The following is a 288,358-nucleotide window of genomic DNA, read 5'->3' as shown; positions in this document are numbered from 1 at the left end:
CAAGAGTCCAGGGCCTGATGGATTCCCAGGGGAATTCTACCAAACATTCAAAGAAGAAATAATACCTATTCTCCTGAAGCTATTTCAAAAAATAGAAATAGAAGGAATTCTATGAGGCCAGAATTACCTTAATCCCCAAACCAGGCAAAGACCCCATCAAAAAGGAGAATTTCAGACTGATATCCCTGATGAATATGGACTCCAAAATCCTCAACAAAATCCTAGCTAATAGGATCCAACAATACATTAAAAGGATCATCCACCATGACCAAGTGGGATTTATCCCTGGGATGCAAGGGTGGTTCAACATTCGCAAATCAACCAATGTGATAGAACCACATTAATAAGAAGAGAGAGAAGAACCATATGATCCTCTCAACTGACGCAGAAAAAGCATTTGACAAAATACAACATCCTTTCCTGATTAAAACTCTTCAGAGTATAGGGATAGAGGGAACATTCCTCATGTTCATAAAATCCATCTATGAAAAACCCACAGTGAATATGATCCTCAATGGGGAAAAGCTGAAAGCCTTTCCCTTGAGATCAGGAACACGTCAAGGATGCCCACTCTCGCCACTATTGTTCAACATAGTACTAGAAGTCCTAGCAACAGCAATCAGACAACAAAAAGAAATAAAGTATATTCGAATTGGCAAAGAAGAAGTCAAACTCTCTCTTTCTGCAGATGACATGATACTTTATGTGGAAAACTCAAAAGACTCCACCCCCAAATTACTAGAACTCATACACCAATTCAGTAATGTGACAGGATACAAAATCATGCACAGAAATCAGTTGCTTTCTTATACACTAACAACGCAACTGTAGAAAGAGAAATTAGAGAAACGATTCCATTTACAATAGCACCAAAAACCATAAGATACCTCAGAATAAACCTAACCAAAGAGGTAAAGGATCTATACTCTAGGAACTACAGAACTCATGAAAGAAACTGAAGAAGACACAAAAAGATGGAAAAACTTTCCATGCTCATGGAGCAGAAGAATAAACATTTTTTAAAAATGTCTATGTTACCCAGAACAACCTGTACCGTCAATGCCATCCCAATCAAAATTCCAATGACATTTTTCAAAGTGCTGGAACAAACAATCCTAAAATTGGTATGGAACCAGAAAAGACCCCAAATCACCAAGGAAATGTTGAAAAAGAAAAACAAAGCTGGGGGCATCACGTTGCCCGATTTCAAGCTATATTACAAAGCAGTGATCACCAAGACAGCATGGTACTGGCACAAAAACAGACATACAGACCAATGGAACACAATAGAGAGCCCAGATATGGACCCTCAACTCTATGGTCAAATAATCTTTGACAAAGCGGGAAAAAATATGCAATGGAAAAAAGACACTTCAATAAATGGTGCTGGGAAAATTGGACAGCTACATACAGAAGAATGAAACTCAACCATTCTCTAACACCATACACAAAGATAAACTCAAAATGGATGAAAGGCCTCAATGTGAGACAGGAATCGACCAGAATCCTAGAGGAGAACATAGCCACAATCTTCTTAAAAAAACTGCCAACATTTGAAGTAGATTCTTTTTTTTTTTTTTTTAGATTTTATTTATTTATTTGACAGAGAGAGACATGGCGAGAGAGGGAACACAGCAGGGGCAGAGGGAGAAGCAGGCTTCCTGTGGAGCAGGGAGCCTGATGCGGGGTTTGATCCCAGGACCCTGGAATCATGACCTGAGCCGAAGGCAGATGCTTAATGACAGCCACCCAGGCACCTCTGAAGTAGATTCTGATACTCCAGTAGATTTGTGCCTTCTCGTTTCACATGTTCAGTAATAATATTTTGCCTCCCCCCCCATAGTGGATGATAAATGTCAACAAATACCTTGTACCAGCTAATCTTCATCATCAACTCTCTTGAGAAATGGAAAGCCATTCTCTAATTTTTCATTAAATATTCCCTTTTTTAGCTCATTGCTGTCAAAATAACATAAATATTATTACAAAACAGGAAAGCATTACCTAGCAATCAAATAAATAGCTGCAGGGCGCCTGGGTGGCTCAGTTGGTTGGGCGACTGCCTTCGGCTCAGGTCATGATCCTGGAGTCCCGGGATCGAGTCCCACATCAGGCTCCCTGCTCAGTGGGGAGTCTGCTTCTCCCTCTGACCCCCCCTCTCTCATGTGCTCTCTCTCTCTCACTCTCATTCTCTCCCTCAAATAAATAAAATCTAAAAAAAAAAAATAGCTGCATATTTCACCACACAATAATAGACAAACCACCATAGCCAGAGAATGCAGATTACTCTCTGTGCCAAACATACATTTCCTCCACATACTTCACATACATCTTATCTATAGAGTCCACATTTCCTGTTGATCCCACCAGCTGGATGCCTGGTGTAAGACACAGTCACCTCTGTGACCAGTAGGGACAGCACCCAACACCACCCATAACCTAAAGAGTTAGAAAGTCCTAGCTGCTCCTCTCTAGGCATCCACTTTGCTGTCCTTAAAGGGGAGGTGTTAGTTATTTCATGTCAGAAAAGAGTCAGGACAAGAGAGTCCTCATGACTGGGTGACATTTAGGCTTCACCATAGGCTAAAATCAAATCTGTTCATTACGTATGCTTCTCTCACTCAATTATAGGAGTCCATGGTAAAAATTGGAGTACAAAGTGCAGGTCTACAAAACCCATTTCTGTTTATTTTAATTCACTATTAATAATATTTTATTAAAAAGGAAGAAACCAGTGTAAATGCTAAGCCACTTAGCAAAGACAACAAGCACAAACTTGGGCTGCCCCATAAAATCCAGAATATATGGTTACCATGGCAGTGGGCAGATCCTCTAGCCTGCCTATCAGAGCAGAGCAACCTCCTGGCAACAGTGATTGGCTCAAAGTTGAATTCAAGACCTTCATTGAACCAATGACAGTCAATTCCAGATCTTTTGCTGAAATTTTTAGAAAAAATTTCCTTTCCACTAGGGGTTGCTAAGCTAGACCTTTTGGTAGTCATCTTGTCACCACATAGGAAGAATCTGAGAATGAAACCAACATGAAGAAAGGCAGAGCCAATTGATTCCTCAGGGCATCAGTTGAGCACCAGGATCTAGCTATGCCCCAAATGGATAATACTTGGTCCCTGCTTTCATAAAGATCATTACATACTTAGGAAAAAAGTCAAACCAAGAAGCCATTCACAATTTGAGTAAGTTGATAATTTTGAACTAAAAGTCATCAGCTATTTTATTATAAAGAACTAATGCAGGGGCACCTGGGTGACTCAGTTGGTTAAGTGTCCAACTCTTGATTTTGGCTCAGGTCATGATCTCAGGATTGTGAGATTGAGCCCCTTGTCAGGCTCCTCACTGGGGGTAGAGCCTGCTTAAGATTCTCTCTCTTCCTCTCCTTCTGACCTCTCCCCTCTAAAAGAAAATTAAAAAATACTAATGCAGATAAGATGTTTAGCAGCATGAGAGATCACCATGGATGGCAACAATCAGAAAAGGCTGCATGGAGAAGATAAAACCCGAAACAGACTTTGGAAAGTGAAAAATCAGTGGAGGGAAGAGGAGAGAGAGCAGTGTGAGCAAGGTTCAAGGCAAGAATGAAAATGGCATTTGCTAAGTCACCTGACTATTCATACGGTGACTTTCATAGAGCAGTTATAACTCAAGACCCATCTTAAAAGCTTGAATAGTTTAAAGGGCCAAAGAAATAATCAGTTTGTCAACAAATAACAAATATTTATCTAGCACCTAATAAGCCCAGGCAACTATCCTGGATGCTGTGCAGAAAAGCAAAACAGAATGAGAAAATATCCTTAGATTTCAAGGCATTTGAAGGATAATCAGTAAGATCTGTAGATGTAAAAAAAAAAAAATTCATACAAGACCACATAACGCCTTTCTACATCCAAACATAAACAGGGCACTTTTGTAAGGAGTGCTGCTAACTCATTCTGCCCACTTGAAATCTTGAATACAAATGATAGATCAACACAGTTCCCATCCTTTTCTTCAAACACCCTGGCATGGCTCTTTTTCAATATATACATTTTGAATAACAGTGGAGTAGTTGAGTAAAATTAAACTCAACTATGAAATGATAATTATACACACAGCTTACTTTATAGTTTTCCTGAGTATATTTCATGGATAGTGAAATGACCAAAATACAAAGATTTAACTATGGTACAATTCTGGTTTTAACTACAATTCTCATTAGGGAACTACTGAATCTAAAGGAAAGAAATGCTCCTGTCCTGATCCAACTGTTTGTGTTTCTTGTTCAATATTTTTCAAAAACCCTCCTTTAATCCCCATGTTTACTATATGTAAGGTTACATTGGGAGCATGGCTACCATGTACCATGTTTCACCGGCTAATTGAGAGGAGTTCTCTGCTTCCCCATCTGCCATTGTTCACAGGTTTTATCACCTATATTTCTAGGCTGGAGCTATTCTTACCCCTAACTTGATACCAGGCACACTCATACATTGGTGAAACTTAAGGAAGCTCATATTTGTCCAATTATACTCTGCAAAATTTCCTGATGCAGCAGCCTTTTTCTCCCCAATGTGATATCAAGGAGTTGGTCAATAATGGGTTTTGGTTTAAAAAATTGTTTTTCTAAACTGTTCTCAAAAGTCTTCTACCATTTTCGAGGGAAAAAACAAATTTATTATTACTTACCGGATTATGCTAATCAAAAATTCCCCACCATCTTCAAGTGTCAGAGTTTTGTTTTCTAGCAATTTATTTTCCACTTATCAAGGTGATATTGGCGCTTCCAATAATAAGCACTGCTTAAATGGTACAAACAATAAATGCCATGGAAGTGTACCCTAAAAAGTCTTATTTCCAGGATGGCCCTCCATTTATTTACTCATTTGTCCACTCAGGGAATATTTACTGATAATCTATCACATGCCACACACCACATTAGGCAGGGTGATGAGCAAGATAGACACAATTTCTACCATCATGGAGCTTGCAGTTTAGGTGGAAACACATACAGGAAATACACAAACAGAGTGGTCATTACAAAGTATGGTAAGTGCTGTGCATAAAAGGTACAAAGTGCTATGAGAAAGAACAACTGGCATGGGGACTAGGATTTAATTTAGACTTAGAGGGAAGGGAGGATTTGATTGGGCTATAGGCAATAATCAAGATTTACCATAATCAAAGGAGTCTGAACTAAAATAATGGGTTATCTGAATATTGGCGCCTTGGAAGAGGGCCACAAATAACCAAAGATAATTATGATGACTTCTAGGCCCCAGCAGGTGGTCACCCTTAGTAAGTCATGAAGCTATGGTGTCATGGACAGAGCCCTCCCAGAACCTAACAGCTCATCCAACTTTCTGACACAGGTTTGTTATTCACCTCCTGCTCAGATTCACTCTACCAGTGGAGTACTCCAAACCATGGTGGTGGCAAATCTCATTAGTTGTTTCAGTAACTGCCTTTGGCTAAACAAATACTCCCCATCCAGGGTCCCTGTCAACTAGCACAGCTGTGAGTGATAACAAGGGAAGTCTCACAACACAAAGAAATGGAAATGTATTCCATGATCATCTTTTGGAAGAACAAATATTGTTAAAATATCTATACTACCTAAAGCAACGTACATATTTAATGCAATCCCTACCAAAATACCAACAACATTTTTCACAGAGCTAAAACAAATAATCCTAAAATTTGCATGGAACCAAAAAAAAAACCCTGAATATCCAAAAAAATCTTGAAAAAGAAAAACAAAACTGAAGGTATCACAAGTCTAGATTTCAAGTCATATTACAAAGCTGTAGTACTCAAAACGGTATGGCACTGGCACAAAAATAGACACACAGATCAATGGAACAGAATACAAAACCCAGAAATAAACCCACAATTATATGGTCAATTAATCTTCAACAAAGGAGGAAAAAATATACAATGGGAAAAAAAACAGTCTCTTCAGGGCGCCTGGGTGGCTCAGTTGGTTAAGCGACTGCCTTCGGCTCAGGTCATGATCCTGGAGTCCCGGGATCGAGTCCCACATCGGGCTCCCTGCTCAGCGGGGAGTCTGCTTCTCCCTCTGACCCTCTTCCCTCTCATGCTCTCTATCTTTCATTCTCTCTCTTGAATAAATAAATAAAATCTTAAAAAAAAGTCTCTTCAACAAATGGTGTTGGGAAAACTGGACAGCTACAAGCAAAAGAATGAAACTGGACCACTTTACACAAAAATAAACTCAAAATGGATTAAGACCTAAGTGTGAGAATTGAAACCATAAAAATCCTAGAAGAGAGCCCAGGCAGCAGTTTCTCTGACATTGGCCATAGCAACAGTTTTTTAGATATGTCCCCTGAGGCAAGGGAAATAAAAAAATAAATAAACTACTGAGACTACATCAAAATAAAAACTTCTGCACAGCAAAGGAAACAATCAACAAAACTGAAAGACAACATAGGGAATGGGAGAAGATACTTGCAGATGACATATCTGACAAAGGGTTAGCATCCAAAATATATAAAGAACTTATACAACTCAATATCCAAAAAGCAAATAATCCAATTAAAAGTGGTCCAAAGATACAAAAAGCCATTTCTACAAAGAAGGCATGCAGATGGCCAATAGACACATGAAAAGATGCTCAAGATCATTCATCATCATCTGGGAGACACAAATCAAAACTGTGATTAGGTACCACCTCACATCTGTCAGCATGGCTAAAATCAAAAACACAAGAAAAGCAAGTGTTGGCAAGGATGTGGAGAAAAAGGAACCCTCATGAACCCTCCTACACTGTTGGTGGGAATGCAAGCTGGTGCAGCCACTCTGGAAAACAGTATGGAGGTTCCTCAGAAAGTTGAAAATAGAGCTACCTACAGCCCAGCAATTGCACTACTGGGTATTTACCCCAAAGATACAAATGTAGTGATCCGAAGGGATACCTGCACCCCAATGTTTGTAGCAGCAATGTCCACAATAGCCAAACTATGGAAAGAGCCTAGATGTCTATCAACAGATGAATGGATAAAGGAGATGTGGTATATATATACAATGGAATATTATGTAGCCATCAAAAAATGAAATCTTACCATTTGCAATGACATGGATGGAACTAAAGAGTGTTATGCTAAGTGAAATAAGTCAATCAGAGAAAGACAGTTATCATATGATCTCACTGATATGAGGAATTTGAGAAACATGACAGGATCATAGGGGAAGGGAGGGAAAAATGAAACAAGATGAAACCAGAGAAGGAGACAAACCATAAGAGACTCTTAATCTCAGGAAACAAACTGAGGGTTGCTGGAGTGGTGGGGGTGGGAAGGATGGGGTGGCTGGGTGATGGACATTGGGGAGGGTATGTGCTATGGTGAGCGCTGTGAATTGTGGAAGACTGATGAATCACAGATCTGTACCCCCAAACCAGGTACCTGTACCTCTACCTGTACAAATAATACATTATATGTTTTTTAAAAAAAGTAATTCAGAGAGTATGCTTAACTACAAAATAATTAGTAGCAAATTTAACAAGTAATGTATAAGATGTGTATGAAAAAATATACTTTTTTAAATATAAAGCAATGTTTGAATTAATAAATGGAGCCACACACACACAAAAGAAAAGAAAAGAAAAGAAAAGAAAAAAGAAAAAGGAACCCTCATGCACTGTTGCATGAATGCAAAATGGTTCAGCCACTGTGGAAAACAGTATGGAGTTTGCTCAAAAAGTTAAAAGTAAACTACCCTATGATCCAGTACTCAAACTACTGCATATTTATCCAAAAAAATACAAAAACACTAATTCAAAGGGATACATGTTTATTGAAGCATTATTTACAACAGTCAAATTATGGAAGCAGCCCATGTGTCCATCAATAGATGAATGGATAAAGAAGATGTGAGATATATAGATATAGATAATGGACTATTACTCAGCCATAAAAGAATGATATCTTGCCATTTGCAACAACAGGGATGGAGCTACAGAGTATAATGTTAAGTGAAAAAAGTGAGTCAGAGAAAGACAAATACCATATGATTTCACTCATATGTGGAACTTAAACAACAAAACAAATGAACAAAGGAAAAGAGTGAGAGAGAGAAACTAAGAAATAAACTCGTAACTACAGAGAACAAACTGATAGTCACCATAGGGGAGGTGGGTCGGGGCTGGGTGAAATAGAGGAAGGGGATTAAGAGTACACTTTAAATGATGAACACTGAGTAATGCATAGAATTGCTGAGTCACTCTATTGTACACCTGAAACTAATATAACACTATATGTTAGCTATACTGGAATTAAAATTAAAAACTTAAAAAAAAAAAATCGGGAAAGTCTTAGAGTGAGCCTCAGTTGGTCAGTTGCTGAATAATGACCCCAGTATTCTTTCACCTGTTGTTGAGCCTGAGGGAAGACCTGGTCCGGGCTGGCATTTTCTCAGCCCAGGACCAGCAAACTGTGAAGCAGTGAGGGGGAAATGAGCATCCAGGCCATAATTCTAAAATATCTTCTCTGTAGCCCTACTCGCAATTAAACCGAGGGCAGTATTTCTTTACTGCAGATTTTCTCCATGTCTTTATTATGCCTTTATTGTGAATCTCCAGGAAAGGAGCATATTATGAAACATCTACTTTTCTATGACTACTGTGATAAATTGTACAACTGTTTGCCACCCATCCTGTTCCCTTAGCTGAAGGAAGAATCTACATCTCCATGCTAATGAACTCAAGTATGGCCATATGACTTGGCGTGGCCAATGAAATGAGGGTGGAAGTGATATGGATCACTTCCTGTAGCCGTATCTGGATGGATACCTTAACTGCCAGCTCATGGCTTCTCTTGTGTCTTCCCTCTCCCATGACAATCATTAATATTCCAGAAGCAGGCTGCTCCTATCCTGGGTCCTGGAGTGAAGATGACATAAAACAAACCTTTAATCATTCTATATGGACATGAAATATGAGCAAGAAATAATAAGCCCTTATGGTTTATGTTCCTGAAGAACTGTAGTCATTTGTTATCACAATATAACTATTCTAGTGGTCCTCAAAGTGTGGTCTTCCAGTCCCATGGATCCTCAGAGCCCTTCAGGGCATCCAGGAAGTCGAAACTATCTTCGCAATGATACGAATTGTTTGCCTTTTCAACATGCTGACATTTACATTAATGCTGGAAAAGTAATGGTGAGTAAAACTGCTGGTCCTTTTCACAAGTTGAAGCAGTAACACCAAACTGTATTAGAAGTCATTATATTCTTCACCCCTTGCACTAGTCGTTTTAAAAAAAAAAAAGGAAGTTTCATTTCATCCTTAAAAGAAGAGAAATGAAGGACTGATTTCATTAAATCTCAGCCTTGAACATACATTTTCTTTTTATTTTAAGATTTTTATTTATTTATTTGAGAGAGCACAAGCAAGCAGAGGGTCAGAGGAGAGGGAGAAACAGACTCACTCCTGAGCAGAAAGCCTGATGTGGGGCTCGATCCCAGGACCCTGGAATCATGACCTGAGCCAAAGGCAGATGCTTAACTGACTGAGCCATCCAGGCGCCCCAAACATACATCCTCTTAATATTCTTTGTAATGAAATGGAAAGTAGGCATAAAACTCTGTTGCGGCATCCCTAAATATCATGGTTTGTCTTGAGGAAACACACTTGTAATCATCTGAGTTGTAAGCTGAATTAGCCACTTTTTCATTTAAAAAAAATTTTAATTGGAAAGGATGACTGACAGACAAATTATGGTTATTTAGACTTTGTTATTAGGCAAACATTTTCTTGCCAGTGATCAACTTCAGGTTTTCAATTGAACACTGGAATTGTGCTAAACTTGTATATATCACTATGAGCCTGACAGATTCTAATACTTAGAGATATTTTTCTGATGACATCACTGGTGATATTGATGAATGTGGTTTTTTGATACTGTATAGGCTCTCAAAGTATAAGATTGATCAATGGATTTTCATTTCAGATTCCACATCACAACTAACCTCTTGGAAACTACCATTTGTTGAGTTTGGGTGTGGCATCAAAGAAGACCATCCACAATCATCTAAAACGGCTGCTTAGCTACTCCTCCCTTTCCAACTATATACTTGTGAGAAGCCAGATTTTCTTCATAAATTTCAAACTAAACAATAAATCATAAGAGATTGCAGAAGCAGGTATGACAATCCAGCTGTCTTCGTTAAGGCAGACATGAAAGACACTTGCAGAAATGCAAAACAATACTACCCCTCTCACTAATACATTTTTTGAAAGATATGTTTTCTTCAATGCGATTTAACATGGAATGGGTTTATCATTTTAAAGGAATTAATAAGTGTGTTTAAATTTTGTCAGACTTATTTCTAATATGGTAATATCATTAGATATCATGACATGAACAGAAGCTCTTTAGGGTCTTCAATAATTTTAGGAGTATAAAGGGTCCTGAAAATAAGTGTTTGAGGACCAAAGCTATCCTGCCACAGCCATGAACACAGAAGCCACATGGAAACTTGAACAGGGCTAATGCTCTAACGGTAAAGAATTTGTCAGCGTAACAATGAAATAACTATCAAGATGTAAAGAGAATTCTAAACAATGCCCTAGAGCCAAGGAAGAGTTTCCAGGGAAGGACAAAATCCTGGAAGACAGGGCCCTACTCCATCCCCAAGGTTGGAATTCAGAGGAAAAGGTTGGCTGTAGCCCATTGGATGGCCAAGAAGTTTGTTGAGCTAGAGCTGGTCTGCAGTCTGCAGGTAAGTAGGAAACATCTATCCAGAGCACAGACGGGTGGGCAACAAAGTTGTCCAGGCAGCACAAAGCCTGAGGGCACAGTGTCCACACCATGGGGACTGTGTGAGGTGGTCACCAGGCTGGGCAGTGACTGTGAGCTTGCTGAGGAATTGCATGCTCTGGGCATGCAGCTGGAGCTGAGTGCCTGTTGACAAAGGTGCTTTTAGACACAAAAAGAGGGGTGTCTGGGTGGCTAGTTGGTTAAACATCTGCCTTCGGCTCAGGTCATGATCCCAGGGTCCTGGGACCAAGCCCCACATTAGGCTCCCTGCAGGGAGGCTTCCTCTCCCTCTGCCACTCCCCATACTTGTGCTTGCTCTCTCCCTCTTGCTCTCTCTGTGTCAAATAAATGAATAAAATCTTAAAAAAAAAAAAGGCAAAAAGAAAGGAACACGGGAGTCTGGAACCTGAAGAGCATCCCCTTCTTCCTGCAATGTTTCTCCAGCACCCTCTATTGACAAAGTTCAATACCATGTTCACTATAAAGAATAACTGCTTAGCCCTCCATGATGGAGCTGGTAATGAAGGGTGAAATGGGGGCAGAGAGGTAATAAATTGGTAGCTAGCACACTGACTGAAAACATACCACACACATCTTTTTTTTTAAATATTACCTTTATTTAAATTTCAAAAATGATGTTCTGGAAACCACAGGTTAAGAAACACTGATCTTTTTATAGGATGGAAGATTTGTTCTAAGTTTCCTACCACCCCCCCTTATGTACTCTTTGTTGTCAAATTCCAAAATCTGCACATCAACAAACACATCTGGAAAACACACTCTGCTTAGGAAGGTTGCCAAGGGCCAAGAACTGGGTGTGTATATGTGTGGGTTAATTTCTGTAACAAGATTTTTTTAGAGCAGGAAGCAAAAAAGATTTGATGAATAATTAATAAGGGCAATTTAGCAAAATATATCAACAAGTTCTTGCATTCAGTGACAATATTATGACTATTTTCCCATTAGCCCAGATCTCTGGTTGCCTGGGCTTTGAAAATGCCCAAATTACAAATCTCCTGAACTAGAGTTTCCACAGTTTTAGAAATAAAATCCTAAAGGGTAGAGATACAACCACTGGCTGTTTTTCACATCTCACAGAAAACCATAAAGGTCTTTCTCATCCTTCAAGTACAAGCTCAAACATATAGTCTTCCTAGGCTCCCCAAGTCAGAGTGAATCTCTCTGAACCTTGGCTTTTGTTGTTGCTGTTTATGCCTCTACTGAAGCACTTCCCCAGGCTAACTTGTTCTGTAGTGAGTTATGTCTGCATCTCTCTCCCACTAGCCTGGGAGCTCCTTGAGGGGAGGGAGTATGTCTCATCATCTTTGAATCCCAGAGCCAAACACATGGTTTGATGTGGTAAGCCCCCTATCCCTCCATGTTGACCCAGATATGTTCACTTCAAGTAAAGGATGAATGGGAGCTTGACGTCTCACGATTACCATCCCCAGCTTGCAAAGGAGCTCAACCAGAGACAGGCACGTAGCTGCTTTCTGCTGCGAGCAATTTTCAAGACATTTTGAAAACAACTAGTCTTCAGAGGGACTCTTTTGAGATAGGCAAAGAGTATGGAGTTTATTTGAGAATTACAGAATGCAGAAAGTTTACAGCTATTTTCACAACCCCCCCCAAAAAAATCAGATGTTATTTTATACAGTAATTCTGTTGCAGCTTATCTTGATTCACTGCTTCCCTTCCTCTCACCTCCCACCTCAAGGCTTGGTCCTCCATAATATAAGACAGTAGTATTTGTCTGGCAGAATCTTAAGATATTTTGTTGGTAGCATGGAATGCTCCCCATTTCAAACCTTCCTAAAAAGACTTTATTTGTCAGAATCAACTAGATTATGAGGTAGTAACAAATAGCCCCTGAATTTCAGCGCCTTAATGTCATAATAGTTTACTTCTCACTTTTGCAAAGCCCACTGTGGGGCAGTGGACTCCAGGGCAACTGTGACCAGTGCAGTAACTCAGTGATGTAGATGAGTCTCACTTGGCGCCTCTGACATCTCAAGACAAAGTGAAGAAGAGAGAGTGTGGAGATCTCATGTCTGCATGCCCTATGCTTTGGCTCAGAAAGGACACATATTGCATTAGCCACAACCCTTTGACGAAAACCAGACATGTAGCCCCTCCAAAAGACAAGCGGGCTGGGAAGTATAGTCTTCTGTGGACCCAGGAAGAAGAGGAAAACCAGATATCAGGGAGCTTTGGTGATCTCTACTTCCAAGGCTTTCCTAAGGACTTTATAAGTTAAAAATCAGCAAATGTCCTTTCCATCAAGCCCATTCCCCTCGTAAAGCAGTACTGTGACCCTCTACAAGCATCTGACAGAGGGAAGGCAGATGAGTAGAGGCAGCTCACTTCTCCCGCCCCGGCTTTCTGTCCTAAAAAGACTAACCAAGGAAGACTAAGCCAGGAAAGGTCCCCTCAGCATCCCGTGAAGTAGAACCTTCACCTGCCGAGAGCGGAAGGAAAAAATGCATACTCCCTACTTTCTTATCTACAATCTTATTTGCCTGAGGGCATGTTATGTCATAGAGCTATTCTGCCAGGGTTCACTAGAAAAGAAATGAAACAATTAAGCAAATAACTGGCCATTCCAGGCCATCTAGCCTTAGAGAGTTCCATATGAGGAAAGGAAGAATGAGTAAAGTTTGAAAGGTTTTAACCTTCTTTCCAACTTCAATAACTAATTTTATTTTAATATTATACCCCATTTTAATCATTAACATCATACCTCAACACCTCCAACAAATATTCATTGAATATTTACAATATACCTGACTGCAGAAAATGGGGACCCAAGTATATTTTGGACAACTCTGATCCAAGTTTCAAGCTATATGCACTTTACAAATAATTTTATCCTTTTCATGACCTTTTGAGTTTATCATGATGTCTCCCATTTATAGCCAAATAAAATGAAGTTCAAAGAGTTAAGTACAATATTCAAGGTCATGGCTAGTAATAGGGGGAAAGTGGGGATCTCAGCCCACCTCCACCTGGTTCATGATAAGAAAGTCCCACACATTCACTCCAAATCAATTAGAACTTAGAAGTTATTGACTTTCTTAGACTTTGTATTGCTTGAAAAGTATAATCAAGAGATCAGTCATTCATGGAAATAACTACCGCTCTATTTGAGTAAGTTGAAATTTGAAAGAACGCTAATCATCTCTTTTGTATACTATTCATTATGCCATGATGATCTTTCTAATGCATCAATTTCTCTTTCTTTCTAATAAAATCCCTGAGCAGAATGCAGTTCTATAACATAGTCCACAGATGCCCTCCTATCCCAGGATTAAATAAGATAATGCTCATTTATCACAGTGCCCAAAGCAGTTTACAAAGATCAGCTGTTATCTTGTCTGGTGAAGTTGGAGAACATTGGATCCTCATCTCATATAATAAGTGAAAAACTGAAAAAACTAAAATGTTAATTTTCCGATAGAAGTGTAAATGTCATAAACCTAATAGAACCAAGGTGGAGATAAAGATCATCATATGTGTCCAAAGTAACAAATCTTTAGCTTCCAAACGGGTACTCATGAGGCTTAACACGATCAAGTGTGTGTTTAATTATGAAAAAGCAAAAACAAAAACAAATTTAGAAGCATTCTGACATGTTGGAAATGTACTGGCAAATTGCAACTAAGAGGCAAGATGTAAATAGAGGTTTTATAATATTTTTTAGCTCTTTGAGAACACTCCACTTTATACTGGATGAGCCTGTTTAGACTTTCTTACACTTGATTTACACACATTTTCAGGAGCCATTATACACAAAATTAGGTTAATGCCTGTGTGATTTTTTTTTTTTTTTTTTACACAATGGGTCTACTTTGTTCACTGTAGCTTCAGCATCCAAAGCTGTGCCTGGCACACAGTAGGTTATCAGGAGGTATATAGTGAACAAATGAATGACATGATCTACATAGGAGAATATAATATGGCAGTAAGGAAAAAATATTTCAAAAGCTGGAGCTGAATGAGAACTGCCTTTTCTTGGATAATACATTGATGAGACTTTTATTTCTGGCAGGATGGCAGGCCAGGTATCTTAGACACCTGTCCAGTGAAAAACCACTAAAATACTAAATGAAAATTTTTAAAAATATCTTTTCGATGCATCACTAAGTCAGTCAGTGCAGATGTCAGGAAGGTGCAGGGCAAAAACAAACAAGACAAAAGCAGGAACTAACGGAGCTCTAAAACTGACTTTCACCCCAAAGTCTTCTGTTCCACTTTGCAGACCTTAGGCTTGCTGAGTGGTGGACAGAGAGTGAGGGAAGAAGGAATCAGAGACAAAACCAAGAATCTGCTAAGGCCGTCAGTTCTCCCTATTCTGACCTCCTTCTAAGGTTGACTTCCAATTCTATTGGAATACATACATACATATACATACATACATACCGGATAACATCTGGATGCACATACCTCATTCTAGTGCTATAATCTGTGCTTCTGAAAACCTATCCCATTTTTTAATAACTTTTCTTATTGAACTATAGCCTACATACCAAACAGCTCATGAGAGTGCCACCCAATCAATCTGCACAAGGTAAACACATCTAAGTAACCATTACCTGGATGAAGAAATAGGAGATTACCAAAAGTCATTGCCACCTTGATTGTTCTCTGACGTCTTCAACCAGCTGTCTTTATTATTTTTCCAACCTGTAAATTTTTGTCCTTGGAAGGGTTAGTCTGTTACCAGCCTGCTTGTACCTCATCCTTAAGCAGAGGTTCATATACACTACTGAATTCTGATAGCACCCTGTGAGGGTGGCATTATTATCCGAATTGTCAAGTTTAGGATATCAAGTTTCAGAGACACATACATTGTTCAGGAACACCTACTGGTAAGTAGCAGAGCTAAGGTTTAAACTCCAGGATTGATTCCAGAGCTCACACACTTAACTGTGATATACTAACAGTTGCTTTTCTAATAAGACACAACCTGGCAAGTAAGGAACTTATGGTCTTTAAGACATAATATTATATGTAAATTTTGGTACCAACCCATTTATATATTGCAGGTGTATTATATATAGATGAATTATGTAACATATTATCTCATTTAACCATTACAATATATTGTCTCATTTAAGCACTGTGACAACCCTGCGAGGTAAAAATTAGTCTCCATATGTTATAGATGTTAAACAACTTTCCTAAGCACATAGCTGCTAAGTAACCTGTTGCCAGAGCACTAGCTCTTCCCATTCATCTGTCAAGACCACCCATCACTCACCCACACTACCCATGTCATCAGTGGATGTCTGCAGGATAAAAAAGTAAATGCTATCAACACTTATGTGCGAGTTAAAGCTGATAGTAAAAGACGATAATACCATTCTCCTGAGATCATTCCCAAACACGGAATGATGTCTAGCCAGATGTGCTCAGAGTCAACCCCAGTGAGAAAGGAAAAAGGTACCTTGATCAGGTTGCTCTCTCATTCAATATCATTGTCTAGGATGGGTGTGAACTATTTCTCTTTACGTAACCCTCTTCGTGCTGGTCCAATAGAAGTTATTCTACAATCCAAGAAGGGAGGCATTAGGAGAAAGGAAACCAGCAGGTTGCTGAGGGCTAGTTATGTGTATGCAGGGAACTATCTAGAACCAAGTAGATCTTTTCATATAGTCCATCATTTCATCCTCATATAAACCTGTGAGGTACATGTTAGCACTCCCATTTTAGAGATGAGGAAATGGAGACTAACAGGGGTGTCCAAGGTCACATGGATAGAAACTGAGAGATCTGGCATTTGGATTCTGCTATCTACCCTACAGCCTCATTCAACTGTAAGTCTTCTCACTCTTCTAAAATCTCAGAGCCTCAGAGGCAGTAACTGTCCTGTATTACAAGGACCCTACACGACACTTGCACACAGGAGGGCTGAGCCAGTAATCAGTAAGAAAATCTCTGACGGCCAATGCTGCCATTATGTTGCCTCCCTAAGATCTGTATCTATGTGAAACTCTGCCTTGTGTTTCCTCCCTGTCCTAACACAACACTTAATTAGTTTGTCCTCTTGATAAGTACATGTTCTCTTAAAACTCAGAGTTCTCTTTCATATTTTATCTTTCTGCCCCTGGGGAAAGGCACTCCTTTCCCTGCTCAGATCGCCAGTTTAGGGAAGTTGTCAACAGGAAAAGAAAACAGCTTGTCCATTGAACTGTCAACCAGGAACACGAGTTATGTTTGGAATTTAATGCACAGGAAAACATCCAGCCTGCTTACAAAGCATCGGTAGAAGCTCAAAGAAAACCAGATACAACATAATCCTTTCCTTGTGCTAAATGACACCCTCATTTACATCCTTACCATATTAATTCTCTTTGTTTCAACTTTAACTAAAGTCAAGGAAGGCTTCTCAGGCAGTGTCATTCACATGTATTAGACAGCCCTCGAATGACAAAATGCTTTCATTCCATCTGCTGATAAAAGTCCATTTGACACCAACGCTAAGCTGTTATTTTTCAAATAACAATGGCAACATTTAATTAGAATTTAACCTAGCTGCTTGCTTTCACTTAACAATGTACAGTACAAGGGTGGTTCCCTGACTAAAGGAAAGATTGGCATCTAGTGTAAATGCTGCATTTTAAAAGGAGCTGCACACTAGTGGTATCTAATTATGCATAACACTCTGCCATTAATTGCTAGTATTTCAAGTGGCTTAAAGGGTCAGCTGGTCTTTAGTCCTTCCTATTATGATGGCAGGTTAGGTTGAGTCTTTGTTGGACTATCACAATTGCTTTGTAAAAATTACTTCCATGGAGACAACAAAAGCCCTCCCAAATGACTGGACATACCTTTCAATCCCATTTTAACTAAAAAGACAGAATAGGAAAGCATCATCATGCCTAGCACATAGTAGGTACTTAGTAAACGGTAGCTATTAGCATAATAACTATTTCATAAATATTTTCCATTGGACCATAGTCCTGAGCTATATATTGATCCGGGAAGTTTTCTTTCCCTGCATAGAACTCCTGCAGTGCATCACCTATAACATTCACTCATTCGTTCATTCATACCACACACCCTCGCAGAGTACCTTCTTTGTGCCAGGAGCACATTCCCTAAATAATGATCCCAAGGAAATGCTGTGTACTACATCTTCTTCTTGGAGAGTCCCAATGTATACGTTAGAGGCTCTGAGACTTTTGGCAAGGAATACATAAATGACAGACAAAAGGGAGATAGATAGATGACAGATGATAGATAGATAAATGATAGATGATAGATGATGATGATAGATAGATAGATAGATAGATAGATAGATAGATAGATAGATAGATAGATATAGATAGATTTTCAATATTTTCCTTACTTGTGGAACCCTTTTTTTCATGGACACCTATTACCATCCTGAGACAAGGGTGTTCTAAGGAACATATTTTGGGAAACAGTACAGATTCACATCCAATACATTGCTGCACACCCCAACAATGGGGTAGCATAGCTACCCACACATTTTAAGTTTTAGGGGAATGAATACTCATTAAAGTTGATACTGGAGGATCTAGTTAATGTGACATTGAGTTCAAGGTGAACTGTGGATTCTAGCATTAAGACCATTCTGTTTCCAAAATCCAGGGACCAGGCATGTTTGCCCATGCCCACCAATTCCAGAACCGGTTATAGAGTCACACAGATGACTGAACTCCTGGCTGGTCTACCTGAGGTGGTTGCATCAGCTCTCTGGGTCTCAGAGCTTCTTGCGAGAGTTACCTGAGATGATGTGCAAGGCCAAAGTCTGCAAGTGTTTTGCTCTCACGGGGCCTGGTTATCTCACCTGTCCTGGAGCGCCATCCATTCACAACCTGGCCCTCAAGGTCAAGCTGTGAAAATCAGCCTTTCTCTTAACTGGGAGGAGGAGGAGTGGGGATAAAAATTCTGTCCAATGGGAACTAAAATTTTCTTCAAGCACTAGACGAGTGCGCTAGTACACGCTTATGCACACGCCCATGACACAAGATGAAGTTACATGGCAAGAATGAAAATAAACCCAGATTAAATCAGCATCCTGTTTTTTAGGTGTCCCTCAGCCCCATGCCACCCCAACAACGCCAAGCATCGCCCTTTCCTCGGATTCTTCTCATGCTTTTATGTGGAACAAATCAGCTCTTCCCAGCCCCGACTCCCAGATTTTCCTCCAGATCTACCTGGTGTCTGAAGGCCTTTCCCATGATACAGTTGTCCTCATTAATAGGCAATTAATGCTCACAAGAAGTTATATTTTCCTCTACCTAACCCTTCAACTACATAAATCTCTAAGGAAGCTGGTGTCACATCCATAAACGTCCTTTAAAGAGGCAGCTGGGGTGTAAGACAGTATTTCCCAATTTTCAATCATTCAAATAAGACCCTCATGATTTTCACCATATATTCAGACCAGGTATATTACCTGATAGAATAAGCACACTCCCCAAAGATGTTAATGTCCTAATCTCCAGAACTTATGAATATGTTACTTTACTTGGCAAAACAGATTTTGCAGATGTGATTAAATTTAGGATCTTGAAATGGGAAAATTGTCCTACGTTATCCAGGCGGGCCTCGTGTCATGGTAGGAGGGAGGAAAGAGGGTCGGAGTCAGAAGAAGGGGGTGTGAAGACAGAAGCAGAAGAAGGAAAAGTCCTCAAGCCAAGGAAGTGACCTCTAGAATCTGGAAAAGGCGATGAAACAAATCACACTCTTACAAAAACCAATTCGAAATGGATCACAGACCTAAACATAAAATGCAAAACTATAGAATCGGTGGAAGATAACATAAGACAACTATGAGGACCTTGCATGTGGTGATGCCTTTTTAGATGAACCACCAAGGACAGGAACCGTGCAAGTAATACTCTGATAATTTGGACTCTAGAGTAGGCTTTTCCCTAGAGCCTCCAAAAGGAATACAGCCCTGCTGACACAGTGACTTTAGGACTTCTGACCTCCGGAACCGTAAGATAATAAATGTGGGTTATTTTAAGCCACTGCCTTTGTGGCAATTTGTTACAGCAACAATAGGAAACTAATACTTTATGTAACATTTTCTTTATGTATTTTTTAAAGACTTTATTTTTTTAGAGCAGTTTTACATATGCAACATAATTGAGAGGAAGATACAGAGGTTTGCTATATACCCCCTGCCCCCACACATACATAATCTCCCCCATTATCAACATCACTCATCAGAATAGCACATGATGAGCCTCCAGGGACACATCGTAATCCAATTACACATCATAATCACCCAAAGTTTGCCTTAGGGTTCACTCTTGCTGTTCTATATTCTATGGGTTTGGACAAATGTATAATGACATATACCCATGATTATAATATCAGAGTATTTTCACTGCCTGTTCATCTCTTCCCTCCCCCTCCCACCAGCAAGCACTGATCTTTTTACCGTCTCCATGGCTTTGCCATTTTTAGAATGCCACATGGAATCATACCGTATGGAGCCCTCTCAGACTGACTTCTTTTATTTCATGATATGCATTTAAGATCCTTCATGTCTTTTTATGACTTCATAGCTCATTACTTTTTAGCTGAATAGTCTTCCACTGTCTGGATGGACCACAGTTTATCCATTTCCCTGTGGAAAGACATCTTGGTTACTTCCATGATTTGGTGATTGTGAATAAAGATGCTATAAACATCTGTGTGCAGGTTTTTGTGTAGACATAAGTTTTCAAGTTTTTGGTAAATACCAAGATATACGATTGCTGGAACGTATGGTAAGAATATATTTAGTTTTGTTCAAAACTGCCAAGCTCTCTTCCAAATGGGCTCCACCATTTTGCATTCCCACCAGCAATGAATCAGAGTTCCTGCCGCTCCACATCCTCCCCAGTATTTAGTGTTGTCAGGACTCCAGGTTTTGGCCATTCTAAAGGTATACAGTGGTATCTCATTTAGTTTGCAATTCCCTGATGACATATGATACGGAGCATCTTTTCATATGCTTATTTGCCAATTGTATATATTCTTTGATGAAATGTCTGTTGAAATCTTTGGCCCATTTTTTAACTGAGTTGTTTGTTCTCTTCTTGTTGAGTTTTAAGAGTTCTTTGTATATTTTGGATAACAGTTCTTTATCAAATGTGTCTTTTGCCAATATTTTCTCCCATTCTGCTGCTTTTATTCCAATTCACTTGATATCATTATTCCCAGAGCAGAAGTTTTTAATTTTCATGAAGTCCTAGCTTATCAATTATTTTTTTTAAGGATCATGCCTTTGGTGTTATATCTAAAAAGGCATCATTGTACCCAAGGTTTTCTAGGTTTTCTCTTACATTATGCTCTAAAAGTTTAATAGTTTCGCATTTTACATGTAGGTCTATGAGCCATTTTGAGTTAATTTTGTGAAGGATGGAAGGCCTGTGTCAAAATGAGTTTTTTTGCTTGTGGATGTCCTGTTGTTCCAGCACCATTTGGTAAAAAGACTATCTTTGCTTCGTTGTATTGCCTTTGCCCCTTTATCAAAGATGAATTGACTATATTTATGTGGGTCTATTTGGGGCTCTATATTCTGTTCCACTGCTCTGTTTGTCTATTCTTTCACCAATGCCACACGGTCTTGATTACTCTAGCTTTGTAGTAAGTCTTGAAGTCAGGTAGCATCAATCCTCCAACTTTGTGGTTCTCTTTCAATACTCTGGGCTATTTGATATATTTTTATGTAATGCTTAAATCTATCCAGTTTTTATTTACTAATTTAGCCTAATTCTAACAATAGTATCCATGGAATCAATGGCTTCAAAGTGCTTATTAGGGATCTTCTAATACACCGTAAAATAAATACATGATTATTAGGTGAAAAACACTCACCCATATCCCATCCTACCCCCCATCTCCTTATATACTTACCCCAGGGGAACAGCAAATAAGCACTTTGGAAAACTGATGGGAGGGAATACTCAACACCCCCCAAGATGAAAAACCAGAGTTCCATACTTGGCTCGTTCACTGATTGGCCTTAGACTGGTCACTTCAATACCCCTAGTCTTTTGTCTTCTCTCTGTACAAAGGATTCAGTGGAACCTGAATGTTTTGGACCCTAGCCCTGTGCTGGCCACCAGGAGGATCCAAGACAGTCCCTGGCTGAGCAAGGGATCACAGACCACTTGGGTTAGTGAAAGACTCCCATTCCATGACCCCTAACTCAGCTTCTCTTCCCTGAGCCCTCCAGGCTCTGCTCAGAGTCAGAAAGCTGAGGTTTAGAGTGACAACCACCACTGTCCCCCATTCTCCTTCCTTGCCTTGGAACATCTATGCACCAAGCTTCGTTGACATCAAAGAGAAAAGCTGGTTAACATCTCCCCCATCCCCACATTGGTCACCCTGAATCAGACTCACATGAAGATGGTGATAAATTAACCAATCCAGTGTGGTTTAATGGCAGGATCAGTGGAGTGGAAGTCCAAAATCTGGTTGAAATTATGGCTCTATGACCTGCCAGTGGTATGATCGTCACCTTTCTGAGATTCAAGTTCCTCATTTGTAAATATGGAAAATCCTATCGACCTCAAAGTATTCGTGCGAAGATTCAACGAAATTGCATATGCTTGATCCGCCAGCACCAAGTCTGACTCACACCGTGTGTTCGGTAAATGTTAGGAATGAATTGGAATCAATAGCCATTTCCTATATAGAGGTGATGAAACCTTTACAGAGATTCCTGACAAACCCTTGTTGGGGTGTGTGTGTGCCCGCGCTATCTTCTGCTTGTATGTGGACTGGGCTTTAAAACGTTGCAAGTGTGGTGATGTTTGGGAAGACGCTACCACTTTTTTAACCTGACTCTCCACTTCAGGGAAGAGAGTAAACAAAAGGAGTGGAGGGGAGCGAGAGTGAGAGGGAAGGAGAGAGGAAGGCCGGGAGAAAAAAGCAGAAGGAACAGCAGCAAGTCTCCGGTGCTGGAGGTTACTTATCGATCTTAGATCTACTCCGAAAGCTGAGCAGAGGCCCCACGAGGAAAAGAAAATTGAACCAGTTTCACGCGAAGGTTTTCTCACTTTCTCATCTGTGACCAACGCCTGCCCCCTTGTGGATATTTTCTAAAAGGCAAAGAAACCTGGAAAGGCTTACAATGAGAAAATGTTTGTAAGCCTTTGGAGGGTCTCCATTGTCTGCAAGATAGAAGGGAAAAAAAAAAAAAAAACCACTAGGCAAAGATCCCTCATAATCCAGACCTAACAACCAAGACAAGCTCCTCTCCGTAGAGTCTCCCGCCGGCACTTTGTGCTCCAAGAACAACAAGCTTCCGCAGTTCCCCAGTAATAGTGATGGTAAGAAGCCAATGTGGGAATCAGACCAGAGTTCAAATCCTGACTTCTTTTCTCTCTAGCTTTGTGTCTGGGCAAGTCACCTGACCTCTCTAAACTTGTTCCTCATCTGTAAAATCAGGATAATAATAGCACCTGCCTCCTAGAATTGCTGTAGAGTTAAGTGAGCTAAAGCATGGAGAGCATCTTACAAATGTAATTCCCCCCAATACCCTTTAGCTGCTATTTGTAAACTCATCATATTCTTTCCACCCCTGAGCCATTCATTGGATAAGCATTTATTATGAACTACATGGATCACAAAATAAGGCAATCTCTAGGGGCACCTGGGTGGCTCAGTTGGTTAAGCAACTGCCTTTGGCTCAGGTCATGATCCTAGAGTCCTGGGATGGAGTCCCACATCGGGCTCCCTGCTCAGCAGGGAGTCTGCTTCTCCCTCTGACCCTCCCCCCATTCATGCTCTCTCTCTCTCATTCTCTCTCTCAAATAAAGAAAATCTTTTTAAAAAATAAGGCAATCTCTAGAGATCTTGTAGTCAGCTGGAAGAGATAGACAAATAATTATCATACTTTTAATTTGGCAAAGGCAGTAGTAGAGTTAAAGATAGTTTGAGTTCCCCAAAAAAGCAAATCTAAGATAAGGGATTGTAGCCATTCATTTATTTGGGGAAGTGGTCAGAGAACAGGGATGGAGGTCTGGGGGCTTGGGAAGAGAGAATCGGGCAGAAAAGAAAGCCAGTATACAATGCTTTGTCAAACTGGATCACATGGGGCAATTGGGGCTTGATCCCGCTGGGACTCTCGAAGGAGCCACAAGGAATGTGCCTCATGTTGAGAGCCTGAAGGACAGAAGAAAAGACACTTGTCCACCAGCTCCTGGGCCCCGGTGCTCAAGAGTTACCGCTCAGGATGTGAACTCCACCCTTCTGGGTTTGTGCACATGCCAATGCCTGGCACATTTCTGCAGATGTGCTGAGCCTCACCGTCAGGCAAGTACCAGGGAGAGAAAGCGAAATAGGCAGCAAAATATGCGAGGGAAGCGTGCAGCCTGCTTGAGCCTGCTCAAAGCTGGTGGCCCCAGCAACAGCTGGGGTAAAATGCAGGCAGACAAGTTGCAAGGCTGGGCATAAGAGGGGTCCAAGTGATGGCACAGAGAATCGTGGGAGGGGAAGGGGGGCACCTAACATAGCACCAAGCCCTCGTGAAGGGGATTAGTGCTCTTATAAAAGAGACTCCAGAGAGCCCCCAGCCCTTCCTACTATGGGGGGATACAATGAGAAGTCTGTGATTCAGAAATGGGCTCTCCCCCAGTCATGCTGGCTCCCTTATCTTGGACTTCCAGCCTCCAGAACCGTGAGCAATAAATTTCTGTTGTTTATAAGCCATCCAGGTTGTGGTGCTTTATTACAGTAGCCCAAGCTAAGACAGGGATGGATACTGAGCTCTGATATGCCATGTTCAAATCACCACTGGGACACCCAAGTACAGAGGGTCAAGACGTTCCTTGGAACCGGAGTCTGGTTGGCAAAGCTTGAACATTGGAGTATGGAGAGATAGAGCAGAATGTTGAAAGGACATGGTGTGTCAGTGTTTCTGGTGGTGCCCACAGGCTGAGAACAGGATAGGTACCACGTCCCCAAGCAGAGTGTTAGATCATTTGTGCAGGGCCCATCAGGGAACTGAGAATCCATTACCAGGGTCCTTTAACACGCACCTCCAGCCTGTGACAGAGGGAAAATATAAAAGGAGAGACAAGGTCTTGGAGGAGCTTTGGAGAGCTGTGCTGTTTCTCCTTTCCTTTCACTCAGAGAGAAAAGAGAGAGGAGGCAAAGGCTCATGTTTTTCTGCAAGCCAGATGTGGCCTATGTGGAAAAGAACCAATCTCAAGCCATCTTGAATGGCCTGGAAGGACAAAGTGACCAGTACAGAAGGGAAACCTGGAAGCCTAGGGGCTAAAGGTTACAGCTGCTGGAGGAGAAAACTATGATCAAGGCTGCTTGGCAGAGGTTGTAGTCAGAGGACCCCAGCAGGGATGCACCCATCAAAAGAACCAACGTTGGAAACTGCCATTCCCGGACAGTACCTGTGGCTGAATATATCTGAGCCAGTCGAGCGCACCTTTCCTGTCCTGTACTCTTCCTGGAAGCAACTTCCCAGCACCCTTGGAAGTAGATGCACCAGCCCCATCAAGCCTTCAGATGAATGTAGCCCCCGGTGACATCTGACAGTAATCTCATGGGAGACCCTGAGTCAGAGCCCCCAAATTAGCCAGCCCCAAATTCCTGACCCACAGAAACTGTGCAATAAGTATTGTTCTTTTAAACCACAGAGTTTGAGGGTGATTTGTTATATAACAATGGACAACTAAGACATGGCTCCATCCCACAACTATTGATTCAGGACTGGGGAGGTTTCAGGAATCCATTTTTAATAAGCTCCCTAGATGACCCTTTTGATGACTAACCAAGGTTAGAGAAAGAAGAGAACTAAGCAGCATCTCTAGGAGCACTGACATTCATCCACGAATTTTACAGTCCTGAAGGTGAAATAAGCACACCAAATGCTGTTTTTCTTTTTTGGTTCTTGTTTTTATTGAGATATAATTGACATATAATATTGTGTTACTTTAAAGTGGTCCTGTTGACCTGATACATTTATATATTGCGATGTGATTACCACCATCTTTGCTAACACCTGTATCTTACCACATAATTATCATTTGTGTGTGTGTGTGGTGAGAACATTGAAGATCTACTCTTAGCAACGTTGAAGTACACAATAGAGCATTGTTGACTATAATCATTATTGCTGTGCATTAGATCTCCAGAACTTATTCATCTAGTTGCACGTTGTTTAGTTGTAATTGTGGGGTCTCTGTGGAAAGTGGTCTAGCGCGTCAAATTTTAAGTCACTGAAACGCCCCGGCATAGCTTGTAGCTAAATAAGCCGACAGCGCCGCCAGGTGGACATTTTTAAAACTCCTCTCATCTGAGTTTTTTGTTTTTTTTTTTTTCTGCACTGGCAGTCACGGATCACTGTGGGCTGAAATGCTGATTCAAATTACGTTTACCTCTCTGCTGTGTCCCAGCCATTGACTATCTAAACCACAAGCCCTTTCATGGGCCTCCTGAGAAGTCTGATTTGGAAGATCAGATAGGAAAACCATGAAAACAGAATAAATACTACAAAAAAAAGTGATGTTGCCAAAGTATTTTCAAAATGTTGGCCTGCTACTGCTCATGGAAATAAATTAGTTCAAAAAAAGAAAGAAAAACAATTTCCATGAAATTTTTATTAACCAAAAACCTCCTTCTCCACAACAGATATTTTTCATAGCCGTTCAAAGAAGTATCAAAATATTAGTCCTGTTGGTGACCCAAACATCCCAGTGAGGCTTGTGTGAGCCTCTTGGAGGAAGAAAAGAATGACTAGACCCTTGTAGGAACAGGTGAAAGAAAGTGTGTTAGGCTGGAGCATGAGTGAGGGGTAAAAAGAATTCAACATCAAGTTTACAGATTCCGATGTCCTTCCTGTTTCCCGAAAACCAGAAGCACAAAGCCCACCCCTAAGTGTTGCCTCTCTTGAAACGAAAGAGACCACAGCAGAACTGAGAGCCTGCAGCCGAGTCATTCTTCCTTGGCCCAAAGCACCTGCCTTCCTTTGCTGCTCTAGTTGCCATTTTGTATCACTGTGGCACAAGACTAAGGAAGAGAATGGCAAGAGGAGCTTGGCAGGTATGGATTCTGACACCAATTACATGTGGGTGCTTTCCGCACCCCCAGCAACTCTCCAACACCGGCTGGGTGTCCTGCAACTCAACTCAATTCTGACACTCTCTACTGCAAGATAGCATCACATCCCACAAGGTAAGGGCTCAGTCCCACAACACTACCCACTGCAATTGCCAATAACAAGTCCAAGTTGTCACCTCTGCTTCTTGACCAACAAGCTATAGATTGGAAGTTCCCAAGACCCTCTTTGGGTTCAATTAATTTGCTAGAAGGGCTCACAGAACTGAAAAGAACATTTTACTTACTGGTTTAGTCTACAAGAATATAACTCAGGACCTGCATAGGGCAAGGTCTGGGGGGGGCGGGAGCAGAGCTTCCAGGCCCTCTAGGAGGGTACCACCCTCCCCCCATTTCCACATGTTCTCCAACCCAGAAGCTCTCCAAACCCCATCCGTTGGGGTTTTATGGTGGTTTCACCACATAGGTATGATTGATTAAATCATTGGTCACCTGCAGTTGATTCAAGCTCCAGACCCTCTCCCTGTTCCGGAGGTTAGGGATGTGGGGTAAAATTTCCAACCCTCCAATCACCCGCTGAGTTCTCCAAAAGTCACTTCAAACAAAACACACCTGTCTTGCTCTTATCATTTCAAAAATTCCAAGGGTTTTAGGAGCTCTGTGCCAGAAACAGGGATTAAGACCAAATATGGATTTCTATTATAAATCACGATATACCAGCAGGGGACCAAAGCTCCCAGGCCACTACAGCAGACACCCACAGGGGGTCACAGCAACCTATACATTCTAGGGAGCGCTGTGATTTCCTCCCCTGGTCCAAGGCACTCTTCACATTCAAAAGATATATGGCCCTTCCTATGTGCCCGACACCATGCTATGTGCTGGAGATATGAAGGTGAGTTTAAACAACAAACAAGCGGGACGCCTGGATGGCTCAGTCGGTTAAGCGTGCAACTGTTGATTTTGGCTCAGGTCATGATCTCAGGGTCAGGAGATGGATCAAGGAGTCTGCTTGAGATTCTCTCTCTCGGGTTCCCTCTGCCCCTCCCCCCGGCTCACATGTGCTACCCCTGCTAAAGTAAATATACCTAAAAAAAAAAAAAAAAAAACAAGCAAACACTGCTGTTCTTATCTCATGGAGCTTAAAGGCTGATGCGGGAGAAACATTAATCACAATCACACAAACAAGGGTAAAACTGCAATTCTGGAAAAGACTATGAAAAGTTGTAATGTGGAATTCGTCCCAGTAGGCATGCCAGGATAGGCTTTCCCCTGGCAGTGATGCGGTGGAATGAGGAAGAAATAACAGGGCCATGGGGAGAGTGGGAAGATTCATGCAAAGACCCTAAAGAGCAGGAAGCCTGGGGCGCCTGGGTGGCTCAGTCAGTTAAGCATCTGCCTTCAGCTCAGGTCATGATCTCCAGGTCCTGGGAGGGAGTTCTGCATGGGGCTCCCTGTTCAGTGGGGGAGTCTGCTTCTCCCTCTCCTTCTGCCCCCCACCCCGCTCTTGCTCTCTCTCTCACTCAAATAAATAAATAAAATCTTAAAAAAAAAAAGAAAAGAAAAGAGCAGGCAGTCCTCCTAAACCATGTTTCTTCTTTAGCTAAGAATTTGCTGGAACTCAGTGAAGAGCTTAAGATGAGCTTTACTTTTGATATATAGAATTTAACTCTATACCTTTTTGTAGGGCAACTAATGCTCTATAAAATCTTATCACTGGGGCACCGGGCTGGTTCAGTCCGTAAAGCATGCGACTCTTGATCTGGGGGTGGTGAGTTCAAGCCACACACTGGGTGTAGAGCTTACTTTAAAAAAAAATCTTACCACTTTTCAGGAAATGAGAACCATAGAGACAAGGCAAAGGGAGGGAAGAAAAGAGGAAGGGGAGAAAGCCAAGGATCACAGAGGAGGGGAGGGGAGTATGCCATGCCCCACGCACTCCCAGCCTTTTTCCATCACCCAAGCTTTGGAGGAGCTTCTTTGTTTACCTGGATAAGCGATTAGTGGTGACCTTTTGGGCCAGTTATTTAAGCTCCTGGAGCAACCCCCAGTCCAGGCAATACCACCGAGGGCAAAATTCCCAAAAGGCTGGTGGAGAGTTCAGAGTCTGGAGTCGTCCTCCCAAGTGGGAACCCCAGTTCGACCACTCAGAGCTATGTGTTGGGCAAGCGGCTATTTTTCTCTGTGCCTCAGTTTTCTCATCTGTAAAATGGAAAAATAATAATGACTAATAGGGTTACTCTGAGGCTGAAACAGATGAAGTGAGGAATTGGCGTGGTGCCTGGCATATAGTAGGCGCCCTATACTGTCAGCATCCCCACAGATGCAGGAGGGAAGAGAAGCTGAGTCAGTGAAGGAAACAGCCCTCACAGCCCTACTGTGTGTCACGTACTTGGCTAGATCACTCGGCTAACTGAGTAGTGTGGGATGCAGGGTTTACCGAGTCAACAGAGTCTGCCTTTTGTTTGTTATCGTCCAGCAGGCAAAATGAACAGTAAACAAATGAGGACAAATTATTAATGAACTGATAACAAGAGCAAACAACCATTCTCGGGTGGAGGCAGAGTCCAGTGGTCAAGATTCATCTCATTTGTATAAACTTAAGACATCCCCCACAACTCAGAGACCCCCTCACTGCTGCTCTTCTGGTGTCTTACCTTCCAGTTTTTCCCATCTACCTGGATCCAGTATTTTACTGAATCTAAAACACTGTTGGTTTGAAGTGACACTATTACTTTACGGACACTAAGAACACTACCAATTAAGCTATGACACACCATCAATTGTAAGACGCCACTGAAGGCCTGCTTCTCCCTCTCCCACTCACCCTGCTTGTGTTCCCTCTCTTGCTGTGTCTCTCTCTGTCAAATAAATACATAAAATCTTTAAGGAAAAAAAAAAAGACGCCACTGGTTTTGGGAAACAGTGAAATATACAAATATACAAAGTATCTTCACATTGACAAAATACGGCACAATGTGTTTAACTGGGGTCCAAGTATATGATATTATAACATATATCATGCAAACTGCCCTTCACTTGGTATTACACCATGAAAAATTTCTCATTTCACTAGGCATTATTTGAAAACATGATCTTTAATAAGAGCAATAATAATAAATTACATCTGTTATTAGCACGACTAAGTGATGCTAATCCTCTGGCTTATTTGTGGTCTGCTAGAGTACAGTGGCTGAGAGCACAGACTGTTGTTCAAATCCTGGCTCTCACCACCTCCTAGTGACTTTGGGCAAATAGTTCTCCCTCTGCCTCACACTTCTAACTGTAAAAGGGACATCAAAGTAGGAGTTTCTTGTTAGAGTTATAAAGATTGATTAATGCTTACAATGTCCACAATAGCCAAACTATGGAAAGAGCCTAGATGTCCATCAACAGATGAATGGATAAAGAAGAGGTGGTATACATATACAATGGAATATTATGCAGCTGTCAAAAAATGAAATCTTGCCATTTGCAACAACATGGCTGGAAGTAGAGGGTATTATGCTAAGCGAAATAAGTCAATCAGAGAAAGACCAGTATCATATGATCTCACTGATATGAGGAATTTGAGAAACAAGACAGAGGATCACAGGGGAAGGGAGGGAAAAATGAAACAAGATGAAACCAGAGAGGGAGACAAACCATAAGAGACTCAGTCTCAGGAAACAAACTGAGGGTTGCTGGAGTGGAGGGGGGTGAGAGGGATGGGGTGGCTGGGTGATGGACATTGGGGAGGGTATGTGCTATGGTGAGCGCTGTGAATTGTGTAAGACTGATGAATCACAGACCTGTACCCCTGAAACAAATAATACATTATATGTTAATAAAAAAAAAAAAGATTGATTAATGCTTGTTAGGCGGTGCCTACGCAGTATAGAAAGTGCTCAACAAATGTTAGCAGTGGTGATTATATGAAATACTCTGTTGGTGGTCTTTTGAGTTGTTTCAAGGATTTCAGTAATTAATGATGCAGTAATTAACATGTTTGTTTTAACTTTTGTCCTTGTTTCTGATTATTTCACAGCACTTAAGATACGGGATTACTAGGTCAAATGGTATAAAGTTTTAAGAGTAATGATAGAGATCATCAAATTATTCTCCAAAAAATCTCTATTTGGCTCTCCCACTAGCAGGGTCCAACAAGAAAAATGTCACCACATGCATTAAAAGTCATTGCATGTCTATTAACTACTATTACTGCTATCTCATTGTTTCAGTTTGCATTTCTTAGATAACCAGTGAGCTGGAATATTTTAATTTTTCTCTTATCCAGTTTCCAGTCCAAATTACTTTATCCAGAGATAAAATAATTTGCAAAAATTTTAGTAGGAAATTTGATCTGAAAATAGAGCAAACATGTATCCAGGAAACTGAGACAGAGGCCAAAAAGGGACTTGCTTAACTCAGGAGTATTCCCCAGGACACAGAATCTCACTGTTAAGAACATTCTAGAAACACATCAGGTTTCTACCCACAATCCCCTCACAAAGCCCCAAGACAGCAGAAGATTCTGGCTGATGGGATTCTCTTACTATTCATATGCTTCCTTTGGCCTCCATGGAGGTCCCCCCGCTTCTTTCCCTAAAACCTGCCAAATGATATTTATTTTAAAATCCAAGTGATACAATGTCACAGTGGAAATAGACCTGTGGGAAAAAATCTGGACTCCACCCCAATTTTCTCCTGTGGGCTGAGACCCAAAAGCAGAACCTTCCAAACCCTCTTTCCAAGCCTCCTAGAGGCTCGGAGTGGTGCTTTGGAGGCCGTGCGTGCACTCGATTTCCCTGGTCACACTACTTCAAACTTTACCTATTCTAGGATTTTTCAACAGCCGTGGCTTCAGAATGCTCACAGAGGCAACGCCATACAACAACATCCTGCACTGAGCTGGGACCTGCCACAGAATGTGGTCACCCTGGGAGGGCCTCTCCCAGACTGGTCCAGCCCCCACATGGGTGTCCGGAAGGGTCGGGGATAACGTTGCTACCACCTTCCCAGAGAAGTGGAAACTGTGAACTTGAGAACCAGTGGTTCTGGGAGCAAATTAAAGATGCGCAAGTCAAAAAACTCTTTCCCAGGAAAGGCCTACCATTTTCCCCTGAAGTACAATAATACGAAGAAACAATAATCATGTATCATCTCATTGAATATCCACAGTTGCTCCTAAAGGTAGATCTTATCATTTCTATTTACAGATGAAGAAACTGCATCAATCAGGGACCAGCCAGCAGACAGAAACTACTCAAACAGGGAGGATTTAATAAAGGGAATGGGCCATATGGGAGATAGAAAAATCTAGAGTCCAAATAGGGGATGGTGAGGTGACCCAAAGACTAGCGACAGTGGAAAGCCACTACCACCCCAGGGTTGAGAGTCAAAGGAAAAGCCCCAGTGGGCCCGCGGGCCAGGAGCCCGCTCTACAGAGGGAGGGGCTGGAGTGATGGAGGAGACGTGATCACGGCCGAAGATGCCCCTCAGAGATGCCACCTGACGCAGGGAAGGGGGCACAGAGATACTGTGGTTTCTCCCTTCCTCTGCCCTCCAGCTGCCACCAGGGCCCCCCCCCCCCCCGGCCCCCGCCGCCCCCCGCCGCCCCACCTCCCCTCACCCCCGCCAAAACCTACAGGAAGCTGGCTGGCAAGGGAGTCTGGGAAATGTAGTTCTCTGCAGGACAAAGCAGGACAGAGAAAGGCAAGGACTGGATCTTAGAAAAGAGGTGGACTCCCCCAACCTCATTGCTCATGGTCCCACCACTACTATGTGGCAGGGTCAAGTTTGGAAAAAGGTGCACTTGAGTCCACCACCCTGCAAGCTTGAGGGAAGCAACAGGGAGATGAGAGATGGACAGACAGATGGATAGCAGAAATAAGGTGGTTTAAGAACTTTGCCTTGGAGAGGGAGAAATTACAGTCTGACTTCCCCAACCAGAGCATCATATAAGCAGCTAAGTAGGGAGCTATGGGTCCTAGCTCCATCGCTACGAGGAGCGTGCAGGTGAGTGAACTTCTCCAAGCCTGTCTTTCATTCACTCATTCAACATTTCCTGAACACTGAGGATGCAAAATGGAAAATGATGCTTTAAGGGTTGAGGAGAACTGAACCTTCATTCCTCCGCTCCTCTAAGTCCCTCACCGATCAAGAACAGACCAAAGGAGACGAAGCGCAGAGGGTGTTATAAATCAGCTCTTCAGGGCCAAAGCAGAGAGGGGAGGTCACGCCCAAAGCCTATGCAGTGGCCAGCCCCTGGCCCCTATCGTCCAGCCGGTCTTTATGCCACTCTCCCTCAACCTCCTCCTATGACAAGGAGCAAATGAGAACCTCAAGAGAGGAAAAGATGTGTTCCCACAAAAATTACTCCTGTCTTGGAAGTTGAAGGCGTGGACCCTTTAAGGCTACTTCGAGAAGAGGAGCCAAGAAGGTGTGTGAAGCACCAGGTACAGAGCAGATTGTCCATGCACGGCACTTGCTATCAGCGGCACAGGCTGGGAGCATGACGTCAATGTGAAAACTCAATCGACAATGAGTATGTCCCACCCCGTCCATATACTCAGCAATCCCACAGACTTCAGTGCAAATCCTGGCTTCCCTCTACGTTCTTTCTATGTGGTTTGGGGAAATTACTTAATCTCTCATGACCCTTAGATTCCCTACAAGTAAAATGGAACTCTCACCTACCTCACTGGGGGTCTTAGTCGAGATTCCCTAAAAAGCGGCAGCTGGAAGCAAAAGTTTATGTGCTGACTGGACAGCACCACAATTAAAAAGTGTGTGTTTCAGAGGATACCATCAATAAAGTGAAAAACCACCCACAGAATGGGAAAAATGTTTGCAAGTCATGTATCTGATAAAGGACTTATACTAGAATATGTAAAGAACTATCAGAACTCAATAATAAAAATGAAAACACAATATAAAAAAAGGCAAAGGATCTGAGCAGACATTTCACCAAAGAAGATATGCAAATGGCCAAATGGAATCATCATACCCTGCTGGTGGGAATGTCAATGGTGCAGCTGCTTTGGAAAACAAGCAATTCCTAAAACAGTTAACTATAGGGTTACCATATGATACCCAGCAGTTTTACACCTAGGTGTATACCTGAGAGAAGCAAAAACATATATTCACACAAAAAGGTGTACACGAATATTCACAACATCATAATTCACAATAGCTAAAAAGTGGAAACAACTCAAATGTCTATCAACCAATGAATGGATAAATAAGACGTGGCATATCCATACAACGGAAAAGTATTTGGTAAAAAAAAATTGAAGTCCCGATGCATGCTCCAACATGGATCAACCCTGCCAACATGCCAAGTGAACATAACGCTGTCACAAAAGACGACATACTGTATAACTTCATTTATATGAAATGTCCAGAAAAAACAAATCGATGGGGACAGAGAGTATATTAGTGGTGATCTAAGCCTGTGGGAAATGGAGGGTTTGCAGGTGATGGCTAAGGGGTGTGGGTTTTCTTTTTGGCATAATGAAATGTTCTAGACTTGATCGTGGTGATGTTGTGCAACTTGATGAATAACTAAAAGCCATTCATTGAGTTGTAGACTTTATTTTTTTCACATCATTTTATTGTTTTTTAATTTTTTAATTAACATACAATGTATTATTTGTTTCAGGGGTACAGATCTGTGATTCAACAGTCTTGCACAATTCACAGCGCTCACCATAGCACACACCCTCCCCAATGCCCATCACCCAGCCACCCCATCCCTCCCACCCCCCTCCACTCCAGCAACCCTCAGTTTGTTTCCTAAGATTGAGTCTCTTATGGTTTGTCTCCCTCTCTGGTTTCATCTTGTTTCATTTTTCCCTCCCTTCCCCTATGCTCCTCTGTCTTGTTTCTTAAATACCACATATCAGTGAGATCATGTGATACTGGCCTTTCTCTGATTGACTCATTTCACTTAGCATAATACCCTCTAGTTCCAGCCACATCATTACAAATGGCAAGATTTCTTTTTTTTGATGGCTGCGTAATATTCCATTGTGTGTCTCTGTGTGTGTGTGTGTATGTGTGTGTATACATATATATATATATATGACATTTTCTTTATCCATTCATCTGTTGATGGACATGAGTTGTAGACTTTAAATGGATGAGTGGTATGGTATGGTATGTACCATGGTATGGTATGTGAATTATATCTCAGTAAATCTGTAGATAGATTAGATAGATAGACAAAAATCCCGAAATAATGAGAGCTCCCTAAAGAAAAAAGTTTTTGTGCTAACACTTACTTTTGGGGTCGATGCAACCTCAGGAAGCAGGAACGAAAAGGAAAGGAAGCGAGCCCTGCATCGGGCTCCCTGCTCTGCGGGAAGCCTGCTTCTCCCTCTCCCACTCCCCCTGCTTGTGTTCCCTCTCTCACTGTGTCCCTCTGTGTCAAATAAATAAATAAAATCTTGATAAAAAGAAAGAAAGGAAGAAAGAAAGAAAGGAAGGAAGAAAGAAAGAAAGAAAGAAAGAAAGAAAGAAAGAAAGAAAGAAAGAAAGAAAGAAAGAAAGAAAGAAAGAAAGAAAGAAAGAAAAAGAAAGAAAGAAAGAAAGAAAGAAAGAAAGAAAGAAAGAAAGAAAGAAAGAAAGAAAGAAAGAAAGAAAGAAAGAAAGAAAGAAAGAGGCAGGAAAAGAAAAAGAACAGGGGCACCTGGGTGGCTCAGTCCATTAAGCGTCTGCCTTCGGCTCAGGTCATGATCCCAGGGTCCTGAGATCAAGCCCCACATCGGGCTCCCGGCTCGGCGGAGAGCCTGCTTCTCCCTCTCCCTCTGCTCCTCCCCCCTGCTCGTGATTTCTCTCTCTCTCAAATAAATAAATAAAATATTAAAAAGAACAAATTCTAGGCAGTGCATTCCTGGACTGATCACAGCTTGGTAACAAGGGAAGCTGGCTGCTTGGTCTTGCAAGATGGCTTCAGAGGGACTGGATGAATTATTGCATCTCAGAAAAGTCCATCCGAGGGAGCAAGAGGGTCCCTCCAGGCTCCTCCCCACTCCGATGGGATGGTAACTTGTCCCCTTCAGAGTGATCACCGGGAAGCCCAGCCCCTGCATGTCTCACTGGCCAGCGTGCAGGATGGCCTCTCTGCCCGGCGGTGCAGACCAGGAGGGCAGCAGTAACAGCGGCAGGGGCTAGCTCCGGACTGCAGGAACCATGAGTTACATCGGGCTGCTCTGAGCACAAACCACGCAAGGGTATGGGGCGGGGAGGGGGGGGTGGTGGCGCATAAGCCAAGGCAGCAAAACCAAGGGTTATTGTGAAAATCAAATGAAAACATGTTCCAAACTACTGCCACCCAGTAAGCTATAAATGATAGCTCTTTGTGTTCCTCTTTCTCTCCCCAAAAGAGTTTAAATGCCTCTTAAGGCAGATCTCTCTTATTCACCTTTGTAACATGTACCGCATTTTGCAAATCATATTAGGTCAGTAAATATTTGCCAGCTAAGTGCATGTTTCTAACCTGACCCTTCTGAGAAGGTGTTTAGTAGCTGATTGTACTTCTGAATGATGTGCTCTTAAAAAGTAACATTCTGGTTTTCCCATCATATTTCAAAATAAATTAGAGACTAATTTATTTAACTAATACTTTCTAAGCACTTCTATGCGCCAGTCCCTTTGCATGAATTCATCTGCTTAATCCTTGGAGATCATTGCCATTATGCTCCCATTTCTCATTTGATTGAGACACGGGAGAGATTAAAGGACATGCCCAAGGTTTCTACAGCAAGCAAGCAGAAGCACCGTGTTGAAACGCAGGCATTCTGGCTCAGAGTCCTTATGCTTTTATTTTTTTAAGATTTTATTTATTTATTGGACAGAGAGAGGGAGAGAGCACAAGCAGGGCAAGCGGCAGGCAGAGGGAGAGGGAGAAGCAGGCTCCCTGCCAAGGAAGGATCCCAATGCAGGGCTTGATCCTAGGACCCCAGGATCATGACCTGAGCCAAAGGCAGATGCTTAACCAACTGAGCCACCCAGGCGCCCCCAGAGTCCTTATACTTAACCATTAACTCTACACAGCTTCTGGGTGTAGGTCACATCTAGCTGGAAATTCCCAAGAAAAAGCCACATCTATGTAATGGAACAGACTGCAACGGGCTCCGTCCCAATGCTCCAGCTCTGACTACTGCCAGAAGCTGTGTACACCTTGGGAGTATACCATCTGCCCTCCAAGCTGCTGAGAGCCCATCTGGAGAGAGCAAAACTTCAGTCAGGAGCACGGCAGGAAATGAGCACACGGCACAAGCGCTCCTCAGCAAGCTCAGGTCAAGAAAACCTGAAAATTCAAGAAGCTAGGCTGCAAATTTTATATATCAGATCAGCTCCCTGGGAAAGGATGTCAGCAATAGAGTAGATCTCTGAGAACAAAGCAGACCCCAAAGTCTGCTAGATTTTTCTAGATTCTGTTCAGGAACAAAGTTGAGAAGACTCCAACAAAGTACATACACTGAGTTAAAGCGGTCTGCACCCCAATTCCTCTCCCCCCTGCTCTCCTGCCCCCGCCACTCTCCTAAAACTGCCCAGCAGCATTATCAGTGGCCGTCCACAGCGAAGTCCCTCCTCCTACCTGACTTCTCAATAGCGCTTGACAGCACTATTCATTCCTTCCTTCTCAATATGCTTTCTTCGCTTTATTCCCAGGGACACCACGTTCATAATTTTCCTCCTACCTTGTTGGTTGTTCCTTCTCGGTGTCCCTGGTTGATTTCCTCTTCCCAATCTCTTGTTTTTGGAGCGCTTGCTTAGTCCTTGGTCTTCTCTTCTCTGCATGCATTTAATGGATCACTAGGGTCTTAGTTCGGGCTGCTGTATCAAACTAGCATGGACTGAGTGGCTTATAAACAACAGCAATGTGTTTCTCACAGTTGTGGAGGCTGGAAGTGAGATCAGGCTCCCAGTGTGTTTGGGTTTTGGTGAGAGCCCACTTCTGAGTTGCAGAACGCTGACGTCTCATTGTCTCCTCACATCTGCAGCAAGCAGAGCAGAGAAGCAAGCTCTTTCATGACTCTCATAAGGGCACTAATCATGCAGGCCCCACTCCGATGACCTCATCCCATCCTAATTAATCTCCCAAAGGCCGCACCTCCTAACATCATCACACTGGGGGTGGGGTAGGTCTCAACATATGAATTTGTGGGGGGACACAAACATCAAGTCCATAACAGCCAGTTACCAGTGTATTCCCTCTCTGCTCCAAAGTACGTCTCATTGCCTGTTCTGCTCGAATGGAGATGAACCTTGCAAGCATTAATCCTACACAGTTGATGAGATGTTACGTTTGCCAGTAAAGCGTGCTAGAGGGTCACTGCAAGAGGAAGGGGCTTTTCTTCTTGGTTCTGGTTCATTTCCATTATTGCTGCTGCCTCATGACTACCATGTGCATGCAGGGGACATCCAGCAACACTCCCATGGATGGCTTCCCGTTGAGTTTCAGCAGTTCCCAATGGGCAGAATCCCCAGTGAATCTCAAAGATGCCCCAGTGGGAGTGCTTCCCAGCCTCAGTCTACTTATACCTTGGCATGGCATTTCCTGCTTCCCCAGTGATCATAGACCAGCACTGGCCCAGGACACCCAGCAAATTCTGTGCCATCCAATGAGCTGCAACCAAACCTTCTCCAAAGAGGTCCTAATGCCAGCCTTGGGGAAGGGTCTGCCTTCAAATTTGTCCTTCCATGAGTACTCCTCCCCTAGTCCAAGGTTCAGTTTTCTTTAGCCCTTTATACTTAATCCTTTACTGTTCAATCATCCTTTACCTTAAATATGCCCTGTTCACATCACTATGTGGTTCTTAGCTCCTAGATCGTGACTGACACACTCCCTTGGTCTCGTCCATCTAATATCACAGCTTCAAATGCCAACTCTATGCCCACAGCCTCCAGCTCTCTCTCTCTCTCTCTCTCGAACTCCAGACTCAAAATGCATCTGCCCACTGAATATCTGCACTGAGATATTAATAGAGCAAATCCGTTTGTCCAAACTACACTTCTGATACCCCCAGCACAGCTTCTCCTATCCACAGCCTTCTCCAGCACATTTATAAATAACCCGATCCTCCCTTCCGCTCATGTCAAAGACCTTGGGAATCATCAGTGACTCCTCTCTCTCTCTCTCTCTCTCTCTCACCCTCACATTAAATCAGCCTGTTGACTTGACCTTTAAAATACATGCTATTATGTGACTTTCTTCTTACCACACCCACCGCTCCCTCCCTAGATGCTCTATCGTCTCCTGCCAGGATTGCTGCAATTAGCCTCAGGATTATCCTCAATGCAACAGTCAAAACAATCTTTGAAAATGTATCTTGTCACTCCTTCACTCCAAATCCCAGCAATGGCTGCCAAAAGTCAAAGCCAAAGTCCTTAAATGGACCACCCAAATTTGCTATTTTCAAACTGTCCACCGAGGCACCCCAGGACAGCACGGTGCATTCACAGGGGCACCACAGGATGGCTTCCATTTCCGAGGTTAACACGGCAATATCTGTCAGACTTGACTATTGAGTTGTGAGGATCTAACTACTTATAAAACCACTGTTCAGTATTTCCTTTGATGTAAGGCATCGTGAAAAATTACTAAGACACTAAGGGCACCATGAACCGAGAAGGTTTGGGAATCTGTGCTCCACACGATCATGTCTCTGGTCTCATCTATAGCTACCCTTCACTCTCCCCACCACTCCACTCTGACACCAAGGCCTCCTCAGCCATGCCTGGCACACTCCTGCCTTGGGGCCTTTGCACTGCCTGGTTCCTTCACCTAAGAAGTGAGAAACACACCTAAAGGAGTGGCTAACTTCTACCCTCCTTTAAGATTTGCTCAAATGTCACCTCCTAACATGAGATCCTCACTCACTGCCTGCCTTAGTCAGCTCTGCTGCCATAACAGAATACCACCGATTGGGTGGCCTAACCAACAGTTTACTTTCTGAAGGCTTGAAGTCCAAGATCAACGTGCAGCTGATTAGGATTCTACTCAGGACTCCTCCTAGCTTGCAGACAGCCACCATCTTGCCATTATCAACTGTAGGGGCGCAGGGCAGGCTGCCCCAAGATTGGCCACTCTGGCATAAAGATTATCTTGAGTTAAAAGTAATTAAAACCCAACGGATTCAAGAAAAGCTCTCTGCTTCCCCTACAACTGCCTAAATTTACACTGGAAAGGAGAGCCTGTAACAGACTCCCCTTCACCTAAGGAACTTATCTGCATAAAAGAGCAACCTTGTTCTCCCAGACATCTCCTCTCACCTCCCTGCTAATGAGCATCTCCTCTTTCTATCGATCCCAAGCCCTACCTTACATCATGTAAGCTCCCTGTTGCCTCCTTGTCTTTGGAATTTGCTGCCTGTGTGGATTCTCTGTATTTACGCCCCTTAAATTTGATTTCCTCCTGTTAATCTGTCTCATTTCAATTTGATTCTAAGTCCAGCTAGAAGGACCATAGCACAGGGGAAGGTCTTCCTCCCCAACACTTCACGTGGCCTTTCCTCAAAGCAGGTGCACAGAGAGCTCTCTGGGGTCTCCTCTCATAAGGACGTTGATCATACAGATCTGGGCTCCCCCCACCTTATTATTTCATTTCACCTTAATTACTTCTTTAGAGGCCATCTCCAATTACAGCCACATTGGGGATTCGGGCTTCAACACAGGGATTTGGGGGAGGACATTCAGCCCATACCACCACCCCACCTGAAACTATAAGCCCCTCCAACCCCAACATTCCTTTACCCACCCACCCCCACCATGCTTTTTTCCCACAGGCTCTACCTTTTTCACATACTCTACTCATACTGTTTCTGGTACACTGTTTAAGGTATAGAATGAAACTCTATGAGGGCAGAGGTCTTTTTCTACTTCAGGCACCTGTGTGTCACAGATCAGAGCCTATGACGTAGGAGGCACTCAAAAATTACTTGTTGAGGGCGCCTGGGTGGCTCAGATGGTTGAGCATCTACCTTCGGCTCAGGTCGTGATCCCAGGTCCTGGGATCAAGCCCCGCGTCAGGCTCCCTGCTTGGCGGGGAGCCTGCTTCTCCCTCTCCCTCTACTGTTCCCCCTTCTTGTGCTCTCTCACTTTCTCTGTCAAATAAATAAATAAAATCTTAAAAAAAAAATGACTTGTTGAATGATTAGCTAAAGCATGGGAGAAATCCCCTCTTCCTCACCCCCTTGCTCCTTCTATTCTCTTTGCACATCATGAAGGAAAGAAAAAGAAACACACCTAAATAATCAATCATAAGGCCTGGTTGCCAAGTAGAACGAAATCAGCTCTCCTGAAAGTAATTATACTGCTGGAGAGTCACTTAACTTATGGGACTGTTTCCCCACCTGAAGAACAGAAACCATCCATCTTAGGTATCACCAGAACTGATAGGTAATGTTGTGTGCACCACAACAAAACACTGAAGACTGGGTGACTTGTAAACAGAAATGTATTGCTCACAGTTCTGGAGGCTGGAAGGCCGAGATCAGGGTGCTGACATGGTCAGGTAAGGGCCCTCTTCCTGGTCACAGACTTGGATCTCCACACAGGAAGGGCCAGGGATCTCACAGGAGCTGCTTTTATAAGGGTGTTTTTTTTTAATCCTATAAATGGCAGGGGGAGGCGGCGCAAAGGCCCACCTCCCAATACCAACACACTGGGCATGAGGATTTCAACATATGAATTTGGGAGTGAGACAGGGAGGCCACAAACATTCAGACCATAGCACTGGGGGACTCTGAACAAATCAGTCCCACCTTTCTGAGCCCCCACCTTCTTTCCTTGAAAGATACCATCACCTTGAAGCTGTCAGGGAACAAGAATATCCTGCCCCCTTCAAAGGTCCTTCAAGCTGGACTAAGAATCAAATGGACATAAGACAGCCGAACAGAGTATCAAATTTAATAATACACAATGGGGAATCCACACAGACATGGAGATTCCAAAGACAGGCAAAATGACGTACATAAGTCATCCTGAACTAAGGAGCAGGGGGTGGCAGTCTGGGTTTTTGAAGGGAAGGCATGTAATTCACAGGCAATAGAAGAGCAGATATTTGGTAATTAGATGTTTGCCCTGTCATACAGATGGGTCATTCAGATAAAATTTATCTCTGCTAATAACCCTTATTCTGGGAAAGACCCCCATTTTAGATTCTTCTTTGTAGTTAAGGGAGGGGCAAAAGTTTCTCTCTAGAGGTTTCTCGGGGTGGCCTGCCCTTGGCCCCTACAAGGTACAGTGTAAAGAATCAGAGTCTCCTCAAATAGTTAAATGCAGAATTGCCAAATGGCCAAGCAACCCCACTCTATCCAAAAGAACTGAGAACAGGTACTACATGAATGCTCACAGCAGCCAAAAGGCAGAAATCATCCTCATTATCTACCAACACGAGTGGATAAACTAATTGTCATGGACACGAACAATGAAACACTGTTCAGCCGCAAAAAGGAACGAAGTACGGACACCTACTCCTTCATGGGTAAGCCTGGAAAACATGCAGAGTGAGAAGCCAGGCACCAAAGGCTGCCCGTTGCAGGATTCCACTCACATGAAATATCCAGAACAGGTCATTTAATAGAGATTGGAAGCAGATTCGCAGTTGCCACGGCCTGGAGGCACAGGAAATGCAGAGTAACTGTTCAGTGGGGATGGGGTTTAATTTTGGGTAATGAGCGTATTTTGGAACTAGACAGCAGTGGTGGTTAAAGAATACTGTGAACATACTAAATGCTACTTAATTTTCCACTTTAAAATGCTTGATTTTCTTATTTGAATTTTCCCTCAATAAAAATTGTCTTAAAGAATCAAAAAAGGGGCGCCTGAGTGGCTCAGTCAGTGAAGTGTCTGCCTTCAGCTCAGGTCATGATCCCAGGGTCCTGGGATGGAACCCCGCATCAGGCTCCCTGCTCTGGGGGGAGCCTGCTTCTCCCTCTCCCTCTGCCTGCCACTCCCCCTGCTTGTGCATTGTCAAATAAATAAATAAAATCTTTTAAAAGAAAGAAAAAACTTACTTAGGCTCTGAGTCCACCCCCTTCCCGTGATTGCTGTGCATTCATCTATGACTGTATTTAAGACGTGGCTGATTAAAGAAGACAACACAATAAATGAAGTGCATTTATTAGGAAGATAAACTCCAAATGACCAGAAGTAGTTCTGCTGCACTTTTGGCAACTGCACAGGAAATAAAGGTATCTTAACAGAGTCCACAGGATTTCACTTACATCACAAGAGGAGTTTTAAGGCAGTTCAATTCAAGGCTGCAAAAATGATGTCCGCGACATAAATATCCCATTCAATGATAACCTGGGCCCCCAAAACATCCCTAGTACCAACAAATCTCTGAACTAGTCAGGTCAACAGCCACTGTCCAGGACAGAGAATCCGAGTCTCAAATGCAGTTCGAGATGACGCAGATGCGAGAGGCACCCATTCGATACCTCCTCCTAAACATTCGTAGCAAACACAGACTGATGGTGCCATCTGCGGGCCTCTGCCCTCATACATCTTTATTTCCCATCAACATTTTATACCGTCCAAGGAGAACAAATGCACATTAGGAGAGAGGAAAAACAGGACTCACTATCTCATACCACAAACAGGATTACAGAAAAAACAGGACCAGACACAGCCACACTGAGATGGACTACTCGTCTGACAGGTCCCAAACAGGCACTGAGATGAAGCTTAAAAATATGCTGGGGTAAGCTCCGTCTTTCCCTCCGTGGTTACCACCTGGATCAGGCTCCCTGAGCTCGGTCGGTTTTTCCCTGTGATCCAGTCGTGGAAGGTTCTAGAACAAAGAAGATCAGCTTTACGTTTTCAAAGCAAAAATCTGGACACGTGCTTCTATTCATTCATATCAGTGGCTGGAGGGAGAGGAAATCAGCAGCAGCTGTGGAAAAAGCCACATAGACACACACCCAGGTCCCCGGGATCTCAGTACTCATTCGAATTTCCAAGTGGCAGGATTCGGCAAGATTTTAACTTTAGAGTTTGTATGATTTTAAGTGACTAAGACTTTAATTAGCTAATTCTAAGAGATAAACATGTGCACAATACTTTATACATTGCTTTATTACTTTCCTAGAAATTTAAAAGAAAAGAAATTCATTTTTTTCTTTTTTAAGTAAACATAAATGGAACACCCACGGCAATGGAAAAAGATACCAAAAAACAGACTATTACAATAAAATATGTCAAATACAGGAATGGGGGGCATTAATTAGGGAACCCTGCTTGGGGGACTTGGAAAGACCTCCTCTAAGAAGACAGAAATTAAAAAGGACACCGCAAATTCACGAGGTAGAACAAGTAGCTGGCAATTTTTCAAACAAAACATTTACATTTCAGTACATGTTCTCCCTGGACAATCCACCAGCTAGGACTCTGCACCTTCATTAACTGGGAAGCATGCAGGAGATCCTGGGATATTCTTCAGTGCTGATCAGTAACCTGCTAGACCAGAGCTGATGTTTAATGTCAAGTCATTCGAGGGCCCACTCTTGACAGCTGAACAAGCTGAGGGCAGTAATTACATGGACCCAAAGACCGAAGCACTGCTGAGACTCCCTGAAATACCATCCATGACCCTTCTCTGGGGCCGGGCAGGGCTTAGGGAAGGTTCTGAAGGAGACCAGTTGAGGCTGGCTGTGTTGGGGCCCGTGTGTTACTTATGCATGTGTCAAACTATCTTACTTCTTCATCTTCCTCAGTGGTCTGCAGTAGACGAGGGAGAACACTCAAAGCACAATTTATACCAATCTGCCAGGTGAGTTTTCAAATCCCCCAAGTGGTGTCACGGTTTCTGGAACAAAGGACGGCTATCCCAGCCACCCTCTGTGGATCTACGGTTTGGCCCTAATTCAGACACGTGACCCCAGGTGTTCCATCTAGAACCTGGGTCATAGATGTTGCTGGGAAGGATTGGCTTTTAAAAAAAGAAACTTAAAGGCAAAACCCAATTCAAACATTGGGAGGCAGAAAGAACTACGGGCCTCGTTAAGACCACAGGCTCTGCAGCCACACTACCTGGCTCAAATCTTGGCTCTGCTACGTGATCTTAGGCACGTTCCTTAGCCCTCCTGCCCCCATGCCTCCAAGTCCCCAAACCTTAAATAAAGATGACAGCACCCCCCCCCCACCCACTGACTTGCTATGAACATTACATAAGGTAACAGTCAAGTGTTTAAAATGGTGCCTGGCACATAACAAGGGCTACCTAAAACTAGTTCCAAACATCATATAAAGTCCCCGCTATCTCTCGATTGAGTTCAAATGAGATGTAACCTTGGGCCAGAAGCACATTCCCAAACTCGGCACACGCAGGCACTGGGGGCGGGGAAGGTCAGCCCCAGCTTGGTGAGGGCAAGGATTGCACCTTATTCATGTCCCTGTCCCAGGGCCCAGCACAGCACCTGGCCCACAGTGGGTGCTCGGGGAGTACGTGCCTACTACACAGAGGGCTTAGGGACTTGAGATCTAGACACACTCAACAGGGTGAGAATACTCACTCTTTGTCTGTGATCTTCAAATGCCACCCATATTCACAAAGGGGTGAATGAGATTTGGGGAACATAGGACACTTTCTGTAGGCCCGTGGCTCAGCACTAATTCAGACACGGGAGCCCACATGAAGTGCTACAGATCAGCATCTTACCCCCACACTGCTGCTCCTTGTTAGCAGAGACAACGACATTAACAGGAGCGCAGGTTTACGGAGCAGTTACTGCATGGGTCAGACATTGTGCCAAGCCAAGCGCTTCCACATGTAATCCTCCTAATAATTATGAAGGACCCCATTATACAGACGGGGCAACTGAGGCCTGGAGCAATGAGACAACATGCTCAGGCTGGTCAGCTCGAGATTCAGCATCAGCACTACCAAGGCCTCTCTGAGATTCACACTGATGTGGGGCACCCCCTCGGGGGCCTGGTGGCCTCACAGAGCCACGTGTTAGCTAAGAGAACATGGCTTGTCCCCTAGTCTGTAAAAGGCGGACAACTGAGGCAAACAGGTGCCAATATTATGACATCATGTCAATACTCACTCGACCAGGAACTCCAAGGGCGTCCAGGAACTGAAGTCGGCCTCAGGCATGGATTTCCTGTTCATCGGCGTATCCAGGGTCACCCTGCGGGGCACAGACACAGGCTTGTCATGTGTCCCTGCTGGTTCTCAGAATTATAGCCGCCCCATCCTCCTTGGCCGGGAAAACACACCAAGAGTCTCCGACCCCGGGCCGGCCGCACGTACACAGACGGGGCGATCCCGTGAGGACGGTCAGAGGGAAGCCAGGGAGTGCTCCACACTTACAGACAGCACGTCTGAGCCTAACTCAGGGAGCTGCTTCGTGACTCACCCTTCAGGCAGACAGGAACAAAATGAAAGAGACTTTTTTTAAAACACAGTCCTGCCTTTTCTTAAATACAGTCTCTATGAAGTAAACCACTGTGCTGTTTACATCTTTATTCGCTCCCTAAAATGTAGCTGACTCACCTCTCAGGATTTTTTTAAGGGTAGTAATAATAATATTCCTTTAAATATGGGGAAAATACAGTCTCATCCTTCATTTTTGTGGCTGTCTTCTATGAAACCTTATGATTCCCAGCAAAACACAGAATTCAGACAGGTATGACTCTCCCAAGAACATTCAGGCCTAGGGAATCATTCAAAACAGCTGGCGGAGCAGGTCACAGACTCACAGAGGCTCACAAGCGAACGGGAACCAGAAATCCCAGGACCCTCGCAGTCCCAACGTCTGCTTTATAGGACTGCGGGCAAGAGGCAAGCCAGCTAGTGCTGGCATCCTTCCAGCAGGAAGGACCTCTATCTCCAAAGCAGCTGCCTTGCCGGGGACAGCCGACTAGGGACCTTCCTCCTGGTCACAAACAGGAACGAAACAGACCCCGTCCCCCCACCACACACACACACACACACACACACACACACACACACACCACAATCTCTCTTCCACTGGCCTTATAATGACCTGAAAGAACTAAACCTATTACAATAAAATGTTTAGGCTACTTTTAATAAGGAGGGACAGAGGGACGGAGAGAGGGAAGGAAAAAAAAAAACCAGAAAGAGGCCAGACAGACAGACCCACCCATCAGCCAGTCAACCATTCTGGACAGCCCGGGGATACTCCCGACTTCTGAAGAAGCATCTTCAGGGCCTCTGGCGAATTCTAGAAGCCAAGATGACAGCACACACAAGTCCCTGGTGGAAAGCTAACTCAAATGTTAACTGTGGGCAATGAGGCAGAGATGGGCAGGGAACGGGCAGCCCCCAGCACTTACGGGAGCACAGTGATGGCCGCGGAGCCGGAAGGCATGCCGCTGTTCTTCCCAGCGAGGCTCTGGCAGAGCTGATGAACAGCGCCCTTGGCCATGCCGTAGCCGATCATCCCTGGGAAAACAGGGAGAAAACAGTTCAGTGACCAGTGGCCGCCATAAGCGTGTCCAGAGACCGCCACGCCAGTCTGGGAGGAAAGGAAGGAATGGACACCTGTAGAGAGAAAATGCACCTGTTATTCACCCCACAGTTCACATTTATCATAAAAACCATGAGGCCGATCTTATTTTTACTGCTGAGCAAACTGAGGCACGGATAGGGTGCGTAAGGTGCCACCCAGGCTCACAAACGGACTTGCACCATGGTTAAAGGCCAGGCAAGAGCTGTGTCTAAACCCTCAGATCAGTAAATGCTTGCGGGCGAGATGGAGCGGTCATCTGGAGTGCCGTCTGCCCAAGTTCAAATCCCAGCTCTTCCGCTCACCACTCAAGAAATCGCAGGCAAGTTTTCAAAACCTAATCCTGTTACCCCATCTGGAAAATGGGGAGAAAGTACTTAACTGTGGGTTCGGCACAGGACAGGAGCTCAGTACATATTTCCCGTCAAATTAACAGAAGTAACGTGCCCTGGAGTGCCACTCACTGTTTATAAAGTATAGCAGTTGAACAACTTTCACGTGAGGATACACACCACCTATTACTCTTCCTTTCCTCCCGCCAGTCAGTGAATATTTGCTGACTGAAGCAAGGCATGCCTTTTACTCGGACAGGTTTCCATTTGTCCCACGGACAGGTGGCGGGAACCCAGTCTTTCTCCCCCACAGCACCCAACTGTGGATTCTCACTAACCAACAACAAAGAAGCAAGGTTAGTTGCTGTAAATGCCTCTCCTCCTTCAGAAAACCACTGTTTCTTTTGGAGATCAGCAGCCTCCTTAGAAAACCCCAGCACACATGCTATTGAAGGTATAACAGATGAGGAGGCACCGAAGGCCCAGGGGACGTGGGGACCACAGCCCAGCTGTGGAACCAATCACGGAACTCTCCAACAGCAACCTTGAATTGCAAAAGAGGGTCAAGGTCTCAAAGAGTTATTTAGAAGCACAAGAAGATTTCACCATCTCTGGCTTCTCTGTCTCATCGGGGGAAGGAAGCCAACAGTGATATAAAGATCTAACAAACTCTGCATGATTAAAATTAACCAGCGCACGAATCTTATGCACGCAACCCCAGGCCCCAGCAGACATCTAGGGCCCCCTCCTCATTCCACTCAAACAACACAACGAAGAAAGAAACAAGCAACCAGCAACAAGCTACCAGGGACCCTAATGACTTAATTCCACAGGATTCTACACAATGTGGATAAGGGGATCATTTGCAAGATGCAAAAAAATGCATTCACGGAAGATACTTTCCTTTTAATTATTAAAATGATCAGTGTAGTCCCTAAAGACTAATTTCCAAACACAACACAGATCCCTAAATGGTAAACAAGTGATCACCTTCTTTCCGATAGTTTATCCACCAGGAGACGGTCTACAAATACAAGCTTGGACTCAGGAGCGGGGGATGAGGGGGAAGCTTCTGAGTACTTTTCCAAGAGAAAACTTTCCAGTTTTGAACAACCGTTCTTGTGCTTGAAGGACCGACCACTAAGCCCGTTCGTCATTTACTTCTGGATTATACATAGATCTCCCCAGATCACTCTGGAAACTGAATCAAAGTTGAAAGACTTCATGACTCAAATAAATTTAACAACATCTAACTAAGAACTTAAAGATGAGCAAGGTTATTAATATATGAAGCAGAAATAGCTGGGCTTTTAAAGTCAGTCTGGAATATATAATAATAAAAGTTCACACTGACTAGTGACTCTATTAATCTTTCTAAGCCATTTACATCCATTAAGAAATTTACAAGTCACAACCACCATATAGAGGAGGCACTATCATTTATACCCATTTTACAGATGACAAAACTGAGGCCCAGAGAGGTTAAATAATTGGCCAAGTATCACACAAGAAGTGGCCAAACCACAACAGAAAACCAACCAGTGTGGTTCCAGAACTTGCAGTCTTAACCAGTATCCACAACTATAACTAAAAAAGATACTTAAAAGCCAAAATAAAGGAAGAGATTGTTTTGTCCTTTAGAAAAATCAGTCTTTTGGTCACAGGGTTTTCTTTTTTAAATGGCAAGCTATTTACTCATTTCTCTACTCACTTTCTAGTGCCTCTGCTCTATGTCACCTTTAATAAAAATCAGATCTCAACCAAACTAACACCTAACATTTACCCACTGTAACTGCTGCAAGAGCCATGGACGTATAAGATCACATGCTCCAAGACATCTAATAAGAAAATGAGTGGCAAGAAATTGTTAATTTGTAAGAGACTCACACTTTAGTGACTTACACTAAAATTGAAAAAGGTGCTCAAGGTCTCTACCACTTACTAAAAGCCCCCTCCCCAAAACAACCTCCGTTCCTTTTTTTAAGAGCTTACTTAGGTAGCGGAGGTAGACACTTTCTGCATCCCTGTGCTGTCCCCCAGCCCACTTAAATTTCATCAGCCTTATCCCAAAGGTATGGGTTGACTTGTACCCCCAAAATTCACATGTTGGAGTCCTAACCTGCAGTACCTCAGAATGTGATTGTATTTGGAAACAAGGTCTTTAATGGGGTCATGAAATTAAAATGAGGTCTTTGGGCCCTAAAGCAATCTGACTGGTGTCCTTACAAGAAGAGGGGATCAAGACACAAACCCACACAGAGGGAAGACCACAAGAGGACAAAGGGAGCAGACGCCAACTGCAAGCCAAGGAGAGAGGCCTCAGAAGACACCAACCCTACAGCACCTCCGTCTCAGGCTTTCCGGCCCCTAGGATCCGTGAGAAAATAAGTTTCTGTGTTTAAGCCCCCGAGGCCATGGGCCGTTGTCATGGCAGCCCCAGGAAACACTGAGGGAAGTAAAAACGCCAAGGAAAACCCACACCTGTGTGACACAGGAGAACAAACACGCAATTTAGAAATGATCAGGGTTTTGGATCTGCAGCTCACTGGCGACATCACGACCAGTTACTTCCCCTCTCTAAGTTCTAGTCTGCTTCCCTGTAAATGGAAAAGGTAAGAACCAACCACCTCAGGAGTAAATGAGAATATACGCCAAAGGAAAAGAGTGGCTGTAAGAGGGTTCGGCCCGCACTGGGCACTGTCTACACATCCGTGCCTCCAAACCTCACAGCTACACTTCGGGGAGGCGTTACTGTCACTCATGATGAAAGAAACGACAGCAGAATTTGGTCAAAGACATCAAATCATCTGTTCAAAGCCCCTCAGCTCAGGTGAAGAATCCACAGCTAGCTTCCCTTACTCTACAGCCCCCACCATTTCCAGAGACTGAGCAGCTCCCCACGGGCACACGGACACCGTACGATGACAATAAAACTTGTTAATATTAACTGATTAATATCTAGCTCAGCACCACGCATTCCCCGGGTGGATCCCAGATAAAGGAAGCGGGTGGGAGTGCCAGATTACAGGACTCTGTCCCCACCACCAGCATGAAGACAGTGCACACAGAAGGGTCAGGAGTCCTTCCCCTAAAAAGATCCAGGCCTCAAGGAAGCAAACTCCACCCAGCTGTACAGCATCTTGGAGGGTGAAGGGCTCCCAGGTCCCTGACCTCAGAAATCACCCAGCAGCCCAGGGGGGCAAGGGTGAGCGCTCCCATTTCACAGACTGGGAAATGAAGGCCTACCAGGAGTCCCGTCAAGGGCGGCCTTGGCACCAGCCAAGGTCAGGAGGCCTCCTTCCTTGAGGTGCTTGGTAGCCAGGTGGCTGGAGATGGTCGACGTCCACATGCTTTGCTTCCACATCAGGTCACAGTTTTTAAAGAGAGCTGGGCAGAGAAAGAACAACCCGTGAGCTCAGCATTCACAGGGAAGACACTGGAAGGTGATCTCCAGTCATGGCATCCACTGAGGAAGCCCAGACAGCCACCCCTACCCTCCCAGTCCCTGGTTACAAGGTCCAGTCCAAACAGTACAGGGCCCGCAGTCAGAGAGACTCAGGTTCGAATCCGGACCATGTGCTGACCCGAGTCTCAGCTTCCTCACCTGTTAACAAATACACCGGACTGGCTCTAACTCAAAAATTGTTCTACTTTATGAAGGGCATGAGACTCGGAATAAGAACCCATATGTCTAAGTCAGGCTTTACCTGGGATAAAAATGTGAGGGACTAGTACTGCATGGACATAAAGAGGGATTTTATAGAGCTACATTTTTTATGGCTGAAAGTTTATCACATCACATACCGGCTGTACATCACATCACCGGCTGGGCGAGACACCCGTAATCCAGACAGAAAGGCCTCCTGATACAGGAGGACAGGTCTTCAGGTGATAACCAAGGTACGGCATTTCCCAGCTACCAAGGACTAGATCAAAAAAAACCTCACCAATTCTTGTTCCCAAAACACACAAAAGGCCATCAGGGTGTTTTGCTAATCTGATCACCCCACAAAATACCAACTTTACATGTAAATGATTTCATAGAGAATCAATTCCTTTTTACATAGCTTTGACTGATCAACACAGAAGGAATGATAGAATTTAAAAACCACAGACTCAGGCAGAGATTATCAATGGAGGCTTAAAACCATTAGGTTTGGGGAATTTGAGACCTTCAAGGTGCTTAGAAATAGAACATTCACACACAGTGCCAAAGTAGCATCCCACAATCACTTACTAATTACAAACAGAAAAATGTACCTTCACAATGAAAGTCTGTCACCACCACCTTAACCAAGCACCCAACTTGGCATCACTGTGGATGGGTACGGTGATCTGACACCATTAAGTATCCCAAAATAATGTCACATGAAGCACATATGCCTCAGGAAGAACGCTCACCTCCAAACTACTTAACCTGAATCTAAGTAAGTCTCTCGATCTAAATTCTAGTTCACAGGAAATACCACAGACAAGGGAACAAGGTACATGATGCCTTAAAGAAAGTAGAATAGATAGTCTATGGGAAAAGTACCCTGAACTCACCAAGTCTATCACAGAAAAAAAAAAAAAAATTCTAGATGAAGAGACTAAAAATAACAAAATGCAATGCACAAACCCTAACTGGAATATTTAGGTGGGAAAAAAAAAAAAACTGATACAAGATTTGGAATAAATTGGGGAATTTGAATACAGCCTGAGTATCATTAATCTTATAGAATTATTATCAGTTTTCTTAGGTATGGTAATGGTATTATGAGAATGTAGGAGAATGGGTTGACTCCCTGAGATGCATGCCGAAGGACGGCGAAATGTCAACTTACTTTCAAATGGTTAACAAAAAAATACACACGCAGGATACACACGCACCAGAAAGCAAGAGAGGGCGAGTCCAGCAATGTTAGTTACTGAATCTAGATAGAGGGCACAGGGTGTTCAAGAACTGTTCTTTCAACTTCTCTGTATGCTTGAAAATTTTCATAATAAGTTGAAAAATGTACAGAGCTTTATTTTAAGTAACCATTTTTTATTTATTTGAGTGAGAGAGTAAGCGAGAGACAGAACACGAGCAGAGGTGGGGAGGCAGGGAGAGGGAGGAGCGGACTTCCCGTTGAGCAGGGACCCTGAGATCATGACCTGAGCCTAAGGCAGGCACCCAACCGACTGAGCCACCCAGGCGCCCCCGTACTCAGCTTTAATACATCACGCATCCCCCAGTTCCCAGTAAGAGGCCCTGAAAGATTAGGGGGGAAACAATGCTGATTTCATTCTTCTTCTATTCTAAACTTCAAACTCAACATCCCTCTCCCCTCACCCCCTTTACGGGAAGTTTTTCATCTGTCACATGGGAGGTTAATCCCTACCTCACAGAGCTACTGCAAAGATTCTAGGAGAAATACAGAAAACATCTGGCCTGGCACACAGGATGGACCCAGTCCGTGCCGGCTGGACAAAGAGCAGAGTGGAATGATTGATTAACGCAGGAAAGGACTCACACTTGGATTTGGCATTGCCCCCAGCCCAGCCTCCGGCCACACAGAGGATTGCGTCCACCTTCTCTTCACCTAAGAGCTTTCCGACCTCAGCAGTCACCTTAAACGAAAGGGACAAAAAGGTGCATAAACTATCACGTAAACCTAAACAGGCTAACATCTTTACAGACACCTCCATTTATTTCTCATGTCATTTTAAAGTCAGTTAACAGCACCTGGCAATTAACACTTTGAAAAATTAGATGCAGGACCAATCTACAACAAGCATTTTGGATAGAGAAGCCCAACTACATTTCAATGTGATTTTTATAAAGCAATCTAGAGTCTTCTTTGGAACATCCTGAAGGGTTGGGACATAAGCATGTCTGGAATAAAACAATTAGTAAAGAAAAGTAGGAGAAGGCTTTAAAAAAATTCACTGTGGAGCGCCTGGGTGGCTCAGTCATTAAGCGTATGCCTTCGGCTCAGGTCATGATCCCAGGGTCCTGGGATCGAGTCCCGCATCGGCCTCCCTGCTCTGCGGGGAGCCTGCTTCTCCCTCTCCCACTCCCCCTGCTTGTGTTTCTGCTCTCGCTGTGTCTCTCTCTGTCAAATAAATAAATACAATCTAAAAAAAATAAATAAATAATAAAAAATAAAAAAATTCACCGAGAACTTCACTGCCCACAGCTAACCTTTTGGTATATTTCTTTCCAGACTTTCTTCACGCATCACAGAATCATAATTTGAGATAATCAATTCTTTTCTCCCCTCAATACAAAAATCCCTTTAAGTACAACTCCAAATCAAAATGCCAATGAGAAATTACATTTTTTAAAAAGAACAAAAAATAATCAACTATACTTCAATTAAAAAAAATACAGTCAATGGCAAAATGTTGGTAAATATAGGTACGTGGTGTTCATTTCTCTCTCTACTTCTGTTTGAAATTTTTAAGTGGTGAAAATATACACATGTCCTTTTGTTACAATTTATTAAAACAAAAAGAACCCATCACCCACCCCCTCCCCAGGGTCTCCCTGCCACAGTGCTTGGGAAGGTGGGGGGCCTTTTCTGGAATTACCTGGTCAGCCTGCTCCGTAAATGAGTCTGTCATTTTAACTACAACACTTGCACTGGCCTCTTCGTTCTCCACCACATCGATGCTGGCAACCCACTGGCATGAAAGAGAAAACAGCTTTGGTCAAGAGACAGTAAGTTGTAATTCCATTAAAGATCCACACCCTGAGATGCGGGCAGTGGAGACAGGTAAGAGACTTAAAAGAAAACCCACTAGAGAAAGGATCTCACTCCTGACCTCTCGTCATCCTTACAGGGACATCTGGCTTCGGTCAGCCTACCCGTTACCGAGCCCCAGCCCAGCCCATCTGCCTCCAAACACCTCACCTTCCTCCTCCCCTCTCACTTCTGAGGCCAAACCCTGTACCTCCAGAGACGCCTAGACCAGGGGTCTGAAAAAATCTTGGTATGTAAAGGGCCAGATATTTTGCTGGCTATGTGGTCTGTGTTGGAAGACTCAGATCTGCTACTTTAACCAGCCACAGACAGTATAGAAAAATGAAAGGAAGTGGCTATGTTCCAATAAAACTTCAGGCACTAAAACTCCAGAAATGTGAATTTCATGTAATTTTCACATGTCACAAACTACTATTCTTTTGATTTTTTTTTTCCCCCATTTAAAAAATGTGAAACCATTCTTAGATCTTGGGCTGTACAAAAACTGATGGCAGGCCAGATTCGGCCCTCGGAGGACTAGAGTTTTCAGACCCCTGCCCTCCAGCACAGAGGGACGGCTTTGGGTCCTCATCCTGCAAACCAGTGCCTTTCTCATGGGGGTTAACAATTAACAGGGTTAGTGTGACCATTAACTGCAAAAAGCTCCTGGCAGAGGTGACACCCAGTTCCAGGGCCCCAAGGTCTATGGGCCCCGGAGATAAATATCTCTACCACAAGCTTTGAAGAACACAGCATTCATTCAAGAACATTCACTACTTCATTGTCACCAGCCACGGGGGATACAGACACAAAGAAAAGGTTGTATCCCAGCCCCTCCCAGAGCTCCTACAAATGAAGAGATAGGGCGGGGGAGACAGGTAAATCGGCGTGCCAGATTCTGCCAAGTGTCTCCCCCAGGGGAACCCACAGGCCTCACCTCTGGAATGCATGGATACCAAGAGAATCCACCACATTCAAGTTTGGGGAAGAGTAAATGAAATTAAGAGTATGTAGGAATACAGTGCCTAGCTTGCAGCCAGCACTCCTTACATGTTCCCACTCCCACCCCTGCAGACCCTGGAAGATGCCTCAAAACAGTCTTTCCAAGTTCAGAGTAGGAAGCCAGTGGTGTGTTTAGAATCCCTTAGCAGGCCTATACCAGGTTCTGACCCAGAAGGAAACCCTCTCTCCCTGGTTCCTGGGCACCCTGGGTACTAACTAAACCCCTGAGGGGAAGCTCCCCAGAGCTTCGAGCACATTTTGTGCTGGGACAGATGCAGCTGAGAAGACACAGGGCGGAGTCTCCACCAGGAAGGTGCGGAGCCCTGCCTGGTGGCTGGGGTCAGGGTCTCTGACCATAGGTCAGTTCCACTGCTACTTGTTCCCTGCAGGGAGCAATACCTGATTATGCAAAGTAGTTGAAATTGTCTTTGCAAAACGAAGAAGCCACCAGCATTTGTGGGGCTGAGCCTTCAAAATATCAGGTGCAAGGCTGGCTGAAGAAGGAACGGGGTAATTATAGTAATACTGATAGCTAACATTTCAACAGCTTTTACCAGAAGTCAGGTACTTTACAACCACATCAACGATCCCGTTCAATCCGCACAATCCCCTAAGGGGTAAATACTAACATTATCCCCATTTTACAGATGGGAAACTGAGGTTCAAGGGCGTTAAGCAGTAAGTTCACGATTATAGAACTAGTAACCCACGCCAAGCGGTCAAATTCCAGAGCCTCCTTCTCACTGTCTCTCCCTGTACCCTCAAGCCCGTTCCCCTTCATCCCCCTCTGGAATTCTCCCCGGAGCCATACCCGACTTTCTAGGCCTGGCAGAGACCGAGCGAGCAGCCCCATCCCCCACCTCCTTGCAGAGCACAGGCCCGGCACCGGACTCGTAGCCAGGAACAGTACACCTGTGCATGCTCGTGCAAGCACTCACGTCTGGGGGTGCCCAGGGGCCCCGGCTTTATCCAGTCGGCCGTCCCGAGCTGCACGGGTAGGCCCCTCAGCTCCCCAATCACCAGCGTTACCGCCCGCCCCAGCTGGCGGAGACCCGTCCGTATTACCCAGTTGCGGGCCCGGAACGCCTGCACGCATCGCGAGCCCAGCGCGCCCCTGCCGCCGTACACCAGCACCCGGCGCGCCTCGCCCGCTGCCGCCGCCATCCTGCTCCTCCCGGCCGTTTCCCGAAGCTCCGAAGGCCCCGAGCCCGAACGCCGCGCCCCGGATCGCCCGGCCCCGCCCCGGCCGGCCCCCCCACCCGGCCAAGAGGGACCGCGCGGCCGCGGATCCCGAGCGGATCTCGCGCGGGACCCGCTGCTGCCGCCTAGCGCGCGGCCAAGCTGGACGAGCACCGACACCCTGCAGGTGCACCCGCAGAGCCCCCGCGGCCCGCTGGCCTGCAGGTGCCGGGCACCCGGGGCATGCAGGGCGCGGGGCTAAGGGTGGAGAGGGTGGAGAGCAGGTGTGCGCTCACAATGCTGAGAGTCCACTGGGGAGACAGCACAAACCACGTATATATTTTACCTTTAAATAAGAGTGCAGGCTCTGAAGCTCGACTGCCTGGCTTCCCTGTTTAATAACTGGGTGGCCCTAAGCAATTCACTTAACTGCTCTGTGTCTCAGGCTCCCCTCGGTAAAATGGGAATACTAATGGTTTGTCCTCCTAGGGTTTTGGAAAGGATTTTAAAAAAATAATACTAGAGTATTAGACTACATGCTGCGTGGCTAGAGGTAGGGGCTCAATAAATGCCGATTGAGCATTATTAGTATTATTATTTTTGCCAGTACTTCTGTTACAATCACTGCACTTCTTAGAGAGTGTGAGTTTACAAGAAAAAAATGCCCGGGTCTGTTAGGAGGGGCAGTGGGTACCATTTGGTGGGGCTTAACTGTGGACCTTTAACATTCCGGACAAAGGGGGTCTTACATACAGTCACAGAGGTCCAAAAACATTATTATAGGACTCACATCTTGAACTGTGTCTCTTCCAGACCAAAGGCCTGTTGTGCCATGTGGAGTCATATTTTTTAGAACTCCTGTAATAATTTTCGTGGGTTTTTTGTTGTTGTTGTTGTTTTAAAAGCATTAATTTGTAAAGTGTTAAACATTTAAAATACAGTATACTACAATTTTTGTATCACTGTTTTGGCCATATTATACATGTCTGTGTCACCCTCCACCCATATGCAGTGTGGCGTACATGTAGCAGACACACAGATGTTTGCTCAATACACTTGTGCCAGATAAGGGACACAAAAATACGTTCGTGGAGAACAGGATGTCACCCGCAACACAATTAATTACGAGAAGCGTCATTACCAGGAACAGAATTGCTAGAAGACTAGATGAGGAGGTCAACACCATTTTGGGGGGCCCTCTGTATGCCATAATCTGCGTGTGCTATTTCATTTTACTTTGTATAATAATCCCATGACAGATTAGGAAACTGAGGCACAAGAGTCTCAAGCACTTGCCCAGAGGAGTGGGAATTTGAACCCAGGTCTTCAGTAGAGTTCTACTTAACGACACTTCCATTCAGCATCTCAAGGGCTTGTTGGGAATCATTTGTTTCCCATATTTTTCTAAAATAATCGTTCTAAAAATAATTGCTTAATCCCTAAAACACAATAGTTGACATAGGTCCATCATCTGAGGCAGAAATACAATGCAAAGGTATTGTGCAGGTCCAAAGCATGCTTAACATTACTATAAGAATAAATAACATTATTGGTCTTTTATTAATGTGCCAACTCCTCTTCTCAGCCTTTTGTATGTCTTCATTACCAGAAAAAACATTTGCTATTTCAGGGTCACTGTGATGAAGATGAGCTGCTGTATTTCAAAGACCTGAACTCCAGCCCCAGCCCTGCATCCAGTTTTCTCATGAGAGGGGTCATAGGATAGAACATCCCTTGCCTACCACAAAGGCTTGCTGCAGCATCGGGGGCAGCAAGCATATGGTGAAAGCCTTTTGTACAAGGAAAAGCTCTACACAAGCTTCAAGGACACTCTTGTTTATTTTCATTGTGGAGAGACACAGAAGTGAACCCCGCTATAGGGAGGGAAACGGACATTTCCATTTCCATGTCCCTCTGGCCCCTCATTGCTCTCCAAGTGAGGTTTCTGGAACTCCTGTCGGTTAACGATGCAAACTCCAGAACCCCTCCCCCCCCCCGCCAGACCTCTGTGACCAAATAAACATTTTACTGTGCCATTTCTGCCAAATGTGACTCCCCAAAACTATTAAGAGTCGCTGTTACCAGTCTCACATGACATCAAGTTGGCATTCAGTAATGGACTAAAAATCAAAATTGAAAAGCCACAGTATAAAATAGAAAGTAGGGAATATTTCATTCGTGGTGGCTACAGATTAAAAGAAGAAAAAACAGATTTTCAGTATTAGAAGAAGTAAAGCCCCAACAAGGTGGGTATTTGCTAGCACATTAGAAAAACACTTTTCTTTCCCACTTCAGATGACACACGGTTGGGGGGGGAGGGTGCTGTTGGAGGACAGGAATGTGAGCGTTGGGATCCAGGCTGCCTCAGTCCAGCCACAAACCGACTCCTGCTGCAATTTACCCACAGCAGATTCACCCAGTGATAAATCTAAATATCATATAGCCTTGTTTACACATTTCAATTAAAAGCCTTGAGAACAGAGGTCATCCAAAAGTATTAATAACAGCTCTGGAGATTCTGACAGCAGTGACATTTTACAGAAAGAAATGCCCAGGCACACAGCCAGGAGCTCGACATTTGACACCATGCACTGTGGGCAGCATTCAAGTACTAATTATTACATGCTCAGTTTCCTTCTATTGCATGCATTTTTTGAGAGTAGTTAGTGTCTCTTTATAGTCAGGTCTACCTAGTTTTGCCTGCTAATAACTTCCTGGCCATCAAGAGGTCCACTCCAGGGTTATTTAAATACCTGAAAGGAACAATTAAACCCTCTGCTGAAACAGTAGTCCAGTGGGAGATACACGGTTACTTCCTTTAGTAACACACTCCTCTACACTCGAGTCAGGTGAAGGCGGTCTCTGTAGAGACTTCCGGACGTGCTTGTAGTAAACATGGCCTGTGGAGGCAGGCACTGAGGGAGGACCAGAAGATGCACTGGAAATCCTGAAATGCTATGTTTGGAAGAGCTAACCCTGGAGCAGGGGATTGCAGAGTGTCCAGAGAATGTCGGCCACCTGCAAGGTGACCTGCACCCACTAGAATGCCTGGATGGTTCAAAAAGGCGTGGTATGGGCTATCATCTTTACTCAGCTTCTCCTCCTTTATCCTGATCATCATTGCCCTGGCAGCGCCCCACTGGCTGAGTGGGAAAATCCTTTGTCAGACTGGAGTGGACCTGGTCAACGCCACCGATCCAGAGCTGGTCAAGTTCATTGGAGATATTTACTACGGGCTCTTCCGAGGATGTAAAGTTCGACAGTGCGGGCTTGGGGGCCGCCAGTCCCAATTCACGAGTGAGTATATTCCAGGCATGCAAGCTGCTGTAGAACACTTTTTTCTTTAATTTGTAAGGGTGCTTATCTCTAACTGTGGAATTTGACTTCTGCCTAAATCTAAGGCAGGATGACCGCCAAAAGAAATTTTTTTTTCTGTAGAGGCTTATAGAAACATTAAAAATAGAGATTTGTATACTTCTGTAGTTTACCTCTATTAGAAGTAACTATTAAAATACTGATACATGTGTCAGACATTCTGCTAAATGCTTTATATGGCTTCTCTGTCTTTTAAACCTTATAACAAATTTATGAAGAAGGAATTCTTAAACGTTCCCGTTTTGCAGAGGACAACACTGAGACTTGGAGAGGTTATATAACTTGCCTGATGTCCCCCAGCCAGGAAACAGCAGAGCCAGACTTCGGACCCATGCCACGTGACTGGGGTATTATCAGCCAGCCCAGCGCGCTTCCACTTCTGTTTATATAAAAGCTCCATAGTCTAAGAACAGCCCGGGCTCTGGAATCAGACTACTTGGGTTGAGAGCCCAAGTTGGGCGATCCCTGGAGGGGAGATCTAGGGCAAGGCTCTGGCAGCTCTCCATGAACGTGAGCAGGCACGGTCATCAGCTGACATCTAGTCTCCCCTCAGAGCTGCTCCTGGTGTAAACAGAGCAGAAATCCAAGCCCAGCTTATGAAGGATCTTCTGGGAATTAAAAAGCAAAGCAAAGAAGTCAATATTCTGCAAGCCTTTAGAATTAATTAGATCGCTCATGAGAACAGTGTCCTACATAACCATAATTCATCAACATAATGCAATGCAAGGGGATAAGGAATTTTACTCATTTGACTTCTATATTTCAGAATTGTAGTTTTTAGAATCCTGCCCAGGGTTAAGTATCTCATTAAATGCATAAAGACAGAAAGCTAAAGCCATTGACAAATATAATAATATGAATTGGCATCACTTATACGAATGAAGGAAATGCGTATTTGTTTTGGATAGTCAGGAAAAAAGTCTCTGGGAATATTTATATTTACCCAGCAATTATATTGGGCCAGGGATACTGGAAAAATAGCTCTATTAAAAACATTACACACATACCAACACACAAATGGAAAACAAACACACATAAAGAAATGAAAACAAAGGTCATCAGAAGGAGACCATGGCAACTATACACACGAGGTGATTCTGAATTGGGTCTGTTTGCTCTAAAAGACGTCACTTGGTGAGACAATTGGTGGAACTTGAATGTGGTGTCAGGATTAAGTGGCAGACTTGACCAGCATTAATTCAATGATTTTGGCACTGTGGTTCTGCGAGGCAATCTCTTTTTGAATGAAATAGACCCTAACGTACTCAAGGATGCAGGGACAATTTACCTGCAAATGGTTCAGGAGAAAAAAACAAATGCTTTTGTACCATTCTTACAATTTTTGGAAGTCTGGGATTCTTTCAAAACCACACACACACGTACACAATTGAGGGAGAAAAGGCATAATTTTTAAATAGTCATTATTAATTGAAATGAAAGACCTCATGAAGGAAGTTCCCAAGCTTGAACAAGGGAGTGACAATCAACAGCAACAGGACTCCAGAGACTTTACTAAGACAGTGCTTAGGGAATATAATAAAAATAACCACTGGTAATTATATAACATGATGTATCATGTGACCATGATAACTGCCTTCTTACATACTAGATAATTTATCTGTTATGTTTATTATTTATTATCTGTCTCCACCCCTTTAGAATGTAGTGCCATGAGGGCAAGGATCTTGTTTTATTCATTGATGATCTCAAGCCCCCAGAAGGTGCATTAAAACACCGGCACTCAAAAACATTGGTTGAATGAAGAGCAATAGAGCACTTTTAAATTCATTTGTCCTGAATGTTCCCATGCAAGACACCAAACTTGTGACTTATGACTAATCTTCCACAACCCTGTCAGGAGAAAACTAAGGCTCAGAGAGTCTAAGCAGCTTGCTGAAGGTCACAGAGCCGTGAATGCTGGAGCCAGACCCCAACCCCGGTTAGCCTGACCCCATAGTTCCTACTTTCCACCATGTTGCTCCTCTGGAAGTTGTGAGTGGCAGCTTTCCCAAAGCCAGGCATCCCCCTAGTGGTCCTTACTGTTCTCCTGGAGTTCAGCAAAGGGTCATGGGGAGGTGGTGGGTGAATGGGGATTCTCAGGGGTAGGAGGATCCAGGGTGGACAGATCCCACTAGAAATGACTGAGTGGTTGCCTGGAGCTGCTGTAACCAAGTATTACCACAAACTGAGTGACTTAAACAATAGAAACGTATTCTCATAGTTCTGGAGGCTCGAACTCAGAAATCAGCTTGTCGACAAAGCCATGCTCCCTCTAGAACCTACGGGAGAAGGAGCCTTCCTAGCCTCTTCCAGCTCCTGGTAGCCCCAGGTGTTCTTGGCTTGTGGCCGTATGATCCGGTCTTGACATGGCATCCTCCCCGTGTCTCTTCACATGGTCTTCCCTCTGAGTGTTTGTGTCCAAATTTCCCCTTTTATCAGAACACCTAATCACCTTGGATTAGGCCCATCTTAACAACGTCATCTTAATTAGCTCTGTAAAGACCCTATTTACAAATAAGGTCATATTCTGAAATGCTGGAGATTGGGACCTCACCCCCTCTTTTTTGTGGGGGATGGCAGGGAGGGCATGGTTCAACAGATAATAGAGGATGTGAGGTGGCAGTTGGTAGGTCTAGCATAATTTAGAATCCCCAAGCACAGACACTGGTTCTGGAGAAGGAGCTGAAGCAGACGCCAGCTTTGCAGTAGAAGGAGTCCCGAGGAGAACAAAGACTGAGCCCTTCCACAGCAGGGTCAATTAAACCCCAGCCATCCCAGCTCACAGAAATGTAAACTCCCTCTGCCAGAAGCCAGAGCAAAGGAGCACTTTCTGTTTACCCACTGGAGGAACTCAATAAATGTCCCTTTCCCTCCTCTAACTTCCCAGAGCGATGCCCCATGGGAGACAGCCCCCGGGTTTCACCTAACTCGGTCTGCTCTCTGAAGCACCAAAACCGTGTGAGACTCATAAAGGATGTTTTAATATCAGCTCTGGGTAGGGCAATGTTCAGGAACATTTAGTTCCCGGCTGCCCTGGGGTGTCCCGGGGGAGGGTATATAAACTTCCATTCACAGCGCCTTGGGTGCGATTCTCTGTGAACACTTTCACTGGAGCTGAGCCAGGCTGTGTTGGCTGGTTTTGCACTGCTGCAGGTTAGGGACAGACTTGCATCTATCACAGCGTTCTCTCACACAGGGCTGAAAGTTTGAAAAGAAAAAAAAAAAAAAACTAAGGGTACACTAAGAAAGGAGAGAAGCAATGGTTAAAGAGAAGCCTTGCAAAGAAAAATCCCTTGGATAGAAGCTCAGGGTAAAGTTTCTGATGCCGACAAGATAACCACATGGAGATAAATACACATGGAAATGCAAAACTGGAAAGAAAGTTAGATTAGAACTAGGATGTAAATATGGAGTGTCTGGAAACTTCTCAATGGAAAGGGTTTTAAAGGGAGATGGACCAAAATTCTAGTTCTCAAGCTTGGGAGGCGCCAACTTTCTGAGACTACAGGCAGGCAGGTGAGCCAGCAAAGAGCCAGAGGGGAGAAGCGGTCAGGAGAGTGAGGGGAACCAGGAAAGCTTTGAGTCCTGGCTCCCCAGGGGAGGGCAGGGGGCAGAGACAAGGAGGGGCTGATCCTGACATCAAAGGATGAAGTAGGGAGTTTGGACTCACAAAGTGGACCCTGATTTGACCAGGAGGTGCTCAGTAGAAACCCCGGAGTAGCTACAGAGGAAGGGGTACACTTGGGCGTTCTTTAGCTTTCTTTAGCTTCCGTCATTTTTAATTCCTCAGTGTCATTACTGAAAACAGTGCTCTAAACTCCATATATCATATGGTATCTAGGACTATAATCCTATATAGAATTCAGAGTCACCTTGCCCAAAGATAAGGGACTTAATGTCCAAGCCTATGTGGAAATGGGTTTAATAAAATCTACCTTAGGGCGCCTGGGTGGCTCAGTTGGTTGAACGACTGCCTTCGGCTCAGGTCATGATCCTGGAGTCCTGGGATCGAGTCCTGCATTGGGCTCCCTGCTCAGCAGGGGGTCTGCTTCTCCCTCTGACCCTCTTCCCTCTCGTGCTCTCTATCTCTCATTCTCTCTCTCTCAAATAAATAAAATCTTTAAAAAAAATTCTACCTTATATTCTTGTCACAAGCACTGAATAAAATAATGATGTAAAGGGTTTGACTCTTGAGATGACTGTACTCAGTAAATGTTGATGACCCTCCGTTCATAGGCAGCTATTGCTACCCCATTATACTGATGAGAAAACTGAGGCTCTGAGGAGTCACGTGACTTTTCCGAAGTCAGAGAGTAATAATAGAACAGCAACAGCTCCGGCCGCCATTTTGATAACTCAGTCTTTCCAAGGCAATATCTGCCATACTGTATCATTTACTCTTCATGGCTACTGTGTGGTGGCCAATATAGAGAAAACAGATCCAAATTAATATCTCACCAAATTATCCTGCCACATTTATATGGAAAATTAATATTCTAATAGAATACGGAGCACATGAGAAGTAAGTGTCCATCATACATGGGGAAAAATGACTACCTTGCCAAGTCATTATGAGGGATCCAAGATGATGCTCCTAGCTTCCTACCAGTGTTTATTAAGGGCTATTATTATTCCTGTGCACTTCACTTGATCCACTCAACAATCTGGTAAACTGTAGGGGAGGCCGGGATTAGAGGATCCTATTTTATACTTGTGGCAAATGAGCAAAACTGGGATTGGAACCCAGGTCTTTGGATGCCAGGTGTAGGCTTCACTTTGCTATGCCTTTCTACACTCTTCACAGATGTACCTGAAACCTCTTCTACCTCTCTGATTTAATGAAGGCAACTCTCTGACCCAGATTAAAGCTTTTCAATTGGCCCTGTTTGGCTGACTCTCTTGCCAACCTCCTGTGCTAAAGAGCCACCGTTTAGGGCTTGTGTGCCTCAGCTCACACCAGATCCCAGAGCTTCGAAGTCAGTGCAACTTAAATTGCCAGCTAGGGCACATTCCCATTTTACATCCACTGCCAGAAAGAGAGGATTATTGGCCACCTGAGAAGTGGCAAATCTGGGGTCCGTGCGTTCATGTCAAGAAGTCTCCTGCTTTGTGAAAACACAGTCTGTGTTGCCTTGCCCTCTCGCCCCTCTATTAAAGACTCTGGGGTAAGCAGGCCCGGATGGTATGAACTCGAGCCCAGCTCTGACACTGAAATATTGGCTGTGTCTTCTCTTCCCAGTCTTCCCACACCTGGTGAAGGAACTCAATGCAGGCCTCCACGTGACAATTCTGCTGCTCCTCTTCTTGGCCATGGCCCTGGCTCTGGTCAGCATGGGCTTTGCCATTCTCAACATGATCCAGGTTCCATATAGGGCAGTCAACGGCCCCGGGGGCATCTGCCTATGGAATGTCCTGGCAGGTAAGGAAGGCCCCCAGGGAGAGAAATTCACGTCCGCTGCCACGACCAGGCTGAGTTCCAAGTGGGTAGGTAGAAGGTGTGCAGGAATTAAAACACCCACCTCAGCCTCCACTTGTCTAATCTAGAACCTTCCTCATGGGCATGAACGTCCTCTTTACTGAAAGTTGCAGAATCTCTGTCACAGTAAAGAGCCAAATCGGTGGCATGCCTGAGTGGCTGAGGACTTAGAGCAAAGAGGAGAGGTGGGGTAAGAGTGGAAGAGAGAAGAGAGCTGGGGGGTGGTGCGGGAAGACAGGAGGGGAAGAGGTGGGGCCACAGCTCTGAGGGTGGAGGGAGCACTCCAAATGACAGGAGATGAGCATTTGGCCTCTTTTATAGGCCTCTTTTCATTTAAACCTCACAACCTCCTTATGAGGCAGTATCATTAGACCCATATTTACAGATGAAGATCCTGAAGCTCAGAGAAGTTAAAAGCCTCACCGAGGCCACACAGCAGTAAGTAGCAGAGGTGGGATTCCAACCAACGTACAACTGAGTCTAAGCCCTTTGTCTTTTCTTTAATCATGGTATCATTTATGACGATCGTGACCTATTTTCTGAGACAAAAAACAAAAGTGTGTGTTGATTTGGGAGTATATTGATATACAATAATTATGTGAAATTAATTCACATTTAGTTATGCACTTAAAAAGTCAGACGTAGCAAAAATAATAAAATTCCCAGAAATGAGGCTGTTTCAGAAAACCTCGGTCAAATGGTCAAGGATCATGATGGCAATAACCCATCACTACGTTTGCCTTATACAGGGTGACCATAAAGTATACAAGCAGATAATGTTGTTTTAGCATGTATTGTAATGTAATGTCGGTAGATCAGTTACTAGGCACTTGCCTGGATTGGCAGACCGTGACCATCCTATAGAATTACTATACACATGGCTCATCCCATCTGGACTGCAGGTGTCTTGTTTCCATCCACATGAATCCCCGTAGTGGCTGGCATGTAAAAAGTGCTCAGTCCTACGATTAAATAAATGTTCGTCTCTGTCAAGTTACTACATCAGAGAGATGGTGTTCTCAAGCACTACTGATGAGAGTATTTTAAAAAGGCAGTTCAACAGAACTTTAGTGTTAAAAGGCATGTAAATATGAATTTTTTTATAAAGATTTTAAAGAGAGAGAGCATGAACGGGGGGGCGGCAGAGAAAGAGAGAGAGAGAGGGACAGAAGCAAACCTCCCACTGAGCGTGGAGCTTGAGGCGGGTCTTGATCCCATGACCTGGAGATCACCACCTGAGCCGAAACCAAGAGTGGGGCTCAACCAACTGAGCCACTCATGAGCCCCCAAAACATGAATATTTTTTAATAAACAAATTTTTAATAAACAAATCCAGATAGGGGTTTATACTAAGTCCATAACTGGAAAAGGGCACAGCGATGTTTATAAAAAGGTGTTCATATGTTCTGCAGCACTTTGTAATACCAAAATTTAGATGCAATCTAGATATCCAGAAATAAAGTCATACTCAATTAAACTTAATTAAGTAGGTGTGTTGCTTGAAGAACATATTATGCCCCAGTTTATAGTGGTGCTATAACAGAATATTTAACAATATAGACAAATGTTCAAATAAAGGGAAAAAAAACAAGCAGAAAACAGTAAGAGCTTCAGAATACAATTTTGTTAAAGAGAATACATTAAAACCTTCAAAGTATTTATACCTGGCTTTCAGGATAAAAGTGAATTTGTATTTTCATCTTTGTGACTTTCTCTGGTGTCCAAATTTTCTTTAATGAAGACATAATAATCTAAGCAAAAAGCATGATAAATGTGTTTTTTAAATATTAATTAAAACCAAGCAGTAGAAAAGTAGAAAGGAAGAGAGAGACATGGAGATTGGAAGCAACAGGTAGGGAAGTAGGTGAAGTTTGGAACCCTTCCAGGTTCCCCTGTCTACTTCCTATCTTCCTTCTCTTACCTCCTCTTCTTACCCTTAAGCTTGGAAAAGGGATAATTAAAGAAGAGAGAACAGTCCAGCCCTGGGTTGGACCCCCAGCCTGCACGTTGAGGGGTTCTTAATCCTCCCACAGAGGCCTCAGGGTCTCCATCCAAATCCTGAGATATGTAGAGACTGAACGTACCCAAACATGGATGCCCCGTGCTGGGTAAGGGAATGCAGTTGATCTGAGATGAAGCCTACTCTCTCTCTCCCACACCTCTCCCCACTCACACTGTGAATTATCCGCTGCTTTTGAAAGCACATTAAAAGGTGTGTCATCCCCAGGTACCTGGCTGGCTCCATCGGTAGAGTGCGTGACCCTGCACCTTGGAGTCCTGAGGTAGAGGAGGAGGGGAGAGTTTACTTAAGAAAAAAAAAAATCATTGTGTCACCGTAAGAAATTTTTCAACCCAAAGCAAGCTTGTCGCCTGTGCCACAGAAATGTCACCTCACAGAGGGCCAGTACAGCTGTACCAAGGAGCACTGAATGAGGGTGACATTTTGGGTTGCAGGTGGAGTCATGGCATTGGCCATCACCAGCTTCATGGCCGCGGTCAAATTTCACGACCTCACCGAGCGCATCGCCAACTTCCAGGAGAAGCTCTTCCACTTCGTGGTGGTGGAGGAACAGTACGAAGAGTCCTTTTGGATCTGTGTGGCCAGTGCCTCGGCGCACGCCGCAAACTTGGCAGTGGTGGCAATCAGCCAAATTCCACTCCCGGAGATTAAGACCAAAATCGAAGAGGCCACGGTCACGGCTGAAGATATCCTGTATTGATCGCCCTCTGCGGCTCACACCCTCTCCTGAGTCAGTTCTGCAGTGTGAACAGGGACCTCATTGCGTGCGCAGGCTTTGCAGTCCAGAGCGCCCGTGTTCTGGAAGGTAAGGAGAAGGAAGTGCAGGGAGGAAGGGCGGTGCCTGGACCAGGCAAGAAAGCTTTCCCGAACTCTGGCATCTCTGCGCATCCCTCTCACTGACCTTGGAGTTAGAGACTCTGCCACTTGCCAGCTGTGTGATCACTGGACAATTCACTTAATGTCTGCTTCTCACTTTCCTCATCTGTGAAATGGGGGTATAAGACCTCCCAAGTTTGTAATGAGGTTTAAATGGGCAATATTGTTGCCAACCTTTGAATTAATATATGTATCTGTGATTAGAGAAGCTCTACAGATACAAGGTAATGAACACTCCAGTAAATGCCTATCGAACCCTGCTCTGTTCAACACAATATTAGAGGGGGGAGAAAAGAGGCATATGGTAACATCCCCATCCTCCAGAAACATTTAATCCTTCCACATGATAGGCATCAGATAGGAACAGTAACACTAAGAATGAAAATAACCGCCTTTTTTCCTTTTTTTTAAGATTTTATTTATTTATTTGAGAGAAAGCAAGCTACAGAGAGAGCGAGCAAGCACAGGAGCCAGGAGGAGGGGCAGAGGGAGAGGGAAAAGCAGACTCCCCGCTGAGCAGGGATCCCGATGAGAGACCCCATCCCAGGACCCCGGGATCATGACCCGAGCCGAAGGCAGGCACTTAACCAACTGAGCCACCCAGGCGCCCCTGCCTTTTTGTTTTTCTTTAGTAGTTACTACATACTGGACACTGTTCTAGAAGTCCTACATATACTGAGTCCTCACTATAAGTTCAGATTGTTGGTACTACTTTATTTCCATTTTACAGATGAAGAAACTAACGTATCCAGAGATTAGGTAACTTGCTGAGGTCCAGAATTCAGCTGAGGAAGTCTGGAACCAAAGTGTATGCTTGTAACCACTTTGCTAATCTGCTGTTGGATGGTCCAAGCAGTTGGAATGCAGTGTGATAAATGCTAGGACAGTACATGCATGAAGGACTGAGGGAAGGAATCAGTTCTCCTGCATGGGATGTGGTATTAAAGAAAGTATCACAGAGTTGACATTTGATCGGAACCTGGAAAGATGAGTAGACTTTTTCCAGTGGGGGAGGAAGCAGGTTTGGAGAAGGGCATTTCAGGATGAGTCAGTGGTGAGGGGAAGGCATAAGGGATGGAATTACAAAGGGGCCTGGAAGCATGTGAATACCCAGCGGGATTAGAATGTTGTCCTAATTCATGAGTTAGATAAACCCGGTTGCTTTGTGTTGGTTTCCCTTAAGCAGTACTATGACGGTTAAGTTGGCACTTGGCTAGGCCACTGTACCCAGATATTTGGTCAAACACTATTCTAGATGTTTTTGTGAAGGTGTTTTTTGAATGGGATTAACATTTCAATCAGTAGACTTTGAGTAAGAGAGATTGCCCTCCAGCATGTGGGTGGGCCTCACCCAATCAGTTGAAAGCCTTAGGATAAAGACTGATCTCCCTCAAGGGATTGGGAATTCTTCCAGCAAGCTAGCACTGGACTCAAACTGCAACTCTTCCCTGGATCTCCAGCCTGCCAGCCCAGCCTGCAGATTTTGGACTCGCCAGTCTGCACCGTCATGTGAGCCAGTTAAAAAAAAAAAAAATCCTCTGGGGCCATGGGTGGCTCAGTTGGTTAAGCTTCTGCCTTCAGCTCAGGTCATGATCCCAGGGTCCTCGGATCGAGCCCCGAATCGGGCTCCTTGCTGAGCGGGAAGCCTGCTTCTCCCTCTGCCTCTGCTTCTCCCCCTGCTCATGCTCGCGCTCTCTCTCTCTCTCTAATAAATAAAATAAAATCTTTTAAAAAAGAATTCTCTTTCCTTCTGTCTGTCTTTCTCTCTCTTTGCACACACATGTCCTATTGATTCTGTTTGTCTGGAGAACCCTTGCTCATACAGGTACCAAACTCCATTAATTCACTTTCCTACAATGCCTGCTGGGGTGAATCCTTTCTCAGGTCTCCTGTCTTCATGTCAAGTAGAAGTTGTCTCATCCCCTAAATTCGCTCCATCTAAAATGACACCCGATTTGGACTTACTCTACCTTTGCTTCATGCTGAGCTTCTGGACGTTTCCATGGCATCTTTTCTGTTCTAATTGCTCATGATTCCCTGCCGGGCCCATCTGTCCCTTCCAGCCCTCTATCTCCATCCCACAGCCTCAGTACTGCTTAGCAGATGGATGTCACTCATCAAATATGCAGATGGCACAGGGCTGGAAGGGGTAGTTAACATGATAGGAGATGGATCCAAGAAACAGTGGCAGAGTGCAGAGCTGGGTTGGGGAAAACGACTGGAAATGTCAATGTCCTATCAAGTTTACAATAGAGTCCTGCTGACCGTTGAAAAATAAATCATACGGAAGACTGGCAACAGTTTATTATATGGTAAATATCTGAGAGCCTTGTTACATTTATTCATTCAGTGAGTATTGAAATTGATCTAGGGGCTGGGAGTAGAGCAGAGAACAGACAGACAAAAATCCCTGACCTCCCGAGATTTCATTCTCTGAGTGCTTGGGGCTGATTCACACTGGACAGTGTGGGATGTGCCTGCTAACCACGTTAGCCCAGCCACAGCCTTCAACGTGATCACTGCTTCAGGTGTGTGCAGAGCGCCACACAGGGGCAGAGCAAATTCACTTTTGCCTCTAATAGTGGAATAACCTCATCAAGATGCTAACCTTAACCAAGATGGATGTGTTCCAAGGAGTCCAAGTGCAGGCTTTTGTGAATTTTCCCGGCAACTGAGTTCAGAGCTTTCAAGGGTTTCAGAAGCATCTATAACACCTTGAAAGTTTCAAACTGTGACCACCAGGTGACACCCACCTGGTATAAACACAGTATCGTGTCCCCTGAGGTCCTGGGGACCCCTCTCCATTCCCTCTTATGAAGTAACTAAGCGATTCATAGGCTCTTATTTCTCCCCACTAAATTGCAGACTTGAGTGGTTCCCTATTGCTAATGACAATCTAAACAGGAAATAAATTCCTTTTTTAAAAATTAAGTGTCTGATGTTCCAAGTCACCAAAATGAGCTATAAGTATATAATTGGTGTGAAAGTAAAATCTCAGGCCCAGAGCCCATCGAAATGGTTATATTTTTCCCACACCTAGGAAAAAAAAATCACCAAACTCACTTCCTGCTTAATGCTTCAAGTCACCCTCGGTAGTGGCTGGGGGTCAAACGATGGGAAAAGTGTTAATGTGCCTTAGGTGAGGCCCAGCCCTTTCAATGTCTCCATTCCTCAATTACAAAATGAGAAATTGCAAACTACATGATAATGACCACCATCTAATGTGGGCCAGGCACTCTCCATACTTTCTTCCTCATTCTGACAACAATTATTCAAAATAAATATTTTTGTCTTTATTTTACAGATGAGCAATTTTAGGTTCAGAGAACTGATGTAGCTTGCTCAGGCCACCCTATTAGTAAATAATGGAGAAAGGATTCAACCCCCATCTGTATAATGCCAAGGCCATTGTTTTCCCTACTGCACCGTGACTACCTTTCTTGAAAGACGTCTAAGGCCCGTTCCCAGGGCTTCTGCAGGGGGCTATGTGAGTTACACCCGGCCCAAGAGGTAGCTCTTCAAATCTAGCCCATGCCCCCCCTGGCTTGTCATGGCCTGCACCCTCAGGAAAGTTTCCACCCAGAGGGGGTGTCTTCTAATGTTCACCAAAGTGTCTGATGGGCTCCCAGGGCCCCATTCCTTCTAGCCTAGCCATCCATGTAAAGTCAAACTGTTAATCGTAACATTATTCTGTAACATTGGTTAGAGTGTGATAATGATGATTAATTCTCATATGTCCTTTAAAGGTAACTATCATATGCATACATTGATATATCATTACTGATACTGCAGAGATCAAAGCCATTGCAACTGAGCTCATTTCAGAGAATTAATTCATTATCAGCGAAATGAAGTCCTACATCACGTTCATTCTGTGACTTTGGGCAGTACGTGATGCCTCAGTCCGTTTGGGCTGCGATAACAAATTACCATCGACTGGCCCAAATGACAGAAATGTATTTCTCACAGTTCTGGAGGCTAGAGTCAACGATCAAGGTGCTGGCAGATCTTGTGTCTGGAGAGAGCCTGTGTCCTGGCCTGCAGACGGCCAGTTTCTTGTAGCCTCACGTGACAGAGCCAGAGCGCCAGAGACCAGAACATGCTCTCCTGTCCCTCCGTATAAAGGCATTAGTCTCACTCATCAGGGCTCCACTCTCGTGGCCTAAACCACCCAAAGTCCCCACCTCTTAAATACATCACATTGGGGGTTGGGATTTCAACATATGGATTTGGGGAGAACACAAACACTTGGGCCATAATACAGGATTTTCACTAATGAAAACATACCAATAAAGTATGCAATCAATCAAAGACTTTTGGAGAGCAAAAACCCTTCCATGTCAAATCAGAACAGAGTTATGTGGGGCGCCTGTGTGGCTCGGTCGTTAGGCAACTGCCTTCAGCTCAGGTCATGATCCCAGGGTCCTGGGATCGAGTCCCACATCGGACTCCCTCCTCGGCGGGAAGCCTGCTTCTCCCTCTCCCACTCCCCCTGCTTGTGTTCCCTCTCTCGCTGTGTCTCTCTCTGTCAAATGAATAAATAAATCTTTAAAAAAAAAAAAAAGAACAGAGTTATGTTACAAATACACTCCTCTCTCTTTCAAGAAAAATAGGAAACCCTCTAAAAATTGGATTAAACAGTTCTTCACACTTCCAAAGAATGTAATGAAAATGCTTGCTCTTCCACTGAAAAAATAAAATAAAAAACTGTTTTCTAAATAATAAGGTTGCTGTGCAGTGGTTGGTGATCACTGAGAACTAATGCATGCTTTAGCAAAAATGTCCAACATAATCCAAAATAACAATTGTATTAGTTTCCTATTGCTGCTAAGGCAAACTGCCATGAACTTGGTGGTTGATAACAGCACGCATTTATTATCTTAAGAGTTTTGGAGGCCAGAAGTCCACAATGGGCCTTCCTTGGGTAAGTAAAGCTGTTGGCAGGGTGGCCTTCCTTCTGGAGGCTCTAGGGGAGAGTATATTTTCCTGCTTTCCCGCCTTCTAGAGGCTGCCTGCTTTCCTTGGCTTGGGGCTCTTGCCAGCAATGATGTCCCTCCAACCTCTGCTTCCATCATACAGGTGATGATTCTGATGACTCTGACCCGCATGCCTCCCTCTTATGAGGATCCTTGTGACTCCATTGGGCCCACCCAGCTAATCTGGGACATCTTTGGGTGACATTTTTCTGCCTACCAGAGCAATGTTACTCAAATCCAGAATTTCTTGATCTAACAATATTCCTGAAAAATAAACAAACAAATAAATAAGGTTTGGATATTAAACAAATGAGCAAAATATTGTGTTATTATTAGTCAACACTATAACCCTACTGGATTGGCATCATAATTTAGAAAATCCTTGCTGAAAGTGGAGTACTTACCTACATCACCCACATGGAGTTCAAATACTTACACAACATGTGGGGTACACCTTTGGAAATCATAGGGGGTGCAGGAGACCCGGTAAGGCACAGGGAATCTCAAAAGTGAACCAGGATCTCAGGATATGATGCTGGAGAGAGACACAGCCACTCAGAGAAGTTCCTGTGCCCATCTTATTTTTTTTAAAGATTTTGTTTTTTTATTTGAGAGAGAGCAAGAGTGCGTGAGCAGGGGAAGGGGCAGATGGAGAGGGAGAAGCAGACCCCCACTGAGCAGGGAGCTTGATCCCAGGACCCTGAGATCATGACCTGAGCTGAAGGCAGACGCTTAACTGACTGAGCCACCCAGGCGCCCTCCTGTGCCCATTTTAGATGAATTTCTATATGTGACAGATTTCTGTTCCTCCCTCTCCCCCTCCCCATCCTCCCCCTGCCGACCCTCCTCCCCCTAACCCCCTCCTCCACCGCCTTCTCCTTTTAGTTTTGGTTGTTAAACTAAGTGGAGCTTCATAAGAAACCTATGTAATGGGCTCCTGGGTGGCTCAGTCGTTAAGCGTCTGCCTTCGGCTCAGGTCATGATCCCAGGGTCCTGGAATCGAGCCCCGCATCGGGCTCCCTGCTCAGCGGGAAGCCTGCTTCTCCCTCTCCCACTCCCCTGCTTGTGTTCCTGCTCTCGCTGTCTCTCTCTGTCAAATAAATAAATAAAATCTTTAAAAAAAAAAAAGAAACCTATGTAATTATGACACACATAAAATTCTTGCCAAATATATTAGGTTTCACGCTCTCCTTTGCTCCTATAATTGCATTTTCTTTTCTACCACAATGTCAACAGTTAGTCAGCAAATAAGAGTTCCCACTTGACATAACTACCACTTGATGCCTACTGAGTATTTGCCATGTGCCAGGCTTTGTCCTGAGTACTCCACATACATCAGCTCATTGTATCCTCACCAGAACCCTGAGAAGTACTTACTCTAATCATCAGTTTTGAAATTAGAAATCTAGTTTTCTCATTTGTAAAATAACCAGCTTGCAAAAGATAATCTCTAATTTTCCTTCCCACTCTAAAATGTTATTTTTAATGCAAAATAATATGTTCAAATTTATCACAAATAGAGCACCTACTACATACCAGGCCCTAAGCTCAGCATTTTCATTTGGGCTATGTGGTAATGTGCGATGGAGATGCCACATGTATACACTAAAAATTCAATATTAAAATTCAACTAAATTCAACTAAAATTCAACTAAAAATTCACCAGTTCAACTACATATTGAATATATATGCATTTCTGTGATATTCATAGGGAAGGTTCTCAGCTAAAAAACAAATTTATACAGGGCATGTGACTATTTGTTTTATTGTTTTTTGCTTTGGAAAAAATAATAAATAACAATGACAAACAACTTTGCAACAACAGTGATTTTTCTTTTGCCATTTGGGGAAGAATCAATAGGATGTAATGCATTTTTTTTCTTTTGTAACAATTCTCTCAAGATTTTAAAACACTTGTCCATAGAATGGACAAAAAGTGTCCATTCTATGGAAAAGGAGATGCTGATGTGAAGCCAGTGGACCTTCTTGGTACTGCTCATGAGAACAGTGAGCCAATCCGTAGGAAAACCCTGTTGTCCCTGCTGATGGTCACCCTGGGCACCCCCAGCTAGAGCAGCCCATGTGAGAGGCGGCTCGCTATATACCCACTATTTAGTAATTATATTGTCAGGGTGGTTTCTGTCTCCAGAGCAAATTATCCAAAGTTTTACTTTGGTTTTGAAAAGCAATGTTCCTTGTAGTGAGCAGCCAGTAAAGCCATTTCAAAAGCGCAACTTTAGGGGCGCCTGGCTGGCTCAGTCAGTAGAGCATGGGACTCTTGATCTCCGGTTGTGAGTTTGAGCCCCACATTGGGTATAGCAATTACTTAAATAAATAAATAAATAAATAAATAAATACCCAACTTTAGGGATTCTACTGTAGTAGATTCTTAGAGTGGAAAAAAATTCTAGAAAATTCATAAGTTGATCATTTCTTCATGTTTTGTAAGGGTGCTTTTTTTCTTTTCTTTTTCTTAGGATTTTATCTACTTATTTCACAGAGAGAGAGAGAGAGTGAGAGAGTACAAGCAGGGGGAGCAGCAGAGGGAGAGGGAGCCGACTCCCCGCTGAGCAGGGAGCCCGATGTGGGGCTCGATCCCAGGACCCTGGGATCATGACCTGAGCTGAATGCTCAAACAACTGAGCCACCCAGGCGCCCTGTGGGTGCCTTTTTTTAAGATTCTCATCTGGAAGGCTTTATCTCTGTCAGTCATCACTTATAGTAAATATTAACAAGTTATTTAGAACTTATAAAATTATGCCAAAAACACTATTTTGTAGCTAAGAAAGCAGAGTGGGAATACATTACTTTTTCAAGTTTCCTTTATGTATCAAGTTTCCTACCAGTCAGTGTAAATTACAATACTACAGTAAAATAGGTAATATTATACTTATTAAAGTTATACATTCAGAGAATCAGTTCTTCTTTAAATTGAAGTCTGGCTTACAAAGCTTATTCTTCTATTTATAAGGCCAGCAAATCTTAATGGTCACTTTCAAAAGGCTTTTGATTCTTTGGTGCATTTACAAATGTAGTTAAATAAACATCTTGAAATAACCTGTATAGGGCACCTGGGTGGCTCAGTTGGTTAAGCGACTGCCTTCAGCTCAGGTCATGATCCTGGAGTCCCGGGATCGAGTCCTGCATCGGGCTTCCTGCTCAGCAGGGAGTCTGCTTCTCCCTCTGACCCTCTTCCCTCTCGTGCTTTCTATCTCTCATTCTCTCTCTCTCAAATAAATAAATAAAATCTAAAAAAAAAGAAATAACCTGTATACATTTATGCAATTTCTTTTCTAAGCACTCCAATTAACTGACAAAATTTAATAATTCTTCTAATGAATTAAATTTAAAATACTGTGAACCTACATTCTTATAAATGTTCTAACACTGCATATAAATGGAGTATGATTCCAGATCAACCGGAATTGCAAGGCTGACCTGTTTCATGTAGATCACCTCCTCTTAATCATCACCAATACCTAAAATAGTAAATATGCACAGATTTTAATCTGAAAAATATCCATATTTCAATATTTGTTTCTTTTAGATATGTTTACACTTATTTTGAAATCTTGTCAAGGTCAAGGCAAGATGCTTACTCATCAAGGAAATAATTATACCATCTCTCAAATTTTCAGGAATTGCTTTCCCACATATTTCAGGAATTAACTCTCAGAAGGCTTGAGGTCACATTATGATCTCCAGTCTTGCCTCAAATACCACCTCCTAAATGACTCCCCAATTCAATACTGAAAGCTGTCTCACACCTCCCCCAGTATTGCTGATCTTCCCTACCCTGCTCTAAGTATTCTTTTTACTTAATTTTAACATCCCACATGATTGGTATGTGTATCATGTTTGTGTTTATTGTCTGTCTTCTCCCTTGAGAATGTCATCTCCATTAGGACAGAGATCTTTCTAGGTTTTTTGCTTATTGGTGTATCTCAAGCACCCAGAACTGTTCCTAAATTATACAGAAAACAAAGTTTTTATAGACACACAAAAAACTTAAAACACACAAATAAAAATTTTAGAGTGTCCCCTTTCCTCCCTCAACCCCACTTCCAAAAGTGACCATTTCTACATCTCTGTACATTTTCCTATACCCTTTCATAAGTATACATCCACTTTTTTTTTCTTACACGCTGGATTATTTGTATACATATTGTTCTGTGATTGGGAACGCATATTTCTAATCAAGCCACCTTCTTCCGGAAAAAAATGTTGGACAATATAACTCTTCTTTTTATAAGGAGAAAAATCATGTATGACAAAAAAGGGGCTGTCACTTACTTTTTAGATCAATCATTTTTGGTCGCAGGAATTCAGGAAAGGGAGAGGTACATATAAGTAGTAGTCAATAAAGTTTCTTGGGAAAGCGACCGGAGCTAAAGTAAATGTGTTTCAGCCAGGCCGAGAGGATGCATGGCCAAGAGAGACAGGAGAAAGCAGGGCATCCAGACTGGGTGTGTTCTGTGGACAGTGGGCAGATGGGCTGGAGAGAGCAGAACACTGTATATTAGCAGATAAGTTTAAAATATTTGCCGTCTTGCAGAAAATATATCCTACATGCCAGGTACTATGCTAAGCACTTGATGAGCTTCATCTGTGTTATCACATTTAATTCCCATGGCAATTTTTTAGCTTTTAATTTTGACATGATTTTAGACTTACAGAAAGTTGCAAATGCAGTACAAGGAATCCCTCCATATCCTTTACCTAGATTCTCTGCATGTTAACATTTTACCATGTTTGCTTTATCATATTCTCTCTCTCCTCTCTTCACCTCTTTCTTCTTCTGTGTGTTTGCGTGAGCAAGCGTATGCATGTGTGCAGGTGTGTGCACGTGGGTGTGTGCATATGTGTGCGTGCTGTGTCTGTACACATGTGCACGTGTGCATGTGTGCACGTGGGTGTGCATTATGTGTGTGCGTGGGTTGCACTATGTGTGTGCGTGTGTGTGCATGTGTGCACGTGGGTGTACACTGTGTGTGAAGGTGTGTGCATGTGGGCGTGCACTATGTGTGTGCAGGTGTGCGGGTGTGTGCAGTGGGTGTGCACTATGTGTGTGCAGGTGTGTGCACGTGGGTGTGCACTATGTGTGTGCATGTGTGCTTATGTGTGCAGGTGTGTGTGCATAAACTGTTGCTGAAGCATTTGAGAGTAAGTTGCAGACATCTTACCCCTTACCTCTAAATACTTTAGTGTGTATATCCTTTAAAAATATTTTTTAAAGGCATTCTCTTACATAACCACAGTTCAATTATCAAAATCACTTAATTAACACTGACACAGTTCTGTTATCTCATCTGCAGATCTTATTCCAATTTTGCCAACAGTTCCCCTTATGTCCTTTATAGTTTGTTTTTTGCTTTTTGGTTTTCTTTTTTTAAGATTTATTTATTTGTTTGTTTGTTTGTTTGAGAGAGAGAGTGAGCAGGGGGATGGGGAGAGGGCGAGAGAAAATCCTCAAGCAGACTCCCCACTGAGCATGGAGCCTGACATGGGGCTCGATCCTAGGACACTGAGATCACGACCTGAGCTGAAATCGAGTCAGCTGCTTAACTGACTGAGCCACTCAGGTGCCCCTATCGTTTGTTTTCTTTTTAACGTGATGCAGAGTCCAGGTTGCATTTAGTATCACATCTCTTTAGTCTCCTTTAAACTTGAACAATCCCTCAGTCCTTTTTGTCTTTTATGACCTTGACCTATTTTGAAGAGCACAGGTCTTTTATTTTATAGACTCTCCCTCAGTTTGGTTTTCCTTAGATTTACCTGTGCATTTTCAGCAGGAATCACCTCTGACATGAGGTTGGGACCATCTCAGTACATCCTATAGGAGGCATTTGGTATCTTTTGTCCTATTACTGGTGGTATTAACTTTGATCACTTGGAGAGTGGTATTGCCAGATTTCTCCACTGTGGTTGCTCTCTTTCCCATTCAAATTAGTCAATATCTTCTTGAGAGATATTTTGAGACTATGTAAACAGCTTATTTCCCATCAAATTCTTACCCACTAGTTTTAGCATTTGTCGATGTTTCCTGCCTAAATCAGTTATTATGATGGTTACGAAATGGTTCTTTTCCTAATTCCATTATTCCTTCTACATGTATTAGTTGGCATTTTACTGTAAGGTAGAATCTATATATTCATTCATATATTTTCATCAGTATGGGCTCACAGATTCCTATTTCTCTCTACGGCTTATTATCCATTCCTATTTCATTATTTATTTTGATGCTCAAATCCTTCCAAATGTGACCAGTGAGAGTGCCTTCTGGTAGCTCCTTTTGACATGTCCACGCTTCTCTGGGCACTTCTTTACCTGCGGCACAGCAAGTCCCATTTGGGATTAGGGACCACTGCTCACCCACTCTGGAGGACTAACTAATATGAGAACTGTCCTTGCCCACCTTGGCAAAGCAACAGAGGAAAGAGAGAAGATGGCATCCACTAGAAAACCAAACACCATGTCATTGTCATTAGGTGCTTAATTGTCAAGCACTCAGTAAAAAAACTGATTGAATTTAACTTTGATTTTGAAGTTTATCAGAAACACCTTCTCTGGGATTTTCTTTTAATAAAAATTCATTATCACTGGTGAATGGGATGCATCCTTGCCAGATTTTCACCATGAGTGACCATAAATTGTGCATTATTTGTGGAAAAGATAACATAATGAATTTCGTCATGATGTAATAAGACAATTTTAAAAAGAGAAACCTTTTTTCCCAAAACCCCAACATTTTAACACTTTCATTGAGGATTAATTTATACGCCATGAACTGCAGTCATATAAGGTGTACAGCTCAAAAAATTAATAAATAAAGTATATGACTCAATGGTTTTCAGAGTGTTTACAGAATTGTGCAAACATCACCATCAACTTTAGAACATTTTCATGGCCCCGAAAGGAGACCATGTACCCTAGCATTCCTCTCCCTCTCTTCCATGCCCAGTGTAGGCAACCACTAATGTACTTTCTGTTTTATGGGTTTGCTTATTCTAGACATTTCTTAGATTTACACAATATGGGGTTTTTGTGACTGGGTTCTTCCATTTAGTCTGTTTTCAAGGTTCATCCACATTGTAGCATAATGTCCCAATACTGTAACTTTTGTATGCCATCATTGTGTCTCTCATCCCAAAGAGAGTACAGTGTGTACTTATTTTCCTTCCCCTTTCTTCACATAAAAATATCAAGCCTATTATTTTTTTAATTTCCACATAGTTCTGTTCTTTATCACTTGTAATGGCTATGTCAGTATCGAATCTCATGACATCCCTCTGCAGTGGAAATTTCCAGGTCTGACATTTCAGACAATCCCAAGAGATCCTATAATCCCTTATTCATCCCATCATTAAAGACGAATCTGTTTATGAAATCTGAGTCAAAGGATAGCATGTAACAATGATCATTTTAGTACTCTGCAGCTAAATGAAGGTTTTATCCCAGGGAGCCTGTGACACCATCTCGAGGCTGACTAACCGCAGCATGACATCCTCTTCCAGGCTTCTCCCCAGCAGACATCGAAGTCACTGCCATTGTTCCTCAACTAAGGGCCATTGTGACAAAATGCAAAAAATAAGCTTTCTAGAACATCTTCATTATAACATTAGCACTTCTTTCTCATGCCTGTTTATAAACAAATGGACTTTGGGGGCTTTTTTTACTTTTTATTAGGGCAATTTTTGAATCGATTTAAAAGCAGAGAGACTACTATAATGTAGTCCCCTTTCCCAGCAATGATCAACCCAAGGCTAATCTTGTTTCATCTGTACCTTCACCTCCACTCTCCCACCTCCAACGACAAAAGCTTCCCACTAAAAATACTTTCCAGTATTTACTTGGGATGCCCCTGCCTTGTCCTCCCATTGATATGATTATTTTAACTTTATTTTCAATAGGTATTTTGGGAGAATTACTACATGTCCAGCACTGGGTCCTGAGGCTACAAAGATGAAAAGGACATTGTTTGGGCAGTTTACAGACCAGGAAGGAAAAACACAAACCATCCCATTTGATTATGACATGAGGTTGGGGGCTGGACAAAGTTGGTTCCTGATACAGCTTCCCACGGGCAGTGGTAGGATTTGGAAGTAAAGTCGTTAATAGTAATCACATGCTGGCATGAGGGTAAAATTTCCAGTAAAGTTACTGGTATGGAAGATCTCACATGATATTATTTTAAAGGTTAGGCAGGGTTGACCTTTAGGATGAGCTTGGGGTTGGCTAAAATGTGAAAACAGGGCCACCTCTCTGATGGAACCCTTGAGCAGATGTGTTGGTGCGATTCACAACCTAGAAAACCCAGAACACTGAAAGTCAGTGTGATTGCCCTTCTGTTTCCCCATTGCCACAAATCTTCTGAGGCAAAGAGACATGGGGCTAATGATCAGCCAGAATGGGGATAGAGACAGGGTAGGTAAGAGGAAATGTAAATGAATAGCTCCATAAATTACCAGCCTCATAGGTATGAGCCAAAGTTAAAATGTGTATAACACAAAAATACCTAGACAGCCAGCCATAAATGAGAAAAAAATGGTTTGTCTATGGACGACTGTGAAGAAGTTTCCCTGCCAAGGGGCTCACACAGGCTGCCTGGTCTGGGGCAGCTGAAATCTTCCAAAGTGCAGGGGACAGCTTGTTGAAGCCCTGAGTTTCTAATATCAGAGCCGGATCATCATTTCCTTGGCAAACTGTTCCAACAGTAAGTGATCTTGTTCTTCCTATATTCAGTCCCTCCTAAAGCCCCAAGATGCACTCATACACACAGGTCATTCTGGGAGCCAGAGCTGTGATTGGCCCATAGGAACTAGAAAAGTTTCCCATTTGCTTGCTATCAGTTTTGAAGAATGGGGAAAAGGTAGGCAGGTGAAGAAAAGGGTCGTGGAATGAGGTTGTAGATTTAAAATAAGGCATTGAGGCATGAAACAGCATGACCCTGTCACAAGGCATCAGTGGGGGTCAAGTGCAGGACAAGAAGCATGAAGAGAAGGAGGCAGGTGCAAAAGGCAGCTGGTTCCCAGAGCTCTTTCTTCATCCTGTGAAGGGACATGGGCTTGATCAAAGGATTAGAAGCAGGGGAGATGGCACCATCAGACGCGATCAGACTTGTATATTAGAAAGAACCCTGTAGACAGTAAATTAGAGCAGAAGATCCAGGTGGAAACATGTTGCAAAGTGAAGGGCAGGGGCGCCTGGGTGGCTCAGTCGTTAAGCGTCTGCCTTCGGCTCAGGTCATGATCCCAGGGTCCTGGGATCGAGCCCCGCATCGGGCTCCCTGCTCCACGGGAAGCCTGCTTCTCCCTCTCCCACTCCCCCTGCTTGTGTTCCCTCTCTTGCTGTGTCTCTCTCTGTCAAACAAATAAATAAAATCTTTAAAAAAAAAAGTGAAGGGCAGAAGGAGGCAGCCTTCAACCAGTTCAGAAAGATAAAAAGAGTTGTTATGAACTAAATTGCAACATCCCCCAAATTTCTTATATTGAAATCCTCATACCCAGGACCCCAGAATATAACTGTATATGGAGATGGACCTTTAAAGCAGTAATTAAATTAAAATGAGGTCATTAGGGTGGGCCCTAACCAATATCCTGGTATGTCTCCTTATAAGAAGAAGAGATTAGGACATACATTAGCATCTTGTGAAGATACAGGGAGAAGACAGCCAAGCCCAGGGGAGAGGCTTCAGGAAGAAACCAACCCTGACGACACCTTGACCTCACAACTTCTAGAACATTGAGAAATAAATTTCTGATGTTTGAGCCCCCAGGTTGTGGTACTTTGTTATGGCAGCTCTAGGGGAGTAATACTAGGGAATAATGGGATGTGAAGGAGGGTCAGGAAAACCAACAAGACTTGTTGGTTGCAAGTGAGGACAGAGGAAGAAGAAGGATCCTGGAGGCCTCCCAGATTTCTCATTTGATGGGGTTACTGATGGTGATAACATTAACTGTCACAGGAATCCAGGAGAAGGAGCGGTTTCGGATGAGTTACATCTTAGAGGCTGTGGGTGGGACATCCAAGTAATGCACAACCAAAACCTGAATATTGAATCTGAAACATTTCACAAACACTGGGATGACTGTGATTCTTGGCCCATTTCTGGGACTGTTTTTGCTGTGTTCTCTTTCCTCAACCAGGAAAAAAAAAACACACACAAGATAATAATACCATCCCTGTCTACCTTGCAGAGTTGCTGAGGGATCAGATAAAAAGTAATACATTATAAGCAAACACCCTTCAAAAATGGTTTAAAAGCAGTTTTTTTAAAGAAAAATTTATAATTGTATCTACCTTCTCCAGGACACTAAAGGATGATTTCCAAAACAGGACTGAGCTCATTGACCTTTTTTGTTGTTGTTTTAAGATTTGATTTATTTGAGAGAGAGAGAGAGAGCCCAAGCAGGGGGAACCACAGAGGGAGAGGGAGAAGCAGACTCCCCGCTGAGCAGGGAGCCCAATGTGGGGCTTGATCCTAGGACCCTGAGATCATGACCTGAGCTGAAGGCAGACACTTAACCGACTGAGCCACCCAGTCGCCCCGCATTGAGGTTCTTTAGAGCAATCTGACTCAAAATGGTGGACTGTTTTTCTAGGCATGACATCTTTACCAAATCCTGGATCTGGTAGTAAACTGTGTCCAGATCCCTTTGGTTTGTTTTGTTCTGTCACCGAGAAGGCTATAACCACACGTGCCAGTTTGCCATTTCCAGAAACTTAACCATGCTGTTTTATAATGCTTAGTGTGGTAAGGGCTGACTTATAACAATTACTTGCATTTCTCTAAGATTTCTTACCAGTGGGAGTATTGTAAATCAGAGATAAGTTGTTTCATTTGAAACAGTGAATCAAAAAGAAATTAGAGAAGTAATGAGCTTCACCTGCCTGTAGATATTCTTTCTTTGTTAAAATCCTGGGCTGTTTTAGCCTTGATATTATGTGATATTGTCACAAAAGCATAGGTTGTAATAATCATAGTCAAAGCAATTCATGGTGTGCAAAAATGTATAAACTGTGATTCTGAAGTTTAAACTTATTTTTAAAAACTGAGATGGTATGACTATCTTTCACCACCGGGGGGAAGCAATCCACTGACAATAAACACATTGTGTCCTCCTGGGGTGTGGTGGTGAGGGGGACCAGGGATGATGAACGGGTCTTCCAACTCAGATTCGTTCTACGATTCTAAGAGGCTACATTTCAATTTCCAGTTCCAATCAAAGAAGGAAAGCCCTTTTTATATTTTACATATACCCCTGCTGGCTAAGTAGAAGGGGCGTCATTTCTCTGGGGCGGGGGGCCGTCTTGTCAGACCATAGAGTTAAGAAACTGTTAGAAGTTTAGAGCTCTTCCATCTTACCAGTAATTTGTAAAGTCATAGCCATGAAAGTGTGCCTCTTTAGTCTTCTGAGGGAACAGAGTCCTAAAAATAAAAATATTTGGTTAACTGATAACTCACCAAGGATAAAAGAGTAGATAGGGCAACAATGACAAGTCATTGGATCAACTTTTTATCCATGAAAATTTACCCTTTAAAAGTTATTATCAGAGGTACCTGGGTGGCTCAGTCAGTTAAGCATCTGCCTTTGGCTCAGGTCATGATTTCAGGGTCCTGAAATCAAGTCATGCTTCAGGCTCTCTATTCAGTGGGAAGCCTGCTTCTCCCTCTCTCTCTGCCACTCCCCCTGCTTGTGCTCTCTCTTTCTGTCAAATAAAAAAATGAAAAATAAAAATCTAAAAAAAAATTTTTAAATATTTTATTTTTTTTTTAAGTAATCTCTATACCCAACCTGGGGCTTGAACTTACAACCCCAAGATCAAGAGTCTCATGCTCTACCGACTGAGCCGGCCAGGTGTCCCAATTCAGGGGATTATTGGAGGAAAACCCCAGACCTGACCAAGATGAGATTAAGAGATGACAATTAGTCTTCTTTACTCTTAGTTTATGGATGTAGGAGGATGTAAGGAAGTTCTTTAAAAGGCACATGTTTGAGTGTAGATAACCGGAGACCCAGCTCTTACTAACTAGCAAGACTGGACCCCTCACTAGGCAGGTGGGATGACTGGGGAGGTGCAGGAAGGCCAGTTGCCTCGGGTGAGACTCCTACCAAAAAGGGGTGATTAGGACCAGGAACCAGAATGTGTCTGAGGAACAGAAAGCTCGACAGGTCTGAAAGCTGAGGCAAAACTGGAAAATAAAAAGCAACAACCACCATGGGATCCAGACACCACTGAGCCATTGAAGGCTTGGGAGATGTTCAACAGCAGTGATCATTGCCAACAGTTCAGGACATGGCTGGGGGCAGACAGGCCAGAACTCCAAATTTGTTTTTCCAGAGAAAGAACTAGCTGGTTTATTTATTTATTTATTTATTTATTTATTAGAACTAGCTGGTTTAAAAGCCCAGAATCAGGTATGAAAGGGAGAGGATCTTTATGATGCATCAGCAGCCAACACGGCATCCATGTCAGGAACTGCTGAGAGCAAAGTTGATACTGCATTGCTTGTGATGGGTCTTGATCGGCCTCCACCAGTTATCCAGTTCAGTGAGCTGGGACTACACTCTCAGAAACAGCTCTCTGGGGGCGCCTGGGTGGCTCAGTAGGTTAAGCGGCTGCCTTCGGCTCAGGTCATGATCCCGGGGTCCTGGGATCGAGCCCCGCATCGGGCTCCCTGCTCAGCTGGGAGCCTGCTTCTCCCTCTCCTGCTTCCTGCCTCTCTGCCTACCTGTTCTCTCTCTGTATCTCTCTGCCAAATGAATAAATAAAATCTTAAAAAAAGAAAAGAAAAGAAAAGAAACAGCTCTCTGAAGGCCAGAAATAAGATGGTGCATCTTAACCAAACAAGGCTGCTACTCAACATGGACCTGCATCATCAGCGTCACCAGAGAATTTGTTAGAAATGCAGAATCTCAGATCTCACCCCAGAACCACTGAATCAGAAACTGCATTTTTTTACAGCACCCCAAGGCAATTCTACGTATTTGAGGGCAGGTCTTTTGGTAGTGGTCAGTGAACAGTCTCAAGAATGACCAAAGCAGACTTGTTAATTCATAAGCTTAGAAAGAACCGTCAGCCTAAAGGTTCACATGTAAGGGCAGAATTACCCGAGTCTATAGACTGATCAGTACACTCCCTAGATGGTAAGAAGAATATCCATCTCTTTTTTTTCCTTGAAGATTTTTATTTATTTTTGCGCATGCACGTGCGCGTGCGAGAAAGAGAGAGAGAGAGAGAGCCCGAGCAGGGGGGAGGGGCAGAGGGAGAAGAAGACTCCCTGCCAAGCAGACAAGCAGACACAGGACTCAGTCCCAGGACCCTGGGATCATGACCTGAGCCAAAGGCAGACACTTAACCAACTGAGCCACCCAGGTGCCCAAGAGTATCCATCTCTTAAACAGAAAGCTCGAGATACAGAAACTTAGTTATACGTTAATTCATTGGTAGGATTGATAAGGATGAAATAAATCTATTTTTTGAGTAATTCACTTCTCAGAAGCAGAGCAGAACCTTCCCTCAGCTCTAGGAAATTGTTGACTACAACATGTAGAGTGCTCACCTGCTCCAAACGCTCTTCCACCCCCTTCACATATTCAACCTCCCCGAATGTAATCTGTAGATTCAAATGGCCTTCACTTTTCACAAACTGTATTCCACCACGATTGTTGGGCATTGATTTTCTAATTCTAGAAACAGATTCTGTGGCACTCAGAAATATACATTTCTGTAGTTCTTAAATTTCAGACTCACCTAGAAAGGTTGTTTTAAATGCAAACTTTCAACTCACCATCCCAGAGATTCTGATTCAGAGGGTCTAGGGTGAAATCTAGAAATCTGCATTTTTAACAAGCAGCTCAGGTGAGACTTAACCACATGGGCCACAACAACACTTTGATAAATGTGGTTCTACTTGTTAACAATCACTTCCTGCTTACACAGGCCACTTCCCAGAGAGTGAGAGGGATTAATTAGAACAGCCAGAGAGGTGCTGGCTTTACAGGCATTTCTATTACACCAGTGATGCCCCGGAAATCCCGCCGACCGACGGCAGAACTTGGAGAAAATTGCCTGGTGAATCACAGTCAAGGAAAATGCTTGCCTGGCAGGAGTGCCTTGAACTTGAGTCCCTGCCACCAGAAAGACCATCCCTATTGAATAGGGAAAGGATGGGCCTTTAGGTAGGGAAACAATAGGGGCCCCAACTAGGTTCTGAGGGTATTTCAGGTATGCGGACACTGAGAACAAAAACGAAGATCAGGAAGAAAAATGAGACTACTCTGTCCCCAACTGCTAGGATTAAAATGTTTTTCTAATGATTCCATCGTGACCACAGAAAATAAAAAATGACCACAGAAAATGACCAGGCCTCAAAGGAAAAGTAAACCGTTAAAAATGTTATCATAAATCCTTGCTCAACAAAAGATGTCCTAAGAGCTGTAAGGCCACGAGTTTCCTGGTCAATTCTAAATAAAAGAATGCCAACCCTGTTGGGACCCCTCTCACTCCTGAGAGCTTTTTCTGTAATAAAACTCTATTGCTTTCTAGCTCTCCTTTGTCCGGGAGATTCATTCTTGGACTCCATGAGACAAGAACCTCGCTCTCCTGCTTCGAAATGGAAATGGTGAAGTTGAGAAAAGCACTTCCTTTCAGATAAACACCTATACAAGTGCAAACTCCTAACAAGATTAAGGGCAAGCCTAAAAAGTTCTCCAGGAATTCTGTATGTATCTGTAAAACTGTCGAATATAACACCAGTAGAAGCCGTGAATTGCACGATTATGCAATCGACGCTGTGATCTTGTTTAAGGGTATCATAAAGGTGTCAAAATTATAGGGTGAAGGAGAATACAGGCAAGATCATTGCAGGTACTTGGTTACGCCGGTTACTATGGAAGGTGTGGGTCACCTTTGCTGGCGTCACACCTCCCGTCCGGTGGGCACACCTAGAAAGGTTGCTTTAAATGCAAACTTTCAATTCACGGTTGAAATTACACTGTTGCTGTGTAATAGGAAATGTGATGCACAGCACGTCCCTCGCCTTAACCACGGGCACTCTGATGATGGGAGTACACTAAACACCAAATTCTCTGCATCAAGCTTTCACCTCTTTGAAAACGTAGAGAATCCATAATAATCGCTAAATTTTGTCATGCCCTTTTAATGTGCAGAACTCTACTCAACGTATTGTATCTGTGTCAATTACTTCTCGCAGCAAGCCCAGGAGGTGGGGATACTATTATTCATGCCGTACAATAAGGAAAGGGAGACATAGGGAAGCACACTGTGAGGAAGCTACAGACAAGTCTGGCTCCAGAGCCCAGTTTTATCACATCGTCTGTCAGTAATTGATGGGTGATATTTACTTATTCTGCATCCTAATCCTTTGCTGATTACATGGATCACAAATATCTTTTCCCAAGCTACGGTTTGCCTTTTCACTTAATGTCTTTTTGTTGGACGGAAGTTCTTCGTTTTAATGTAATTGAATTTATCAACATTCCTTTATTGTTAGTGCTTTTTGTACCCTGTATAAAAAATCTTTGCCTACCCCAAGTTCATCTGAATAGTCTCCTATGTTATCTTTTTTTTTTTTTTTTAAGATTTTATTTATTTATTTGAGAGAGAGAACCAGCAGGGGGAGAGGCAGAGAAAGAGGGAGAAGCAGACACCCCACTGAGTAGAGAGCCCAACTTGGGGCTCAATCCCAGGACCCTGGGATTATGACCTGAGCTGAAGGCAGACGCTTAACCAACCGAGCCACCCAGGCGCCCCAGTCTCCTATGTTGTCTTACACAGATTTCATTGTTTGACCTTTCACATTTCCTTGGAAATTGTTTTTGTGTTTGTTTTGTGGTAAGGGTCAAAACTCCCTTTTTCCCGAACACATACCCACTTGGCCTCGCTTCATTCATTGAGATCAAAGGCCTTCATTTATGTAAAAAACTGTTGTGTCTCCACCGCCCCGCAGTACCACTTTTATAATAAATCCACTGTTCATATAAGAATGCTAATTCATTTTTAAATATCAGTTTGGCATAACTAGTGACAAGCGAAATTATATTGGGTTGCTTTTTATTTTATTTTTTATTTTTTTCCTTAGGTAGGCTCCACGCCCAACATTGAGCCCAACCATGGGACTCAAACTCATGCCCCAGTTAAGACCCGAGCTGAGATCAAGAGTCAGATGCTTAGCCAACTGAGCCACTCAGGCGCCCCTATTGGGATACTTTTTAAATATTAGGAGATTTTGCTAGATATCTGATCCCACACATAACTGGACTTCCACCTTGGGTGGCGAGGGTGAAAGCCCATGCACGTCTCATGGCAGCTCTCTTCTATTCCAGAGCCTCCCAAAGGGGTGTGCAAAGAACACTGTTCTCTGGACGGGTGAGGGGAGGACTTAGAAATATATGTAGAGAGTAAAACATCCTTTACCACAGAAGTTCCTTTGTTCTAGCCACAGAGTGTGTCCAGTTTTCTTTTTCACCCTAGGATTTTTTTCTAAACTTTTAAGGAGCTCATACCTGGGATGCAACATTAAGAAGCATCTCCCAACCATGTTTGACCTCAAAACCCTTTGATCTCAGAGCACTTGGTTCTCGGCATGGCCCTCATTCTCTATTTACTAGTGAGAAGAAAAGCCATTAAGCCATTAAGTTCCTGCCACCAAACCTATAAAGCCACCTGTGTCTGACCCCGCTCTTTTCTTCCTCCTCCAGTTACGAGCGTGTGCCCTTCAGTCAAGGGATGTCCCTTTCTTCCTCGCTAGGGCTGCCCCTTTTGCTTCCTTAGGACTCTGCTCCGCACCCCCTTTTCATCTTCCCCCTTCCTGGTGACCAGGTCCTCCCCTAAAACACATGAATATGTTTGACATCACCCACCTTAAAAACAAAACGGAACAAAACAAAAAACCGTGGCTCAGTCGGTTAAGTGTCTGCCTTCAGCTCAGGTCATGGTCCCGGGGTCCCGCATCAGGCTCCCTGCTCAGCGGGAGTCTGCTTCTCTCTCTGCCTCTGCTGTTCTCTCTCTCTCTCTGTCAAATAATTAAATAAAATCTTAAAAACAAAAAACCATGAGAAATGTAAAATGCTGCAGCCCCTCTGGAAAAGAGTTTGATGGTTTCTCTAAAAACTAAATATGCATCTATCATACAATCCAGTAGTCATACTCTTGGACATTTATTCCGGAGAAATAATTATATCCACACAAAAACCTGTACACAATGTTCATAGCAGCTTAATTTGGAATAGTCAAAAACTGGAAACAACCAAAATGTCTTTCAACAGGTGAATGGCTAAAAAAAAAAAAAAAAAAAAAAACTGTGGAGCATCCATAGCGTGGAATCCTACTCAGCAAGGAAAAGGAATGAACTATTGGTATGCATAACAGTTGGGATGGATCTCGAGAGCATATGCTGAATGGGAAAAACCAATCTCAAAAGGTCACATACTATATGATTCCACTTACATAACACTCTAGAAATGATAAAATTATACAAATGAAGAACAAATTAGTGGTTCCCAAGGGTTAGGGATGGGGCAGAGGGGAGCATGAAGGGGATCTTTGTAATAGTCTGATACCTCAAGTAACATAGAACTATATGCACACATTATACTAATGTCAGTTTCCTGGTTTGGATATTTTACTGGAGTTACATAGATGCAGATGTAGATCTGCTCATGTGATAAAATGACTTACAACTGTATATACACATACACATATTATACCAATGTCATCTTCCTGGGTTTGATATTGTACTATAATTGTGCAGATATAGAAGTCACCATTGGGGAAAGGTGAAAGGTAAACGGAGGAATCTCCTGGACTTCTTTTCCAACTTTCTGGGAACTGATAATTTTTTTCAAAATAAAGTATGAAGAAGAAAAGGGAAAATATCAGTGTCCACCAAACAAAAAAAACCATACCATCTTCCCTAGACCCCACATTTCCCTCTAAGGACAGCAGTATCTTTCTCTACTTCTTTGCAGCCAAACTTATTCTTCATATCTACTTTTTTTCGGTACATTACTTAGCTTGTTAATTTATTCATCAAATATTTATTAAGTGACTATTATGTCATATGCATTATTCTAGTTTCCTGGGACACATGGGTGAACCGAACTTCTTTTCTTGTGCAGCTTACATCTGAGGGAAGGTAGAGGTGAGAGACAATAAAGTAAATAAATAATAAATAATAAATGTTAATAAATAATAATAAATAAATGTTTCATTAAACATATAGTATGTTCAGTGGTGATAAACGCCATGAAGAAAAATAAAATAGGCAAGAGGAATAGTGCTTGAATGGAAATAAGTGATTTAAATAGAGTGTCAGGTAAGGCCTCACTGAAAAGTACCTTAAGGAAGCAAAGGGGTGAGTTCGGCAGAAATCTGGGAGCATCACATCTGACAGATCAAATAGCAATTACAAAGGCCACAGGGCCTCCCTTGGTTTTCAAGAAACAGCGAGGAGGTTAAGTGTGATGGGAAAAGAGAGAGTCATAGAGACGAGGCCCAGGAGATAATTGGTTGGAGATGGAGAGACCAGACCACTTGTCAGATATCCTAAGTCTGAAGGTGAGTGATTGGGAAGACCTTGGTGAGTTTTGAACTCAGGAGTGACATGAGCTAACCTACATTTGTACAGAATCTGCTGAAGATGGAATAGACCTTTGCAACTGCTCTTGCCAAGGTAAACTGTAACTTCCACATTGCATAATCTGCGGGACTCTTCCCCATCCTTATTCCTGCTGACTCACCTTTCTGCAGTATTTGAGCTTGTTGACCAGTCTTGTCCTCTAATCAGTATCTTTATCTGCTACCTCTGGGGGCACTCCTTCTCTGTCTTTTCCTTTACCGGTTTCATAAATATTGGACTTTCCCAAGATTATGTATATGGCCCTCATATTACCTAAGTACAAATACTCCACTTGGGCATTCTTATCCTCTCCCCTGTTTTCAGCTCTATGCCGATGCTTGCAAAATTGGTATCGTTAGCCAGGATGACGCACCTGAGCTCCAGACCCATTCATCCAGCTGCCTATTGTATATTTCCACTTGGATGTCTCCAACTTGAGGAAAATGGAACTGTTTTTTCTTACTGCCTCTTTGCTTAACCCCGCCCCCCAGGACTGTTTCTCCTCCTGGGTCCTCAATCTCAGTTGAAAGCAGGACATCCACCTTGCTGCTTAAGCTAGAAATCTGAGTCACCTTTAAATCTTCACTGTCCCTCACTCTTCAAATCCAGTGCGTCACCACATCATCCTAATTCTACCTTAAGTGCATGATAATTCTCCATTTCTCTCCTTGCTCCAGCCACCATGCAGTACAAGCTACCCTCAGCTCTCCCCAGTGTACAAGTCTTCAACTGCCGGACCCCGCTTACCTGTACAGCTCCATTTTCCTTCACTGTCTACACTGCAGCCACATTGACCTCTCAATTCCTTGAAAGACCAGCCACACACTCTTGCCTATTCCCAAGCCCTTCACCCACCTCCTCTCTCTTCACCCCCAACAGTCCTACTCATTGTACATGTCTCAGCTTTTATGTTAATTTCTCTGGGAAAACTGTCCTGCCCCACAAATCAGGTGAGAGCCTCCTACTCTGTGCTTTTGTATTTTCCATATCACAGCCCTCACTCATCACATACCCTTGTCATCACCTTGTTTAGTGGTCTTCCTTCCTGCATGATGCGCTGGATGAAGGCAGGTTGTGTCTTTTATTTATCTTATATCCCCAGAGCCTACCTCATTACCATGCCATATTGTAAGCTCTGAAAATATTTATTAAGAGAATGAATGAAATAAATATATAGATCCTCAGGTTCATGTAACTCAGGACACTCTTGCCTGTTGTATTCACTGCTGTTGTCCCCAGCACCTAGAACAGTGCCTCACACAAACTAGGCATTCAATAAATATTTGCTGAATAAATGAATGAACACACATAGCAAAATTCCATTCCAGTGGTCTGAAGAGTAGTAATTTATTCAGTCTGTGATATGGTTCTATTGAGAGCCATCCTCTTAATCCTTAATTGACAGAGATGTGATCATGATATCAAATTACACAGCAATGAAGAAAATACACACAGAAACATGAAATGGTATCTCAATAAATCTTTACACGTTATATTCATGCTCCCCCACATACATGCCTCCTCCCCAACTTCGTAGAAGACTAGATTCTCTCTCTAAAGGGATTGAATCAGAGGTGCTCCAGATTTGGGGGCCCCAGATCCAGCGGAGGGATGCATGTAATTGAAAATAGGGAAATTAAGTGAAAATCTATAGACTGAATTATATAAGTCAAGCCAGGTTCCATCTGGCATGCTCCAAAAAAAACTAGCAGTCAGGCTATTGAAGGACAGACAGGCAATTGAAGGATCCTTTTGAGGAAAAGGAGCAACCCAAGAGAAAAGCTTGTCAATTTTGACATTTAGAGATGTCCCAATGAAATGACTGGATCTACCTAATCACCCTTGGGTTACAGCTACTAATTATCAAAGAGGTTCCATTTAGCCTTTCAGTGCCTCACTTTTATATGTTATTAGACAGCCAAAGATCACCAGGCATTTGAGGAAATCCACCCACATCAAAGTCAGAGATTCAAACAAAGAAGAGAGAGTTCGTAGAGGAAACAGACAATTCAGAATAGAAGCAAACTTCAGAGAAAGCATCATTAATGTCTATAGAAAAATAGTAGTAAATATTGCATCAATGAGAAAAGAAAGAGGACTTGGAAATTAAAATTTCTGATAGCAGAAATAAGAAATTTAAGAGCAAAATCCAAGGAAATGGGAAATAAGATCAATGTTAAAAAATCCATGTTAAGTTAATGATCAGCCTCTATTTGTTTTTAATATAATAGATTCTTAATATGTAGTAGCTATCATCATCTCATTCAAAAGACAAATTTGTCAGGGCGCCTGGGAGGCTCAGCTGGTTAAGCATCTGACTTCAGCTCAGGGCATGGTCTCAGGGTCCTGGGATTGAGCCCCACAGCAGGCTCCCCGTTCAGTGGGGGAGTCTGCTTATCCTCCCTTTCCCTCTGCCCTTCCTCCTGCTTGTGCTCTCTCTCTCTCAAATAAATAAATAAAACCTTTTTAAAAAGTGGGGGGAGTGCCTCAGTGGCTCAATCGGTTAAGCCTCCAACTCTTGGTTTTGGCTCAGGTAATGATCTCATGGGTTGTGGGACTGAATCCCACGTCAGGCTCCTCAGTGGGGAGTCTGTGTGAAAGGTTCTCTCCCTCTGCCTCTCCCCCTGCTCGCTCTCTCTTTCAAAATAAATAAATAAATTTTTTTTAAAAAGAGATAAGTTTGTCAGTAATCTTTGCACATGAGATTCCTTCCAACTGGAAGAGGTCTTCTAGAGATATTTTATTTAAAAATGCAAATTTCAAAATTTCACATATATTATTTTAGAACATTAATCTTAGATGTGTACACAACAACAAATTTGCTCAGCATTTACGATATACTTTGTTCGCAATTGCACTGATTGAAACAACATTAACAACCTAGTGTACAAGCTTGCAGCCCTAACTGCTTCTCTGGTCTTTGTTTTTCTTGCAAAGGCTCCCATGTAAACATTAATAAGTGAAATTTGTACGCTTTGCTCCTCTTAATCTGCTATGTCGTTTAATTTTAGGTCCAGCCAGAGACCCTAAAAGGGTAAAGGAGAAATTTTACCTCCTCTACAATGTTAAAGAACATAGGCAAAGAGGAGCTGATATAACAAGGGCATCAAGAAAGAATTCCTTTGGGAAATGAAATCCGAACTGTGACCTGAGAGATGAGTAGCGATTACTGTGTGGGCAGACACTGCTTGTTGCCTAAATAACATCCAGTCTCCCTTTCATTTGAGTTTTAGAACCCAGATTTTCATCTTGTGTAGCAGCCCTTCCTACCGATAGGGATGGCCAATGGATTGTAAGCAGAAAGCAGAAGTCCTTGAGCAGAGCTTCCAAAGCATTTTGTAAAGGCAATGACTTGGGGGCGGGGGGGGGGGGGGGGGAGCTTTGTCTTTGCCCTTCCTCCTATCCTGAAGGCAGAGATAATGGCTGACTTTCCAGCAGCCAGATGACCTTGAGGATGCAAACTCTCCATTAATGAGTGAGAGAGGCCCTCTCCTGTAGTCTTTCAACCCCCACTTGACCACATAAGAATAGGTCTTGGACCTGGAACACCTTCTTACCTAGGGATAAAGAATCCACACACCCTGAGCTAGACTCATCACCTTGTATGGGCATATCTTTCCCTGTTTCAGGCTCAGTGTGTGTTCCTTTGTTCTTCTGAAGCATGTGTTTCAATCAATGGCCCACAGGCCTGTCTCCAGCTTTCAGTATTCCAGACTCCACTGTGGAAGGGAGGGGTCCTGCTACTGAGGCAAAGAGGGGCGCTAGTAGTTCAGTCGCCCCGCATTGGCTCTCAGGGAAACCCGTTGGCCATGAGGGACGGACCCCCACTACTGAAGCTGACCTTGTTGTTTCTGCTCTATGTGAGTAAAGCATTGCTCCCTCCAGCTCTTGACTGCATTGCATTTTTCTTTGACAAGCCCGATACCAAGATGCGATGGGCAGAAGTGCTCGGACTCCCACTCTGGATGATAGGCAACAGGTGTCATTTGCTTAACACTAAATATGGTAGAGCGGAAAGACAGAAGAAATTTGAGCCTCGGATAATTTTAGGCAGCCTCTGTACCAGCCTTTGTCTTCTCTCTCATGAGAAGATAAGCCTCTAATATGTTTAAGCTACCGTGTAAGAATTTCTTTAAAAATGCACACAAAGGTACATAATAGTAAGGGTTATGAATGCCTGAAACCACAGATAGAACTGAACTCTATACATACATCCCTATGATGAAGTTTAATTTCTAAAAAATCAGCCACAATAAGAGATGAACAACAATAACTACTACTAATACAGGACAATGATAACAATACACTATAATAAAAGTTATGCGAATGTGGTCTCTCTCAAAATATCTGCTTGTACTGTACTCACCCTTCTTTTCCTTGTGATGATGTGAGGTGATAACATGCTTGCAGGACAAGAGGAAGTGAGGGGAACGACGCAGGCATCGTGACGGAGCATTAGGTTAGGCGTTCCATTAGACGATCTGGTCAGGATCACCTGCTTCTAGACCGCCTTTTGACAGAGGGTAACTGAAACCACAGAAAGCGAAACTGCAGATAAGGGGGACTACTGTACGGGACTGAGTAGGCCTCTCAGGTTTGCTGGCGTCCCAGCACCCCTTACACCCTCCCTCTTTGGTTAGGGAGTACCCCCCTTGGGAGTCCCACCGCTTTAGGGAGCAGCCAGAAGCTTCACTTTCCCAGCAGGTGGGGCAGGCAGGTGGCCCGACTCTGCTGGCGGGGCCACCCTCTGCAGATTTCAGCGCAGAGGAGAGCAACCTGAGGAGGGAAGCCGCTGTGGGATGAGCATTGCTGGTAGGTTCGAAGCAAAAGGAAGACAGATGGAGCTGGTGCCATCTCTTCCTGCTTCCTGCTACCTTGAGTCTGGACAGGAAGCCTATACCCCCGTGCAACCATGAAGGAACGGCCGAGCAAAGAGCAAGAACACCAAGGCAACACTAAGCAGCTGAACTAACGTAGGAAAAACCTATCCCTGGACTTGCTATTATATGAGAAAAACAAACTGCTGTTTGTTTAGGCCTCTGTTAGTCCAATATTCTGCGGCTTGAAGAATATTGTTCCTAACTTAGGGCAAAATTACAAACAAGCAGTGCTAGGTGTTATCATGGAGATGCAAATGCAGGGCCTCTTTCTTGACAAATAGGATGAAACATGCTCTGTTGCTATGCTCCTTAATCTCAGCAGCATTTGAAACTCTTGAACTCTCAATCAGTAGGCGACCTCCCTCCCTCCTTGGCTTTGGTGACATTACACCATTAATGTTATGAAGCTGAGCATGGTGTTCAATGCCAGAGCTATTTATAGGGGTTTCCATCCAGGAGACTCTCAGCACACAAATCTGTAATATAAGGGGTTGTGCCAACTTCATGGGTGTGTGATCTCTGTAGTTGCATAGGTCCCCACACTTAGTAGGGCCCAACACTTGGTTTAATGATCTGCTGTCATCATCTTGTAATTCTTTTTTTTTTTTTTTTAGGATTTTATTTACTTACTTGACAGAGAGAGAGCACAAGCGGGTGGAGTACCAGGCAGAAGGAGAGGGAGAAGGAGGCTCTTCGTTGAGCAAGGAGCCCGACGTGGGGCTCAATCCCAGGACCTTGGGATCATGACCTGAGCCAAAGGCAGATGCTTAACCAACTGAGCCACCCAGGCGCCCCAATCATCTTGTAATTCTTGATCATTTTGAAGAAGGGGCCTCACATTATCATTCTACGCTGGGCTCTGAAAATTATGTAGCCTGGCCTGGTAAAAGACTCTAACATACTAATGAACCATATCAGAAATATGGTGCAAACTTCCTCAAATTCCTCCCACTTTGATTCTCATACATCTAGTGCAATATAAATTGATGACTTCCTACAATAGTGCATAATACCTTCAAATGAAAATCAAACACACCTCACAATGCTACTCTTCTTTGTGAATTTATTTTTTGTAATACAAATGTGTAAGGTTTAAAAAATATTTTCACTGAAGGACTATTAACATATGATGTTATATTAGTTTAGACGTGTTTGGTTTTCTTTAAAAATTTTATTTTTTTTAAGTAGTCTCTACACCCAGGGCCCCTGGGTGGCTCAGTTGGTTAAGCGGCTGCCTTCGGCTCAGGTCATCATCCCAGATCCTGGGATTGAGTCCCACATTGGGCTCCCTGCTCAGCGGAGAGCCTGCTTCTCCCTCTCCCTCTGCCTGCCTCTCTGCCTGCTTGTGCTCTCTCTCTATCTCTCTGTCAAATAAATAAAAATCTTAAAAAAAAAAGTAACCTCTACAACCCAGTATGGGGGTAGAACCCACAACCCAGAAATCAAGAGTCACAGGCTCTACTTACTGAGCTGGCCAGGCACCCCTAAACGTGTGTTTTAAGGAACAGAGGCAGACCACATCCTCCTCCTTCAGACCAGCCCACTTGAAGGCTTATCTGTCTACAGTCACCATCAAAGGAAACCAGATAATGCTGTGGCATTGTGATTTGTGTTATTAATCTAAATTCTGAACTTCCAGCAACCCTCCACAAGAATCTGTCCAGTTTGGAAAAGAAAAAAGAAAACCAAAATAAGCATGAGAACCAATAAGAAGTGGGAAACACTTCAGCTTGAAACCAGGGTGGCAGGATTGAAATATCTTGAGCAAGGCTTTGTAATATTGTCTGTGTGTATTGGTTAGAATCCAATCAAAAGGACAAAATAACAGTAGCCTAAACAAAGTCACAGTCCAGAAATGATTCACTGGCCAGATGCCATTGGTGACGAGCTTCCTGTGTCTTGTGGTTTACAGCTCCTCCCACTAAGGCTGCATTCCAGGGACAAAGAAGGGGAGAGGAGAAGGAGGAAGGCTCCCTCTTCCATTTTACAGAAATCTTAAGGCTTTTTTCAAGGAACTACTCTCTGTTTTTCTCCTGCCCCATTAGTTGCTACATTTTATTCTCTGGGCTGGTTCTTCTTTGTTCCAACATCTTTGTGTTAAAGGCTCTTAGAGCTCAGTCCTTGGTCCCTTGCTTTTTCCCCCCTTCTGTCCACCTGCCTCCTTTTATAGACTCATGGCTTTAGGTATCCTCTTCATGTCAATGACTCTCAAATGTATATCTCCAACCCAGAACCTTCTCCTGAACTCCAGACTCATACATTAAGCTACTTCCTCTACATCTCCATTTGGATGTCTAGTGGACGTTTTACAACCCTGACCACCGCCTGCAAACCTGCTCCACCCACCTCCTTCCTAGTCGATGGCATCTTAGCTCCCATCATCATTGATGGCAACTTCTTCCTTATACTCGCTTGGACCAAAAACTGGAGTCATCTTTGACTCCTTTTTCTCACACCCAGACTCCAGTTCATGAAGAAGTTCTGATGGCCCCACTTTATTTATTTTTTAAAAGATTTTATTTATTTATTTGTCAGGGAGAGAGAGCACAAGCAGGGAGAGTAGCAGGTAGAGGGAGAAGCAGGTTCCCTGCTGAGCTGGGAGCCTGATGCGGGGCTCAAGCCCAGGACCCTGGGATCATGACCTGAGCTGAAGGCAGACGCTTAACCGACTGAGCCACCCAGGCATCCTTCCACTTTAAAAATATACCCAGAATGTGACAATTTCTCAACGCCTCCACTTCAGCACCCTAGCCTGAGCCACCATCAACTTTGATCTACATTTTTAAAAAGTGGCTTAAAACTACAATACTTATTATGCTCACAGATTCTGTGGGGTAATAATGTGGACAGGGTCTAGGGAGGATGGTTTGCCTCTGTTCCTTGACGTCTTAGCAAGAAGACTCAAAAGCTGTGGCTGGAGTCATGTGAACTCCAATTCTCACCCCTCTGAAGCTTGATTCTGGCAGCTGCCTCCGGGACTTCAGTTCCTCTCCTCTTGGCTGTTCCACATGGTCTATGGGCCACGCTGGACTTCTTAGCAGTGAAGCAGTATTCAAGGAACCGACGGTCAGTTCTTTCCACTCTCTCGATGTTTAGCCTTCAGAGTCAGATTATTCACTGGACATCTCTCTTCTCCGTGTTTCATCAGTAATGTTTATAGTATGGAGTATTTATGGTTTCTAGAACACAGTATTCATCCTGCAAGGATTTCAGCTTTGGAGTATGCTTCACCCAAGTTTCCCAAAAGTCTGGCTGACTCCATCCTGAGGAGGAGGAGAAGAAGCACTCTCTCCTGAGAAGTGAATCAATGGCATATGTCATCTAGAAGCTAGATTGCAGGTTTATTATAAAAGGACATAACTCAGGAACAGCCAGGTGAAAGAGATGCATGGGGCAAGATATGTGGGAAGGGGCGTGGAGCTTCCATGCCCTCTCCGAGTGAGTGGTCACTCTCCCTGAATCTCCATGTGTTCACCAACATGAGTGCTCCAACTCTGACCTACATTATCATGTCTATAGACAAGATTTGCATTGCATAACAATTTATAGAGTTGTGAAAGAAGTTCCTTGGAATCTGAATCAGATACCCCAGAGGAGCCTGCTCACAGTCTCTCTGGACCATGCACAGGTTTCCAGGGAAGCATAACTTTCCCCTACCTACACTACTCAACTTTTTGTAACCTTCATGCCAATCTCTATTAATTGTACTAAAGCATAGCTTTTATTTCTCCCAGTTCCTACAAAGTACTTAATGAGTCCATGTGAACCCCCACATCAATTATAAACTCTTCCAGCCTTTCAAGATCCTCTTTAATCCAGCATCACTCTCTTTTATAACCACCTTTCATTCCAGGCAGGCCTGATCCCCATTCCCCAAGCCAAGCCAACACCCTCCCTCACACTCCTCCATATTTTCATGTCCTCCTCAATCGTCTATATCCTTCTCATTCTACTGGCTCATTGCAAGTTTTTTTTGGTTTTGCATTTATTATCTAAAGACCACAAGTGAGGCCTATCCTGTTCTTCAGTTATCAAAGCTATATCCACTAGACCTTGATCATGCTTTCATTCAAACATTATATGCACACCTTGTGTACGTGTCAGCTACCGAATACACTCTAGATCTAGGCATTGGAAATCAAGAGACAAAAGCCTTGGGGGAAACATACAGTGAGGCTACAGGTAATTAGTTCTTTGAAACAAGGGGCTGTGGTAGCAAAGGAAGTGCACTTAACCCACAGCTGGAATGTTATTGAAGTTTCCTGAATGGCATGCCATCAGACAAAGTCTTAGTCAAGCTGAGAAGGGGGCAGAAGGAACTGGGGCATAGGCACACATCACCCAATGAAATACTGTCTATTTTTATCTCTTACATTCATGATATATCTTGCTTCTACTACATAATAAAGTCCTTGCAGCCACGGACATTTAAATCCCCAGTTTCTAACAAAGAACTTAGTGAACACTTTGTAAACTTAAGGTTTGATCGATGGCTAAGTCTTATATCCCAAAGTGGTCAAAAACATTGTTTGGTAAGGACAAAAGAGTTATTTGGGGGCTTTGAAATTTATTTCTCCCTTATCCCATTAAGTATATAAAAATGTAAATGCTGTGGTCCCTGAAGCACACTGCAGTTGGTGTATCCCCATCACCACCCTGTGCCCTAAGCTAAAAATCAAAGATCCAGCTAAAATAAGGATCAGACACTGGTGTAACATTAAGGATAACTTCCCTATGCCTTCCTCCTCGTGCTTCCCAATGTTCTCAGAGTTGCATTCAACCATGTATTTTTATTTATTTTTAGAGAGAGAAAGAGAGAGGACACAAGCATGAGCGACGGGAAGGGCAGAGAGAGAGGGAGAACAAGTGGACTCTGCTGAGTGCAGAGCCAAGGCGAGGCCAACGTCTTGACCCAAGATCAAGACCAGAGCCCGAGGCCAGAGTAGGACACTTAACCGACTGAGCCACCCAGGCGCCCCCATGTATTTTTTTACAATAAAAATTTTAAAAACCTTTTTTAAAAAAGGAAAATTGTGTTAAAACATTGAGCACTATTCACAAAGCTCCTATTTTCCAAAACATTTGGGCTGTCTTACATTATTACACCTCTGGACCACATGCAAGTTCAAAAAAGTTCCAGAAAGGGATATGAATAAAAATAACTCGACAGGAGAGGCTCTACTACGCGCTTAGACCTCTACAGCAAAACCCCAGGTCTCCTATTTCTCCGGCGTTCCCCGGAGCCCCGCCTCCATCCCGCCCCCTTATATGACGTAACCTAGACTCCGCCCCTCTCTAGCGCGCCTGTCTGAGAGCCCGCCTCTTCGCTCCAGCCGGCACAGGCACAAGCACGCTGGCACCCCACTGAGCCTCCACCAGATCCGCGCGTCCATCCCAGCACCGCCCAGTGTGCGGGCGCGTGCCTTCCCGCTCCGCCCCCTGACATCTGCCCCGCCCCCCAGGTGCACGCACGTTCGGTTCCGCCCAAGTTCGTCCGCGTGCAAGCCGGTCCGCACCCAAAAGCCACGCCCCTGGTGCCCTCCCACCTCGCCCCTGACGCCCGCCAGGCACGCACCCTGGTCCCGTGCCCCGCCCCCTGGGCGCGCGCACGCTGCCCCCGAAAGCCCCACCCCCAGGCAGGCGCCCGTCCCCCCAAGGCGCCACGTGCTCGCCGGAGGGCGGTGCAGGGGCCGAGCCGGGAAGATGTTCTTGCTGCCCCTTCCGGCTGCCGGGCGAGTCGTCGTCCGACGTCTGGGCGTGAAGCGTTTCTGGGCACGGGGTCTCGCCGCCGCAGACATGACGAAGGTGAGAGGCGGTCACGGGAGTCCCGCTCCGGGCGACCGGAGCTTCGGGGCGGGTCGAGAACCCGGCTCAGAAGTGCCCTGTCTTTGCCGAGCTGGGCTTTGGCAGGGGCAGGTGGCTTTGGGCTGCCCATCCCCCGGGCTGTTTGCCGAGCGTGTCCATTCTTCCATCTTTTGCTTGGGGGAGTGCTAGGTCCCGTACTCCGGCCGAGAGAGAGTGATAGCTGTGGCGACCGTGTCGTGAGCTCGCACTCTGTGTCATGTCCCGAGTCCTTGTTTAGTCCGCGCTGTGCCCCTGGAAAGGACATTGCCGGTGGTGTTGCCATCGTAGCTAGGACGGAGCCCGCGTTTGGTGAGGTGCAAAGTCGTCTAAGGTCCCGTTGGCGGCCCATCTCGGGCTCCACTCCCCCCCACCCCCCGCTCCCCGCAATACCCCTAAGTGGAAGGCCAGGACAACAGGTCCTCCGGGACTAAACTAATTGCCGGAAAGAGTTTCTAGAGGAAAAATAGTTTCTCTCTAGGGAAAAGGGCTTTGCACAGGGACCCATATCTTTGTGAAATTAAAAGGAGAGCGTCTTGGAGGAGAAAAGCCTTTTCCATCTAATTGAGCTCAAAAAAATTATGAAGGTCACTATTGGGATGTGGAGGGTCTGGAAAGGGGAATGGTTCAGTGAAAGGAGCACAGGCTTGGGAGTCATGCTTAAGGACCAGAAAAAAATGGCCCTGGCAAGGAGTATTCTAGATAGGGATTGTGTCTGTATCCAGCTGTATCGCAGGTGGCCAAGGGACCAGATACCTTGTCCTGTGTTCTCTCCAGTACTGTGCAACATCGTTCCCAGGTGACAGGTGGGGCCTGTGTCCTCAGTTCCCCACTTGGTTCCACCGAATTCCGGGCAGTGGGCAGTCTTAGGAAAATTAGAATCTGGAAAAGTTACACCAAGGAAGTGTATTTTTTTGATGAGGAAGAGAAAGGACGCTGTTTGCTCCAAGTACCAGTGAGATTTTTGTGGAAAAGATGTAGGATTGTCAGAGAAGGTAATCAGGATTCTTGCTCAGTTCTGTTGCACATGCACTAGTAGGTCAGACCAGGTTTCTGTCTCCTGGTCTGTGGGAAGAATAGTATGTGTTCTTTCCACCTCACAGAGTTGCCCTAAGGCAGAAAACATTTTAAAGTCAAAAATTGCCATGTAAAGACAAATAGTGATTCCCAGGTTGACTTCCTTCTTTCGGTTCTTTGAGGCGTGACAGGATAAGCTTCTAAGTGCTGGGCACAGGGCTCTGCTCTCTGTGAGGATGCCTCTGTGTGAAGATGCATCCTTCTTTCAGCCTAGGAACTGGCCAGAGTGCGGATTTGTATTGGCAACTGCAGCCATTGACTTTACTGTGGTAGCATCACAGAATACCTGAGATTTGCATTTGAAGATTGTAGGGAGGGGAAAACTTCCCTCTACTCTGCTGGGTTCTGTGGCTGGACCTGGGAATTAAATGGATGTATGACAGGTCAACAGGGAAAAGTGTACAAAATTTATTTGCTGTTTTTACATGTACATGGGAATCTTCAAAAGGAGAATGAAGAGACCTGCAAGCCTTGAGGCCTGACAGCTTATATACCTTTTTAAACAGAGAACGAGCAATTGTGGGGATGTGACAAGACAAAGGGAGTTGGGCTGGGGCAGGAAATTGGGTGACAGTGACTGGGAGGTATACTGCGGAAATTAATGGAAGGTAAGGGTTATTTTAGTAGGTTTGTTTGTGTGGATCCATTTTGGTGCTGACTCCCAGTCTCTGGGGATGAGAATGTTTTCTTCTTAGTACAGGGAGAGCACCTTTCTTACAGGAAATTTTTTGCCCTGCTTTTAGGTAGAAAGTGGGATATCAGCCCTTCCTGCACCTCCTGTTTCTCACGTGCTTTTAGCTCAAAATAATATGCCCCAGTGGCATATTTTGGGGTGGCATGTTCTGAATCCTTTTGAGGTCTAACTTGGTTAAAAACGGATTTGTTTTCTTAAACAAAACACCTTTCTGCCCTTCTTTATTTGGAAGCAAAGAAAACCCTTTATGCTGTGAAAGCCCTTTCTTGGGAGGGACCATGAAGACCCAGTACAGGTAGTACTTGCAGTCTTGCTTTGGCAGGAATTTGAAACATTTAGGCAGGATGTGAGTGTAGCTGACTGCCCAGCACCTGCTTCTTTTTTGGCTTTGGCCTTGAGGGGAACACAATTTGCGTGGAATTATTTGCTTCTTCTGGAACGTGGGGAACTCTGAGTCCCCCAGGGGATCTATTCTAATTATACTCATTTTTTTTTTTCTGCTTGTTCTTTCTCAGGGTCTTGTTTTAGGAATCTATACCAAAGACAAAGAAGATGATGTGCCACAGTTTACGAGTGCAGGAGAGAATTTTGATAAATTGGTGTCCGGAAAGTTGAGAGAAATTTTGAACATGTAAGTATTCGCCTGTGGGTTCCAGTTTTTAAAATGCCCTGAAACCGAAAGAGAATTTTTTTCTTATTGTTTATTGTTAGTAGATAAAAATTAAGGGAAGTAAGTTGGCCAGTATCTTCTCAGTGGAAGTGAAAGTATTTGCCCCTGGAATGCACTTTGGTACTTTGCCTTTCAGTAGGGGTGAGTCTACAATTCTAGGAAGTAAGGCCACTTCAAATCAGAAACATATTGTGAGAGACTGACCTAGAAAGATCTGGAAAGTACCACATTTCCTCAGCCCACCCTCATCCTACCCGCCTGCCTTCCCACCAGCCTGTCTGCCTGCTCTAATGTTCCTTCATTTATGGGGGACAGCCTGTCCCTAGACTAGTTCAAAACAGTTTACGGGTGCAGCTCCTTTCTTGGTGTGCTTTGAGTTTCAAAGTCTCAAAGTGAATCACCTAAGGCTATAGTTAGACTACAGATTCTAATTCAGTAAATCTGGGTGGGGCCTGCTATTGGGAGCACTCAGATTAGCTACGATTTAGAGGAGGTACAGAAATATTGGAGTTTCAACTCCTGAGCTGCAGGCCACGTTTGGCAGAAAGAGAAGTGTCAATTTAAAGCCATTGCAAGGGGCGCCTGGGTGGCTCAGTTGGTTAAGCGACTGCCTTCAGCTCAGGTCATGATCCTGGAGTCCTGGGATCAAGTCCCACATCCGGCTCCCTACTCAGCAGGGAGTCTGCCTCTCCCTCTGACCCTCTTCCCTCTTGTGCTCTCTATTTCTCATTCTCTCTCTCAAATAAATAAATGAAATCTTTAAAAAAAAATAAAGCCACCGCAAGTACATATTATTCAGATTATAGATAACCTATTGGAATGTAGTCTAATAATTATAGTAATTGTCGGATACTGGGGTAATAGAATTTGCATCCCTTCTCAATTCCCAGTCCTTCACCAGTAGACTGCCTTCTCCAGGGCCGTGATTAATTCATTAATCCAAAATCCACTGTTTGAGTACAGTACAGCCTGGCCTTCCTGACAGATAACTATCAGCTGCGGCACCAGGGCATCCAGTCCTCTGACTAGAATTATTCTTTGCCACCTGCTTTGTTTGGAAATTGCCTAGTATCCCATCTGTACAAAGCACCCCCCATCCCAACAGCCACCAAGCTGAACGCTGCAGTCAGGTTGGCCATTACGAAAGATGGGAGTTTTGAGGCAGCCTTCATCCCCCTCTGTAGCTCAGCCCCCCTCCATAGCCACACATTACCCATCCAAGGCGTTGCTCTCTGTAGTTGTTTTCAAATAAGTTTGTACTAAATCCAGTGTGGAAGTTTGCTAAATGATTTTTGAGCTAGAATTAGAAGTGCTGCATCTGAAAAATCTGACCTGAGAGAATTCTGTATTTTGATAAGAACATAAATGCAGCAAATTCACACAAGCAGCAGAGTGTTGTAATAACGCAAAAGATACATATATGTCACTTTCCAAAGGAGCAGAGACAACTAGTTTTTAAATATTTCCTCTTCTTTTAGATCTGGACCTCCTCTGAAGGCAGGCAAAACCCGAACCTTTTATGGTCTGCATGAGGTATGAGATGAAGATAAGCTTTATTTGGCAAAGCCTCAGTGGGCCCCTCCTGAGTGCCAAGTAGTGTGGCTGCACAGTCGTGCAGAAAATTTTGTATCTGATTGTGTGTATGCTTTTATCCCTGTGTTAAGCCACAGATATTACTTAAGGTTGTAAAGAGGCAATTAGCTGTTGAGAAGCACTGCATCGCAGTCTGTAGGCTTTCGTTGTTCAGTTTCCATAGTTGTGGCACAGGCTTATGTAGAATTATTTGCAAGATTATCCTCTCTACCTTTTAAACACACAAGTGATACAATATTACCGAGATACAGGGTAAAACAAAACAACTAAATTTCGGGGGAGTTTCCTGTGTGGAGGTGAAGGTAATTGTGTGGGAGCTCATGGACCCTTCCCCACTGAAACGGATGTTTTAAAGACATGACATGGTTGGTTGATCTTGTGTGTGTGCCGAACAGGACTTCCCCAGCGTGGTGGTGGTCGGCCTCGGCAGAAAGGCAGCTGGAGTCGATGACCAGGAAAACTGGCACGAAGGCAAAGAAAACATCAGAGCCGCTGTCGCAGGTGATTCCACTTTTGAAGTTTAAGGTTGATGGAGAGTCTCGAGGATGTACTCTTTAAGATTGTCTCTTTCCCCTCGCTTGGTCCTTGTAACCATCACCACCCCCCACCACGTTCACAGAGAAAACACTCATCTGAGCAAATGCTCGGTTTCCCTTAGACGGTATGCCTGGCCTTACGTGGATACAGAAGGTTAGCTTTTGAAATTTTAGTTTTGATATTTGCATAGCTTGTGTTTGCAGGTTTCATGACCATTAATTGTTCTCTCATGCAGTATTGACCCCAGGGCTCTTTGTTACCAGAAAGTTATGGTGGGTTTTTTTCCTTTTTGTAATACAAACCTGGTGTTGCCTGACTTTTAAATGATGTGGAATCCCCTTACTTGCAGTTAGAGGAAATGGATGCAAAGTGTGGGGTGCTTGGATGGTAGGTGTCTGTCCCCGTTTGCCACGTGCATGGTTTACAAGTTGAGGTAGATGCCACTGAGTCACTTTGGAGCTGAGCAGCAGAATGAGGCCTTTACCACAGAGACTGTGGTTAAAATGTTTTGAGAGACATTGCTGAAGCGGTGATAATTAGCTTGATTGATCTTTGGCCCTGTGGATATCGTCTCTGTTAAATCTACTTTCAGAGTTCATGTTGAGTGATTTGTTCATAACTTTTATTTGAGACTTTTTGCTGACCTGATCTTCATAAAATGCTGTGTTACTAATGGACTTTACTCAGTTCTTTGGATATAATTTCAGTGTCATCATTCCTCTGCCATTTTTAATCTGGCAAGCTCTTGTTGACTGGAAAGCTTTGTCAGGAAATTCTGGTGTTTCGGAAGTTGTACAATAATAGCCACTTCTGAGGCCCCACTCTACCAGGGGCTGGGCCAGCCCTTTTATCTGTGAGTCTGTCCTCCCACTGTCTGTCAGGTGTGGACACATCCTCACTTTGCAGAAGGAGGCTCAGAAAGGTCAAGTGTCAGCTGGGATTTGAATCCCAGACCTCTTGTTTTCTCAGCCCACAATCATGCCTCTGCCTTCCACTATTGGGTTGCCTCTGACTGACTCCCAGTTTTTCTGGTTTTTCTCTGTCCTTTTGAAGCGGGGTGCAGGCAGGTTCAAGACCTGGAAATCTCTTCCGTGGAGGTGGATCCCTGTGGAGATGCGCAGGCAGCTGCGGAAGGAGCGGTGCTCGGTCTCTATGAGTACGATGACCTAAAGCAGAAGAAGAAGGTTGTTGTGTCGGCGAAGCTCCATGGAAGGTGATGGAACAAAACCAAGATTAGGGTTGCATTTCCTGACGTTCAGATAGTCGGGCCTTTGGATGTGAGCTGCCTGCTTCTCAGTATGGGCATGCCACATGGCTTGTCTGGGACCTCCCCCATCACCTCAGCCATTTTACGAGTGTGGTGACTGTCCTCATGTTCTGCTACTGGCTTTTGCCAGGTTTGTATTTCAACCCATGGCTTCCTAGGCCCCTCCATGCTTGCTGGTTACTAGGAAGCCAAACCAAGTTGGCTCTCTGAAGAGCGGGGAATGAGGTGACAGACAGGTCCCAGCAAGTCTTGATACAAGTAATTTCCATTTAGCCAGTATCTGTTGGCACTGTGTCAAATGCCAGGATATACAGATAGAGGGCTTAGGGTCCTTGCCCTCATGGTCTAGTGGGGAGGGTCATTTTTCAGCAGACTTAGAGTACCTACTACATTACAACCCTATCTATCCTGGGTTCTAGGAGATGATGCCTCTGCCATCAGGAATAGACAGAGGTGAGACCTTCAGGAGATGGCGCTGTGAGGACAGTGGGCATCTTGATACAGCCCGGGGGTGGGCAGCTGTGAGGGAGTGGTTTGGGATGAGAGCTCTGGGACCATTCAGCCTGGCTTTGAACCCTGACTCCCCCACTTGCTGGCTGGGCAACCTCAGCGAAGTGACCAAAATCTCTTGTTTCGCTTTCTTCATTTGTTCAGTAGAGCTGTAATCCCAGTGTCATAGGGCTTTTATGGTGATCGAAAGGCACTGTCAAGTGCGTGGCACATGGCAAATCCCCCATCTCTGTGCCACCTGTATTAATTCCTGTTGTGCGTAAGAAGAGCTGAGATCGTGAAACACATGACCATATCTTTTCTTTTAAAGCTGGTCCTTGCCCTTTGGTGCACTTGTGTTCAGAGCCCTGACCCGGGCAAAAAGGAGGCAGAAAGGCCTTCACTTTCACATCAGGACTGTTGCAGTGTGCTTTTTCCACAGCAAGCCCCTGGGGCTGCATCATCCCTGCTGCAGTGAAGGAGGACACAGCGGGCCTTTGGAAAGATGGAAACCTCTTCCGTTGGTTTGTGTGTTAGAGTTAGGGCTTCAAGGACCCATCAGTTCACCCCTTTTTCATGCACATGAAATGTGAAATGCTTCTGTCCTCTTAACTCGGCTCAGCCAGGGCCCTATTTTCTAGCTCTTTGAACCTGCTGCCCTGGGTCAGAGCAGAGAATGATCCAGGTCCCGTGTGTCCATTTTGCACTTGGGGTCTTCCCCTTTTTGTTTTTATAGGGTAAGAGCCCTCCTAGCTGCAGCACAGTCAGTATCTTGAGAGGTTGTGTGACAGTGACCTTGTGCTTTCTTCCACCAGCGGGGACCAGGAGGCCTGGCAGAGGGGCGTCCTCTTTGCTTCTGGGCAGAACTTGGCACGGCACTTGATGGAGACTCCAGCCAATGAGATGACACCAACCAAATTTGCCCAAATCATTGAGAAGAACCTCAGAGGTGCTAGTAGTAAAACAGAGGTCCACATCAGGTAATGCAGGGTCACGTCACCGACTCAGGGTGTTAAGGCAGGAGCCTTGGAGCTCCTAAGAGTCCAACGCCCTCAGTATCCAGAGGAGTCACTCAGGACTGGTAGCCACAGACAAGCTGGGATAAGGGCTCAATTAGGGGTTCTTTTCATGCCTTTGAGTGAGCACCCTGACTTCACACTACATCCTGCGTGTGTGTGTGTGTATGTATACGTGTGTATGTGTGTAACAGCTTTCTTGAAATACAGTTCACATAGCATACAATATAAATATGATGTAAAGTGGGCAGTTTATCGATTTTTACTCTCTTCACAGAGTTGTGCTACCATTACCTCCTTCAATTTTAGAACATTTTCATTACCCCAAAGCGAACTCTGTACCCATTAGCAGGCACTCTTCATTTCAGTCTTCTTGTCGATCCCCTCCCCCGCATTGCAGTCATCAGTTGGTGGGCATTGTGTTGTTTCTACCTTTTGGATACCATGAGTAATGGGGCTGTGAGCGTTAGTGTAGAAGTTTTTGTGTGAACATATGTCTCTCATGTCTCTTGAGTGTGTACCTAGGAGTTGAATTGTTGGATCAAATGGTAACTCTGTTCCATTTGTTGAGGAATTTATATATCATGTTTCCTTTGTGTGAGCTCTATCTTTTCTCTTTTTAAAAAGTAAAGAGTGCAGTTTTCATACATTGGTATGAAATGAGAATCTGTGCCTTGTAGATTCCCAGATTCGGTACAGGAGCTGTTGTTCCCGGGCAGGCCTGAGTGGGCGTCATCAGCAGCTGGGCTGTGGGACGTAAATGCCTGCCCTCTAGTTCCTTTATCCTCCTGCGATCTCCCCATAACCCCTAAAGCAAACCAGGTCGGAGCATTGGGGGATTTAGGATTAAAAAGAATCAACAGATATTTGCTTTACCTAAATCATTCTTTACTTCCAATGTTGTATGTTAAGGGAGCTTGCACTTAAAAGACTTCTTCAGTGCTTAATTTTGACTACAGTTCACATTTCTCAGGAAAATCCCTTTGGTCTAGACGGAGTGAATAAAAATGTGTAATCTATAGAGAACATAGGACTCAGAGCTTGATGACATTTTTGGAATGGCTGGCGTGTATTTAACCTGTGGTCAGCTTTAGTCTCTATAAAGGGGTCTTGGCAAAGGCTCTTCCCTGTTTTCTTTGAGGAGGCACCAGAGCTACTTTGTGTCAGCAAACAGTGGCTGTGTGGTTACACATCCCTGAGGGTGCTCCCTGTGTGTGCCTGCGAATTTGGCGCACAAAGGTCGAGGGGGGGGGGTCTTTGCTCTCAAAGAAGCGAGCAGCTTATAGGCAGGAATAGGCAGGGAAAAGGGGTACACAGAGGATCCTAGGCAAGGAGGCTTCTGGAAGAGCCGGAAAGGCGTGCCAAAGAAAATGGTGCCTGAGCAGAGTCTGGAAGATTGCCATCGCAGTTAGATGGAGAGAGAGTGGGGCGGGGCATTTCAGGTGCAGACTTGAGTGTGCGGTGGCCCCTGGGGAAACTACAAGGGCTTGTGAGCCAGCCAAGGAAAGGTTCAGGCAGCGATGAGGCGGGTCAGGCGGGCAGGGTTTAACCCATTAAACAGACAGCTGCGCCAAACCTGCTCTTGTGTAGATGGCTGTCAGAGAAATACAGGTGGGACTTCCAGAAGGCCAGGGCTTTCATGAAGCATCAAGTACTGAGTTTGTGGTTGAAAATACCCACGTTATACAGCCTTGCTGCTTTTGAAGTGGTGTTTTCATTGTCCTCCCTTCTGTTTTTATGTTCTTTCCCCTCTGAAGTCTGGTGGCCATCTCCCCATGGTGAAACCCGTTTAATGATCTTAACGAATGGATAGGCAAGTGTAGGAGGAGCACTTGGAGTTTTTACTGCTTTGCCTGTTGGAGTGTAGGATTTCTCTCCTGGCCTAGTTAACTGTGGCCAGAATTCAATACAAAGACCTTTGTACCCTCACCTGCCAGGGATAGTGATATGGTATCTCTTTTCTGGTTGGCATTACAGACTGTTCCCATTGGATCACCCCCGGTGATCCTGTGTTTAAGTATTTACTAGTTTTCCCACTTCAAGCAGACATCTCAGACTGCAGTTGAAACCGTGAGAAGTAGTGTGACAATGTTGAAAAGATCAAATTCCAGCAATTCTAAAACAACAAAGAACTGTGATACTTTAGTGCAGTCATTGGAGTGTAACTTCGTTGGAATTTTTGTTTTCTTTGTTTTTATTGGTTGTTTTTTTGGGTCATTTTTAGAAATACAAAAAATAAAGCACTGCACCCTGTAACTGCTTTTAAGCATCCTTTATGGTCTCAGAGCTTTGCTAACTTTATCTTATGTGAAAACTTTAGATATAGATCAGTAGATTAGGGGGAACAAATCAAGCAATAAGTACTTATTGACTCTGTCCTGTTACCTGACATTGTATTATGTATTATGGGTGAATTCCCTTAGTAATTTCTTTTTTTTTTTTTTTTTGGTGGGCAGCAAAGCAAAGTTTATTGAGCGATAGCAAAGTGACAGTACAAAGTTTCCAAAGAGGGAGGGGACCTGAAGGGGTTGTCCTCTCTTAGTAATTCTGTAGCTCATCTTTTGACAGATGTATCACTGACCTCATTTTATTTTTGTTTTTGTTTTTTTTAAGATTTTATTTATTTGAGAGAGAGAGAGGGAGAGAGATAGCGAGAGAGAGAGAGCACAAGCAGTGGGGAGAGGGAGAAGCAGGCTCCCCACTGAGCTGGGAGCCAGACGTGGGGGATCATGACCTGAGCCGAAGGCAGATGCTTAACTGACTGAGCCACCCAGGTGCCCCAACCTCATTTTATAGATGAGGAAACAGGCGTAGAATCAAGTGGCCCAAGAATATACAGAAAGCAAGTAGGATGTGATAATTGAGGCATTAACACGTGTATATGTTTTAAGAGTTTTACACATAAATATTTTCTAAGTTATTTTGAAACAGAGATAACCAAGTATATTGACTATTCTCCTTTTCTGCCCTGTAGACCCAAATCTTGGATTGAGGAACAGGAAATGGGATCATTCCTAAGTGTGGCCAAAGGATCTGACGAGCCTCCAGTCTTCTTGGAAATTCACTACAGAGGCAGCCCCAATGCAAGCGAAGCACCCCTGGTGTTCGTTGGGAAGGGGATTACTTTCGATAGGTACCTCTTTATGTCTCTGTGCTTTGTATTTGGTGAATGCTTTGTATGTACTTGTATTGTTTATGTGAAGTTTGCTTCACAAGCATGGTGTTTGGTCCAATCTTACACATTACTTTAAATGTATTAAGCTGTCATTTATAAAATGCTTACTGTGTGTTAGAGACTCTATTAGGCATCTTACATGTGTTATCCTTGATCTTATTCCTAGGAGTTAGGCACACCTTCTGCAGGTAAGGAAAGCATGGCTTGGAGAGGTGAAGTAATTTACTCAGAGCCCTATAACTCATACATAGGGTCAGAAGTCAAACTCAGGTCTGTCTTTAAAATGACTAAGATCTTTCCACCGTACACTTTTGATTTTCCTGTGTGGATATTAAAGCTCCCTCACGTGGATATTAAAGCTCCCTCATGTGGATAATGGGGATGGAGCTGTTTGGATCATGCCATTGCCCCTTCACTTGATTCCGATTGCTTTCTTTAGCTGACCAGCCTAGTTCCCATTAATCTTATTAAACCATAAGTATTCCTTAGAATTGGGAACTGTCTGGTTATTTCAAGCAAGGAGAAGCTGAGGTGGAGGAGGCGGTATAGGTCCATATTTCCCGTGGGAGGCATTGGCTGCTAATTAAGCATGAGGGTTAAAAAGGATTACTTGTCCAAAAACTAGGGTAGATAAAACACATGAGACTTTTGTTCTGTTTTTTTTTTTTTTTTTTTTTAAGTACAGGACTTCTCAGGGCACAGAATGTAGCATTTTCTAGGCTTCCTTTGGGAGGGAATTTATTTCTCTTGGGACTCATGGTCCATGGAAACTACTTTGGAAAATGGTTGTACAGATCCATAAAATCTGGGTGTCTCCAGTACACATGGGCACCCATTCAGATGCTCTATCTGAAACGTGAATGAGTGCAGCCCTCACAGGAATGGTTCCAGGTGCCATGAGACCCAGCCCGGGCAGCACTGGCTGCCAGTGGGGTCTTCCTGATGTTAGCCTCCTCTTGTCTTCCACCCAGAGGTCCACCTTCTCTGCTTCGAAGCATTGGTCTCCAAACAATCATTCTGGCCCATCACCAAAAGGTTCAAGCTTATATTATTCACAGTATGCATATTGATTTTTAAGTTACATCTGTATGCAGTCGTAGACATAAAACTTAAGTGTCTGTCGTAAAGCACGACAGCAAATAAAAATTAGAGAGTGAAAGTTAGGCTGTTTTTAATTGTCTTGCTAATTGTGATGATTTTATACTGTCTTGGGCTAATATCTTGATGCAGCATTAATGCTCAGTGTGAAGTTTATGGTTAATTTAAATCCATACTTGAATTTGTGCTATGAGAATATTTTAGCAAGGAAGCCTGACCTAGTCTTTGGGTTTAGAGAAAGCTTCTTCAAAGGAGTGACAGGTTTAGCTGAGAGGAATGGTAGGAGGAGTTAGTGCAGGAGGGAGGAGGGCAGGGAGGAGCTGCAAGGTGAGAAGGACGAGGGAAGGCCTGCAGACAGGAGAGCGGCTGAAGCAGAGCGCGGCAGGGAAGGAAGCACACCTCGGCCGGAGACGGCGGGGCAGGGGGGGGGCAGAGCTGGGTGGTTCTGGGCCCGGTTGCCTTTTGGACTTTGCTCTAAGAGTAACAAAGTAACTGAAGGGTTTCTAGCCAGGAGAGTCTGTGTTTTCTTCTCTAAGTGTTACAGTTTTAGCATTTAAAGCTATGATCCATTTTGAATTTTGGTGCATGCTGTGGAAAGCATTGTTTTTTTTTCTTTCCATATGGATGTCTATTTGTTGCAAAGCTGGTTGTTTAAAAGACTATCCTTTTCCATTGAACTGCCGTGCACCGTTGTTAAATCAGTTGGCCATATTATTGTGGGGTCTAACTCTGGCCTTTTTGTCCTTCCCCCCAGGACCTTGCGACCAAGTGTCTAATGAGTACAGCTTTGTCTTGACATGTAGTAGTGAGTCCTCCAGCTTTGCTCTTCTTTTTCAAAATTACTTTAGCCGCATCCTTTGCATTTACATATCAGTTTTAGAATCTGCTTACGATTTTTTACATGCACACAGACACACACACAGTCTACCGGGATGTTTGTTGAGGAGGATATTTTTTATTTTGGTAAAAATGGTAGTTGTGTGAGGAATGAAATGAAGGGGGTAAGACTGGTACAGGGAGACCTGAATTTATAGGAGCCATGGCAGACACCCCAGTGACTTGATGGTGGCCTCACCAGGATGGATGCAGTAGAAAAGAAATGGGTGGATTTGAGAGAGATCTAAAAGGTGAGTGGCGATAACTGCTGCTCTTTGATTGGTGGTTACTTTGAACTGTAGTCCTATGCATGGAGAGTGAGAAAGATGTGAGTAGACAGAATGACCTCATGTACTGGTGTGTTCCCCACCCCCCACCCCACCCCAAGGGGTTCTCTCTGGACTTGTTGAACCAAGAGTGTGCTTCTTTTCTTATTCTGAGCCAGTGGATCATCTTTAATTCTAGGTGTAATTGACAGCCATCTAATTATCAGGTGCTTCTCAGGCGAGTGAGAATTAGGACTTAATCTCTAAGGAAAGCAGACCTCTGTGCAGGGAATAGACTCCGGAGTCTCCAGGGCAGGTCAGCAGAGGATCTCAGTGAGAACTCACAGTCAGAGCCCCGGCCCCAAGCTCAGGCTGGGAAGCAAGTGGTTTCTGGACTGTTGTAGACTGGAAGCAGGAAAGTCACTAGGTAGTTATAGAAGCCTATTCAGGGGAAGTAGTTTGGGTTTTTGCTAACTGAAATCCTTCTTAGCTCTCATGTTTGAGCGCTGTCTTTAAGGCTTTGGGTGAACTTTCGTTCTTTTTTTTAAAGAGGTTATTTGTGAGAGAGTGTTAGAGCATGAACAGGGGGCGGGGAGTGGGAGAGGGAGAAGGAGGCTCCCCGTTGAGCAGGAAGCCTGATGTGGGGCTCGATCCCAGGACCCTGAGATCATGACCTGAGCCGAAGGCAGACGCTTAGCGGACTGAGCCACCCAGGCGCCCTGGGTGAGCATCTTTCTTGTGCCTCTTCCAGATTCAGTTTGTATTTTGCCATCAGGATGAATCACCCCTTAGGGGTGTCGGAGGGAATTGTTGTCTCCCTGTCCCGTGGCTTGAGAGAGATCCTGCCAGTCTTCTGAGCTTGCTGGCTTTCCTTCCTTAACAGTTTGTGACCCTCAGGTTCAATAAGTTGATAAATTCATAAAATTTGCTGAAAAGACAAATCTATTTGGATGTCAGGAGTTAATGAGCAAATACAGAGATGGGATTTGAGCAGCACAGATTGTGTGATATAGTAATGTTTCCACTGACCCCGCTTACATTTCATCCAAAAAGAAATAAAATGAGCTAAAACACCATTTATATTTTTATAAAGTTTGCAATATCATCTTTTAAAATGTTGAAATCATTCAGATTCTCAGTTCAGAAATATGAATTTTCTTTGCCAGGTAGATAGTGCCTCCGTTTATATATTCTTTCTTAAGAAAGTGATTTGGGTCCTCTTTGTTGCCGCTGATGGTGCACTCTCCTTTTCTCCCACAGTGGTGGCATCTCCATCAAACCCTCTGCAAATATGGACCTCATGAGGGGCGACATGGGAGGAGCTGCCACGATCTGTTCAGCCATCGTGTCTGCTGCCAAGCTGAACCTGCCCATTAACCTCGTAGGTGAGGGGGCAAAGGGGGGTGTCCTGGAGACTTCTGGAATCCAGTCAGACGACAGACCAGACAGCAGACATGGTTTCCTCCAACCTGAAAAGATCAAGAAATGGTTTTCATCAAGCAGAAGCTGTTTAGCTAAGTGTTGTCTTGTCTGAACTGATTGAGTTAAATGTGTTTTGCAGTCACGGGCCGTACTGGAATTGATTTTTTTGTACTTCTGCAAAAAGCATTTAGCAGTCAGGGGCACATAATGTCAAGTTTGTGATTTACTCCAGTGAAAAATGCTCAGTAGTCAAGATGGAAGGGCACTGCAGACACATTTAGTGATTGTCTCATAGGGGTTGTGGCTGATTACGTGGCAGCATATACAGAGAATGCTTGAGACAGAAGTGTTCAGTCCACAGCAGCTCTCTGTGGAGTCCAGATGCCACACCCAAGGCTGGGAGTTTGCCATGTTTCAGAGGAGTGTGGGGGTGGGGGAGGTTTCGGTTAATGACTTCCCCGGTGTCACATCCATTGTGGTACACCAAGGGAAGGTGTACTTGGACTCTGGGTCTGTCTCAGGCGCCCTCCCCCGTCCCCGCCAACATCCTAGCCGTGTTTTGTCGAACTTTCGAAAGTAAGTTGCAGACATGACATGTCACTCCCAAATGCTTCAGCATGTGTCTCTCTCCTAAAAACAAGGACATCCTGTGTAATGACCATACCATTGTCATTCACAGGGATTGATACAGTCACCTAATTCAGACTTCCCACTAGTCTACAAAAATGTTCATTTTGTATATAGACACACACACACACACACACACACACACACACACACACACACACACACATTTACTTGTTTTTGTTTTTGAAACCTAAGAGCCAGTTAAGGATCCCACATTGCATGTGGTTGCCACGTCTAATATTTTTTAATCCAGAACCTTTTTCCTGCCCTTTTTTTTCCTTCATGACACTGGCAGTTTTGAAGCGTTCAGGCCTGTCTTGTGATAGTCCATAATTTGGACTTATTTGGTTGTTTCTTCATGATAGAATCGGGTTAGACTACTTGGTTGGAACACTACCTGAGTGATTGCACTTCCTGTGGCTGGCACACACGATGTCAGTTGGGTCCTTGGTGATTCTAAATTTGATCACTTGGTTAAGGTGGTGTCTGGCATACTTCTGATGGCCCACCAGTGGCCTTGGTCCTTTGGGTGGTGAGTGTGGACTCAGCACATTCCATGTTCCTTTATATGTGCTTTTCCAATAGGTTTGGCCCCTCTTTGTGAAAATATGCCCAGTGGTAAGGCCAACAAGCCTGGGGATGTCGTCAAAGCCAAGAATGGGAAGACCATACAGGTGTGTGAATGCCAAACGTAGCCCTGCCCATTCTGGTGATCCAAGAGGTGGAAGCTCCAGTGACCACATAAGCACACCTTGAACGGAAGCAGAGCATGGGCTCCATTTAGGGAAGGGCAGTGTCTTCATTGCAAGTAGCTTTTCATACAAAGTCAAAAGTATTTATGGAAATTTTAGAAGTATTTTCCCTATCTTACTGTTCCTCCTGTAAGCCATACACACACAAATTACCACAAATCTACAGCAAACCCTGCAGAGCATGGCAAAGCAGGAAAAGCCTGAGCTGTTTTCTAGACATAGACATGTGCCATGATTAACTTCTTCCGTTTTGGACTTCAGGTGGGACACACCGTCCTGAGTCGTGGACTCTGCACTCCTGGGGATGTGGCTGGCAGGGTCCTCTGCTGGGGCACCTGTATGCATGCACACACCGCCCATAATGCCTGGCCGCTATTTAAAAGGAGGGACTCTTGATTTCAGCTCAGGTCTTGATCTCAGGGTCGTGAGTTTAAGCCCCACGTTGGGCTCCACGCTGGGGGTGGAGCCTCCTTTAAAAAAACTTTATAAAGTTGCTGAAGTTGCAAGAGTTCTCCTGTCTGGAGAGCCAGACTGCTACCTTGCTGTAATCTTCCGAAACTCTTTAGCTTCTTTGTTTTCAGAAATCTTGAAATTTTCCTTTTTCCTGTCAGATACTTATTGGTACAATGGGCCAGATACTTTCTATTTGTTTCTGCTTCCAAAGTCGTTAGCATTTGGTCATCAGCTCTGGTACAGGGATTATTAAATTATATTTGCTCTTCAGATTAAATACATTCCTATTCTAATTGAAGCATAAGTATGTTTGTGGTACTCTGACAGATGTCATACTAGCTTTTCTCACTTTTAAGTTGAACAGTGTTGTATCTTGTTTTGCTATTCTTGACTTGTGTTATCTTACCCTAACTTTTTTGACCCTTCTCTTTGCAGGTTGATAACACCGATGCTGAGGGGAGGCTCATATTGGCTGATGCACTTTGTTATGCGCACACCTTTAACCCAAAGGTCATCCTCAACGCCGCCACCCTAACAGGTCAACCAGCGTGCTTTTCCTGTCTTTGTTTGAAGAAAGCCATATTTGTTGACGTAGGGCGGTGTGCATGTTAACTTGAGGCATGAGTTTGCTGAAAGTTGGCTTGCTCCGCTTGCATTCAAATATGTTTCACCAGGGGAATTGTTCTGCAGCTGTAAACTGTTCTAAACATTAGGTTTCTTGTTTTAAAACATTCCAGGCTGTAACTCTAAAAAGAGAAATCACAAGCGGGTTATATCAGCCCATCCAGAGTCACTTCTGCACATGACACTAAGATGTTTTATGGTATGATTGCTGTTCGGTACAGATCTGAAAATATTAGCAACAGATCCCCAAATCAGGAGCTGTTTGTATTAGTCAACGTATCTGATGCTGGCTGAGTTTTCTGAACTTTTTGTACTTGGTGTTACAAAGTAACAAAAACATTGAGGTGGGTGGGAAGGTCGTCATTTAACAGTCATTTAACAGTCGGGGTGGGGTGAGGTGTGCGGCCGCGGCATGAGCTTCAAGCCAACTCACTCTCTCCTACTGGGCCACTTATAGTCCTTCAGCCTTGGGCAAGTTATCTGGCCCCCCTGGGACATCAGTACTTGGGAGGCGTGTGTTACCCTCACAGAGTGGTGGAGTTTGGGAGGGGTTTGTAGGAAGCCTTTTTAACTCAGCCCCTGCATGTGGCAGACATTGGCTGAAGGAAGGCTAGAAGCCCACTGAGTCTGTGGAGTCACGAACTCATTCCCGGAGGGATCACAACAGGTATTGCTTTGCTGCAAGAAGCAGACATTAGTAGTCTTTGATCCAACAGTTCTCTTTCCAGGGATTCATTCTGTTTCTGTCTTTTGCCTCTTTTAAGATTAAAATTTAGATAGTTTTTTATCCTTTGGTTTTAATTCCTCCTCTGCTCATGTGAGCCTTTACTTTAGCAGAAATCAGTTCATGTTTTCCCCTTTATGTGGCTCTTAACAATAGTGCATAGATTTGCTAGGTGTTTGAGGGGCAGTGGTGAGGTGGGTGGTAATACACCCTTTCTGTAAATAAGGAATCATAGCCCCCTTCCCTTTTTTTTCCTAGTCTGAGGGTGGGAAAGTTAGCCCCAGATAACTAAGAGCAAGCTGATGGGTGAGCCTTCCACTGCCCACGTGTTGGCCTGGCTGAAGTTTCCCACACACTCACCGAGCCCCTTCTGAGTTCTAGTCGCTGTGATCAAAGGGAAGAATAAGAAACACTTTCCAGCCCCATGTTCACGGTGGGAGGAAGTACACAGTCTTTAGAGATGGAGGACCTGATTTTAAAACTTGTCCTGCATCTTAATAGCATGGGACTTCGGACAAGGCCAAAGAAACCTCATCTGTAAAAAGGGTATAATAGCATCTCACTGAGGGGGGTTTCTGTGCGGATGAAATGAGATGATCCAGGTTGATGTCCCTGGCCTGGCAGACACTAAACCAATGTTACTGTCCTTGAAAAGGCAGGCCTGTACCAGACTATAGGAGCCGTGGCGTGTTCAGGGGATGGCCATTCAGTTGTGCTGCCTGTTCTCATTTTCCTCATGCACGGTTGTGATTTAGGATGGAACAAGAGTGGTGACTTCAGCACCTTCCTTGGAGTTTTGATGTTTCTATGAAACTGTGACAATTCGGGTACCTTGATCAGTTAGTACCTTTGGCTCCAAATGGGCCTCGGAAAAGAATACGGAAAGTAGGCCTCTGCTATTGGTAATTCTGAAATTGGTGATGGTAGCAGTCCTGTCTTCATATGTAGAAAATAAAGCATTTTCTAAAGAATGTAATGGAATCAGCTTTAGAGCCTTGATCTCAGTTGGGATCATATTAAATATTTACATCTGTCATTTCTTACTGCTTTAGTAGAGGTTATCACAGTCTTAACTTTTGAGGATCAGGCATCTTGCTGAGAACTGCTGCTTGAGCTGGGATCTGAAGGAGGAAGCATCACTGGGTGGAGGAGGGAAGGAAGATCATCCCAGTAGAGGGATGTGTGGGGGTAACGGCAAATGGAACTGGGAAGAGCACGGTGCAGCTGGGGTGGGCGCACGAGGCCAACATTCTGGGAGGCACCAGACCCCAGCTTGGCCTTGATGTGTTACTGGGGTTTGTCCTGAGGCAAGTGCAGCAGGAAGCTATGGGGACAATAAGATCATGTTTGTGCCGTGAAAGGGTCCGTGCTGGCCGTGTGCAGAATGCCTTGGAGAAGGACCCAAGGTGACGGGCAGGCCAGCTAGGCAGGTGAGCAGTGTGCTTGTTGACTCTTGTAGATGCCTGAGTTTGTGTATTACGGATGCATGTTAGGGTATCTGCAGATGGCTTCAAAATAATCTGTTGCGCAGGGGTTATAGATGAAACAGGTTTGCCCATGAGTTGGTAATTGTTGATGCTGGTTAACAGCTATCTGTGCATTTATTATACTATTCTCTTCATATGTATTTGGAAATTCCTAGAAGTTTATGTTGTTGTTGCTGTTTTTTAAGACAATTATTACCACAGTCCAGTTTGTGGATGACGATGGTAGCAGTAGTGGTAGGGAGAAGTGGATAGGCTTGAGAGAGAACTGGGAGGTAGAGAGTAACAAAACCTGAAGGAACAGATGACCAAACAGACCTGAGTTGCCCAAATGTCATGCAGAATCACAGGGTTTTACAAATGGGTCACTACTTTTTGTTTTAAATTGTCAACGGTTTGCCATCCCTTATGATTAACCAACTGTTAATTTCCTTGTGATGTTTTGGGGAAAATGTACAATCCAGAGCCCTCATGACACAGAGGAATGGATTTTTAAAGTGCTACTCCCTTCTCTGGAGAGTCCACGTAATCATGGCGTGTGTGTGTGTGTGTGTGTGTGTGTGGCCGGGGGGTTAACCAAGATTAACAAAATGAAATGATGGCTCTGAGCTGTATTGCTTAAGTCAGAGATGTGTGCAAATATTAACCCACAAACATGCAAGTATAGGGGATCCACTCATTGGGTGTCCTATAACCAATAATCCCAACTGCAAAGAAATGGATGTGGGAAGTTTTGTTTATTGTAAAAAAAAAAAAAAAAAAGTCTACAAAACAGTGTATAGAATTGTATTTTCAAGTATCCATTTTCCTTGGGGGAGATGCTAAAAGCAGTCCATGAAAAGCCACCATGCAAAGCCACAGTTAAAGATTAAGGAGCAACCTGGACACACCTTGTATTACAGGGAGCAAGTACCACCTTGTGAAAATTAAAATTTCCCTCGTCTTCTGTGGTGTCTCCTCTGATGTTCCAGGAGTGTCCTAGTACTGAATGATGGTGGGGTTTGCTTTTCCCTTTGCATAAATACTGAGCTCCTGTGTGCCAGGCAGTGTGCTAGGCCCTAAGCACATACTTAGGAATCAAACATGATCCCTGCCCCAGAGCTTGCAGCCAGGGCCAGGGAAGTAACAAATGAAACTGCTGGGAGCTGGTACCAGAACCAGAGAAGGTGGCGCTAAGCTGCAGCATCCTAATGGAGGTAGGTGCTCAGGAATGTGTGCCCGCAAAGAATTTGGAAATCTGGATTTTAACTTGATTTTTAAAGATACATTAACGTAGGGGCGCCTCAGTGACTCATTCGGTTAAGCGTCTACCTTTGGCTCAGGTCATGATCCCAGGGTCCTGGGATCAAGTCCCGCATCGGGCTCCCTGCTCAGTGGGGAGCCTGCTTCTCCCTCTCCCTCTACCCCTCCCTCCTGCTTGTGCTCTGTCTCATGCTCTCTCTCTCTCTCAAATAAATAAAATCTTTAAAAAATACATATAAATGTAAAAAGAGAAGTCAACCAATGGATGCACCTTTGTTGGAGAAGGAAATGTAGATGAAACAAATATGTATGATACAATAATACTTTCTTCCGAAAAAAAGAAAAAGGGGCAGAGAATCTTAATAGCAGATACTTACAGATGTGATTAAAAATATTGAGGACTTAGAGATGCCTAAATGTCCCATAGAAAGTAAATTATGAGACCTCTACCCAATGGACTTTTAAAATCATTAAAACTACTTTCTAACATTTGTTTCTAAAAGAGGAATAAATGTTTAAAGCATAAGAGGAAGAACACATACTTGGACATGAACAGTATGGTCTTAATTATGTTTTTTAAAAATTAGAAAAAACCTGGAAAGAAATATTAAAAACAGATAATGGTTAATGCTGAGGATGAGATTACTGGTGATACTTGGCATTGGTTCCTTTTTTACATTTTCCTTAATAATTGAAGTTGAATTCTAGTTGAGAAAGTAGGAAGATATTAAATATGTACAGTAAGGATTTTCAAAGCTGCTCTAGTTTTGAAAATGAAGCAGATATTAAAATCAAATTACAGGCTGAAGTCTTAGTTTGAGCAGCAGAGAAACCCATCATGCCTGGAGAGACCGAACGCTGACCTGAGGGCTTGTGTCTTGCAGGTGCCATGGACATAGCCTTGGGGTCCGGTGCCACTGGGGTCTTTACCAATTCATCCTGGCTGTGGAACAAACTATTTGAGGTAGGAATAATAGAGACTAAAATGATAGATGATTAAATTATTCTAGCTAGAATATCTTTTACTGTTTTATTACCCCTATGTTAAAGTGATTTTTATGTCATAGATTTGCCTTTGAATTGTGAAAATACAGTATACTCTATTCAGTGTGCTTTGGGTTCTCTATAAATGTTCCAAAATGATAGCTATGATACCACATTTCTCCTCTTCTCCTGTGGTCTCAGAATGATGTGAAAGTGACTCACAAACCACGGCCATCGCGCAGACTCCCTGAGGTAGAAAAGGTTATGAGAACAGCTTTGTCAAGGCAGGATGACCTTTAGTGAATGCTTGTTGCGAGTAAGTAGGGCTTGTCCTGATCCGTTCGTGGGCGGGGATGAGGACGTCCTCTGACTGCCGTGCCTCGTGCACAGCTGTTCACAGCCAGCCTGCCTCTTCCGCACAACCGGCTCCTGTCACCCCTCCCCCCATGCCTTCACCCACCCAGCCTTACGTAGCCTGGCTGGAGGCAGCCTGCAAGTCCAGCCTCTTGGTGACAGCCCACTCCTTGCTGCTGTGATCATCTCTCTGGTTCCCGTCTTCACTGACTTCTGTTTCAGCCTCCTTTGCCAGTTTTTTCCTTCGTCTGCCCCTTTGGTGGATGTTCAGTCCTAGACCATTCTCCTCCTTTCCCCCCCATCTTCACATGGAAGCCCAGTGGCTTCAGCCAGCACCTCTCCGCTGCTTGCCCCCGTCTCTCTCCTGAGCTCCAGACCGCTCCCTCTGGTACCTCCCTCTTTCAACAAGTAATGAATAGGAGCCTACTATGTGCCAGTGGGGGACAAATCCAAAATGTCCTTGAATACATACTTGATGTTGGTTTACGGTCCTAAATTTACCCTTCCTCCCTAACCCTTCTGACATTCAGCTCAGTTGTCTCTGTGCAGGCTGGGCAGGCAGACTCTCCTCTGGCCTGTCATGCACTCAGTGTCCCTCTTTATTAAGCACCTACAGTGCTGTTTTGATTTTTTTCAGTTTAAGCTTTTTAAAAAAAAATCAAAGTTCTGTGTGCGTAAACATTTAAATGCCAGTCAGCAGTCTACAGTAGTCTACAGTCTTGTTTTCCCAGAGGCAGCTACTTTTCAACCCTGGGGCTGATTCAGCTGCTGTTTACTCATGTCTCCAAATAACAGCTTCTGTTGCTGCTTCCTGACTTTTCACTTTTGGGGCTTCTTTCTGACCACAGTGTATTAAAACAGTCTGTGTATCTGTTTTTCCTACCAGCCTCAGGGCCTTCTGATGGCTCAGATGTTAAATTTCTTTATAGCCCCAACACCTGGTGGTGCTCTGTCAAGATTCAGTAAGTGATGAATGTGAATGAGTGTGTATATGATTATGTTAATGAATAAGATCACCTTGTCTTGGACTCTGGTCTTCAGTGGTGCAGTTTCAGGCATGTATTCCTTAGCACACTGAGGTGACAAGCATCACAAAGGCTGTTTCCCCATAATCAGTCCCATAGTCAATGTACTGCTGGATACCAGCATATTGTAAATTGAGATCCATAAGAATTGATGATTTTAGCAAATGCCCTACAAATTTGTGGGATGTTTTATAACATTCCTGATTTCTTTTATAATTCTTAAGTAAACCTTTTCATTAACTGAAATGATTCTGGACCTGGTTGAGTAGTTTCCTCTTTTAGAGTAACGGGTCAGAACAGTTCTCTTTCTTTCCATCATTGAATACATCAGTGTCTTACTTCTTGCAGTCTTCCAACTATTGTACCTGTTTCTTCTTTAGGCCAGCATTGAAACGGGGGATCGTGTCTGGAGGATGCCTCTCTTTGAACATTATACAAAACAAGTTTTAGATTGCCAACTTGCTGATGTTAATAATATTGGAAAATATAGGTATGTAAAAGGAGCTATAAAAGTACATTTTTACAGTCATTGGTTACCAAAATGACTTTAAATTTTATGCCCTTTCACAGAAGTGTAGCCAATTTCCTTTTGATACAGTGCTCATAAGTACTAATTTCGAACATCTTTAATTTTCAAGGTATTTTACATCTGGTGCTCAAAATTTTGCTTGTTTTCACAGCTGAGTCATTTTAAAAATATCGTAAGGGAAAGAGATGAAAAACAGGTGAATTCATTACCATGGGGAAGAGGAATCTAGAATTTATCCTTTATTGCTTAAAGCTATGTCTGAAAATAAATATTCCAAAAGTGGTTTTTGGGTTACGTTTTAATGTCATAAACTTGACTTTTGCTCTCTGGTCATAGAAGCTACTTAGCAAGAATAGAGGATCTTAATGAAATGTTCATTGCACATTTACATGGGGTTAAAAAATGATTTTTGTCTTTCTCTTCAGGTCTGCAGGAGCATGTACAGCTGCAGCGTTCCTGAAAGAATTTGTGACTCATCCTAAGTGGGCACATTTAGATATAGCAGGTGTGATGACCAACAAAGATGAGGTTCCATATCTGCGGAAGGGCATGACTGGGAGGCCCACAAGGACCCTGATAGAGTTCTTGATTCAGTTCAGTCAAAACAATGCTTAGTTCAGATCCTCTAAAATTCTTTCATTCTGTCTTAAATGGGCAGTTGAACCTCAAAATATTTTTGAATGAATGGATGAAAATATTTCAAAGGAAACAAAGGGTGGTATTTAAAAATGTAGAACAAAAGAAAATTTGATTGCCTTGAGTTGTTCATTTTATGTAGAGATTTATAAAGGTAAAGCTAATCTCTTGCTTGGCAGAGATTTTTAAGATATTCTATAAATGATCAAATGTTTAAAAACTACCTAGTTAATTTTCAGAGTATATGTTTTTAATTGAGGAGCAAAGTTGTCTTTTAGAGTTGTGATGCGAGGAATAAATTAAAGGTTACTATGCAATTGGCAGAAATAATAAACCAACTTTTTGTGCTTTCTGGTGTGGCTCTGGTATTTTCTATTACTGTACACTTAGTAACAGCATAACTTGTCTCTTTTGGCTGTGTTAACGTGAACTAAGTAAGATGGTACAGTATTTTCTCAATGTTAATAATCACTTTAGGGCACTCAGTGATGAGTTTATCAGTTGTTGAGGTAGGTGCTATTATCCCCATGTTAACAGATGAGGAAAATAGGCACCAGAGAGAGGGTTAAGAACATGTCAACAATGTCACCAAGCTACTAAGTGGGAGAGCAGAGATTTAAACAGGAGGGAGCCTGCCTCCAGAGCTGGCTTCTTAATTGTTACACTGTAATGCTTTCTGTCAGTTCAGTGACTTGAGTGGATGTGGAATATATTTGAGTTAATGAACAAGACCAATAAAAGAGACTGTTCACGGGTGAAGTATTTGCTTACCACCTGGAACTACAACCAATCAACAAAATTCTACTTACGCAGATTTAGGACAAAGCTCTCCTCTTTTTTTCTTTTGTATCTAGGTAAACAAATTACCCATGAATTGGATCTATCTATACTTTTTTTCTTTTTTTAGGACTGAACATTTGACAAGAAACTTGTTTATTGGAGTTATTTTTAATATTTTATTTTTTAAAGGTTTATTTATTTTACACTTGATCTTAGCCAAAAGGCCGAGAAGCGATAAAAGGTTTATTTATTTTAGAGAGAGAGTGTGCAGGGGGCAGGGGCAGAGGGACGGAGAGAGAATCTCAATCTCAAGCAGACTCCCCGCTGAGCATGGAGCCCGATGCAGGGCTCAATCTCACAACCCTGATATCATGACCTGAGACGAAATCAAGAATTGCTCGCCTAACCGACTAAGCTACCCAGGCACCCCTATTTTTAATATTTTAAAAATTTGACATATAAGAGGATGTTATGTATCTCAAATGGTTTATAGGGAGGGAATGGATATGGGCATGCATATTTGTGTTATTTGTTAGAATTAAAGAAAATCAGGCAGGAATAGTGAGTAAACAGGTTCCTCTGGGTATCCATGTCCAGAAGCTCCTTTGTCAGGGAAGATGGAAAGGTGGAACCACTGGCTTGTGAAGGGAAACTGGAATTAGATTTCTTCTCAGTGACTCAGAAGGCGAAGCAGGGATTTGATAGAAAGCTTTCTATCAAACACTTTTTATAAACAGAGGGACAACAGAACTCCTGTGTTTACCAGAGTGTGGGATCCAAAAGGCATGACTTAGGCCTGGATTCATGTGCTTATCTAATCTGACTGAGATGAAATTTAGTTGTCATTGCAGGTACATTTGGCTGCCAGGTATTACACAAACCCTTGATTGATCTCAACCATGCTCAGAGGCAGGGGGTATTACCCATATCTATCGTGAGGACCAAGCATGGCTATGGCAAGCACTAAATCCAAAACAGTAGTGGTTCAGAATACAATAGTGTTAAGAGGTAGCTGAAGTAGAGAAACCAAAACTGAAGCAGCCCCATTGGGGTCATCAGAAATCCAGGCTGGGGAATGTATATCACCACCCAGCCTCAAGGCTCTCTTGCAGTCCCAGATGGCCACTGGGGTTGAAGACTACATGAGGGTGAAAAGCATTAGTCTTCTATTTTTGCAAACAAGTCAAGTGATTCCAATTCTTCTGACTTTTTTTTTTTTGGTTTTATAAAAGATAAATATTAAAATATTGATGCTAACTGGCTTATTTTTAAATACACGTATTTTTAAATTCTCAGTTTTAACACATATTTTACCTATTCCAAGTTTTAATTGAATAAATACTGACACAACCCATACATGTTTGTAGTACAAAAATGTTTGTAGCACTCGGTAATATTTTAGGAATGTAAAGGGGTCCTAAGACCCAAAACAGTTTGAGAACTGCTGGAGTCCACTAGTTCCCTTATGCATTATATTTTTGTTTAACAATTATGCCTGGCAGTTTTGGGTGTTGAGAATGCAGGTGAATAAGACAGGCAGGCCCTGATCTCATGGAGCCTGCATTCCTGTTGGTGCATGTGTGTCAGGTGACTTTGTCAAGGAAGACAAATGAACAAGGTAATTTCATGTAATACTTAAGTGCTGTAAAGAAAATTAAACAGGGTGAAGCGGCTGGGAGTGTGGAGCTAGTAGAGATTGATGCGGGGAAGATGAGTTTTGATCTGAGACCGGATGGGCAAAGGGGAGCCTCTTTTTCTGGCTACTTCTGCTCTGCCTTCCTCACTCCATCCCTACTGGCTTTTCTGTGGTTCCTTAAATATGCTAGGCTGGTTCCTTCTTCAACACCCCCGCCCACCCCCGTCTAGAAAAGTTTTCTGGTTACATTTTCATTCCAGTCACTCTAGCGCAGATCTCTTTGAGAGGACTTCAGCTACCCACTCAAATCCATCACTAGCCATCGCCTTATCGGGTTTCATTTTTCTTCTTAGCACTTACCTCTACTACATATTGCTATATATATGTGTGTGTGTGTGTCTCCCACAAAAACAGTAAACATGACAACAGAGACTTGGGGTAACTGTTAAAACCCCAGATTAAATAGAACCTAGGACACGGAAGGCTCAATCAATGTGCTGGATAACTTTAAAATTAAATATAATGAGAAAAGAAACCTTAGCTTCTGAAAAGATACATAAATGCTAAAAGGAAGTTACTTAAAGACCGCATAGTGGCTTTAATGCAACCCTAAATATCCAAGGCGAATAGTGCCAGGCACACAGACAGGGAGGCTTAACAACGTTAGTGTTTTTGCTACCCGCCTCTCCGCACAGACAACTTAAGGGTAGCTTTGCCAGTTTGTTCTCGTTATATCCACAGTGTCTAGTCACTGGTGCGCAGAAAGCGCTCAATAACCGTGGAATGAACGGGTGCCTCCCTCCTACCGACGGTTAACCTGAGCCGGGAGAGAGAAAGCCTTGGCCAAAGTCACTCCAAATCTTGAAGGCAAAGGCGGGACTTGCACAGGAGTATCCCGACTCCCGGGGAAGGGCTAGCTCCACCGTAGTTACTCATTCTCCACTCCCCACAACAGCGTCAAATCCTGTCAAAGCCTTTAATGCTTAAGTTAGGAAAATACAAAGAAAAGCCTGGCCGCCTACCGGCAGCAAAGCGACAAAACGAGGCTGTCAAACCCGCGATTTCCCTGGAGCCCAATGGACGCCTGCGGCGGCCCGCGATGTCACATGACCAGGCGTGCTACGGGAGCCGCGCGCGCCAGCTCCTGCGCAGCCGCAGCGGGCCGCTTGCGCGCCTTTCCAGAAATGGCGGCTCCGCTGGGTGGTATGTTCTCCGGGCAGCCACCTGGACACCCCGGGGACTCCAGGGGCCAAGCTTCGCTTCTTCAGGCCGCGCCAGGCCCTCCGAGAACTTCCAACAGTACCTTGGTGGACGAGTTGGAGTCATCTTTTGAGGTAAGATGAGACTGGGCGTCTGTGTTCCCAGTCTGCCTTCTTTCCTGAAACGTAAGCTGCGCCTGGGCAGTTGTCTCTTTCAGCGATGCCCACCATCAGGCTTACAAATAGGGGAACAGGCTCAGAGAACGGAAGTCACTTGCTTTAGTCTCCACGTTGAGTGGTGGCCGGAATTCTGTTCAGGTCTGCTGGCGGAGACGTAAACTTTGTTTCTGGAAGAACGTGGACTTGAAGTTGGTCCATCCCTAGTCTCAGGACCCTTCTAGGTTCCCAGTCGGTTGTTTCCGTTCCATCCTTTTTTGGGCCCATCCCCGAGAGCTCTTCCCCGCATCCCTGCGTGTTTAATACTGGTTCGTCTGCGACGGGTAACGTCACACTATGTCCTGTATCCTTTCCGCTGGGCTCCACCCTTAGATGGCCCCAAACTAATGAACTCTTGGAGATGAAATGGACTTGTGTGAAAGTTACTGTGTGAAACTTGGTACCAGGAGGGGGGAAGAAGGAAAGCTGGAGGGAGCAAGGGAGGCAGGGATGACCCATACTCTGAGTTCCACCCAAGAAGTTAACCCCTCTAGCAAGGAAAATGGGGAGTGGTAGTAGACAAAGGAGAGGTAAAAATATGTGCTTAAAAATAAGATGGCTTTCAGTGGTCTCTAGAGTGGAAGATGAGCCATTATTGTGGGGAAATAAAATAACTTATAATTGCAGCTACCTTTTCCACATTTTAAGTCATGTGAATTTTATACTGTGTACAGTAGCGGAGTAAAGCGTGAATATAGTTTGTAAATCAATGTGTTATTGGGGCTGCATGGGAAAATGCATTTCTTGGGGAGTGTGCATTCGAAAACTTGGAGATGACTGATTTAGAGGACATCAAAATTTACCGGGGAGGAGGATGAGCCTCCTTTGCAGTGGTGCCAAGCCATAAAGGAGAGGGTTTGCTAGGCTTTAGAGCAGCATTTAGCATTGAGGTGAGGTGGCTGTCAGTCATGAGTGCTTGCTGAAAGACTGGCCCTGTAGAAGTCTTGGCCAGAGCCAACACCAGCGCCCTAATGCTTAAAACCCTTTAGTGGCTACCTGTCACTCTTGAGACAGAGCCAGAAGGTTTACTGTGGTATTCCTAGCGCTGCGTATTTGGCTCTCTGCTTCATTGCAATTTCCTTTTACTCTGGCCACAGAAGACTTTTTCTCCACGTGCTGTTTGTTTTCTCTCTGGGTTTCCGTCCCCTCCCCCAACTTGTGCATCATTTCCTTAGTGTATCCGCCCCTGGTGCCTTTTGTAGGACTTACCACCAAACCAGGCCCCTGAAGTCAGAGGCCATCTCTCCCTCATTCCCCCATCAGTGCTAATACAGTGGTAGCAGATAGCAAGTGCTTGACGAATATTTGTCGAACAGTGAAGGAACCCGTTGTGTGTCAGTCCCTGTCTTCGGTGCTAAGAATACAGAGAAAACAGTCCTTGCCCTCAAGGAATTCATGACAGTGGGGTAGAAGAAACAGATAAATAGCAGGCAGTTGCTGTGTTGTGTGATCACTGCTGTGGTAGAAGAAAACCCAGGGAACTCTGGGAGCACACATGAGCCTGGCTGCCAGAGGTGCTTCCCAGAGAATACGCAACCCAAAAGGGCGTTTGGACAAAGCCAAGTGAAAAGGAGAGAGAGTTGCTACCTGGCCCTCCCTCTGCTGCTTCATGATCACCCATCTAATCTTCTCAAGACTCATCTCAAAGGCCACATTTTAATTTCCCTGTGGTCTGTGTGGGCTTCTATTCCAGAGCCTCCAGCGGCCTGTGGCACCTGCCTGCCCACTTTTCATTTCATATTCTATTTAAAGTGTGCTGTCACTTTGAGGCCTCTGGCTTTCTCATTCTAGTTGCTCAGTAAATGCTCTTTAATGGAATGAGTTTATTGAGATCATGCCCTCTTGTTGTGGGAGGGAACCGTGGAGACCATCCTCTCCTTTTACGGATGGAGAAACTGAGGCTCAGAGGAGAAATTACTTGCCCAAAGCCAGACCCTCAGTTTATGCAAATGAGGACTAGGACTTGGGCCTCCCTACTGTTCAGTCAAAGGTTCCATCCTACGCATACTTCTAAAAAAGCATATTCTTTTTATAGACCACCACACATTTTCTTCTCCATACAACTGCCCAACTATCTATAAAGATCTGTGTGTGTAATATCCTTTTTTTTTTTTAGAGGTAAGAGGGAACTAAAATTCCTGAGCTCAGATTTCCTCTCACTGGGTCTGATGGCCCTGCTCTCTGGCGAAGAGCAGCTCCACCTTTGTTGATTGGTTTGCCTGGTTGGCCTCCTGGGCAACCAGGCAAAACCTCCTGGGTTTTCCAGTACCCACAGTTTTCACAGAGCAGGTATGCCCTATTCATATCCTAGGTCCAACAGGAGTCGTCTTTTCAAGTAATACACAGAATGGGCAGTTTGTTTTTTCTGATTTCTTGAGCTGTTACAGGGATTCCCCAGGAGGAGTCCTGTGATTTTTCTGTATGAATCAGATGGGGGAAACTGCTAGCAGCAGAATTTATTGCTTCCCAAAGGGCCCTCACATCTGGTTGATGGCCTAAATTTGGGCTCAGATATGCCTACCTCACACCAAGTGTAGTTTACTTACTGCTGGTGAGGCTCTGCTTTCCTGAGGTTTGAGGCTTCCTTTCTGATCACTGCTCCCCTCTCCAGCTCCCATCCCATTCTCTTTTTGACCCCACTGCCCAGTGATGGGCCTTCTTTGTGCGTTTCCTGACAGTTTCCTGTGCATAGAACTCCATTGCTGAATTACATATTCATCTAGATCGGTGCTCCTTTAGAGAAACTCTCTCTTTGGGCCTTGTTTATCCATGTGACAGCAAGCTTGTTCCCTTAGGTTGTCCTCTCAGTCATTAACATATTTAGTGAGCCAAGCAGTGCCAAGCAGTCTTCTTGCACTAGGAGTGTAGTGAACAAGTCATGCAAAATTCCCACCTGCTGGTAGGAACCAACTAAAAATGGACTAAAAGAGTGAAAAGAATGGAATGATGTCAGTTAACTGTGTGAAAAACAGTAAAGCTGGGCTTGAGGATAATGAGCAGGAGGGGCGCCATTTCAGGAGTAGAGAGAGATGGCCTCTCTGAGGAGGTGATGATTTTCCCGAGTCGTGACACAGTGGTAATACAATTCATGTAAGCATCAGAGGGAGGGGCTATAAGTGGGGCTGGAACAGGGGCCCAGGCTCTGGTGTGGAATGGGACCGTGGGGAAAGGGGTGAGTGGCAGGAGTCGGGACTAGGTGGTGGTGCTTGCATATACCAGCAGCCTCATTTGCAGGCTCTCCCTTGGAGGGTCTCATGGATTCAGTGTACCAAGTCCCTTCATTAGCAGGAGGATATCTTGTCAGCTGATGTGCAAACCCAGACTCTATAAACTCATTGAATGACTTCAAGAGAAGTTATTTCTTACTCTGAAGTAAGATTTTTGACATGTGAATGACATGTTTTTTCTTACATATTTGGGTCACACAGGCTTGCTTTGCTTCTCTTGTGAGTCAGGACTACGTCAATGGCACAGATCAGGAAGAAATTAGAACTGGTAAGAATTTACTCTTTGTAGATTATGTTCTTACCTTCAGCAAGATTCCTAATTGCTGAATTTATACTCGACGTGTTTCAGTTCTATTTGTATCCTAAGAGAACTTTTCCAGAGAATAAGATTTATACAGTCATTTCTATATACTACTGGTTCTTTGTTCAGTTTATTAATTGACATGTGCCTCATAATGAACCACTTAAAATGAGCTTTCCATTTTGGTATAGGACAGTGACAACCAACAATGCATACTGCTTTTTTCAAAAAAGTTAAGTTTCGATTATTTTTTGAAGGTGTTACCTAGAAAAGTCTCTTGTGCTTCCCTGACTTCACCCAAGTTCTGTCCCCAGAGGCAGCCAGTGTTTCTGACTTTTTTGTGCTATATTTTACATGTTACATTTTAACTGGAAGTCATGATGCTAATTGCTGGATCTCTGGATGGATTGTCTCTCTTCAGAAGAACTTTTATGTTGTAATGAGGTATCATTCATCTCATAAAAGCACAAATTATGTGCCATTTAATGTTGGTTACATGGGGGTTGGGGGTCCGTATCACTGCTGTGACCAGAATTAAAATTCCAGATTACATCTATGGGAAGATGCCGTTTTGATATTTTGACTGTTCATTTATGAGGGAGATATATATATATCTAGTGTTTTTCTTAATATTTTGGTCTTTTTTTAATAAGGTGTCGATCAGTGTATCCAGAAATTTCTGGATATTGCGAGACAGACGGAATGTTTTTTCCTACAAAAAAGATTGCAGTTATCTGTCCAGAAACCAGAGCAAGTTATCAAAGAGGTATGAACTCACATTTCTCCTCAGCTTTTAGGAAGAGCATATGTTGTCAGGATTCCATGTGTGCTTTATTTTTATTTTTTATTTTTTTAAAGATTTTATTTATTTATTTGAGAGAGAGAGAATGAGATAGCACGAGAGGGAAGAGGGTCAGAGGGAAAAGCAGACTCCCTGCCGAGCAGGGAGCCCGATGCGGGACTCGATCCTGGGACTCCAGGATCATGACCTGAGCCGAAGGCAGTCGCTTAACCAACTGAGCCACCCAGGCGCCCTCCATGTGTGCTTTAAATGAGATACATCCTTTTCCCACGAGTTACAGTAGGGCTTTATAGATTGAATACAAATGTTGCTAGTTGTCAGTGTTGATGACAAGCTGGGCAGGTAGTGGAGCCAGGGGTCAGGGCGGGGCGGGAAGATGGGCTTCAAACAGAGCAGTTTCATTTGCTGGCTTTCAGGGAAGACTTTTCTTACAGGAAAGCCTCTGCTGCTTGAAAAAGGTGGAGAAGCCATTAATGTAGACGACAAGCTCAGTTTGGACAGAAATTGTGAGCTGTGTATATCCCCCGGCTGCCTTAGACACAGGAAGGGCTCAAGTTTTGTTCAAGGAATCAAAAATTAAATGTTCTGTCCAGGTTCCTTGAGACTCAGGATTTCATTTATCTCAGTTGTTTGAAACTGGGGCATTTGGAAATGTGCTGAGGTTGCCACAATGACTAGAAAGCTTTATTGGCATTCAGTTTGTTGGGCCAAAGCCTGCCAAGTGCATTGTGGAAGGGAGAAGAATCATCTTGCCCAAGAGACCTGTGATGCCCCTAATGAGAAACACTAAATGGAAATGATTGTTTTTGGTACCTTTTGAAGTAACTACTCCCAATTAATTAAAACATTCTTTTTATTCATTGATATCAGCTGTTTAGAACGTGAAGGGTAAGATGATATTTTACAGTTTATTATGTCAGATCATACCACGTCAGAACACTTGAGTAAGAACATAGGTGTGTTCAAGGCCAGGCCTTAATAAAGAATTATAATGCTGGTATTCATTTAAAAAGCTCTTGAAGGGGCCCCTGGGTGGCTCAGATGGTTAAGCGTCTGCCTTCGGCTCAGGTCATGATCCCGGGGTCCTGGGGTTGAGCCCCACATCGGGCTCCTGGCTCAGCAGGGAGCCTGCTTCTCCCTCTCCCTCTCCCTCTGCCTCTCTCCCTGCTCATGCTTTCTCTTCTCTCTCTCTCTGTGTGTCTCAAATGAATAAATAAAATCCTTAAAAAAATTAAATAAAAAGTTCTTGAATATGAGATTTTAACACTTCATCCTGAACTGATAGAACAGTGGTTTTGGACTCTTTTTAAACAGTGGTTAGCATATATTTGATTCTCAGTGTTTTAGATTCTTAGCAGTATAGCCTTTGGACGGAGGGACTAGGTGGCTGGGGTCCCGGATGGGAAAGAGACTGATTTTCTTTGGCTGCCCTTTGGTACTTTAGAATATTGGAACATCTGTATTACTTATTAAAAGAAAATGAAAAATAAAAACTCCCAGTGTTAGGCATCTTCCATTGGAGGAATTGCTGTGGGTTGTTCAGATAGTGGAGCCAAGCAGGGCAATGGGCATACAATGGTTTAATTGATTCTCTTGTTTTGAATTTACTTCTTAAAGCTCTGACCAAATCAGAAACTATTTTCACTTTTCATGAGCTTGCTCTTGCTTCGTTGTCCTCATTTACAGGATGTCTCAGAACTAAGGAATGAATTACAGCGGAAAGATGCTCTGGTCCAGAAGCACTTGACAAAACTGAGACATTGGCAGCAGGTGCTAGAAGACATCAACGTCCAGCACAAAAAGCCAGCCGAAATCCCTCAGGGCTCCTTGGCCTACCTCGAGCAGGCATCTGCTAATATCCCTGCACCAATGAAGCAAACCTGAGTCAGAGCTGGCCTGAAGGTGATCTGGTGTGTGAGTCAGTCTGAACACGGTTTTGACAAACATCACTTCTTGTGGACATGACATTTTGTAAGAACTCTTTGCCAAAGAATGAGGTGATTTTTGTTGATGATCTCACCTAAAATTTTCCCCTTATTTTTATAAGCGTTATTTCTTGAGTACTTTAAAAATGCCTGTATAGTTTTGGTAAATGAAGTAAATTTTCCTGTCTTTAGCAAAGTTTAGACTGGTAGTGTGATGCCACTTACAGGTTTCCCTTTTCATGTTTCTTTTTTCTGTTTGTATTTTTTTTGTTTTTGTATGACTTAATCTCTCTGTGTTCCGGTTTTAGATTAGCTTGTACGATCTGATCTGAGAATCAGAGGATGAGGATTTTGATTGTAGGCCTTTTATGACAATTATTCCTAGGTGGTAGTGCAGAAAATAGGTAAATTTGCATGTTTCAAGACTTTAAGTTACTTCAAGAAGAGGCATCTAATACAGTGATGTTTGTAATGCATCCGGAGCTCTTAGAATGAGGATATTTTGTAAATAGGTTGAAAGGATTATAATATCCTAAGTTAGTGTAGTAATAATATAGTAGGATCCTTATGTTGATGTTGACTTTTATTTGGACTCTTATTTGTGTGGTGTTTTTTCACTTTTTGGAGCAGAGGCGTGTAGTAGGAGCAGTGATAAGCTAAGTTTTGTTACGGTCTGCAGTGATGAATCAGCATAAGGGGACAGATCTTGTTTTCAGCATGACACTTGCGTACGTGCAGTATGAGAAGTTAAAGCTTGCCATGATCATCTCTTTTCATTTTGAGTTTTGTTTGCTTGTGTCGTTTTTGTTTCTGGTTTTTTGTAGCAGAATTTTCCACTAAGGATGGTTCTTGCTAATGAATAGTTGATTCCAACGGACTGGGGCCTCTGGGTGGGGAGTGCGCTGCAGGGTGACCCTCAGCAAACTCCCCATCCTCAAAAATCATGGGAGCCTCAGCTTTTGGGAAGACATTTTACCCTCTTGTTGGTTACATGGGCCAATGAGATTCTCTGTTGAGCTGCCCTTGAGAAGTACACAAGGGCACTGCGTGTGGTGCTCCCTAGGTGAGATTTTCCTTTCTCTGTTGTTTACCAGTCTCTTATCAGATTACGTCTCCTAACCCAAAACAGATGCTCTGTTGTTTTCTAAATAGGCAGTAGTCTGCCAGTCAGGTGTCCTGACTTGTTTTGTTTCCTTCAGCCTTGAAGGCTCCTCCCTCCATAACACTGACATCATCCATTCATGGTTGTTTGGCCTGGATGCCACTTGGTCCCTGAAGCCTCTGCACGCTCTCTGCTGCACCCCAAGGACACAGGACTTCCTCTCTCTTTGCCAGCCTTGCTTGATTCTCCCTGGGAGTTAGTGATTTGTATCCGTCTCTGTGCCCCTCACGGGAAGGAGGCATTGTACCCCTCTGAATGCACAGTGACCACATATTGTTTATCTTTTATGCATAATACTTATTACTCATTTTTGTTTGTGTGCGTGTGTGTGGGGTACCCAGCCCGGGGCCAACCCCTCAGTACAGATTAAACAAAGCTTTTAAAAGTTGTTTGTACTTACATTACATGACTCCAAGTTTGTTAACCTGGCCACCTCATACCAATTAGAAGCTCTGATTGGTGGGGTTAAGTTTTAGGCAGTCTTGCAGTAACAGAGGTTCTCACTGAAAAGATTGGGAACTATTTTGTTCGGTGCTCAGTGAAGATATTTTGCATTCATGTAAGAACCAATTACTGCCATTTATTTATTCAAAAGCTTTCTGTCAAATAAATAGCCATTTTTCAGTCTTACCTGTTTGTAAATATCTTTTTCCTTTCAATGACCTCTTAATTATTGATGCACATAGAAAACCCTCGGAGCTGCTGTCTCCTTCGGTGAAACAGTGAGAAACCGTCGGCTGGAATCCCCCTTACTTCCCACTCCCAGAGTGACAGCCTACCCGCCTCTTCAGGGTGCTCTTTTGTCCTTGCTGTTCGTCTCCCCAAGCGCCTACCTTGTGCAGGACCAGCCTTTCCACCAGTGCCGGGGTCCCAGGCTATTTGCCTTCTTTGGGCGTACTCCTTGGGTGGTGTCCTTGCCCCGCATCGCCTGTCTACCGGATCGTTCCCTCCAGCTCACAGAGTTCTTCTTCTCCCAACTTAAACATTTTCCTCGGTGCTTGAGCGGCTGCCCTATCTCCCGGCCCCTCGTTTACCATCTCCAGCGTGTCTCCTCTCCCTTCCTTCTCCCCCAGGCTGCCCCCAACACTACCATCACTGTGCTGTGATAGTTTACTAGCCACTTTGCTGGTGCTAAATTGAATGGATACTTCGTCTTCTTTACTTGAATTCATTCTCTTTGATTCATCTTTCCTTTTTTACCCAGCTTCTCAATGTTGACATTTCTGAGTGTTTGGTCTCGGGCCCCTGGAGGCCATAGTGGAGTGCTGCTCAGTTCTACCTTCAAGAGAGTCGCTATGGGGGGAGTACAGTTACCAAAGCTCCGCCTTCAGGGCTCCACTGCAGGGTTCCCGGAGATCTCCAATTGATGTCCTGTAATTTTAAATGTGTCTTGTGATATAGCTCCTGGAGGACCTGACTGACATGGATGTTAGTGGACATGGTCTGAGAGAGCCGGCAGTAGGATGGGGTTTGGGGACTGGCTCGTGTACTATCCGACTGGCAAAAAAGACCCATGGTGGTACACTTACCAGTGGCCCAGGTGCTGAAGATTCCACCAGTGGTGCCTCAGGGAAACCTCCCAGTGGAAGGAAACATTGCCAGCACAAGGATCAGACACTGGAAGGTAAGAGGGAACACTATACAAGAACAGTGGAGTTGGCTGGTTATCCCCTCACCATCTTGACTCCCCCTGGAGGAATAATGACAAACCACCTGTACTTAACAAATAGTCAACAGCCACCCTGAGTGGCTGGGGCATCTTTGATGATCTCCTGCTGAGGGACGACAGACAGTTGAGCTAGTAGGAGGTAGTAGATCAAAAATAATATTGCAGGGCGGGCGCTTGGGTGGCTCAGTCAGTTAAGAGGCCGACTCCTGATTTTGGCTCAGGTCATGATTTCAGGGTCATGAGATTGAGCCCCATGTCAGGTTCCACACTCAGTGGGAACTCAGTGGGGGGGTCTGCTGGAGATTGTCTCTCCCTCTCCCCCCCTCTTCTTTCTCCCCCTGCTCACATGTGCATGCTGTCTCTCAAATAAATATTCAAAATAATAACAATAATATTGAACCCCCAAGGTGATGGTGGAGATTAGTGCTACCGTAAGAAATCTAAAGGGTGCAGGGAGAATGGTCCCTAACAAAAAACCATTTAATTTCCCAAACTTACCCTTGCAGAATCCAGATGGATCCTGGAGAATGAGTATAGAGACCAAGTAACCTCAAGTGCAACTACTGTGTTGGATGTTACATGATGCTAGAGGAGCTGATAAGGGCTGAAGTACAAGATAGCAGCCATTTCTTGGGCGAGTTCATTCTTTCCCACCCTAATTAAGAAACACTTTACAGGGGCACCTGGGTGGCTCAGTCGTTAAGCATCTGCCTTTGGCTCAGGTCGTGATCCCGGGGTCCTGGGATCGAGCCCCGCATTGGGCTCCCTGCTCAGCGGGAGGCCTGCTTCTCCCTCTCCCACTCCCCCTGCTTGTGTTCCCCCTCTGGCTGTCTCTCTCTCTGTCAAATAAATAAAATCTTAAAAAAAAAAAAACAAAACAAAAAACACTTTACAGCACAGCAGTCTTCCTTTCCAGTTTCACTCCAGCAATGTTAGCCCTTTCTCCTGTCATGATAGGGCCTGTCAAGATTTATCACCAAATCTTGCTGTTTCTTCCTCCTGACTCAATCCTGAATCAACTCCTTTCTCTTTATCTCCGCTGTTCTCCCCAGGACATCACCGTCACATCTGGACCACTTGCTCTTGAGAGATTGATGGAATCAGATTATGTACACAAAAACCGGAAGAAAGTTTCATTTCTCAAATGAGTTTCTTTGTCAGTATTACCTAGGGTATGGAGAGGTAGGATTTTAGTCACAGCTAGTGAAGGTATAAACTTGATAGAAACTTTCTGGATGATAATCTCGTTATGTCAGAAAGCTTAAGCGTGTATCCTTTGACGCTTTACTCCACTCCACTCAAGGAATATGTCCTAAAGAAATAAATGGTAGAAGCATGCACAGATTTAGTTAAGAAAGATGTAATCATTGCAGGGTAGAATCTTGAAATTTAACCATCTTTCACTCAACTGCACCAAGAAAGAAATCAAACAGATGTAAAGTCTCAATAAAATTCTGTCCCTGCAGCTGGTGTCCTGCTGAGTTAAAGGACAGTCATCCAAAGTGCAGCTACTTTGCCAGTCATCAGGAGTTGCAGTGTTGAAAAAAGGTTTTAGTAAACAGAACTATCTGTACATAATTTTTAAAACACAAAATGCAGGCATAATCCTACAATGCTCACCTTAAGTAGGAAACAAGATAACTAAAAAAAAAAATGTGGTACTGGGGCCGCTGGGTGGCTCAGTCGCTTAAGCATCTCCCTTCAGCTCAGGTCATGAACTCGGTCCTGGGATTGAACCCTGAGTTGGGCTCCTTGCTCAGCGGGGAGCCTGCCTCTCCCTCTCTCTCTGCCCCGCCCCCCACTTGTGCTCTCTCTGCCCTGCCCCCCACTTGTGCTCTCTCACGCTCTCTTCCTCTCTCAAATAAATAAAAATCTTTTTTTTTAAAGTGTGATACTGAAAATAACATGGCATGTTACATTGTCTGGTAACGTATTGTCATTTAAGAAATTATCTTATTATAGGGCCATGTGTTTTGATTAGATAGTGATTTTAATTGTGAGTTGTAATTGCATTTCTCTCAAAATGATGTACGGAAGCAACTACTTTTTATTTGAAGATCCAATTGAGGTTAATGTGAACTTCTGTTTCCAAGCCCCATCTTCGTTCTGATTTCACCATTCTTCCGGAAAACAATACAAGTCACAGCCATTTTTTATTGCCCAGTTGTTTAAAGTTTTATTCAAAGAGCAGGGTTTGACAGTGCATAGAATCAGCAACTGTTTATGGCCACCTGGGGGCCAGCACCAAAGGACTGAGAACATATTTTGCCCAAGTTGTATTGAGTCTTGTCAAAACACACGGCTCTGTCAGGAGGTCAGACAATTCAGTGTGGACTGACAGGTCAGCAGTGTGAATGGCCAGTCCCGATTCCCTTTAATGTACTGAGCATCCATGCAATGGGGAAGCAGTGCACCATGAGGCAAAGGGCCCCAGCCCAAAGACTATTGGTTCAGTAGATCTTTGACTTCATAGAATACTCTAGAAACCTTGACAAGTGACCAAACTGAAACTACAATCATTGAAACTGAGATGTATGATGGAGCGAGGCTCAGTTATTCACAGAAAAATTCTGGCAGTGGTTAATTCCAATTCATGATTGGTATCATTACTCGTAATATTTTGCTTAATTCTTGCAAAGCCCCTTTTGAGGTAGGTGTTATCCCCTCTATAGTCTGCTTCATGTTCTGGAGCTATGAAGTCAAAGCATTCAATCCAAGTATGCCAAGGTTTCCTATAGTCCACTCCTAGTTTTGCCTCATTTTTTTAATTGGCTTTCATGAGTATTTTGAACTTTGTTTTACTCTTCTTCCTACTGAGGTTGAATGTGCATTTTGGAATTAAGTCATTTACATAGAAACACTTTTCAAGTGGAGATGACTAGCATTCTAAGGAAAAATGAACCACTTTTAGAATAGACCATGGAAATCACAAAGCCTGGTATTCAGTAAAGTGGAATGAAATCTTCTGGATACTAGAAATACAATGTTAAGGTTATCAGTAACATTAATAACATTTTCCTATGGGTACCTTTTGATAACACCGTTTTTTTGTTTTTTGTTTTTTTTGTTTTTTAACCTTAATGGCAAGAATTTTTTTTTTTAAGCACTGGTGTCACAATGAAATAGTATGAAATGTTAAGGCCAAAATTTGTTTTGGCTATTATATATAAATTATATCACAAGCAAGTTACTTGGTTGGTTGGTTGTTTAGTTCATTCCTTCAATCAGTTGCTTTAAAAGAAATGTTTTTCAAATGTCCTCTTTGTGATGGATCCCAAGAATTAGTTTAGAAAGAAAAATACTTGGTAAACCATTCCTGGTGGGCAGAGCCCTGTTTCTGTTGGACTTCTTTGGGTTGGGCTGTTTCACCATCTTGTGTCCTAAAAACAAGCCAACAGACAAAAGGTTTCTTAGAAGGTTTTGAAAATTATTCAGCAAACAACTTAATAACCTGCTACCTTTCAGGGAAAGAAAGCTGCTTCTTTACTCTTGGAAAGACAGTACAATGTAACTGGCCAAAATTCATAGCTGGAAACAAGTTGTGAAAGATGGGGATGGGGAGAGAATATCTGATTCCCGTTTTGAAAACAAGGTCTCCAATTTTACTTAAAACCTAATGAGGCATATCGTGTAATTTTATTTCAGGCACAAATAAAAAATAAACCTCATAAAAAAGTTAAGGAATGAAATAGTTAATCATCAAAGCCTTACAATGTCTGCCTTCTTTAAAAGCTATCTAATGTGTTCTAGCATCTTAATAAGACAGTGGAATTAGCGTAATAAATTGAAAAGAGGAAACAGTAAGCAAGAAAGTACGATGTATACCTGCCTGAATGACCGGTTTCTCTTTGATTAGTGAAGCTTCATATAAATGGGAACCTAGCTTTACACACAGGTGTGTGCTACTGAGGTGAAGCTAGAGTCAGGAGCTGGCTCTAGCAGTTAGGGCTGGGCTCAGGGCTCCAGGTCTCAGTTTCCACAGCCGTGAAACAATGGCTGGACTCATTTGGTGACTGCCAGGGGCTCTGTCCAGCTCAACGTTCATAAAGGACTGTGCCTCCCCATTTGTCCCAATAGCTACGGGGATGCAGGCCTTTGGAAAAGGAACATTTTTAGAAGGAGCCCTTTCTGAAATGCAAAATTCAAAGCCGACAATATGAAATTTTGCCTCTGAATGGAAGACTGGATAGGAGGGAGAACTAATAAAGGGAAGACTCATGTTCCCGAAAGAGAAACATGTTGCAAGGGTTTCTGGGAAAGTAAGATGGTATCTGAGATATCATGCACGAGCTCCCAAACCCACAGATTAAGAGTTTTACAACTTCAAGATGATACAATAAATCTTGAGAAATAACCTTAATAGTGGAAATCTACTGAACGCTTCTGTACCAGGTCCTGTGCTAAGCATGTCTCACGGATTCATTCCTTTAGTCCCACATCAGTCTGATGAGGGAGATGCTATACTATCTTTGTATTAGAGGTGAGGAAATGAAGACCCAGAGAGGTCAAGTAATCTGCCTAAGACCACCTAACTAAGAACAAGAAGGACCAGAATTTGAATCCAGACGTCAGGGCCAGATGATGAGAGTCCATCTTCTGTGTTACCCACACAGACACGGCCAGCTGAGTGTCTCTTATCTAATTGTCCGTGGAAAAAGGCTTTCTGGAATTTGGTACCAAGAATAGTACCTCTTCTAAAGAATGATGTACTTCCTCTCTTACACAACCTTCCCATTTGGCTGGATTGTAATTTGTCCAAGGCAGAATTTGGGCAGATATAAAGAATTTGCTATTCTTTATATCTGCCCAAATGCTGGGAGTCTAAGTGGTGCCAGAGAGGAGTCCAAATTCCCCTCCTATCGGTGGAAACTGGAAGTCAGAGCTCCCCGCCTACCTCGTGGCAGTTTTCACATCTAGAGACTGGGTGGGTTTGTGAGGCTGGTCACAGCTGGGGCTTGGGTCCAAGCTGGGTGATTTAGTTATTGGAGGGGCGTTGATCCTGGAGCTCAGATCACCACTCAGAAAATTCTTTGCGTAGGAGGCGAGGTTTGGCACACTGACCACTCGGCTGGGTACTTCCTCCATCTTCTTTTTCTGTTTGTATTAAAAGGAAGGCCTGTTAGTGCCACCCTAAGGAGGCATCATTGTAAAAGTAAAAAGGCCCACCCAGCCAAAACTATAAGGGAGAGGAGGCTGTAATTTTATTTATATACTTATATGTTATTTTTTAAAGCATTTTTTTCTCCAGTCTATTTTATGTTTTAAGAAACACATAGGTTTACAATTTTTTATTGAAAACTTCTGGGGAGGGGCGCCTGGGTGGCTCAGTCGTTAAGCGGCTGCCTTCGGCTCAGGTCATGATCCCAGGATCCTGGGATCGAGCCCCGCATCAGGCTCCCTGCTCCGAGGGAAGCCTGCTTCTCCCTCTCCCACTCCCCCTGCTTGTGTTCCCTCTCTCGCTGTGTCTCTCTCTGTCAAATAAATAAATAAAATCTTAAAAACAAAACAACAACAACAAAAATACTTCTGGGGATAGATGTGTGTTTTTGTAATTCAAAAAAATTTTTTTAGACTTTAGAAGGCCATCTACATCCCCCAGCAGGGGCTGGGCCCATTGTTCTCAAATGTGTTAATATTTCTGGAATGAAACTCTTGTTGCACTGAGAGGCATATATAAAAATTATAAATGAGCTCACATCAGTTCAGGTTAGGTTAGGTTTACTGCACTTTGAACTATTAAAAAAATATTTTTTTGTGATAGATGAGAGACTTGGATGTGAATGTTTTCATTATAATAAATTCCAAAAATACATGCAGGGATAAAAAGTTAAGAAGTGGGAGATTCCTGCTCTTTACTCTCCTTCCTATCCCAGATATAACCATTATTAATAGTGACATGTTTCTTTATAGGAAGTTTGGAGAATACAAAAACCCATAAAAATTGTAAGTACACATAATCTGCCTAGCCAGATATAACTACTGTTTGTTACTAATTTGGACTGCTTCCCGTGAGTCTTATTTTCAATGGATATCCCTCTGAATGTATGCCAGCCCACTGACAAATAAGCTGCAGTTACCTTTAGGAAAACGAAACCAGCAGGATTGTGTAATGCTTGAAACTAGGAAACCAGTTTACCTTCATGGAAGGGGTCAAATATCCTGGGTGAGGATTGAAGGAGAAGGACCGATTCCTATGGGACATGGCCCTGGGGAAAGCTGCATAGTGAAATCTTCTCTCCTCCTGGAAAAACAACACAACTGAGTCTACATGAGCCTAACCGTACAGCACTGGGTTGGACCTGAAGGAAGAGGGCCGTGTGAGGGCGGGTTACAGAGTGAAGGAAAGCCCAGGGGAGGGAGGGGAGGTCAGTGGGGATCAGGCTGCTGTCCGCTGAAGCTTTGAGGAAGCACCTTTACTCCTGTGGCCTTCGAGTCCCCAGCTTCTCTTGTACAGGAAAGGGCAAGCTTATTTGAAACACTTTATATGTATATATATCCAGGTACTCTTAGCATCTGAAAAGAGTCTACCGCAGAAAGTTAATAAGACCAAGAAAGAAAACCCCAGGTACAATCACTATATGGCCAACCTTGTTTAGGTGTGTCTGTCCACTTTTCTCTTTCCTGCTGTATTATTTTTAAAGCAAATCCCAGTCATTGTATAATTTCATCTGTAAAAACATCAATATGTATCTCTAAGAGATAAGGACTCTTTAAAAAAAAAAAAACCTAACCACAATACTTTTGTCACATTTAGCAAACAAGCTATTCCTTAGTATCTAATTTTCAGTTGGTGGTGAAATTTTCCTGATGGTCTCATCAGTGTATTGACATGAAACAGTGGCTCCGGCAGGGATGGGAATGGGAGTGAGATCTGAGAGACAGGGCTATATTTGTGTGAGGCCACCATAAGACTGTGGATTTTACTTGGAGAAGATGGGAGGCCACGGGAGGTGCTGAACAGAGCCGTGCTGTCATCTGACATATTTTCCTAGATTGCTCTGGTTCATGTGAGATCAGCATGTGGGCAGGTTCAAGTGAGTGCGGAGACCAGTGGTTCTCTACTGTGTGTGTGAGGGGCTTGGACTAAAGTGATAGAGGCAAGATGGGGCGGGTGGGGGGAGGCGGCTGGACTTCTGATGGGGCTAACTAGCCTTCCACCCTGGGCTACACGGACAAGAGTGAGTCGAGACCCACTGTCTCCAGGGCTGAAGGTAAGGCAGGGGAAGGAGTCCCCGCCCAGTCAGCTGGGGTGATACAGTTTTCAACCAGACCAGAGAGCACAGAGAGGCGCCTGTTCATGCCCAAAGCAATGGATGAAGGATCCAGGGATGTGAGGTGGGTGGACTGTGTGAATGGGCAGGAGTGGATGGAGGGAGCACTCCAAAGAAACGGCCTCAGGCTTTGGTGGCTGTTGGATACAGAACCAGAGGGAGAAAACTTTTCTAAGGAGTCCAGGGGATGGCTTGCTAACTGCAAAGCAGGTAGTTATTTTCGCAAAAGGAAGATCAATAAACAATAATTGGCTTGATTGATTTACTAAAAATCAAACGGAAGGCAAGCCATTCTAGATTTTCCCAATTCCGTAGGTTAAAAAAATAAACCAACGTCAGGTAGATGCTGTGGGACTTGAGTGCTTTTTTTTTTTTGCCTCTATTTTCCTGTATTTATTTTTTTAGTGAGTATGTTTTTTGTTTTTGGTAATAGACAAAAGGATTCAAGGATCTTCTGGAGGTGGTTTTAGGATTCTCAGGATTAAAATTGTAGGTACGCAGAGCAGGGCCAGGTGCAAAGTGAATGGCCCTCCGGAAGGAACTCTGCAGGGCCCCCTCGTGGCCCTTACAGCCTCACCATGAGCTGCTTGATGATCTCCTCTCTCTCCTTCAGGCGGGTCTGCAGACGGCCTATGAGCTGAACGTCCTCTGGTCTGGACGCCCCCTTCCCTGGCTTCTCTCCAGAATCTTTCAGTCTGTTTGGAGCAGGTATGCAGTTAGTCTCCTTACTGTCATTACCCAACAATAAACAGGTGGACGTGGTGGGGATGCTGCCATGGGCTTAGCCTGGACAGCTAATCTCTTTATTCACGAAAGGGGAAACCGAGGCCCTGGGAGCTTGCCAGGGGCCACCCACTGAGTTGGCTGCAGAGCTCCAGGTGGAGCCCAGGACCCAACTCCCACTCTGACCTTTGCCACTTCCCCCGAAGCTGCAGGGCCTGTGTATGATACACACGCTGCCCTCAGTGAAGCGTCAAGAACCAGGGATGTCACTGGACAAAGGCCTCCGCGGAAAAATGCTCCCCACCCCAAGCTCAGCGTTGTCGCCGCCACCACTAGGCTAATGCTGACGTGACTCTGGAGCCATCTGCTGGCCGAGATGGAGCGCGGCATGTGCCAGTTCTTGGGCAGAGCAGCGGGGCAGCTGGTACCCCCAGCCCTTTCAACATGAAGCTGAAGAGAAAGAACTCTCCGCATGGTGGGGGGAGGGTTATGGCTGCACGTGACCTATGAACTGTAGCTGATAAGAGGCCAGGACTTTGGGGTGAGGTGACTTGGGATCTGATCCCTAATCTGCCTTTTCCTAGCTATGTGACTTTGGCCATAGCCTTTCCCTGTGACCTTTGGTTCCCTCTTATTTAAAATGGGCATGATAACAGATGGTTGCGAGGATTCAGTGAGATAAGGGGAGCCTGGCATGTGGCAAGTGCCCATTAGATGGTAGCCCATAAAACCTTCCACTCTGGATTTTGGATGATTTGCTTTGTATTGGAAACAGTGGAGAACATTTTTTAAAGATCGAAAGCTAAGGGTCAGACAGGTGACATTTAGATTCACTCAGTGCTGCTTGACCTTGGGCAAATGGCTTCACCTGTCACTTTCCAACTGGTCTCTCTGCTGCTAACCCTGACCACCGCCCGCAAGTCTCTTCTCTCAGCAGCCAGAGTGACCCTGTTAAAAGATAAATCAGACCATGTCACTCCTGCTCAAAGCCTTGCAGTGGCTTCCCGGTGCACTCTGAACACATCCAAACTCCTTCCTGTTTAGTGCAGGGTCTCCTTCATCCCTCCCAGCTACCCCACCAACCTCAGTTCCTACCACTCACCCTCTCACTTAGTCCTGGCTGTTCAGTCATGTGAAGCAGGCCCCAGGGCCATTGCACTTGCTGTTGTCTCTGCTGGGAATTCTCTTCCTCCAGATGGCTCACTCCCCGCACCTGCTCGTGCTCAAGTGTCACCTCCTTAGAGAGGCCTTCCTGGCCCACCCTTGCCACTCCCTAGACATAGATCCTGTTTTCTTCTACCTTTCGCTACCTGATATGAAGTCAAATATTTATTTGCTTCTTTCTAGTCTAAATACCCATGTACTCTCTATGAGAGCATAGTCGTCGTTTAGTTCCTGGCTCTAACTCCAGAGCCTAAAACAGGGCAGGGCACACAATAGGCTCTTAATAAACATCTGTTGACTAAATCAGTGAAGGCATGTGAACATGCACAAAGCCCCTCGGTTCCTTTATCTGTCCGGGGGAGGAACAGTTTCCACCCTGAAGGACGGCTGGGAGGACAAAGGGGGTGAGGCATGTGAGAAGGGGGCAGATGTTCATGAGAAAAGTGGCCTTGATCCTTCTGATTTCTTTCCAGTGTGAGGGTCAAACCAAGCCCACAAGGCAGTGCTCATTCCTCACAGATGCCCAGTGCCCTGCACAAAGAGAAGGTAGGCTCCCAAAGGGAGGGGTGACCAGCTCTCCCCATGTGCCCAGGACTGAGGTGCTCCTTGGAACTCGGGACTTGCAGTTTCAAAACTGGGAGAGTCCCAGGCACACTGGGATGAGCTGGTTACCCCAATAAAATGTATGTCGACTAGCCCCTCCCAACCTGGGGCCCCAGGCCTCACTTACTCAGTTTCCAGGGCAGCCAGCCGGGCCTGGAGCCGGGCCTGAGCACTGCTGAAATCTGCCACCATGGCCTGCATCTCCTTCCGGTGTTCCTGGCGTAGCTTCTCCACCTCCCGGGCCCGCTGGGCTTGCTGATCCTCCTCCAGCAGCCTGCGGGGAGATGGATGCTCAGCTGGGCTTCCCTGGGCTCTGAGGACTGAACCTTGTGGGCACTGGGGATTCTCCACCCTCCTCTGGGTGGCTCAGTTGGGGAGACAGTCTGGGGCAGTGGTTGTATGAATGTGGGGTCAGGACACTGAGAAGAAGACCTAGGCTCTTTGAGTTGTGGGGTCCAGGATATACCCTGCTTGTGGGTCCCCTTCTCAGCACCTCCTATCCCAGCATTCCATTTGTAGGTGCAAACTTTCCAGCAAGGGGGTGAAAGAGCTGTGAATTCAGGACTGATAAGGAGCTATCCAGCTTGGGCTCGGTAATAACAGTAACCACCACGGCTTACCAAGGGCTTCCTCCGCGCCAGGGCCGGTGCAAAATCTTGCTTACGTTTCACTGCATTCCACGACAGCCCTGAGAGCTGGTGGTCTTACCTCCACTTGCAGCCCAGGGCACCGTCCTGGGGAAGTTACCTGACTTTCAGGAGCTCACACAGCTAGTTAAAGAGCACCCAGCACTTTGAACTATTTGAACAGTTTGAACTATTTCATCGCCCTGTCTCCCTATGGCTGGTTTTGAAGATGCTTTCGGTATGGTTAGGTCTGATTCCACAAATTCCTTGATTTGTAGGGAAATAGGGTTCCGTCTTCTAGTCCAGGGCGAATCCCCTGCAGTGTTGAGCCTAGAGAACTTTTCATGGGTCTGGCGTAACATCAGTGAAGTGCTAGCATTAGGGAGTCTTTCTTTTGGGGAGATGGGAGGAGCCTGGGGGGGAGGTGCTTAGATCTCAGAGGCTCTCCAAGGAGCAGTGGAGGGAGCGAGAGAGGGCGGGGGGCTCCGCGGCCTGGAGACCCACCTGCGCTGGTCGCGGAGCTGCAGCGCCTCCTGCTGGTGCTGTTCCACTTCGGTCTCCAGCCGCCGCACGGCGTCCTTGAGCTGCGAGTTCTCCTCCCAGAGGCCACACGCCTCGCTCGGACCCGGCTCCGCGGCGCCCTCCGGGGAGCCGGCCTGGCCCGGGCCGCCCCTGTCCTGGGGAGAAAGGACCCAGGAGAGGTGTTTTCAGGGGGCGCCAAGGCGGACGAGGCGCAGAGGGCCCCAGACGTGCCGCGCAAAGCCGGTGACCATGCTCGACCCAGCCTCCTGCTCCGGAATTCAGGAGCTCACAGCCAGGCTCTAGGTTTTCCCGCATCTGGCCTCTCACGAAGCTCAATAAGGTCGGTGAGACTAGAACTTGGCTTAAATCAAAACCATCCAGGGGCGCCTGGGTGGCCAGTTGGTTAAGCGGCTGCCTTCGGTTCAGGTCATGATCCCAGGGTCCTGGGATCGAGCCCCGCATTGGGCTCCTTGCTCGGTGCGGAGCCTGCTTCTCTCTCTGCCTACTTGTGCTACTTGTGCTCTCTATCTCTCTGTCAAATAAATGAATAAAAGCCAAACACCCCGCCCGTTTTTCAGACTTCCTTGCCTTCTCTACCCAGAGCCCTCGGGGAAGAAGCGATCAGCTTTCTCCTCTGCCATCACCAAGCTCCCGGCTGTGGCAGGATTACGGGGCAGGGCGCTCCTTTGTTCAATGGTTTCCTCACTAGCCCGGGCCAGGAGCTGTCCCGGGAAGGCCCCATCTCCCCTCCAGGTTTTCCAGTCCTCTGGCTCCTGGCGCAGTGGCTCACATCCGGTAGGTGCTAAATAAATGCTTGCTAAATGCAATGTTGCTTGAACGCCAGGGGTTCAGACAGAAATTTGAAGATCTATGTCCAAATTAAAAAGGGTCAGAGTTAACCCCCGCTTAGTGAATGCTTCTGTTTTCAAGGCCGCTCAAACATGCCTGAAGGTTTCTGCATTTGCTCATTCCACACGAGGACTGAGCAGCTTGGCACAGAAAGCACCTGTGGCCCACGCCTTACACCTCCTGCTTCCTGCCCTGTGGCTTGCGTGTGCCTGAGACACCCGTGGGCACATGGGTGCCGGGCACTCTGATATGTATAGCCGGGAAGAGCTTGGTTAGGGTCCTGTGGGGCAACCCTTGACTAATGGGAGAGCCTGATGAATAAAGCATCCCCCTCTGGGTGGGGGACAGAGAAGACAATTATTTCACAGGGCTCCTCAGAAGATCCCTGTAGGTGGGACACCACTTCCCTGCAGTGGGGCCACGTAAGGATGCATCCCTGTATGGGGTACCCTTCCCTTCTCTCTTTTGGTCCTGCCTGGGGCTGTTTCTCCTTGCTAAATACTTCCACGTTTTTTCTCTGTGTGGGTTTTCCTCTGAGGCCTTGCTGTTCCTCCAGAGGGTTCAGGGCTTCCCTCCAATGAGGTGAAGGTGAGGGCAGGCACCTGGTGGCTGGCCAGGTATCATCTCATCCACCCAGAGATCCCGGGGTTCTATCCACGGCACTCAGGGAGCTTGTCATCGCAGAGGTCACAATCCCACATTTCCCCTTCCCCCTTCCATACGTATGGGTGGCTCCCACCAATCTAGAACACTTAATGGAAAATGTTCTGTCTTCCCTCTGCTACACTTTACTGACTGGGCTGAGCTCCCTGTGATTCATCATTTAATATTCCTCATTAAACACAAATCGTCTTCAGGTGCTCAGTACTGGCAAAATCTCGAGTGAATGACCCCCGTGTCCCCGGGATCTTCAGCAGGGCTGGGGCACCAACTAATCATCAGCATCCACAGACTTTGTGCCAAGTGTGGAGAGTGAGGGTGGAGATGAAATGAGGCAGACCGGCCTGGTTCTCGAAAGACTCCTGGTCTGGTTGAGAACATCCATGAAGAACATCCATGACATGACAGCTGCCTAACTGGACCATGAATTAGACACTAGGGCCAGCTGAACTATAGTAGGAAATGCTCTGGGAGCTCAGGGACTGGTGGGATCGCAGGCGTGGAAGGGAGCCCCCTAGAGCTCGCATCAGGAGCACATATACTCAAATGGGAGGGGAGACTCCTGGCCCCGAGGGTGAGCCGGGCACCGAGGAGGGAGGAAGGCATCCCAAGCAGGGAGCGGACACATGCAAAGGCCCAGGGGTAGGACGCAGGGCCCATGTTTAGAGCAGAGGGGGATACAGCTGAAGATACAAAGTGCGGCCCGTGGGTGAAAGCTTTTCATTGCCGGGTATCTGGAGGTCGTTCTGATAGCAGGAGGGAGTCACCGAGCTTTATACAGATGCATACCTGACACCGAATGGTACACGGTGGGCTCCGGGGGGAGGGGGGAGTCTGGGCTGTTAGGAGGTCACTGCGCTGCCGGCCGGGTGGGAATATGGATGTACAAGGAAGGGGCTGAGGGGCCAAGTCTGACTAGGAGTTCAAGGAGAGTTGGTGTTGAACCTCGGTGACAAAAAGGCAGCTCCCATTGATGGGAACAGGGAGGTCGAGGCAGGGAGTCTGGGGAGGCATTCTGAAGCATTCTCTGCAGATTTGAAGGAGTAACCCTGACTGGCTGATTCTAGGGTCCATCTGGCAATGCCATTCTGAAATGCTAGTTTATCTGAATTTAAAATGACACGCAGCACTTAAAACTTGGGTTTTTTTTTTTTTTTTTTTTTTGCTTTTCAAAATGGGAGCCTGCAGGCCCATCAGGGATCTCCCAGGACTGTGGAAGAAGGGTCTTCCCCATTTCAGAAGGGAATGATGAGCACCCGGAGCCCCTTCTTTATGACTTTATCCCTGCAGCCTTGACACTGCTGCAAGAGGGGTGCGATGTGGGCAGAATGGGGGCGCTGACCTCGGCAGTGACGGCATGGTCCTCGCTGTCCCCTGGGCACTGGGCATTCGCCTGCCGCCTGCCCACGCTGCCCAGAGTCCTCAGCTCAGCCTGCAGCGCCTCCAGGTCCTTCTGGTGCTTGGAGCAGGCAGCCCGCTGCTCCGAGAGCTCCTGCCTGAGGGACTCTGGAGAAGGAAGAGCTATGGGTTTTTAAAGAGAAAATCATTCTCAAGGGCTAGTAAATTTGATACTTTACTTTTCTGTTATGGACTCTTTGAGACTCTTTTTGTTACTGCAAATTATTTTTGAAACATTGTTCCAATAATTCCATAAGCCATGAGATACCCCGTAGAGGCCTTAGTACAGAGCAAGTGCTCAACATATATTTGTAAAGTAAACAAATGATGTTTAGACTGGAAATTAATGATATTATAAAAGTGTATCCATTGCAAAAGATTTCCCATAAACTTACTAAGCTCTGAAAGTTATAGTATATTAAACACAGCAAAGCTTAGTTATTCTGATGATATGTTGAAAAATTTACTTGGTTATCTTTCCTCCCCCACTAGGATTTTAATATAGTGATTTCTATAGCCTATTTTCTTTAAAAAGTCCAAACCCAACTCAATATTTTGAAATCCTTTATCACAAAAATATGTGCAATAAAACCCTTTAGCAAAGCATAGAGTAGATTCATTTATTACCCCTTCCTCTTCTGTCATACATTCCCTTCTCTCCCCTTCTCCCTCCCTCCCTCCATCCATCCACCCATCTACCCATCCATCCATCCATCCACTCCACCTCTCTACACATCCACCTGCCCATCCATCAGCCCATCCATCCATCCACACATCCACCTGCCCATCTATCCATCAGCCCATCCATCCATCCATCCATCCACACATCCACCTGCTCTTCCGTCCTTTTACCATTTCACCTATCCATCCAGCATGGCCGGGTCCCCACCCCAGTGGATCAGGTAATCTGATGGACACTCCCTGCGCCTCACACACTGACCTACCCTGCAGGTCAAGCGTGTCTCACACAGACAGTGAAATTGCAGTCACTGGGACCAGGAATGTCTACTTTAATCACCCTGTCATGGTAGGTGCTCCCCCCGCTCCAATACCACCTACAAAGCCAATGACTTGTTATCATCATTACAGAGTTCCTGGAGCCCCTTCCTCCTGGGGCTGTGTTGAGAATCCCAGCATATACCCAGGCTCTTTCCTGAATCTTTAGTCCAGGAGAGGACCAGGCTGCTGTGGGATCAGAGGGGCCAGGGAAGTGGCGGTAGGGACAGCTGCTGTTGGGTGCTGGAATCACCAGGCGTGTTCAACGTGATCTGAATCTTGTCTTGTAACTGAGACATATGGCACCGCCTGGGTTTTATCTTGTGTAATTCGTCTTCTTTAGATGATGCCAACTCTAGCATTTCCCACTTGGATGTTACTGGGGAATCAGTGGGACTCTCCCTCTCTCTCCTGCCTGCTCCCCACATCACTTCCTCCAGAAGTGGGCAGAGCTGACGTGCTGATGTATGGTCTGCAGGACATGCTATCTAATGAAAGCGCAAACAAGCAGCAGGTAGATCGTACGCATTTAACAGAGATAAAGAAAATACTCTTTCCCAAGATTCTCTTAAGGAAAACCCCGTCTGGCTTTGGGAAAAAAAATATTTAATAAGGCTAATATGGTCTTTAATGCTAGACATTAGCAAGACATGTCTTGCTCTTAAGAGTGAGACGGAACATGAGAATAAAGGACAAAATGAAGGAAAAGATGATCTACAAAACCAGAAAGAGGCTTCTAGGGTCAGCCATGCAATGTGGGAATATGGTAAAGATAACCGCGAACATTTGCGTAGCATTTGCTGCATACCAGGTGGATGCTGTTATAATTCCCATTTAACAGATGAGCAACTGAGGCACAGAGCAGTTAAGTAACTTGCCCAAAGTCAGGCAACTTGTGAGTGTTGGAGCTGGGCTTCAAGCCCAAGCAACTGGCACCTCACTGCTTCTGTTAACTTCCAGAATGCTCTGTGTGACTGGTTTTGGATGTCTGAAGAGGAGGTGAGTTTCGGGCTGAGGATGATGTGGGGGCAGGCAAAGGAAGCAGAGGAAAGTGCAGGAGCCTGGAGGCCTAAGTCCCCCAGATTTGCGAAAATCTTCAGAATGGAAATGAGAGGTTGAGGCAATGCCATGAACGTCTCACGAAGGCTCAGATCTGGCTTATACTGACTCATGATACTACAGATGCCTCCACCTTTTGAAAGTTCGCCTTACACCGCTTTGCTTTTAAAAAAGACCTACATTAGAACCTATTTTCCCTAATCTAGAGAAATCCGAAGACTTTCATTTTTAAATAAAAAGGCGAAAAGGGAAAACAGCGTTCTTTGCGGGTTTTGCAGCAACCGGTCTAGAAGCAGCGCGCACGCCGGGCCGCGAGAGTGGCGCCCCCAGCGCCTTCCCCGGGAATCACACCCAGCATCTCAGGGTGGAGCCCCAGAGCTATGCGGGCGTCCGCGAGCGTCTGGCCTTTGTCTCCATCTGCTGTGCGCATCCGTTCGCATCAGGAAAGCCTAAGAGAGGTGACTTTTGGGGTCTGGGAATTTTCCAGTGTTTCATTTAAATTAATGGTAATCCCTTCTTCGCTTTTCGCCATTTTGACTTAGGAAATGTGTCATAGGAACGCCCTTTCAGAGAGTTGAAAACCTGTCCTGCAGTCTACAGCCACCAGGCTCCTGTCATATGCTAGGCACTTTCCATTTAATAGCTCATCACATCCACACACCGCCCCTACGAGGTAGGGACAATGGTGAGTCCATTTTCTAGAAAAGGAAACTGAGACTGACAATCACCCGCCCCCCCAATCCCAGGTCTCCCAGCTAGCGGGTGGCAGAGCCAGGTAGTCACCCCGGCCTGTGTGCCTCCAGACCCGAGGACCCCATCTTGCCCCTGGTCTCCACGTGTGGACCTTGCCCCGGTAGCTGGGCCCTCCCAGGGGCCGCTGGCTGTATACCTAACAGCAGAGCCTGCTGAGCCTGCATCCTCTCGAGCTCCCCTTGGAGCTTCTGCTGGGCCTTTTCTTCCAAGGCCTGGAGCTCCAGCCGGTGTGCCTGGTGCTGGATCTGGAGGCTGTGGCTGGATTCCTTCCTCAAGCGCTCCTCTGTGGCCTGTGGGTGAAAGTGGGAGAAAGTGGGCACAGAGGGAGACCTGTCCCCTCTGCCAAGTTCCCCCTCTGTGCCAGGGCCCGCTGAGCACTCACCACTCCTCAGTGGAGGGCTTATCAGGCTACTGAGAATGACCTGTCTGAGATGATGGTGATGGCTTGGCCCCAGCAGCCATTTTGTACCGTGTGAACCTAACCCCAATCCACAGCTGATTAGACCAGAGTGGACACCTGTTCCAAGCTGAGCCAGTCATTGGGAATTTGGTGTTAGGAGGCTAGGGAGAGAGAGAGCAAGAAAGAGACAGACACTGACTGGTTGGCTCCAGTTTTAACACACTCAGGAGGAGTGAGGTGATCATCTTACACCTGCCCCAGGACCAGAGAGGTGGAGAGAGTGGTCTGTGAGGAGCAGAACAGGAATGACAGAAGGAGGGGTACCTACAGCTTTTTCAGTCTCTGGTCTAGTCTGGCCCCCAGAACTGGCTGTGGCTCTGCCCTTAGGTTCACTTATTATTCTTTTCTTACTTCATTTATGATTATTTCATTCAGTCAGTCATTCTTTTATGCAACGTCCATTTATTGAAGGTCTCTTATATGTCAAACACCCAAAGCGGGTTCTATGAGCAGCTGTGTAAACTTTAATAGAAATCTCTTCACTGCCTAAGCTAGCTCAAGTTGGTTTCTGGGGGTTGAAACAATAATGGTCCCCAAGATGTCCGTGTGGGACCTGTGAATATGTTGCTTTCCTTGGTAAAAGGAGTTTTGTGGGTGTAATTAAGTTAAGGATCCTGAAATGGGAAATTATCCCAAATTATCTGGGCGGGTTCAATGTAGTCACAGAGGTCCTTATAAGAGGGAGGCAGGACAGCCAGGCTGAGGCAAGGGGCTGATAGAAGCACGGTGGAGGGAGGAAGAGTAGGGAGGGTGCTGGGGAGAGGGAGAGGAAGAGAGTGGGCTATTTGAAGATGTTACATGCTACACTCTTGGCTTCGATGATGCAGGAAGGGGCCAGGAGCCAAGGAATGCAGGCAGCCTCTAGAAGCCAGAAAAGGCAAGAAAACAGATCCATCCCTTGAGCTTTTAGAAGGAACCCAGTCCTGCCAACACCTTGACTTTAGGACTTCTGCCTGCAGAACCGCCAGATAATAAATCTGTGATGTGTTCAGCCACCAAGTTTGTGGTATTTTGCTAGAGCGGCCATAGGGAACTAATGCAGTTTCTGGGAGTTTTTGCAACAGAGAATTCCAGTTAAGACCGAGCCCCTCTTGGGGCGCCTGGGTGGCTCAGTGGGTTAAGTGTCTGACTCTTGCTTTTTGTTCAGGTCATGATCTCAGGGTTGTGAGATCAAACCCTACATCAGGCTCAGCACTCAGTGTGGAGGGTGCTTCTTAGGATTCTCTCTCTCTCCCTCTCTCTCTGGACCTCCCCCCACCCCCACCCTGTGTGCATGCACACTCTCCCTCTCAATAAAATAAAATAAATAAATAATAAAAATAAATAAAAAAGACACAGCCCATCTTTTACATGAGGAAATTGAGGCTGGGGGAGATGAACTAGTTTTCCCATCTTTCACACAGGAAAGATGAAGGAAGCATCATCTCCCTCCCTCTCTTTACTAGCCAGCTGCAGGGAAGTGAGCTGACTGAAGACAGGTAAAGGTGGGGGCAGGACTGCAACCCTGGGCAGCGGGGTCGTGGGCCCAAGCCCTCTCCACTCCCCAGGCAGCCTCTGGGAACAATGAGAAATGGGGGTTCACCAAAGGCAGGAGGCTCCAGTTGGGGAGCACTGAGCACGCCCCCACCCCAAACCCCAGAGAGCTAACTGAACACAATGGCGCTTTTAGATGCTTACTTGCACCTTTGACTCTGCTGCTCCCTAAAAACGGGAATCCATTTTACTCCTCCCATGGGAAACTCAGTCAAACGGTGCTGGGTTTATTTCATAAGACAGAAGAGTCTCCTCCTTTTCAGACTCTCCAATATTTCCTCCTCTTGTACTTGCTGCAAGGCTCGGAGAACTCCAGGTGGTGACACCTTTATTCCAAGGGAAATGGGAATGAAGAGGTCCGAGCTAAGGTTTTACAGAAGATGGGACCAAACTCTCTCACCCGGCCCCTCGGTCCCTGGTGACAGCACAGGGTTCAGATCAGCACTGCCTGCTTTCTTGCCCAGCAGCCCCTAGCAGTGAGGACTATGCAAAGTTGAGCACCCAGGGTTTACATCAAACCAGACATGCATCCCTGGTGAATGGCTCCAGCAAACCTATGGGAGGTTTACTCTGCTTGTGTTGTGGTTGTTTTAAAACCTCCTAAAAGGCCCGTGTTTACCGTGTCTCTCTTCAAAGGTAATGACACCAATTACAGTGTTGGTGTGTGTGTGGGGGGGGTGGGGGGAGCTGGGAGGTGGATTCCCAATGCCAACAAGCAATGCCTGGACACCAGCTGAGTGTCCTACAGTTCAGCTCAATTCTGACACTGTCTGCCTGGAGAGAGCATCCCACAGCGTGAGAGCTCAGTCCCACAAGACTGCCCTCCGTCTCAGATGGCCAACTGCAAGACTAGGTTGTTACCTGTGCTTCTGACCAACTGGCTTTAAGTCAGAGGGTCCCATGACCCCTCAGTTGATTTGTTAGAGTGGCTCACGGAACTCAGGAAACCCGTTTACTTACTAGGTTATCGATTTGTGACAAAGGATATTAAAGGATATGAATCAACGGCCAGATGAAGAGAGATGCAGAAAGAGGTCACAGGAGCTTTTGTCCCCGTGGAATTGGGGCATGTCACCCTTGTGGTGTGTGGCGGTGTTCGTCCACCTGCAAGCTCTCTGAGCCCTCTGCTTTGGGGTTTCTAAGAGGCTTCATTATCTAGACATGATTAATTAAATCATTGGCCATTGATGATTGAGGCATCTCCAGCCCCTCTCCCCTCCCCAGAGGTCAGGGATGGGACTGAAAGTTCCAACCCTCAAATCCTAAGGTTGATTCCCCTGGCAATCCCCCTCATCCTCAGGTGGGGTCCCAAAGCCACCTCATTAACATAACAAAAGACACTTCGGCAGCTCTCATCCCTTAGGAAATTCCAAGAGTTTTAGGAGCCCTGTGTCAGAAATGAGACTGAGACCAAATAATATTTCTTTTTAGAAATCACAGTATCGCATGCTCCATGCCCCATCCTGGGTAAAGTCTCCTTCCCCTGTGCTCCCCAACTGTTCCCTGTCTGGGTGGTCGCCTCTCCCCCTGGAGGTGTGGTCCAGAAAGACAAGAGTGTGTTCATCATCCTCGTGTCTCCGGAGCTCAGCGCCATGGTAACTTGTAGTAGCTGCTCTATAAATCAGTGCAGGATCGACAAGTGAGCAGTAACAGCGGATCTTCTAGAAATGGAGCTCTGCTATGGACTGGATGTTTATGTCCCCCCACCCCCCAAAGTCATATACTGAAACCTGACCCCCCATGGGATGCTATCAGGCGTGGGGCTTTTGGGGGGTGATGAGGTCAGGATGGTGAAGCCCCCATGAATCAGGAGGTTCGCAAAAGCTCCCCTGCCCCTTCTTCCACGTGAGGTTATAGAGAGGTGGGTGTCTATGAACTACAGAGTGAGCTCTCAACAGACAGCAGACCGGCTGGTGCTTCGGTCTTGCACTTGCAGCCTCCAGAACGGTGGGGAATAAATTTCTATTGTTTCCAAGCTGCTCAGTCCATGGTAATTCTGTTACAGCAGCCTGAATGGACAAAGACAAGCTCTTACTCAGCCACATAGGGTTCTAAGTTCTTTACAGGTATTGTCTCTTTTGATGCTCTCAATAGTCCTATTAGCTATTATCTTATAAATGAGGAACCTGAGGCACAAAGAAGCTGAGTGATTGGCTGAGCCCACACCTTATAAGTGGCAGACCCAGGATTTGAACCCACGCATCCCACTCCCCCTCACTATCCTGTACGAGGATGACTATACATCTGCTATTTCTAATTAGTTGGAACTGGAACTTGATTCTTTGGTGTCACTTTGGAATCATCAGACTCGAGCCAGCAACAAGGATCCCGTGAATCTGTAGGGTCTCCAGGGACTGGAGCTAAGACCTGCAAGGTATCCGGGATGGACAGAGCACTCTCCCCCTCTCCCATGGCCAGAGCTCACATGCTCCTTCCTCCCACCCAAGGAAGCCCCTGGAACTCCACTCCCACAGGTGGGCCACGTCTCCCTGCTTCCTCTGCCTCGGGTCTGGGATCCAGGTCTGCAGCCCGGATGGGAAAAGCTCAGGGGAACACAAAGGCCAGTGTTATCCACCACCTAGCAACCTGGAATCTCATCAAACTGAGCTGTTGTAAATTGCAAGCCAAATTGGAAAAAGATTTAAGAGAATAAAAGAAGAAAGAGAACTCATATTTTTTGAATACCTAGTAAACACCAAGTAGTCCACGTGCATTATTTCATTTCTTTTTTTCTTTTTTTTTCTCTAAAGCTTATTGTATATGTTTATCAGGGCAATGCATGCATATAGTATAAAGGGCTAAATAGTATTAAAAGAGAGGAAAACAGCACCTTGGAGCCCTCCTTTTTCCTTTCTCTGCACTCTGTTCTCTGGAGGCAGCCACTGGCAAGGCTTCCAGTTGTTTCTTCTGGTATTTGCCACCAGTAACAGGCTAGAATCTCCATTCTGCTGTCTTGGTTATGTTCAAGATTAAGAATTGTCTTCCCATCAGGGTAGATGAGGATTTTGGGTCTCACATACTCTCCCCCTTCCACTCCTCACATATCATTATATTACTTTTTTAATATAAATATATTCAACATTTTTGTTATTATGAGTACATATACTTCACTCCTGAGCAAAATAGACTATTATGATTAACGCCTCCCCATACAACTTTCTGTTTTTCCTTGCATTAATACCTTGCAGTTTTTTAAAGATTTGCTTAGCTTTCTTTGAATATTTGGCTAAGTCTTCCTACAACATCTAAAAGCTTTGTAAAACATTTGTGTGTAAGTGTGTGTGTGTGTGTGTTAAACACGTTCAGCGCAACTTTCCACATGGCCAAATGGATCAGGGAATCCAGCAGTTTTATTTTCCCCTAGAGCTGCTCTCCTGAGACCTCAGTCCTCTGAGGCTGGACTGAGCTGTTGTCTCGGCCAGTGGCATCGCGGGGCCCCTTCCTTCTCCTTCTCTTTCCCTGGATTCCTCTATCCTAGAACCCTTTTATTCCCGCATCCTTGGCTTGCTCCCTTGTTTGGGTGGGCCACTCTTCAAGGAACTTCCTAAGGAAGAGCGCCTGGAAGACATACCAGTCTGGGTCCAACAGGAGACAGAAACCACACAGTAATGTAAGTAGGAGCTCAATATATAAAGTTACTGCGCTATGACAGGAGAGTAACTCTACAGATGCAAAGAGAACTCCAGGGTGTCCTGAGGCTGGGAGAGAGCACCCAAGACGAGGACAACCTCGAAGGGGGGAACCCTTCCCCCGTTTGGGATCCAGACCTTGTTGGACAAGGTGTGGTGGTAGCTCACTGGTGGAGAAGCTCCCTGGGCTGCCCAGGCCAACGTTGGTCCACAGTTACTGGTCAAGCAGGTACAACCCTCCAGAGTACAGATGAGCCACAGGTGGGTGATGCTCAGAGGGAATGGGGGCGCCCATGCAGGTGTGAGGGCCAGAGCAGATGACGGTATTGGTCTCAGGAGGCTTGCAGGGAACAAATCGCTGGGCTGTAGGCAACGGTGGCCAATGGGCAGGATTCCAGGCACAGTCAGCGTGAGCCGTTCGGGCCACAGGAAAACAGCCACTGGGCCTGGGCCAGGGTTGTGGGGTCCCTGTGATGTTACTGGGGCAGAGGAGCGCCAGATGTCTTCACACAGCCATGTCACTGCTCACCCGCACAACTGAAGCCAGAAACAACGCAAAAACACAGCCACCAGAACCCGGAAGAGAAGCAGCCTCTTTCCTCCTACAAGGTGCCTCCAGCGCCCTCTACTGACGAAGCTTAACATTGTGCTCCCTGCGAAGGAGCAATGCTTCAGGAATCTGGGTCATTACTGCCCGGCAGGCACGAAAGAGTGAATTGGGAGGTGAGAGGTAGTAAATTGAGAACAGAAGGCAAATTTCCTAATATTTCATATGCCGGTCGATATTTGTATTCAATTCTTACACTGAGGAATAGTTGTAATGGAATTTCTCAGGATTACACATTGGCTTCCAGTATCATGTTGCTGCCCAAGAGATGTCCCATGACATTCTGATTCAAGTACTTTGTGTCTGGAATCACTTTTCCTCATTGGGAGCTTTTGGAATTTCTTCTGTTTCCTTGGCGTCCTGAAATTTCAAGCTGAACTTTGGTAGGTGTCTTTCTCATGTAGTTCTAAGGATTTCATTATTTCTTTGAAAATACCCTTCCCTCCATTATCTCTTTCTGGAACTCCCAATTGTTAAATATGAGCCTCCCAGGTGTGTCTCTACTCTTCTTGTTCCTTCTCTCCCACCACCCATTTCACTTTTTATTTTTACTTTCTGGAAGGTTTCTTCATTTTTTTACATTTCAACTCATTTCCTGATTTTTAGAAATCCTCTGATCATATTTTTTTTATCTAAAGAGCTCTTCCTTACTCTAATTGCCCCTCCTTTACAAATAGCATGTTGTTCTTCTTTCATGGATGCAAACATCATCTTTTAATTCTGAGGAGATCAATCTTCATCGAAGCTTTTTTTCTTCTTTTTCTGCTGACTGCATTAGCCATTTCTTCTGAGTCTGTTCTTTCTCCCTCAGTTATCTTGGATTCCAACTTCCATGTTAGAGGCTTCCCTAAAAAGTTTAGTAATCTTTTGCTGTGTTTTCATATCGAAGATGGAGCACTGAGGGCTACTTGGAAGGGGGTCCGTTGGGTGCCATGCTCTTCTGGAGGGTGACCAGATGGCCAACCAGCAATTTTACTGGAAGCCCATAAATGTGAGAATCTATAGGCCTCTTCTCTAGAATGGTTTAATTTCCCCAGAGAAGGTTCTCCAGTCTCCTACGTAGGGGATCTAAGTCTAGCTGCTTGCCTTCTGGAGCTGAGCAGGAGAATGCACTTCTGGGGACCAGATAAAGGTGACCATGGTCCATCGAATAGCTCAGTATACAAATTTTCACCTGAACCTGTTCTCAAACCCAAGCCTCATCCCAGCCTCTGTGAATCATATTTCCAAATTCAGAGTCTCTCTGGCTCAGTTAACCCAGCAATTTCCTCCCAACACCTCTTGTCTTTAAATAAGGGACAGCTAATTGCTTGCCTGTGCTGGCTGAGCTGGGAATCTGAGGTTCTAGGTCAATCATATTCCTCATCTCACTCTTGCCTCCATGATAACTGTTACCTCTAATTCCTGAGGCTTTCTGAGCTCTGCCATGGAATCTGCTTGGTTCTTGTCCTTCTCTCTCTCCTGGCACTTTGGTTTGAGCTTCTCCTCTCTGCAAGGCTACATACTATTTCCCCATTTCTGTCCTGTCCTCATGTAGCGTGGCTTAAGGGCACAGATGCCTCCTGCTTTATCTGGAATAGGAGTATGCTTCTGCTTTGTGTTTTCCTTATTGTTTCCTGGATGGTTTCCAATAGGAAAGGATTCAAAAGCCTTTATTTTGCCACCTTAAACCAGAAATCCATTTTTTCCATTTATTCATGGACATCTCAAAGAGGCAGGTATCAATATCCCCAGTGTACAGAAGGGGAAATTAAACTTGAGACTGTAATTCAGTGAGACCATTTTCTAAGCAGCTATCCTGAACTAGGAGGACATTCAGGGTCTGAACAAACACAGATGGTTCTTGGCCCCAAGCAGGTTCACGTGGTAGATCTGATCATATAAGGAAGTCATTAGTTAGAGCATGAAGACTACCATGACCAAGGAAGACAGTGTGTTGTCTGTGACAGTCGTAGTGGGGAGCCCCAACTCCTGAGAGAGGAGGAGTGAAGGCCTTCTGGGAAGGTAGAAGGTAGGAGATGGATGAAACATGCTCCTGCTGGATTACACATCATCATGCGCCTGACCACCTCATCCCAACTTTCCAAGCTGTGCTCTTTTTATCTCCTAGGTGAGTCTGACTTCCCAGCATGCATCATGCCTGTCATTGCTCAACTCATAAAGAAGGTTGTTCTTATGTTATCAAGGTCACATGCAAATAAGGGAGAAGCAGTACTAGAAGCCTAACAGACCTAAGCACGAATCCTTCCGTGGCCACTTATTAGATGTGTGAGCCTGAGCAAGTTACTGAACCTCTCTGGGCCTTTTTCCTCATCTGGAATAAGGGAATGTGATAATAATGACCCTGTAAGATTCCCGTGGGGATTAGAGATCCTGTACAAAAGGCACCCCGTCTAGCGCAACACAGGTGCTTGCATGGCAAGTGCTCAGTAAGTAGTGGCCTTCATAATTCTCCCCCTTACCTTGAGTTCTTGATTTTTGGCCTTCTCAAGCATGCGCAGGGCCCGCTGGTGGGAGGCCTCGAGCTGGGCTTTCATGGCCTGGTTCTGCTGAATGGTTTCCTGGAGCTCGTGCTGTAGCTTCTCCCTTTCGTGGTCGGAGAGTTGCTTGAGCTCCTGCAGGTCCTCGCTGTAGCTGTTGGTGCACTGCTCCAGAGCCTGCTGCATCTGTGAGACCTGCCCCCCATGGCATCCTGCCCTCAGGCTGCGCCCTCTCCCCTCCCCCTTCCTTTCCTGGGGGGTTTGAAAACAAGTAAGTGCTCTGAACATCTCCTCAACCCAGCCGAGCCTCCTCTATCTGTGGGAACTCTGAGGGGGGGAGGGCTGGAACCTTGACAAACCTGGATGGCCGGTCTTCTGGGGGCTTCTCAGCTAGAGCCATGAATGCCAGGTGAGAGGGGCAGGCGGGCTGGGATGCAAGCCATCCAAGACACATTGAAGAGGGGACCACTAAAGTCTTCCCTGACAACCCCATTGAGTATTACACCCACTCCCCATCACCAGACCACCTCTCAATCCTTTGGTCCTTGTTCTGTTTTTTTTCTTTTTCCTGAAATCTGATCATCCTCTAATATACTATGTGCTTTACTTATCTCTCATGTCTAGTATTTCGGGTCTGTTCCCACTTCCTCTGCTATAATATAATATAAGCCCTGTAATGCAGGATTTCGCTTTGGTTTGTTCATTGATGTATCCCAAGAAGGTTCCTGGCTCATAGGAGGTGTGCCTGAGCCACAGGAGGTATTTAATAAATGAATGAATATGTAGAACTAAGAATCCCACCTTACCCTGACCTGGAATGCCCTCCCCAGCCTGGACATAAATCAGGCCCTGTATGTATTCCAGTGTTGTCTGGAAGGAGGAGGAGGAGGCTGGGTCCCACCCAGCATGAGGGACCTCCCCACCACGGCTGTCCTACCTGGGCCTGCAATCTGGCCTTCTGGCTTTGCCACTCCTCCTGCAGACGCTGGATTTCAGGTGCCTTCTCCTTCAGCAAAGAGTTCAGTGGAGGTTGCAGGTCGCCTCCCTCCTTGAGGGGCACTTCAATCCTTTGAAGATAGAGAGGTCAAAATCACAAAAGATCCAGGGCTGGGACCAACATGAGAGGGAAGCTCCCATGGCAGGGAGTGGGGTGAGAAATGTCTTCCTTGGATTTAAGAAAGTAACCTGACATACAGCTCTAAGTGTTACTGCACCTGGGATACAATCAGGATTCAGCTGGAGCCCAGTGGTTTTGGTGGGTGCTTAATAAATGATTGGCTGTTAGAATGACAGAGCTTGGAGTCACTTATGGGGCCCTTGGGGACCCTGAGAAAGAGGCCTCTCTGGTCTAATTTCATAACTCTTCCAGCAGATGAAAAAAAATAATGAAATAATAATGTTTTACTTGAATACAGTACTTGACACTTTTCAAAGCAGTCTCATGCCTTTCTTTGACCGGCTGTCCCAGGAATACACAGCAGGATTGCACACAGGCCTTTACGGATATAGCACAAATGAGAAGATGCTGGTTTAAAGCTGCAGCAGTTTCTGTTTTCAGGACAGATGCTTATGGAGGCCTTTGGAAGAGACCTTCTCTTACTTAGTGCTGAACTTTCGAACCAGCTGAGAAATTCAAAAGTAACTGGTTGAGATGGGGATTTTAAGTATTTGTTCTGTGTAGCGATGTAAAAGGATGCCATGCAGTAGGCATCTCTGTAGAGATTGCTGGAATGTCAGTGGCATTTTCTTCCTATGCTTAACTATTTTTTTTTAAGATTTATTTATTTATTTGAGAGAAGAGATTAAGAGCAGGTGCGGTGCGGGGAGGGGCAGAGGGAGAGGAGAGGGAAATTCAAGCAGACTCCATGCTGAGCACAGAGCTCAGCGCTGGGCTCAATCTCACGATGGTGAGATCACATCCTGAGCCAAGACCAAGAGTCAGACGCATAACTGACTGTGCCACCCAGGTGCCCCAGTGTATGTTTAACTTTTTACAAAACCATCAAATGGTTTTCCGAGGCAGTTGCACCATGTTACGCTCCTACCAGCAGTGTATGAGAGTTTCAGTTGCTCCACATCATCGCCAACATTTTGTGTTTTTAGTACTCTTAATTTTAGTCTTTTTGGGGGGTGCAAAATGGTATCTCTGTAATTTTAAGTTGTATTTCCCTGTTGACTCTGATGTGAAGTGCATATTCATGTCCTTATGTGCCATTCATTCTTTTTTTGCAAGTGTGTTCAAGCATTTTGTCCATTTAAAACTATATTTGTCTTTTCTATTATTGGTTTATAACAATTCTTTATATACTCTGGATAGAGACTGGATAACTTCTCCCAGACTGTGACTTGTCTATTCATTTTCTTAGTGGTATTTTTTTAATGAGCAGATATTTTAATTTTGATGAAGACCGATTTATCAACTTTTTTCTTGGATGATTAGTGCTTTCATGTCCTAAAAAATCACTGTTTACCCCCAAATTGCAAAAAGGCTCTGCTGTGCTTTATAGTTTTACATTATATATTTAAGTTAGTTGTTGTACATGGGATGAAGTAAGAGTCGAAATTCATTTTTTTCATATGTTTATACAGTTCCAACACCATTTGTCGAAAAACTTTTCCTATCCCCATTGAATTGCCTTGGCACTTTTAACAAAAATGAATCTAACATCTTTGCGTGGGTCTATTTCTGAACACTCCATTATTTTTCGTTGATCGATTTCTCTATCTGCACATTGATACCACATGATCTGTATTATTCTAGCTTCATAATGTCTTGAAATCAGGTAGCCTGAGTCCTCCAACTTTGCTCTTCAAGGTTCTTTTTTTTTTCTTTTTCTAGGTCCTTTGTTTTTCCACATCAATACTCAAAACAGCTTATTTCTTTCTACAAACAAGTATGTTAGGATTGTGTTTGGGATTGAACTGAATCCATAGTTCAATTTAGAATAGATTAACATCGTAACAACATTGAGTATTTCAATCATGATCATTCTGTCTGTAAATAAAGACATTTTTACTCTTCTTTTCTCATTTGTAGCTCTTATTCTTGCTTTATAGGACAGCCCAGGACAGTGATAAGTATTAAGAGCAGGATGTTTGCCTTGTTCCCAATCTTAGGAGGAAAGTGTTCAACATTTCACCAGTAAGTATGTTTGCTGTAGTTTATCATAGATTATCTTTTTCAGGTTGAGAACTTCCCTTCTATTCATGGATTTTTTTTTTTTTATCATGAAAAGATGTTAACTTTTGTCGAATGCTTTTCTGCATCTACTGAGATGATTATTTACTTTTTCCCTTTATTTTTTAATGTGGTGAATTCACATGAATGCTATTCACATGTTAAACCAACCACACATTCCTGGGGAAATCCTACTTGATCATGATGTATTATCCTTTTTATATATCTTTTGATTTGATTTTCAAATATTATGTGCAGGATTGTGCATTCATGAAGAATGTTCATTTGTTATTTTCTTTTCTTTTAAATGTCTTCATTGGGTTTTGGTATAAGTTATGCTGATCTCATAAAACAAATTGAGGGGTATTCTACACTCTTTTTTCTGAAAGATCTTGTCTAAGATTACTATTATTTCTTCTTTAAAATAGTTGATAAGGGGCGCCTGCGTGGCTCAGTAGGTTAAGCATCCAACTCCCCTGATTTCAGCTCAGGTTATGATCTTAAGGTCCTGGGATGGAGCCCCACATCAGGCTCTGCACTCAGCAGGGAGTCTCTGCTTGGGATTCTCTCTCTCTCTCCCTTTGCCCTTCACCCTGCTCATGCTCTCTCTCTCTCAAATAAATAAATCTTTGAAAATAACATAAAATAGTTGATAAAATTAACTGATGACATCAACTGGGACTGGAGTTCTCCTTTAGAGAATGTTTTAATTAAACATTCATTTCGTCATAGTTATAGAGCTACTTATATTTTCCATTTCTTCTAGTGCCCTTTTTAGTAAGTTGTGTTTTTCAAGGAATTTGCTTTTTGGTGAAGTCATTGATAAAAAGTTTGTTCACAGAGTTGCCTTATTATCCCTTTACTATCTATAGAATCTATAGGAATGTCCCTTTTTCTTTCCTCTTTCTTGTCTTCCCTAATCATTCTTACTGTGAGTATATAATTTTCTAGAACTGATTTTTCATTTTCTTAATTTTTTCTATTAGCATATTTTCTGTTTCATGGAGTTCTGCTCTTATCTTTCCTTCCAAATCCTTCAGATTTGATTTCCTTATCCTTTTCTAATTTCTTAAGACGAAAACTTAGATAATTGATGTTAGAGCTTTCTTTTTAAAATAGAAATATTTAAAGCTATGAATTGCCTTCATTAGCTATCTCCCCCAAATTCTGACATGTCCTATTATCACTGAATTTGAAATAGGTTCTCATTTCTACTGTGATTTTATTTCTTGGCCCACAGATTATTTAGGGGTATTCTGTATAAGTTCCAAATATCTGAGGATTTTCTCAATAGCTTATTATTCTGGATTTCTTTCTTTTTTAAAAAAATTTATTTATTTACTTGAGAGAGAGAGAGAGAGAGATAGCATGAGCGGGGAGGAGGGGCAGAGGGAGAGGGAGAAGCAGACGGTCTGCTGAGCAGGGAACCCGATGCAGGGCTTGATCACAAGACCCTGGGATCATGACCTGAGCCAAAGGCATATGCTTAGCCGACTGAGCCAGGCACCCAGGAGTCCCTTATTCTGGATTTCTAACTTAATTCTTTTGTGGTAGACAGGGTATATTTCAGAGAATATTCCAATCCTTGAAATTTATCAAGATTTATTTTGTGGCCCTTCATATTGTCTACATTGGTGAATGTTCTATATGCCTTGAAAGAAGATCTGTTCTGCATTGTTCAGCACATTATCTACAAATGTCAACTAGATTAAGTTAGCTGATAGGGTAACTCAAATCTTCTGTATCCTTGCAGCTATTAGGCTAGTTGTCCAAATCCGCAGAGAAAAGTGTCACTATCTCCAACTGTGCCTGTGGATTTCTCCCTTTCATTCTCGATTTGCTTCATTATTTTTAAAGCTCTGTCGTGAGGTCAAACATATTTAGGATTGTTGTATTCCAGATGAACTGACCCCTTTGCCATTATGACATATCCCCTTTTATCCCTGATAATTTTCCTTGTTCTGAAACCTACTCTGATATGAATATAGCCACATTAGCTTCCTTCTACTTACTGTTTGCATGGCATTGTTCATCCTTTTATCTTCAGACCTATCTGTGCCTGTATCAGTTTACAAGGGCTGCCATAACAAAATAGCATAGGATGGGTGGCTTAAAAAACAGAAATGTATTTTCTCACAATTCTGGAGGCTAGAAGTCCAAGATCAAGGTGTCAGATTTGTTTTTATTCTGAGGCTTCTCTTCTTCTGAGGCTTCCGGATGGACACCTTCATGTTTTGTCCTGATGTGGTCATTCCTCTGTCTCTGTTGTCTGTATGCTAGTCTCTTCTTCTTATAAGGACATCAGTCCTGTTGGATTAAGGCTCCCCTAAAAACCCCATTTTAACTTTAATTACCACTTTAAAGGCCCTATCTCTAAATATGCCACATTCTGAGCTCCTCAACATATGAGTTTGGAGGAGGGGATACAATTTTGCTCATTAGAGTGTCTTTGTATTGGGCGCCTGGGTGGCTCAGTTGGTTAAGCGACTGCCTTCGGCTCAGGTCATGATCCTGGAGTCCCTGGATCAAGTCCCGCATCGGGCTCCCTGCTTGGCAGGGAGTCTGCTTCTCCCTCTGACCCTCCCCCCTCTCATGTGCTCTCTCTCTCATTCTCTCTCTCTCAAATAAACAAATAAAATCTTAAAGAGTGTCTTTGTATTTAAGTGTCTCTCTTGTGGACAACATATAGCAATGTCTTGCCTTTTTATCCTCTCTGACAATCTCTTTTAGATGATATGTTTGGTTCATGAACACTGTAATTATTGCAATGGTTGGGCTTAAGTCTATGTCTTGCCATTTCGTTTCTATTTGCCCAGTCCTTTTTCTTACTGTTTGCCTTCTCTTCCTCCTTTCTACCTTCCCACCTGGCAAATATTTTTCAGTATTCCATTTTAGTTCCTTTATTGAATTTTTTTTAGTTCTTCTTTGTATTAGTATTTAATGTTGTTCTATGGATTAGAGTTTGTATCCTTAACTTATCACAATCTATTAGAATTAATAAGGTAACTCTTGATGTAAGATGTAAGTCCCTTACAACAATGTAATTCCATTAATCCTATCCCTGTCCTAACAGCCCAAATGTCCATCCATAGGTGAATGGATAAAGAAAATGTGGTGTATGCATATATGATGTGAAAGTGTATATGTGTATATATATATAATATATATATAATATATATATACACACATATAGTGTGTGTGTATTATATAATATATATATAATGGAATATTACTCAGACATAAAAAAGAATGAGATCTTACCATTTGTGACAACATGGAAAGACCTGAGGGCATTATGCTAAGTGAAATAAGTCAGACAGACAAAGACAAATACTGTATGATTTCATTTACATGTGGAATCTAAAAAACAAAGCAGATGAACAAACACACAAATTTTTTAAAAAGCAGAAACAGACCCATAAAGACAAAGAACGCACTGATGGTGCCAGAGGGGAGGCGGGTAGAGAGATGGGCAAAACAGGTGAAGGGGAGTGGGAAGTACGGGCTTCCAGTTATGGAATGAATAGGTCACGAGGTTGAAAGGTACAGCACAGGGAATAGAATCAATGGTATTGTAATAGTGGTGAGAGCAGACAAAGAAAAAAAGAAGAAAGAGAGAAAGAAAGAAAGAAAGAAAGAAAGAAAGAAAGAAAGAAAGAAAGAAAGAAAGAAAGAAAGAAAGAAGAAAGGAAGAAAAAGAAGAAAGAAAGAAAGAAAGAAGAAAAAGAAGAAAGAAAGAAGAAAGAAAGAAGAAAAAGAAGGAAGAAATAAAGAAGAAACAAAGAAACAAGGAAAGAAGAAAGAAAGAAAGAAAGAAAGAAGAAAGAAAGAAAGAAAGAGGAAAGAAAGAAGAAAGAAAGAAAGAAGAAGAAAGAAAGAAAGAAGAAAGAAAGAAAGAAAGAAAGAAAGAAGAAAGAAAAAAATCCTAACCCTGTCCTTTGTATTAATAATCATATATTGTCAATAACATGCATTATGAATCCCATAATAAAATGTTGTAATAATAGCATAATTATTCTTCTTCTCAAGCAGTTGGATGTGGTTTAAAGAAATTAAAAGAAAGTAAAACAGTAGTCTTCTATATTGACCTATGTTTACCATTTCTGACACTCTTCATTTTCTCCTATAGATCTAAGTTTAAATCTGGTATAACCTCCTTTTAGTTTAAAGAAATTCCATTAGCACTTACCATAGTGCAGGTTGGTTGGTGAAAAATTCTCTTAGCTTTTATGTACCCAAAAATGTTTTTATTTCACTCTTGTTTTTGAAGGATATTTTCACTGGATTTAGAATTTGGAGTGGACAGGTTTGTTTTTTGTTTTTTGTTTTTTTGTTTTTTTGTTTTGTTTTGTTTTGTCTTTTAGGACTTTAATGATATTGTTCAGGTGCTTTTTGAAAAGCAGAAAGAGAATGAGGCTGGAAGGCCAAGAAGAAATTAATTGTCATTAGTGCTCATGAGAATTCAAGTATTCCCTGTATTTGTAATTTGTCTTTTTAAAAAGCTGGCTGCTTTTAAGATTTTGGGGTTATCTTTTGTTTTCAGCAGCTTTTCTTTGATGTATCTAGGGATTTCTAGGATGTGTCTATGATTCTGTCTTTGGATTTATATTGTTGGGAGTTCACTGAGCTCCCTGAATGTGTAAGTTGATGTTCCTCATCAAGTTGGGAGAATATTCAGCCATTATTTCTTCAAATATTTTTTTCCTGCTCCATTTTCTTTCTCTTCTTCCTCCTTGGCTCCAACTGTATGCATGTTAGACCATTTGATTTTTTCCCATGGGTCACTGAGGATCTCTCCATTAAATTTTTTTCCCCTTCATTCTCTGGATAAGATAGTTTTTGTTAATCTGTCTTCAAGTGATTATTTTTTCTTCCATAGTCTTCAGTTTGCTCTTACACACACCAGTGAGACTTTCATTTTGAATACTGTACTTTACAGTTTCAGAATTTCCCTTTGTTTCAAGGTTTTTGTTTCTCTGCTGAATTCCCTATATGTTCACTGATTATAACCATCTCTCCTTTATGTCCTTGAACATAGCTCTTATAATTGTTCCAAAGCCCTTGTCTGCTAATTCCAACATCAAGGTCATTTTAGGGTTTGTTCCTATTGGCTGATACTCTTTCTTGATTACAGGTCACATTTTTCTGCTCCTTTGCATTCTCATGATGTTTTCATTGTATGATACATACTGTGGATAATATAATATAATATAGGTGGATAATGGAGAGTCTAGATTATGTCTTCCTTTTAAAAGTGTTGATTTTTGTTCTGCCAGGCAGCTAAACTATGGAAGGCCTTTTCTGATCTTTCGGGGTTTGAATTTTTCTTTTGTTAGAGCAGGTGCATTTCAATATTGTCTTCTGTTCTAGGGTATGGCCTATAGGATGTGTTTCTTTCCCGTGAAGTATGACCTCCTTGAGGTCTCCACTGAAGACCTGTATTGCCTGGGAAGGTTTCTCTATCCTGGGTGAGCTGGGAATGCACCATCTCCCAGCACAGCACGCCCTCTGGGATTTTTCATTTACTCAGCACCACAGCAGCAACACACATCAAGCCCCATGGGGCATCATCTTATATGTTCTCTCAAGCCCTTGGCCAAGGACCTATGGCAAATCCTCTTATAGATTTCTGTCCTAGGACCATCTCTTCCAATACTCTACCTTACACATTCCAGCCACTTTAGCAGCCCTCAGCTCTGGTGTCTGTCTTCTCAGCTCAGCTTGACTCTATCTCCTTTGCTGCAGTGGGCAACTCCCCTCAGGCAGAAAAGTGGGGGCAAGTGTGGGTGATGGTGGGATTCGACTCATGTTTCCCTTCTCAAGAACACAGTCCTCTGCATATTGTCCCATTACTCAAGAGTGCATTCATATGTTTTGTCCGGTTTTATAGCTGTTTACAGAAAGAGGAACTCGAGCCAGACTGGAAGCACATTGCTGGAAGTGCAAGCTTCAGTTCTCATTACCAACTATTAAAGGATCAAGTGACCCTGGAAAGGTGGAAAACCTGTGGCTCTCCATTTTGCACAGCTCAGCTGCCCTAAATTAGATGTAGCTAAAACTGTGATTCTGGCATCAAAGACACTCATCCAGTCCATATACTAGCAGTGTAACCTTGGGTAAGTTACTTGACCTCCCTGTTCCTCTGTTTTCTCCATCTTTAAAGCGAGGCACTTCAATAATAGTACCTGCGTACTGAAGATTAAATGGACTAATCGTTTTAATGTGCTTATCACACTTCAGCATTCAATAAATATTTATTATTATTTTCATCACTATCATTACTCCCTGGAACACCACTAATGGGATTTCCCTCTATGACCCCATTCTACTGCCTCAAATTTCCTCACCTCTTCCTAAGCAGCCAATTTCATCCTGCCACCCATCACGAAGCGAGCTGACTCTCCTAATGTCCCCCATCCCTGCCCATTAAAGCTGATCTTAACCTGCTCTTCTGAAGTTGACCTTGAGTCCATGGAAAAGCCACATCCCTTTTTAGAGCCACCATGCCAAAAAGTCCAGTGTCCTGACCAGCATTCCCCATAAGACTAACCACTAAATATGCAACCCTGCCCCCAAAGAGCCACTGCATTTGTTCTCTTCTGCAACTACTGACCTTAGAACTCAGGCAACCTTTCTAGTCCTTCCCTGTCACTGCTTAGCTCTTCTATTCACACCAAAACCCCTGTGGGGAGTGGCCTCCAGAGCACCTCCTTTTTTGCTTCAATAGTTGAGGACAACCCCTTACTGATACAGCCACCACGGGAGAAAAAGACAAGGCTGTTGTGATCTCCACCTGCCGTTGGTCTGCCCAGCATCCTCTCCCTGGGAAAACTTTTCCTCTTTCCATGTGATTCTTTTTAGTCCACAGAGTTCAGGTGCAGCTCACTCTGCCCTCATCCTCAGACGGGCCCAGGGGAGGATGTGTCACAAATGCCGGCCAGTCAGAGTACTCCATCTTTGTGGCCGGAGTGGTTGGCTCAGGGATTGACATGTGACCCAAGCTGGGCACCTTAGAGAAATTTCTGCCATAGTTTCAGGAAAGACTCTCTCTTTCTCTTTGGAAATGTGAGTTATAAACAGGACAAGGTTTGTGGCTGCCAGCAGTAAGGATTTAACCCGGAGACCTGACTCCAGAGTCTATCCTCCTTCACTGCTGTTCTTATGTGCCTCATAGATCCTGAGGCAAAATCTGGAGGCTTCGGTGGAAGTATTAGTAGCTGGGAGTTCACTGGGCTGTAGGCTGTGGTCTGGTTTAGGGGTATATACCCTGCTTCCCCAAGGCTATGATCTGAGTGTTTATGCCCCCTCCCCCAATTCATATGTTGAAACCTATTGCTCAATGTAATGATATTAGGAGAAGGGTCTCTGGGGAGGTGATTAGGCCACGAGGGTGGAGTCCTCGTGGTGAGATTAGTGCCCTTACAACAAGAGACATGAAAGAGACCTCTCCCCTACCACCCTTTCTCTTTCCCACCCCCCAGCCTCCCTCGCCACGTGCGGACACAGAAAGAGGATGGCCATCTGAAAGCCAGGAGCAGAGTTCTCACCAGGAAATTGAGTGGACCAGCACCTTGTCCTTGGACTTCCCAGCCTCCAGAACTAGGAGAAACAAACTTCTGTTGTTTAGGCCACACAATCTGTGGTATTTTGTTACAGCAACCAGAGCTGACTAGAGGACATGTGGACAGCATATTCTTCTCTGTCCAGTGATAATTTTGGTCAAGTGACTTACTTTGGCCAATAGAATATGACTAGAAATGAGAGGATGCAGTTCTGAGTGTAGGCTTTAAGAGTCACTGCCTATTTTCATTAGCTCTTTTGAGATTCTTCTCTTTACCATGACAACAACATGCTCTAGACAGGGGATAATATCTCAGTCTCAGGCCCAGAATGAGCAAGCATGTGGACGAGACTTGAACTTTACCTACAGTTTGGCAGGCAATAACACCCAACCCTCAGGCAGGAGCCAAGATACAGGTAACTGACCTAGGAGTTAAGAATCGCTGATATTTTGGGAATGTTTCTTACAGCAGCAAAAGCTGACTAATATAGATGACAGAGATGGGGCATCTCCCATCAGTGACAAAGCTCCCCCATTTCCCCTAGTTAAAGAAAACTTAGACGAGATCTGGGGCCAATCCAGACCTGAGTTTTGGGCAGGTTTACTAACCTCTTTGAGTTTCAGTTCTTAATCTATAAAACGGCTTCTCTAGGTTGATGTAACAATGGAATAAGATAAATTGCGTTAAGCCCATAGCTGTACTGAGAACATACAAAACACATCTGTTCCCTTCCTAAGTGTGAAGCAAGCAGCAGTGATAAACACTTGAGGAATGAATGAATGAATGAATGAATGAATGAATGAATCCTTCCAGATCTGAGTCCTCATTCACTGGAGCGCTTGCAAGGCTGCATGTCCTCCTGTACCTTTCTTCTTCGTCACTGCTGGTTCCTTCCTCGGCTGCTAACTTATCCTGATACTCTTCTCCTCTGGGCAGGTTCTGAGGTTCATTCAGCTTCAAACATGGATCCTAAGGCAAAAACAGTTGCAAGATGAGACTGAGCACACTTCCCTGATTCAACCCAGGCTTATCAAACCAGAGAGCAGAGGAGAAAGAGTCCCCAGCGATCCACAATCGGTGCACAGTCCACAGGCCTGGCATGATGAGGCCTGGGACAATTCATTGTCTAGTACAGTGCCTGGCTTAGGAGCCTGTATCCCTGTATTCTGTCTTCCATTGACCAAGCACTTCACACAGCTGATGAAACTCAAGCACGGAGATGGTAGGTAAGCTGTCCAGGGTCCCACCATCAGTGAGTGGTGGAAATGGGACATGCAATCAGGTAGTCTGATCCTGGGGCTGCTATGAGGATCAGAGAACACTCCCAGCAACAGCTACTGGTCCGTGTGAACAACTGCTATTATTACAATGCCCATTTTAAGGCGGCAGCCCGTGACATCTTAGGACATAGGATCAGAGAACATGGAACCTGCTGAATGACCATACGTGTTGAGAAACGGGGTGTGGTGGGAGGGAGAATATGGAAACCATGAGTGAACACTGAGGCCTAGGAATTTTCTATGAATTGAATTTGTTCATGTTATCATTCTCCCCTTTCCACAGAGACAAAAGGTGAAAAAGACATTCTTCTTTTGATTTGTCTACTTGTTACAGTAACCATTGTCTATGGAACACACTATAACAAGACAGGCGAGGAACAGATGTCTTCACTGGCAAATCTCATTAAATAATGATAAATTGCAGCCTGGAGTTTCCACTAAGTAGTTGCATGGCCTTGAGCCAGTCTCTTCCCTTTTCTGACCCAGAACTTCATCAACTGTAAAACAAAGGGGTTGGTTACATCTGTGGTTTTCAACTTGTGCTCCAGAGACCTTGGGACATGTCCCTGGGGCCCACAGAGTTCAGAAGGGCAGAGCTGAGGATGGAGGATGGGGCATGGGGCTCCCATTCCCTCTCAACCTGGCATGAAATTGTTTTGGTTGCCCTTCCAGGTACTCTACTGTCTATTAAAGGTCACCAACATCAAGGCCAATGATGGCCTCCGTGTTGCCAAATCCAGTGGTCACTCCTCAGGCTTCAGCTAACTGAGCTTCCCTACAGGACTGGAAATATCTGGTCACTCCCTCCTGCATGCAGTCCTCTCTCCTGGGTTTCCTCCTCCCTCGCCAGCTGCCCCTTCTTGGTCTCTTCTGCTCAAGCCACCTGCTCTTCTGCCTCACACTTTAGTCCTTGGACTTCTCTCTCTCACTCCCCACCTCTCTCTCACTAGCATCTCATATAGTTCCATGAATACAAACAAATTTAATCTATTTCCAAGCTTTACCCTGAAGTCTGGACTTGAATATCCAACTGTCCTCCAGATATCACTTGGGTGCTTAATAAGCTTCTCAAACTGCAACATGTCCAGATCTGAACTCCTGGTCTCACCCTCCCCAAACGACAAGCATGCACCTGCCCCAGGGTCTCTGCACTGGCAGTTCCACTGCCTGCAATGCTCTTCACTGTAATATTTGCATGCCTTGCTCCCTCACTTCACTCACCACAACCGAGAGACCTTTCCTGACTTAAATCCTGGGCTCTGGTACCAGACACCCAGTTCTTCTTCTTCTTAAGGATGTAACTTTGGGAAAATTAGGCTGTCGTGGATTAAATAAACCAATAAATATAAAGTCTTTGAAATAGTATTAGCTACACAGTGAATACTCAAATTAATATTGCCCAGGATTATTGTTCTCTGATCACCTTCTCTAAAATACCACCCCTCTCTCTTCCTCCCACCTTGCTCTATGTCTTCCTCAAAATCCAGATTGTGGCCTAATGTCAATTATGTGTCTACTCTTTCACTCTATTTCCCTCCCTGGAAGGTAAGCTGCATGGGGGCAGGGATTCTACTCTGTTCCCTGCTGTTTCCCTGGTTCCTAGAAACAATGTGTGTCACATGGAGGACACTCAGTAAACAACACATGAACAAACGAAACAAATCTCTCAGAGAGCAGGGGGGCCCTTTTCTCCCACACTCACCTCACGCTCCCACTACATCCCATGGCCCAGAATTGGGTGTTTCACAGCTCTGCTCAGGTGCCCTTTGTGCCTTGATGAGTCTTAAGTTCCAAGTTCTGTTTGAGTCATTTGTGTTGCCTCTAAATGTAGCAGATACCGTGTGATGCTAGAGCCCTTGCTTCCAGAGACAGGGTGGAGATGACACTCAGAAAGTCATCGCCCATCTTGCCCAGGAGGGCCTGTGGAAGGGTGCCCAGAGGTGATGGCCCATCGGAGAGTAAGGGTTCCCTCTGCCTCCCACACCCCTCCTATCAAAGCCCTCCTCTTCCCTTCTGGAGCGATGTGCCCTGGGTCAACTTAGCTAAGCCAGAGCTGCCTTTTCCAGGCTTTCCTTCCCTGCATAGTTCTGGACCATATGACTTTGTGTAAGATCTGGAAGATGGGTGTGCCTTTTTCTTCTCATGCTTGGATGCTTGCTGCAGGACATCAGGTGCTATGGCAGCTCATGCGCTTCGTTATCGATCTGCTGGCTCACCTGATTGGCCTGGGCTGCCTAGGGCTCTCAGCTCCTCCATCTCCCACTGGACCCTCCATAGGCTTCTCCATTTCCTGGGCCCAGGGCATGTTTAGCTCTATGAGGAAGGATGCTGGATTCTCCTACAGGTCACTAAATCCCGGGGGCTGGAGGCTCATCAGCTTCAGAAACCAATACCATTCAAGCTCAGCCTCATGGGCTACATTTGTCCTTGGTCTTCCCCATTCCACATCTGTCCTTCTTTGCTTCTGATGGCCCACCCAGGTGTAGGCCCACTGTAGGCCAGACACTGGACGGGGATGCGACAGTTGAATATAGAGTGTTTACCTGGCTCCCACAATGATGCCATGTTTTTCCAAAATGAGTCCCGTTTTCTCTATCATTTCTAGTAGTCTGTTTCTCTATCTATCTCATGCACTCTTTAATCTCTAGATCCTACTAATAAGCCCTGCTCAACTGCCACTTCCTCCATGAAGCCTTCACAATTCTTCTGTTGCAATTATACTCTCTGCTCTTAAAGTCCCGTAACAATTTTTTTTTTTTTGCTACTGTAATTTGCTCACAAATATTTTTTGGCATTTACTATATGCCAGGCACTGTTCCAGAGACTCAGCAATCAATAAAACAGATGAAAGTTTTTTTCTGCTTTGTATTAGTTATAGGAGTATTCTCTTTCTGCCTTTCTGGAAGGTAAAAGTAATCCCAGATATAGTTTTTAAAATATTATAAATCCTCCAGCCAGTAATTGAGATCATGCTGCACGGTCATTTTCCTTTGCCTGAATCCTTTCTCTTTAGTGTGTGTAACTGGGTACTAAAATCCAGCCGGCTGACATGTTATTCATTGCAGGGCCCAGTGAGTTTGGTTCATTGCTGTGTACTTTCAAAAATGATGTCATTGACCAGCTTGCAATCTCCGCGTGGACCATAAGCTAAAAGGCCCACCTTTGCCTCCCACTTTCAGGTATTTGGGACATTCAAAGTATCTTGGATAACTCTCAATTCCTATAAAGCTCAGAAGCAGATATCACAGTCTAAGCAAAACAGCTTTGTGAGACACCTGTTATAAGTACACGTTCTGGATAATCTAGGGAAAATGGCATGGTGAATGTGGAACAACAGCAACAAATCAAAATAGCATAATACTACAATATAAATACATATGTAATTATTAAAATTAATTGGTCCAGGTCTCTAAAGGAAAATCAGAGGTTATAAAGAAGTACTGGTAAATAGAAAGCACAAAATATATTGGCAAAAGCAACCCTAAGGGTATCAGTAATCATGATAAACATGAACTGGCTAAGTTCAACATGTTATTTATCCTGATAAAAGGAGTCATTCACTAAAACTAATAATGAACCTGTAGGCATCTAAATAAAGCCCCCAAACCAGGCAAAATGTTCAGAACTGTAAGGAGAAATGGGTAAATTTACAACTGTAATGGAGAATTTAATAACCACCTCTCAGAACTGATATATTAAGTAAACAAAATGAGCTAGGATGTAGAAGATTTGAACAAGATTAATAAGCTCACTACATCAAAAACTAATGACGTATTGTATGGTGACTAACATAACACAATAAAATAAAATTTAAAAAATAAAAATAAAAATAAATAAGCTAAACCTAATAGCTAAAAAAAAAAAATACTAATCAGTGCTAACATTTATATGGTGCTAAGTGTTCCCAGGCCCTCAACTCTATGAGATGGGCGGTATCATACCATTTTAAAGGGGACAAAACTGAGGCAGGAGAAGATATCCAAGTTCTCCAAGATTATATGATGAATGCATCACAAAGGTGTAATTCAAATATACAGTTGACCCCTGCACAACATAGATCTGAACTGCGAGGGTCAACTTATCTGTGGATTTTTTTCTCAGGAAATACAGTACAGTATTATAAATGTATTTTCTCTTCCTTATGATTTTTTTAATATTTTATTTTCCCTAGCTTACTTTAAAATATGCGTTAATTGACTATGTTATCGGTAAAGCTTCTTGGTCAACAGTAGGTCATTAGTAGTTAAGTTTTTGGGTAGTCAAAAGTTTCATGTAGATTTTTAATTATGCAGGGAGTTTGTACCCCTAATACTAGCATTGTCCAAGGGTCAATTATATACTTAAATGACCAAACTGAGAATATAGGTTTTTTTTCTATCACATAGGGAACATTTGAAAATGGCCCCACAGGGGTGCCTGGGTGGCTCAGTCAGTTAAACATCTGACTTCACTCAGGTCATGATCTTGGGGTCCTGGGATGGAGCCCTTCATAGTTGTTGGGCTCCCAGCTCAGCCCGCAGTCTGCTTGTCCCTCTCCCTCTGCTCCTCCCCCTGCTCATGCTCACGTTCTCTCTCTTTCTCAAATAAATAAATAAAAATCTTTAAAAAAAAATGACCCCACAGAAGTCTACAAGTAAATTTCACCACGTTCCAAGTGTTGACATTCTACAGATGATGTGACTGATGATGACAATGCAATAAAATTAGAAAGCAACAAGAAAGTAGGTTTAAAAAAGTAAACTCTGGGATACAGCTAAAGACATACACTTAGAGGGAAATTCACAGCCTTCACTGTATTTATTAGAAAACATTCAAGAAGTTAGAAAAAGCAGAAGAGAATAAACCCCAAGTAAGCAGAAGGAAAGAGATACAAAAGACAAAATTAATGAGATAGAAAAGAAGAGATTCGCGCAACGCATCTGAAAGCTGGCTTTTTGAAAAGACACATGAAGCCTGATCAAGGAGAAGAGGAAAAGGAACTTGGAGCAATATGAATAATGGACAAATAGCTCACGAAAGTTATTATAGAGATGAAAAAGAATTTCAAATGTACTCTGAGCCACTGTGAGTGCCGTGAAAGGAAATGCGCAGGATGTAATTTCTGGGCCACCTTATCAACAACTGATATATTTAAAGGCATCCTGGGCAGGAGTCCAGAAACAGGAGAGGGTGGAAGATGCTATAAAAAGCTGGTGATGCACCGGGATGACTACATCGGCTCCCAGCTGCATCCCATTTTTCTATTTCCATACATTGACGGATGGATGCCCAGGACTCTGTAAGGTGGCCAAGAAAGACACTACCATCCTTGGGTTACAGATGAGGATGTGAGATCAGAGAAGTAGTCCAGCAACTTGCTTCAGGTCACATGACCACTGGAGGGTGGCATGAGGACCGGACCCCTGGGTTGTCCCGCTGCCTGCCCCGTGATTCCATGTGACCACAATGGTACTTGCCACCGCCATATTGGCAAGATCCTCAGCTGCCAGCATCGGGACTTAACTGAGTGTGAGTTCAAACCATGTTGTACAAACGTGGCTATGAGAAATATCTGTGAAACAGACACTTAAGATCAACCCGAGAGACGAAGGTTGTTTTCCTAATCAACAGGGAGGTAAACTCAGGAATCCTTTCTGTCTATTCACTTTTCTTCCATCCCCCAGGACCAGAGACAGGGGCATTCTTTCTAAAAAGAAGGTGAATCCTCCTCCCCCTCCACAAGTAATTGGAAAGGACCCCAGTGTTCTTCTAAATCATCCTCCAGCCAAGACTAATTTTTGAAGGGGTTCCTAACCTAACCTTTGACTACTAGGACTCAAAATGGTACCCTTAATGAATTCCATTCATTCAATTGTCACATCATGTATCAGTTGTGTACAAGATGGTGCTAAACATCTGCCACATACAGGTGTATTAGGTGCTGGAAGGGTAAAGATTAAGAACACCTAGTTCTTTTTTTTTTTAAGATTTTATTTATTTATTTGACAGAGAGAGACACAGTGAGAGAGGGAACACAAGCAGGGGGAGTGGGAGAGGGAGAAGCAGGCTTCTCACGGAGCAGGGAGCCCGATGCAGGGCTCGATCCCAGGACCCTGGGATCACGACCTGAGCCGAAGGCAGACTCTTAAGGACTGAGCCACCCAGGCGCCCCAAGAACACATAGTTCTTCATTTCAGCAAACTTATGGTTCAGCAGGGGGGACCAACAGACCATATAAATGTCAAAAATATTTCCCTCTTCTCTCCCCCTACCTGTGTACCTGGCATTTGAGGTCAAAGTATATCATTCAAGAGGCACTAGGGTGCCATCAGAATATTTCACAAATGGACATGAACTTGGAGATCCACAGTTGGCTGAACGAGTGCTTTCAAGCTCACTGATACTCGTGTAAATGGCGCACTCTTCTCCGACCTTCAAATGGAACAGATTCTCCAGCTGCCCCTTTCCTGGTTATCTGCTTGGGATCTCAGTGAGTTCCTCACAGGAATGACCCTGAGCCACCCCTGGTGTATTCGGAGTTATCCACCCCTAATTCACACTCCTGCTTGCTCTGGTTCCGCCCAGCACTCTCTGTCCAGGGCCACAGTGGCCTGGGCATAAAGTGTGCACAGAAAAACAAATAGTTCTGCTTCTCCTCCAACCATCCATCACCAAAGCCTCCTCCCAACTTCTCCCAAGCAAAGAGCTGGCTGGTTATTTTAAACCTGCGTTCACATTAGGTCTTCATCTTTCATCTCCCAGGTCGTTAACCTCTTCTGGATTGTTTCTATTTTAAAGGAACACCCATGCCCAGGAAATCTCCTGGAAGGGAATATTCAAAGTCATTCTCAAGTTCAGTTGACAATCCTTCAAAGGTAGCATTATGTACATCTCAAAATAGAACATCTAATGCAATGGGGTTTTGCGGAAATGATTACAGGGGATTGTCACAGATACTATAAAGTCACCTTACATTTATAGATTCTTGAACAGTTTTGAAAAGTGCCTTCATGTATGTTCTTCCGTTCATTACCACAGGTCTCTGGGTGTGGAGCCAAGGAGGGATTATCACCACCATTTTACTAAAGAGAAGCAGTATGGCGTCATAGTTTGGAACATGGGCCTCAGTTTCCCTACCTGTAAAATGAGGATAATAATGACACTTGTCTGTCAGGGTTGTTGTCTGGCTCTGTAAAGTACATTGTTCTTGGCACACAGTCAGGGCCTGGTCTGTGTCTGCTACTCACAGTAATGAGGAAACTGGTCTCAGGTTTTTGGACTTGCCTGAGGTCCCCCAAACAGGTCTGGGGGAAAGCTGGGGTGGAATCCAGGCCCTAACCCTCCGACCGGAGCTGCTGCCCGCCCTATGCTGTCTTCCCAGGTTCAGCAAATCTCAGCCCAATTCTCAGCCAAGAATCTCTCCACAGAGTCAGTCTTCAGGGCAGCCTGCCTTGCTCCAGGTCAGACAGAAGCAGACCCCTCTACTCACACCACACAGAGGGCTCACCACAGTTGTTCGAGAGCTTGGTGGTTGTCTGTCTGCCCACCCCCAAGATAGCTGATGCCCTTGGATTCCTATGATCCACCGGGTATGCCACATGGTGCCAGCCTGCCCTGCAAAGTGCACGGGGCCTCCTGTGATCTGGGGACCCTTCCCAGGCCGGGGAGAGCTTCAGGGTGCCTGTCTCCCTTCCTCCAGACCTCGGGGATTTCACCCTGGGACTTTTCACTGAAGGATCTCCCTGCTTGGTCCCTCCCTGGGGAAGTCACCTTCAACTTTCAGGGTTCAGGCAGATGGCAGCAGATGTCACTGCTCTGTGGAAGCTTCTTGGACTCCCCTGGGCAGACACCTGCCTCTCTCATCTTGGCTGCAAAGAATCTTCCTGCCATTATTATAGTGATTATCGTACCAGGTGATTATTTGAGTAAATATTTATTTCTCCTGCTAGAAATGGAACTCTCCAAGGACCGAGACTGGGCCTTATTGACCCCAGCATCCGGCCACCATAGCCTGCATAGACACCACGAATAAATATTTGGTGAGGCAAAAAGACCTGAATAAGAACAATCACCAATGACTCTTTTTTCTTCTGGAAAGAGGTACAGGCATGAGCATCTGTGGAAACTTCAACCTTTTTTTGCCTCAGCTCACTGTGACCCAGGCACCAAAGGACTCGTCCAGAAAAAAAGTTTCCCTTCAGAATTACCAAGACTGAGGTGGTTTTCTGAAAACCAATGAAAAAAAACTATGTATCTAAGAGAATCAAAGAGACTTGCCATGAGAGATCAGGACAAAAGTTTCGGCAAAGTCCCAGGTAACTGTGCCTGGGACAGAGCCACACCCAGGCTTGGCAACCCTCTCTCTGTATGTTCTGGGAGTGGACTGAAAACAGCTCGGCTCTCAAGTGACATTATTATTTATATCTCTCTTGACTTACTGCAGTGCTCTGGCAGAAGAGCCAATGGCCTAAATCAAAATTCCCGGGTCTTGAACAAACTTAAATTTTATGGGCCCTTGTAGGTCCATCCGTGTGGAGGGCCTGCTATGTCTGCACCACAGGGGGCTGCTCACACAGCCTCTCCACCAGCCTGAGAAATTCTCTAGGACTTTGTATCTCTAGGACCTAAGCCAAGCTTCGACTCGCTTGGCTGGCATATAGTTGGCTTGCCAAAAACATTTGAATTAAATTCCAAATTTTCTCTGATGGGTCGTGTTCCGAAAGTTTTATAATGCATCGTGTTGGCCAGGTTGTGGGGAAACAGTCACATGTGCTGCCGTTGGGAGTGTGCACTGGGACATCACTGGTGGAAGGCAATGTGGCATGACTATGAAAGTTAGAGACGCACATGCCACTGGACCCAGAAAATTCTACAGTCACAAGTTAGCACCCACCGAGCATTTGCACATGCTGGGTGCTTTCCAACACTGTATATATATTAATTCATTTCGGCCTCACAAAAGCCCTCTGAGGTAGGTGATATCATTGTCCCAATTTTACAGATGAGGAGGCTCAAGCAAAGAGACTTTAAATCATTTGTCCAAGATTGTCCAGCCAGTAAGAGCCCAGGGGTCTGTTTGGGGCAGCGGGCGGTGGGGGGAGGGGGCTTGCCTAACTATTACTACACTATATCCGTCTACAGAGCAATCCACTGAAGCAGTATCTGTAATGGAGAAAACCAACCTAAATATCTATCATAAGGGAAAGAGTAAATATATTACAGTTTTTTGTACAGGGGATACTGGGTAGTTGTTCTTTCAAACAAATGAGGTTGATATGGAAGGGTACTGATGTGTTGCAATCCCCAAGCTATGAAAAGTTAAGGTAGAAAAAGTAGAGCACAGGCCAGTATGCTATCATTTGTAGAAGAAAAATATATTCATAATTATGCTTGCATATGCATGGTATATAGCTCTGAGCAGATATACAAGAAGAGATAAAATACAACAAAACCAGACAGGGAGCTAGGGAGAGGAGGGAGGCCTTTCACTGTATGCCTTTATATACCTTTAAATTCTGTGTCGCATATATGGATTAATTATTTGAAAAGAAAACAATTTAAGAGAACAAACTATACCTGCAAAGCACATAATGGTTGCCTAATTAAGAAACACAGCACCAGATGTTTAATTCTATTACTAAATGTTCACTTGGTTTTAAAGCTGTCGGTTTATGAATGCTTCTCTCCTCCAGCGTCTAGCTCAGAGTCTGGCCCATCCAAGGTACTCCACAAATGACTGTGGAATGACTAAATAACGTGCATGTAGAGTTGAATCAAATGGAACTGATGTTCCCTGAGGTTCCCTGTGCAATTCACACACACCCTAGGCGGGGTGTGTACCACTCTCTAGAAACCGGGCTCATGAGGGACAATGTTCTAGACCAAGGAGGGCGGGAGGAGAGCCAAGTTTCATGGTGAACCAACCTATGGTTGTCAACATGCACTTGTATTTTGAACCTCCTCAGGATTTTTAATTACATCAGAGGTTTTCAATTGGGGATAATTTTGTCCCCAGGAGACATTGGACAACATCTGGAGACATTTTTGGCTGGGACATTTTTATTGGGGAAATGCTACTAGCATTTGGTGGGTAGAGGCTGGGGACGAGGCGGAGAAAGCCTGAGCCGCCATAACAGCTCCGACCCTTGTTCATCTGCCCCGGGACATACGTAGAACCTCTAGGTGTGTGTATTCTCCCCCAAAAACCCAGCCGATGCACAATCTTCCTGAGCTTATCAACTTTTTTTTCACTGGATCCCATTACTCAGGAGCCCAGCCAACTCTGTCCCATCTCCCTGCCACAGTCACTGTGAGGAGCTGAGAAATAGTTGGATATTTGAGAAAGAATCTTTCCAGAAAATGCCATAGGGTGCTGGTGGAAAGTTCAGCTGTCCCCAAGGCCAGGAGCTCTTCCAGCGGAATGCTAGCTCATGAGGCTGGTTCTTCAGAAACTGAGGGAGGATGAAAATATCTGCATAAATCTCAGGCAGACCCCATCAGGAAGGATGCGTGGCCCCAGATCAAGAAGGACCAGCCCCATCGAGGAAGGTGCGGGTCTGCTCCGTTAGCCGTCTCAGGCAGGCTTATTTGTGGGGGGTGGGGCAAAGAGAGCTACTCAAGGATTCTCCCCCAGTCTGGGCATCAGAGGGGAAAACACAGGGCATCCTGGCTTCCCTCCTCAACCCCAAGATGGAGCTGTTTTATCTGGGAGGCATCCTGGGCATGTGTTGATACTCTCACAAGGAGAGTGGGGGCTCAGAGCCACAGACCTCGCGGTTCTGTTCTGTCCTGGTTGCTGACATGCCTGTGACCATGGGCAAGTCACACAACTGCTCTGGGCCTCAGTTTCTTCCTCTGTAAAATGAGTGTATTACAGGGTTGTTGGAAGAGTCCAAAGAAGTTATAGATGGGGACGATGCTCTAGAGCTGACCGGTTCCCACACAAACGTCATTCGCATCGATATCCACCAGATTTCTGGCTCATTTTTACCCCAGTGACTATGTGGTTAAGTAGGGGTCATCCCAGTGGGGCGGGCATTGGGGGCTGTTGGCGGGACCAGGGCTCAAGCTCTGGAAGTCTGGGGTCAAGGGAGAGAAACTGCAGTTCCTGTCGACACTAAGGCACATGGACACGGAGAATAAGAGTTGGGCGAGGACGAAGCAGCGAGTTTCAGACTCACTTACGTGTGTTTTCCCACCTGGAATATGAAGTGGACTGAAAATCTGGGATGGTAACAAAATAAACTGTTACGGTGGTGGGCTTTTGCTGGCTCCAGCTGCAAAGGTTAATTAACAGGGAAGCTGAATCAAGAGGGTCATTGAAGCCAGGACACTCAAACACCAACTTCACGGGAATTATTTATGTGTTTGACATCATGCAGCAAATGTTAAAATGAAATGTTCTGCCTTAAACTGTGGCCCCGGGGAAGATATACTGAAGTCCTAGCTCCCAGGACCGGTTCTTGTGACCCTATTTGTATAGAAGCTTCTGTGGATGTAATTAGTTAAGGTGAGGTCCTACTGGATTAGGGTGGACCCTAACCAAGGATCCCGGTGTCCTTAGACGAATGCCTTGTGAAGACCCAGAGGCGCGGACACACAGGGAAGAAGGCCCCGTGAGGACAGAGCCAGAGCGGGAAGTGAGGCAACCATCAGAAGCCGGCAGACAGGCACACAGGAGAGTCTCCCTCACAGCCGCTGGGAGGAACCAACCCTGCCGACACCTTGATTTGGGGTGGCTAGCCTCCAAAACTGTGAGACCACACCTTGCTGTGGTTTAAGCCACCAAGTGTGTGGAGATGCATTATGGCGGCCGTAGGAACATAAAACGGCTTATGGTGAGCAGGCAGAGGACACCCAGGAACCGGCTTTCGCCCTGGAGCAGGATCCCTAAAAGGGCAGCCTCGCGGGAAGGGCCAGCGTGAGAGTGGCTGGTATCTTGGAGGCAGAGGGGGGCGGCCAGGGGCGTTATCACTATGCTTCCTGCTGGGCAGAACCCAAGACCGCCTCTAGGCACCGAGCCTTTTTTTTTTTTTTAAAGATTTTTTTTAATTTATTCATTCAAGACACAGAGACACAGGGAGAGAGAGAGCGCGCGCGCGCATGAGCAGGGGGAGAAGCAGAGGGAGGGGGAGGAGCAGGCTCCCCGCTGAGCAGGGAGCCCGATGCCGGGCTTGACACCAGGACCCTGGGATCGTGACCTGAGCCGAAGGCGGACGCTTAACCATCTGAGCCATCCAGGTGCCCCTAGGCACCGAGCCTTTTATCTGCCAGGCAAGCTGCTCTCAGCGAGGGAGGGAAGACTGCATCTGGCAAGCCCTGTTCTTTTTCAAACCACGCGGGTAATTACCCAGAACTCTATTTTCCTCATGGTTTTTGCAAATGGATTTTGTGGTGATTTTTTTTTTTTTCAGACACTTTGGCAGCTCTGAGGGGGGAGGTACAAGAGCCCATTAATGCCAGCATGTGTCACGAGGGCTGATAAGCGCTGAGAGAAGGGAAATATCCTTAATGAAAGAAGGAAAAAAACCAGAGGTTACCTGGGTCTGGAAAATGCTGCGGTGCTGGCAGTCCAATGCCTGGGGCCCTTCTTTGCCTTTTCCGGGACGCACCTTATTTTGTTGGATAAATTCTTCCAGTCTTAAAACCTAAAAGAGAAGAAAAGGAACACTTAGTAATGAAAGGGAGCCCCATTCTCCTGATGGGGTCATTAATCTTCAAAACCATTCTCCCGGGTCAATTTGTTCTGGGGACAGTGCCCCATTAGACAGCTTCTAAACCTGTTTCTGGAAAGGCCATTTCTAATTGGCTGGTTGCTTCATCTTCCTAGAAAAGATGAGCCTGGCAGGTGTATCGTACTCTATACTTCCCTTTAAATTATGCACATCAGTACACCTCTACGGGAGCTGTAGGGTGGTTTTCCTTGGCTTTCAGACCATTCCTGGAAGATCACTCTCTTTCTTTCTTTTCTTTTCTTTTTTTTTTTATTCGACAGAGAGAGACAGCTAGAGAGGGAACACAAGCAGGGGGAGTAGGAGAGGGAGAAGAAGACTCCCCGTGGAGCAGGGAGCCCAATGCGGGGCTCAATCCCAGGACCCTGGGACCACGACCTGAGCCGAAGGCAGATGCCCAACGACTGAGCCACCCAGGTGCCCCGCTCTCTTTCTTTTTTAAAAAAGTTAGTTGGTAAAGAAAAGGAACAATATTTAAGAATTATACCAAAGAAAGGGTGGCTAGAAGGTGCTTTTAAAGTATACAGCCCTAATTATGATGATGATGATTAGCCGACTAATTGCAGGGTATCGATTAAACAGACTGGCCTCTCTGCTCTAGACTCTGAGAAGAACAAGGCAAATAACCATAAAGGAAACTCAGATGTGGCTGACAAATCTTTGCAGGAAACCTAACACTCCTCAGGCCCCATGCCAGGTATGAGGAAGTAAGGAAGAGGGACAGAGTGAGAGCAAGATGGTAAGAGAATAAAATACAGCCCGTGCCTTCCAGGAGCTATCATCTTATGGAGGAGGCAGCAGGTAGATGGCAGGTTATCATCACAGCAATATTCAGAAGACAAAATAATAATAGGACCATGAATGGTGTGCTTGTTCTGTGCCAGGCACAGACCTAAGCATTTTACAGTATAAAGTTGTTTAATCCTCACAACAACTACTATGAGACACATACTACTGCAGAGAATTTACAGCAAAAAACTCTGCCCAGGGCAGTCCAGGGCACTTTAGGGGCGCTAAAGGATGAATAGGAGTCTGTCAGTGGCGAGGGTGAGAAAGAACATTCCAGGGGGCAGGAATAGCAGGTGCAAGGGCAGAGGGAAGGTAGGATGTGTGTAAGGACTGGAGGAAAGTTCCATGTCAGGGACCCGGCATACAGGAATGGCGGGGAGGAAAGAGAGTCCGGAGGGTAGTGGTGGTGGTGGGTTGGGCTAGGCCCCAATTATGAAAAACATGGAAATTAAAGATTTGAGGGAAGGAGGAGTGGGGCCTTGAGCAGATTTGGGTTTTAGAAGGCTAGTTCTGGGAATTAGCTGGCCCATGGGGAATGTGGAGGCAGGGAGATACAGGCCAAGGCTCTCGCCAGAGTCTAGGCAATATCACGGAAGAAGATTACGAAACGGTTTATACTGCATCTTGCTAAGGCTTGCGAAATATTCAAATGGGAGTCCTATGCAATTGTTTCTGTAACATCTACAAGAGGTAAAGAAAAACAGAGTCTAGGCAAGCCATCCTGGGGGTCTGATGAAGGGAGAGGAGGGGACTGAGAACCTTTAGTGATAGGACCCACAGGGCTTGACAACTGATTGGATGTGATGATGGGGTAGGGCAGGGACTCCAGGTGAAGATGGAGGAGGTCAGGACTGACTCTCCCATTTCTAGCTTTGGTAAGCGGGGGACCAGATGAGGTCACCACTAGCAGGGTGGAAGAAATGGAGGATGAAGAGCAGGCCTGAGGCGCTTTGTCAAGGTCAGCCTCTGGGTCAGGCCAGCCATCTGTAGATATGATCCTCGGTCATCAAAGATGCGGCATACCGTGCTAGAGGGAGTATGGGCATAATGGTTAAGAGTGGGGTCTTCAGAGCCGCATTACCTGAGTTTGAATCCCAGGCCCCGCTCGTCCTTACCTGTATGACTTTGAGGAAGTGATTTACCTTCTCTGTGCCTCAGTTTACTCATCTGTAAACCAAGGATAATCATAGTACCTACATTGTACAGTGGTAGTGAGGATTAATTAAAAGTTAATATATGTAACCGCTTAGACAGTACCTTAACTAAAGTAAGCACTCAGCAAAATTCACCCTTGTCATTTTTAGAGAGGGGTTCTCAGGGGCATTTAGAGAAATAGTTGGCAGGGGGACCCCAGTGTCCCATGTCAGAAGCGTGACTGGGCTGGTCCCACACACATATGTGAAGCCTCCCTAAGCTCTGCAGAGCAGCGTAGTCCAGATCCAATGTGAAAATTGGCAGTGTAGCTCAGGAGGGAGGGAGAGAGGAGGGAGAAAGGAACGGGCATCCTCACTGGGCCGCCACCTTGGGCTAAGGTGGAACAGGAGCTTCTGGAGCAGAGACTTTCCACCAGGACTGCTCCTCCAGAGCCCCTGATATAGCAAGTCCAAGGCATGGCAGGCTCACCTTCTAGAAGAATGATAACTGTGACATAGAAAAAAAGGTTGGAGGAAACCATAACATGGACATGCATCACTCAGCCGAAGAGATAACATATCACAAATACAGGTGCGGCCCCTGAGTTTCTCCTGATCTACCACCCTCCCTCCCTTCTAGAAACAACCCCTGGTTCAGATTTCCTTCTGTCATTCTCAGGCGTGTCTCCAGACTGAACTCCACCATGTATTTTTAAACAATCAATACTGTTTTGCACACGGCTTCTAGATTCTTAAAAGCTCCCCCAGGAGGTTGCAGTGCTCAGTCAGGGCTGAGGAACAAATTTCTTTTTCTTTCTTTCTTTCTTTTTTTTTTTTAAGATTTTATTTATTTATTTATTTGAGAGCGAGAGAATGAGAGAGAGAGAGAGAGAAAGAGCACATGAGAGCGGGGAGGGTCAGAGGGAGAAGCAGACTCCCCGCTGAGCAGGGAGCCCGATGCGGGACTCGATCCTGGGACTCCAGGATCATGACCTGAGCGGAAGGCAGACACTTAACCAGCTGAGCCACCCAGGCGCCCCCGAGGAACCAACTTCATGGACTCCTGAGGGGAGGGTGGACTCAGGGCTCATCTGGAAGGTGTGAGAAAGGGCAGGGGAAGCAAGGGAACCCCTTCACATTTTGGGGGGTCTAATGAGGCTCAAGAATGAAGCCTGTTTCTAGTCCCTCCCACGAGTTCCCCCCATAGGATGGTCAACAGATCTTTAAACTTTGACCTTAGTCTCTGGGTGGTCTGGACAGGTGGACCCACAGAGCAAACTGATGTTCAGCTGGTCTACAGGCATTCTCTACTCCTTTCTCCCTTGCCTGCCTCCTCCGTCCCTCCCCAGGATGGCCTGGTGATGCAGATATGACTAATGGGAGGAGGAGTCAGTGGGAGCCCTCCGTGAAGGCTTGTGGTTTCCTGATGAAGTGGGCAGGCCTGGTCATTCACTCCGCTCCCCCCTTTCCTGGGGTAAATTTGGATCTGACAACAGAGCGGTGACAGTCATTTTCCAAGCCTGGGGGAGTCTGAGCTGACTTCTTAGACGCAGCAGGCTCAGGGCCTAGGGCCCACGATACTTTGAGGGGCCATGACAATGTTTGAATTTCGTTTAAAGTCAGAAAGTAAAAATACAGCTAGGTTATATTAGTCTTTATACCAATGTAGTCATAAAATATAATTTTTGATATTTTTTTTTCAATAGAGGAAGGTGTCCATGAAGGCAAAAGCACCTAAAACCCAGGAAAGTGACGACACAGCCCAGGAGGAGGAGAGACTGTGGGCATCTCATATATACCAGGCCTGATGTCATTTATACACAGAATCCACCCCAGCAGCCTACTGCCTCCTTTCATGCGAGACATTAAAGGCCTCTTTGTCAAGCCTCCATAAATCAGGCTGTTACTCGCAGCTAAATTTATGCCCCACGAGACAGATTTCTTATCGGGCTGAAGTCCTTTCCTTTCTTCCAAGGATGCTGAACGTACGGAAGTCAGGTCAGTTTTCTGAGATTCCTGGCATCTCAGTTAGCCAAGACTCCCACCCAGACCCATCACTCCCAAGCACTGCATTAATTTGGGATTTACCTCTAGCAGAGAATTCTGGAGCTTCACATTTAGGGCTGCTTTCTCTTCTTCCAGCTGCTTGATTTCATTTTCTGACTTCTTCTTCACTTCCTCCAACTGTACTTCTACTTCCTAAATGATGATTAGAAGAGTTATCCACATCCAAGACATGAACGCGTGGACAGGACATGCACATATTCACACCCTGCCTTATCCCAAAGGGGTTCAAAGAAGCTTACAATAAATGTCGCAGGGTATAAAATTAATCTACAGAAATCCATTGCATTTCTATCCACTAATAATGAAGCAGCAGAGAGAGAAATTAAGAAAGCAATCCCATTTACACTTGCACCAAAAAGAATAAAATACCTAGGAATAAACTTTACCAAGGAGATGAAAAACCTGTACTCTGAAAACTATAAAACACTGATGAGAAAAACTGAAGACAACCCAAACAAACGGAGAGCTAGTCTATGCTCATGGATTGGGAGAACAAATATTGTTAAAATGTCCATACTACCCAAAGCAATCTACAGGTTTAATGCAAACCCTATCAAAATACCAACAGCATTTTTCACAGAACTGGAACAAATAATTCTAAAATTTGTATAGAACCATGAAAGAACCCAAAATATCCAAAGTAATCTTGAAAAAGAAGAATAAAACTAGAGGTATCACAATCCTACATTTCAAGATTTACTAAAAAGCTGTAGTACTTAAAACAGTATCGTACTGCCACAAAAATAGACACGTAGGTCAATGGAACAGAAAAGAAATCCCAGAAATAAATCCATGTTTATATGCCTCCTTGACGAAGGAGGCAAGAACATGCAATGGGAAAAGACAGTCTCTTCAACAAATGGTGTTGGGAAAACTGGACAGCTACATGCAAAAGAATGAAACTGGACCACTTTCTTACACCATACACAAAAATAAACTCAAAATGTATTAAAGACCTAAATGTGAGACCTGAAACCATAAACATCCTAGAAGAGAACACAGGCAGTAATTTCTCTGATATCAACCATAGCAATGTTTTTCTAGAGGCAAGGGAAAGAAAAGCAAAAATAAACTACTGGGACTACATCAAAATGAAAAGTTTCTACACAGCAAAGGAAACAAATCAACAAAACTAAAAGACAACCTACTGAATGGGAGAAGATACTTGCAAATGACATATCCAATAAAGGATTAGTAATCAAAATATATAAAGAATATAGAACTTGGGGTGCCTGGTTGGTTCAGTCGGCAGAGCATGCAACTCTTAATCTTAGGGTTGTAGGTTCGAGCCCCACATTGAGTGTAGAGATTACTTAAAAATAAAATCTTAAAAAAATGAACATACAACATCCAAAAAACAAATAATCCATTTTAAAATGGGAAGATTTGAACAGACATTTCTCCAAAGAAGACATCCAGATGACCAACAGACACATGAAAAGATGCTCAACATCACTCATCATCAGGGAAATACAAATCAAAACCACAATGAGATATCACCTCACCTCGCCTGTCAGAATGTCTAAAATAAAAAACACAAGGAACAACAAGTGTTGGCAAAGATGTGGAGAAAAATGAACGCTTTGTACTGTTGGTGAGAATGCAAACTGGTGCAGCCACTGTAGAAAACAGTATGGAGATCCTCAAAAAATAAAAAGTAAAATTACATATGATCTAGTAAATCAACTATTGGGTATTTACCCAAAGAATATAAAAACACCAATTCAAAGAGTTACATGAACTGCTATGTTTATTGCAACATTTAAAAGAGTTAAATTAAGGGAAGCAGCCCATGTGTCCATTGATAGATGAATGGATAAAGAGGATGTGGTGTACACACACACACACACACACACACACACACACACGAATATTATTCAACCATGGACAAGGATGAAATCTTGCCATTTGCAGCAATATGGATGGATCTAGAGAATACAATGTTAAGTGAAATAAGTCAGAGTTAGAAAGACAAATACCATATGATTTCACTCATACGTGGAATTTAAAGAAACAAAACAAACATACAGAGAAAAAAAAGAGACAAGCCAAAAAACAGACTCTTAACTATAGAGAACAAACAGATGGTTACCAGAGGGGAGGTGGGTGGGGGATGGGTGAAATAGGTGATGGGGATTAAAGAGTACAATTCTGGTGAGCATTAAGTAATGTAGAGAATTGCTGAATCACTATGTTGTACACCTGAAACTAATATAACACTGTACGTTAACTACCCTGGAATTAAAATTAAAAAAAAGATTGATTTATTAATTTAAAAAGTCACTGGAATGAATAAATCCAGAGTCAGCAGAATTTTATATAAACCATTACTTCATTCCTGTCACTGACTTACTTCTGGATCTCAGCTTTTAATATTACTTAAAGGAAATAACTTCACAATTATTAAACTCTACTTCCAAGTTAAAAAAAAAAGAAGCCTACAATAGTCATAAAATATTGTAAGAAAACACAAATTAGAAATAAACAATGGGGTGCCTGGGTGGCTTGGCTGGTTGGACATCTGACTCAGTTTCAGCTCAGGTCATGATCTCAGGGTCGTGAGATGGAGCCCGTGTGGGGCTCCATGCTCAGGGAAGAATCTATTTGGGATTCTCTACCTCCCCCTCTGACCCTCCCTCTGCTTGTGCTCTCTCTCTTTCTCACTCAAATAAATAAATAAAATCTTTGAGGAAAAAAAAGAAATACACAAGAAATTCAAAAGAAAACAAATGTTAAGATTATACCCCAAATCTGGTAAATATTGGCGGGGGAGCCGGGGCGGTGGGACATGGTAGACATCTGGGTTTAAGTTTTACAGTGTCAAGTGAGAAAAGAGAATGCTCATTACTGACACAATTCTCAGTGTTCCATAAGTCAAAAAGCCAACTACATTCTCAGATGCAGGGAAATATTAAAATCAGAGTAAAATCTTCCTCTGGTCTTCTCAACAATTCTATACTTTAGTCAAAGTGACGGGGTTCATGGAGCGGCTTTCTCCATGGTTCCTCTCCCCAGCCTGACAGCCTTACACAGAAGATCCAGATAAAGGAACACTCTGGGGACCACGCCAATGGCATAGCCTTTTAGCCGTGTGATCTTGAGCACATTTCTTACCCTCTGTGTGACTTATTGTGCTCCTTCCAAGCCTAGCACATTTCTGGCAGGGTGAGGGATGGATAAATAATGAGTACTACTATTCATTTGATAGATGCCTACCGTTTCCAGTCTAGCTTATTTTGGGAGAAATCTTGTAAGTGTCTAGAGGAGAGGATGAAATATCCTGTTCTTCTTAGCTGGCCTTTATAAGTAGATAACAGCTCATTCATTCAACAAATACTTACCGAGACTCACCATGTGCCAAGCCCTGTTTTCAGAATTGGGCATAAGAACAGACAAAATATCTACTTGCCAGGAGCTCACGTTGGCGTAAAAGAGACAGGCAGCCGAATCAATAGGCACAACTTAGTAGACGCTATGTTGGATGGCGACAAGTGCCGAGGACAAATAACAAAGCAGGAAAGGGGGCTACAGAGGATCGAGTGGGTTGGGTTCAGTTCACATAGGTTGGCCTGAGAAATCCTTAGGAGGAAGCGAACCTGGAGTAAAGGCCTGTGGTAAGTAAGGAGGCTAGCCAATGAGATGTCTTGGTGTGAGTACTCCTGGACCTGCGCGGGTTCTGGCATGTTCTAAGGACAGAGAGGAGGCAGGCCTCTATGGCTGAAGCGGAGTAACCGAGGAGGAAGGGGGTGGGAGATGGCATTAGAGGACATGGGGGAGACCACAGGAAGCCTCAGATGTTGTGATAAAGACAGATAAGATGAAGGCCAACCAACAGCTGGAAAGTGGGGTGACATGATTCAGCTTTAACAAGGTCACTTGGCTTCTGTCTTAAGGACAGACTGGAGGGGGGATGGGGCAGATGGGGCAGGAGGCAGGCCAGTGAGGAAGCTGCGGCAGTAACCCAGGTGGGAGCCGCAGGGGGAGCTGGACCGAGGCAGCAGCGCGGCTGGCGACAGGTGTAGAACCACAGATGTCTTCTCAGTGTAGACTGTGAGGGCCTGCTGTCAAGGACAACACCAAGGTTTCTAACCTGAGCAGGGGGAGGATGGTGCACCATTAACACAGACAAGGAAGACAGAAGAAGAGGCAGGTTTTCGGACAGTAGGAGGAGCTCGTTGGGGACATGTTGAGTTTAAGACCTCTGCTAGATTTCCTGTGTGCAGGTGGACACATGGGTCTGGAAATCAGGGGAGAGTTCTGGATTGCCGGTATGCATTTGGGAGTCATCAGCATACAGAACGTATTAAGCCATGTATTTAGATGAAAAAAGCTAGAGAATATAAAGGAAAATAGAGATTCAAGAACAGAGAGCCCTGGGACACTCCAGCATTTCCTATAAAGTTGAGGTTAAAGTATCTGAGCATTATCTGGAGCTCAGTTCTTCCGCGTTGTCAATTGATTATGGACTTTTATGCTCTCCTTGCGAGCGGATGGACCTAGTAATAGTAGCTGATATTTACCAAGTGCCTACGGTTTGCCGGGTCCTTTACACAAAGACTCATTCTGATCCTTATGAAAACCTTATCAACTGAGTACTATTGCTGAAGTTCCTTATATAATGAAGAAATGAAGCTTAAAGAGGTTAAATGATTTGCCCCAGGTCATTGGGCCAGTAGGTGGAGAAGTCAAGATTTGAACTCAGGAAGGCTGACTGTTTGGCTGCACTTCTTCCCTGCCATCCTAAGGGAAATGTGGCATCCAGTACAAATGCCTGACTGAAAGGTCTTCCCACCTCTGTGACAACAAAGCTGAGGGAGGCCCCGTGGGCAGGCCCCCAATGCTCCCCAAAGCAGGGTGAAGGAGCTGGAAGTCCAGTCTTCAGGAACTGGGGCCTTGTTCTGTTTCCAAGGAGTGAGGTGCAGTTGAGCTGTCATATGGGAATGTGGAGGGCAAAGGCTCGTGTGATGGGGGATGACCTGGGGTTAAATGGAAACCTATCATTCACTCATTCAACCAACTAATATCAATTGAATAACTATTACATGCCAAGTATTGAAGGGGCTAGGGATACAGTCACTGTGTGCTGGTAAATGTTAAACAGCTGGCTTCCAATCAATCAATCAATCAAACTGATTTGTAGCATTTGTTGATTTCCATGTATAAGTACTCCTACTATGGCCAATTTCAAGTTACTACCATGATGTCACTGAGTAGAGAGTTGGGAAAAGGTGTGACAACTGCCTCTCAGGAGTCAGTACAAGTTGGCTCTGACACACTGGAGGTAATAGTGAACAGGGTTCCCCAGTGGGGAAAACAAGTAGGAAATAGGTGATTATAATGAAATGTAGTGACAGCTATGTGAAGGTAGGATCAGTAAAAACTAGACAAAATGAGACAGGTGAATTTGGGAGTTGGAGGGGGGAGTGATGCCCCTTAAGGGAGAGCTAGGCATTAAGGCCAAGAAGGGAAAGGGTATGGAATGAACGGTGACCTAAAAGGCTGGAGAGCAGAATTGAACAGGGGAGTGGTGTGGGATGAAGCAAGAGAGGCAAACAGGAGTCCAACCACATAGGGTCTTAAAAATCACGTGAAGGAATTTGAACTACACCATGAAGATAATAGGGGGCCTTGGGAGAGTATGAAACCAAGGTTGAGTTTTCAGAAGATCCCCCTGGAATGGAGACTGGATTCAAGGAAGTAGGGAGATGGGACGCAGGGAGACCAGTAAGGAGATCATCACATGGTCCAGCAAGAAATGGTGGGTGACTGGATCAGCGTGTGACCACCAAGGACAGAGGGAACTGGACATATTCCAGGGCCATCAAAGAAGTGGACAAATGGGTTTGATGGCTGACTGAATGTGACACACAAAGGAGAAGTCATGTCTGACTACTGGGTTTCCGACTTGAGCATCTAAAGAGATATTGCTACTGATCACCTGGAGGACACCTGCACACTTTCTGTGGAGCCAAGTCCAGTCCCTGGGGTCAGGCACTTAGAAGAAAAGGGGGACGCAATTAGATTGTAAGGTCACATGAGGTGGACACTTAGCATGGGTATCGTCTCTTCAGTAAATCAAAGATCCCTTTTGCAGGGCTTGATGTTTGGAAAGTTCATTTGCTAAAAACAACATATAAATTATCCTTTGGCCCCCCAAAACCATCAGAAACAAAGAAAAATTCTGATTTTTTTATTTCATTGTTTAGCTTCTTAGTCACCGAAGCTTTTGTTGAATAAAAGTTTTGTTAAACATGCTTTCCAGTAAAGACACTCACTAACTCTGCCAAAGCGTGCTCTCGGTCACGACAGTGTAGACGCCTGGGAAAAAGATTCCTAGCAGGAAACAAGGGCTATTTCTAATTCTACACAGCTTAACTTCCCAGGGTCCTTGTGATCAATCACAGCTTTAGCTGTTGCCTTGACAAATGGACCTAAAGTGAAAAAAAATGTCCCCCAGGTGGAAAGAGCTGACTTCATTAGTGATTTTTGGCACCTGGAAGCTTCATTTTAGGTGCAGAATAATGTAGTTTTCTGTCAGAAGACGAACAGCTCTGGGTCGCCTCGAGAACACAGATTGGGAGGAAAGCATGCCTATATCCAGCTCAGTCCTAAGTGACCCTGAGCATTTCAACAGGAAACTTTAACACTCTCCTAGCTAGGCAAAGGGAAAAAAACACAACTACAAGGATATGAACATGAGGGAAAAGGAGACTAGTGCTTTCAAATCTAAAAACTGCAGCATCCCATTCCATACCTGGAACAGGGTTCCATGGGCCATTAATTTCCAGAAGTCACAGAGCACTTCCAGAAACTGTTCTTCTCAACACTCATGGTACTCAGGGAAAAAGCTTTATTGCATCCATTTCACATGCAAGAAATCCCGTGAGATAAAAGTAGGACTCACACCCACCTTCGGCTTCCTTGTCTAGACTGTCCACAATTACAGGTAATTTAAAAAATAGATACATGGAGTTTGAGTCCCATGTTGGGTGTAGAGATTACTTAAATAAATAAACTTTAAAAAAAAGGGGTGGGGGAGAAAGACACATGAAGGAGCCACAGTGATGGGAGCAACAAATGAGCAACCACAGGAAATTATTAGATTTCAATTGGTGCTTTAAAGGAAAACACGTTGAGGTGCCTCAGCGGCTCAGTGCATTAAGCGTTGGACTTTTGTTTTCAGCTCAGGTCATGATCTCATGATCCTGAGATCGAGCCCCAAGTCGGGCTCCATGCTCAGTGCAGAGTCTGCTTGAGATTTTCTCTCTCCCTCTGCCCCTTTCCCTAGTTGTGCACTCACTGTTTCATTCTCTCTTTCTAAAGTAAATAAATACAATAAATCTTTAAAAAAAATAAAGGAAAACAAAACATGCTAACTTTTTTTTTCAAGAAGAAAAATTACTATTTGGAATGCCTCTGTCTGCAGCTCCCCCTGCTTGTGTGCACTCTCTCTATCAAATAAATAAATAAATAAATCTTTAAAAAAAATCTATACTTTCAACAAGCTAACATTCTTAATGTCCAGCATCCAATCAAATATTACTAACAGAGGCTGCAGGGGCCCGAAATGCAAATGCTGGGGGGTCACACAGAGAACCAGCAAGAGGGACCTGAGGACACCAGAGTGCCCCCTTGCCCCACCAGCCCTGCTGGCCTGAGGAGCTGGGCTGGAAGGCAGGTAGGATAGGTGCCTGCTCCCTGTCTTTGTGAAGCTCCCAGAGCCTAGAAGGCACCTACCACGTGTGACCGTGGGCCCCTGGGAGCTGGGGCTTCCTGACGCCTGGCACCTGTGGTCTTTCTGTCCTGAGGCTCCCTCTGCCCCAGGAACTTGTCTCCATTTGGATTCAATGTGTGGTTCACCCAACAACAGAGCAGACCCACACTGGGTCCAGGGGAGTGCCCTGACCTGCTCACCGGTGTTCACCAATGCTTGCAGGTATAGGTGCTGAATAAACATTTGGGGGTCAGTGTGGGACCCGTGGATGAATAGCTATTGTTCAAATATTATTTTATACTGGATAGCCTTAGATTTAGTTTGACTGTTTCTTTAAATGTGACCTGCCCTAAAGAACAATGCATTCATTAGTAGAAAACACCTACTGGGCACCAACTAGATTGAGGGGTTCAGTCCCTGTGCCCACCAAGGTCACTTTCTAGAGGACAGATCACAGTCAAGTGAAGTAATCACAATGGCTCTTAAAGCTTACTGGGACCATTGTGTGAGTTCAGGGCATGGACGGACTGGGCTAGGCAATGGGCTACTTTGTGGGGGGAGGCTTTCTCTGTAGGGATTCTCAGGGGCATGGAGATGAAGAGGAGCACTTCAGGGGAGGTGGCCAGCAACGGAGCGGGTGACACAAAGGCCTGGGAAGCTCCCCAGGATGGGGTGGAGTGAGAAGCATGTGTCCTGGAAGCCATAAACCCAAACAGAGCCCAGGAGGATGCAGAGGACATGCTTAGCCATTACTCAGGCTCCCCGGTCGGAGGAGGGGAGGGTGTGGAGAACAGCTGCTGGGTCCAGGCGAGCACAGCCAGGGTGATGGGCATTCTGGGAGGAGGGAGCTCAGGAGGACACTTTGGTTTGGGGCATGAGCAAGTGGGAGAACGGGATCACTTGCTGACGGGGACTCAGGGTGACCCTCTCTTCATGATGTCCTTCATGATGGGGTGAGCATCCTTATAAAAGACACCAGAGAGCTCTTGCCCTCTCTCCAGGCACATGCACAAAGGAGAGGTCGTGTGAGCACACAGTGAGAAGGTAGCTGTCTGCAAGCTAAGAAGAGGGCCCCTCACAGAACCTGACCATACTGGCAGCCTGATGATGGACCTCTAGCCACCAGAACCGTCAGAAAATTAGTATCTGTTGTTTAAGCCCATAGGGCTTGGTGAGCTCTTAGACATGGCACTAAAAGCATGATCCATAAAAGAAAACACTTGATAAACTGGATTTTAGCAAACATAAAAACTTTGGGGTGCCCAGTGGCACAGTTAGTTAAGCATCTGACTCTTGGTTTCAGCTCAGGTCATGATCTCAGGGTCATGGGATCGGGCTCTGTAGAGTCTACTTGAGATTTTCTCTCTCCCTCTCCCTTTGCCCTCCCCCCTCAAATAATAAAAAAATCTTTTTTTTTTTTTAAAGTAAAAACTTTTGCCCTATTAAAGATCCCGTTAGGAGAATGAAAAGAGAAGCTACAGAAGAGGAGAACATATTTGTGAATCACATATCTGACGAAAATGTGTATCTAGAATATACAAAGATCTCTCAAAACTCAACAGGAGGGGCGCCTGGGTGGCTCAGTCATTGAGCGTCTGCCTTTGGCTCAGGTCATGATCCCAGGGTCCTGGGATCGAGCCCCGCATCGGGCTCCCTGCTCCACGGGAAGCCTGCTTCTCCCTCTCCCACTCCCCCTGCTTGTGTTCCCTCTCTCGCTGTGTTTCTGTCAAATAAATAAATAAAATCTTAAAAAAAAAAACCCGAACTATCCAATAGAAAATGGGCAAAAGACATGAACAGACATTTCATCAAAGAGAGTATACAGATGGCAGATAAGTACATGAAAAGATATTCAACAACACTAGCCATTAGGGAAATGCAAATGAAAACCTTTATATCACTACCTACCTGTTAGGACAGCTGGTTAAAATAAACAGTGAAAACATCAAATGCTGGAAAGAATGTGGATCTCTCATTCATTACTAGTGGGAATGTAAATGCTACAGTTGCTCTAGTAAGATAGTTTGATAGGTTCTTCAAAAGCTAAACATAAACTCTATAACCCAGCAATCATGCTCCTGGACATTTATCCCAGAGAATGAAAAATCAAATTCACACAAAACACTGTGCACAAATGTTCACTGCAGGTTTATATGTGTAATAGCCTTAAAACTGGAAACAACCAAAATGTCCCCCAAAGGTGAACGGGTGAACAAACTGTAGTATGTCCATAACATGGAATCCAACTCAGCAATAAAGAAAAAAGAACTACTGATGCACCAACTTGGCTGGATCTCAGGGGCATTATGCTGAGTGAAAACAAAAAAACCGACCACCCTCAAAAGGTCACCGCTGTAGGATTTCACTCATGTAACATTCTCAAAAGAACAAAACTCTCAAGATGTAGAACAGATTGGCAGTGGCTACAGGCAGGAATTGTGGGGACAAAGGTGGGTACCTGAGGGAGATCTTCATGCTGACAGAGCAGTTCTGCACCTGGGCTGTGCTGTGGCCTACGTGAATGAACACAATACAATGGTAGAACCAGACACGCACATCATGCCCATGTCAGTTTCCTGGTGTTAACCCTGTTCTGCGGTGATGTAAGATGCTACCACTGGGGTAAAATGGGTGACAGGTGCCTTTATGAAGGGACATTTCTGTACTACCTGCAGCTTCCTGTGGATCTATAAATCTATCTATCTATCCATCCATCCATCCATCCTAATGCCATACCTGTCCACACATCCCAAAATAGCTCCCTAAAGCTAGCCTTCCCACCCTGGCTCTCTGGAGCTCAAGGCTTCCCTGTGGGCCCAGTGGCCCCACCCTATGGGTGCCAGGCAGTGGTGGAGGAGGAAGGAGGGTCTAGTGCTGGGCTGTGGCTGGGCTGGTGCTGGGCTGGTGCAGTCCGGGACCAACAGCACAGAGAAGGACAGGTGTGGGGCAGAGGCAGCACCCAGAGCTGATGCTCTGCCTTCAGGAAGGAAAAGGCCAAGAAAAGGAGCTGGCTCACAGTGAACCCTCCTGCCCTCCTTCCTTCCCATCCTCCTTAGGACTCCATCTGTCCCCCCTGATCCTGCAGATCCCTTCCCCAGTCTGCCATCTCCTGCCTCCCACTCACCCCCTGACCTGCACCGCCACCTCAGTTGTCTGCGTTTTACAGATGAAGGAACTAGGGACTTGGAAGGGGTGAGCAGCTGCAGATCACACCCCCAAAGTGGTGTCTTGCCCCTTCATCTCCAAGAAGCTGCTATGTCTGGGGCCCTGGGGGTGCAGGTGAGCTGGGTCTGAGCAGCTGAGCGGAGGACGTTCTCAATGCTGGATCACGGAAGTGATCCACTCGCCCCTCAGGTCCCAGTTACCTGAACTCTACCACCCTCCCCACCAGCTCCTACAACCAACAACCCTCAAAATGACTCAGACACCACCCATCTTAGAAGCACAGGCTTGCCTCTCTCTCACCCAAATCCCCATCAAGTTCACCCTGACCGCCCCCCACCCCGTCCATACCCAGCTTCTCCATGACTCTCCTTAGTTTACCCCCGGTTGCTAGGAACGCATTGATTTGAACACCCCCCCAGGGGGCACAACTTCATGCTCTCCACCTCCACCTTGGCTGGAGCTGCAGGTGGGCCCCAGCTCACTGGGATCCACACCTCCCTTGAGCTCCCACCCCACTGCCCCTGGACCTGGAGGGGCCCAGCCTGGAGCCTGGGTTTCCTCCTCCCTCCCCATACCCCCGCATCCAATTCATCACCAATTCTCAGCTCTGCCTCTTGGAAGTGGCCACCTCCCTCCAGGTCCACAGACACTCCCCCGTTTCCCAGATGCACCTGTTCCCACCTGTCTCCTGCTCTGCCTTGTTACCTCCATCCAGCCCCACAGCTAGAGCAGCCAGGGCGAATCCCAAGTCTCTCCCCGAAAATCCTTGCTTCCTTGGCTCAGAGCACACAGCCCACCATCTTGCCCCTCTCCAGTCTCTACCTACTGCCCTCACCCCACACCACCTCCCCCAGAGACAGGGAATGGTCTCCCCCTCTGGCCTTCTCCACCCTGGTCTTCACCTCACATGTGCTCTTCGAAGCCTGCATCCATCGGGAGCCTGCAGCTGAGAAGTACTTGCTGCTGTGGCCGGAGTTTGCAGCCGTAACGTCAGGGTCCAAACCCAAGGTTTGCCACCAACTGGCTGTGAGACCTTGGACCAGAGATGATCTCTGCAGAATTACTCTGTAAGGACCTTCCTCTTCTCTTTTATTATCAGAATGGCACCCACCTCAGTGGCTGGCTTTCAGATCTAGAGGAGTCCACGTGTGTGAAAGTGTTTGACAGGGACAGGCAGGCTGTGCTCAGTGGCAGTTCTCCACAGAGAGCCAGGGCGACCCCTGCCCACCTTCTGGAGAATACAGTGACTCATGAGGCATGGTGGTGCCTGCAATTTCAGTGTGTGCATTGAGATCACCCAGGGACTGTTCATCTCAAATCAATTATTTTAAATTACTTATTTAGAGCTCCTAGAAATCCTGAAATTCGTGTCACCTCCCACTCCAGGACGTGACCCCCAATCCACCCCAGCTCCTTCTCTACGCCTTCCTGGGTGGCCATAGGTGGGGACATCGCCGTTTCCATGGGCCAACACTTCCAGGAAGCCATGCATGTTGCTGACGAAGCTCTGCAGCTCATGGACATCGGTCTGCCTCTGACCCCACAGCTTAGCCTGTTCTTGTAAGGCCTCCACTCCCCCTGCAGGTGGGAGCGCCGGTCGTGAGCCTGGAGAGGCTCAGACCCAGGCCTGGGTCTCCTCTGGAACTTGCTCTCAGCCTACTCTGCATCTCAGGCCGTGGCCAGGGAGGCCTGGCTCTCGGGCAAGGTGTTCTTTAATTCTTGTGACACCCAGTGACAAAGCAGACTTCTCAATATCTGGTTTTCTTCTTCACACGTTGAGAGCACATCTTTTAGCTCAGACACTTTCTGAAAGAGAGATTTATTCCTTTCCCTCCTTGTATTAAAAGCTTCCTTCATAAATTTAGACTTTCTGACGAACGCTGCCAAAGATTTATCGATGCATTTCATTTCCAGGGGCAACTCTTTCAGCTTTCAGTCTATCTCAGTTAAGTCACACTCCCTCCGAAGAGAACCCCCCCACAAGATGTAGGCTCCCCAAATGGTGTGCCACTGGGATACCAGGCTGGAGTTGGTTCCAGGCCAGAGGGTTGAGGGCCATGGCCACACGGTGACCTAACGTGGGGACTGCAGTCTGAGTGGTTCCAAGCACTGGTCGGTCAGACCTCGGCATTTAGCCACAACTCCGTGACATTTGGGAGGCAGCCTCCAACAGGGGGAGGAACCTCTACCTTTGCAGACAGCCTCTGTCCTGCTCCTCCACTGGAAGACAGATGTCCCAGGGACTCATTTTCCCTGCACTAAGTTCTTGGTCAGCGCGGCATCCAAGGGAATCTTTGGCCCCATGAAGAGTTGGGTGGAATTTCTGGCCTGTCGAGTGTCTGGTAGACTCACCTTTTGCTGAGCCAAGGTGGCAGGGCTCCCAGTTGGGCAGGGGTCCAGGGTACTCTTTTGCCCTGTGGTGAGCTGGGTCAGAGGGCTCCCTCTGCTTGGAGGGTTTGTGTTCAGTTGATTGTCCCGGGGACTTGCTTATCCAGGGCTGAGTGGGGTGAGAGAGTTCCCTGGTTGTCCCTGGGCCTCATTTGCCCTGTGTTGAGCCAAGTCAAAGGTCTCCCGTCCCTCAGGTATACAGGGGCTCATTTGCCCTGAACTAAGCCAGGTTAAAGGGCTCACAGTCAGAAGGCTCCCAAACGGCAGTGTCTGGGAGGCTCACTTTGCTCTATTCTGAACTGTGTCAGTGGGCTCAAAGTTGTCTGGGTGGCTGGGGGACTCATTTGCCCTTTGCTGACTGGTAGGAGAGCTTCTGGTCTGCAGTGTGTCTGGGGAACTCGTTCAGCCTGTGCTGAGCTGGGTGGGATGACTTCCAGCTGGAGGGCTCCTAGTCCATCAGATGTCTAGGGAATTCATCTGCCCCATTCTAAGTGGGGTCAGAGTACTCCTGGTCCAAGAGCGCTCAGTCAGCTTGCTGTCCTGGGGACTCTTTGCCCTGTGCTAAGTTGGTTCAGAGAATTCCCCATCAGCGAGGTGTCCAGGGAATTAGTTTGCTCTGTGCTGAACTGGGTCGATGGGCTCCTGGTGGACCCGGTGTCTGGGGGACTCCATAGCCCTGTGTTAAATTGATTCAGAGAATTCCCCATTCGCCAAGGGTCTGGGGTACTTGTTTGCCTTGTGCTGATCTGGGTCAGAAAGCTTGTGAATGGTTAGATGTCTGGGGGATTAGTTCACCCTGTGATGAGCTGGGTCACAGGGCTCCTGGTTGGCTTGGTGTCTGGTGGACTCAAATGCCCTGGGCTCTGCTGGGTTGAGAGCTCCCAGCTGGAGGGCTCTCGGTGAGTCCAGGGTCTAAGCAACTCATTTGCCCCATGCTGAGCTGGGTCAGAGGACTTGTGGTACAAGGGCACTCAGCTGATTCACTATCCTGAGGATTTACTGCCCTATGCTGAGTTGGTTTGGAGGATTCCCCATTATCTGAAGGTCCAGGGGATTTGGTTGCCTAGTGATGATCTGGGTCAGTGGGCTCCTGGCCGAAGGGTTCTCTGTTGGTCCATCTGAAAGATTCAATTGTCCTGTGCTCTGTTGATTTGCAGGGCTCCCAGATGGAGGGCTCCTGGTCAACCTAACGTCCTGGAGACTTGTTGGCCTCATGCTGAGTTGTGTCAGAGACATCCCCATCACCTATATTTCTGGGATATTCTCTCACTCTGCGCTGTGGGGTTGGTGTGCTCACACTTCGCCATGTGTCTAGAGGATTAGTTTCTCCTGTGCTGACCCTGGACACAAGGTTCCAGTTCAGCAGAATGTCCAGGGGACCTTCAGGACATGCCACTGGCTTCCCCGTGCTGAGCCAGGCTATGACCCCAGAGCACCAGAGGAGCTTTGCCTGACTGGGTGAGGGTCCACTGAACTGTGATTCTCAGAGCCCCCCACCTTTCTGCCAAATGGGACTGAGTAATTGGGTGGTCTGGCCAGTCCTGCAGTGGGGCCTGGGTCCAGATGGTGCTGAGTGCTGGCAGAAGGACTCACGGGACCCCAGAGGGGCAGAAAGGTAGAAGCGAACATGAAGTGGAGTGCAGAGTGTGGGTGAGAGGCTGGTGCAGGACCATTTAGGGGAGAAGTTGCCATTAGCAGGAATGGAGAACCATGAAGCATACCCCAGTCATAGCTGCCCGATGGAGGAGCCCTCTCTCCCTCCAGCAGTGCCTTGGGCAGGTGCTGGGTTTTTCTAACAGCCAGGGTTTATCCCAACTCCTCCTGAGGATGCCACTGTGCCGCAGCCAATCACCAGGGGGCTCTCAGCTTGGTCTTGCTCATGTGGCCAATCACCAGGCAACTCAGCTGGTCATCACCAGGTGGTTCTCTCTGTGGCCCAACTGAGGTCATCGTCTGGACTCCATGTTTTTAAAGGAATATATATTAACTTGTTTTGAGAAGAAACGTTACTATTTGGAATGTATTTATTTAGTTATCTTAATTTTATTTTATTGTTATGTTAGTCACCATACAACACATCATTAGTTTTTGATGTAGAGATCCACAATTCATTGTTTTCGTATAACACCCAGTGCTTCATGCAGTATGTGCCCTCCTTAATACCCATCGCTGGGCTAACCCATCCCCCCCACCCCCCTCCCCTCTAAAACCCTCAGTTTGTTTCTCAGGTACATAGTCTCTCATGGTTCGTCTCTCCCTCGGATATCCCCCCCTTCAGTTTTCCCTTCCTTCTCCTAATGTCCTCCATGCTGTTCCTTATGTTCCACAAATAAGTGAAACCATATGATAATTGACTTTCTCTGCTTGACTTATTTCACTTAGCATAATCTCCTCCAGTCCCATCCATGTTGATGTAAAAGTTGGGTATTTATCCTTTCTGATGGCTGAGTAATATTCCATTGTACATATGGACCACATCTTCATCCATTCATCTGTTGAAGGGCATCTCGGCTCTTTCCACAGTTTGGCTATTGCGGACATTACTGCTATGAACACTGGGGTGCATATGGCCCTTCTTTTCACTACATCTGCGTCTTTGGGGTAAATACCCAGGAGTACAATTGCTGGGTCATAGGACAGCTTTATTTTTAATTTTTTGAGGCACCTCCACACTGTTTTCCAAAGTGGTTGTACCAAGTTGCATTCCCACCAACAGTGTAAGAGGGTTCCCCTTTCTCCATAACCTCTCCAACATTTGTTGTTTCCTGCTCTGTCAATTTTTGCCATTCTAACTGGTGTAAGGTGGTATCTCAGTGTGGCTTTGATTTGAATTTCCCTGATGGCTAATGATGATGAACATTTTTTCATGTGTCTGTTAGCCATTTGTATGTCTTCTTTGGAGAAGTGTCTGTTCATGTCTTCTGCCCATTTTTTTGACTTGATTATTTGTGTTTTGGGTGTTGAGTTTGAGAAGTTCTTTATAGATCTTGGATACCAGCCCTTTGTCTGTAGTGTCACTTGCAAATATCTTCTCCTATTCTGTGGGTTGCCTCTTTGTTTTGTTGATTGTTTCCTTTGCTGTGCAGAAGTTTTTTATCTTGATGAAGTCCCAAAAGTTCATTTTTGCTTTTGTTTCACTAGCCTTTGGAGATATATCTTGAAAGAAGTTGCCGTGGCCGATGTCAAAGAGGTTATTGCCTATGTTCTCCTCTAGGATTTTGATGGATTCCTGTCTCACATTGAGGTCTTTCATCCATCTTGAGTTTATCTTTGTGTATGGCGTTAGAGAATGATTCAGTTTCATTATTCTGTATATAGCTGTCCAATTTTCCCAGCACCATTTATTGAAGAGATTGTCTTTTTTCCATTGCATATTTTTTCCTGCTTTGTTGAAGATTATTTGACCATAGAGTTGAGGGTCCCATATCTGGGCTCTCTATTCTGTTCCATTGGTCTATATGTCTGTTTTTGTGCCAGTACCATCCTGTCTTGGTGATCACAACTTTGTAATATAGCTTGAAATCAGGCAACGTGAGGCCCCAAGTTTTGTTTTTCTTTTTCAACATTTCCTTTGTGATTTGGGGTCTTTTCTGATTCCATACAGGTTTTAGGATTGCTTGTTCCAGTCCTTTGAAAAATGTCATTGGAATTTTGATCGGGATGACGTTGAAGGTATAGATTGCTCTGGGTAGCATAGACATTTTAACAATGTTTATTCCTCCGATCCATGAGCATGGAATGTTTTTCCATCTTTTTGTGTCTTCTTCAATTTCTTTCATGAGTGTTCTGTAGTTCCTAGAGTATAGATCCTTTACCTCTTTGGTTAGGTTTTATTCTGAGGTATCTTATGGTTTTTGGTGCTATTGTGAATGGAATCGTTTCTCTAATTTCTCTTTCTACAGTTGCGTTGTTAGTGTATAAGAAAGCAACTGATTTCTGTGTATTGATTTTGTATCCTGCCACATTACTGAATTGCTGTATGAGTTCTAGTAATTTGGGGGTGGAGTCTTTTGGATTTTCGACGTAAAGTATCATATCTTCTGCAAAGAGAGAGAGTTTGACTTCTTCTTTGCCAATTTGAATAAATTTAATTTCTTTTTGTTGTCTGATTGCTGTTGCTACGACTTCTAGTACTATGTTGAACAACAGTGTTGAGAGTGGGCATCCTTGTCGTGTCCCTGATCTTCAGGGAAATGTTCTCATCTTTTCCCCACTGAGGATGATATTTGCTGTGGGTTTTTCATAGATGGATTTAATGAACTTGAGGAATGTTCCCTCTATCCCTATACTCTGAAGAGTTTTAATCAGGAAAGGATGCTGTATTTTGTCAAATGCTTTTTCTGCATCAAGTGAGAACCAAATATTTCTTCTCTCTCTCTTATTAATGTGTTCTATCACATTAATTGATTTGTGAATGTTGAACCACCCTTGCAACCCGGGGATAAATCCCACTTGGTCATGGTGGATGATCCTTTTAATGTATTGTTGGATCCTATTAGCTAGGATTTTGTTGAGGATTTTGGAATCCATATTCATCAGGGACATCGGTCTGAAATTCTCCTTTCTGATGGGGTCTTTGCCTGGTTTGGGGATTAAGGTAATGCTGGCCTCATAAACTGAGTCTGGAAGCTTTCCTTCTGTTTCTGTTTTTTGAAACAGCTTCAGGAGAATAAGTATTATTTCTTCTTTGAATGTTTGGTAGAATTCCCCAGAGAATCCATCAGACCCTGTACTCTTCTTGTTTTTTGAGAGGTTTTTGATCACTGCCTCGATCTCATTACTGGTTATTGGCCTATTCAGGTTGTCAATTTCTTCCTGTTTCAGTCTTGGCAGTTTATAAGTTTCCAGGAAGGCATCCATTTCTTCCAGGTTGCTTAATTTATTGGCTAACAGTTGTTGATAATAATTTCTAATAATTGTTTCTATTTCCTTGGTGTTAGTCATGATCTCTCCCTTTTCATTCATAATTTTATTAATTTGGGTCCTTTCTCTTTTCTTTTGGATAAGTCTGGCCAGTGGTTTATCGATCTTATTAATTCTTTCAAAGAACCAGCTTCTAGTTTCATTGATCTGATCTACTGTGTTTCTGGTTTCTAATTCATTGATCTCTGCTCTGATCTTAATTGTTTCTCTTCTAATGTGTGGCTTAGGCATCATTTGTTGTTTTTTCTCTAGTTCTTTAAGGTGTAAAGTTATATGGTGAATTCAGGACTTTCCTATTTTTTTGAGTGAGGCTTGGATGGCTTAGGACCGCCTTTGCAGTATCCCATAGGTTCTGGACTGATGTGTTTTCATTCTCAGTGGTTTCCATGAATTGTTTAAGTTCTTTGATTCCTTGGTTGACCCAAACATTCCTGAGCAGAGTGGTCTTTAGCTTCCAAGTGTTTGAATTTCTTCCAAATTTTTTCTTGTGATTGAGTTCCAGTTTTAAAGCATTATGGTCTGAGAATATGCAGGGAATAATCTCAATCTTTTGGTATTGGAATGTATTTAAAATAAAGTTTGTGGTGCAACAGCAAGAGTCAATGAGTACAAAGTCAAAAATGTCACTCAGAGTCACCATCAGCAGTCATAATAACACCAATATTAATCAATATGTGCAGCATTAGATCCCACAAAGGGACACACTTCAGTAGTAAAGCTAAAATGGCACCAGAGCAAATGCTACACTAAAGTCATCCTAACAAAGTTTTAAAAAGTCTAGAAAATGGTACCTCTTAACAATAAAAAGAATAAGATGAAGCTGATTCACAAGTAATTTAACTGCTTGCCAAAACAAAATTCAGCACTCAAAAAAGGGTGATAACAAAATGCAGTCTTTCAATAACTTAAAGCTCTTAATGTCCAGCAGCCAATAAACATTACTAAATATCCAAAGAAGCAGGAAAATGGGACTTATAACCAGGAGAAAACTCAACCATAGGAAAAAAAAAACCCTAAATGTCAGATGAGAATGCTAAAAGAGCAATTATAAACATGCCCAAGAATTAAAGGAAAACAAATAGAATGAGAAAAAGGGAGACTGTAAAGGAGGATCAAATGGGATGTGGAAATGAAGAGATGAACCCAAAAGGCTTTAAAAAAAGAAAAAAGATGAATGAACTTGAAGACAGAGCAACAGAAACTTTCCAAACTGAAGCACAGAGAGACAAGGAGACCAAAAATAAATGACCAGAGCTTCAGTGACTTGGACAATATCAGAAGGAGGGAAGGTCGGAAAAGAAAATGGCCTTAAAATTTCCAAACTGGAAAAAACTATAAATCCACAGATCCAGGACATTCAATGAACCCCAAGCAGAAGAACATACAAACAAAAAATCATACGTGGCATACCATAATCAAGGTGTGGAAACCAGTGACAAAGAGAACCTCTCAAAAGCAGTCAGAAAACAAAAGACTTATTATTCGCAGGGGGAATAGGAGGAGCTGCCAAACTTTCATTAGAAGAAAATGCAAACCAAAAAATGCTGAATGACATTTTTAATGTTTTCAAAGAAAAAAAACCCTGTAAACTTAGTATTCTATATCTAGCAAAAATAAAGGCAAAATAAAGACATTTTCAGATATATAACAACAGAAAGAATTTGCTGTGAGTGGACTTACACCACAAGAAATGTGAAAGGGAGTTCTTCAGGCCAGAGCAACAAAGACTATAAAAATGGGAAATGGGAAAGGATAACTAAAGGTTATAATTTAAAAATATAAATTATATAAGAAATATTTTTTCTCATTTAAAACTTTCCCCTAAAAAAATAATTGGCTTTTTAAGGAAATATAAAAGCAATGCACTGTTGAGTTTGTAACATGTATAAAGTAAAACATATGACTACAACCATACAAAGGTCAGGAAGGGATAAATGGAGATGTATTGTTGCAGGGTTTGTACAGTGAAGTCATATACACATGAGTGAAGTAAATAGTATTTGGTGGCGGTGATAAATTAAAGGCGCATGTTATAAATCCTAGAGCAACCACGAGAACACCCTTCCCGGAGGAAAAAAAAAGGAAAAAAACCTAAATAAGTCATTAGTGAAGATAAAAAAGGGAGAACAAGAAATAAATTCTATGAATCAAAACTAAACAGAAAAAGAAGTAAAAAGAAAAGAGAACAGATGTGACAAAGAGAAAAACAGCAAGATGGGAGACTTAGTGATAATTACATCCAAAGGGCCCTCAAAAAAAAAGGGGAGGGAAGAAAACCCCACCCCAAACCAGGAGGGAAACATAATTTATTTCTACATGATTCATTTCCCAAATGGACTCATGCCCCCTGATTAAAGCCAAAATGGCATTTAGTCATTAGGCTAGCAGGTTACCAGGGCAACTGTCGCTCTGGGAGAGCCACTGTTCCTCCCAGTGCCCGTGGCTCTGGATACGGAGAGTGTTCAGCTATTTGTGTGAGCATTGGATTTGTGTGACCCCTCACAGCTCGTGGGAGGAAAATGCTTTCCACACAGCTGGTTCCTGCCCAGCACAGCGGGGGAAACCATGGATTCTGGACCCAGGCTATCAGGTTTTAATACTGGCTCCAGCACTCATTGAGTTGATATATAACATCTCTGAGCCTCCATTTTCTTACCTCTAAAATATGAACACCCGTTGGGGCAGCTGGTGGCTCAGTCGGTTGAGCGGCTGCCTCCTTTGGCTCCAGTCAGGATCCCAAGGTCCTGGGACCAAGCCCCTCATTGGGTTCATCATTCAGCGGGGAGTCTGCTTCTCCCTCTCCCTCTGCCCCCCCCACCTTGTGCGCATGCTCTCTCTCAAATAAATAAAAAAAATATTTTTAAAAATTTTTAAAAATAAAATAAAATATGAACGTGCGTTTTGTAATCCTATTGGGAAGAATCAATGTGTTCCTAGAAATAAAGTGCTTTACAAAGTATAGTGAGCACACCCAAAAAATGAAAAATTAAAAAAAAAAGTATCGTAGCCACTGACTAATATTAACACACATGAGGTCACCCAGTGCACATGGTACCTAATCATAGCCACTGTTTATCGAACTTTTACTGCCTATTGTACACTGAACCAAGAGTTTTTCTTTTTTTAAAAAAGATTTTATTTATTTATTTGACAGAGAGAGACACGGTGAGAGAGGGGAACACAAGCAGGGGGAGTGGGAGAGGGAGAAGCAGGCTTCCCGCGGAGCAGGGAGCCCGATGCGGGGCTCGATCCCAGGACCCTGGGATCATGACCTGAGCTGAAGGCAGACGCTTAACGACTGAGCCACCCAGGCGCCCCTGAACTAAGAGTTTTTATATAATACCATAAGGAATCCACAGAACAAGCCCTCAAAGTATTTATCCTTATTTTAGAAATCATGTTTCAGAGGTTAAGTCATACAGCTAGTGGACGTGTCATGACTTCGTAGACTATGACCAGTCTGGGTCTTTTGTGAGTTGGTTTATTTACCCAACACATACATTTATCAAGTACCTACTACTCCTCACCACCGCACAACACTGCATTCCTCAGGGCTCTATGAGGAGCCTTTCAGCAGAGTCAAAGCTGATAATGCATGCTCTCGCAGGATAAAGAGTCTATGTTCACAGTACTGATTTACACTTCATTCTTTCCCTAAAACACCACAAATGTTATTTGCTTTTCCCAGCAGACATGAAGAGATGAGGCTTTGCATTCCTTCTCAGCAGAAAGCTGCCCCCTTTGGTGGGAAGTTGGAACAGTACCCAGAGGCTGAGAATCTTCTCTCATATTGGCAAGCCACTGATTAATGACCTGCATCTGCCTATTATGTCCCAGGCATGTACTATGCTTTGTGTTTTCCACACAGATTACCTCATTTAATCCTCACAGCTACTCTAGGAGGTGCTATTATCATCATCTGCTTTATAAATGCGGAACCTCAGGCATGCAAGTTTTCCCTCTGAGGGGCCGGCGCTCAATAACCCACTGCGCTCACAGAGCTGGAGGGTGGCAGGGCTGGGATGTGGGTACAGGCGGTCGGCTAGGGCCTGAGTGCTTGCTTCGTGTTATTTCTCTCCGTTTTTGCTGAGGAGACTTGAATGTTCCTCAGTTAAATTCTCAGAAGATACAATTCTACCTCATGTCAATGACTCTAGGCCTTACCTGCTCACAGCCTTAGGGGTGTCCCTGCCTCCTTCAAAACACCCTCAACTTCCTTGGTCAGACAAATAACGGAGATGTGTACACAGCAGGAGCTCAGTAAGTGGCTGAGGAAGGGAGGAAGAAATACAAGAGAAAAGGAGGGAGGCAGAGGAGAGGAGAATGAGTCTGAACAGAGTCTATGGAAGGAGATCCCACCTTCTGTAGCTTCCTCCTCTCCGCCTCCACCGACAAGCGAACAGACTTGATTTCTAGGGTGTGCTTCTTCACTAAGTCTTCCAGTCGCTTCACTAGCTGGTCTTTGAGATGTTTCTTCTCCTCTTCTGTCTGATGTTTGATTTTACGAAGGTCTTCTTCATATTGTTGCTTCATATATTCCGTCTCAATACTTGCCTCTTTCTTGGTCTATAAACAAGAGAAAGGGCCTTGTAAACCTGCCAGCGTGGGGTGAGGAGCAGGGAATCACCGTTTCTCTTTGGTACAACATTTACAACATTTACACACTGATAAAGCACGTAGTGCAAGGGGCCATAAGAGCCTTCACTTTATCCACCATCAGCAAAAGTCTCTTTGGAATCCTGTACCTGTGGTCACGGGATCGATATTCCAGCCCACTCTAGCGGTGTCTAAAGAATGCTTTGTTTGTTTTGATTGGGGAACAGATAGTGGGAGTCCTATGCAAGTTTCCATTTTCCCAGGAGCCAACGATAGAAGTTGGGAGAATTCTGCTACATTCTTAGTCTCCTGATTTCAAACGGCAGGAAGTTAGCTGGAACTTCACACCCACACATCCACCCCTCAAACCATGGGACCTGCTGCTACCAAGTGGCTCTGTCATAGTTGGGGACTGGCCTCTACCTGAAGCTCATTCCAGCAAAGCCTCCTGTGACTTCTCCATTCCCAGGGCTGGGTCAGACCTTACCTGTGCCTCTGGGCCTCCTTTGGTGTACAGACACTCCTTGGGAAAGTGTGGGTCCTGCTGAGGATGGAGACTGCGGCCTTCCAGGTCATTCGCCTTCCCTAGGACTTCATTCTCTGAAACTAGCTCTGTCTTCATGTCATCTGCAAGCATAAGTTTCAACATCATTTTAACATCATTTAAAATGCCCTTGACCTTGACCTTGTGTTCAAGGTCTCCTGCAGTCAGGTACCCATTCTGCTATTCGACTATTCTGCCTCCCCCTGCCTGGTGGACTTCCTGCTCTGTGGCCTTCTAGTCCTCAAGCACGGTCAAAGTGGTGACTGTCATCTTTGCTCAAGCAGCATCTTGAGTTCAAACGGTTGCCCTGTTCTAGCTTCTTAAACTAGTCATCATCAAAATGTTTTGATCATGCTTTCCAGACGTCGAAAAAACCATTGAGCACGTTCCTGGATATATATATATATATATTCAAAAGATTTAAATGTAAAAGATAAGACAAAAAATAAATATAACTAGAGATGCTCATTGTTTTCTTTCCCATATTGTCAGGAGGTATCTCTGCCCCACTTTTGAAAACACTGCACGAAATCCTCCACACACTTCTGGTTCCTCTCCTCCTCCACACCTTTCCGGCCCATGGTGACTTCTTTCCAGGACGCTTCATTCCCCTGGTGCCTGGGCCACTGCATGATAACAAAGCATGCTCCGGGCTGTCAAGTCATTGTCCCATAAGCTCCCTGAGGGCAAAGTCCATGTTTTGTGCCTTTGTTATATCTCCTAGTATCAAGCTGATCACACCTTAGGTATTCAAGAACTTTCTGAAGAAGGAGTCTCCTCCTTCAGATGAAGGCACTCTGGAGTCAGATATGCTGAGATACACACACCTGTTCTATCACTGACCCGTGGCCTTGAGCTAGCCACTTATCCTTCCTCAGCCTCGTTTCTTTATCTGGACCACGGGAGACACTGACAACCCCCACTCACAGAACAATTGGGAAGATCTGGTAGCGTGACTGTGTGAAATGATGGGAGAAATGTGAAGTGTTGCTTAAGCGTGGAGCCAGTGCTGAGCAGTTCAGGCGTGTGGTGAGCCTGGTGAAGAAGTTTCTGGGGTGTAAGGGGTTCCGCTGCACCATGCCTTTACCTCTCTGCACTGTGGCAGCTCCGGGTGGCAGCTCACCCGTGCCCTGCCTGGACCGAGCTCGCCCACCAGGGGTCAGATGAAACAGCCTGCCCCTCGCTCGGCTCCCTGGCTCCCCTGACAGTCTCAGGGCTGCAAGCAGCACCAGCCAACCTGGCAGCTGCCATTCTCTCTGTAAAACAAACAAACAAACAAACTATTGCAGTGCCTCTCACCGTTTTTCTGCATCACGGGACGCTCCTGCAGCATCAGTCTGTCTTTGGCAATAGCCAGCTTCTCCCCAAGTTTTTTTGCAGTGTTTTTCAGCTCTGAGTTCTCCTGCCGGGCCTCCTTGAGCTGCACGTCCAGGTCCTAAACAGACAGAAAGGGTCTCATTGCTCTGGGGACAGTTCGCTGTGGAGTCGCACAGTGTGCACAGAAGTGGTGTCAGAGCTGAAAAAGGTGGGTCAGTGCATAGCAGTTGCTCTTGTGTCTGGAATTCAGGGGCTCCCGTCCATCCAACCCCTACACATCCTGATGGGCTGCGTGCCTCTGGGCACGTTATTTAAACTTTCAGTAGTGAGGATTAAATGAGATAAAGTGGGACAGAAAAAGTGCTCAAGGATTATTAAGGATATTAGCTGCGGCAACTTTCGGAGCCAGGGCTCTGTGAGTGTGCGGGGTTTGTCGGTGGTCGGTCTTGTCAGTGGTCTGGCTCTCCGCGAGAGCCAAGTCCCCAGGATGTCAGTACAGGCAGGTTGCTAGGGAATGAGCAGGGCTTTAGAATGAGGCTGGCCTGAGGTAAGAAACTTACTAGCTGTGTGCCTAGCGAGGTTAGTCTTTGAGCCACTCCATTTCTAGACAGAAATTATCTTCTCTGTAAACTGTAGGTGTCTAAGCTCTCTGAGGTCCGGGACCCAGTCCAGCTGGCCATGTGTCTCCTACCCGTAGCCCCAGGTCTGGCACACATGACAGAATGCAGTTGAACTCAAGGGAAATAAGAGGAGTCACATGGGTAGAAGTCAAGTGCCTTGCACAGTGCCCGACACATAGTAGGCGTTAAAATTAGGGATGGTGTTTATGATCCCCTTGGAAAGCTATCAAGACACCACGCTTTACCTGCGTCCGCTCCTTCAGCTTCTGGGCATACTTCTTCAGGTCACTTATCTTGCGGCCTCTGTGCTCCAGATCCCCTTCCAGCTTCCTGACCTGGGCCTGCAGGGCCGACTCCTGGACCTGGAAGTTCTTGCGGAGGTCCATCTCCTTCTCCTGCCACTGCCACAGGGCCTCGCTCACAGACTGCTGCATGGCCTGCCGGATGGCCTCGGTGTCCCGCTCATACGTGGCCTGCAGCTCCTCGGCCTTGCGGGCGTAGTCCTTGCTCAGCTGCTGGTTTTCCACCCGCAGCCGCTCCACCTCCAGCAGGACCTCCCGCATCTCCTGGCCGTGGCCTGGCTCTCCCTGACGGTCTGGGCCCTCCTGGGAAAGCCGGCCCCGCTGGGGAGCCTCGTGGCTCGTCAGGTGCCGGAGTCTTTTCTCATAGTCAGCCTTGAGCTCCAGCATCTCCTTGGAGAGGCTGAGGACCCGCTCTGCGTGCTCGGCCTCCACCCGCAGCTCCCTCTCTTTGGTCTCCAGCCTGCAGGTGGCCGACTGCGCCAGGGCCTCCTGCGTCAGCCTCGTCTGCAGCTCCAGCGCGCTTTCCAGGGCCTGGATGCGCTGGAGCAGGGCCTCCTCCTCTAAGGGGCCCTGTTCCTGCAGGAGCCTGGCCTGGGTCTCTGCCACGGCATTCTGGAGTTCCTCCTGGTGGGCCTCGCGCAGCGCCTCCATGCTGGCCTCCGCTTCGTCCTGGCGGGTGTTGAGGGCGTAAATGACCTGCAGGAGAAATCCACAGAGCCCAGTGAGCGTGAGGAGTGCGAGCGTCTGTGAGGGGCCACGTGACCGGAGATGCTCCTCCTCCGTGACAGTGACAGAGGCGGACCCCCACCACAAGCATCTGAGGAGAGGATGGGTGTGGAAGTGATTTATTGGAAACTGTCCCCAGGACAAGCCTGCAAGGAAGCAGGGAATTGGGACAGGGGTGTGGTGGAAGCCAAGTGAGGACACATAAAGGTCACCGAGGGAATCTGTGGCGGAGATCCCTAGCGGACCTCTGGAGGGCCGTGGGAATCCAGCAAAGGGCTTAAAGCTCCAATTTTTTTTTTTAAGGTTTTGTTTATTCATTTGAGACAGAGAGATACGAAGAGAGAGCACGAGCAGGGGGAGAGGCAGAGGGAGAGGGAGAAGCAGACTCCCCGCTGAGCAGGGAGCCCAATGCGGGGCTCGATTCCAGGACCCTGGGATCATGACCTGAGCTGAAGGCAGATGCTTAACCATCTGAGCCACTTAGGCGCCCCCAAAACTCTAATGTGTGGGGAAAAAAGACCACTTTGGGACACAAAAATAAACATCCCCCTCAAAAAAACCCAACAAAACATCAGAAAATAGAATTCAGCAACGTGTAAAAAGGATTATATACCATTGACCAGGTGGGATTTATCCCAGGAATATAAAGTTGATTTAACATCTAAAAATCAGTTCATGGAATATACCATATGAACAGAATAAAAGACAAAAAGCACACGGTTGTATCAACAGAACCAGGAAAAGCATCTGATAAAATACAACACTCCTTTGTGATAACAACACTCAACAACCTGGAAATGTATCCATGGTGTAAGACTGTTTCTCCATAACTTCAGGAACAAGATAGGGACACTTTGTTACCACAGAGAATGCGGGAAGGCGGGAGTGTGGTGGGGCCCAGGGACCCGCCTGAGCAACAGGTAGATGTTTACTGAAAGGGAGAAACTGTAGGTAGGTCAGGCATGGGGAAGAAAATCAAGAATTCTGTTTTGGACAAATTAAACTTGCTTGCCTCCTGGGGCATCAAAGCAAACAGAGAAATTTCTGGAGCTCAGAGGAGGAAGCCTGAGCTAGAGATGAAGGGGGTATGGAATCAGGATAGCTTTATTGTTACTGCTGTTTGCTTGACGAGAGTCCAGAGTATATCTGCACACGCCTCTCCACAGGTGCAGGAGGGAAGGAGAAGCTGGGCAGAGGCGTAAAGAACTTAGAACAGGAGACTGAGGGAGCTCAACTTCTGTGCTGTCAGTGAGGATGGAGGGAAGGCTGTTTACGGACAGTGTGCTGATAGGGGTGGGTCATCTCGGGCTGGGGTTTTACGTGGTAAGTGTGGCAGAGGGAGAGAAGGACAAGGCGGCGGAGGTGTTTTCAGGAGCTGGCAAGCAGGAAGGAGGGGGCAGAGGTAGGTTTTTGGTGGTGACAAGGTCAAGGGTGTGGTGAAGGTGGAGTAGAGGGTAAGGTCACTGGACGCGAAGGGGTCAAGAGACTGAGAAATCAAGGGGCTTGGTGGGCCCTACAGGGGATGTTGAACTTACTGAAAATAACTGAAGAGGAGCTGGGCTGGTGGAGATGAGTGAGAGTCAGGGGCCAAACACTCCCCATCAGCTCCCTGGGGCACTGAAGATAAAAAACATGCTTCTGAAAAGTCCCCACCGCACAGTTTCACAGTTACAGATCCTTAACCTTTGTGAGGTGTGTGTGTGTGTGTGTGTGTGTGTGTTGAAGGAGGCCAAATTGCACCACTAGGGCTGACACCTGTGATACATTTAATAGCAGTTTGCCTCGAGACTGCACAACTATTTTTCCAGAGTTTACTATGTGCCTAGCACAAGGCTAGGTGTTGTATACGCATTCAGAATCTCAGGAAATCCTCAGAGCAATGTTGCAAAGTTGGTATTTTTCTCCCCATTTTAAGAATGAAAATTTGAGGTTCAGAGAAGTCTATAACTTTTGCAAGGTCACAAGAGATAAGAAATTTTGACTAACTCTAAAGCACACAGCATGGTACTACACTGCGTCTCACTGTCCCATTCAACGATTTATTCCTTTATGCATTTACTGCACTTCTCAGAAGTGCCTGGCTCTGTGCAGGGCACAGAACGTGCTGGTCAATAAGACAACTAAAAGTTGTGACCTCAAAAATGTTGTAATTTAATGGGAGAGTCAGACAAGAATCTGTAAAGTTCCAATACCTTGTGATAAGTGTTATGACAGGGATCAGCACCAGTTACTATGGAAACACAGAGGAGGGGGTTTAATAGGAAAGAAGATTTCCCAGGAAAAGTTAGCCTTGCCTACTCAACCTTGGGGTGACCTGTTCCCTTTTACATGTCAACTTGCATATGGACAAGAACAATATGACTTCTGTGTGCTGTCTCACAGCACTAGGGAGGAAATTGAGCACACCATAGGTTCATAATAAGTAGATCTATTATGATCCTGTCGCAGGTCATCAAGGATTTATGCTTTCTTTCCACAGAGTTGCTGTAGGAGAACAGCCAAGAGACCACATTTTGTAGCCCCCTTTTATCTGCATGGAACCATGTTGCCTAGTAATTGCCAATGGTAGAGGTAGTGATGTCATCTTGGGGCCAACGTTGGGATTGAGGTGATGAGGAGGGTTAAGAAGGGGCATGTATTTTCCACAGTCTCTTTTTCCCATCTGCAAACTTCATGGACAGGACCCAGAGGCTTTAGAAGAAGGTAGAACACAAGATGGAAGGTACCTGGGTCCTTGATGACTGACTAGAAGGCCATCTACCCACCAGGAGCACCACCACTGATCTTTATATAAACAAGAAATAAACTATTGTGTTGGACCTCCGAAGTTTTGGCATTTATTTGTTCCAACAGCTACCATTGCCCTAGGAAAACTCACGGGATTCAGCACATAGTCATAATCCTATGATTATAGTGAAAGGATACAAAGTAAACTTGACAAAGGGAAAAGATGAACAGGGAGAGGTCTGGAGAAAAGTAGGCTCAAGCTTCCAAGGGTCCTCCCCCAGTGAAGTCCTTTCCCAGTACAATCACAAAGGACTTGCTTAATTTACTCATCAAGGAGATGTAACAACATTTGTCAAATATTGTTTACCAAATGAGCTCTTTAAAGGCTTAGCAAGGTTTGGGTGCCTGGGTGGCTCAGTTGGTTAAGCGACTGCCTTCGGCTCAGGTCATGATCCTGGAGTCCCCGGATTGAGTCCCGCATCGGGCTCCCTGCTCGGCAGGGAGTCTGCTTCTCCCTCTGACCCAACCCCCTCTCATGCTCTCTCTCTCTCTCTCTCTCATTCTTTCTCTCAAATAAATAAATAAAATCTTAAAAAAAAAGGCTTAGCAAGGTTTTTACTGGGGGCTAGTCTAGTCAGGTAGGCAACTTCTATTGGCAATACCAAAATTGCAGACCCCCAGGAGGAAAGCAGGTGCTCAGCATAAATCACATCGTTTGCATAAACAGTTTAGGCATAGTGAGTCACTCTTAACAGTTTGGGTGGTGGGAAGCCTCTGGAGATCCAAGTGTCCAGATGCCAACTGAGGGCTACTTTGCAAGATGACCACTCTAAGCATAAGCTGTCTTGGACCTGCTTTGCTAACTCTTTTCCGTACACCCAACACCCAACTGATAAATATTCTCTTCAGTAGAGTTGCCATGAGCAAATCTGAACATAAATGAGGTTTTCATGGTGAAGAACAAAACATCCTTGAAAAGGTTATACCATGAAATTTGGCATAGGTGATTCCACGAAGGATAAAATCACCTACTGGTGCTGGTGGTGATCTGGGAGAATGGAGTTCCGACATTCACCTATACCTGTAGAACAGAAAACTTGGCTGACGATCCTGGATATCATGATGCCACACAAGCACTCAATGAAGAAAGAACCCAAATGTCTCCAGAAATTTCTCACGTGATTCTTCTCTGTCTTGTGAAAGCTCTCCCCACATGGACACCCTTGAATTAACAGAAGATCAGAGGTAGCTGAGAAGGTATCACACTGTGGGTGGGCACACAATGTCTGAGGGCACTTTGGCATATGCATATTTACTCATGGTGTCTCGCAATTAAAAGTCCCCAAATAATCCCCATCAAGGGTCTGCTCCAATTGTTCTGCTTGGCTGAGATCCGGTTACAGGGCTCTAAGCTTTCAACAAGTGCCAGACACACCTCCCTTTCCCCTAACATCCTTGCCCAGAAGGTTACTCCAAGGATAGTGTGTGCACAAACAAGGAAATATATTAAGATATATTATATTTCATATCATATTATATTTCTTACCCTCTTTTAATACACATACACATTCATCTAGACCATTTTTTTTTTTTACTTAACAATAGATCTTGGAGGTTATATAATTCTGTACATAAAGACATGTCTCATTTTTATTTTTGGCTGCTTCATATGCCATTGTATGGATGTGCTATAATTTATTTTTCTGCTCCTTACTGATAGACATTGAGTTGTTTCTCCATGGTGAGTACTGATATGTTTTTTATTTCACTGTTATGAAGTGAACATTTTTTTTCTTTTTCCATTCCTGCCAGTAAACTTGAGATCTGCTCTTTGCTTATGAATGAAATTCCAGAGCTTGGCTTTAAAAGAAAAAAAAACAAAACAAAACACTCAAGTCTTCATAGCTAATACAGAATTCTAGTGAAGAGATGGAAGACGTCTCCTCTCCCTGTGGAAGGAGAAAGAGATGCCATTTTGTGTCATAAAGCTAATTTAAAGAATTTTGAGAACATTGAAAAGCACCACACTTGTCTTCCCGTGCAACATGGAGACGTGTATGAATGTTCACGGTTGTGAGCTCTGGGGCGACTCCATGGGGACATCCCGCCTACTCTCAAGACATCCTCTTCTGTTTCTACCCTTTCCCCTTCCTCACTGTTGCAAGTTTGCTCTCTGAGCTTGACCTCTCTTTCTTCTCCTGGTCCAATAGTCTGTTTTAATCTTAACTCCACGTCCCCCCCCTTGCCCTTTTTACCCTGGACCCCATGGCAAATCATCTCAACTACCTTCTTACTGACATCCTCAAACCCTCTGCCCATCTCATCTTTAGCCTCACATCCTTGGTACTCAAAAGAGCAGATCAACCCAAACACCTCAACTCTTGTCAAATACTACCAACTTGTCCTTAAGATTCCCAGCCTCTGAATCACTACATTGGACACCTGAAACTAATATAACACTGTTAGGTTAACTAACTGGAATTCAGCTAAAAAGTTAAAATTCAAAAAAGAAAAAAAGTTTATCAGTATGGATTTGAGGCCATCTGGAACATTAAAGAAGACCTTGTTAGAATGAAAAAAAGATGCCCAGTTTCATTTGTGTTCTCCACCCTGATACTTTAATCAATATGTCTCATATTCATTCCCTACTCCTTTTCCCCAGAGGTGCTATTTCAATTCTCTACCACATTTCATACGCCACATCTCTAGTTCTTGGCCCATTCCTACTCTCCTTTATGACAGTGTTGTCTCTTGCTTTTTGGAGGAGGAATAGTTATTGGGCTCCAGGGCTAGCCAACCTGGGTTGGAGTTCCAGCTTTGCTGCCTCCTAGCTGCGGACCTTGGGCAGGTAATTCAACCTCTCCAGAGCTCAGTTTCCTAACAGCAAAATGACATTAAAAACAGCACCAACCTCCTAGGGCTATCCTGAGAGTCACATGAGACAACGCACAGAAACACCAGAAACCCAATAACTGCATAATTAATGTACCTGCCATCCAGAGAAAAAAAGTCTTGGATTATTAATCATGAGCTGGGAAAAAGCCAGAATATTTGGTAGGATTTAGCGCAGTGTTGGGGCCAAAACAGACTGCTGCAATTAAGGAGAGAATGGAAGGCAGGGAAAGGGAGGTGATGGATGGGTGCCATTCTTCCCCAAAGCTACTGGTGAGGGGAAGAGGGATAGAGCCAGTAGATGGGCAAACAGGATCAAAGCAAGTGGGCGGGGGCACTAGAGAAAGGCAGATGAGAAGAATTTAAAAGAAAGGAAAAGATACAACGTAAATGTTTTATTTGGAACCGCTGTAAAAAAGTAGAAGGAATTTCTCCTCCTGTATAAAGTGTCCTTTAGCTCCCTACAAACAATAGAAATTTATCCCATTCATCTTTCTCCCAGTGCACTTTGCACCATTGATTGTTAAAGTCCTTTCCTGTCCCATTATGGACACTTAGGTGCTAGATGTTGAAGTCACATGTGAGTTTTATCAGAGTAAGGGACCTCAGCGACCATCTGCAGGGCCCTTTCTAAATTACGTAGTCCCGAGCACCTAGTACAATGCCTGGCCTGATTCGGATTCTCGGAGTGTTTACTGGTAAATAAAAGGAAGACTTTGTAACGGGTGGTGAGAGACTGAAAGAATAGGATTCGGGAAGGCAGATGGGTAGAGAGGCCCTGAAGTGGGAACAGACAGGAAGCTGACAAAGATAACAATGAAAAGACTGGGCTTGGAGTCCCCACTGTCTGAGTGCAGATCCTGTTTGTCATTCGATGTACGGATCCAGATATATTTGCTAGCTGTCTGACCTTGCATGTGCTGTCTTGCTGGGTCTCAGTTTCCCCATTTGTACAAGGGGGAGAATACAGTTCCTGCTTTATAGGTGACTGAAAGATTAAATGAGATATTGCTGTAAGGCATGTTGCATGGTGCCTGGTTCGCAGTAAGTGATGTAGGAAAGATGTTGGGAGTTTGGGGCCGATGGCCAAGAAAGAATTCTTGAGACATCTTTGGTGCACAAAGGTAGTTTTATGAAAGCAGAGGGACAAGACCCATGGGCAGAAGGAGCTGCTCTGGGGTCATGAGGAGTGGCCCGTTATATACTTCCAAGTTGGGAAGAGGTTAGTGATAGCAAAAGTATCTAAAGAATTTTGGAAGCAAGGTTTCCAGGACCTTGAGGGGGCTAGCAATTGTTAGGAAAAGGTCATTTATTACTGCCTAGTAAAACCCTAGTCATGAGACCCGTCAGATGGCTATCGGTGGGCCATATGCTTGGGGGATGATTGCCAACACGTATCTTGGGGAGTAGAGATAAAGGAAGTTTCCAAAGGAATTTTTATGTGTTAAAGTAGCCTTACAGGATCTTGGGGGTCGGGCTGAGATTGCCTTTTGTCCTTAGCAAAGTATTAACATCGAGGCAGCCGAGTTCCTAGAGGAATGTCACTCTGCCTGTCTCAGGGACTTGTCAGTGGGCTGCTGTGGGTAGTAAGGACATTTCATTTTTCTTTTACCTTTGTTTCCCACATCAGTGAGCACCTGATGAGACCCAGCTGTTCCTATCATGGTTGTCCAGAGGGCACTTTAAGCGGGGCGGAGGTCTTGGTGGCAATGGCATTTCTTTTAAGGAAGGCAATATGGTAGGAGCAATGGAGCTGGCTGGGTCCTCCGGAGTGAGAGGGACCGAGACTTACCTTCCTCGCAGCAGAGACTGCTGGTGGGCCCAGTATCTGGTTCTCTCCTTCATGCTTCAAAATAGAAGCCCTAATTTTTCCATGGGCAGTTGGCCACATTGCTCAGCTTCCCTTCCAGCTCTGAGCAGCCATGTGACCAAGTTCCGCCCCGCTGGATAGAAGTAGACCTGTCATTCTTTTCTTCCAGGAAGAGTCCCCTCTATGGCTGAGCAGTCCTCTTGGATCACACAGTGGACACCAGGGGCTAAGGCTGGCAGAACAGAGATAAGAGGAGCCGAGATCTCTGATGCCCAGTAAGGCCATGCCAACCCTGGACTGATTCCAACTGGACTGCATTTGCGTTTTCTGTCACTCTCAGACAAACCTGATTCAGTTTGATATATATATATATATATATATATATATATATATACTTTCTGACTCTTACCTTTTTAAAATTGGTCAAGTTCTTCTCGGAGCCTCATTTTCTTGCCTGTAAAATAGACCTGGTTGTTTTTTTTTTTTTTTTAGGATCCGATAGGATTACATCGCTGAGGTGTCTGGCACATAGTAGGTACTCATTAAATGTTTCTTCCTCCTCTCTTTCCATGCTCTGCTCTCAGAAAGAAACATCTCCCCCCCCCCCCGCTTTTTCTGAACAATCTACTCCTCCCGCCCTCTCCGTCTACAATTATTGAGCAGAACTGGCACAGACCCACCCTTCCCCTGGGCCTGGTGCCTTGCTTTTTTCACTCACCACCTACTCAACTGAAACATCAAAGGACTGGCTCGAACCTCCCTTATAAATCCACCTCCTCAGTAGCAAGGCCAGCTTTAGAATCCATCAAGGGACATGAATAATTCAGCAGCCAAGAGAAATACTGAGCCAGTCGGAGCGTCTTCCTGGGGGCTTCAGAAATCCACTGCTAATGGTTTCAGCAGAGGGCCTGTGAGGGTCTTAGAGGTCTCAGAGGTTGAGAACTATAGATTTAACAAAGTTATAATTGATGTATTATGTGCATGAGATCTTGAGGAATGTTTTCCATCAAGTCTGGCGGCAGGAGTCAGAAATGAAATAAAGAAGAAAGAAAGGAAAGAATATTCATTGAATGCCCAGAGTGTCAGCTTCACTGGGTCAGGTAATTGATATAGGACTTTTCAATTAATCTTCTAACAATTCTACAAAGTGAACATTCTCATGCTTAGCCCTATTTTGTAGATGAGGAAACTGACACTGGGTGGCCTAACTCCACATGCAGGGGTGACATAGCATGGTGCTCCCAAGAAGGCTTTACTGGGCCTACTGGGCTGGGTTCTTATCATAGCTCTACCTCTTTCTAGCTGTGTGACCTCAAGTATGTGATTGAACCTCTCTGACACTCAGTCACGAGAAAGCAATGTCTCCCTCGTAGATTCGCTTGGACATTAAAATGACATAATGAACCAAAAATCCTAGCAGCGTTCCTAGCACATAGTCAACACTTGAGAAATGTTATTTGTTATTATTTTTACTATTATTGATATTGTGGCCAAAAGTCATTGAGCTAAAAAGTGAGGGTGCTGGGATTTAAACACAAATCCTTCTGGATCCCAAATTAAAAGAAATAGAACCATAACTACGTGGTTAGAAAAAAGCTGGTAATAGTCTCCTTTCAAGTTTTTTTTTGGGGGCGGGGGATTTCGTACATTTGCAGAATTTACCAGGCATGCTGCTGAGCACTGGAAAAACAGAAGAAATAAAATCATTCTGTTTAGGAGCTTAGATCAGATATGGTAGATTGTATTATTTGTCCACTTTTTTCCCGCCTTCCTTCCCCTTCCTAGTCCTGGCCCCAGTCTGTGGACCTCATTTACTTTTTCTTCCCTATTGGACTTGGCTTATAACTTGCTTTGGCGAATGGAATTTAAGTGGACTTGTTGCAAACAGAGGCTTGAAATGTGTTTGTGTTTTGGCTTCCCCTCTTGTGCTTCTACCGTCTACCACTAGAGGAGTAGATGCAGGGTAGCCACAGTTCCCAGAATGAGACAGGCTTGGAACAGTCCGGACCCCAGTTCAAAACCTGACGCTCTCCTGGCTCAGCCAAGCCCAGCAGAGAGCCGCTGAAGAGCAGCCAGTCCGAGCATGAAATAAATCACCATCGTGGTAGGCCACGGAGATTTTAGGGTTGTTTATAACACAGCGTTATTGCCGGAATACACAAAGAGAGAGAGAGACAAGTGAGCCAACTAGTAAATTTAGGAGTATCTGAGGTGCTTTGTTAGCAGTCTGCAGGGGCGCAGGGAAAAGCACCGGAAGCAAGGGTCACTCTTGCCCTTCCTTCTGGCACCATCCTTTTTTTTTTTTTTAAGATTTTATTTAATTATTTGAGAGAGAGAGAATGAGAGACAGAGAGCACGAGAGGGAAGAGGGTCAGAGGGAGAAGCAGACTCCCCGCCGAGCAGGGAGCCCGATGTGGGACTCGATCCCGGGACTCCAGGATCATGACCTGAGCCGAAGGCAGTCGCTTAACCAACTGAGCCACCCAGGCGCCCTTTCTGGCACCATCCTTAATGGGTCACTCCTATCAACATAAAAATGTGTTGTGATTTTTATCTTTAACAAAAATCCTTCTTAATCCCAGTCCCCCATTTTTCTGCAGCCCTTTATAAAGACTTCTCAAGTGCTTTGTTTATGCCTCTTGTCACTAATTCCCCACATCCTCTACTCTCTTGAACCCTCTCCAGTCAGGCTTTCAACCTGACCAACCTACCAAAACAACTCAGCACCATTTTGCTAATGATCTCCATGTTGCTAAAACAATAGTCAATTCTTAGTCTCTAACTGTTCAACTTTTCAGCAGCTCTGGACATAAGAAATCACTTCCACCTCCTGCTCAGAACAGTCTTCACTTGGCTTCCAGAATACATCACCCTCCTCCTGACCACTGGCTACTCCTCATCTGGCCAGTTCCTCCTTCTATCTCATCCTTCAAGTAGATTCCCCAGAGCTTAGGCCTCAGACTGTTTCTCTTCTCTACAAACATTCCCTGGGGATCTTATCCAACCTCATGACTTTATGCATGCTTATTTGCTAACGATTGCCAAATTTGTACGTCTAGGCCGGACCCTTCAGCTGAATGTTAGACTCATGTGGCCCGTTGCTTACCAATATCTCCACTTGGATATCCAACATACATCTCAAATTTAATTCTGGATTTTTCCCTCAAAACCTGTCTTCTCACAATAGTCTCCATCTCCCTTCATGCAATATTCTCCAACTCCCTTCTTCCAGTTGCTTAGGTGAAATTTTGGAGTTGACCAACAAGTGCATGGAAGGGTATTCATCACAACATCACTAATCATTAGGGAAATTCAAATCAAAACTACAATGAGATACCACCTCATACCCATCAGGATGGTTATTCTTAAAAAACCAGAACACAAGTGTTGATGAGATGTAGGGAAATTGGAACCATTGTGCGTGGCTAGTGGGAATATAAAACGATGCAGCCACCGTGGGAGACAGTAGGATTGTTCCCCAAATAATTAAAGACAGAATTACCAGTTGATCTAGCAATTATATTTTTGGAATTTCAATTCTGAAAGAATTGAAAGCAGGCACTTGAACAGGTATTTGTACCCATGTTTATAGCATTAGTCACAATAGTGAAAATATGTAGACACCCAAGGGGCCATCAGTGGATGAACAGATAAACAAAATGTAGTATATACATACAAATAAATATTATTCAGACTTAAAAAGAAAGAAATTCTGACACATGCCACAACTTGGATGAACCTTGAAGACGTTATGCTAAGTGAAATAAACCAGTCATGAATGGTCAAATATTGCATGATTCCTTATATGAGGAAATTAGAGTAGTCAAATTCACAGAGACAAAAAGTAGCATGGTGGTTGCAGGGGCCGAGAGGAGGTGTAGGAATGGCGAGTTATTGTTTAAAGGTATAGAGTTTCAAGAGGCAACCCACAGAATGGGAGAAGATATTTGTAAATGACATTACAGATAATGGGCTGGTATCCAAGGTTTATAAAGAACTTATCAAACTCAACACCCCAAAAAACAAATAATCCAGTCAAGAAATGGGCAGAGGACATGAGCAGACACTTCTCCAAAGAAGACATACAAATGGCTAAGAGACACATGAAAAAATGTTCAACATCACAAGCCATCAAGGAAATACAAATCAAAACCACAATGAGATACCACCTTACACCAGTTAGAATGGCAAAAATTAACAAGACAGGAAACAACAATGTTGGCAAGGATGTGGAAAAAGGAGAACCCTCCTACACTGTTGGTGGGAATGCAAGCTGGTGCAGCCACTGTGGAAAATAGTATGGAGGTTCCTCAAGATGTTAAAAATAGAGCTACCCTATGATCCAGCAATTGCACTACTGGGTATTTACCCCAAAGATACAGATGTAGTGAAAAGAAGTGGCATATGCACCCCAATGCTCATAGCAACACTGTCCACAATAGCCAAACTGTGGAAGGACCCAAGATGCCCTTCAACAGATGAAAGGATAAAGAAGATGTGGTTCATAAATACAATGGAGTATTACTCAGCCATCAGAAAGGATAAACACCCACCATTTGCATGGACATGGATGGAACTGGAGGGGATTGTGCACTTTAAGTAAAATAAGTCAAGCAGATAAAGACAATTATCATATGGTCTCACTCATATGTGGAACATAAGGAATAGCTCGGAGGACCACAGCGGAAGGGAGGGAAAATCGGATGGGAGGGAACACAGAGAGGGAAACAAACCATGAGAGACTCTGGACTCTGGGAAACAGTGTTACAGAGGGAAGGGGGGTGGGAGGATGGAGTAGCAGGGCGATGGCTATTAAGGAGGGCATGTGTTGTCACGAGCACTGGGTGTTATACACAACTAATGAATCATTGAATACTACATCAAAAAAAATAAAAATAAAAATAAAGGGTATAGAATTTCAGTTTAGGAAAATGAAAAAGTTCTAGAGATAGTTAGTGGTGATGGTTGCACAATGTGAATGTACTTAAATGCCACTGAACTGTACATTTAAAAATGATAAATTTTATGTTACTTATATTTTGCCACAAGAAAAAAATAGTTAAAAAATTTTTTTGAGTCATTCCCTGGTTCAAATATGTCTCTCACATCCCACACCCACTCCCTAAGCTAATCCGAAATGTGTTCACTTCTCACCACCACATCCTCCTCTTAACCTGAGTCACGAGCATCTCCCACCTGGACCACGACAGTGGCCTCCCAACCCTGGCTTCCACTTTCCCCCTACAGTCTGCTGAAAGTCAGCCAAATCATGTCCCTCCACTGCTCAAAACCTTCCCCTAGCTTTCCAGCAAACACTCAGGAAAGGTCAGGGCCTTAATCCCTGCATACGATTTTTGTCTGTCAAGTCCACTACTAGATCCCAGCACAGTGCCTGACATGTGCAGAGGACTCTGCAAATATTTGTTGAATGAATGACATATCTCTTTATCCTAGCAGAAAGGCATCTGACTGCAGAGGATACTTGAGTTGGGTTTAAAGAGATGGGCAGTTGTCAGTCAGGTCAGAAAGGGGAGGAAAACACAGGTAGAGGGAGTGCCAGGAACAGGAAGCAGCACGAAGGCGTGACACAGAGTGGACTGGGAGAGGACCGGCAAGGGGAGCCCTCCCAGGGAAGGGCATTAGCAGAAAGCGGAAGAGAGTGTGACAGGCTGCTGGATAGGCAGGCAGGGACCCTCAAGGATCCAGCATCCATGTTAAGAACTTGCGACAGTCTTTTTTGCACAGTGCATGGTGATCATGCAGATTCCCATGGGGTCTCACCCCAGAAGGGTCGTGGGGTGGGGTGGGGTGGGGGATGCAGGATCTGCATTTCCCACATTCATTTGCTAAGTCATCAGACTCTGAAAGCAGATGTGTGCATACTTCAGGGAACTTCAGTTTCTGTGTCCCCTGCCGGAAGCTTTAGCTCAAGATTTTGCCTTTGGAGTATGGGGAATAAAAGTCTCTGTGCCGGTTAATTTGATGTGTCAACTTGATCAGGCCGTGGAGTCCCAGATATTTGGTTAAACATGATGCTAGGTGTGTCTGTGAGAGTGTTTCTGAGTGAGGTTAACATCTGAATCTGCAGACTGAGGAAAGCAGATTACCCTCCCCAGCGTGGGTGGGCCTAGCCAATTCACTGGAGGACCGAATAGAACACAGCGGGTGAGGAGGGGAATGTGCTCGGACTGCTTGAGGTGCAATCAGGCTTCTGCCCTTGGACCGGGATTCACACCATTACTTCTCCTGCTTCTCAGGCCTCGGGACTTAGGACTGAAATTACAGCACCAGCTCTCATGGGTCTCCAGCTTGCAGATGGGAGATCGGGGGACTTCTCAGCTCCATAATCATGGAAGCCAATTCCTTCTAGGATATCATTCATATATATGTTGGTTCTGTTTCTCTGGAGAACCCTGACTAATACACTCTCCATTTCATAAGTTTGGGGACCACTGCCCTGGATGCAGAGGGGAGTCCTGATGGGAGCAGGGAGAGGACTGCAGGAGGCAGGAGGCCAAGCTAGGGGGTGGGGTTGGGGGGTCGCAAAAGCTGGAATTAGAGCTGGAGAGGGGAAGAAGTACCAGGAATAATGGCAGGCCCAGTGACTCTCTACATGTGAGGTGGGGAAGAGGGAAAAGAGCCCAGAGAATTCTCCAGCTTGCATGACTGAGGGGGTGTCCACGCCACCCCACCTCGGAAGCATAGCATCCTGGGAGGCCAGAACGTGGAAAGTCTATGGTCGCCATAGAGAAGCCCCAACTTCCTGGCACCAAGTCAGAATAGAGGACTAACTAGATCTTAAGAAGGAAGACCTGAATTTGGGTGCCGAAATGTCTAGGAAGAGCAGAGATCATGTGGTTGCTGCCCCTTCCTTTGGGGAAACAGGGTGGTATAGATCCCAAACAAGGTAGGGCTCCTGCAGGCAAATGGGCTTGGGATGGATTTCTAGACTGAGTCCTTGATGCTAATTAAAATCTCACCATTATCCATCAGAGAGCCATTGCTAGGCGCCTAGCTGCGCATGGCTGGGCTGTGAGGCTTAGGCTTCTGAATAATTGAAGCCCACGGTCTCCCAAACCAATTTAGATTGAGACTTAGCTGAAAGGTAAGGGCCGTCCCTCTGAAGGCTCTTATTAAGAGCCCCTCCTCTTCCTGGCTCAGGCTAGTACTCACACAGACATGGGCCCGCCTGCCTTCCAGGAGCTACACAGGCGCAGAAGATGTGGGACTCGGAAAGGGACCACCTTGTCTCGCAAATCTTGAATGATTTGCTTACAGCTTTTTGGAAGGCAAAGACTAGGGATAGCTCCTTTAGTTAGCCAGCCTCCTCGATGGATACGCATCTGTGTTAAGGATACTTCTTTTGGGGATAAAACCAATACAAAGAAATCTTAGTATCACCCACAGGAAATATTGTAACAGACAAGTAAGCCAAATTGGGGCATCAACATCTATAACAATGCATATAAATAAAATTGTGTGAACTCAAAAGCAGAAATAGCAGCTCTTCGAGTTTACTTGTCTCGATTACGATTTTATAAATTTAAATTCTGAAAGCAGGCTTTGTGCATATGTCTATACAGACATGCATATCCATTTGCTCCATACAAATGATCTAACAATTAGTGCTAATGTTATTTTTACATAGCACTTTCCAGTTCACAAAGCAACTTTCAAAGGTAAATCGCACAGCATGGAAGATAAATATAGAGTGCCCATTCTAAATGAATTTTTATTTTCTCCACTGTTCTCTGGGGGGAAAAAAATCTCTTTAAGCTTTTTCCAACCCATTTATTGTACCTTCTGTGTAATCCTCAGCAAATGATATGTTTCAAGTTAAATATTCTCATCCAAATAACACCTTAACAAAACCCAAAGATTCATTTATGATACTCGGGTCACCTTTGCAATTGTTTTCCCAGCCATGGCTGAGTTTCTGTGTTCTGACCACATGTGGTCTCGAGTGCCAGATGCTCTGTTTGACTCTCAGTTGGGCTGATGGGTCAACATTGCTCAGTTAACCTGCACACAAGAAATGGAGCAGCCACACTGGCTCAAGCTCAAGGGCCAGACCATCTTTTGTCTCTGGCTTGTGCTATCAGAGAAAAAAAGAGTCTGTGACCGCCCACCATAGCGGGGGCCTCAAAAAGTTCAGAGTAGATTAAATTAAAATTAAAGATATAAAATTGAAGATACAAGTGGTGTTTTAGTTTTATTTTTTTTTAAGATTTGTTTATTTATTTTAGAGAGAGAGGAAGCAAGTGGGGCGAGGGGCAGAGGGAGGAGAGAGAAAGAATCCTCAAGCAGACTCTACACTGAGCAGGGAGCCCAATGTGGGGCTCAATCCCAGGACCCTGGAATCATGACCTAAGCCAAAGGCAGATGCTTAACCCACTGAGCCACCCAAGTGCCCCACAAGATGGTGTTTTAAAATCACACACACACACACACACACACACACACACACACACACACACACACACACCCCAACAAAGAAAAGGGTCAAGAATATATCAAAACATGACCAGGTTATCTCTGGATGATAAAAAATGAAGGGTGATCAATTTTTCTCCTTTTTTGTTCTTTGTTTTTGTTTTTGTACACAATTTTTTTTCTATGATGAGTGTATACTTCAATTATAATAAAAAAATCTAGGTTTTTTTTTTTTTATTTTAAGGTAGGGCTAGACCATCAAACTGTTCTGCATCAGGTAATCCACAAGTGTCTGGGCCTGAGACACAAGGCCTGGAAGGAGAAACCAACCTGACAAGGAAGAAATCAAGTCCTGAGGTCTCCCTCCAAGGGATCTGGCATTGACTGCGCTGCCTCCACCGACTGGTCTATCTTGGTCTGAACTGCTCAATGATAAATGTGCTGTCTTTTCCATTAAAGTCCCTGGTTCCACAGAGGAGAAGAGTTTAAGAGAGTCTTGTGGCTGCTGTGGGTATAATGAGATGTGAAAAGCTTTTTGATCCCGGAGACAGGGAACCACAGGTCACAGACAAACAACGGGTGCCATGTTGGGTGTAGCCCCTCTCTGCTTTCAGAGCTGAGCTCTTGAGGTCAACCTCCCATAAACCTCTCCTGGAAACAAATGTAACAGCAACAGCAAGAGCATTTGGCTTTTGTAAACTTGAGGGCAAATGTGCTCTCTGTACGGCCTCTACATTTCTGGAATAGTCTCCCCCAAACCACTCTCCGCTTCATCCCTTACTCACCAGAGTGTTCTTTCTAAATCTAAGGGATGATCACATGACAATCCTACTTAATAATCTTTGGGGGCCCTTTATCACTCACAGCAGGGGCTCCCAACCTTTTCCTGTGCCAGTGTCCCTGAGGGTTGGACATGGTCTATGGGGCTTCATCACCGTAGAGCCTGCTGGCTTTGAAAGGACAACCATGACTTCTTCACCTTTATGTCCAGATGCTAAACCCTGGGTCAGGCAACTAGCAGGCACACAGTAGGTCCTCAGTGAGAATCTGCTGAAGTAAACTAGCAGAGACTATTTGTTACACAGCATTGTATCCTAACCACCTAGCAGAATCCCTCATCCAGAATTGGACAGAAGGTAAATGAATGAATGAGTGAGTAATGGAAAAGTGAATGAAGAACTCCCTGTGACAGAGAGGGGACACCATTCAAATGTGATATATGCCAAGTGAAATTATGCAGAGCTGCCTGAGAAGAGAGGCATGCAATTATTATCTTCCTGTCACTGGTGAAAAAATGCAATTTTATTCACCCAGTTAATAAAGTCAGAAAATAGTAGAGGGGTACGTGGGTGGCTCAGTCAGTTAAGTGTTGGACTCCCGGTTTCAACTTAGGTCATGATCCCAGGGTCTTGAGATGGAGCCCGTGACAGGCTCTTTGCTCAGTGGGAGTCTGCTTGAGGTTCTTTCCCCCACCCTCTCTCTCCTCCTCTGCTCCTCCCCCCCATTCTCTCTCTCTCTCAAATAAATAATTTTTTTAAAAAATAGTAGAAATTATTCTTCAGTAAACATTTAGTGAGAACCTAATATGTGTCAGACCCTGAATCCAGCACTCTTTTCACTCAGTTCAAATCTGAGAGCTGTCTGTGGGGTTACAAAAACTCCTAATAGAACATTTTGTAGGTGAGCATCTGGGAGGTTGCTAGGGTGGGTTCTGATAATAAAATTAAGTATAAAATCATCTCTATTTTCACTGATGGTGACAGTCTTCCTTTTCTTGGCTGAGTTCCCTGAGTCAATCTTAAAAAGTCTGTCAGCATTAGAGGGCAGAAAATATATGTATTACATACTCCTGAAAGTCCCTTCTTTGCTTTTAAAAGAGAAAGAAAGGCTCAGGGGTTATGGAATAATGCTTTCCCAGGATGTTTTGGTCTGAACCTATTGTCCAGTAAAAATATGTGAAACTCCCCCTTAAAATCTTTATGTTTTATGGGATGCCTGGGTGGCTCAGTCCAATTGAGTGTCTGACTCTTGATTTCTGCTCAAGTCATAATCTCAGAGTTGTGACATCAAGCCCCATGTTGAGCTCCCTGCTGAGCATGTAGCCTGCTTAAGATTCTCTTTCTCTCCCTCTCCCTCTGCACCCCCTAGCCCCCACATGCACTCTCTCTCTCCCTCTGAAATAAATAAATAAAATATTTAAAAAAATAATAAAATAAAATCTTTATATTTTAGCAACCAAACTTTAGAAATGTGCAGATTTAACAATCAGGGCTCTCCTAGATACAAAAACAGAAACCTAAATTCACTAGGTTGGGGAAAAGGCAATTTATTGGCTCATGTACCTGAAAGCCCAGAGCCAGACCTGGCTTCAGGTACAGATAGACCCAGGCTCTCAAATGTCATATTGACTCTACCTCTTTCCATCTCATAGTTTTGCTTTTCTTTGAGTTGGCTTTAACCTTCAGGAGGTTCTTAGCAAAGTACCACAGGCAGCTTCAAGATTACGTTTTACCAACTTAGCATGCTCCTAGAAAGAGAGCACCTCTTTGTCAACTATTTCAACAAAAGTCTCAAGGCGGACTCTATTCACCTGAGCAGAGTCATGGTTTCTAACACTAATTCCTGTGGCCAATGGGATAGACTACACTGATCAGCTAAGTTCAGGTCATGAGGGATCCAGGAAAATGGGGTAGACCTGCCCCAACCACATGAACTAGAGACTGCAGTGGGGTACGCCATGACAGCAAGAACAGATGTCCACTACAGCTCATCTTCCTCACCCTTCCAAGAAAACCCGATGCAATTCACGGAGCACCAACTTCAGAGCTGGAGGAGACAGAGAAAAGATTAGGACTTGGTCTCTACTCTCAGAGAGGAAACCAGAAGCACACATGCACACATGCAAAGCAGGATGCAAACATCCGGGCAGAAAGATGGCACAGGCCCAAGACCCTGTGAGGTGATGAAGGAAACACAGGGCCAGCTGACAAGAGACCCAAGCTCCAAGGCCCCTTTCTGCCCTTCTCAAGAAGTGTGACCTAAGATAAGTTCTTCCATTTCTCTGAGAAAACTGTTTCCTCTCCTAGTAAACAAAAATGATCAAACTGAACTGATAATTTCCCAAAAGGATGGATGTGATCTCAGTGTTGTGGGATTGAGTCCCACGTCACGCTCCAAGCTCAGCATAGAGTCTGCTTGGGATTCTCTCTCTCCCTCTGCCTCTGACCCCCCTTTTGCTCTCTCTCTCTCAAACTGGATAAAAATCTTTAAATAAAATAAAATACAAAAACTGTCTGAACGAATTAACCATGTAGCTTTTCTACAACCAATATTGTATTCGATAAAATGGGAAAGTTTCAAGTTAAAAGCTGGTAACTTCCTTAATCGCTGTCATGGGCATTTCTTTTTCCATAATCAAAAAGCAAATATAAGAATGACAACTATGAAAAAAGGGGCACCTGGGTGGCTCAGTCGGTTAAGTGTCTGACTTGATTTTGGCTCAGGTCATGGTCTTAGGGTCAGGAGATCAAGCCCCACAGTGGGCTCTGGGCTCAGTGAGGAGTCTGCTTGAGATTCTCTCTCTCTCTCTCTCTCTCCCTCTTCCCTCCCTAAAATAAAAAATAAAGCTTAAAAATAAAAAATAAAAATAAATAAAGGGAAAAGGGGGAAGCAGGCTGTTTCTCCCATGTCTGCGCCTTGGAAAGTTAAAAGTGAGGTCTTGCCTTTCACTGAATCTCCACCAGCTGTACAGATTAGGAAGCGAGGCTCACAGAGTTTAAGAAATTTTGCCAGTAACCTTTATCTCATTAGGACAGAAATGAATCTAGAGCTTCCCCCTGATTTTCAGTCCAATGTTACTTTTTTCCCAAATTGAGTCTTCAGATAAAATTGAAAAGGTTACTGTCAAATTTCTAACTTGTGCCAGATAAACACAATGCCCTTTAAAAAAATGAAACCTGGGTGTGACATTGCTCATGTGTCGAACAGAGGTTCAAAAGGAGTCAATAAATGCCAAAAAAGAAAGGTGATTATATTCACAGAATTTTAAGATTGTAAGCAAGAGGTCACCCACCGGGACCATCTTCCTTACTTCATAAAGAAGGCAAGCATGGCCCCCGGAGTCCACTGATTTCTATATAGTCACACAGCTTATGTGGAAGAGTCATGACTGGCTTTATCTCTTGAACTTCAGTGTTCCTTCCACTGAACCTTAAAGCGTCTCATAAGAAGGATAAAGGGCCTCAGAAACCCTAAAACTGAAGCCCTGTGGGACTGAATTTCTGGAGACCTCATCTCTCAGGCATTACCTATGAAACCTGTTACTCTCTGATCTAGCCAGTTGCAATTCAATAATCTGCATTTATAGAACTCCTTCCCTTCATCAAGCATTGTGCTAGGGGTGAAGCGATGCCAAGATACAGAAGCTACAGTTCTTGCCATGGGAGCCTCCAATTTAGCAACAAATATGTAAACAATTAGCCATGAAATGGTACAAAATAACATAGTGGTTGGGTACAGAGTGGTGGCCACTTTCTCTATTTTCCCAGGAAACACAATAGCCCACACGCCATCTGGGGCAGACTTTCTGGCAGAGGGGGGAGTAGGTATCCTCCGCTGGGCTGATGTTAGAACCCCATCCTTCTGCCCCAAGTGATCGGCACAGGTTGGGCATGTTACCCAGGCAAAGGCAAGCAGGGTCCTTCCTGCGATTTTATCCATTGAGGTGGGAAAGAATTTCCCTCTCGCCTGTTGGGTCTGAGGGTTGGAAGGATGTGAATTCAGAGTGACCTGTGGCCTTGTTCTCCATCCCATGGAAAAAGCCAAATAGTAAAAAGGAACGACCGCCACCCAGACCAGTACAGATAGGTGAGTGGGAGAAAAGTCAAGGATATGTGTCTAAAGCAACTAATTCCTAGGTCCTTGGATGTCCATCCTCTTTATCATCACCAGAATTGACATTTCCAGTGCTTAATTTTATGTCAAGAACGGTGCCTATGTAAGTACCTATAGGTACTTGACATCATCTCATTTAATAGTGATTATAGTAGTAATAATACAGTTAGGAAGGTAATACTATATTCTTTTCACAGAAGAGTACTAAGGAACAAAGAGAACAAATAATTTGCCATGGGTCACACAGCTAGTGAGAGAACTGGGCCATGAACCCACACTTGTCTGACTCCAAAATCTCAGTTCTTTCTGCTGCTACAGAAAGCCCTGAGGCCACGAGCACTGTTTTCTGAATTAAGGCAGGCAGCCCGAATTTCTTGTATAGAACTAGGATTCAAGTATCCACACCAGGTGACACCCCCTGCCCCCAGGCTGGATGGACTCTGAGGTTGGTTTCTTCTCTGGGCTGATTTCTGGTGAGTCTCTTCCCTAATCTGATTTCCCTCCCACCCCCTACCACCGTGGGTGGAAGTCCTCTCTCCAGGCAGAAAATCTCCAAGTCCTGTGCCCCACGACAGCTGCCTCAGGGTCCACATCAGATTCTCCCTCTTCAGCTCCCACCTCTGTCCAGAGTAGACCACCATTTCCGACACCCACACGATATCTCCACAGGTATTCAATAGGCTGTCTTTACTGAGCATTTATTATCTGCCAGGCACCGTTCTAGGTTCTTGGGATACACCAATAGACAAAATATACAGAGATTACTACCCTCAGGGAGTTGAATTCTAGGGGCAGGATGGTGGCAGATGGGGTGGGGTGGTGGTGGGGGCAGGGAGACAGACAATAAACAATAGATATATAATAGGGGCACCTGGCTGGCTCAGTGGTTAGAGCATGAGACTCTTGCTCTCAGGGTTGTGGGTTTGGTCCCCATGTTGGGTGTAGAGATTACTTAAAAATAAAATCTTTAAAAAAAAACAAAACAGGGGGCGCCTGGGTGGCTCAGTCCGTTAAGCATCTGCCTTCGGCTCAGGTCATGATCCCAGGGTCCTGGGATGGAGTCCCGCATCGGGCTCCCTGCTCAGCGGGAGCCTGCTTCTCCCTCTGCTTCTCTCTCTCTCTCTCCCTCTGTCTCTCATGAATAAATAAATAAAATCTTTAAAAAAAAAAATAAAAACAAACAAAACAACAAACCGAGGATTACAGAAGGGAAGGGGGTGGGGGGATGGGATAACCGGGTGATGGGCATTAAGGAGGGCACATGTTGTGATGAGCACTGGGTGTTACATGCAACTAATGAATCGTTGAACACTACATCAAAAACTAATGATGTACTATATGCTGGCTAACTGAACATAATTAAAAAAAAACCCAATAGATTGAATTTAAATAATTTTTAAAAATAAAAGTAAAGTAAAATCTAAAAGAAGAACCCAATAGGTATAATAAATGAGTTCATTAAGGCACGTTGGAAGGTGGTAAATGCAGAACATGAAAAAGTAGATCAGAGAACGGAGATCAGGAGTCTGGAGAGAGAGGCTGAAACAAGAATCTCACTGAGACATTCGGGCAAAGATGAGAAGCCAGGCAGACATCTGCATGAAGAGCTCCAGGCCAGGACAAGGGGCCTGAGGCCGGTGGGGCTGGAATGGAGTGAGCCAGGGGACAGTAACTGGAATAAAGTCAGGGAGGTCAGGGGGACCCTCAGTGGTACAGTCAAGGACTCTGGCTTTCACCCAGAGATGACAGCCGCTGGTGGGTGTGAGCAGAAGGGTGGCCATGATCTGACTTGGAGGGGCTCATTCTGGCTACTGGGTTGAGCATAAACCACAGGGCAGCAGGGGGGGAAGCAGGGAGACAGCTGAGAGGAGACAGTCTAGCCTCGCTGCATAACGTGTCCCTCAGTGAAATCACCCTGGTCTCCCGGCTACCCCCACCTGCTTCCTGATGTGCGATGCAGTCACCCAGGTGGGAATTCAGACGTCCTCTTTAGTTGCTCCTCTCCCGGGACATGTCCACTCAGTTACTGAAGACTGAAGAGGCTGACGGCCGGGAAGCCCTCGCTTCCATCCCTCCTCCTTCTGTTCCTCCTACTTGATCTGCCCTCGGGCCCCCTCATCCCAGCCGGAGCTCCCCATGTGCAGCTCCATCCCTGCCTTCCAGCTGTCCCCCACACCACACACCAAGTCGGCCCCCCCCCCCCGCCCCCGGGGGCCCCCCACTGCCCACTGGATCAAATGATGCTCGTCAGCACAGCATTCAAGGCTCCACACAAGCCAGTATCAAATCCTGCCACCTCCCCCTCAAACCCCAGGCTGCAGTGGCCCTGCGTCACACACTGTTCCCTACACATGCCACACTCCTTCAGACCTCCTACTTTTGCTCACACCTCTCCCTCCGTCTGGAAGGCCTAGCCTGCCATTCCCTCCCTGGAGAAACCCTCCTCGATACGAAGTTCCCGATGTGATGTCACCTGCTTTCCAAACATCCTCCAGTGCCACCGTGAGGAATTCATTCATTCATTCAAGAAATATCTCCCGAGTCCCTAGGAAATCAGCTGACCACCGTGAGTTACTCTCCCCTACCCCAAGGACAGTTCTCTTCTGGTATAAAGACAGGGAAAGAGATGTGGGTCCTTTTATTTACATTGCTTTCTTTTGTGAAAGAGGTTAGAGGTGAATGTCTTACTCCCTTCTGTGCACCCCCACGGGAACTGTCCATGTCCCTTTGGAGACCCTATCACAGCACATCATGTTCTGCAGCTGAGGCTCCTTGTGTCGGAAGAGGCAGTCCCATGCATGTAGTCTTTCCACCGCTGCTCAACCACATATCAACGGGCCTTGGCCTCAAACGCTTCCTTACCTAGAGATGAAGAGCCCACGCAGCCCGTGCCAGGCTTATCGCTTTGTGTGGAAACTTCTTTCCCTGTTTCAGGCTCAATATGTGCTCCTTTGCTCTGCTTAAATGTGTGCATCACTGGGCCTCAGGCACACTCATAGATTTCAGTATTTCAGACACCACAAGGCGAGGAGGGATCCTTCTACCACTGCACAATTGCCCTGTGTCAGCTGCCGGGCATTCACCAGCCACGAGGGACCCGTGCACATGATGGCATATCTCTCTCTCCATGGGAGTGAAGCATCATTCCATCCAGTGTGTTTTCCTTGGCAACTCTGATACCAAGATGCAGTGGACACAGTGTTTGGACTTCTATTCCTGGTGGCTAGCTTCATGATGATCTTTGCTACCCTCATGTAGTTGGAGTCTTCCTTTGGCACTGGCAACAATGTTCTGCTTGACAATTTGCCTATCCCAAGAATTTAATTATTTGCTGGTATCTGCTAATAACTCCATTTTCCAGACTCTTCTGTAGATGGTTGTGACCATGTGGTTAAGTTTTACTTAGCTGAATGAATGAATTGTTAGCAACAGTATTATGAGGGCTTCCAGAAAGCTTCCTTAAATGGGAGGGGATGCATCCATGGTCACCCCTCTCCTTCCAGCAGTGTGGAGAGGGGCTGCCCCAGCTGGAGCTCCAGCAGTCACCTTGAACCATGAGGTGATGTTGAGGATAAAGCTGGCATGGCAGAGCAGAAAGATATAAAATCCTGGCTCCCTACAGCATGATTCTCCCGTCCCAACCTGCGACTGTACCTCTGGTCCTCTTTTATGTAAGAGAGGAATAAACTTCTCATTTGTTTGGGTTTTTCTGTTATATGTAGCTGAACTAAGTAATAAAAAGTTCATCTGTTTTGCTCATGTTTGTATTTCCTGCACCTTACACAGTGTCTGGCACAAAAGAGGTGCTCCTGAGAAATATCTGATGCATCATAAACAAATGGGTATGTATTAAATGGCCCACACCACAAAGATAATATAAAAGGAATATTGTGCATACATATGTAAAACCTTATAGTTCAGGGAATATTTTGAGGATAGCCAGGGATTTTTCACTGTAGCTGTTAAGAGCCAGTTGAGTGCTGTTTACACTCTTCACTTCTTGAAATAACACATAATCTTGCTTTTGGGAAGAGTCCACTGTCAGGCTGGCCTCATTGTTTGAGTCAAGATACGCAGACAAGGAAGAGTGGCAGCTGCCCAGCTGGAAGCTGGCTGGGAGAGATGGGTGTTTTCCTGATTATACTTATTTAATATTTTTAAAAGATAACTGTCATCCAGATCCAACCCCCAGGCTACCAGGTAATTTGTATCATAAAGCCTCATGTTTTATATCATGTATTTCTTTTTCCATCATAGTAGTCTTCACTGTTGGCTCCACATGTAAAGCAAACTACAAAAACATAGGGTCCCTTGTTCTAGATTTTTGTAGCTGGAGGGAATAAAGAGCCAACTCACTATTTTTCTTAAAAAAAATATACCTGCTACCAATTTCTTTGAGGGAAAAAGCAATTACTGTTAGGAAGTGAAGTATATCTCTCCTTATGCACACATTCCCCTTTCGTTCAATTGTTTAGCAAACATTTTATCTAGGGCCTGCTATATGCCAGGCACGGTTCTCAGTATTGGGGTACAGCACACTTTATACACACCCAAACACTTGTGTGCACAAAGCTAACATTCTAGTGAGAGAGTCGGGCAGTAAATACGTTAAATAAGTAAAATAAACAAATTATTAGTTAGTGATAACTGCTAAAGAAAAGCATAAAGCAAGGAAGGGATTGCAGTTAAAATTTTACAAAGGGTGGTGAAAGAAGGCTTCCCTGAGAGAGTAACATCTGAGGGGAGATGTGATGAAAGGAAAGAGCAAACAGTGCAATGTCTAAGGGAAGAGCACTCCTGGCAGAGGTGCAAGGTTGTATGTGGGCTGAGGATCAGCAGGAGGCTGGTGTGGCTGGAGCAGAGAGAGCTACGGAGAACGCACAGCAGTTTAGAGGTATTGGGGCCAGGTCATGGGGGTCTCACAGAAGCTGGGATTTTACCCCTTGTGATATGAAAGCCTGGTGTAGAGTTTTGAGCATGATGACATGATCTGATGTATATTTTATAATGATTACCTTGGCTCCCGTGTTGAAAACAGTGGAAGCAAGCTTATTCAGGATTTGTTTCCCTTCGGGGTCTCCGGACACTGTCTCTCACCAGCCATTCTACCCTCTTCATTCCTTCAGGGATCTTCTTCCTCAGGCCACTTCAGAATCACGAGCAATTCTGGGCTCCCTCTGTACCCATCAAAATGTATTTCTGGCCTTTTTAATCACACTAGATAGTCAACAACATATGCCATTGTGGCAAATTCAAACCCAAGAAGAGCAGAGTGAAGAACAAAAGTTGGTAGAATCTTCACAGATCGTTAAAGTGGGCCTATAATCTTCCCACTGTTTAGTCAGGACTTCTTCAGGTGTTAAGAAAAACTAATCCAACTGTACTCATTTTCTATTTTTGATAAATTACCACAAATTTACCACTTAATATAAGGTCTATTTGTCAGAAGTCCAGGTATGGGGTGGCTGGGTTCCTGCTTACGGTCTCAAGGGCTAAATCAAGGTGTTTGCCAGCTGAGTTCCCGTCTGGAGGCACTGGAGAGAAATTTGTTCCCAAGCTGATTCAGGTTGTTGGCATCATTCAGCTCCTTATAGTTGTAGGATTGTCATCAGGGACTGCTCTCAGATCCCAGAAGCCACCTCCGGTCCTGAATACATGGCCCCTCCATCTCCTTCACTGAATTCTTCTTACATTTCAGATCTCTCTGGTTTCTCTATAATCTCTAGACTTGGCGCTAAGGGCTCATGTGATTAGGTCTGGTCCACCTGGACAATCTCCCTACTTTAAGGTCAGTTTATTTGGGACCCTAATTACAACTGCAAAATCCCTTCACAGCAAAACCTAGATTAGTGATTGACTAAATAACTGGGAGACGGTGTGTGTATACCAGGGGCTGGGAATTTGGGACCATCTTAGAATTCTGCCTACTACACCAAGAAAAGGGAACACACTGACCCACGTGTCTGGGAAAGACCCCCCCAGAGAGGGAGGCACTGCTGTGGGAGCCAGGCAGGGCCTCGGGGACTAACTGGCACTAGGACCCAATAAACCCTGACTCACTGATACTCTCTCTCCATTCACCTCTTAATTCTGCTGGCTTCTGCTCATCTTCTTTCTGCAGAGTTGCTTTCCCCATATAACAAGAAAGACAGGCATCAACTGCTCTATTTCCTGCTCTCACAGTTCTGCTATTCCAGCAGAAAGGGAATCTCTTTCTCCTAATGTTTGAATATCAATTCAGAGAAGGATCTCCCCACCTAGGTCATATGCTATGGCTGGAATGAGAAATGGAGCACCAAAACTGAGATGCTCTCAGAGCCATTTGGAAAGGGAGAGGAGTTCTCCAAAGGAGGGAAATGGAAGGTACTCCAGATAGACAGACAGACTCACTGTGACCCTAATCAGCTGTCAGACTCACTCTTTCCCCCAGAGACTTTAAATCTCCTTTGCATCTCTCCCTTTCCTTTTCTTACTGGACTAGTCTTACCTTCTCTACCTCTCAGGGGATACCAGGATCCACAAAATCAAGTTCAAACCTACCCCAGCTGGGGGTGTGAGATGGGGTTAGACAGCAAATGAATAATGTCTTGTAGAATAATCTAGAAAGAATTCTGGACTAGAGGGTAGTCCTTGTTCTGCTACTAACTGTGTGACATTGAGCATGCCATTATAGTCATGGAGGTCTGCCACCCAGATCTCCTTCCAGAGAAACTGATGTCACGAGTACAGTCACTCGGCAGCTTCCACCTTTTACATCTTTGGATTCACTGTGACATTCACACAAAGACAATGATCCCCCAAAGCCGTTTTGAGCCAACAACCAGGCCCAATGGGGAAGCCAAGTCTGGGTTATTTCTGCCCAATACAAAATTCCTGTAATATTTTGTCTTTTCACGAGCTCCTCATTGGCCTGGCCAAGACACTTACTTAGCTGTACTGCAGTCTGCTGGTTCTCCCACCCAGTCCTGCACTTTTCCCTCTCCTCTCACGGATGTCAGGCCTGCATCAAGTGTGTGCCACCTGTCTACTCCTTTTCCTTCTCTATTTACTCTTCAGACATTTCTCCCAATAAATCTCTTGCACATCTAAATTGGTCTTGGTGTTCACTTTTTGGAGGATCCAAACTGACACTCACATCAATGCTCTATTTCTCATCTGTAACGTGAAGGGAACTGGAATGGATTTCTGGGGTCCCTGCTAGCTCTAAAATTTCACCTATTTTTGAGATTCTAGAAGGATATTCCTGTTTAATGAAAGAAGAGAAAGAGGGCTGAGCAACTAGATCTCTGATCCACAACTATTTGGGGCCTCTGACCCTTGCTATGTTTGATTTTTTTTCTTTTAAAAGTTTCTTTTAATAGTTTATTTATATATTTGACACAGAGCAAGTGAGAGACAGACAGAGAGCAAGCACGAGCAGGGGGAATGGCAGGCAGGGAAGAAGCTATGTTTGATTTTTGTCACTATAAAGAACTTTCCTATTGGTAATATCTTATCAGGAAAAGTAAATAATTCTGGGCAATATTTCAAATGGCTACAAACAGTTTAGGGACTGGCTGAAAACTTTATACATGGCTTGAACCATCACTTTGCCTGAGCTAATGGTTCTTACACTTCAATGCACAGAAGAGACAACCTTTACTTATTTTTTTAAGATTTTATTTATTTATTCGAGAGAGACAGCACAAGCAGGGGGAGCAGCAGGCAGAGGCAGCAAGCAGAGCAGCAGAGCAGCTCCCCACTGAGCAAGGAGCCCAACGTGGGACTCGATCCCAGGACCCTAGGATCATGACCTGAGCCAAAGGCAGCCACTTAACTGACTGAGCCACCCAGGTGTCCCAAGAAGCAACTTTAAGAAAGAGATTCTTGAACCCAACTTCACTCATGAGGAGGGTGATAGCCCTGGGGAATCTGCTCCCAATTTTAAATTTTAACTTTTTAAAAAATTTTAAAGATTTTATTTATTTATTGAGAGAGAGAACATGAAGAGGGGGAGGAGCAGAGGGAGAGGGACAGACTCTGCTGAGCATGGAGTCATGATCAGCATAGAGCTGGTCACAAGGCTCGATCCCATGACCCTGAGATCATGACCTGAACCGAAATCAAGAGTAGGACACTCAACCAACTGAGCCACCCATGCACCCCCCTCTTAGGACCGCCTTTGCTGCATCCCAAAGGTTTTGAGTCAAAAGAGTCAACTCTCAGGGCCCAAAAGAGTCAACTCTCAATCAGGGCATCCTCAAAAGGGTTGTCCTTGGCAGAAATGGGGATCAAGATCCTTTGGTCCACTGACAGTCCTCAGAGTTGACCCATAGTTGCCCTTGCATTTGACACAGCTTTGACCCCTACATTTCAATCATTTGTATAATTTTTTTAAAAAATCGTTTTGTTCAGGTGCTTGGGTGGCTCAGTTGGTTAAGTGGCTGCCTTCAGTTCAGGTCATTGTTCCAGCGTCCTGGGATCGAGCCCCGCATCGGGCTCCCTGCCTGGCAGGAAGCCTGCTTCTTCCTCTCCCACTCCCCCTGCTTGTGTTCTCTCTCTCTCTCTCTCTCTCTCTCTGTCAATTAAATAAATAAATAAAATCTTTAAAAAAATCATTTTGTTTTTCAGTTAAAAATAGAGCTACAACCCAGCAATTGCACTACTGGGTATTTACCCCAAAGATACAGATGTAGTGAAAAGAAGGGACACATGCACCCCAGGGTTCATGGAAGTAACATCCACAATAGCCAAACTGTGGAAGGAACTGAGATGCCCTTCAACAGATGAATGCATAAAGAAGATGTGGTTCATATATACAATGGAATATTACTCAGCCATCAGAAAGGATGAATACCTACAAATTGCATCAACATGGATGGAACTGGAGGGGATTATGCTAAGTGAAATAAGTCAAGCAGAGAAAGACAATTTTCATATGGTTTCACCCATATGCAGAATATAAGGAATAGAGCAGAGGACAACAGGGGAAGGGAGGGAAAACTGAATGGGAAAAAATCAGAAAGGGAGACAAACCATGAGAGACTCTGGACTCTGGGAAACAAACTGAGGGTTGCGGAAGGGGGGATGGGGTAACTGGTGATGGCCATTAAGGACGGCACATGATCTGATGAGCACTGGGTGTTATACCAACTAATGACTCATTGAACACTATATCAAAAACTAATGATGTACTATATGTTGGCTAATTGAATTTAAATTTAAAAAAAAATATATATATATATACTACCTTGGAACTCATCATTATAAGTAGTAGTATGTGGTCAAGGTAAAAGTAAATCAAAAGAACTACAATTTTAAAAAACTGTTCCCCATCCCATCCTAAAGCAACAGAATACACATTCTTCTAGAGTGTACAAGGAACATTCTCCATAATAGATCACATACTGGGTCACAGATCAGGTCTCAACTGGTACCAAAAGACTGGAATTATTCCTTGCATATGTTCAGACCACAATGCTTTGAAACTTGAACTCAATCACAAGAGGAAATTTGGAAAGAACTCAAACACATGGAGGTTAAAGAGCATCCTATTAAAGTATGAATGGGTCAATTGCGAAATTAAAGAATCATTTTTAAAAATCATGGAAACAAATGAAAATGAAAACACAACCATTCAAAACCTTTGGCATGCAGTAATGGTAGTCCTAAGAGGGAAGTATGTAGCAATACAAGGCTTTCTCAAGAAACAAGAAAGGTCTCAAATACATAATCTAACCTTACACCTAAAGGAGATGGAGAAAGAACAGCAAATAAAGCCTTAAACCGAGCAGGAGAAGAGAACTAGTAAAGATCAGAACAGAAATCAATGAAATAGAAACCAAAAGAACAGTAGAACAGATCAACAAAACCAGGAGCTGGTCCTTTGAAAGAATTAATAAGATTGACAAGACCCTGGCCAGACTTATCAAAAAGAAAAGAGAAAGGACCCAAACAAATAAAATCATGAATGAAAGAGGGGAGCTCACAACCAACACCTAAGAAATACAAACAATTATAAGAACATATTATGAGCAACTATATGCCAATAAATTAGGCAATCTGGAAGAAACAGATTCATTCCTAGAGACACATAAACTACCAAAACAGAAATAGGAAGAAATAGAAAACCTGAACAGACCCATAATCAGCAAGGAAATTGAAGCAGTAATCAAAAACTCCCAACAAACAAGAGTCCAGGACCGGATGGCTTCCCAGGGAAATTCTACCAAACATTTAAAGAAGAATTCATACCTATTCTGAAGCTATTCAAAAAATAGAAGTGGAAGAAAAACTTTCAAACTCTATGAGGCTGGGATTACCTTGATCCCAAAACCAGACAAAGACCCCACCAAAAAGGAGAATTACAGACCAATATCCCTGATGAACATGGATGCAAAAATTCCCACCAAGATACTAACCAATAGGGTCCAACAGTACATTAAAAGGATTATTCACCATGACCAGGTGGGATTTATTCCTGGGATGCAAGCGTGGTTCAACATCCCCAAATCAATCAATGTGATACACTACATTAATAAAAGAAAGGACAAGAACTATATGATCCTCTCAATAGATGCAGAAAAAACGTTTGACAAAATACAACATCCTTTCTTGATTAAAACTCTTCACAGTGTAGGGATAGAGGGGACACACCTCAATATCATAAAAGCAATATATGAAAAGCCCACAGCAAATATTCTCAATGGGGAAAAACAGAGAGCTTTTCCCCTAAGGTTAGGAATATGGCAGGGATGCCCACTCTCACCACTGTTGTTCAATATAGTACTAGAAGTCCTAGCCTCAGCAATCAGAAAACAAAAAGAAATAAAAGACATCCAAATCGGCAAAGAAGAAGTCAAATTCTCACTCTTCAGAGATGACATGATACTCTGTGGACAACCCAAAAGACTCCACCCCAAAATTGCTAGAACTCATACAGCAATTCAGCAACATGGCAGGATACAAAATCAGTGCACAGAAATCAGTTGCATTTCTATACACTAACAATGAGACAGAAGAAAGAGAAATTAAGGAATCGATCCCATTCCCAATTGCACCCAAAACCATAAGATACCTAGAAATAAACCTAACCAAAGAGGTAAAGGATCTATACTCTGAAAACTATAGAACACTCATGAAAGAAATTGAGGAAGACACAAAGAAATGGAAAAATGTTCCATGCTCATGGATTGGAAGAATAAATATTGTTAAAATGTCTATGCTACCTAGAGCAATCTATACATTCAATGCAATCCCTATCAAAATACCATCAACATTTTTCACAGAGCTGGAACAAAGAGTCCTAAAATTGTATGGAATCAGAAAAGACCTCGAACAGCCAAAGGAATGTTGAAAAAGAAAAGCAAAGCTGGTGGAATTACAATTCCAGACTTCAAGCTCTATTACAAAGCTGTTATCATCAAGACAGAATGGTACTAGCACAAAAGCAGACCCATAGATCAATGGAACAGAATAGAGATCCCAGATATGGACCCTCAACTCTATGGTCAACTATTCTTCGACAAAGCAGGAAAGAAGATTCAGTGGAAAAAAGACAGTCTCTTCAATAAATGGTGTTGGGAAAACTGGACAGCCATAGGCAGAAGAATGAAACTGGACCATTTCCTTATACCACACACAAAAATAGACTCAAAATGGATGAAAGACCTAAATGTGAGACAAGAATCCATCAAAATCCTAGAGGAGAACACAGGCAGCAACCTCTTTGACCTTGGCTACAGCAACTTCTAGCTAGACACATCTCCAAAGGTAAGGGATACAAAGGCAAAAATGAACTTTTGGGATGCCATCAAGATAAAAATCTTTCACACAGCAAAGGAAACAGTCGACAAAACCAAAACACAAATGACAGAATGAGAGAAGATATTTGCAAATGTTTTACCAGACAAAGGGCTAGTATCCAAAATCTATAAAGAACTTATCAAACTCGACACACAAAGAACAAAGAATCCAATCAAGAAATGGGCAGAAGACATGAATAGACATTTCTGCAAAGAAGACATCCAAATGCCCAACAGACACTTTAAAAAATGCTCAACATCACTCTGCATCAGGGAAATAAAAATCAAAACCACAATGAGATACCACCTCACACTGGTCAGAATGGCTAAAATTAACAAGTCAGGGGCGTCTGGGTGGCTCAGTGGGTTAAGTGTCTGCCTTTGTTCAGGTCATGATCTCAGGGTCCTGGGATCGAGTCCCACATCGGGCTCCCTGCTCAGCTGGGAGTCTGCTTCTCCCTCTTCCTCCCCCTGCTCATGCTCTCTCTCTCTGTCAGATAAATAAATAAATAAAATAATAAAATTAACAACTCAGGAAACGACAGATGTTGGCGAGGATGTGGAGAAAGGGGAACCCTCCTACACTGTTGGTGGGAATGCAAGCTGGTGCAGCCACTCTGGAAAACAGTATGGAGGTTCCTCAGAAAGTTGAAAATAGAGTTACCCTATGACCCAGCAATTGCACTACTAGGTATTAACTCCAAAGATCCAAATGTAGTGATCTGGAGGGGCACCTGTACCCCAAAATTTATAGCAGCAATGTCCACAATAGCCAAACTATAAAAAGAGCCCAGATGTCCAACAACAGATGAATGGATAGAGAAGGTGTGGTGTATATATACACAACGCAATATTACTCAGCCATCAGAAACTGAAATCTTGCCGTTTGCAATTATGTGAATGGAACTAGAGGGTATTATGCTAAGCGAAAGAAGTCAATTAGAGAAAGACAATTATCATATTATTTCACTCATATGTGGAATTTAAGAAACAAAACAGAGGAGCACAGGGGATGGGAGGGAAAAATGAAACAAGATGAAACCAGAGAGGGAGACAGACAGTAAGAGACTCTTAACTACAGGAAACAAACTGAGGGTTGCTGGAGAAGGAGGGGCATGGTGGCATGGGATAACTGGGTGGTGGGCATTAAGGAGGGCACTTGATGTAATGAGCACTGGGTGTTATAGAAGTCTGATGAATCACTAAACTCAAACTCTGAAACTAATAATACACTATATGTTAATTAATTGAATTTAAATAAAAATTTAACAAAAAACTGCTCCCAGTTATAACATCCTTTTTATTTTTTTAAGATTTATTTATTTATTTATTTGAGAGAGAGAGAGAGAGAGAGAGAGAGAGAGCACAAGCGGGGAGAGGGGAGCGATGCAGAGGGAGAGAGAAAGAGAGAGAGAATCTCAAGCTGACTCCCCACTGAGCTTGGAGCCCGATGCAGGGCTTGATCTCACAACCCTGAGATCATGACCTAAGCCGAAATCAAGAGTCAGATCCTTAACTGACTGAACTACCCAGGAACCCCAAAATACCCTTAAAAAAAGAGAACATATATCCTACAGTTTTAGGGGGCTAAGGACCCTCAGAAGTGCATCTATAAGCCTCTTACTGTTTATGGAACCTCATGCAGGAACCTCTGGAATAAGGAAAAAGGAAGCCAGAAGAGAGAGATCAGAAATCTAAAATACTGGAAACAGATCTAAAAATTGAATTGTTAGCATAACCTAAATATTCTGCATTTGTTGCCTTGAACAGAATAAGCTTAAATAAACATGGCTGCATTACCTTAAAAGAAAAATCAGGGACGCCCTGGGTGGCTCAGTCAGTTAAGTGTCTGCCTTCGGCTCAGGTCATGATCTTGGGGTCCTGGGATCGAGTCCCACATCGGGCTCCCTGCTCAGTGGGGAGCCTCTTTCTCCCTCTGCCTGCCACTCCCCCTGCTTGTGCTCTCTCTCTCTCTCTCTCTGACAAATAAATAAATAAAATCTTAAAAAAAAAATCAAAAGAAGAATGAAAGTCCCCTCCATCCCCACTAGGACAAAGAAATAGTCACACTCACATTCTGGTGTGTTTCCTGCCTTTTGTACTTAACGTTTTAAGGTAGTTTCATAATTATGATCATGGTATGTATTCAATTTCATTTCCTCACTTTTTTATTTACCATTTTAACTGTTTTCTTTTCTTCATAAACATAAGTGTATTTTTCCTTCATAAACATCATGCTTACTGTGGGCATAAAATTCCATCATAAATACCTCAATCTTGTTTTATTGCTATATACACCTATCGTTGGAAGTTTATTTCCAACGTTTGTTTATAAATAATGGTGCTTAGAATAAAGATTTGCAATAAGGCTTTTTTCATAGTTTCATAGTTTCAAATTCATAGGAGAATTTTTAGAAGAGGAATCTGAGGATGAGAGGGCAGGATTTTAAGAGTAATCGTGCATATCATCAAGCTGCTTTTGAGAACAGTGGGACCCTTTCGCTCGGCTGCCGGTCTGCGCCACCACACCCCCCACCATCATGAGGTGTTTCTTCTTCTTTAATCTTCACAAGTCTGTTGGCAAAAATTGTTGATTCGCTTCCCATGGTCCTGTTTGAACCCTGTGACCCTTGATTCTCAGAAATGCCCATCAGACATTACAAACCAGTAGCAGAGATATGTAAAAAATGAGCTACAATATTTTACAAATGTTCATTAAAGCAGTTTTATCCTTTCAATTCATCATGCTTTGTATTTTCCTACAGATGGGGTCTCTTGATCTTGGCACTATTGGCATTTTGGGCTGGATAAGTCTTTGTTGTGGGGATGGCCCCGTGCACTGTAGGATGTTAGGCAGCATCCCTGGCCTTGCCCCACTAGATGCCAGTCATTCCCCCCTTCCCCCAACCCCACTGTGACAACCAAAAATGGCTCTGGACATTACCACATGTCCCCTGGGGAGGGGGAGGAATAGCCCCTAACTGAGAACCCAATGTTTCCTGGGAAGAAAATGGCCTCTGACTAATGGAAAAATACATAGCTTGTTTAGCTCAGATTTCCATTCCAATATTAGACTTTTATTCTTTAGTGTCTTAGACCTGATAGTTCCTGCCTAACACCCTTTCTTGGCCTCTCCCTTGCCAATAGAACTCCAGTTTCATTCAGCTGCTCCCCTCCCATGGACTCAGGGGGTGAATTAGGACTAATTATATCTTGTCTCAGCCACGTCTCGTAGTCCTGTTTCCCTTATCAGTGATTGGTTCTGGTTTGGGTGTGGAAATCCATCCTGGCCAAGAGGACCCAAGGAGGCATCTGCTGAAGGACTTCTGGGAAAGATTTCCTTACTAATAAAAAGCAGCACATAGGAGGAAATGCCCTTCTCCTTCGGCAGATGGTGTCATGTCTCCGTGCACTGCTGGGAATTGCTGCAGCCACCTTGGAACTCGGAGGGGAGAAAGCACTGATGTATAGAGCACTAAGAAGATGGAAAGCACCTGGCCTGTGATGAGCTCCTTGAGACACTGAATCACCCAGCCGTGGAGAGAGAGGGACTCTGCCTCCTGGCTTCCTGCTACATGATGCAACACACCTCTAAACCTTTCAACTACTTGTTGTTATTGTTGGGTCTTCCACTCTTTGCATCCTGACTTTCTAGGACCCCAAACACAGTACCTAAGAGAGGTGGCAAAATCAGGTCCTCTCTGGGCCAGTTCCAACATCCAAGTTGAAGCAATAGGCAGCCCATGGCCACAAGGGCCATCTTCAAGCAGAGATGTGGCTCCAGGGAGGTCCAGCCAGTTGAAAGAGCTCAGCCAAGGGGCAGGGAATCTAGACAGCTAATTCTAGTCCTGAAGAACCAGGTAAGCAAGCCAGAAAGGCAGAGGTGTGGTGGGAATGAAGCTGCTCCTCAGGGTCCAGGAGCTCAGGGAAGCCAATGGATTCCAAGCCCACCATGGAAAGTAATGGAAGCTTTTGTTAGACTGTGATGGCTCTGTTTTTACTGGCTCCGAGTGGGCAGGACTGAGCATGGAGGTCTTTAGTACTAGTCGCAGTCATTGAGGGGAGCTAGAACAGATTATTCCCGACCAAGTGTCTAGCATAAAAAGGATCTCAAAAATGTTTTAGGAATAAATAAATCAGCTGGAACTTATAAGACCAAGTTTTATTAAAATGGGTTTTAAAACCTGCCCTGTAAATTTTACTTAAATAAAAAGTTTTAAAATGTATTTAAATGGAATGTAGCATTATTTTCAAGGTAGCTATAAGGTAATTTTCCCACTTACTCAAATCAACTCTTCCTGTTGTCAATAATTTCCACAATCAAGTAATTCAAACCAAAAGGTTATTAAATACTGGGATGACTGTCACTCTGTAGAGGCCTTTAAAAATTGGCTAGGCTTAAAATATATGATTCAATAGCTTTGCCAATTATAAATATAACCAGCTGAAAAGGATTAAATGTTGGAGGTGGTCATCCTATGAGCTGGACCGGAGGGATCGGAGGCTCCTCACACCTTGCCTGGTCCCAGGAATGTATGTTCTGCCCACTGTTCCCAAACTTGGAGCCATTTTCAAGGCCACAGACTTGACAGAGTAATGTATTGTTGTGACCGTCTGAACTGAATAGGTGACTGAACCGGTTAGGGCCTCTACATAAACTTTTTAATATTCTGGCGGTGGGTACAAAGGTCTCCTTGTTTGGCAGCCACCCACGACAAGCCTCATATAATAAGCAAGTTTCCTTGCATATTACACCTGCCACCTACCAACCTAGGGTGATCCGCCTCTTTCTTTAGTTTCTACCTGCCCTCCACATACAGGCCAGCTTTGATTGTCACCCCAGGAACTCCGAGGTTCCAAACCCACGTTAAGGGAGGAAATGTTCTATATACAACAACAGCAAATACACACACACACACAACATACACAGAGGAACAAATTTAAGAACTATGTAGAATTTAGACCTAGAAAATTTTAAAGCTGTGAGACATAAAAGAGTAAATGAGAAGACCTCCTGTGGTTTTGAATAGGAACGCTTAATATCGTAATATGTAAATGCTCTCTAAACTAATGTGTAAGTTCAATGCAATCCCTATGCGAACATCAACAGGATTTTTTCTATTCACGTAGGAAAAATAGATAGGTGAGTAATCCAGGGACTATTTTAGAAATCAAATGTAGGAAGAGTGGACTCTCCTATCAGATATCAAAACTTATTATAAAGTTATAATAAATTAAATTAAATTAAATTAAATAGCATGGTTCTAGACACAAAACAGATGATTAGAAGAGAGAGTCCCAATTGCTAAATTCATGGTAAAGAAGGTATTTCAAATCCATGGGGAATGGCTGAATTATTCAATAGATGGTACAGGGCAATTGGTTAAGCATTTGAAGAAGAATAAAGTTGGATCCCCACGTCACCTTTTATATCAAAATTAATTCCAGATAGAGTAACAACTCACATGTGAAAAAATAAAACCATATGAGTATTAGAAGAAACTGTGGATTCATCTATATTTATTTTATATATCATGTAATTAATTTATAATGTTGGAGAAGGGTAAAGGACTTTCTAAGCTGTGACTTACCTACTGTATTTTCCTTTTGCTGCTCTAACAAATTATCACAAACCTCGTGGCTTACGATGACACAAATTTATTAGCTCACAACTTGGGCGGTCAGAAGACCTAAAAGCAAGGGGTCAGCAGGGCTGCACTCCTGGAGGCTCTAGACATAACCGTTTCTTTGCCTTTTCAGCTTCTAGAGGCTACCTGTGTTCCTTGGCTCATGGCCCCTTCCTGCATCACCCCCATCTCTGCTTATGTCATCAGAGCTCCTACTCTGCCTCTGACTCTTCTCCCTCATAGAAGGACCCCTGAGATTACACTGGGCTCACCTGGATAATCCAGGAAAACAACCCCTCTCAAGCTCTTTAACTTAATCAAATCTGCAAAGTCCCTTCCGCCACGTAAAGGAATATATTCTCGGGTCTTGAGGATTAGGACATTGACATGTTGGCCAGTGGGGGGAGTTATTCTGTCTACCCCAACTACCCAATAGCTATTCCCTCCTTCTTCCTTAACAGGACCCCGATTATATCCACACAGCCACTTCTCCCCAGTGCAGTGTGGGGGACTCAGGGAAAGCAGACCACACGCCCAGCTCCACTGAGCAATGGGTCTTGACTGGTCTTCTAGTGATGGTTATTGATCCAGAATGGTCATGGGATCTAATCCATTGGTCCAATCAAGAAAGTGGGGAACTAATGGTAGATAAAGAGGTTTCACTTTTTTACTGAATAAGAACAAGGCGGTGTCTCTCCACTTGCTGCTGACAGTTGTGTTAGGATAAGGGAGGCCACCCTCAGGATGGTGTCCACACTACAGATGTCAGAGCAGGGACAGAAGGGACCTCAGGTCCTGATGATGTTATTGAGCAATGCGATCAACCTGCCCCAAAGTCTTCCCTACTTTGGGATTTTCTGTTAAAGAAGAAAACAAATTTTCTAATTCTTTAAACCATATTTGGGTAGCTTTTTTGTTAATTGCCTTAATAGCATCCTAACTGACACATAACCAGAACATAAAACCCAGAAGCTATTATGAAGAATACGAACATATTCCAGTACATTTTAAAGATTTTATTTATTTATTTGACAGATAGAGACACAGTGAGAGAGGGAACACAAGCAGGGGTAGTGGGAGAGGGAGAAGCAGGCTTCTTGCTGAGCAGGGAGCCTGATGTGAGGCTCAATCCCAGGACCCTGGGACCATGACCTGAGCTGAAGGCAGATGCTTAACGACTTAATGCTTAATGCTTAACACTTAACTACTGAGCCACCCAGGCGCCCCTCACTCAAAATCTTTAAAAGGATAATCTAAATAACAACAAAGGAAACAACTAGAATGCCCAGAGAGAACCAAATAATGAATTATGGACATTCTGCAGCTGTTAAATAGGCTAAGCTGGAACTATATGTGCAGAATTGAAGAGACTCCAAAATGTGTTAGTATAACTAGTATAGTGGAATAATATTAATATAATTTTTAAACAGTAACAGCAGTTTACATAATATGAGCCTTTGTGTAACATTTTAAAAACTAGATATGCATAAACGTAGATATGTATAGATTTATAGATATTTACATACATAGCTAAACAATATGGTAGTATAGGTATAAATTTTGTTTTCACAGAAGGAAACACAAGAACCTCCTAATAGACTCATGAGCAGAGCTTATTTTTCATTTTCTACCTCTCTGCATTGTATAAATTGTCTTCTCTTGCATATTTTTAAAAATGGCTCACATTAGTGATTTGAACTGTGGAATAATTTGACATTTTTATTTTTTTATATATCTGTGCATTCAAGAAAACAAATAGAAGTTATTTTGACAGTTAATTGGCTGGAGAGCCATTTGGATGGTTGGCTTGGAAAGCAGACAATTCAGCAGGGTATTCAAGGCCCATTACAATCAGGCCACAGCTTCCCTTTGAGTTTATTCATTAATTAAGCAAATATTTGCTGAAGACTCACTGGATTTCTAGTTCTGCCTGAGAGGCTCATCTCTTCAATGATCACAAGCCATGGACACTGCCCTCCAGTTGCTCATGGACACTTGTACCACTAAGTAGCTACAGTGGGGTGTATGGTGCATGATGCTGTCTTGGAGGAGAGGGCCGTGTGTGGGAATTCCCAAGGTGGGAGGGGCCTGCTCCCTGGGGGTGATTCACAAAGGCTTCACAAAGCCACTTGCACATGACCTTGACGAGTTTTGAGGTAGAAAGGACATTCCAAGCTGAGGGAGCCACCGTGCAAACATGAGGAGAGGTGGAAGTAAATGGTGTGTTTGCAAATCTTTAGGTCATCTGGCATGTCCTGTGCAAGGGGTGAGGCCAGGAAATACTCACAAGATGAGGTTAGAAGGGCAAAAAAAGACAGATAACAGATGACCTCGTTTATTCTAATGGCAATGGGGAGCCAAAGCAGGATGTGGTGCAGCAGCATGTATGATCCCTGTGTGTTTCAGAGAGGTCAGCAATGAGGACAGATTCTAGTCCCATGGTAGCTACAGGAGAGGTTGTAGAGCACAGTGATTAATAGTATGGAATGGGTTTGAACTCTGGTTCTACTACTTCCTAGCTGTGTACTTTGGGGAAAATTATTCAGCATCTCTGTGCCTCCGTTCTCTAAGTCAATGTCCAATAATCCTCAAAGGCCTAGGTATCCAACTTTCTCCAGGACACAGCTACCCTGGCACACTTACCCCACAGCTCCCCTTGGGGAAAGTTGGAAGACTCAGTACCTAGGGTGTCAGTACCATGAGTTCTTTCTTAAGGGGACCTGATCTCCCCCACATTCAAGGGGCTCCAGGTCTATGAACTGACTCAGGTCCATAACAGTGCAAGGAGCCATGACTCTCATGTAGCTTGATGTAACTTAGGCCTCTGTTCATGAGACCCACAGATATAAAATCATCAAGGTTGAATTAAAGACCCTTTACACCTCAATTTGAATTAAAAGTATCAATATGAACTCATGATGTTATTTATGTTTAGAAAAGTACTTATTTTATGTATCTGCTTAGAAAGACCTAGATTCGGTGAATGACCTAGTAGCAATGAGCACCCTCAGTGTATAGACTGCAGTCTCTAAATGTCATTTCCTACTAAGAAGAAACAAGAGTTGAACTATGTGGGAAATACGTGTGAGCAAGGTATTCAACAATGTCCATCCTCAAATCTGTAACTGACTTCCCCCTTAAAGGACCAGTAAAAATATCCAGCTGCCTCCCTGGCATCTTGACTTGGATGTTTCATGGGACCTCCAGAATCAACATGCCAAAAACAAAACTAATGACCCCCCTACCCCAACTAAATCTGCCCTGCTACTAATTAGCGGTGTGACCTCAGAGAAGCCTCTTAGCTAGTCTAGGCTCCAGTGTGTGAACTGGGCCAGTAACTAAATTATCTCTAGGTCATTTCCAGCTGAAGGAATGTGTGGGACTAAAACTTGTCTCCAGGGGTTCCTGGGTGGCTCAGTGGCTTAAGCGTCTGCCTTCGGCTCAGGTCATGATCTTAGGGTCCTGGGATTGAGCCCCACATCAGGCTCCCTGCTCAGTGGGGAATCTGCTTCTGCTTCTCCCTCTGCCCCTCCCCCTTCCACTTGTGCTTTCTCTCTCTCTCTCAAATAAATAACATCTTTAAAAATAAATAAATAAAACTCGCCTCCCTTTGTCAGTACTAATTTAACTGTACTGTTTCTAAAAACAAGCCACTTTTTAAAAAAAGATTTTATTTATTTATTTTGAGAGACAGCATGCATGAGCAAGGGGAGGGGCAGAAGGAGAAGGAGAGAGAGAATCTCAAGCAGACTTCCCGCTGAGCACAGAGCCAGACCCTGGGGGGCGGGCTGGGGGCGCAGCCGTGGTGGTGGTGGTAGTGTTCAATCCCACAACCCTGAGATCATGACCTGAGCCTAAATCAAGAGTCGGACTCTTAACCAACTGAGCCACCCAGGCGCTCCAAAATAAGGCACTTTAAAAAGAACTTAGCCTATGTATTAGCCTATGTAGCTTGCAGTATATTTGGCTGAAATTTCAAATAGTCCATAATTGCTTTCACTATGGGCTCATGCGTCCTGGACCCAACCAGCCAAGTAGCTAACTGCCTGCCTCCCTGTAGCAACAGCCAAGGACCTGTCTGTTGTTGTGAAGACAATTTAGATGACTGGGTTTTTTTTTTTGTTGTTTTGTTTTGTTTTGTTTTGTTTCAGGCCTGGGCTTTTGTATCTGTTTCAGAAATGTGACAGGTGCAATTTTTTCCAAGGTCAGTGGAAGAGATGGTTTTGACCTCTAGTGAGGCATCTGTGGAAGGGTGACTTGTCATTTTTATTGCATAAGTGAGGGTGCTCCCACAGTAAAGTGAAAGGGGCGATAAATAAGATTCTTGGAGGCTGTTAAATGGCACTTGGTGGGAGGGAGGCCTGAGTGACAGGGGATCGCCACATGCCTTCCCTCTCTCTGGAACTCTACATTGGCACGTGCATTGTGGTATTTGACTTCACTGTCTCTCTGTTTGGATGGTTCACCTGATTAAAGGGGTTAAAAAGCTGAGTAAGCTTAAAACCAATGGGAATAAAAGATAATTGGGAGAAGGTGGAAAAAAGTGGATCTGCCTCTTTCGGCCAATTCAGAACATCCCCCCATGTAGAAAAGATAACGCATCCGAAACTCAGTTTATCTTTTTTTTTAAAAGATTTTACTTATTTATTTATTTGAGAGAGCAACAATGAGAGACGGAGAGAGAGCACATGAGAGGGGGGAGGGTCAGAGGGAGAAGCAGGCTCCCCGCGGAGCAGGGAGCCCGATGCGGGACTCGATCCAGGGACTCCAGGATCATGACCTGAGCCGAAGGCAGCCACTTAACCAACTGAGCCACCCAGGCGCCCCTCAGTTTATCTTTTCTCAGAGGCAGTTATGAGTCTGACAGCAGCTGGAGCCTCCTATCGTATCCTTGAGAGTCAAAGGAAATGTGACTTGAACCCCCATTCAATGTACAGTGCGAATCTCAGCACCAGCCATCTTTGAGGTTTTCGGGGCACTGACTTCTGTTTCTCCTGGTCCCCTCTAGCTCCCATCCCTGCTGCCAATGGACTCATTTCCTCCAGGCATTAGCTCGTGGCCATGATGTGCTGTCCTGCTTCTGCAGGCATTGTTAAGTGGTGGACACAGCCCATTTTTGCTCTCCCAAGAACGACCTCTACAGGGGGTGAGGTGGGGGAGGTGGGGAGGCAGACTTGCCTGCAAAGTCGGGAGAGGTGCTACATTGCATAGCATCAGAGCTCAGCAAGCAGCTTCAAGTTGGTACCAGGCATCTAGGTTCTTAAAGTTAACTCGAGAAAATCTTCAGCCACTTGCTGATGTGTTTTTATTTGACTCGCTATGTCATTTAGTTGCCATCTGTACACATCAAGGTAGGTACTGCTTCCAACATTTGTCAGGTGAGGAATCTAAGGAATCTGTTAGGTAACTTTCTAAGGCTCTGGATGGTCCATGGCACCAAGTGATGGGAATCCCAGCCTGGCTGACTAGGGCTCTTTCCCTCCATCAGATTGCACCCCCCTAAACAGGTCAGGATTTCATAACATGCCTAGTTCGTAAAGAATTCACATATACATTCTCACCCAAGTATAGCAACAGTTCGATGGAGAAAGTGGGGATTAAAAATGCCCATTTTGTAGATGAGGTACTGAAGTTCGAGAGAGGTGAAAATTCAAGGTCAACCAGATATTCAAATCAACAAAACCATTCCAGCCTGCCCTTGTTCTTGAAGAACAAATAAAGAAGACATATCTCCTGGACACAGGCAATGCATTTCACATTGTTAGGTATTGTTAGTTATGTGTGAACTGTCCTTTTAATGTTCATTCAGAGCACTTAGAGTCTGAAAAGACCTCTGGGGAAATGGGGAGCCTAATCCCTAGGTCCTCCTTGGAAATTCTGGTTTACCAGCGAGAACCACCACCTCACTGTTGCAAATTTGCATAGAAGCCAGCCGGACTTCCTGGAAGAAACGTCTTTTCTCCAGGGGACTGGGCGACTTCCCAGAGTCCTAAGATGGTGAACTGAGGGTTCTTCAATGTCCAAAGTTTGCTCGAGCCTTGAGTGAACAAAGACCTCCCCCTACGTCATTGGTTGGTTGGAACCACCCTTCTACCAGCCCCCAGAGGATACTGGGCAACATCTGGAGACATTTTTAGTTGTCTGGGGAGGGTTACTTGTATCAGGTAAGTAGAGGCCAGTGGTGCTGCTAAAAATTTTACGATGCACACAACGGCCTCTCAAAACAAAGAATTATTTGGCCTCGAATGTCAGAGTAGGGCCCATGTTGAGACACCCGGCTCTAAGCCTAAGGTAATGCCTGGGCTCCATCCTGGGCCCTGGCTGACTACAGCACAAAGCAAGCTCAAGGGAGCAGCCCTCATGTGTTCTCTGACCTAAAAAGCTCAGAAACAAGTAGCTTGCTCCCCCACAGAAGGGACTGTAAGGAAACCGAAAGCATGAAATAGCCTTCAGGGCCCTGTCTAGGGTGGCTGAATGCCAGAGGGGAGGGTGTCTCTGCCCCTTTAGGAGAGTGAGCTAGGTGAGTGGCAGGAACATTGGTGGGGGTGGACAGGGGTGGCTGAGGAGCTCGTCTTCCCATGGAAAATAGATGGAAAAGGCAACCAGAAGAAGTAGCAAAAAGGCACAAAGTTCTCCCTGCAGCAACCCCGAGGCAGGCAGGTGCCATGGGCGCTGTGCCTATTAAATCCTGACCGGGAGTCCTTGGGGGATTTCAGAGGGGTGATCCAGGCAGTGGCAAAGCTGGAACCAGGCCCAAGTCTTCTGATGCTCTTAGGGACTGAATTGTGTCCCCTCCCAGATCCATACGTTGAATTCCTAACCCATGGTGTGACTGTATTTGTATTTGGCAAGAGGGCCTGTAAGGAGGTAATGAAAGTTAAACGAGGTCACAAGGGCGGGGGCCCTAATCCAATACGACTAGCATCCTATGAGAAAAGGAAGAGACACCACAGATCTCTCTCTCTACATGTGCACAGAGGAAAGCAATGTGCAGACACAGGGAGAGGAGGCTGTCTACAAGCCAGGAAGAGCCATCTCACCAGAAACCAGCACTGCTGACACCTTGATCTTGAACTTCCAGCCTCCAGAACTGTGACAGAACACATTTCTGTTTTCTGTTTAAAAACATTCTGTGTAAGCCACACGGTCTGTGGTATTTTGTTATGGCAGCCTTTTGTTATGGCAGCCTGAGCTGACTAATGCAGATGCCAACATCTGGCTCCCTGCACCAGATTCTCCCAACTGTGGCCCATGATTCCAATGACAGCCAGGTCACCGATGGCCATTTACGATGGCTTCTTTTTCAGGATTCAACCATCTTCCATCTGTGCACCACTTGCCCCCAGTCAACACTCCCTCTTGAAGGCCTCTCCCCCCAGGTGAAACACCAGTTCATCTGTGTCTCCCGATACCTCTCCCAAGGATCTCTCAGGCTCTCTTTCATAGGGTAGCAATCTCAAAGGTTCTCGTTTTGACAGCCCTTTGTTCTAACTCTACAAATTCTCTCTGGGAAAGCTGCCAAAGGACCTATTTCCACAAGGACTTTGAACAATCTCCATCCCATGAATGGAAGTACCCAGCACAGAATCAGCTTCTGCTAAATATTTACTGAGTGAAGGAGTAAATGAACACATAAACAAACTATCTCCTATAAGTTGATAATATTCTTAGTCTAGCTCTTTTTTCTGAGCTCCAGCCCTGCTGTCTTAGGGGCTGCCCAGAGCTGCATAACAAACTACCCCCAAACTCAATGACTTACAACAAGAAGCATTTTTTTTCTTATGTAGGCTAACCGTGGTTGAGCTGATCTAGGCTGGGCTTGGCTAGAAGGGATCTGCTCTACGTTTCAGCTTTTGAATCATCTGGGTTTGGCTCCGGCCATGAGAGTCGGATTCGGGTCTCCTCATTTGGGGCCAGACTATAAGGACAGTGGTCACTCAGCACACAGTTTTCTCATGGCAATCTCCAAACTGTACAAGCACAATGAAGGCCTCTGCCCATGTTCACATCCTCTAACATCCCACAGAGCAAAGCAAGTCTCAAGGAGAAGCCCATCATCAATGGGATAAGGATGTAATCTCTGCTCATGGGATGGGGGAGGGGGATAGGAGTGAGTGAATATTTGCTGAACAGTAATGCAAACATCTAAACTGACACAACTACATATCAAATTTCCTACAAGATACCTCCCCCTTGAATGTCTTACAAAGTCCTTAAATTCTCCATGTTGTTTGCTAAGAACCTAGCACTGCCAAATTCCTCCTTCTGAAGGGTCAGGGCTCCTTGTCCAGGTCCTATTAGCAGGGGATGAATTTGGACAGAATTTGGACAGAATTCCAAACACCTACTTCTAACAGCCAGCTCCCCTGAATTCTGAGTCACCCACCTTCTAGAACCCCTTATTGTGCTGGCCCACACAGCTGAAGAGCTCTCCCATTGCAGACATGTGCCTGACTCACTCTTGTGTTGTCTATGGAGTCTCAATGGGATGTTCACTTCCCAGCTCCCACTGTTCAGTGCGAGTTCTTCCCCTGCCCGTCAACTCCAGCCACCAAGGTCCCACCAGACCCTGTGCCTCAGCTTGCCTAAGTTACAATGAGGAGACTGCACACCGCACAGCCCTTTTGAGCACTCAACTATTATAATGGAAATCAGCTTCTCTAGATCAGCTCTTCTCTGAAGACAGCATCTCATGGACAGGGCTGTGAACCACTTTTCATGGAACTGATATTAGGACTCACCAAAGGGGAATGAGGTCAGCAAATGAGTTACTGATCAGCTTCTGCTTTCCCGCGGCCTGGTTTAGATTACATTTGCTCATACACACATATACACACACACATAACCCTATACCCAGTTCTAATCTTCCCACTCATATTTATTTAGGCTGTCACCAGATAATTTGATAAGCTTCTTTAGGACAAATGGGCCCTGCTCCAGGAGGCTGAGGACAGGAATAGCAAGTCTGGACAGGCATACTTTGGCAGCGTGAGGAGGAAAAGCTTTGCTAGATGAATGTCAGCAGTATTGCTGGCTCTTGCCTGCTGTATTAATTTCTCCTTTAAAAGAAAGCTGACCCATTTTTTCCAGCCCACAGCCCTAATGTACTTGTATTCAGAGGCCATCCTTCTCCCACATAAAGAGCTGTATTGTGTTTAATGATAAGCCTTTTAATGGAATTTGCTATTTCTGGGTCTCTGGGAAAATGCCATTAATGAGCTTGCAAGTGCAAGGAAAAGCAGATGCTCCGGGGGCATGCTTCTCAAGGGCAGACTACCCTGGCAAGATGACGAACAAAAACCCAGAAAACAGGTTCTTTCTCACTGTCTCGGCACTGGTTTGGCCTAACCAAAACTACGATCTAGACCAACCTTGTCTTCAAAATGTTAAGGTATCACCCTTAACCACCCCATGCTACCCACCTCCCAACATCCTATCTGGAGGCCCCTGATTCTGATGTCACTCACAAATGCTTCTGTCATCCTCATCATAACCAAATCGTCAGCAGAGTGCAGGACTCTGACCAAGAGGGGCGCCTGGGTGGCTCAGTCGTTTAAGCGCCTGCTTTCAGCGGATCGAGCCCCACATCAGGCTACCTGCTCAGCAGGAAGCTGGCTTCTCCCTCTCCCACTCCCCTGCTTGTGACCCCCCCCCGTCAAATAAATAAATAAAATATTAAAAAAAAAAAAAGACTCTGACCAAGACTCATGGGTGAACCAGGCGGACTAATATTTGTCACTCCTTCAAAACCTATAATTGGTTAATGTCTGTCTAAGAGACTGAGCACAACATAAGGAGCAGGAAAGGCAAGTGGAACCCACATTGTGAAGACAGGAGAGGGGGTGAGGAGTCTCCAAGTGCCTGGGTCCAGCTCACAGGTCAGCAGGTGGTCATGTCTTTTTGATGATGGTCCCCAACAGTGCAATACTTCTGCCATCTTGGCATCCTTTGGCACCTCCTGGGACATGCTGGCACCTCTGACACATGGGGAGCTTTGCTGGCACACACACCCTCTAAAGATATATCAAAAAGGTATAAGAGGAGGTCCTGGTCCTCAAGGGTTTAACAGTTCAAAGTAATCCAACTCATATTACTGAGTAGTATTGAGAGAAAGGCACTATGCTAGAAGCGGTTGAAAGTTCAAAAATGAGGAAGACAGAATAGCCTATCTTAAAGGCTTGCTCAACCTGAGGTCTGCAGCATCACCTGAGCTGGTTTACTTTTATTTATTTTTAAAAAGTTTTTATTTATTTATTTGAGAGAGAGACGTGAGAGAGTACAAGCAGGGGTAGCAGCAGAGGGAGAGGGAGAAGCAGGCTCCCCGCCTAGCACAGAGCCTGAGGTAGGCAGGGTTCAATCCCAGGACCCTGAGATCATGACCTGAGCTGAAGGCAGGCGCTTAACCAACAGCCACCCCGGCACTCCACCTAAGCTGGTTTAAAATGAGATACCACCTCACACCAGTCAGAATGGCTAAAATTAACAACTCAGAAAACAACAGATGTTGGAGAGGATGCAAAGAAAGGGGAAACTGAACCTAAACCGGTGCAGCCACTCTGGAAAACAGTATGGAGGTTCCTCAAAAAATTAAATGTAGAGCTGCCCTACGACCCAGCAATTGCACTATTAGGTATTTATCCAAAGGGTACAAATATAGTGATTTGAAGGGGCACATGCACCCCAGTATTTATAGCAGCAATGTCCACAAAAGCCAAACTAAGAGAGAGCCCAGATGTCCATCGACAGATGAATGGATAAAGAAGATGTGGTGTGTGTATATATATATATATACAATGGAATATTCCTCTGCCACCAAAAAGAATGAAATCTTGCCATTTGCAATGAGGTGGATGGAACTGGAGGGTATTATACTAAGCACAATAAGTCAGCCAGAGAAAGAAAACATCATATGAGTTCACTCACATGTGGAATTTAAGAAACAAAACAGAGAAGCATAAGGGAAGGGAAGGAAAAATAAAAGATATAAACAGAGAGGGAGACAAACCATGAGAGACTCTTTTTTTTAATTATTTATTTATTTATTTGAGAGAGAGAGAATGAGAGAGAGAGAGCACACATGAGAGGGGGGAGGGTCAGAGGGAGAAGCAGACTCCCCGCCGAGCAGGGAGCCCGATGTGGGACTCGATCCCGGGACTCCAGGATCATGACCTGAGCTGAAGGCGGCCACCCAACCAACTGAGCCACCCAGGCGTCCCCCATAAGAGACTCTTAACTACAGGAAACAAACAGGGTTGCTGGAGGGGAGGTAGGGGGATGGGGTCATTGGGTGATGGGCATTAAGGAGGGCACTTGAAATAATGAGCACTGGGTGTTGTATGCAATTGATGAATCACTAAATTCTACCCTGAAACTAATAATACACTACACGTTAATTAAATTGAATTTAAATAAAAAATTAAAATAAAAAACAAAACGCATATTCTCAGGCCTCACCGGGGACTGACTGAATACGAAATGCTTCAGGTGGGCCTAGCCACTCATTTTTAATACTAACATTTGAGGAGCATAGGCCTAAAGAGCTTCTAGAGAAGTGCAGGAAATAAGACAAACACTCAAGCTTTCTGCTACCAGACAGGGCAAGCCCAGGGCCCGGCCATGGCCCAGGACCAATCACCTAGGCCAGAGCCTGTGGCTTCAGAGTCATGCTGGTCACAGCCACCAGTGGAGTTTTAAAAATGCATAGTTGCCGGAGCTCCACCCAAAAGCTTTCATTTGCTGGTTTGAATTTCTGTTAAAAAACACTGACAGTTATCAGAGGAGAGAAGCTCAGCAGGTGTCGAAGCAGCTGTCAGTAATGGGGAAGAGGGGACTGTAAAAAGCCAGTGTATTTGTTTCCTGTGGCTGCCATATCAAGCTTGTTTAAAACAACAGAATATGGGGCACCTGGGTGGCTCAGCTGGCTAAGCCTCCAACTCTTGGTTTCGGCTCAGGTTGCAATCTCATGGATTGCAGGATCGAGCCCCAGCTTCGGGGCTCCCCACTCAGTGGGGAGTCTGCTTGAGATTCTCTCCTCTGTCCCTCCCCCCACTCTTTCTCTTTCTCTCTCTCTCTCAAATAAACGAATAAATCTTTAAAAAACAACAACAGAACTTATTCTCTCACAGTCTGGAGGTCAGAAGTTCAAAGTCAAGGTGCCTGCAGGCCTCACTCCCTCCTAATGCTCATGGGGAGAATCATCCATCCTTGGCCTCCTTCTGGTGGCTCCACTGCTCCAGGCTCTTCCTCTGTCTTCGCAGGGCCTTAAACCTCTTCCCTGTCTTCTCTTCAGTCTCAGATCTCCCTTTGCTGTTCTCTTCTAAGGACACTTGTCATTGCATTTAGGGCCCACTCAGACAATGGAACACTATCTCATCTCAAGATGCTTAACTTAACCTGCAAAGACCCCTTTTCCTCACGAGGTAGGATTCACAGGTTCCAGGGATTTGATATCTATCAGGGGACCGTTGTTTTGTGTCTACCACAGCAACCAACGAGAGAAGACAGCATGTGCCAGGTACACAATTAGCACGAAGCAGTAGCTGTTCAGGTATTCAGCAGGCAGGGACATTGCTTTTCAGGAAGACTTTACCACCATTCTGCTTCAAAAGACTGAGAAGAATACTATTGAGGATGATGACATCAAGGAATCACAAGGAGGTCTCTGCTTCCTGTTCTGAAGAGTCCACAGCTAAGAAAAAGGCTCTCTCAGGAGACCAGGGACAAGACAGGGAGAACCACTGGGGTAGGACGGATTCGACTGGACCCCTGAGCTCTGAGAAAGCTGCTTGTTTCTCTGATGCCTTGAGCAACCTACTAGTATTTTCTAGTTGCATCCTCTTACTCTGAAGGATCAGAATACAGTGAGTAACTTCAAACAGGTCCACTAAGCAGTCAGAATGTGAACTGACCACCTGAGCCAGTGATTATGTCACTGTAGTTTGAAAGTAATTGCAGTTGCCCCCCCCCAACCCTGTCTGCAGGGGAGATATCCCAAGACCCCCAGATAGGACCGAACCTACTGTATGTTTTTTCCTCTACATACATACCGATGATAAGGCTTAATTTATAAACTAGGCATAGTAGAGATTAACAACAAGAACTACTAATAAAATAGAACAATTTTAATGCTACACTGTAATGAAAGTTATGTGAATGTGGTCTCTCTCTCTCTTTCTCAAAATATCTTACTGTACTCACCCTTCTTCTTGTGATGATGCGAGCTGATAAAATGCTGTGTGATGAGACAAAGTGAGGGGAATGATGTAGGCATTGTGACATATATATCACAATATATCAGGATGATCACCTGCTTTTGGACCGTAGTTGACACCAGGTAGCTGAAACCATGAAGAAAGGGGGACTACTGTACACCATTGTCTCTGCAACTATGAGTGCTTTTCCCATGGAACTGTTCCAGTATTCAGATTATAGAGGGAAGAGAGTTGTAATAAATGCCTTTAAAAATGGCAAGCTTTGGGGGGGTGCCTGGGTAGTTCAGTCAGTTAAGCTTCTGATTCTTGATTTCGGCTCAAAGTCATGATCTCAGGTTTGTGGGATCAAGCCCAGCATTGAGCTCCATGCTCAGCGTGGAGTCGGCTTGAGATTCTCTCTCTCCCTCTCCCTCTGCCCTTCCCCCTCCACACATATGCATGAGCACTCTCTCTCTCTGAAGATAAAAAAAAAAATCTTTTAAAAAAATGGCAAGTTTGAAGTTAGCAAGTAAGGAGGACACTTTGTCTATGAGACTGTTTTCAACTAATTACTAAATACTCCTCTCTCCAGGTCTCTCCCTTCCAATCTTCCTAATATTCCTTCATCGGAGTCTATAACAAAGGTGAGTTGTGCTCATAGAAATTTAACTGAAGAAAATAATCTAACAAGTGTGCAGCAGTACAGTCTCAATGTCCATCATAGGGGCGCTTGGGTGGCTCAGTGGTTAAATGTCCAACTCTTGATTTTGGCTCAGGTCGTGATCTCAGTGTTGTGAAATTGAGCCCCATGTTGGTCTCTGCTTGTCCCTTTCCCTCTGCTCCTCCCTTCATGCACTCTCTCTATCCATAAAAAAAAAAAAAGATTCTCTCTCTGCCTCTCCTTCTGCCCCTTCCCTGCCCCCTTCTTCCTCTCTAATAAAAAAAAGTCCATCGTAATACTAATTACAATAATGAAAAACCAGAATCAACCAAAATGTCTACCAATAATAGTCCCTGCCTATCTCAGGAAAACTTCCTTGATCCCTCAGGCTGTTCAATGTTTTCACACTTCTTGCTTGGTAGCATATCAAAATTGTAATTCAATTGCTATATAAAAACAGTAGAAGCTGTCTTAATCCGTCTCCATTCAAACAACTTGGGGATAACTAGTACTCTTCATCCTTTCTCTGGAAAACCACAACAATTCTGATCACCTTAACTGTCACTTGTTTGGGTCAGTTGTATCTGCTGCTGTAATCATGTAATCTAACATCATACTAAGTCAGTTATATATGAATGTAAAAAATAAGTTGTTCCTATGAAAACTAAGTTGAATGCTTTGGACAGATTCAATAAAGGAACACTGCTAAAGAAAAAAAATCTAGAGTATCTAGATTCTCTTCTCCACATTAAGACACCCAAATAAGAAAGAGTACAGATGCATTATGGGAAATAGAACCGATGCACGTGGGAAATAGGACAGGTGCATTATGGGTAGGGTGACCTCATATCCAGATCAATCTAGGACAGTCCCTGTTTACACCTGTTGTTTCAGCACCCTACCCGGTTTAGTGCCCCCTTTCATTCTCAGAAGTGTCCAATTTGGGTGATAAATTAGAAGGTCACTCTACGGCTATAGTTTATGTAAGACAAATAAGGTTTAATGCCAATCAGCAGGCCATCCCAAAGAATTAAAACTGAGCCTCACAGGAAAAGATTAGTGAATGAATGTTCGTATACATGTTTTAAATTGGGGTCCTCAGACTTCTTTCTGTAAAGGTCCAGATAGTAATTATTTTAGGCTTTAGTCAGTCTCTGTCCCAACCATTCAAATCTGCCATCACTTTTGTGCCAAACAAAAGCTACCCTAGATAATCCATAAATGAATGTGCACAAGCAAAACTTTATTTTGGACACTACATTTGAATTTCATATAATTTTCACATGTCACAAAATATTGTTCTTATTTTTAAAATTTTTTTCAAGCATTTAAAACTGTGAAAACCGTTCTTGATTCACAAGCCATACAAAGACGGGCAGTGGGCTGATTTAGCCTGTGGGCCATAGTTTGTTGACCTTTGTTTTAAGTTTAAAAAAAATAATGTTATTTTTGTGTTAGATTTTTTTCCTTCGTGGTTTTCATTTTTCAATTATTCAAAATGCTCAAATGGCATTGAATAAAAGGGCTTCTATTGTATTTGTTCACATTCTTTCTATTTCTCTTGCTTGTAAGGTCCATGAAATAAGGGATTTTACCTGGCACATAACAGGTGCTCAGTAAATGTTTCCTAGATGAAAGAAGTTATACAATATTTATACACTGGAAAACTAACACAACCAAGAAAAATTATGTTGGCAAGCTCAAGGTCTATTATGAAAGGTTAAAGAAAAAAACCCAGGTAACACAATAGTTATGTATGAAGCAACTCTGTTTTTAGAAATTACAGGTCTATGTTTGCATGGGGAATTATATAGTAAGCTATGCAAAAATATTATCAGTTATTATATCACTATAGTTATTACAGGTTTGGGGATGCTTTAAAATCTTTTTTGACTTTTCTAAAATGGCTATGTTTTCTAAAATGGTGTATGATTGCTCATTGCTGTTTTATCTTACCTTATAAATCTCGTGTCCTGAAGGAATTTACACCTGACCAATGGAGACACCAAGGTTGGTCAGACCCTGTGTCTGTGGTGAGGGGCCGGGAGGGACTTAGGTGAGATGCTGGCCTGGGAGGGAATGGAGGAATTCCACTTATTTGTCTGATAGAACCAGTTCTCCACGCCACTCCGAAAATTAGAGATTAGTACCTTCTGAGTTCTGGCCTTGTAAAGCTACTCCACTTTCCCATAAAATGTATGTAGGCTGTGGTTAAACTTTGATATTTGATGCTAGGAGCAAAGGGAGACCCAGGAAGACTTTTGTGCATTTAGCCCATCAGTGAACAAGGGTTGTGGGCACCCATCACTAAACAGGCACTGTTTTTAGGCCCTGGAGGTACAGGAGAGAACAAAGCAGACAGAAATCCTTGCCCTCAAGGCACTTCCTCTGGGGAGAAGAGAAAGGGATAAACAGTGAGAAGGAGAAATGATGACAACAGTTGGAGTTGAGGGGGCCTCGGACACGGGATGGGCAGCAGCATCGTCCAGGTGGACAGGTTGGCCCGGTCTGAAGAGACATCTGAGCCGAGCCTGGTCAGCCAAGCCAGGATCAGGCAGAAGAAACCAACAGAACAGAGACACCGAGCAGTACAAAGTGGGCACATCTGAAGGCCCAAAAGAAGGCCGGTGTGGCTGGGGAGATGAAGCTGAGACACGGAAAGCAGCCACCTAAGGTGACCACATGTCACCTTAGGTGACAAATGTCATTCCAAGTGAAACAGGCAGCCACTGTGGGTTTTGAATAGAAGAACGACACGTTCTGGCTTATATTTTCAAAGCTCATTCTTGCCCCCGTGTGAGGTGGCAAGGGTGGACCACAATGCCCCTCAGGAGGCCACCCAGTAGGGGTTGGGGCAGGGAGGGGGGGGTGGAAACAGGGAACAGAGGTGGGCTGATTGGTATTCATTTACAGGGTGAAGTCACCGGGACTTGCTTCAGAACTGCATTTAAGCAGGAGGAAGAGAGGATTCAGTTCGTTTGCTTTGGTTTGATTTTTGTCTGTTTTCATTTAGCGGCTTTATTGAGATAACGACTCTTAGACCATACAATTTGCCCAGTTAAAGTACAAGTCAGTGGCTTTAAGTACATTCACAGAGTCGTGTAACCATCACTACAACTGACTTTAGAATATTTTCGTTACCCTAGAAAAGAAACCTTGCATCCCGTAGCCACTACCTGCCCCCCTCCCCGCCACCTTGTACTCTGTACCACATTTTATTTATCCATTCTTCAATTGATGGACTTTTAGCTTATTTCCTTTTGGGGACTATTATGAATAGTGCTGCTCTGAAAACTGTATATGAGTTTTTGTGTGGGTGTGTGTTTTAATTTCTCTTGAGGACTTTGGAATTGCTGGTTCATATGATAACTGTTTAACGGAGGAACTACCAGACCGTTTTCCAAAGAGGCTGCCATGTTGTATGTTCCCACCAACAGTGTGTGAGGGTGTGATTCAGTTTTAAGGTCACTCTGGCTGCTGTGTGGAAGAAAGAGTGATGCAGACATCAGAATGCTCATGCAAAAGTGAAGGCATCTTAGTAGGGTGCAAAGACATCCAACCTAAAGTGTACCTCATGGTGTTTTATGGCAAAAAAGATTTTTGTGAGATAGCCAGCTTTACACCATGAATCACATCATTAAATGGAAAGATTCCAACAGAGAGAACTTGTTAAAACAGATCTGCCATTTTCCAATTTCGAATCCGAAAGCAAACTGGTATGGAACTGCTTGAACATCTGTCCCCAAACAAGCTCCGACAAGCAGGAGGGTATTTTCAGAGAAGCTGCGGGAGTCAGTGGGTGCAATAAAACTTCCACACCTTTAAGCCATGAAAACACAGGGCTCAAGGGGGAGCCTGTTGCTGAGGACTCCTGTGCTAACAGGCATCACTCCTACTGCCTTGGGACACTGCCCCTCTGTCCCAGACGAGGGCTGGCTTTGTTCCCGTTGCTGGTTTTGATGACTGCGCAAGAGTCTTGTCCCTCTGCAGTTCTTCCCGTTCAGAAAGGGAAGGGAAACCAGTATCTATCAAGCTCACGCTATGACCAGTTGTGGGTGAGATGCTCCACGTTAAGTTAGTGAAACCTCCTCTGTCAAATCATCAAGGAAGAAAGACCTATTTTTTCCTATCAGAGATAAGGAAAGTTGGCCCCTTTGCATTGAAAGGTCAGAAAAGGCCTCTCTAAAAAGATGGTCTTTTAACTGATCCCAGCCATGTAAGAATCAGGAGGAAGAACAGTCCAAGGTAGACTCCAAAATTGTTCATTAGCTCTCCAGGTGTTTTCATGTTTATTCTCATTTAATTTTCATCTATATTTACTAGTATAAATAAGAGTAAGAAGTATCCCTCTAGAAATAAATCAAGTTTAAATTGACTGAAAAGATGACTTTGCGTCGAAATTAGAATTGTTTTGGGGCATCTGGTTGGCTCAGTCGGTTCAGCATCTGCCTTCAGCTCAGGTCATGATCCCAGGGTTCTGGGATAGAGCCCTGCGACTGGCACCTGCCCTGTCGGGAGTCTGCTTCTCCATCTCCCCCTGACCCTCCCCGCTTCTCATGCTCTCTCTTGTCCTCTCTCTCTCTCTCTCTCAAGTGAATAAATAAAAAACTTTTAAAAAAAGAAATTATAATGTTTTTCCTTAATCTTTCTGATTATACCCAGGACCTATTCTCCATAACGATATCACCCACTTCATCCCTACAGACATCCACTATCTCCCCCACACGTTAGTATCACTGTCTCTGCTAACCTTTTTTTTAAAAATAATTTATTTATGTGTGTGTGTGTGTGAGAGACAGATAGTGAGAAAGAGCACGAGGGGGTGGGGAGAGGGAGAAGCAACCTTCCTGCTGAGCAGGGAGCCCGACGTGGGACTCGATCCCAGAGTCCTGGGATCATGATCCGAACCAAAGGCAGATGCTCAACCGACTGAGCCACCCAGGCGCCCCTCTGCTAACATGTCTTAGTAGACGTTGGACCAGGGGGAGATCATGTAAAAATCAATGGCATGGCAGACAGAGCAGAATGTGTGCTTCTATGGGAAGATCACTCCATGAGGAAAAAGGGAGGATGAGGAAAGAACTCTGCCCAATCGCTGCTCTCAGCCTCACTAATTGGATACACCTTTCTCCTTCCATGGGAAAAAATAGTGAAGATAATTGGGAGAGCTTATGGAAACATAAGGATGACCAGGGAAGAAATATCATCTCCACCACCCCCACCCACACAGCCAACACTGGGTTCTGGATGTCCTGGTTCTGTCAATACATACTAATGTAACGTCAGGCAAGAATGCTGGCCCTCTCTCCTGGGTCTCGTATTTTTCCTCCCTCCATTAAAGACGGTGCTTCCCTCCTGTTATGCAGAACTGCTGTGCACAAGAGGATGAGTAAGTATGTCAAAACCTTTGCAAAGAACACAAACACTATAAAAAAGAATGAAATCTTGCTATTTGCAACAACACAGATGGATCTGGAGGGTACAATGCTAAGTGGAATAAGACAGAGAAAGAAAAATACCGTATGATTTCACTCATATGCGGAATCTAAGAAATAAAACAAATGAACAAACAAACAATACGGAAAGACTCATAAATATAGAGAACAAACTGGTAGTTCCTAGAGAGGAAGAGAGTTGGGGAGATGCGCGAAAGAGGTGAAGGAAATTAAGAGGTACAAACTTCCAGTTATAGATTAGTCAAGGGGTACCTGGATGGTGCAGTCGGTTAAGAGTGCGACTCTTGGTTTTGGCTCAGGTTGTGATCTCGGGATGGTGAGATCAAGCCCCATGTCGGGCTCTGTGCTCAGTGGAGAGTCGGCTTGAGATTCTCTCCCTCTGCCCCTCTTCCTCCCACCGTGCTGTCTCTCTCTCTCTCTCTCTAAAATAAATAAATCTTAAAATAAAATAGATAAGTCAAGGGGATGAAAGTATAGCACAAGAAGCATAGTCTTGTAATAATGTATCATGCAGTGATTTTTGTTTTGAGCTTTGTGCAATGTATGAAACTGCTCAATTACTATGTTGTACACCCGATACTAATATAACATTGTCTCAACTATACTTAATAAAATAAATAAATAATAAAAGAGGAGGTGAGGAACTAACATAAAGCCTTGAAGCTCAAAAAGAAAACATTATAGGGCGCCTGGGTGGCTCAGTTGGTTAAGCGACTGCCTTCGGCTCAGGTCATGATCCTGGAGTCCCGGGATCGAGTCCCGCATCGGGCTCCCTGCTCAGCAGGGAGTCTGCTTCTCCCTCTGACCCTCTTCCTTCTCGTGCTTTCTATCTCTCATTCTCTCTCTCAAATAAATGAATAAAATCTTTAAAAAAAAAAGAAAACATTATAAACACTAAAAAAAAAAATCATAAGGTATTCCTAATATGCGGAAGTTGCAGGCCCTTGATTGCAGGGTCTTCCAAGAGACTGGCAGAGATCCTTTTCAAGGGGTGCCTGAGAGGGTCCTGTCGGGTTATTCTACTCCTTACACTTTTAGCTTGGCAGCTTCTGGCACCTGACAGAATGGCTCCTTGCCTCCTGGGCACTCTTCCTCTGATCGGGAGATGGGAGGGAGTGCCACGTATATGTGGTTATCACGTTTGCGGTCCCAGTTCCTGAGAGTCAGTCTTCAGTTCGAGAGATGTCTCATGGAGAGGGAATGCACACGTTCCCATTCATTTTCTTGGTCTAATATAAAGCTTCTATTTGGGACAAGCCATTCTATGTCTCCTTGAAAGTTGGAACTGGGGAATCCCTAGGTGTGAGGGATGCCAAGCCTTCTGGGTATGAGGATGTGGAGAGCCCCACCAAAAAAAGAATTAGCTGGAGGTTGTTAGGACAGGGCAAAAAGTAGAGACTGGCCTGACAGGCCCAGGATCAGGGCTGGGCAAACCTGCCTCATGCTTTCCCAAAGGCTTTAGTGGGGGAATGGATTTGGAACTTCGTTTGGCCCAAATGACTCCTCTGTGCCCACTTTACTACTTAAAGCTTCAAGTGCTCTGAAACATGGTTCTTGACCCTGAGTTAACATCAAGAGTTCTTGAGGGGCCCTGAGAAAAGAGCAATGCCTGTCACTTCTCTCTCCTCTCCTTTACAGATGGGGCCCGGGGCCTTGTTAGGCTTTGTGTTTATTTTAAATTTTTTTATTTGGAAATGATTTTCAAGCTTAGGAAAACACTGCCAAAAAAAGAACAGTACAAAGAACATCTCCATACCCTTTACTGAGTCTCACCTGTGCTTCACATTTGTCCCATTTGTTTTATCATTTGCTCTCTTTCTAAATTTTATTTATTTTTAAATTATTTATAAAATAAAATGCTTTGAGAGTAAGACATCATAGTTATGTCCTTAAAAGAAGAGCTATTTTGGGGCACCTGGGTGGTGCAGTCAGTTAAGTGTCCAACTCTTGATTTCAGCTCAGGTCATGACCTCAGGGTTGTAAGATCGAGCCCTGCATTGGGTTCTGTGTTCAGTGAGGAGTCTGCTTAAGATTCTCTCTCCCTCTCCCTCTGACCCTCTGCCCAACCCACACTCCCTGCACATGCATGTGTGCGTGCACTCTCTCTCAAATAAATAATCTTTTTTTTTTAAACTAAGACCTATTTCAATGTGCATTACCTCAGAATAAGGATATGTTGTTGCATAGCCACATAGTAAATTTTCAACCCCAGCAAATTTAACATTGACATACACTTTTCATTTCTCTACCATCGTATTCCAGTTTGTCAGTAGACTTGACTGTCTCCTGGCAGCATTTTTCCTTCCAGTAGAGACTCCAGTCTAGGATCCATCTAGTTGTCTCACTCGTGTATTTTTTTTTTAAGATTTTATTTATTTATTTGATAGAGAGAGGGAACACAAGCAGGAGGAGTGGGAGAGGGAGAAGCAGGCTTCCCTCCAAGCGGGGAGCCCGATGTGGGGCTCAATCCCAGGACCCTGGGATCATGACCTGAGCCAAAGGCAGATGCTTAACGACTGACCCACCCAGGCACCCCTCACTGGTGTATTTTTAAAAGCTCCCCAGGTGATTTTAATGTGTACCTTGGACTCTGAACAACCGTGTGAATGAATATTTATTACCCTAACACATATTAAATGTTTACCAGGTGCAAAGTACTGTGAATAAATTAGAGTTTATGATTTTTAAGGGACATACTATATACAAATCAACTATGACATCAGATGGATAAATATCATGAAAGAAATGTTAACCAAATCTGTGGGAGGAAACTTTAAATTTAACAAGCTTACTGAGCGTCTACCATGTGCCAGGCATTGTACGAACTTCTGGAAAAACAGATGTAAGAAAAAAATAATGAATGCATAATTAATAATTAATGAATACATGGTTAATTTCAAAGGCAGGTTTTTCAAAGGCTTTTCTTGGGGGAAGTGAGACAATAGATAAGTAGGACTCAACTTTTAGAGATGAAGACCAGGAGAGTAAACATCAGGAGAAAAATGAAGGAAAATAAGTGAACCATGGAGTAAGTAATGTACTTCACTGTAACCCGAGAACTGGGAGCATGGGGTTGGACTGGGTTTTCTTGGAAAAGTAGGCTAAACAATGTAAGATGATAGTCACTTTGGAAAATAGTTTGGCAGTTTCTTCAGAAGTTAAACATAAATATAACATACAATCCAGGGGCACCTGGGTGGCGAGTTAAGTGTCTGCCTTTGGCTCAGGTCATGATCCTGGGGTCCTGGGATCAAGCCCCGTGTCAGGCTCTCTGCTCAGTGGGGGGTCTACTTGTCTCTCTGCCCCTCCCCACCCCCCTGCTTGTGATCTATCTTTCTCTCTCAAAGAAATAAATAAAATCTAAAAAATTAACATACAATCCAACAATTCTATTCCCAGGTATCTACCCAAGTGTAATGAAAATGTGTGTCCACATGAAGACTTGCATAGGAATGTAATGTTTGTAGCAACATTATTTACAATAGCTCCAAAGTGGAAATGACCCAAATGTCTGCCACAGAAAGTGCACACCCATCAATGGGATACTACTGAGCAATGGAAAGGAATGAATGACTGACATATGTTACAACATGGATGAACCTCAGAAACATTCTGCTAAGATTAAGCAACTAAGTGAAAAGTACCAGATGGAAATACCATATATTATATCAATTCATTGAGTTGAAGTGTCTGGAAAAGACAGATTTATAGAGACAGAAAGTAGATTAATGGTTGCCTGGTGTTGGGGTGGGAATGGGGACTGACTACAAATAGGATAGGTTTCTTTGGGGATAGAAATGTCCTGAAACCTGGATTATGGTTATAATGTAATAACTCTGAACATTTACCAAAAAATGTTGAATTGTACACTTAAATAGATGAATTTTATAATATGCAAATTATACTTCAATAAAACTGGAAAAATTAAGTTATTAAAATCAGAAAGGAAATTAGTAATCTTAGAAATGAAAAATATAATTATTGAAATTCTAAAACTTAACAGGACTTGAGACTTGAAGACGGGAAAAACTCTGGGCTGGACAACTTATTTAGAGGACTGGTGAAAAGAAGGATTGGATTAAGGAATTCACCAGGATGCAACACAGAGGCAAAAAGAATTTTTTAATCACATTTCAGGATATAGATGGAGAGGCTTCCTCACTGACCTAATGGCGGTTCCAGAAAAGAGAATGTAGGCAATGACAAAGAAACATTATTTGAAGAGAAAATCATTGATAATTTTTCAGAATTAAAGAGAGCACACCAATCCTCAACAGAAAGTACACTAACATCTAGAAAGTTCTGCTGAAACTGCTAAACACCAAAATAAAACAAACAGAAATCTTAAATGCTATCAAGAGAAAGGCAGACTAACCACAAAGGAATGAAACAGTCTAAATTTTTACCAGCAACAACCAGTGCCAGAAAACAATGGAGTACCTTCATCACTGTGCTTTGGGAAAAAAATGTTCACCAGATTTTTATACCCAAATAAATTATCACCCAACACTGAGGGCAAAACAACGACAGTTTCAAATATACAACGAATTCCCTCCCCCACCCAGACCCCTACAGAAAAGTTTACTAAGAAATGAACTTCAGGGGCACCTGGGTGGCTCAGTCAATTAAGCGTCTGCCTTCGGCTCAGGCCATGATCCCGGGGTCCTGGGATTGAGTCCCGCATCGGGCTCCCTGCTCAGCAGGGAGCCTGCTTCTCCCTCTCCCACTCCCACTGCTTCTGTTCCTGCTCTCGCTGTCTCTCTCTCTCTCTGTCAAATAAATAGATAAAATCTTAAAAAAAAAAAAAAGAAAAGAAATGAACTTCAGCTAGAAGAAAAGTGAACCCAAAGAGAAGGCTTTGGATTCAAGAAAAAATAGTGAGAGGTGATGAAATGTCAGTGAATTTAATTAAGACTTGATTATAAAAATGATTTTTAAATTTAAAAAAGTCAAATACTCTAGATAACAATGGCAAGATGGGAAAGGAGAGGGCTGTTAAATGGGTAAAGTTTGCAAAAATCTTTTGCAGGAATGGGGTGCATGGGTGGCTCAGAGGGTTGAGAGTCCAACTCTTGATCTTGGATCCAGTCATGATCTCAGGGTCCTGAGATTGAGCCCCGGGTGGAGCCCCAGGCTCAGTGGGGAGTCTGCTTGAGATATTCTTTCTCCCTCCACCCCTCCCCACTCCCCTGCTTGCTCTCTCTCTCTCTCTAAAATAAGTAAATAAATCTTAGAAGAAAATCTTTTGCAGGAAGAAAGAATTACACAATAACTTTGTTAGAAAAAATTATAGTCAAGTATGTATGTTGAAAAATAAAAGACAATTCTGAGAAGAATAGAAATAAAACCTAACACCCTCAAACCAGCAGTGGAAAATGAGGGAATATAGATCATTTTACTAATCCAATAGAAGGCAGGGATGGAGGAAAAGGAAGAATGAAAAAGGTTAGCACATGAAAAACATAAAACATGATGGAAGAATAAGCCCAAATATATTAGTAATCACAATCAATGCACAAGGATTAAATTCACCTGTCAGAAATACAACTAAAATAAAACTTAACAGAAAGATTCAATATAATGAGATGGAAAATACACACAAACATTAGCCAAAAGAAAGGTAGCATATCGATATCAATATTAAAATGTCAAATTGTATAGAGAGGCACTACATAATAAGAATCCATTATGATTTCTAATGCAGAATATCCTTTGAGAAACACTGCCTACTGTGCACTAGGGATCATGCTGCTTTCTCCACTGCTGTTATCTTCAGTGCTTGGCACATAATAGGTGTGCCATAAATACTACTGAGTGGAATGCTTACCACATTGTATTGAAATGATCTGCTCGGGTGTTTCTTATACACAGGGGTAGGGACTGTGTCTTAGTCAGTTTCATGCCATCAATATTCAGCACAGCACCCAGCACACAGTAGGCACTCCATAAATTCAAACTGAATTCAAGGTTAATCTCTTCCATAAAATCTCCCCAACTGTTCCTGCCCATATGATTTACCCTTTGTTTCCACGTCTATAGAACTCATAGTTTGAAAAACCCAACTTAGCAATTGATTACAGTAGTGTCTCTGAGTTTTCTTTCCATATTTCAAAACTTGTGTCTCCAAAAACATTTTAGATTCCTTAAAGATAGACATGTCTTATACTGTGCCTAGAGCCTTGAATCAATATTTTTTAGGGGTTGATGTCACATTTGGATAAATGTAGATTAGATCAGTTGGTGCCAGCCACACATGCCAACGCCTCAAGGGGTATTTCCATTCCCTTTTTTCAATCCTTGACTAAAGAGATCACTGTTTGGAGACAGGCTCATATGCAAATAATGTAGAGAAGTTGATGGGTGGGGCGGGAGAAGGCAGCTTGTGTCCAATTCCAAGACTCTGTGCTCTCTTCCTTCTGGCAAAATAGTCAGAAAAGAAAATGCCTGTGAACCTACAAAAAAATGGGTGTGGGGAGGTGGGAGGGAGATAGAGAAGAGAGCATGTCCCATATACTACTGGACAGAATCTGGACCTGACCCTTCCACTAGCAGGCACGGTATCAAGAGTTTATTATGAGATCAAAAGGAAACCCCACGACAAACAGCTACATTCCCCCACTGGGACCTTGTAAGAGAGGGATTTTGTTTCCATCTATACACAAGGCACAGGAGGGGAACCTACAATAAGGAGCTCCTAATAGGGAAGCTGCAGAGAGCTAACCAAGGGCAATGTGGCATCTTCTTGGTGGTCTTCTTCCGGTCCTGGAGAGGTTCAGTCTCGTCCCTGGGAGGAGGTAGGGAGATAGGCGGGCTGACCTCCCAAGGTCTTCTGTAATCCAGCAATTAATGGGGGACTCGTGCACTTCCCCATTTATGCTCTTACACACATCTGTACCAGTCTGATAGTAAGTCCCCCGGGCTGCCTTCCAGGTTTAGTACGGCGCCAGACAAGCTGTTGGCACTCAACAAATAGCTCAAATATTTGTTGAATGAAGGAATAAATTCATCAAGTGTTTAAATAGAGCCCACATGACCTCCCCAGCTGTACGATGAATAAAATCACAACATTCCAGAGCCGATCATTTGAGCAGAGCTGGCAAAGGAAACACATGCGCGCGCGCACTCACACTAGCGCGGATTCAACTAGGTTTCCCACCTTGGGAACACAGACCACCTGCTCAGCACTGGAGGAGTTTCCTTGGCCAGGATCCTCATTCTCCAGAGAGGCGCTTCCAGAAGGTCAAGTTACCAAGATTTAGGACCGCTTCCCTTACGGGTCGGCTTCCCAGACAAAGTTTCTGCCCGGATTCAGCCTGGGCCTCTCCTGGGCCCGTCCCCCCTCCCCCAACCTGGGGCCCCCAGGGCGCGCAGCTCGCCCGCCCGCAGCGCCTCACTTTACCTTGGTGAGCTGGGCGATCTTCTTGCACATTTTCACGTGCATCTCGGGATCCCAGTCCATTCTCCAGTCGGCGCCACCGCAGGCATCAGCTTTGGAGCCCTGGCAAGTCCCGGACGCGTGAATTTTGCTGTTGAGGACAGAAGCCATGGCTATAACGCGTCCAACACTCAAGGGTTCTCGCTCGTGTTCTCGCTGCCCGCGGTGTGCACGTGCGTGCGCGCGCGAGCGTGTGAGCGTGTGGGCTTTCTCGGGAGCGGTGGCACTGCAGTCCCGCCGGCCGCACCGCCGCGCGGCCCCTGCCAACCCGAGGTGCTGGCCTTTCCGCTGGTCCGCGAGCCCACCCTCCCTGCTCCGGCGCTCGCTCGCTGGCTCGCCGGCTTTGCGGGCACCCGCACCCTGAGGCGAGGCGCCGAGGATCCGCACGTGCAGCTCGCGACCCGCGCGCAGCTCTCGGGCGGGTGAGGGTTTCGCCTGCAACGGTGGAGCTTCCGCGACTAGGAGCCGCCGGCCTTGGAGAGGTTTGCGCTGGCCCCGCGCCGCGCTCTTGGACACGTGGGTGGCTCCGGGCTCCGGGCTCTGGACTCAGCAGCGACTGCCCCCGCCCGTGGTGGGCGTCCCAAGCCAAGGAAGAATTAGAGCCGGCCTCAGCGTCGGGCAGCCGGGGCGCACGGTCTGGGAAGGGCCCTTGGCGATGTTCTCCGTGGCGAACGGGTGGCGAGTGACATGGCACCTTGACCAGCACGCTCAGCCGGAGGCTCGGGAGCCTCGGAGCTCGGCGCTGAAGGCGGAGTTGGGGGGCGGGAGGTCTTGAGAGGGAAAGGGAGGTAAGAGCAAGTCGCGAGGACGCGACGAGGTACTGGGACCCGAGCGCACAGTGTGGGCCCCAGTCGGGGGGCAGCCCCCCCTTCCCCCATCTTGGGGAGGAGCCCGGACTTTGCGGGAGGATCGCCAGAGATCACCGAACAAAGGGAAGAAGCCAAAGGGACGGCCGAGGAGCTGGTGACAGAAATCTGGGACGAGAAAAGCGCGGAACGTACCAGAAGCGGTAGGAGCGCGGAGGAAAAGTCATCAGAGAGGTAGAAAGGCTGGTAGCAGGTGCGGGAAAGGAGGAAGCAAAGAGGAATGGAGTAGTTGACTAACAGATGGAGCTGAATGTCTAAGTAAACCGAGCTCAATGAAAGGGAAGTGACTCATCCATATCCACACTCTTGGCCACTGGCCAAATGGAGCTAGAATCTTGTCATCAGGATTACGAGCTTGTGCCTTTTTATTTTGCTTGTTGAGTGGAGTTAGCGACCAAATTTCTTTGTGGCTTGCTTTCTCTGGGTTCAAACAGTGGGCTTTGGGGAAAGTGACAACACCCTGATCACATTTTCCTAATGTGTGAATAATAGCATCGCCATAATAAGCAATTTTCACGCTTAATATATTTCATTTTACAGACTGCTTTATATCAAGAGTTTTAGTCATCTTGATAAAGCAAGCAAGCTCCAAAGGGTTTCAGAAACCACAATCCCATTCCTCTACATTGCAGGTAACAATACCCGTTTTTATAGATAAGAAAATAGATCCAGAACATTTGTACCAAGCCAGGCAATTGCAAGTAGCCCATTTGTGACTGAAACCAAGATATTCCTATTCTAAATTTCTTCCTCTAGCCCCAGTATACTACACTGGGTAGGAATGGCCAATGATATAACAGTTTTTGGTTCCTGGTATATCATCTTAGGTTCTCTCTCCAAGACATCTCAGTTTCCCAGTTCATTTAGAAAACAAAGTCTGAATCAAAATCACTGCCAGGAGGTTATATAGATTCTTGGTCCTATGCTAGACTCCCTGAGTCAAAATACTTGGAGTTGAGGGTCCGAGAATGCACATTTTAAACAAGCTCCCTTTAGAGTAGTTTCTGCAGGGTCTTATTATGCATTAAATTTTAAAGGAATTCAACCACTGTGTAAACTAGAGGGAAATTAGCCTTTTAGTCCAAAACTTTACCAAAAGTTGTGCACCGTTTTGGAAAATCACATCATCAATGGCCACATGACTCATGCTATTTGGTTGCCAATACAACACACTTGTATTTCACACATTCGTGGTTGAGTCTACCCAGATGTGCAAGCATCCGAATACTGCTTTATGTTATAAAGTTAATCATATCAGATCATTTATATATTGAAATACACATTTAATTATAATTACTTTCCTTTTATTTCTTTATCTTACTGTCAAGAAATTATATTGATTTTTAAAAATGTGTGTATTCATTTAAAAAATTATCTCTGAATTTCAGTATAGTAACATGAACATTATAAAAAAATGACATCAGGTCTGAATGGGATTGAGAATCACTTCTGTAGATGATCATATACACACTAAAGTTTGGTAAGACTGTGATCTAACCCCAAGTTTTACTTATTTAAATATGGTCTTATTAGGTCTAGGGGCCAAAATACTTTCCAGTGGGATATGTTTTTTTTTAAGATTTTTTTTTTTTAATTCATTTGAGAGACAAAGAGAGAGAGCAGGAGCAGGGGAAGGGGCAGAGAGAGAAGCAGACTCCCTGCTGAGCAGGGAGCCCGCCACGGGATTTGATCCCAGGACTCCTAGGATCATGACCTGAGCAGAAGGCAGACACTTAACCAACCGAGCCATCCAGGCGCCCCGCCAGTGGGATATCTTACACTTTCAAGTTCTTAATGGAAGCCTGGGAAAACCCCAGATTCCCTTATCAGGCTTTGTCGGACCACAGCTACTAAGTAAGGAAGATACTATAAGTTGACCTGTCTTGGAAAGAGTTCTCTGCAGCTGAGATTTCCTAGCACTATGATTAGTAGGTCCTTTCACACTATCAGAGCAGAAGGGAATTAAGCACTGCATCAAATATGGGGTGTGTGGGGGGAAGATTTATTAGACCACTAATATGATCTTGGCATTGTGCTATGCTCTTAGCACACGTTCTTACTTCCTCTAAGGTACTTACTATCATTGTCATTTTACAGACTAGGAAATTGAAGATAAGGGAGGCTAAGCACCCGATTTTATACAGCTAGTAATGGATCTGGGTCTATCTGACTTTGAAGGCTATTCTTCCCAGAGCACAATGCTGGTAATCTGAAATTCTTAAAAGCCATCATTGATTTGTTCTTTCTGTAGATTATAAAAATGTAAGCTTCTTATAGTACCCCTCTTCCCATTACTAACTGTAATAAAGCAAAATATAAGAAGCAAGAAATTACCTCTAATCCTACACTTAGAGAAAACTACCGTTAATATTTTAGAGAAGCTTCTTTTAGATGTCCTCTCTGTACACATCTAGATGCATTTGTGTACATAAATGCATTTTTCAAACATAAATGGAATACTGTACATCATGTTTTTTAATCCTATTCACTCAATATAAAATAGACATCTTTTTCCTTTTTTGTCAATAAAGATATACATTCCCATTTTAAACTAGTATCCCGTTATATACAAAATAACATATTTATCCTATCCCTTATTGAAAAAAAAATTTTTTTATATTCTAAGCAAAATGTTTCATATATGTTTGCTATGTGTATTTTCTTTCTTTTGGTGGGGGGAGGGGCAGGGAGCAAGAGAGAGAGACTCTTAAGCAGGCTCCATACTCAGCGCGAAGCCCAACATGGGGCTTGATCAGGGCCTGAGCTGAAACCAAGAGTCAGACCCTCAACCGACTGAACCACTCAGGCACCTGAGAATATTCATTTCTGTTCTAAAGGACAGGAAAAACAAAAAGGACATACGAAACTCATGTGTTAAGTGTAATGGGAAAGCAAATAGCTTATGAGATAGAACTGTTTAGATGTGTTAAAATATATAGAAAGGATGGAACAAACAAGAGGGTTACTAACTGAAAATAATGGAAAGGCCAAGTTGTAAGTTAAGATACCACCTTCGAGCCAATAGATACATTATCCCCCCAAATGCTGTTCGTTGTTGACACCCATCCTGGCCCCATGGATGTTCTGCTCCAGAAAAACATAGAAGG

At 44.4% G+C, this 288,358-nt stretch overlaps 5 protein-coding genes across 6 annotated transcripts; 3 read left to right on the top strand and 2 right to left on the bottom strand.

Annotated features, from left to right (window-relative positions):
- Positions 1–42,919: 42,919 nt before the first annotated feature.
- QDPR (quinoid dihydropteridine reductase) lies at positions 42,920–56,562 on the bottom strand. Its single transcript, XM_028126218.2, has 7 exons — positions 56,400–56,562; positions 54,181–54,273; positions 53,121–53,217; positions 50,872–51,012; positions 47,121–47,229; positions 45,866–45,949; positions 42,920–43,608 (listed from the first exon to the last, which is right to left on the bottom strand). The coding sequence occupies exons 1-7, from the start codon at positions 56,496–56,498 to the stop codon at positions 43,503–43,505; spliced, it is 729 nt and encodes a 242-aa protein (XP_027982019.1). The 5' UTR covers positions 56,499–56,562; the 3' UTR covers positions 42,920–43,502.
- Positions 56,563–59,557: 2,995 nt separating this feature from the next.
- Positions 59,558–68,084, top strand: CLRN2 (clarin 2). The gene is made up of 3 exons (XM_028087016.1): positions 59,558–59,810; positions 65,128–65,307; positions 67,819–68,084. Exons 1-3 carry the CDS (start codon positions 59,558–59,560, stop codon positions 68,082–68,084), a joined length of 699 nt encoding a protein of 232 aa, XP_027942817.1.
- A 34,344-nt stretch (positions 68,085–102,428) lies between these two features.
- On the top strand, positions 102,429–126,564 carry LAP3 (leucine aminopeptidase 3). Its single transcript, XM_028088413.2, has 13 exons — positions 102,429–102,564; positions 104,887–105,002; positions 106,520–106,574; positions 107,030–107,135; positions 108,225–108,384; positions 109,743–109,907; positions 112,918–113,076; positions 116,619–116,743; positions 117,993–118,081; positions 119,048–119,150; positions 123,571–123,650; positions 125,430–125,539; positions 126,004–126,564. Exons 1-13 carry the CDS (start codon positions 102,463–102,465, stop codon positions 126,191–126,193), a joined length of 1,560 nt encoding a protein of 519 aa, XP_027944214.1. The 5' UTR covers positions 102,429–102,462; the 3' UTR covers positions 126,194–126,564.
- Positions 126,565–129,779: 3,215 nt separating this feature from the next.
- On the top strand, positions 129,780–138,092 carry MED28 (mediator complex subunit 28). Its single transcript, XM_028087295.2, has 4 exons — positions 129,780–129,964; positions 133,474–133,540; positions 134,227–134,339; positions 136,062–138,092. Exons 1-4 carry the CDS (start codon positions 129,815–129,817, stop codon positions 136,257–136,259), a joined length of 528 nt encoding a protein of 175 aa, XP_027943096.1. The 5' UTR covers positions 129,780–129,814; the 3' UTR covers positions 136,260–138,092.
- Positions 138,093–142,248: 4,156 nt separating this feature from the next.
- Positions 142,249–284,496, bottom strand: FAM184B (family with sequence similarity 184 member B). Of its 2 annotated transcripts, none has more exons than XM_088021235.1 (18): positions 284,350–284,496; positions 218,696–219,448; positions 217,813–217,948; positions 216,457–216,596; positions 215,733–215,939; positions 193,205–193,315; positions 189,003–189,110; positions 176,070–176,173; positions 165,402–165,531; positions 164,447–164,659; positions 155,892–156,045; positions 152,892–153,055; positions 149,969–150,195; positions 149,020–149,169; positions 146,980–147,097; positions 145,268–145,372; positions 144,026–144,225; positions 142,249–142,511 (listed from the first exon to the last, which is right to left on the bottom strand). In XM_088021235.1, exons 1-18 carry the CDS (start codon positions 284,494–284,496, stop codon positions 142,418–142,420), a joined length of 3,261 nt encoding a protein of 1,086 aa, XP_087877361.1. In that variant the 3' UTR covers positions 142,249–142,417. The 2 variants fall into 2 exon arrangements, with proteins under 2 accessions (XP_087877361.1, XP_027943093.1); XM_028087292.2 differs by having other exon boundaries at positions 149,020–149,166; positions 150,023–150,195.
- Positions 284,497–288,358: the final 3,862 nt, after the last annotated feature.

Source organism: Eumetopias jubatus, unplaced genomic scaffold (assembly GCF_037043125.1).
Source record: "Eumetopias jubatus isolate StellerSeaLion01/CBP00866 unplaced genomic scaffold, mEumJub1_p1.0 scaffold_2, whole genome shotgun sequence".
NCBI classification, from domain to species: domain Eukaryota; kingdom Metazoa; phylum Chordata; class Mammalia; order Carnivora; family Otariidae; genus Eumetopias; species Eumetopias jubatus.
This window is presented reverse-complemented; position numbering and strand designations above follow the sequence as displayed.

Bases quoted from the DNA above. Each gene is read 5' to 3' on its own strand.
- QDPR (XM_028126218.2), bottom strand. From the start codon at position 56,498: ATGGCGGCGGCAGCGGGCGAGGCGCGCCGGGTGCTGGTGTACGGCGGC. The intron at 53,218-54,180 runs GTAATTCCAGAA...CTTTCGTTTAAG, and splicing joins TTACGGAGCAGGCTGACCAG to GTGACTGCTGAGGTCGGAAA. The intron at 45,950-47,120 runs GTAAGTGCTGGG...TGTGCCCCGCAG, and splicing joins GCGGCCATCACTGTGCTCCC to GGTGACCCTGGATACGCCGA.
- CLRN2 (XM_028087016.1), top strand. From the start codon at position 59,558: ATGCCTGGATGGTTCAAAAAGGCGTGGTATGGGCTATCATCTTTACTC. The intron at 59,811-65,127 runs GTGAGTATATTC...TTCTCTTCCCAG, and splicing joins CCGCCAGTCCCAATTCACGA to TCTTCCCACACCTGGTGAAG. The intron at 65,308-67,818 runs GTAAGGAAGGCC...TTTGGGTTGCAG, and splicing joins CCTATGGAATGTCCTGGCAG to GTGGAGTCATGGCATTGGCC.
- LAP3 (XM_028088413.2), top strand. From the start codon at position 102,463: ATGTTCTTGCTGCCCCTTCCGGCTGCCGGGCGAGTCGTCGTCCGACGT. The intron at 118,082-119,047 runs GTGTGTGAATGC...TTCTCTTTGCAG, and splicing joins AGAATGGGAAGACCATACAG to GTTGATAACACCGATGCTGA. The intron at 123,651-125,429 runs GTAGGAATAATA...TTTCTTCTTTAG, and splicing joins TGTGGAACAAACTATTTGAG to GCCAGCATTGAAACGGGGGA.
- MED28 (XM_028087295.2), top strand. From the start codon at position 129,815: ATGGCGGCTCCGCTGGGTGGTATGTTCTCCGGGCAGCCACCTGGACAC. The intron at 133,541-134,226 runs GTAAGAATTTAC...TTTTTTAATAAG, and splicing joins TCAGGAAGAAATTAGAACTG to GTGTCGATCAGTGTATCCAG. The intron at 134,340-136,061 runs GTATGAACTCAC...CCTCATTTACAG, and splicing joins CAGAGCAAGTTATCAAAGAG to GATGTCTCAGAACTAAGGAA.
- FAM184B (XM_088021235.1), bottom strand. From the start codon at position 284,496: ATGGCTTCTGTCCTCAACAGCAAAATTCACGCGTCCGGGACTTGCCAG. The intron at 165,532-176,069 runs GTACAGGAGGAC...CTATCTTCAAAG, and splicing joins AGCAGTGACGAAGAAGAAAG to GATTGAAGTGCCCCTCAAGG. The intron at 149,170-149,968 runs TTGGAGAGCCTC...TCCATCTCCCCG, and splicing joins CTCGCTCCCTCCACTGCTCC to CAGGCTGCTGGAGGAGGATC.